The sequence below is a fragment of the Ooceraea biroi genome, chromosome 14 (assembly GCF_003672135.1).
Source record: "Ooceraea biroi isolate clonal line C1 chromosome 14, Obir_v5.4, whole genome shotgun sequence".
Taxonomy (NCBI): Eukaryota; Metazoa; Arthropoda; class Insecta; order Hymenoptera; family Formicidae; genus Ooceraea; species Ooceraea biroi.
The window spans coordinates 4273150-4505449 of record NC_039519.1 but is presented as its reverse complement, the minus strand read 5'-3'; the positions used below and the strand labels follow the sequence as shown (position 1 = coordinate 4505449).

The following is a 232300-nucleotide window of genomic DNA, read 5'->3' as shown; positions in this document are numbered from 1 at the left end:
CTGAAAATTTGGTTGCATCTCAGTAACTGAATTAGTAATTCGTTGCTTTAAATCTATCTGGTACTCTCCTGTTAGGAAATCTACGTTGATACTCTCGTACGGCAGCTCGTGCATTTCCGTCACAGAATCCGTACACGAAATGAATATCGGTGTATTCCTCATTTGAAAACACTTTTGGCATTCTGATAGTAATTGCTAGTTGACACGACGATTGAAATCTAACAGCTACTGTTGTGAAAGTAACAATCATACTGAATCGTTTCAACATAGTGAACATGAATACATGTGAATACACATAACATAAACATCTTGGACCTTCCAAATTCTACACTATGTTCCGTCGTTACTTATCTCATATTTCTTTTCAATATTGGTTCATAACTTTGTAATAAAGCATTTCTAAGCAAACTCGATATAAGAATTTTTTCTTATTTCCACTAGTAGAATATGCTCCCGCAGTTTGTCGGTTAAAACCCGGGGCACCCTGTATAATAAAATTTTATATCTACATGTATGCATGCTCGCTTAGCACCCAGTTATAAAAGAACGAAACAAATCGAGCAAGTAAATTAACCACGAGTAAAATAAGACAAATGCAAATAAGATAACACAGGGAAAAGAGGTTTCTCTCAAAGACGCGTACTTTTTATTCGCATGCAGATCGCGCTTAATCTGTGCCACTTTTTTCTCATCTTATTTGCACCCCCGGGAGGCGAGGATTTCTTAGGTCAGAAAACCGCTTGTCCGTCCAGCTGGGCGTACGCGTGGGCGTGAACGAAAATACGATCGACAGCTCGGGGCGCCGGATACCCTTGTCGCGGCGTTGAGCCCCGTATGCACGGCATTGGACACACGCATACAGGCGGAGCGTAGTGTGAGCAGCGCGCACGCGGTCGTCCGCCCCGCGACCGCCGCATTCCAAGGGCTGCCAAACTAAAGCCTATGCCTTATACACCGAGCATTCCCTCCCCCTCTCCCTCCCTCTCTCGCTCTCTCGCTCTTTCTTCTCTTTCTCTAACCCTTCTCTCTCCGCGCGCGCGTTTCGCCCCAATATTCTGCCCCTCCCTCCACGCCTCGTCCTCCTCTTTGCCTCCCCGTGGCGCTTTTTTCTTACTCCTCTTCTCCTTTCTCCATCCTTACTGTCGTCCCTCGCGAGGACCCGTGTGCGTGTACCTTGTCCCTCCACTCGAGAGAGAGATTTACATATTTCTCTCTGTCTCTCTCCCTCTCTGCGCCTCTCCGCTCTCTCTCTCTCTCTGTCCCCGGTTCGTCGCGAGTATCGCGCGACACCTGGCACAATCCTGTCGGCGTCGTCGAAGTGTTTTCACGATTGCGAGATTTTATGAGATTGGCGCGGTACTCGTGCGCCGCGCCGCTCTCACGGGCCCTTTTTATCCCTTTCCGATATGGCTAATTCCGGGGATGTCAATTAACTTCAATCGTAATTACCTCTCTCTCTCTCTCTCGTCTTTCTCTGTATCGCCAGCACGGAAGACATGGAGAGAGACACTCGTAGCGCGGTTAAAGTTGTACTCTCGAAGCGTTAAAATCAAAGTAAATATGAAAACTGGCTTTAACGACCCTAACGGTTCGCCGTTTAGAATCCGTAAACATTACGTAAAATTAAGGAAGACTTGAAAGATAGAGCGAAAAAAGAGGAATGATTTCAGGTTGGTTGGAATAGCGGATTTTGTCCCCCCTTTCCCCCCTGCCACATGTTTTCAGTCGGAGAGCATTAAATAACAAAAATGTATATCGCACGATCTATCGTTTTATCAACTTTAAAGATTCAATGGACCGACGCTTCCATTTATTATTATTATTATTATCATAATTTATTTTAATCAATATTTTTAATAAAACATTTGTGTTTCCAATATTTAAGATGGGACGTACGCACAATTGGGTTTTTGAGGAATAAAGCAGAGGAAATTATATACTTATTGCGTTGTGCACATTCGCCTTAGAACAATTGTTGGAAATCACAAAATGCACATTGAACAACCGAAATTATGAATGTTGCACTTGAGACGAGGTATCGAGGTGCTTAATCTATCCATGTCCTCGATTGTGAAAACATACGTAAAAAGAGACTCACCAAAAGCCGTTCAACGCGTTGACAGGAAGAAACACATGTACATTCTCGCGCTGCTGGGCACGTATCCGGACGATCGAAGAAACCAAACTGCACTCTCGCGATCAAGGTCCCGCGTTTTCCAATAATCTGTTGTCCCATTTGCACCGTCTTGCTAGCACTCGAAACTTTTCACGCGTTCTTCCTGCACCTTCCTCAAATCTTTCAAATTTCAAACTTCACGTTCAAATTCAAAAGTCAAACTCTGAATTTAATTCATTGTAGCTTTCGTGTTCCAATATACGCAGATTTCAATCGGGCTGTTTACAGGCCCAGGAGGCAAACGACGCCGCAATGCTCGAGCATCCTCGCCAAGGACGGACACTACGTGTCAGTCTCACTGCCGTTCCGTGGGACGCAGGGTGCAATCCGTCGTCCGACGTCAATTCAAAAGCAATTTTTGAGTCCGCTTTCGGGACTGTTGAAAGAAAACGAAGGCAGAACCGAACTCGGAACTTCCCGTTCTCACTCTCTCGAGTCCTCTCACTCTTCGACCAGTGCCTCGAGGGGCATCCCCCGCGCTTGAAAGGCACGGAAAGGGCAGACCCCTCGGGACGCTGACGCGCGGCGGTCAAAAACGCGCGTAGAAACCATAAACACGGGCCCGGGCCTTTAAAGTCTCGCGACACGGCGCGGCGATCAGCGGATCGTCTCCGCGGAGCGTCTCCGCGGAGGATGACGATCCGACGAGCAGCGCGTACCACGCACAGTACGCGCAACTATCACTCCCGTTTTCGAAATTCGCGTACGTGTCCGCGGCAAGTCTTTTCTCGCGCGTGCCGCGATCGATCACGATCGACCACGATCGATCGAGCCGCCGCCACGCCGCCGCCGATTTTCGGCAGCCGTCAATTACCGCTAACGCAGTTGCCGCGTTTATGCAGCATCCCGATCTGACCGCTCTCGGTCCAGACCGTCCGAGGAAAAAACGCGCGGTTGGAGAAGATCGCATCACCGCCATCTGTTGGGCGTTAGTGGAACTTTGAGGCGCTGCTCACTGCTTTATCGAATGAAATGCGATCGATATCTCGCGCTCTCAACAAGATTTTTATATTCCAACTGTTTGCATTATTCTAATATATAAAATACTATAAATAAAAGTCCATGAGAAATTGCTAATGCGTTTGGATAATTTAAGAAATTGAACAGAAATATTAAAAAATAGGAAAGCAATTTTTTTTATTTTTTTATTAAAACAAAATATAAATACATATGGCGCTGGGAACTAGCCCATATTGCCCGTTCTTTACAAATTAAAAAAAACATTTTTTAAACTCTTAAGAAAAACATGAGTGATATGAACTCTTAACCTCTCGCACATATGTTGTAAACAATAACCACCTCAATAACTATGAAATTCAAAGATTATCGAAGAATACAAAACTCATTCAGTACACAACCATATCATTACTTATAAATTCCTTTGCATAAGTCTCATTATTAGACTGCGATTTTAATCGTTCCTAGAAAGTTAGTTAACGCTGTAATAGCACCTAAGTTCATTGTATATAAAATTTGCTCGATACTATAAGGACTATCAAACTTATGCCTCTTTAAGGGGATGCTGGAGTTGCTAGTGAACTATTTTTTCACTATAGCGATGGTAATTGCAGTTTCGAAAATTCTCTTTATTGCTTGTGCAGAATAAAAAATCCTTTTCCACAAATGAAGTATAAAAAGAAAAAAGTTAAAAACTTGCATTTGTCTTTTCTAACTTTTTTCCATTTTGAATATAAAGTCTTGCAGAGCGGGCTTCCTTTGTATCTATACTTCATTTGTGGAAAAGGATTTTTTATTCTGCACAAGCAATAAAGAGAATTTTCGAAACTGCAATTACCATCGCTATAGTGAAAAAATAGTTCACTAGCAACTCCAGCTTCCCCTTAACTCCCTGAGGAGCTGTTGTCTTTCATCATCGAATAGAAAACATTGTCAACAAACATGATCGCTGTTTGATTGTAGTCATTACACAAACATAACGGAGAATCAACTATGTGGTGATTAAATAAGCTTTGATTTAGAGAAGTATGTCCGGAACGCAGCCTATTGATTATAACTATTTGTCTTCTATCTAACAAGGGGAGGCCACAGGATGTACGTGGACTTTTTGGACGAAACTTGGTGAGTATTTAGAGAACAATATGTAGATAACGGTAAGAGGGGTCTCCACTTTCGGAACTTTCGGAACCCAAATAAATAAGATTACAATAGTCATTTTTTATTACATTCAATTTTTCCTTTGCCGAACAAAATTGAGCAAAAATTACTTCTGCAACCTTCTTTTCTAATCAAAATGGAACAACCAAAATTATATGTATACATGTATATACAGGGTGTCCCGTAAAGACCGGATGAACTCTTAAGGGTAGATTAACTATGTAATTAGCAATAATATGTATTTAGTTTACAATTATTTAACAAACTAAGCAGCTATTATTGCTAATATCCAAATGAAACTCATTCAAGTAAAGTACTCTGTAAAGTATTCTGTTTGATAACTATAGTTTTGCCTGTAGAATATGAAATTGACAGCGGATTTCTGAAGGAAATGTCATCTGACAGCTTGCGCTTTATGTATCACATAAAAATACAAAAATATCCACTTCCAATATTTAAAAAAAACGGTAAAAGGTTACATTGCGCAATGCGCGTTTGCAGAAATATTAATAAAAGTAATCTTATCTTCGCATAAGTAATCTTTGCAAACAAGAAGGGCGACATTTACTTTTCGCCTTTAGCACTTTGCGTTGTGCCACGTCTGAGCGCGCCAACTTTAGGCGATCTGATTCGCTTACTATAAATGCTTATAATTCAAAAACTATTATAGCCTCGACATTTTAGTATTAGGATTTTCGCCTTAAAATCATCTCAGGAATCTACCCTTAAGAGTTCATCCGGTCTTTACGGGACACCCTGTATATACATATAATTGTGGTTGTTCCATTTTGATTAGAAAAGAAGATTGCAGAAGTAATTTTTGCTCAATTTTGTTCGGCAAAGGAAAAATTGAATGTAATAAAAAATGACTATTGTAATCTTATTTATTTGGGTTCCGAAAAGTTCCGAAAGTGGAGACCCCTCTTACCGTTATCTACATATTGTTCTCTAAATACTCACCAAGTTTCGTCCAAAAAGTCCACGTACATCCTGTGGCCTCCCCTTGTAAGTGTACATCGTGAAACCACGGTTTTCTGGTATTACTATAAAAAATATCACAGTATTTCATCCCCTTACTCCTACCTTCCCTTCTAACATAATTATCAAGATCAGAGAACATTTTTTCTTTCCAGTGCGCTTTTATATCTTGTGCTGGTATAAGCAAGTCGGTATCTATACCCGTTCTAATTGCGTTCTTCGCCAACGTATCCGCTAGTTCGTTATACCAGGGAGAGCCTGAGGGAGAGCGGTCACGCTCGCGTTTTAACTGCAACGCCTCAAACGCGGACATATGCGTTCCACTTGACGCTCCCAACGCTCGCGGCGTCATTCTATCTTTATTCAATATTCAGTGAGCAATAAAGACAGAATCACTTCAATCACTTCAATGTCCACGTTTGAGGCGTTGCAGTTAAAACGCGAGCGTGACCACCCCCAAGCTTCTCTCTGGTTATACTGTATGCCGACATGAGCAATAGGAAAGCAACACTTTTGGCGCACACTAACGCCCCCTCGCTAAATATTGCGAAATCATAACCTCATAACGCGGTGTTTCGATTGCATGATAACCTAAATCGGCGAGTTAGCTCAGGGATTTTTCGGCATTGGTATTTGCTGACAATCAGCTTTTTCGAAATACTTCGGATAATTGCATTGTCCGAGCATGAATTCCTTACGTTCGTGTGTTAAAACCATTATTCTGAGCAAAGGAGTGCATCGTATAAATTACGAAGGTTAAAACATGCTTTCAGCTACTATTTTAGCCATTTTGCTCAAATGATTAACAATGATTTCTTTTTTTTACTGTAACTTGTGTACTATTATCGCATTTGTATGATCTCCTGTACAGGTCAGAGAAGCGTTAAGAGATGGGTGTCTGCGGTAGAGAAAGACATAGCCAAGCGCAAGAGGAGGTTACCTCGGCCACCGGTACCAAAGCGCAGCACTTTCCTGGACTGGAATCGATCCGGAGAAATTTTCGCGTTTAACACAAGGTTATCCGAGAGCTTCGACACCGAGAAATTGGAGCGGGCCTTCACTCACAGATCGTACATTTTTCAAGAAGAACAACGGCAGAAAGAAATGGGTATAGAGGATCCCAATCTCAACATACAAGACAATCAAGAGCTCATAATGAGAGGCGAGAAGCTTACGTCAGAAATTGTACTGAAGTATTTAACCCAGGTCTTGCCACAGGCACCTGAAGACGTCGTAATGTTCGTAGAACTGAAGTTTAAGTCAAGTTATTTTTAATATAATTGAACAGAGATAGTAAAGAAATTAATCAATATCTTCTTTCAGTTCACTGCACGATTATCTTCTCTCGGAAGACATCTTAGCTAAAGCATCTAAGCATATCGGAACCAGAGATATTATCTTAACCGAGGTAAGTGCGCAAAACTAATAAATAACTGTAAATTTAACAATATTTGGACGTGTCTACATGAACAAAAAATATTCATTCGATGAAGCTCTAGTAGAAACCAGCAGATTGCTTTCAATCTATCAGTCGTTAATTATTTCAGGAACATCCAGTGGCACGAAGAACCTTAGCCGACACATTTCTCGCGCTTGTCGCGGCACTCGCGGACAGTGTAGACGCGAATCACGCGGCAAAGTTCGTTCGAGATTTCCTGGTTGTGATACTAGCCGAGAAGGACCTGACGGAGATCTGGACTCCACCTCAGCCTACCGAAGTTTTGGACGCTGTTTTGGCGAAACAAGATAGATCGCTGTGTGAACCTAGGCTCATCGCGCACACGGGACAGAGTACGCTTTTAGTGGTGTATCATGTAGGAATGTACTCTGATAAGCAATTCCTAGGATCAGGTGAGTAGCGTAGCAGAATATCTGTAATCTCCATTAACTCTAGCTTCCCACACAGGGGTGCCTGAAACCCCAAGTAAAATAAAATAATTTACGATTTTTTTTCACAAGCAAATATTTTGCAAATTTATTTTACTAATTTCTTTTTCAAATTTTCCTATGCATAAACATATTCCTTGATGCGTGGTATCGATGGAAAAGTGACCTAAAATCAGTTGATTTTTTCTTATATTTTTAACTAAATGTTCGACGTGGGGTAGCCTGTGTGACTCCAATGTGGAAAGTCCATGAAAATTAAAAGTGTGAGAAGCTAGAGTTAATAAATTCCATTCAATGTGTCCAATATATATATTCCACCTTCTTTCTTCTTCAGGATTTGGTCAAACGATTCAGGAAGCCAAGGACGTAGCTGCCATGAATATTTTAAGCCGAATGTTTGGTCTGTCAGACTCGAGTAATCCAATGAAATTCAACCAAGCGGTGAATGTGAACGAATGAGAGAACGAAAGAAGCCTTATTTATTAGAAAAATAAAGTCTTTAGTGCAGCAATGCATCTGTTAACAGTCATCTTGCAAACAAACTTTTAAATATTGTACAAACCGTTTTTAACGCATCGCCCGTTAAGTTTATTCGCATTTGTGTGCCTATCGTGAATTTACTGCGTGTATATAAAATAAAAATAAAAATTATACAATTATGCGGATTAACTCCTTCGGCGGCATTGACGCCATATGGCGCGAAAAATGTATGTGTCCATGTCGGCATTGACGCCATATGGCGTCCTTGTATTTTTTTCGATTGATTGGGTCGATCTTCATAAAACTTAGTACCCAAAAGCTTTTTGGGTCGCTGAATACGAATCCATAGTCAAAATTTTAAAATTCAAAATGACGGATCCAATATGGCGATCAAATATAATCATAAAATCAAAATTTGTTCGGAATGTTATTAAATCTGATATCTAAGGGTTTTTGGGACTGATGAGTACGAATTTCAGATTACAATTCCAAAATTCAAAATGGCGGACCCAATATTGCGGTCAAAAAGGCAAAATCTATCTGACTGTTATGAAAACTGGTATCCAAGAATTTTTTCAGTCGCTGAATTTGAGGTACAAAATTGCAAAATTCAAAATGTCGAACCCAATGAAGTGGCACAAAATAAATAAAAACTTTTTTCACTGACTAAGTTTTTGGATGCATCTTTCCAAAGATAGTTTGGGTTCCCAATTCTAAGATACAAATACTTGTCAGTTTTTCAATTGTTCTTGATAGATTTGGTGTTTTGACCACCATATTGGATCCGCCATTTTGAATTATGAAATTTTGTATCTCAAAACCCTTTAGATACCAGTTTTCATAACAAATAGATAGATTTTGGTTTTTTGACCGCCATATTGAATCGGCCATTTTGAATTATTAAATTGTGTACTTCAAATTCATATTTCGCGAGCCAAAAAATCCCTAAATACAAGGTGTCTTTAAAATCCGATTACTTTTTTTTGGTGCCACCAGGGGCACAAACAGTGATATTCTGTTTGCCGCTGAAGGGGTTAAATATATATATATAGTTAATGCATAAAATTTTTCAGGATCCATCCGTCCCCGCCGTTACTTGAAAAACGACTAATCAAACATTACATATGTATGATATACGCAACAACATGGCGTCCTTTATACCAGCCACGTGATTGGCCGATTTCTCTATGGGCATCTTTGCGCTGCGATGCAAGACCATCTAGATAGGCTTCAAGGTCTAACGTACACGCTTCGAAAGTCTACCGTCATTGGACAGCACGTTGGCGACCACGGAATTCGCCAATGATCGTCCTCGCGGTCTCATGAAAATGGAGCACGGTAATTGTACTCCGTCTCGCAAGGGGGCACCAGCGACGATGGGCAGCCACGTTTATTTATATCCTTACGTAAGCTTCTACTCTATCCGATCTTAGTTGGCCGAAAACACGCGCGTTGGAGATGCACGTCGGGAGCCGGAGGGACGAGCTTCCGGTCCCGGAGCCTTGGCATCATGCGTTTTTGCCGACGATTAGGCTCTCAATTCGGGACTCGAGAGTCACGAATACGGGTTTTTCTCCGCACGGTTCACTTGAAAAACTGGCTGACCTCTTCACGCCATCCTGACTTCTTTGCACGTCTCCCTCTCTCCCTCTCTCTCTGATTTTTTCTCAACTTCGTTCTCTCCTGCAAACCGAAGTCGCTTTAAAATCAGTTTTTTTTTTCCCGATGCTACAAATACGCGAGTTGATTGTCATGGTTATTTATTGTTATTGGCAATGGAGTACGATTTTTTTTTATATATATTTATTTTGCTATGACATCGAGAACTGAGGTCGAATTTCCGATCCATACTCGAAATGTAACGGACAACTATATCTCACTTTTCTCTCGCATTTTTCCCAGCGTGTTTCGACAATACTCTAGTCGCGGATCTTGCGGATGCTGTAGCAGTCTAATAAAATGTTTTCCCTTGATGAAGTGGAAACGTACATCGAATATACTCTTTCGAAATACACAGCTTCTTCAGATTTGAAATCGCTCGAAGAACACCACCAATTAACCGACGCGTATCATTGAATCGTATACTCGCACGGCAAATGTATTGCGGCGAAGATGTTGCGGTTACAGGGCTGAAAGGAAATTCTGCATGCGAGATAACAATCAAAGTTCGAGTATAACGATCAATGGCAGATGGCTCCGAAAATGGATTTCCGCGAAACTTACAGCGAAACCGCCCGCGGCTTGTGCATCGCGCTGCGGCCACCTTTAACGACGACGATAGCAATGCTCTTGTGAAGATACGAGTAATGGAACGAACTATTCGGCCGTTAACGTTCGTAATGTGTGCGTGTGCGTGACCGAAAAAGGCAAATACTGGAGGACTTATTGGTCGGCAGGGCATGCAATAACTGTTATAACAACTCCTTGGTAACAAAGATGCGTCGATGCGCGGTAAAGCGGTATCGGAATTTAATAAAAAGGAAATGTTATAAATCAACATATAAACAAATACGTGTGGATGACATTTTCAGTAATTTAATCTTGATATTCTTTTTCACGATTTTCTGCTCGTCTTTCTCAATATATATAATATACAGGGTGTCCCAGAATCGTGTATGAAGCTCTCGCGAGCGGGTAGAACGCATCGAACTGAGAAGAAAAGTCCTTTGCCGTTTTGAAATTTTCGCAATAGTTAACGAGTCATTAATTATTAAAAATCGCTATGTTAGTCCGGCCTGCCGCCGAAGGCAAGCGCGCGGCGAGATGCGGCCGCCTAGAGATCGAGGTTGCTAGGCGCGCGGGGAATTGTTTATTACAAGTCGCTCTTGCCTAGCCATTGCCACTCGTAATAAACAATTCCCCGCGCGCCTAGCAACCTCGATCTCCAGGCGGCCGCACCTCGCCGCGCGCTTGCCTTCGGCGGCAGGCCGGACTAACATAGCGATTTTTAATAATTAATGACTCGTTAACTATTGCGAAAATTTCAAAACGGCAAAGGACTTTTCTTCTCAGTTCGATGCGTTCTACCCGCTCACGAGCGCTTCATACACAATTCTGGGACACCCTGTACATTCGCAAATACAGAAATAATACTGATAAAGAATAATTCTGTTGCTTACTCAGTCCCCTGCGAGTGAAGAAATATTTAAATTAAGAATCGCGTTCTCCTCCAATCATCCAGCATAGTCCAAGTCTTATTGTTAAACGAGGCGTTGCCACCGATATGAAATTGTTGTCATTTAATTATGCATCTTCAGAATTATTGACATCATATAATCGCTTCTCGCGCAATCTTTCTTCGCAGCATATAAATACAGAGAAATCTTTCAAACGCAACATACACACACACACATACGTACAACCCGCACAAGTCGTGCCTTGATAACCGTCATTGTAAAAAAGATCGTCATCGTATTTTCCAGCGATATCTCACGAAGCAATGCGGACTGACTAGACATAAGTTAGCTGCATGATCGAATTTACAAATAACAGAAACGATCGCGCTTCACTTTCACGTTGTTCCAATCTTTTTAACGATGAAATCCCTGAGGAGTGGCAGTTGCAAATCAGATCGAGTCGATTGTTCTTTAACGAGCCAGAATCCGCGCGCTGCAAGTTCAGCTATAACCGTATCTTAGGAATGTGTTTTGTTTTTCCAAATAATTGTTGAATACGGCGTCATTTCGGTGTTGCGAAAAATAGCCACTTTATTGAACGTTATCCAGCAACGTTGCTCCTCACATATTTATGTAAAAGGGGATGCTGTTAAGTCGAATCGTCGCGCAAGAAAGATAAATTCGCCAAGGAATCTCTGATCGAAATTATGCATGTATTTTCAACATACATTTTCGCGTCATAAATAAACATCTCTTACTTGTACGTAGCAATTTCATTTATTTACAACATGAATCAATCGTTCATGTCTTAGAATATTTCCATTTCTTACGTGTACAGCTCACACACAGCCGAATATAATTATTTAGAAGAGAATACAGGGTTGATGCATTCCGTTGACGTAAAATATTCTCATTCTCTGGAGCCGCAACGGCCGCAACAATACAGCTCCTCCGAACGAGCGTGGTTTTTTTATACGTTTGCTTTATTTTTATGGCGAAGATAGCCGTAGCTTTTTATCGGGACCTCCTTGTTGCACGGCTCGGTCTAAAAATGCGCCTAATACGCGTCGTAAATGCAGAAAGTAATATTCCGCGGCGAACGGGAAACGTACATCGCTAACGGGAAACGCATATTGCTAGTCGACGGGCGACACATAAAACGCGTCTGTCGTCCAAACGCAAGCGAGCGTCTGATGCATCGCCTGCGCCTGAACGAAAGCAGCGCAAGAGTCAAGTATTTTTTTACGCCTCTTGATATTTCGGATGTTATGTGTTAATATTATAATTTATTATTCCAGTGCGCGATTCTCGGTGCGCAACGCAAAAGCATTCACGTTTTTGTCGTGACACGTTTTACGAATTCCGCTTTGCGCGGAATTACTCCATGCAGAGCGTCGAATTTTCACGCAACAGCTTGAAAACTGTTTTACGCCAACGACATTTTGAGACGGAGAAGCGCGTTGAAAGTGTCACGCCTTGAACCGTGAGCACATGGAAAAGAATCTTGCCTCTTGGTCAAAATATTAGTCGTAAATTCTGATTAATATATTACGTGTACGTGTCTGTGTAGATGTAAGCACGCACACAGACGCAAACGCAAATCGCTTTTACGTCGACTTGACACTTTCAATTTTACTATGCTTCCAAGTAAGTCATTACCATTGGATTTCCGCGCATCTGCACGCAGTAATTTTGAATAAAAACGTGTGTGTAATATCCGTTTTTAGAATCAATACACTATTATTGCAAACTGCGCACGCAATTAAAGTTTCAAATCGCGTAGATTGCGCGAATCGCGGTTATATTAAACCCATCGGTTCACTACCACCTATACGTGCCCGTAAAAATTCGCTCACGCTTGAATCATGCAGATAAATATATAATCCTTTTACCGCAAATGGTGCTCTTTATATTGCACAACAATGTATGCGTCAAACCGTACACAGGAATTCCGTCTCTGAAATTCCGGTCGCCGAGTTATACAGTGTCAAAAATAGGCTTTGGCTCTCCCTGCCGGATTTAACGGCGCGGTCGAAATGTTATTCGAAATTTTTCTATATATAATATATCGCGGCCGCAGGTATAATATTGATTATTTATGATCTACGCTATCCCCTTTAAGGTGGTTCATCCTTGTCCCCGTCCGCATCGCCGTACCGCCCCGCGTTGCCACCACTTCCACCGGTTTCCGTTCGTCCTTGTCTGTCCGTCTCTCCTACTCCCTCTTTCCCTTGTTCACCTTCCCCTTCTCGTCTCCCACCTTCTGTCGGTCCTTCTCGCCCGCGCGTTCTCTCGCTCGCTCGCTCGCACGCCATGAACGCGCACACACATGCATAGGTTCACACGCTCGGTCTCCCTCTCTCTCTCTCTTTTTCTCCCTTTCTTTGTCTTCCTCTCTCCCTCCCATCCTCTGTCTCTCTCTCTCTCTCCCTCCCTCTCTGTCGTTCTCTCTCTCTCTCTCTCTCTCTCTCTCTCTTTCGCGTTATCCCCTACTGGGTCTCTATTCCTGCGTGTAACGACTCAATGGCGCTGCCACACCCTTGCGCCATCCAGTAATCAGTGCTATTGTTTTATAGTTCCTCTTCTGCTATTGCTTCTCGATACTAGGAAAGGCGACCCATCGATCCCCAGCTCGGTTCGGGAACGCCGCGTCACTATGGTTTGCCTCGCCTCGCGCCGATCCGAAGCGCGAGCGTCGAGTCGGGAACTCGGGAGGGCCTGCCGAGTTGCAGGCCGCGCGGAGCGAAGCAGTACGGAGCTCTGTGTGTGCCGACTCGAGCCCGTATTCTCTCTCTCTCGCCATACATTTCGAGATAAATGTGGCCACCGTCTTTGGACAGCGAGCACGGTCTTCATGCCGAGTGAGCCGAGCGAACAAAAGCACCCGGCGCGTTTAATGCCCGCATTTAGCGTTATTTGTTAACAGACCTGGTCATGTGCGGCCACGTTTTCAAAATTTTTCTCGCTGCACCAGGTCTATCAGAATTGTCTAAAGAAAGATACGTTCAAGCAGCACGAAACAATAATGTCGGAGACATTGTACTAACAATTTTTCTTTAATCTTCGATGTAGCACGTAGAAATACGCTGAACATGCTGTAAATATTCAGAGAATAAGATTGCGCTAGACCAACAATGGGGCAGAGCAGCAGCGAGATGAATGAATCAGGGCGCGGCCCTTTCAACTTTGCCCGATCCTTCACGCGATCCTACATATACTCTACGTAAGAACCAAACACGACGCTCGCAGACGCAGACGCTGTGGTCTGCCTGCGCGTTAAAACGTCGTTGGTTACGCACGAGGAGCTGAAAATATTGTAAGAGGAGAAAAATAACTAGGAGACTGCCTTAGGTTTGAATTCGAACTCTCAGGGATCCCTGGTTCACACGCCTAGGTTTTAGGCTGTACGGCTAATACTCCTACTGTTGTGATCAACTTGTTTTCATTCCGATCCTCTATACGACCTGTCAGTCTCGACTATCTTTCCAGATCTTACAGCTCGGCCAGCCTGACATTACATTCGTCCCCGAATGTCTCCAAATCGTCGGTTCACTCCACTAAAGTCCCTCCCAACCTCCATTTTTGGTTCACTCTTCTGAGTCCCTCAAAACCTCCATGTTGGTTCACTCTTCTGAGTCCCTCCCAACCTCCATTTTTGGTTCACTCTTCTGAGTCCTTCCCAATCTCCATGTTCAGGCTTCATTACCGGCCAGCTGCTTCTCAATTCCCTCCTCTCCGAGGGGTAGCGGATGAATCTCAACTGTCTTCGAGGGGTAGCGGATTTTATCCCACTTCTGAATTGTAAGAGGCGAAAAATAACTAGGAAACTGCCTTAGATTTGAACTCGAACTCTCCGGGATCCCTGGTTCACACGCCTAGGTCTTAGGCTGTACGGCCAATACTCCTACTGTTGTGATCAACTTGTTTTCATTCCGATCCTCTATACGACCTGTCAGTCTCGACTATCTTTCCAGATCTTACAGCTCGGCCAGCCTGACATTACATTCGTCCCCGAATGTCTCCAAATCGTCGGTTCACTCCACTTGAGTCCCTCCCAACCTCCATTTTTGGTTCACTCTTCTGAGTCCCTCCCAACCTCCATGTTGGTTCACTCCTTTGAGTCCTTCCCAACCTCCATGTTGGTTCACTCCTCTGAGTCCTTCCCAATCTCCATGTTCAGGCTTCATTACCGGCCAGCTGCTTCTCAATTCCCTCCTCTCCGAGGGGTAGCGGATGAATCTCAACTGTCTTCGAGGGGTAGCGGATTTTATCCCACTTCTGAATTGTAAGAGGCGAAAAATAACTAGGAAACTGCCTTAGATTTGAACTCGAACTCTCCGGGATCCCTGGTTCACACGCCTAGGTCTTAGGCTGTACGGCCAATACTCCTACTGTTGTGATCAACTTGTTTTCATTCCGATCCTCTATACGACCTGTCAGTCTCGACTATCTTTCCAGATCTTACAGCTCGGCCAGCCTGACATTACATTCGTCCCCGAATGTCTCTAAATCGTCGGTTCACTCCACTTGAGTCCCTCCCAACCTCCATTTTTGGTTCACTCTTCTGAGTCCCTCCCAACCTCCATGTTGGTTCACTCCTCTGAGTCCCTCCCAACATCCATGTTGGTTCACTCCTCTAAGTCCTTCCCAACCTCCATGTTGGTTCACTCCTCTGAGTCCGTCCCGACCTCCATGTTCAGGCTTCACTACCGGCCAGCTGCTTCTCAACTCCCTCCTCTCCGAGGGGTAGCGGATGAATCTCAACTGTCTTCGAGGGGTAGCGGATTTTATCCCACTTCTGAATTGTAAGAGGCGAAAAATAACTAGGAGACTGCCTTAGATTTGAATTCGAACTCTCCGGGATCCCTGGTTCACACGCCTAGGTCTTAGGCTGTACGGCCAATACTCCTACTGTTGTGATCAACTTGTTTTCATTCCGATCCTCTATACGACCTGTCAGTCTCGACTATCTTTCCAGATCTTACAGCTCGGCCAGCCTGACATTACATTCGTCCCCGAATGTCTCTAAATCGTCGGTTCACTCCACTTGAGTCCCTCCCAACCTCCATTTTTGGTTCACTCTTCTGAGTCCCTCCCAACCTCCATGTTGGTTCACTCCTCTGAGTCCCTCCCAACATCCATGTTGGTTCACTCCTCTAAGTCCTTCCCAACCTCCATGTTGGTTCACTCCTCTGAGTCCGTCCCGACCTCCATGTTCAGGCTTCACTACCGGCCAGCTGCTTCTCAACTCCCTCCTCTCCGAGGGGTAGCGGATGAATCTCAACTGTCTTCGAGGGGTAGCGGATTTTATCCCACTTCTGAATTGTAAGAGGCGAAAAATAACTAGGAGACTGCCTTAGATTTGAATTCGAACTCTCCGGGATCCCTGGTTCACACGCCTAGGTCTTAGGCTGTACGGCCAATACTCCTACTGTTGTGATCAACTTGTTTTCATTCCGATCCTCTATACGACCTGTCAGTCTTGACTATCTTTCCAGATCTTACAGCTCGGCCAGCCTGACATTACATTCGTCCCCGAATGTCTCCAAATCGTCGGTTCACTCCACTTGAGTCCCTCCCAACCTCCATTTTTGGTTCACTCTTCTGAGTCCCTCCCAACCTCCATGTTGGTTCACTCCTCTGAGTCCCTCCCAACATCCATGTTGGTTCACTCCTCTAAGTCCTTCCCAACCTCCATGTTGGTTCACTCCTCTGAGTCCTTCCCAATCTCCATGTTGGTTCACTCCTCTGAGTCCGTCCCGACCTCCATGTTCAGGCTTCACTACCGGCCAGCTGCTTCTCAACTCCCTCCTCTCCGAGGGGTAGCGGATGAATCTCAACTGTCTTCGAGGGGTAGCGGATTTTATCCCACTTCTGAATTGTAAGAGGCGAAAAATAACTAGGAGACTGCCTTAGATTTGAATTCGAACTCTCCGGGATCCCTGGTTCACACGCCTAGGTCTTAGGCTGTACGGCCAATACTCCTACTGTTGTGATCAACTTGTTTTCATTCCGATCCTCTATACGACCTGTCAGTCTCGACTATCTTTCCAGATCTTACAGCTCGGCCAGCCTGACATTACATTCGTCCCCGAATGTCTCCAAATCGTCGGTTCACTCCACTTGAGTCCCTCCCAACCTCCATTTTTGGTTCACTCTTCTGAGTCCCTCCCAACCTCCATGTTGGTTCACTCCTTTGAGTCCTTCCCAACCTCCATGTTGGTTCACTCCTCTGAGTCCTTCCCAATCTCCATGTTCAGGCTTCATTACCGGCCAGCTGCTTCTCAATTCCCTCCTCTCCGAGGGGTAGCGGATGAATCTCAACTGTCTTCGAGGGGTAGCGGATTTTATCCCACTTCTGAATTGTAAGAGGCGAAAAATAACTAGGAAACTGCCTTAGATTTGAACTCGAACTCTCCGGGATCCCTGGTTCACACGCCTAGGTCTTAGGCTGTACGGCCAATACTCCTACTGTTGTGATCGACTTGTTTTCATTCCGATCCTCTATACGACCTATCAGTCTCGACTATCTTTCCAGATCTTACAATATTTCAACAGTACGTCGAGTACCCATCAGGCAAGAGAGTAGCCTGCGTCGCTGCGTCCGAGTGACGGACTTCACGTGGATGGATGCGAATTTAAAGTGACGCGACTCTGAAGGCGATTGAGGAGGATAAAAGAGCCGCCGGATGCATCGGCGATGCGAGCCGCAGAGCAAATATATTTCCGCGCGCGCGAATGCGTCCCATGTTTCCTCCTCGAATTATCATGCACAATGTAATTCGACGGTGCGTCGTGCGTCGTGATGCTCCTTCTGCGTTGCCGAGTGTTTTTTCATCGTCGCAAAAATACGCTCGATCGCCTGCAATGGTATTTTAGATTGTCTCGCATCAGAGGATGTAACGCTGGCAGACGCGCTCTCACTTTGCCGCAATTATTACCGCATTGTCCGTCTCTCCCTGGGAAAGTTTTCTTACGATTCTTTGGATCCGACAAAGCATTTTGCGCGAGCCGACGCAACGTTTCGAAATAATAAAACATGGGAACGCGTGCGTCTGCTGCGTTTAATTTATTGCTCGGGTTAGGTGCACATGCACAGTGCGTTCATTTTCCTCGATGTTTCTTTTTAACTTTTGTTAATAGTAAGTTATTTGACCAAATATCGCTTCCCTTCCGCGAGAATTAAAATAGTATTATTGTAAATTATTACGTAGCAGTATCAATTTAATTGAACTTTGCACGGGAAACGGAAAATTATACAAAATTAACACGCTCCATCCGTTTCACAATGTTAACAAAAATATGTACACAATATACCTGTACTCCACGACAGAAATTATATATTATAATGACGCAAACCACAATTTAAACTTGACGTACAAGTAATGTAAAACTGCAAGTCCGTAGTCGTTGACTCATTCTAGTCAACTTTAGTCATACTGTACAAAACACGTATAAACATGTACAGGATGCACGATATTAAATGTGACATTAAAAATAGCGTGAAAAATACGCGAGAGTGAAAAATTCCAGGCAAATTTGGTTTCGTTCGGGAAAAAATAATTTTTCGAAGAATGTGACGAATTCCCCGGTTTCGAGACGTTTCGCGCTGCCCTTTCCGGCAAAGTTGCGCGATTACATTACAGGAATAATTCCCCGTGCGTGACATTGAGGCATTCGCGCCGAGCAGCGGCGCGCCGGCATTAAAGTACGCGGCCGCGCGGTTGCGTTTAATCGATAACAGCGAGTTCAAAATTCCCTTTCCAAATATCTATAGGGAGCAACGAAGTCGCGTGTTTACAAAAGCCGCGCCGATCTCTCGCAGCGACGTGCAACTAATGCACGTCGCTGCGACGAGTTCGTGTGTGACGCATTAACGCACACATGTGCGCCAGCTCTTATCTATCACGCTCGAGTATCGCGGCCGCCGCCGCCGCAAGTTCCGCGTGTGAAAACGCGCGCGAGGAAACGAATCGATCTTATTCCGCGGATTCCGCGGGAGAAATCGGGCTCTTTTTCTCGTGGACGACGAGCAATCTGAATTTGTCTACGGTTGGTCGAGCGATCACCGCGTTTGAATCGACCGGCCCCCCCCCCCTTGGCCGTCTGCCGCGGCTCGTGTGCGAGCTCGTACCGCGTGAATTTATCCGCGCTTTATCGCGTGAAACTTTGGGACTACGCAGCCGAGACGCGAGCGCGAGGCGTCTGACCTACTAACTCGTTTTGTCTAGCTTATTTATTGTCCAATCGCGGGGAGCCGCGCGAGCGGAGATCATAAAACGGCTTTAGCACTTGCAAGACGCGGCGCATACGCATGTCCACGTACGCACGTGTACGTCGAAGATTAATAATTATCTCGCGGGTTTAGGTCGGTTTTATTTTCTTTTCTTTTCGTGAATTAAGGGGATGCTGGAGCTGCTAGTGAACTCCTTCGCGACGGTGCTGCCATCGCACAATATTTGCACAATAAAATGCTTTTTACAACAATTTGGCAACTTGTACGCACAAAATCGCTGTTGAGCGGTGTTTGGACACAATCAAGGAATATGAGACTGCTTTTCGAAGTGACTTTGGAAGCGTCATAAAAGAGAATTCTGTGTTTTCCTTTAGGATTAGAGGTTAGAATACAGGTCATATTCCTTAATTGTGTCCAAACACCGCTCAACAGCGATTTTGTGCGTACAAATTGCCAAATTTTTGTAAAAAACATTTTATTGTGCAAATATTGTGCGATGGCAGTACCATCGCAAAAAAGTTCACCAGCAGCTCCAGCATCCCCTTAAGATGCCGCGAGATGTTGGCGACAAACGCCAACACGATAGATTTTCGCCCCTGTAGCAATAAAATTGCAAGTTTTTAGTTCTTCGTATGTTTGCCACACGAAAACTTGTGCAGCCTGAAGTTTGTTGCACCAAATTCGAGCTCTGCTGACTTCAAACAGTTCCATCACATTTTCATCGTCGATGAGAAAACGATTCGCGCGCAGAAGCGCATTGTGGTCCGTAATGGGAACGGGGAAATGGGAGCCTTTTTTCTGTTCCCGTTGCAATTCGACGATCGCTCGTCTCGCGATGAAGAAAATTATCGTGATCTCGAGTCAAAGCGGGTATGCGCGCGCGACGGCGACGGCGGAGCTGCGCACCGGGATGCGAAAAGTGCGTTTGGACGAATAGAACCGCGTGGTCGGCGCATATATAAATATGCGTATTCCGAATGCACGAAACGCTTTCCTGAAATCTCGAGAGATCGGGCGGAAAACTTCGTAGCCTGTGCGAGCTCGGAGGAGCTCTTTTTCTCTCTTTATTTCCACAACCTCTCTTTCTCTTTCGTTCGCTCGCTCGTTTGCTCCGCACGTTCGTTCTCCTCTACTCCCCTCCTGGCAACTCTCGTTTCTCTCTCTTTCTCTCCCTCTCTCTCGCGCGTGCAAGCGCACTCGCTCTCCTCCCGTCTCTCTCTCTCTCCTCCGGCACAGCAAAACGGGATTCTTTCCTTCTCTGGTCCGCCGTTCTCCGTGCGCTCGTGAGTGTTGGTGGATTGCCTGGCGCCCGTGAGGCCTTCTGCGACGTTGCCACGTCGCGCGCTCGACGACGATGCGGCGTTGCCGCGGGTCCGACGGGTCGCGCCGTCTCGCTCCCCCGCGTGCGCTCAGCCGCACGCTCGATCTCGCTCGCGCTCTCTTCCCTCCGCGCGGCCGGGATCAACTGTACACCCTCCCCCGCCAACAGCCGACATCCCCCCACTGCCGGACTACCTCCGTGCCCCTTCGCCCGCCCGCGAGGCACCCAGCCTGCTTGCTTGTGCTCTCGACGCAATGCCGTACGCGACGATTTTACGTGCCCGCGCCATGTTGGAACAGAACCGCGGAAAATTATGAGCGCGGCCTATCGATATCCCCCTCGAATCTCGTAGAGGTTAACATCTGATTTACGTCGGAATGCGACGTAATCTTTACCGAAATTTAACTACATTCGGCGGTGGAAACAAATATCCTCCATGAATGTCGATATAAACTGCGAGACATATTTATCGGTCGTTCAGAGTGATGAAGCTATCAAATGTTGAACGTTTTGCATCGGGTAGAAAGAATTCATGAGAAATGTATCAAGAGCGATCATTTCCTCGTATAAGTCTTGAGCAAGGCACACTTGAAGTAAAATTTTACTTGCGCCATTTTTCTGTTTCGTGAGAAAATATGTGGATGCAGCTATTAGGTGGGATATTATTTATGAACAAGAACAGTGGAAACGGTTTTATGCGTTTGTCAAGCACATCGCTCGCTCGAGATTATTCGTATATAGACCGTTTGCTTGATAATTATTAAACGTATCCGGTGAATGAGACGAGGAATCGATCAAGTTTGTGATATACCGAACGATGCTCTTACAAACGCATAAGGCGTTGCTGCGCCGCATAAACACGACGAACGTAGAGGAGAATCCCCTGTTATGAGATATGCTCCTAATATGAGATAATGGAGTTTCTGCTAAACTAGTGAGCACTATCTGTTAATTCCACCATAAACTTATTACTCTTGGTGTAAAATGTATTTAGTGAAAAATTCATTGTTCGTTATTGCGTTTAGCTTTTGCAAGAAAAGGTTTGTGAAATTGTGAACATGTCAAAGGAACTTAAGGTAAGTCTTTAAACCTTGTTTATTACATAATAAAGAAATGGTTGGCAATAAATTCAGTCTGCAATGATAGAGTAGAATCGTAGTAACAGGAAAATACGCGATTTGTTGAATTGCTGAATTGTAGAGGTTAGATTTCATGATCGCGGAACCGCTGGGTGCGTGGCTCGTATAATGAGATATTCAGGGCACTCTTAATATGAGATAATTGTTGCTCGAATATGAAGAGTATGTAGTGTAATAAAAAGAAAGAAAATACTACGTTAAGGTTAAAGAAAAGTTAATGCGAATTTATATTACGAATTTTTGTGTATTTAATTTTTATAGAATCTGACTATGGAGGTTAGAGAAACGAGGAAGCGTCGACAGTGGAATCGTGAAGATTTGGCGAGGGCTGTGGCAGCAGTATTTTTATAAAAATATCTAATAAAGTTTTTTACTTGCAATACTGATGTATTTTGCACTTTTAACACCGATTTCTCGAGGTATCTTATATTAGGAGCACACTTTCTCGATCCTGCGTAAAGCTCTTTTTTCAAATTTGTTTAATTTTCAGAAAAAATAATATTTAAATTCGATTTTTCATTTGACCAACCTAAAGCTTATTAAATTCTCTTCAAGATAACGTATTACATTTTAAAATTCTGCCTATAGATTTCCTTACATTCGGCAAAATCGATATGGTATCTCATAATCGGGGACTTTCCTCTACGCTTGGAAATTACAAAACGAACGAATCAATCATCTCGCGTGGTGCAAAAATCAAGATGCGCGAGAGAGTTTTATTACGGGCGTGTTCGGCGAACCGAAAATAACAGAAAATGGAAGCCCGAGTAAAAGTGCAAGTCAAAGGACGCGCGCGTGTGTGGATAAAATTTCGACAAATCGTACAGTTGGCATCAAGGAAGCTCGTGTAAATTGCCGAGCTTCGAAACCGCCGTACATGTTCTTCGACGCAATCCTCGACCGCGTCCGACGACGAGTTTAAGCCAGACGACGACGATCGCTCTCGCCTCGCGGCTCGACGTTTCGGTCTATCCGCTTTAAGTCGGAGTCTTTCAGAACGCAGCAGCGAGCGCTTTGCTCGCTAGGTTGCCGCTGCAAAACCCATGCAACGGCACGCGAATCCGCATTATTTCGCGCAAGTTTTCAATTTGGTCGCGCGGATCAAAGGAATTGCGCGGAGACCCGATTTCCGGGGGCCGGGAAGCTCGAGAAATCTCCCCCGGTAACAGGATCGACAGGGTGGCCCGCGCGGCGCCACCGCACGAGCCGACCCTGAGCTAGCGCAGCCCCCCCCCCCCCGCCCTGACTCGCCGAACGCGCGCGACGCTGCTACGTCGCTCGTTGCTCGCTCACTCGGTCGTTCCCGACTTCCCCTCCCCTCCCTCGTGCCTGGTGCGCGTCCCCTCGCCCGCCGCGGCGGCCCGTTACCCTCACCCCGCGGCCGCTGCCCGCCCCGAACGCGCCCCCCTCCCTCCGCGCGCCGCCTCACCCGTGATTCCGCCTTGCCTGCCTGCCAGCCTGCCGTCCGTCCTTACGTCCGTCCGTCCGCCGTTTGGATCTATGGTTGTGTGCGGTGGATTTCGTGACGTTAACCTGGCGGCCCTGAAAACGCCGTGTGGACCGGCCGCGCCGATTTTCGTGCCGCAGCGAGACATCGAGTCGTCGGGTCGCGAGTGCGCGAGAACGCGAGTGTTTTTTAATCGCGGTGGCCCGCCGCCGTTGTTGCTGTCGCCGCCGCCGCCGCCACCACCGTTGCCGCAGCCGTCGCCGTCGCCGTCGCCGTCGCCGTCGTTATCGTCGTCGTCGTCGTCGCGGTGCTTGCCACTGCTCTCCGCCGTTAGAGAACGGCTCTCCGCTAGGGAATACGATATACCAAGGGAGTAGTTCGCCGCGGGTAAGCCTCTCGGGAGGATTGGTGCGTGCGAGCGGGAGCGACGAGGATCCTCCTCGTTATCACCGTCATCGTCGTCGATACCGTCAGCGTTCTCGTCATCGTCGTGGCCGTCGTTGGCAAAGTTCTCGGCGAGCAGCTGCACCGTGAAGTGTGCGAGCGGCGCCGTCGCGTCCCGCGTTACGGCTCCTCCGCACCAAGTTCAGCTCGAGGACCACCGAAGGAGCAACCGCTCCGAAACGTCCGTTCGTCGTTGCACTTGTGACAAAAGTCTGTTCCTCCTTTTCCGTTTCTCTTTGTCCTTGCACTTATCCGTCTCTCTCTCTCTCTCTCTCTCTCTCTCTCTGCCGTTTCTTCGGTTCTCTTATTCTCTCTTTTAGGCAATCACGCGAGTGTGCGTAATCTCTCATTTTCTTTCTCACGCACATCCTCGCACCCACACGCACATATGTACACGTACACACGTGAATTACGCACCACGAATACGTTCTCTCTCTTCCTCCCTCTCCCTCTTCCTCCATCCAGTTTGCTCTCTCTCTCCCCCCCCCCTCTCTCTCTCCCTTATTCCCTACTTATTCTCCTTATTTTTTTAATCCTGGATAAAACGGGATAGGGACTAAAGGGAAAAGAAAAAGGAGTGATCTTTCTCATGCCACGACGATGGCGATGACGACGACGGTGAAGACGAAGCTGAAGCTGAAGATGATGACGAAGATGACGTGAAACGTTGCCCGCGGTCGCACCTGCATCCGAAAATCCCAACATTCGCATTACAGTATAGTGTCGCCGTGCAGTGTACACAGTGAAACACGCATTTTCCCAACGTTGTCGTGGCTTTGGAGAACGACGCGACGCTATGCGCCGCGTCGCGTCGCGTCGCGCCGCAGTATGTGACCGCGTTTGTCTCGACCGCACGTACGTGTGCACGCTCGCCGCGTTCATGTTCGATTCTTTATCATACGTGCGCTCGTTCATCCATCCGCCCGTCCGTCCGTCCGTCCGTTCATTCGTTCATTCGCTCGCTCGCTCGTCCGTTCGTCGTTCCGTTCGCTCGCTCGCACCTTTTTCGATTCCTCTCCGATCGTCCCATCGCCAGCAATAATCGACGCATCGGACAACGCATCGTGTTTACTACACGCGCCGTGCGCGCAAAGGTGCCGCGATTACCGACCGAGTGCTCGCTATCGCGCCCGTGCCCGTTTCTTCGCCGCGATGATGCGTCGTTGAAGCTAGTGCTGGTGCCCCATCACCCCCGCATTCGGTTCTGCCCTATTGTCCCGGGTCTCCTACCGAATCCGTCTCCTCGCCGCGTCGCGCGCCCGCCCGTCCACGTATTCTCGCCGTCGACGGAGTTATCGTCATCGCCTCACGTCGCCGCGCTCTCTCTCTTTGTGTGTGCTCAGTAAGGTATGCGTGCGACCGACGCGGCGGTCTCCGATGATCTCCGCGTTTTTGTGCAAGCCGAGATACAGGAGCAACGCGGGGCGCACTCGCCGACGCGCTGCCACGACGCTACGAGAGCCCCGAAAATAACGGGCCTATTAATAGGGGATACCTCGGCGCAGCGGCCGCTCCGCGTGTGAACTTGAAGATAGCGAGGAGGCCGACCGACACCGCCCGACCGACGATCGCGTACGTATATCACGCGCTTTATTGCGGCCCCGATGCGGGGTGCGACACGCGGGGGCCAGCGGGGAAGCGAGGCGGAGGACGACGAGCTGCTTGCTCTCGGGTCCGCCGCAAGCTAGAGAGCGACGGTGTCCCGAAAGGGACAAATGACCGTTTTCATCCGCGAGGGGTCTTTCAACCGAGTGCGACAACGAACAGCGACTTTCGCCTGCCCGACTCGCTTCTCCTCTGGACCCGTGGTAGTCTCTCTCTCTGGTGTCACCTAGCAAGGCGCCGGAAGTGAGCGTCGTTCCGACGGCGCGCGACGCCCGAGGATGCTCCTCTTGTATCTTTCCGGAAGGAATCGGGAATTGGACTCTGATGTCCGTCGTGGATACGCGGGTAGGCCGCTAGCCACTCGAGCACGCGCGATGGCTCGCGGAAATATTAAACATCTCGCTGATACGCGCGTGTTAATGTAACACGCGGTATTATCGCGATGTGCAATGGAAAGAAGTACGCGTAACTGGGTCGCGGCGTAAAACACCTGCCTTGATGCCTATTTCTTTGACTGTTATTTTACGAAATGCCTGATTCGATAATCGACTCGCTTCGACTGTGAAGCTTCATGCCAAAGCGAGTGACGAGATCAACGGGTCTCCCTCAGCAGTATGATCGCATCGACGCAAGTTGTGCTGCATATGAGTTTGTCGCAATATTCGTTTTTTTTTTTTAACGATGTAACTTATTTATGTTCCGTTGTTTGCCGTCTTTCGAGTATCACGTCGCGGAAAACGTTCTAATCTAGGATTTGAAGTTTGCAAATACGAGATCATGGGTGAAATCCTACGTGGCTTCGTCGCAACTCGCTCATAAAAGTGCAACGTGCGTCGAGGACACATTGTTGTTATACAGTACAAGTGAAGTGTTTATGAGAACTGTTACGATGTCGAAAAGCATATTTTGAAGAATACGATTATAACGTTCGATCAAACCCGCGAGATTATCGTTACAAAGTTTCGTTCCGTAGCGATGCAACAAGAATTCCGATCGCAAACCATATTAAAGTCCTCAAAATTAAAAACCTAAATCTTAAATACCTTAAGCTTATATATTATTTGTTTAAATAACACTATCTTTAATCGTTCTGCGTTCTATTTTGATAGATTCGTGGAAAAGCCTGAAAATGCTTTCTGTGTTCTTTTTTTTCTGAATCGGTGATTGATAATTTCCGGTTTGGAATTTCGACATTGATTCGCGAAAATGTCGAAATTGCGGAATTGTAACGCTTTTCTAACCGCGTGACGATATGCAGGAAGAGAGGCGGCGAACTGCAGTTCGCCGCTCGTTCTGGACAATTTTCATAACTCGCACGATCGAGCCGGCGATCGCTTATGATTTTCTTGCACGCCGTTGCTAATTTAAACGTTGGCGTTTGCTGCCAAGTATACGACGCGAGTCCACCGGGTAGGACTCGCGTTTACTCGCATCGACGCAAGTTGTGCTGCATATGAGTTTTTGTCGCAATATTCGTTTTTTTTTTTAACGATGTAACTTATTTATGTTCCGTTGTTTGCCGTCTTTCGAGTATCACGTCGCGGAAAACGTTCTAATCTAGGATTTGAAGTTTGCAAATACGAGATCATGGGTGAAATCCTACGTGGCTTCGTCGCAACTCGCTCATAAAAGTGCAACGTGCGTCGAGGACACATTGTTGTTATACAGTACAAGTGAAGTGTTTATGAGAACAGTGTTATGATGTCGAAAAGCATATTTTGAAGAATACGATTATAACGTTCGATCAAACCCGCGAGATTATCGTTACAAAGTTTCGTTCCGTAGCGATGCAACAAGAATTCCGATCGCAAACCATATTAGTCTACAAAATTAAAAACTTAAATCTTAAATACCTTAAGCTTATATATTATTTGTTTAAATAACACTATCTTTAATCGTTCTGCGTTCTATTTTGATAGATTCGTGGAAAAGCCTGAAAATGCTTTCTGTGTTCTTTTTTTTCTGAATCGGTGATTGATAATTTCCGGTTTGGAATTTCGACATTGATTCGCGAAAATGTCGAAATTGCGGAATTGTAACGCTTTTCTAGCCGCGTGACGATATGCAGGAAGAGAGGCGGCGAACTGCAGTTCGCCGCTCGTTCTGGACAATTTTTCATAACTCGCACGATCGAGCCGGCGATCGCTTATGATTTTCTTGCACGCCGTTGCTAATTTAAACGTTGGCGTTTGCTGCCAAGTATACGACGCGAGTCCACCGGGTAGGACTCGCGTTTACTCGCATCGACGCAAGTTGTGCTGCATATGAGTTTTTGTCGCAATATTCGTTTTTTTTTTTAACGATGTAACTTATTTATGTTCCGTTGTTTGCCGTCTTTCGAGTATCACGTCGCGGAAAACGTTCTAATCTAGGATTTGAAGTTTGCAAATACGAGATCATGGGTAAAATCCTACGTGGCTTCGTCGCAACTCGCTCATAAAAGTGCAACGTGCGTCGAGGACACATTGTTGTTATACAGTACAAGTGAAGTGTTTATGAGAACAGTGTTACGATGTCGAAAAGCATATTTTGAAGAATACGATTATAACGTTCGATCAAACCCGCGAGATTATTGTTACAAAGTTTCGTTCCGTAGCGATGCAACAAGAATTCCGATCGCAAACCATATTAGTCTACAAAATTAAAAACTTAAATCTTAAATACCTTAAGCTTATATATTATTTGTTTAAATAACACTATCTTTAATCGTTCTGCGTTCTATTTTGATAGATTCGTGGAAAAGCCTGAAAATGCTTTCTGTGTTCTTTTTTTTCTGAATCGGTGATTGATAATTTCCGGTTTGGAATATCGACATTGATTCGCGAAAATGTATTGCGGAATTGTAACGCTTTTCTAGCCGCGTGACGATATGCAGGAAGAGAGGCGGCGAACTGCAGTTCGCCGCTCGTTCTGGACAATTTTTCATAACTCGCACGATCGAGCCGGCGATCGCTTATGATTTTCTTGCACGCCGTTGCTAATTTAAACGTTGGCGTTTGCTGCCAAGTATACGACGCGAGTCCACCGGGTAGGACTCGCGTTTACTCGCATCGACGCAAGTTGTGCTGCATATGAGTTTTTGTCGCAATATTCGTTTTTTTTTTTAACGATGTAACTTATTTATGTTCCGTTGTTTGCCGTCTTTCGAGTATCACGTCGCGGAAAACGTTCTAATCTAGGATTTGAAGTTTGCAAATACGAGATCATGGGTGAAATCCTACGTGGCTTCGTCGCAACTCGCTCATAAAAGTGCAACGTGCGTCGAGGACACATTGTTGTTATACAGTACAAGTGAAGTGTTTATGAGAACTGTTACGATGTCGAAAAGCATATTTTGAAGAATACGATCATAACGTTCGATCAAACCCGCGAGATTATCGTTACAAAGTTTCGTTCCGTAGCGATGCAACAAGAATTCCGATCGCAAACCATATTAAAGTCCTCAAAATTAAAAACCTAAATCTTAAATACCTTAAGCTTATATATTATTTGTTTAAATAACACTATCTTTAATCGTTCTGCGTTCTATTTTGATAGATTCGTGGAAAAGCCTGAAAATGCTTTCTGTGTTCTTTTTTTTTCTGAGTCGGTGATTGATAATTTCCGGTTTGGAATTTCGACATTGATTCGCGAAAATGTCGAAATTGCGGAATTGTAACGCTTTTCTAGCCGCGTGACGATATGCAGGAAGAGAGGCGGCGAACTGCAGTTCGCCGCTCGTTCTGGACAATTTTTCATAACTCGCACGATCGAGCCGGCGATCGCTTATGATTTTCTTGCACGCCGTTGCTAATTTAAACGTTGGCGTTTGCTGCCAAGTATACGACGCGAGTCCCCCGGGTAGGACTCGCGTTTACTCGCATCGACGCTCGTTGCTTTTGCGACATTGATTCAATTGCATTGTTTCTTTCGAGTCGCTCGTTATGCGGCCCACCGAGTTATCAATCAATCGTTATTTCGGCCCGTAGCTCATTACTCGGTGGATTGAAAGTGAAAGTGGCACGAGTCGGAACTTTTAGTCCGCAGCAACGACGTATGGAATAACCGCAAGACAAACAGTAAATCAGTATCAGTCGCGCGAATTTTTGGAGAATTTGCTTATTACTTGAATCTATCTTTTATTTACGTGTGATTTATTTATTTTATGGTATATACTGGTCTGCAGTCGTTATTAGTTTCCACATTTGTCTTCTTACTTTCCTTCCTTGTCAAAGCACATATTTGGCACTGTTCTTGTTTCAAGTGCAAAAATGTGAAATAAGGGAAACTTACAATTAGAGGAAGCATATAGTCACGTTCTGTTAATGCGTTTTCATGTTCTTCTCGAATCCAGACTGTGCATCTGCGCTTTTTTATACTCCCTCCTCTCTGCTAAAATGGAGATGAGGGATAAGTGCGTAAGTGTTAAAAGGACAAAAAGACGAAATTGAAATGGAGAAAGTGTGATGTGAAAACGAGAACATTATTAAACAATTTTAATGGAAATGCAAAATGGGACGTTTTATGTATTTATCGTTGCCAGGTTGCTTGATTAGTTTATTATTCCACTAGAAATACAGGTAGTGACTTTGGTGAGTTCTCGACGACACGTCAGCACACACTTTGAATCTCGCAACAGCAATCGTGCTCGCCGTAAACTTGAGTTTCGCCGAGCTGGCTTGGACGATTGTTTCTGACGCTGATATTACTTGACGTGCGACAAATTCCGAACATTGTGTAACGAGCAGTCCAAGTGGTCCGTCTTATCGAATCATTAAGGAGGTACCTCGCCATCGATACTGCCGTCGTCGAATCATCACCGACGGCAATCGAGAGAGATAAATCGCGCTCGTATCTCGCGGTGGCTGTTCGAGTATAAACGTTTTTTCAGCGAAAAATACATTTCCTTCGAATCACAAGAATCGGGATTGATGACAAAAATGCAATTTTCGCAGATTTTAATATGAAATCAATGTTAATTTGCTCGAATATACAATTCCTTAATAGCTCAGCAATTAAAAGTACAATTAGAATTATTAAATGTTTATTCGAAATAATCGAGGAAATATTTATACGAGAGTGAATTAATATCCTGACAAATATTTGCCACAGAAGATATTTTCTTTCACCGATCGGTTCTCTGTTGAAATTCTCCTCTGCTGCAATTTCTGCAAAATCACGTGACCATTGTAATTAACATGGAATGTTGCCTCTCGAATTTTACAACTATGTATCTCTGCAACATTTTTTTCGCGCGGTTTTGGAGATACCCTCGCGTCGTCACTTTGAATGCCTCGTCCTCGCATATCTAATGAATGTCTCGACATTGAAGTAAGCGGCATTCTACTTAGTTTGGCCTTTAACGTTCGCTAGGCCGAGAGATAGTGCGCGACATTTGATACACCCTGTATACGTTGGCCAGCTCGAAACGACCTTACGAGATGGCCGCCGCCGTCGCGCGCGGAACATTCTTGGCCTCCGGGGCCCGTGCTCTGTTAGAAAAGCTCTACTTCCACAATATTTCTGGACATATACCGAGTGTCCGAGTATCCTGCAATCTGTGACTAGTCTATTCGGTACAACTCTCTGTACCGTATTAAGGGGGGAGCCTGCTTTAGAACGTTGAAAATAAGGTATAATTTTACGAATTTTTTTTGGAGAAACTATACAGCGGATCATTATAAAACTTTGATGCATTTATTAGTACATGTTTAAAGATAAAAAAAATTATTTTTTTATTTAAATATATCGCCTGTAGAGGTCGTCCTGGAGGCATTGTAAATTGGTGAGCATTCTCCTGCCTCCAAATTTCATCCAAACTGAAAAATTGAAATATTTTCTCGTTATTTATGAATTCCCATCGTCGATGAACCTTTAATATTCATAAAAACATTAAGTTAAACAATTACTTTTGCATGAAAAAGTTCAACAACTTTGCCTAAAAATCGTACTTTTGTGTTCTAAGCTCCACCATTTTGGCACTTTTCAACTTTTTTCTTCTCTCTTTGGTTCATCGACGATGGGAACTCATAAATAACGAGAACATATTTCAATTTTTCAGTTTAGACGAAATTTGGAGGCAGGAGAATGCTCACCAATTTGCAATGCCGGCGACGCGGCTGCACTAAGATTTCTCCAGGACGACCTCTACGAGCGATATATTCAAATCAAAAAATAATTTTTTTTATCTTTAAACATGTACTAATAAATGCATTGTAAATTGGCGAGCATTCTCCTGCCTCCAAATTTCATCCAAACTGAAAAATTGAAATATTTTCTCGTTATTTATGAATTCCCATCGTCGATGAACCTTTAATATTCATAAAAACATTAAGTTAAACAATTACTTTTGCATGAAAAAGTTCAACAACTTTGCCTAAAACTCGTACTTTTGTGTTCTAAGCTCCACCATTCTGGCACTTTTCAACTTTTTTCTTCTCTCTTTGGTTCATCGACGATGGGAATTCATAAATAACGAGAAAATATTTCAATTTTTCAGTTTAGACGAAATTTGGAGGCAGGAGGATGCTCACCAATTTGCAATGCCGGCGACGCGGCTGCACTAAGATTTCTCCAGGACGACCTCTACGAGCGATACATTCAAATAAAAAAATAATTTTTTTATCTTTAAACATGTACTAATAAATGCATTGTAAATTGGCGAGCATTCTCCTGCCTCCAAATTTCATCCAAACTGAAAAATTGAAATATTTTCTCGTTATTTATGAATTCCCATCGTCGATGAACCTTTAATATTCATAAAAACATTAAGTTAAACAATTACTTTTGCATGAAAAAGTTCAACAACTTTGCCTAAAAATCGTACTTTTGTGTTCTAAGCTCCACCATTTTGGCACTTTTCAACTTTTTTCTTCTCTCTTTGGTTCATCGACGATGGGAACTCATAAATAACGAGAACATATTTCAATTTTTCAGTTTAGACGAAATTTGGAGGCAGGAGAATGCTCACCAATTTGCAATGCCGGCGACGCGGCTGCACTAAGATTTCTCCAGGACGACCTCTACGAGCGATACATTCAAATAAAAAAATAATTTTTTATCTTTAAACATGTACTAATAAATGCATAAAAGTTTTATAATGATCCGCTGTATAGTTTCTCCAAAAACAATTCGTAAAATATACCTTATTTTCAGCGTTCTAAAGCAGGCTCCCCCCTTAATTCTTTACCGAATTGTTTTCCGTGAACAGAGAGGAATTCGAGCGGGGACGAAATCATTTCGGAATTATCCGATGCTTCGTAGTTTCTGTGCAACCCACTTTTTATCTTCACCGTACATTTGGAGATCCTGCGCCACGTATAAATAGATGCTCTATTTCGATAAAAATAAGTAGGAAAGAATTCATGTACGATCGTCCTCAATACTGAGAATATCCCGAACATTTAATTTCGGGGCACACGCCCAGTGTTATATAAGTTCGTATTCGTGTGACGATCAAGTAGGTACGCTATCAGTTATCTGCCGGATACTTTAATCGAGAAAAACAGCGCTGCCTATCGATCTCGTGTGGAAACGTCGCATACTTAGTAGGCCAATTCGCTCGAAAACCTTTTTGGTTGTGCTAGCGCGTGGAAAGCTGCACCTACATATCGGCGTATCGTATTATTAAAAGTATTTTATTGTATCATACCTTGCACACATGTGTCCTTATCGAAAATGTGCGCTGCGATAAATCGCTAGTTTCACATTCGATGACGATTTCCGTCTTAAATCTACATTGTTATTTGTTAGTCTCATTTATTTTGATAATTGCGCAGTTCCATGTCGAGTTATCTATTTAGTAATTATGTACACACACACACAGTACATCTTATCGAATTTTTCAGATATACTGTTTCGATCTCTAATATGATTTTTTATTTTTTACTTTTTAACGCGATTTTTCCTGTTTTCTTGTTCTTCGAAGGTTTATTGTGTAAAAATAGGCAAATGCGGCTCACAGCTGAAAGCTTGAAAAAGCTACGATGTTTCTGCCGAATATATCGGCGACTCGCACGAGCGTTTACCATACGCGACACTATCGGAAGTCAGAAAATATTTCGCAAGGTTTCGCCCCGCTTCGCCATCGGCGCAGAGGCCGTCGTGCAAGCGAGCCATCAATTTTATCATACGTGTAAATTTCGCGTAATCTCTCTCCCTCTCCCTCCCTCTCTGTTTCTCCTCTCGCCAGGCCTTAGCCTTTCGATAGAAAGATAATTACGTAATTCACGCATGTCGCGTAATGACGCGTTTCTACGTTTCTGCGCCCGTTTCCCAAAGAGACACAGCTTCTCTTTGTCATCGCTCTCACGTGTACCCCGCCCGTGGAAAACACGGGAATTTTGGTGATTTTAGTCTTCCAGGCCGCAGATCAGCTTAGATTGAATTCGTTTCGATCGTTTTCGTCACATGGTTTCGCAACGTTCTAATGTAGAACGTTGAGAGATAGAGCTGCATTATACGCATGAATGTACTTTGACTAATTTAATTATGCAGTCTCTCTCTCTCACACATTCGAGCAGGTGATTAAATGAGACTGCTTAGCGGGAGCACGCGCCTCAAAGGGACAAATATAATTTCCGTAACGTTACAGAGGAAACTTGAATATATCGGGAAAATGACGGGTCCATGTTCTCAATTCTTGGCTGGCACTGGGTGTGCGCTGAGTCTTCGAAAGGGTTAAAGCAACGCGTGTCACGAAAACAGTCCGGCCAGCTAGCAGCGTTCCTTTCCGCGTTGCCAGATCTACCTACGCCTATATCTTCCGTTTGCCGTGAGAGCTTTGGCAACACCGAAAGGCATTACGGTGTTTCCAACGGCACGCTTTTTCAAGATACGGTCACTCGCAACAATTCGATGCAAAAGAGCGTTAATTATTAATTCGCTTGGTAGCATTCTATGCGCAATAAAGCGCAAAAGTCATAAATTATTAATTATAATAACAATACGTTCTGCATAAATATTTTCCAGAGAAGAGAATGAGAAAACGTTTTATCGTCACGTATGTGTTGATACGTAGGAAAAATACATTGTTATTTTATATGTCATTTCGTGTGTTTATTATACAGTTTATATTGGTTTGCAATTTTTATATTACTTTATAATTGAACCTTCATTTACGACGATGAAAATGGTTCACGAGGCACGTGAATTGTGCTGTCCCGTTTACGAGCAGAAGTATAATTTGATATTTTCGGCGAAGAGAAAGGCGGCGCCGTTGGCCCATGGCGTCGTCATAGCTTGCTTTTGCGTGGACACGTATCGATTTCCTCAGATTGTTACTTGCTACTTCACGACGTTACTTTATTCCGGAGCTGGCCATTAGCGATTTCCTGTTCGGAGAAAAATATATATCGGGAGATATGACGTCCTCGTTTATCAGATTTTTGCATCGTCACGTATGACTCAGACGTAAGCTCGAAAAGAAGCACATCCACGCCTGAATTTTGGCAAACAACCGAGGCTGTCGCAATTAGCGATAACGCTGGATTACGCGACCAGCGGATTCTCACGAATCCGAGAATCTAATAGTTCGCATTACACCCTGTCCCGTTTTTTCCGATTCTCTTCGACAAAATTGTCGATGTGTCGCGATACCGTTGCGTTTGCGATATTGTTGCGTCACTCCAATTACTCTTTCCCGGATCAAAGTCGAATCGAAATTATCATACGTGCTTCCCACACTCACGCACGCATATTATTATTATTATTATTATTCTGCATTTCGCAGTCGGACGAGAGCTGGTCGCTAACGTCTCGCTATCAACAGTCAGTCATTCAGGAAGTTCCGATAGTTTGGACATAACGCGAGACGTCATCGGCTACGGCAGTCTTGGATGTTTTGTCGAATAGAGTGGAAATGAAATGGAAAAGAGGGGGGGGGGCACGGGGCGTAAAATGTTGCCAAAAGGCAGGTATCCCCAAAGGAAAAGGGGAGGCAAAAGGCGTCAACTCTTCTCGTCTCGCTCGCTTGGAGAAAGACGAGCGTAGCGAAGCATCAACGACCGACGGATTATCGCTCGATTCGAGGTTTTCCTCAAACGCAACTGGCTAGCCTGGCCCCGTTCCATGCACGAGCACGCTGATGCGCATACACACATGCGCGCGCGCGCGCGCGCGGCGGGTGAACACTTATAACGCCGTTTATAGCCTGCCGCACGCATACAGGCATCGATCTGGTGATGGATGTACGTATTAAGTTCATTGCGAGCGTAGAGCTAGTCCGATGGAAGTCGGTATACGACTGAAAATGAAAAATGCGCGGAGATAAAAAATAGTTCAATTTTTGCGGCTGCGGAGAATGCTATTTACGTGGAAACCGAAAATTATGATAAATAGGGCCTGATAGTAGCCCTAGCGGACATTTATAAGTGCAGATTTTTATTTCGCGTCTTCAGTCACGAGATAAAATCCAAAAATAAAGTGGTATTTAGCAGGTCGCCTTTCCTCCGTCTATTTGCGTCTCTCTCCAGTTAATTTAATAAAAAAATTACAGATTTATTTTCCATCGCTTGTGGCTCGGAAATAAAATCCTTCTAGACTCTTTCACGCTCGCGAGCTTTTCCGTTTTTTTTTCCTTGCGCAACGCAGACTCTTCTATCTGCGTTTTTTGATAGTGCCGGCATCATTCCTCGCTCGCGCAGTGCTGGGATCCGCGCAAGATTATTTGTTATCGAGATAGAGCAAATGTCGCTGAGCGTGATGTAAGCGGCCGCAGCGCGAGATCACAATGCGTTTCATTACCAGTCTCGTTTTGTTCGTTATGAATTGAATTCTTTTGTGTTATACCTCGAGACGTGCACCGCCGCCATCAACAGGCCTCTTCCACAGCTTCTTAAGGGGATCCTGGAGTCGTCTGTATTACCGACGGAATTGGTCGATTTTACTGTACTAATTACTCTTTAACGATTGTATAGAATGAAAAATCCTTCTCCACGATTAAAGTATACAAAGAAATATACCGAGCGAAACTCGACTTTATGTTAAAAACGACAAAAAAATTTACAGTTTTATTATCGGCTTATTGTGACGTCACCTCGTACATTAATGTTCTTAATATAAAGGTTTTGCAGTTTGTGTGGCCAAAATTCGATAATCGCAAGGACGGAACAAAATGAAAGAATATGGGGAAGCTTTTAGAAATGAGTTTAGAAGCCTAGTGTAAAAGTAATTAGTGCAGAAAGATTCGTGATCATTTCGTGCCTACGTATGCCTGTGAAATCGCGGCTGAATCCAAAATTGTGATTTTTTTCCGTTTGGAAAGTTAAGTCCTGCTTTTTACATTGCAGTATTGCGTGTACTTTCATCGTGGAAAAGGATTTTTCATTCTGTGAATTCAATAAAAAGAAAATACAGGAAAATCATCGATTCCGCCGGTAATTCAGACGCCGCGACGGAGTTCACTGGCCACTCCAGGATCCCCTTAACGCTCTCTTACGGGCGAGATCATGTAGCCGTCGCAGGTTGGAGAGAAATGGTGGTATTAAAAATTAAAAAATTACAAGAATCGTTTTTTTCTCAATATTTTGTGCTCTTCCACAATTTATTCTTGCATTAGGCACATTTCCGTACTCTTGTTAGCATAAAATGTTTAAAACACGAAGGCTTTGCTAAGGAGGGCAGTTCTAGCATACTTTTGACTACTAAATGGAAGTTACATTGTATTAAGCTATCGCTGTAACGACCAATTCGTTATCTTGGGTTCCATTACAACCCACATTACTCATGCGAGATTAACCTTTTAATGTGACCTCGAAATAGCATAGCATGCATTACGTTCCTTAGAACATAAAAGACTAATTTCTTTCCATTTTCATCGGTTCTATGCTAATTGGTACAATCGGAACTATTCCTCCGTCTCGTTGCGTTCCGCGAGAAAGAGGAAACTTAAAGATTGGGATTTATGCGAGATGAGACCAGGAATGTCTACGTACACCCGCCAATGATCGCGGCACAAAACGCGGTAAACACCGAGAGACTGGTTTGGAAAATGTACCGGAACTAGGCCTGTTCGAAAATAAAGCGACCTATCAGAATGAAGGCTGCAGTTCGTTGACTTATTCAGACCGGCTGCGACGACGTCGCCTGAAATCGATATCGTATCTGATATTTTTGTCAGATACAAGCATGATAATGGGCACTAATAGTTTCTTGCAGCATACGACATATCCGATTTTTGAGGAAGCGAAAATATCGAATTTTCAAATCTGTCCAGACGAAACACGTAGAACTCGAAATTTAACGGTCTGCGTTTCTCCTCTACATCGATCTCCTTCTAAATAATATTTTAGCAAGACTTTTCATAGTTTTATTCACCCATTACTTTTTAATATTCTGGAATTAACGTTCGAGTAGGAAACGTTGGGAGATTCGTTGCGGTTGGGTCGCGCCGTGCCTCGATTCGGGTCGAGATGGTCACGTGCGTATGAACGTCGCGATTGTGGACCGACCCTACGGTCTTACATCTTCGTCGCGACGTGCTGTCGTCTCTAGCGATCACCCTTTTCACGCGTCGAAGAGTGACACGACCCCGCGTTCTCGGGTTCGGTTCGGTTCGACTGCTCTCGGCTCGGCTCGACTTTGAGTCACGACCGCCACGACGGAGCTATCGACCGTTCTGGGTTTCGCGAGATAATAATAATCCGGTTGAAATATATTTGGCGACGAGAGCGACGTTGTACTTTCTAAAAACCGCCGTTTACGCGCGCCGACACGGCGAAAAACAGGCCCGCGCGCGTACACGAAGCGACACGAAGTTGGCCGCGAATCCACGCTTTTCCCCGCCTTGTGCGCCGCTCGTTAAAATACTCCTCTCCTTATCTCCGTTAAAATTGCGAAGGGACGTCGCGTCGGGAGACACGTTCGTAAGGCGTGTTGAAATGTTGCGTGCGTTTATTTGTTACTGACATATCGATCGACTAGAAAACGACCTTGCGTTGGTCACCTAATCCTTCTCTCGATAAATATAATAAGTTTATGATGCACAATGAGCGATAATAATTTACCGGCGTGCTATTCTTAGGCCTGATACACACAAGAATTCGAGGAATCGGAATGCACGTGCAATTAACCAACATACATCCCGTTAACAAAACGCCGCGTACATTATCTAAGATGGGCTCCACGCGACGAGCGGTGATAGCGTCTGTTGAAGATTCAAGAAAAAACGGGATTCTTATTGGGCGGGGCGTTGCACCAACGATTCCGCCGCTCCTGGGAGCGGCGGCGGCGGCAATGAAGACAGAAGAGCATCGTTTATTTTGACTTGGCGCATCAGCGAGCGCCAGTCGCGGCCCAACGTTGTCCGTCGTCCGTGTGCAATCGCTAGCGAGGATGCATTATGTACAGGGTGATCCATTTTATCGACAGCATGACTGACGAGATGTCGAAGCTACGTGAAGGAAAAAAATAAGTCGAAATGAGGAACAAAATTTAACTCTCTTCCTCGGCGAAAAATTAATTTTCGAAGATCAGAGAATGTTATCCCTCCAAGACACTTAAGGGGGGAGCCTGCTTTAGAACGCTGAAAATAAGGTATATTTTACGAATTGTTTTTGGAGAAACTATACAGCGGATCATTATAAAACTTTTATGCATTTATTAGTACATGTTTAAAGATAAAAAAATTATTTTTTTATTTGAATGTATCGCTTGTAGAGGTCGTCCTGGAGAAATCTTAGTGCAGCCGCGTCGCCGGCATTGCAAATTGCTGAGCATTCTCCTGCCTCCAAATTTCGTCTAAACTGAAAAATTGAAATATGTTCTCGTTATTTATGAGTTCCCATCGTCGATGAACCAAAGAGAGAAGAAAAAAGTTGAAAAGTGCCAAAATGGTGGAGCTTAGAACACAAAAGTACGATTTTTAGGCAAAGTTGTTGAACTTTTTCATGCAAAAATAATTGTTTAACTTAATGTTTTTATGAATATTAAAGGTTCATCGACGATGGGAATTCATAAATAACGAGAAAATATTTCAATTTTTCAGTTTGGATGAAATTTGGAGGCAGGAGAATGCTCACCAATTTACAATGCATTTATTAGTACATGTTTAAAGATAAAAAAAATTATTTTTTGATTTGAATGTATCGCTTGTAGAGGTCGTCCTGGAGAAATCTTAGTGCAGCCGCGTCGCCGGCATTGCAAATTGGTGAGCATTCTCCTGCCTCCAAATTTCGTCTAAACTGAAAAATTGAAATATGTTCTCGTTATTTATGAGTTCCCATCGTCGATGAACCAAAGAGAGAAGAAAAAAGTTGAAAAGTGCCAAAATGGTGGAGCTTAGAACACAAAAGTACGATTTTTAGGCAAAGTTGTTGAACTTTTTCATGCAAAAATAATTGTTTAACTTAATGTTTTTATGAATATTAAAGGTTCATCGACGATGGGAATTCATAAATAACGAGAAAATATTTCAATTTTTCAGTTTGGATGAAATTTGGAGGCAGAAGAATGCTCGCCAATTTACAATGCATTTATTAGTACATGTTTAAAGATAAAAAAAATTATTTTTTGATTTGAATATATCGCTCGTAGAGGTCGTCCTGGAGAAATCTTAGTGCAGCCGCGTCGCCGGCATTGCAAATTGGTGAGCATTCTCCTGCCTCCAAATTTCGTCTAAACTGAAAAATTGAAATATGTTCTCGTTATTTATGAGTTCCCATCGTCGATGAACCAAAGAGAGAAGAAAAAAGTTGAAAAGTGCCAAAATGGTGGAGCTTAGAACACAAAAGTACGATTTTTAGGCAAAGTTGTTGAACTTTTTCATGCAAAAGTAATTGTTTAACTTAATGTTTTTATGAATATTAAAGGTTCATCGACGATGGGAATTCATAAATAACGAGAAAATATTTCAATTTTTCAGTTTGGATGAAATTTGGAGGCAGAAGAATGCTCGCCAATTTACAATGCATTTATTAGTACATGTTTAAAGATAAAAAAATTATTTTTTGATTTGAATATATCGCTCGTAGAGGTCGTCCTGGAGAAATCTTAGTGCAGCCGCGTCGCCGGCATTGCAAATTGGTGAGCATTCTCCTGCCTCCAAATTTCGTCTAAACTGAAAAATTGAAATATGTTCTCGTTATTTATGAGTTCCCATCGTCGATGAACCAAAGAGAGAAGAAAAAAGTTGAAAAGTGCCAAAATGGTGGAGCTTAGAACACAAAAGTACGATTTTTAGGCAAAGTTGTTGAACTTTTTCATGCAAAAGTAATTGTTTAACTTAATGTTTTTATGAATATTAAAGGTTCATCGACGATGGGAATTCATAAATAACGAGAAAATATTTCAATTTTTCAGTTTGGATGAAATTTGGAGGCAGGAGAATGCTCGCCAATTTACAATGCATTTATTAGTACATGTTTAAAGATAAAAAAAATTATTTTTTGAGTTGAATATATCGCTCGTAGAGGTCGTCCTGGAGAAATCTTAGTGCAGCCGCGTCGCCGGCATTGCAAATTGGTGAGCATTCTCCTGCCTCCAAATTTCGTCTAAACTGAAAAATTGAAATGTGTTCTCGTTATTTATGAATTCCCATCGTCGATGAACCAAAGAGAGAAGAAAAGAGTTGAAAAGTGCCAGAATGGTGGAGCTTAGAACACAAAAGTACGATTTTTAGGCAAAATTTTTGAACTTTTTCATGCAAAAGTAATTGTTTAACTTAATGTTTTTATGAATATTAAAGGTTCATCGACGATGGGAATTCATAAATAACGAGAAAATATTTCAATTTTTCAGTTTGGATGAAATTTGGAGGCAGGAGAATGCTCACCAATTTACAATGCCTCCAGGACGACCTCTACAGGCGATATATTTAAATAAAAAAATATTTTTTTATCTTTAAACATGTACTAATAAATGCATCAAAGTTTTATAATGTCCACTGTATAGTTTCTCCAACAAAATTCGTAAAATTATACCTTATTTTCAACGTTCTAAAGCAGGCTCCCCCCTTAAATCTGCCCGAGATGAAAGAGACGCGGAATAGCGCATAATAGGCTAAACACGTATCTCCTCTCGTCCGCAGACGAAGCCTTAATAATAAAGGGAATAGGATTCCACGTAATTCTACGAATGTCAGATTATAACCAGTTAAAATTGAATGTCAGTCGGCCGCGCGCGGCGGCGGCGGCGGCGGCGGCGGCGGCGGGCGAATACGGAATCGCGAGGTAGAATATCGCTGTCATATCCGAGACGTAACAAGATTCGGAAACTCGCGGAATGAATAATTGCTGGTCGTGTGTCGGAGTCGTCGCGCGAGGTCACCAACCAACCGAGCGACCGACCGACGTTGATTTACGGGGTTCGAATCACGGACATGCCACGGGCGCGCGCACGCACACACGTACGGACACACGCAGAAAAGAGGGAGAGAGCAAAGTACACAAGCGGAACGGCCCTTTCGGTTTTTATAACCTCCAGCAGGTGGGGCGTTTTAATCGATAACGGCGAGGTATCGCGCGCACGGCAAGACTCGTCCGTTCCGGGTTTAAAGTAGCGCACGAACGCGTTCCGCTTTTTCTCCCCCCCTCCCCCTCCCGCCCCCCCACGCCTCCCACTACATAGAAACACGCGCGAACGGTATCTTTAACTTTTCTTACGGTCGCTTTTCCATCGAGATTTACCGTCATCTCTCTACGCGAGCCGGTGTTTCGAGAAAGTCGATACTACTAAGCAAGATCGAGCGTAGCCGTTGTCGTTGTCCTCGTGGTTGTCGTTCTCGTTCTCGCTGTGTTGCCGCTGCTCGTGCCCGTGCCCGTCGTTTTCAAGCGGAGCGTAAACCGCTGCGCGGCCGCCCGCGCGCCCGCGCGGTACGTGCGATGCACGCTCGCTACAACGATCCAAAAATATCCTTTGACACGACGTTTCTGAACTTTCTCTCCTCGGCCGCGGTGTTTTATACGACGCAACGATTCTAAAAATACGCCGAAGCGATCCGTGTAAATCGATGCGCATCTACACGGCAACTATGCGGCACTTATGCGATCGAGATCGAGAAATAATTCATTCGTCGTCGCTTCCGCTGCTCATTGCTGGCTGGAAAGTCGGGATCGCCTCTGCGAGTGCAATATTGCGCAATAATTCGCAACTCGCTGCCCCTGGCATCGGCTTTTGCAGTTTTCAACGACTCGGCAGTCGCGAAACTGTTCGATCCTCATGTCAAATTTCGTCGTCCGCGCGTCACGCTGTCTCTCCCCCTTCCGCTCATTCGCCCACTTAATCATTTAAGTAGAGCGTGGAAATTTTTTATAAATATTAGTCATTATGGTATCCGGTACTTCAACGATGGTATATTTCATTAATATAATAATAGTATTTCATTGTCATGAACGAATCCCTTACCCGACTAGAAACGTTGTCAGGCTTACCTAATATGTTATAAGGACCTGACGTGGTTGGCGCAAGGTAATCCTGAATAAGGTATACCTAAGAATATCCTCATCAGGTTCAAATATGTATGACCTTTTTAGGGTTAAAATAATAAGGAACATATTAGGACCTTCTTACGTTATGCCTGATATTTCAAAGTACAAATTTCGTTGAGGTTCACATTATTAGTACCTACTAAGGATCTTATTCCTTCATCCTGATATTTTTTAAAATTTAGAGCTAAAGGTTTCCCACATCTGGTCCTACATCGGGCCATACGTAGTTTATCATATTATAATGTACGTTATATACTTAATGTAGAAAGAATAGTAATTTCTACTTAATTTGCGAGTAGTAATTATTTTTATATCATATACATTTCAATGTACTCGATTATGGAACAATAAGAGACAAAAATCAACACAAGTGTGTTTTCCGCCTCTGATTCACCAAGCGACCGATAGATGGCCAGGTCAGGCGTGACGTTCTCGCAAGAAACATTTGGTTAGCACCTTACAAATAACCATCTGGAAAACCGATCCGATACTCTTTTCTTCTCTTCTTTTGGACTCTTACTTAGAACATATACTAGTAGTATATGTCCTAAGGACTCTTACACTCGCCGAAAATATCAAGTTTTAGTAATCCTTTAGACGACTTGGTGCTGTCTGGGTAGCAAGGATTTAGTAATTCAACCCGATGTAAGCCTGATGAGGATATCCAGATAAGGACCTAACTATTGCGCTGCGTTACATGACTGATCAGGTCCTGATGAATTTACCTGATCAGGACCTGATAATAAAATAAGGTCAACCTGATCAGGACCACTGGATAAATTTCTAGTCGGGTATTTGGCATTACGGCCCACGCGGTCAGTTTCTCCAGTTTTCTGTTTCCCCAGTTGCCGAACTTGCTAGGTAACCGAGCGGCGATAGCAGACACTCGTGCGTGGGAAATTGTAATCGAAAATGCGAGTACAAGCGGAGGAGTTAAAGCGGGAAAATTCACGACGGCAGGTCTGACGACGGGCGAGCTCATTGTTACGTTTTAGCGAATCTGCGCTTCGCCTGGATATCCCGATATGAAATCGCCTCTACTTTCGCCGTCGCGCTTCGCGCGCGCGCGTGCGCGACAATCGATACCGACCGGGAAAAGAGGAATAGTCAAGCGAAAGTGTAGACAGAGTAAAGAGATGCGAAGAGCAAGTGTGCGAGGTACATCATCCGCAAGGGGAGGCGAGCGAGCGAGCCAGCTAGCGTGGCTCTCACTTGCGGAATTCACTAACGCGCTCGTGCTCGCGCGCTCCGCTTCGCCGAAAAGTCAAGGCTTTTGTCAAGGATATAAGGAGGAGTGGAACGTAAAGCCAGTGTCAGAACGCTCGAAATATGTCATCTGTTCAGTCGACAACTCCGCGAATTGGTCGTTATTGAAACAGATTTAGTAGCGACGAAATCACATCAACTTTAGTTTGACCCAAAGATTTATCTTCTCTTGATTTTTGTATTGTTTTACGTTAAAAGAGGCAGAAAGAACGAGAGAGAGAGAGAGAGGTACAGCTTCAGTTGCACAAATAGCTACTCGGAGCATGAGATTTTGCACGGATACGAGTATACTTTGGGCATTAGTCTTGAAATGGAAGAGTCGTTAAAATCCTCGCCGAGCGCACGAGATCCTGATGGGGATCCCGTCGGGCAATTGGAGGGTTACGGAGGGCAACTGTCTCCACGCTCGTCTTCGGAGGGAATGAGCTCTCGGTGCAGCAGCGCTCCGAGAAGTGGAACTCGCATGCGTGTAGCGTGTTTGCGCGGCAGGGAGGAGAATCGCGCGCGCGGCGATGTGAGTGCTTCTTGCCGGGTCCTCTCGAGCTAGCCAGCAGGCTAGAAGGGGAAGGGATAGAGCGCGATCGTGGCGTGGTGGATGGTGGGGGGAGGAGATGCGAGACGCGGCGCACCAGTGGTGAATGGATGAAGCTGAAGGCGAGGGTGGGGGTGGATACGGCGGCTGCAAGCGGCGCAACGGGGAGGGGAGGGAGAGTACGGGATCGGAAGATATCTGGACTCCATGATGTAAGGAGACAAGGGGTGTGCTCACATGCGTGTTTACGTTAGCCGGCCAATAAGATGTCCTCCAGTCCGGCTGCGTCACTGCGAAAGAGCTTTGCGTTCGATTGTGTGCAGTCGCGACACACATATACACGTGGTGGGTACGCGCGCACGCACTTATCGCCAGAGTATCGATACCTCATCTTTGATACCGAGTATTTTTATGCACGTACACATAGAGAAAGTCGTACTCCGTCTTTTAGTTATGTAGTGCGGATACTATCTGGAGTGTATTAAGGGGGGAACCTGCTTTAGAACGTTGAAAATAAGGTATAATTTTACGAATTTGTTTTGGAGAAACTATACAGCGGATCATTATAAAACTTTGATGCATTTATTAGTACATGTTTAAAGATAAAAAAAATTATTTTTTTATTTGAATATATCGCCTGTAGAGGTCGTCCTGGAGGCATCTTAGTGCAGCCGGCATTATAAATTGGCGAGCATTCTCCTGCCTCCAAATTTCATCCAAACTGAAAAATTGAAATATTTTCTCGTTATTCATGAATTCCCATCGTCGATGAACCTTTAATATTCATAAAAACATTAAGTTAAACAATTACTTTTGCATGAAAAAGTTCAACAACTTTGCCTAAAAATCGTACTTTTGTGTTCTAAGCTCCACCATTTTGGCACTTTTCAACTTTTTTCTTCTCTCTTTGGTTCATCGACGATGGGAACTCATAAATAACGAGAACATATTTCAATTTTTCAGTTTAGACGAAATTTGGAGGCAGGAGAATGCTCACCAATTTGCAATGCCGGCGACGCGGCTGCACTAAGATTTCTCCAGGACGACCTCTACAAGCGATATATTCAAATCAAAAAATAATTTTTTTATCTTTAAACATGTACTAATAAATGCATTGTAAATTGGTGAGCATTCTCCTGCCTCCAAATTTCATCCAAACTGAAAAATTGAAATATTTTCTCGTTATTTATGAATTCCCATCGTCGATGAACCTTTAATATTCATAAAAACATTAAGTTAAACAATTATTTTTGCATGAAAAAGTTCAACAACTTTGCCTAAAAATCGTACTTTTGTGTTCTAAGCTCCACCATTTTGGCACTTTTCAACTTTTTTCTTCTCTCTTTGGTTCATCGACGATGGGAACTCATAAATAACGAGAACATATTTCAATTTTTCAGTTTAGACGAAATTTGGAGGCAGGAGAATGCTCACCAATTTGCAATGCCGGCGACGCGGCTGCACTAAGATTTCTCCAGGACGACCTCTACGAGCGATATATTCAAATCAAAAAATAATTGTTTTTATCTTTAAACATGTACTAATAAATGCATTGTAAATTGGTGAGCATTCTCCTGCCTCCAAATTTCATCCAAACTGAAAAATTGAAATATTTTCTCGTTATTTATGAATTCCCATCGTCGATGAACCAAAGAGAGAAGAAAAGAGTTGAAAAGTGCCAAAATGGTGGAGCTTAGAACACAAAAGTACGATTTTTAGGCAAAGTTGTTGAACTTTTTCATGCAAAAGTAATTGTTTAACTTAATGTTTTTATGAATATTAAAGGTTCATCGACGATGGGAATTCATAAATAACGAGAACACATTTCAATTTTTCAGTTTAGACGAAATTTGGAGGCAGGAGAATGCTCACCAATTTGCAATGCCGGCGACGCGGCTACACTAAGATTTCTCCAGGACGACCTCTACAAGCGATATATTCAAATCAAAAAATAATTTTTTTATCTTTAAACATGTACTAATAAATGCATTGTAAATTGGTGAGCATTCTCCTGCCTCCAAATTTCATCCAAACTGAAAAATTGAAATATTTTCTCGTTATTTATGAATTCCCATCGTCGATGAACCTTTAATATTCATAAAAACATTAAGTTAAACAATTATTTTGCATGAAAAAGTTCAACAACTTTGCCTAAAAATCGTACTTTTGTGTTCTAAGCTCCACCATTTTGGCACTTTTCAACTTTTTTCTTCTCTCTTTGGTTCATCGACGATGGGAACTCATAAATAACGAGAACATATTTCAATTTTTCAGTTTAGACGAAATTTGGAGGCAGGAGAATGCTCACCAATTTGCAATGCCGGCGACGCGGCTGCACTAAGATTTCTCCAGGACGACCTCTACAGGCGATATATTCAAATAAAAAAATAATTTTTTTTATCTTTAAACATGTACTAATAAATGCATCAAAGTTTTATAATGATCCGCTGTATAGTTTCTCCAAAAACAATTCGTAAAATATACCTTATTTTCAGCGTTCTAAAGCAGGCTCCCCCCTTAATACCGTAATGGTATTTTCATCCAATAATAAGACAATTTATCGACTGTTTGAAAGATCTTGTCGATTATATTAATTATACGGTATCGATTGCTTCGCGTTCCTCAAGAACCAAAGAACCTCAGTCGGAAACGCGTCTCACAAAAATATCGCACGAACATTCGTCTGCATATTTCATCGTACGTGGGAGTATTATTGTACCAACGTACGTAAATTCTTTCTAATATCAAAAACTACTTTCGCAACAAACAAAGGAGAATTCCCGTACTTTAAGAATAGATCATTAACTAAATAATCATAAAATAAATTTAAGCATTCCCGAGCTGCCGAAGATGACGTCAACATTGCCGAGGAAAACGTGGAGCAGCGTCGGCATTTTTTCCGTTGTACTCGGTACTGAAAAATTTAAATACGCGCGGGTGTGGCGTTTTGGTTGCGAGCGAAAGTATCGTGCGAAGTTGCGGGAGAACTCGGCTCTTGCGTCACGTTGTTTTTTGCCATCCGAATAAGTTAGCGCGGGGAGTATCGTGAGACGAATCGTTCCCGCGTCGTCCGCGGTAGGGGTGGGGAGGCTGGAGCTGGATGCCGCAAGGTACCTTAAAGGCAACATCCTCAAGGTGGACGACCAAGTGAACCATTAGTGCATACAGTGCGCGCGCTGTGTCCACTGTACGTGATGACTCAGCTCCCACCGAGCGAACCGTAATGTCGGAACGTTTGATTAGATTTCAAGAAACTTTCAGCATGCATGCGCCTGCGGTTCCTTGCGATACCTGTTGAGCAATTGTTTGTTCACCAGTATCATACATAATATTTTCATATTTCCATCAAGACTGTCTAATAAAAATTTGAATCTCTCTCTCTCTTATTACAGCTTTTTGATAATTAATAATAATGAATGATTTTATTTTTATTCAATTTTTATTAGACAGTCCGTTTTGTATTTTGTTAACAAAACACGTTTGAAAACACAATGTTACTTCCCGTAAAAGTATCGTAGAAATTCCCGCTGGAAAGAAAGGTTAAAGAATGAATTCGAAGCAGGTTAAATATGCATTATCTTTCGAACAGAAACGTTTTAGAATCGTTTCAATGACTATACCCAATGGCTAGTGTTGTTGTTCTTCTTGTGTTGCTGTAACTAGAAGATCGATCGTAGAAGAACGAAAGAAAGAGAAAGAGAGAGAGAGAGCTAGGTTGTCCCGTACAGCTGATATTTGCCATTTTTGCTACTGTCGCGCATTCAACTCGGCGGATCGACCCGGGCCGTACCTTCGACACCACCGGCGCAATTCAAACGCGCGTCAGATGCTTTCTCCTGCAGTATTTCCCACTGCGCGAAAATCGATCGCCCTCATTGCGTGCTTGGTATACGTATCCCGATGTAATCGCTATATCTCCGTTGGCTGCTGCGGATCTCCCGCCAAATACGTGATATTTTTTTACTGAACAGAAAGATGTCTGAAATTTGTCACGAAGATGGGTCTTTCTCGCGTACAACGTTTTTGAACGACTTTTTAATATTTCTCGGTACTAAAGTATCGCAATGCCCCTGGATCATTTGAGGTCGAAGACGGTATAATTAATTATTTTTACGGACTTTTCCAACTCGAACAACATGCAAAATACTAAAATTCTAGTAACTAACGTAAACTTTTAAAGTAGAGAGCTGCATTGTGCCCGAGCACAAATATTATTACGTGTCTGTGCCTGCACCACACACACACACACACATTAGTTCTCGCTATATGCACATAAAATTTTCTATGGACATTTTACATTAAATTTCCATGTAATATAGCTACATTCACGACGGGTCAATAACCGGTCATCCCAATTGCCGAACACTTATCCTAAACCTGACGCAACCATAATTTCTTTCCCTCGTCTGGTATATTCCATCTCCCGTGCATTTTACGGATAATGAGTGTGTAACGACATCTTCAACTGATGCTAATAACGCGCATCTCTACCTTTTTTCTCCTTACGTTGATTCGCATTTGATCAATCGATTTGCATGTTAATTCGTCCTCGCGTATAGTTAGCCCGCGCGGATATGTACGGTGCATAATTGCTGTCGATTACGCGGAAAATAGAGAGGTCGAAACACGGAATATTCTGTGAAGTTACAAGTGTTTCGTTATCGCGTGACCAGATATTGTGCATACCGGCAAGTCTGTAACGTAATTAGTTTCCACAAGCACTTGTCTGAGACAGAGAGAGAGAGAGAAAAAATCGAGGAACGACCGATCGGTCAATGGATTCCTCACGATATTTATGACAATCAACTGTAGCAAAATCGACCATGAAATGAAATGAAAACATTTTCGAGAGCAGTGAGGTCGAAATAATTTCGAGGAGAGAACTGCACTCGCAGAGTAAGGATGATTCTTGTGAGTCACCAAATACTCGTCATCAAAATCGAAATTCACCGAAATTATATCGATTTCAGTCTTGAAAAATTTAGTCTCTTATTTATCTATTTGTTATAATTGCTTATTATTTAACGAAACTTATTATTTTAACGAAAGGTATATTTTGTTCCGCAGGAGTGTACTGGTTGCTGTCGGTTGGTGTCGGACGAGCGGGATGTTTTAGCACGAAAGTCGACGCCCGAGTCGGATAGGAGAAACGGCGAGAAGAAGCGAAGAGGCGGCAGCAGCGGACGGTACCGAGGAAAGCTCCTCTGACCGCGTAAAAGCCGAAGGGGGGAGACGAGAGGAGGAAGAGGAGGACCATTTGTTGTGACCTCTCGTCGTGTATGAGTACGCCCGCGCCTCGAGTCAGAGAACCGGGAGTGTTTTCCTCGGGTTTTCGGCCATTCCGCGATTTGTCCGTATGCTGCGAGTGTGTGTATTATTTCCCTATCTCTCTCTCTCTTTCTCTGCAAATAAAATATAAAATGACAATTCGCAAATATCGAATGGCAGCATTGGGATAATCGTAAAGCAACACCTTTGAAATATTATCTTTGCGAGTAACCGCAGAACGAATTTACCAAAAAATAATAAAAACTCGGATTGGCGCGTTAAAGCAATTGATAACTGTACCAAAGGCAAATTACTATTTTCACGATTCATCTCGAAAGTTTCTCGTTGCTATATCGAAATAAATATAAATTTTAGTAAAACCTTCTCAGTATTCTTCCGCCATCGCGTTCGTTTTTGGATTAGCCAACGTGCCGACGCGACGTGACAAAAACTGAGTCCGCGATTATCTGGTAATTTCGCTAATTCGCTTGAACTTTGACTATAATTTCGCTGGGAGGCCAACGACGCGATCAGCACCGACAGCGATGGAAGTGCTAGCGGTGACGCCGTAGCGCGATTCTGTCGTGGGAATGGTAATAAGCTCGGTCGCGGCTCGGTGGCAACGGGGACGATATTAATAACGGCGATGACGAGTCGCAGGTGGAATACGGAGCGCACAAGGCGCGGGTCAATGAGGAAATTCTCGGGCGTAAGGTGCGCCTATCTCGAGTGTTACTAGACTGCAGGGAACGGGACAAAGAGAGGGAGAGGGACCAGAGGCAGAAAGAGTGGAAGAAAAGAAACGAAGTGGGGGGGGGGGAAGACGGAATACCGAGCGAAACGAACGATTGGCGGAAAAAGATCGAGGCGCATCACACGGCGAGGCACGCGGCAAGGTCGGGAAAAAATATGCGGACTGTTGCGCGAACAGCTGAACCGGAAGTCGGACGGGCGCCGCGGTTCCCCTAATCGGCCACTGTCGCCAATCGCTCCGGTTAAAGCGACTTCGTGTTTCGTGTGATTATGTCTAGAGCGAGTGGGAAAGTCGTAGGCTCGACATAATGTTGGTTATTTTGTCTGGTTTACTAGATCCATGTGTGTGTGTTTCGCTGATAGCTCTCGTAACCTTTCAAGTTAGGAATACTGGCAGGAGTGTTTTTTACGGCAATATTGATGGTCCATTCTTACGCCGAGTCTTAAGTATACCTTTTAGATACTAATACAGCTATTTGATTGGCTAACAAATATCTTAAGATGATATTTAAGACGAGCTTAATGTAAGAACAGACCAGACACGTAAAACGTGTACGCGCGTGAAATGCCATTTTTGCAACATCTTAATCATGAAATTTCGCTTTATGACTCCAATCTGATTTTCTTTTTAAGATACATAAATATTCAGATTATTATCAATATTAATTACGCACAAGTTTCAATATTTTCCTTAAAGATAAAATCGTCGAAAAATTAAAATCGATGATGAACCTCGGACTGAGAAAAGCTGCACCCACAGAAAAGATTTCTGGACTTAATGCTATTACTCTTTAATCTATCATAAACTAAGATCGCTATAGCGACAATCATATTTATTATTGAAAAGAAGCATATTTTAATCTTGAATAGAAAATTCGAAAATCTAGATTCAAATAATCTTGGTGCTATCTCATTAATTTTCTCAGAAGGATTTAGATACAAATTTCTAGCAAGTTCAAAATATTCTTGATTTCAGAATATTGTGAGATCTAAAAGACATCTTATTCTATTCTTGTAAGAGAATTTGTAGAATCTGCACAAAACGGCCAATATTTATGTGTTGCAATCGAAAATCGGGAAAGTGTTTCTGTTATTTACAATGAATAAGTGCAAAAGATATGGAAATGTCTTATCTCGAATCTTATTTCTCAAGTAAGTATATTGTATATACTTACTTGCATTTCCATATCTTTTAATATTTCTTGCATTGTAAATAACAGAAACACTTTCCCGATTTTCGATTGCAACACATAAATATTGGCCGTTTTATCGGAATAAAGGACGCAGAAGCGCCGAGTCGACGAGCGACTGTGAGAAAATGATGCGTCGACATGGACAAAGCCTACTATAAAGTGGCGCTAATATCAAATTATTCTACATAGAAGAATATATAAGCATAAATTTGTACATGTTACTCTTGTCTCGAGACAGTAAGACAATCTTATTTAATTCGAGAGAGAAGAATCGAAATTACTGATTTAAATTAAAAATTGTTTTATTGTCATATTTTTTATACTTGTAATACGATTAAATTAGTCGAGAATATTTTTCGTCCTGTTATCAGAAATCCTTTCTGAGGGTGCACGGATTAATCGCGATGTAATCATTGATTATCACTTGGCCTTCCATTTTCATACTTACCATTGGCATCGATCATAACTCCAAGCTTGTTTGATTAAACTGTTTTGTCCTCCTGTTTTGTTTAGACATAGTTTACGCGATTACGTGACCAGTGTCTTTTATAACTGGTACACGACGATTGTCAACCCTCTCGCTACACCCACAGAAAAGATTTCTGGACTTAATGCTATTACTCTTTAATCTATCATAAACTAAGATCGCTATAGCGACAATCATATTTATTATTGAAAAGAAGCATATTTTAATCTTGAATAGAAAATTCGAAAATCTAGATTCAAATAATCTTGGTGCTATCTCATTAATTTTCTCAGAAGGATTTAGATACAAATTTCTAGCAAGTTCAAAATATTCTTGATTTCAGAATATTGTGAGATCTAAAAGACATCTTATTCTATTCTTGTAAGAGAATTTGTAGAATCTGCACAAAACGGCCAATATTTATGTGTTGCAATCGAAAATCGGGAAAGTGTTTCTGTTATTTACAATGAATAAGTGGAAATGTCTTATCTCGAATCTTATTTCTCAAGTAAGTATATTGTATATACTTACATTTCCATATCTTTTAATATTTCTTGCATTGTAAATAACAGAAACACTTTCCCGATTTTCGATTGCAACACATAAATATTGGCCGTTTTATCGGAATAAAGGACGCAGAAGCGCCGAGTCGACGAGCGACTGTGAGAAAATGATGCGTCGACATGGACAAAGCCTACTATAAAGTGGCGCTAATATCAAATTATTCTACATAGAAGAATATATAAGCATAAATTTGTACATGTTACTCTTGTCTCGAGACAGTAAGACAATCTTATTTAATTCGAGAGAGAAGAATCGAAATTACTGATTTAAATTAAAAATTGTTTTATTGTCATATTTTTTATACTTGTAATACGATTAAATTAGTCAAGAATATTTTTCGTCCTGTTATCAGAAATCCTTTCTGAGGGTGTGCTACGTTGACGTTAGAGAACTTATTGGTACACATTTCGGTATTAATAGCAGTCGTGCACATGTCTTTGATTCCTGCGGAACACGTGTCGCGCGTGCGTTTTCTTTATAACGACGCACACGTATATCTGTCGCTCGGTGCAACGCTCTTCGATTAAACAACGCGGTTACTCCGCTCTCGTTTCGCCGTAAAACGAGACTAACGACAACAACGTGACGACACGAGACACTCGAATTACATAATCGAGTCTAGGAGGTTCCCGAACGAAAGATACAAGAACATCGCGATCGCAACACTCGCGCTCTCGCGTTTAAATTTACGCGTCTTCCCGCGCGAACGAACAAATGCGACGACGTTCGCGTCGTTGTCAGCGGTGCGTTAATTCGATGTTCCTTGCAACTCATCCTTTCCGCAGAGATTGCAGCGGAAGCGGCGACACGAAAACGAGGACGAAGAAGAAGAAAAGAAGAAAAGACGAGAGTTTTGGCAGTTCTCTCTCTCTCTCTCTCTCTCTCTCTCACACAGTGTCTACGCATTCGAGTGCGGTGCCGCGTGACAGTGTGTGTGGACGCGTGTGACAGTGAGTTGCCGCGGTGTGCAGTGAGTGGTGAGAGACGGAAGGGGAGGAAGAGGAAGAAGACGGCGAAGCGACGAAGGGTGGAGTAAATACACGGAGCGACGCGACAAAGGGGAAGGAAGTGCAACGAAGGAAGAGGAGGTGCACGAGGAGGAGGAAGAGGTGCAGGTGGAAGGAAAAAGAAAGCGGGCGAAAGGAGACAACTGGCCCTCCTCCGCGCGCGGAGGGATGCGGAGTGAAGTATGCTGAGGAGTAAGCGAGTGGCGCGAGTTTCATGGATCGATCGGTCGATCGAATTTTCTAAATAAGACACGCGCCGCTCCCGCGCGCGCGCGCGCGTGTGTGCGCTGCTGCGTGCACATATGCATACGGGCGCGCGTGTGTGCGTGACCGCTGCACGGAACCGTCGCCGACGTCGTCCTCAGTCGAGCAGGCCGGGTCGGTGAATCGCGCCGCGCCGCGCCGGTGGATCGACCGCCGCCCGCCGCGGGAAACTTCAGATCCGGTTCGCTTTCCACGGCTGACGTCATTACCGGTGAGTCGTTTTTTGTTTTCCTCTTTCTTCCTCCCCCCTCGCCCCCCTCCGCCCCGCTCTTCTGCCGCTGTTATTGCGCCAGCAGACAGCGTGACCGTAGGTCGAACGCGCGCGCGGTTGTTTGTTCTGTATCGATAGGAAATAGCGGAGCACTGCTACTACTATTGTGTTTTTCCACGAATCGAATCGAAATACTGACAGTCCGAGAAACGATTCGAGCGTCGCGATTAAGTGCACAAATTGTACTCGTGGTCCACGTGATTCCCTCATGCTGAATTTTACTCATCTTTGTTTATAATTTTGTAAAATTTCAATCGTGATAATCGATCAACGATTGATCGTTGTACCGTACTACATATACACATTCATTTCTTAAGGTGAGGGGGCAAATCCCCCGATTCTCTAGTGTTGCGTTAATTAGTGCACGTAGGGCCCGCAGGGGGCGTCGCATGCGTGCGGAACACATGCGTGAGGTGTACGCGTCAGCGAGAAAATCCGTAATTACCGTAATTTAACTACAGTGCCCGCAACGTATGAAATGTCACAGGATGGGTACAACTACTACGAAAAAGGCCGATCCGTCAGACCACTGAGTAATGTCATTTTCCTATAATTATTTCGAACTACGCTAGTGATGATTGTTGATATTTTAGGTTAGTTTAGGTTATAGTACAAGGTTCATTCTTGTTATGGACAAATCGTTACTTTACGTATTGATGCTTGAACACGACGATATTATTATGATTATGAAAAGTGACTTATGTAAAATAGCTGTAATGCGATTTTGGAATATTATACTTTTTATTTATTCGATATACGCAGGAAGCCGTTAATCTACAGTTACAGTTGCTGCAGATGATATTTTAGGGCAATTAAGATTCTGATGAACGTCACTAATAAGGGAAATGCTCTACCAAATGTCATTAGTAGGAAATGCTTCCGCTACGTAGTCATCACTAAAAAGAGATTGCTCATTGTTGAGATTGCATAGCATTGTTTACGAAATGTTTCTGGAGGAACGGAGTCACAGTTGCGAGCATTTCTTAGATATAGCTAACGGTGTAACCAGTCATCGATTTAAACTTCTCGCTAGAAGTGTGTGTCTGGTTCTTTTCAAATAATGTACACATGAATATCTTGATGCACGAAGTTGCACCAATTTGGGACATTCATAATATATCTAGATATTTATAGTTAATGATTGTTGGTAAAGAATTTACAACTATATCTTCATCGATTGGTCTATTTAATGCATTATACTATTTATTTCTTAATCATACTTTTATTAATCGTTCATGTTAATTATTATTACAAACAAAATTAGACAAAATTTTAAATTGCAATAAAAAAATTATATTACTACAAATAATAATGAATATTCAAACGCTATGCGCGAACCTCAAGCCATGTCCATTGATAGAAAATTCATGTGTTCAGTATTCACGATTTCAAGTGTGCACACGTGTCTGCTATATTCTTGCTATATGTTGGTACACATGAGCTTCACATTGCCCACTCCGTCTGTCGTTTTTCTCCACCGAGAGCGGAGAAAGATGGCTGGCCGAGCGAGTCGCATAACTCCCGCATCTCTCTTTCTCAGTGCAGTTAGACGAAATGCAGACGCTGACTGGCAAGTTAGCGACGGACAGTTTTAGAGAAAGTTGGAGTGAGGAAAGGATAGACCGTGGCGTATGTAATGAAGGATACCGCTGGCGGGTACCGTTTAGAATAGTAAAACGCTTAATAATTGCTGTCGATGATTTATAACAGCTGGGGTATGTACTCGCTAAACAAATATCTGTACTTCAAACAATGATCGCGAATTTTGCGGACGAGAAACGTTTGAGACGATACGTTTGCATTCTATTCGATGCGTTTCGTATTCTAATAATTTAATAATTTATTCTAATAATTTAAGTTAACACAACGTGCAGGATGCGTTATTGAAGATTAAGTGCGAATATTAAAAATCACTTAATTGGACGAAGTAATTTAATAATACTTGATTGCAAATATTCGATTTTTTAAGCTTTCATTTAATAGTTTTCTAAAATAAATACGTGATTAAAAAGCATGCCGTTCGAATGTAATCAAAATCGCCTGGTTAAACTTTTCATCCAGTATTCGGCATTTACGTGTACTCAGCAGGTAGTTTCCATTTTCCCAACGAGTCGGATTTTGCACTGTGACATTAAGCAATTGGTTACGGCAGCAAAGTTCGGTCGCTTTCGCGTCGAACATATACGCAATAGCGGCAACGTTTTTGCCACGATGGTAGAACTTTTTCTCCCGCGTAGCCGAATTAGATTCCGTGGCGTGCGTCGTGCTTCCGCGGCACCGTCGTCATCGTCGTTCGTGGAGCTTTCTCTCTGCTGCGGTGCTGTAGGTCGGATGTAGGTCCACGTCCAGCATCATTCGCGCGACGTCGGCGCCCTTAATTAATTTACTTTTCCGTTTCCGCATGTTTGCCGCGGCCACGCGAATGCCCTCGGGTGCGTCCCTTGCCTCTCGTATATCTGCCTCCTCCTCCTCCTTTCATAAACGTATTATATAGGACTCTGATATCGATCCACGTTCCAGTATAAAACATAGCCGACGCGACGGAAAGACCGAGACACGAAGAGCGGCGAGCGACAAGCTAGAATGGGACGATGCCGAAGGGGAAAGCACGGAAATAGCAGAGAGGGTGGCTGCACGGGAGAGGGAGAAATACGGTGGAAAAAAAGAAAGCGAAAAGGGAATATATGTAACGAAGGCGGAAGGGCGCCTCTTCAGCGATCTGGGGACAGTCGCCACCGACACGGTGTTCGTTACATTGAACCTTTTTATTGTTCCGATTACGTTCTGATTGAGTAATTACTGTAAGATCTGGAAAGATAGTCGAGACTGACAGGTCGTATAGAGGATCGAAATGAAAACAAGTTGATCACAACAGTAGGAGTATTGGCCGTACAGCCTAAGACCTAGGCGTGTGAACCAGGGATCCCGGAGAGTTCGAGTTCAAATCTAAGGCAGTCTCCTAGTTATTTTTCGCCTCTTACAATTCAGAAGTGAGATAAAATCCGCTACCCCTCGAAGACAGTTGAGATTCATCCGCTATCCCTCGGAGAGGAGGGAGTTGAGAAGCAGCTGGCCGGTAGTGAAGCCTGAACATGGAGGTCGGGACGGACTCAGAGGAGTGAACCAACATGGAGATTGGGAAGGACTCAGAGGAGTGAACCAACATGGAGGTTGGGAGGGACTCAGAGGAGTGAATCAACATGGATGTTGGGAGAGACTCAGAAGAGTGAACCAAAAATGGATGTTGGGAGGGACTCAAGTGGAGTGAACCGACGATTTGGAGACATTCGGGGACGAATGTAATGTCAGGCTGGCCGAGCTGTAAGATCTGGAAAGATAGTCGAGACTGACAGGTCGTATAGAGGATCGGAATGAAAACAAGTTGATCACAACAGTAGGAGTATTGGCCGTACAGCCTAAGACCTAGGCGTGTGAACCAGGGATCCCGGAGAGTTCGAGTTCAAATCTAAGGCAGTCTCCTAGTTATTTTTCGCCTCTTACAATTCAGAAGTGAGATAAAATCCGCTACCCCTCGAAGACAGTTGAGATTCATCCGCTATCCCTCGGAGAGGAGGGAGTTGAGAAGCAGCTGGCCGGTAGTGAAGCCTGAACATGGAGGTCGGGACGGACTCAGAGGAGTGAACCAACATGGAGATTGGGAAGGACTCAGAGGAGTGAACCAACATGGAGGTTGGGAGGGACTCAGAGGAGTGAATCAACATGGATGTTGGGAGAGACTCAGAAGAGTGAACCAAAAATGGATGTTGGGAGGGACTCAAAAGGAGTGAACCGACGATTTGGAGACATTTGGGGACGAATGTAATGTCAGGCTGGCCGAGATGTAAGATCTGGAAAGATAGTCGAGACTGACAGGTCGTATAGAGGATCGGAATGAAAACAAGTTAATCACAACAGTAGGAGTATTGGCCGTACAGCCTAAGACCTAGGCGTGTGAACCAGGAATCGCGGAGAGTTCGAGTTCAAATCTAAGGCAGTCTCCTAGTTATTTTTCGCCTCTTACACTTCAGAAGTGGGATCAAATCCGCTACCCCTCGAAGACAGTTGAGATTCATCCGCTACCCCTCGGAGAGGAGGGAGTTGAGAAGCAGCTGGCCGGTAGTGAAGCCTGAACATGGAGATTGGGAAGAACTCAGAGGAGTGAACCAACATGGAGATTGGGAAGGACTCAGAGGAGTGAACCAACATGGAGGTTGGGAAGGACTCAGAGGAGTGAGCCAACATGGAGGTTGGGAGGGACTCAGAAGAGTGAACCAAAAATGGATGTTGGGAGGGACTCAGAAGAGTGAACCAAAAATGGAGGTTGGGAGGGACTCAAGTGGAGTGAACCGACGATTTGGAGACATTCGGGGACGAATGTAATGTCAGGCTGGCCGAGCTGTAAGATCTGGAAAGATAGTCGAGACTGACAGGTCGTATAGAGGATCGGAATGAAAACAAGTCGATCACAACAGTAGGAGTATTGGCCGTACAGCCTAAGACCTAGGCGTGTGAACCAGGGATCCCGGAGAGTTCGAATTCAAATCTAAGGCAGTCTCCTAGTTATTTTTCGCCTCTTACAATTCAGAAGTGGGATAAAATCCGCTACCCCTCGAAGACAGTTGAGATTCATCCGCTACCCCTCGGAGAGGAGGGAGTTGAGAAGCAGCTGGCCGGTAGTGAAGCCTGAACATGGAGATTGGGAAGAACTCAGAGGAGTGAACCAACATGGAGATTGGGAAGGACTCAGAGGAGTGAACCAACATGGAGGTTGGGAAGGACTCAGAGGAGTGAACCAACATGGAGGTTGGGAGGGACTCAGAAGAGTGAACCAAAATGGAGGTTGGGAGGGACTCAGAAGAGTGAACCAAAAATGGAGGTTGGGAGGGACTCAAGTGGAGTGAACCGACGATTTGGAGACATTCGGGGACGAATGTAATGTCAGGCTGGCCGAGCTGTAAGATCTGGAAAGATAGTCGAGACTGACAGGTCGTATAGAGGATCGGAATGAAAACAAGTCGATCACAACAGTAGGAGTATTGGCCGTACAGCCTAAGACCTAGGCGTGTGAACCAGGGATCCCGGAGAGTTCGAATTCAAATCTAAGGCAGTCTCCTAGTTATTTTTCGCCTCTTACAATTCAGAAGTGGGATAAAATCCGCTACCCCTCGAAGACAGTTGAGATTCATCCGCTACCCCTCGGAGAGGAGGGAGTTGAGAAGCAGCTGGCCGGTAGTGAAGCCTGAACATGGAGATTGGGAAGAACTCAGAGGAGTGAACCAACATGGAGATTGGGAAGGACTCAGAGGAGTGAGCCAACATGGAGGTTGGGAAGGACTCAGAGGAGTGAGCCAACATGGAGGTTGGGAAGGACTCAGAGGAGTGAACCAACATGGAGGTTGGGAGGGACTCAGAAGAGTGAACCAAAAATGGAGGTTGGGAGGGACTCAGAAGAGTGAACCGACGATTTGGAGACATTTGGGGACGAATGTAATGTCAGGCTGGCCGAGCTGTAAGATCTGGAAAGATAGTCGAGACTGACAGGTCGTATAGAGGATCGGAATGAAAACAAGTTGATCACAACAGTAGGAGTATTGACCGTACAGCCTAAGACCTAGGCGTGTGAACCAGGGATCCCGGAGAGTTCGAGTTCAAATCTAAGGCAGTCTCCTAGTTATTTTTCGCCTCTTGCATTACATATAAAGTAAATTCTCGAACTGCGCCGTCACTGGTAAATTTTTCCTTTAAATGCAGGCTCAAGATGAAACTCGCGGGAACGAGCCGATTCGCTGGCTGATAATCTCGTGCCTCACCGATTATGACACGGAGAGTCGAAAGCGTGAAACATCCTGGCGTGACGCGTGCATGACTCGAAGACAAAGAGTCACGCGAGTCGACTAATGATGCACGATAGAAATACGCATGTCGTCGACTTCGTTTCGCTCAGGTTTTTCGCTGAATAGTTCCACTTTAATAGCAAGACGTCCTCGTGATATCGGTCCGAATATCGTTTTTAGTTTAGCACACTAATTGTAAGTGGGACATATATGCTAACAATAAGATTCGCCGTCCCCCTTTTGCGTGCACGGGTGTTTTGATAACTGCGTGGTGGTGGATATGACGTAATGTTCCCCGCATCTCTCTCAAGAGAGATTACTTGTCACCGGCACTCATCCGACTCGTTTACGTTCATTGCGAACGAGATGTCAAATTTAAAGCTAGATCGCTCTTCGAAGTTTTATTACTCTCGCTTTACTTCGATTTTTTATATTCGCTGTACGCTGCGTTCGGAAATGATGATATACTAGATACTATGCAATTTCTTTGTTCAACAGGAAGAAACGGTATGAGCAAATTAAACGATTTTCTCAGATTTTCTAGTACGAGATGTACGACGTACTTGGGCAAAGCAAGAATAATAAATTATCTGAAAAAAGTACTTTCAGGAGAGCTGATTAAAATTTAATATTAAAAATTTAATTACTTTTTGAAGTACATAAAACTGACAATTTTTAATTATTGCTTTTTAGCTTTACGGAAGATCAGAAGTACAAAGACATCAATCTTTGAAATATTGTTCTAATATTTAATAATAAATTATAAGCACAAGGCATTCTCTGCGCGCGAGTGCACAAAGCGGGCATCGCTTTGAATTTGATTTAACAATGAAGCAACTAAATACATTTCCAACAACGATTGAATAGGTTTCCCGTAATTTTACTTGTACAACGATGGGTTTAGCGTGTTCCTGCATTGCTCCAGCCGAACGTCTGCATTACATCGATTCCGCGCTATCGTCTGTGCGAAACTTACGTCACTCGTGAATTTGGTTCGCTCTCGATTCATTCTCCCGGGTGTTTCTCCCGCCCGTCGCGTCGTTCCCGCACATCGATTACTATTAGTGCCGTTATAACGTGACGGCGAGCACGACGTTTATTGCACATCGCGGCGCGGACTTTTCCTTTCTTTGCAGAATTGCAGTGGGTCGCGTGACGATGCTTTGCTGCGGAACGAGCAGACGGCTCATACGAACGGTCCCTACGAATAGTCTATAACGTTGCACTAAACTCCTCGACTGTATGTCGCTTTCTATGGAATCGGTGCCGTACTGTTTTACCCTTCTTTCGTACCGTCGTTAATCTTAATCGCGAGTTAATATCTCGATATGCGTCCGAGGAAAGGAAAACTGATTAAGCTGGATTTTATGTTAAGGCTTGTTTCACTGATAGCATAAACTGTGGTAATTGGTTTCAGTGTATCTTAATGCGACATTAGTGCAAAGCACCTATATTTGCAAGCTTATGTAAAAAGTCCGCAGGTTGAATAGTTTTAGATTTCTGTTTCATTAATAACACAAACTGATAATTCGTTCTAATATGACTTGAGACATAATTAGTACAAAGTATTTTTATTTATGAGTTTGTGTTAAAAACTGTAGATTAAATGTTTTCAGATTTTTGCAAATTTAATTAAAATTTGCGAAGATGTGGGATTGCTTATTTCAGGTTTGATAATTTCTTAAAAATCTCGTTAAAATTACATTGTTATAAGTTTTAAGTGGTTAAGTTGTTGTTGCGATATTTTCTTCTTCCTGGTTGGATACATCTTTCTAACTCCATTTTAGTAACAGGTTATTAAGATATAGAAATTGTTTTCTATCAACGGGACTTTGATTATTCATGATTGAAAAATGTGGTTGTTTTAAATTTCTGGCTTTTTCTAGGACACTGAATCCGATATTTGTATTTCTTAAACGGTTCGATCCTGTAACATTCAAAGCAAACACAACCAATTTCAAGTTTTGACTCTATTTGCATTAAATATTGCATTATTGCAATGTGTATATAAAAAATCTTCTATTTTCTTGGAATATTTATTTTGTGGATCCGACTTTTCATCTATATATTTATAATCTATATATTCATATCAGATATTTAGAAAAATATATTAGCATATTATTGTAATAGTTAATTCAATTAGACAAAGTTTATTCTACTTTAATTAAATATTAAATATTAAACTTGTGATATTTAATATTTATTAAATATTTAAAATCTCAGAGTTTTCGTCCTGAATAAGTTATTAATAGAGAAGAAAATAATTGAATAAAGATTTTACTAGAATGTGGTAAGCAGTACGGTACAAGCTATTTCTCAATACACTTTGATTAAAACATGGACACATAATTTTGTGCACTGTTACGCGAAACTTGTATACTTCTCTGGTTTAGTGTATTTTATTCGTATGCAACTCATCCTTTATCCTCTTCGTTTATCCTAAATATACATTAAGTAAATATTTAACTTTCTTTTCTTAACTTTTATCCATAGTAATAATAAATAGTAATAATAATGAAATGAAGGAGTTCCTATAAACGCAAAACTCATGTCGGTTATATAAGACATTTTAATGTCCACAGTAATATTTAACTCGACTTTTTCAAAAAGTTTAAAAACTTGAGAAAATTAAATTTGATATTAAGGAAATTGAATTTAGAAGGAAAACGAATTTTATCCTTATCTCATACCGATATAAGTTACATCATCGTTACTCAGTGTCTCTATTTCGTAATATATTTCGTAAGGCATCTGAAAATAATCCGTTTTAAATCTTTCTGATGATAAGCTTGATTACTCTAATAATGTAAAGCTGTTGTTTGTCTCTCAAATTATTTTCAATTCTTTACTTTATTATAGATAGATAAAAACGTGCTTTGTGCATTTAAAAAGACTCGGAGTGAATCGGCAAGAAATCGATCGACTTTCCGTTTTGAATGTAACTGTAATTGCATGCTGTGTAATGTACGTTTCTCGCGCGCCCGTGTGCCTTTAATCTCTACCTGCACAATTGATACACCCCTCCATTGCGAAAGGAAAGGCGGTAAATAGACTACGTACGTTTCCGCAATGTCATGACTGGTTGTTATTGATGTATTCAATCTATTCACGTTAGATGGACACATGAAAAACTACATTGATGATAATTGAGTGATATCAGTGACGTATGTATCATTATAATTGATCCACTATTAATAGATCTAGTAGGCATGTCTATTTAATAGTCAGATTTTCCTACAATTGAAACGTTAAAAGGCAACTTTACGTTGAGTCAAGTGGTTTAAACATTGTATGTGAATTGTACAACGCTTGCTTTTTCAAGAATATCTTTTCTACTTTTACATAATCACACAGTAATCGAGTTTGTAATCGTCTAACACATTTTAGGTCTTTATCAGAGAAATAACTCTAGTAAATGTAAATGCAAACATAAGCGATGTTCTATAATCTGGATTAATACATCTAGTTTAAGTTACATAAATTCTATAATAGTTCTTTTCAACAAATTTCATAGAATTTGATATGATTTTGATAAAGTTTTGTTTCTTGTTTCAACCTTCAAATTTCACGCAGTAGATTGTTGAAAGAACTTCACAGTAATACTTCCAGGAATATTTTCTAAAGGGTGATTTATCTGTTGCAGTTCACAATGCGCTAGGGGTGATGGAGACAGTGGGCAAGCAAGTCCAGGTAGTGAGTGGACTGGGGGTGGGGGGTCCAGTGGGTCCTGTGGGCCCAGTGGGAGGAGATCTGCACCATCATCATCACCCTCACCCGCACGCCCTTCCTCCGCACCCGCACCCCCACCCCCATGGTCATCCCCATGGGTCTCATGGCCACTCGCTCGTCGGCGCGACGTCGAACCCCGGCAGAGGTCAGGCTCAACCACCGGCTTCGCATAATCAACATGTACCTGCGAGGTCCACTCCCGTACAACTGCATAGGTAAGTCTTTTTTTCTCTTCTTATGTATATAAATTATTAGAAAGTCTCTTCTATATTGAAGAGTTGGCTTGTCGTTTGTTTAACGAGTTATTCTCAATTCACTCTTGCTCGCACGATGGCAAAGAATGTTCTTTCGATGAAATGAAAATGAAACTCAGGAGGAACTATTCGATTGTTTAATTTGATTTATTCTCTTTTCTAAAAATAAATTTTCCAAACAAATTTTCTTAAAACAGGGAAATAAATTAGTTGCTTATTAGGATTGCGTCAGTGTAATCGAAATTGTGTAAGATACTAAGTCGTTCATACGTGCACATGGTCGCTCGATGCGTTAAGTGTGGTACAGAGACACAAATGGAAAGCCGATACTACCGGCACACAGCGTGGCATGTGTATTTTATAAAGGAAAGTCCGACGTCAGTGATGGCTAGAAACGTTCATAGAATGAAGTAGGAGGAAAAAATATGACAAAGACGAGAAGAGAATGCACAAGACCTGTGTTGGCATTGGTATCAGGCATTGTATCTGTGCGAGTTGGTCTGTCTAGAAACGCTCTTTCAGAACAAAACGTGAACCGTTGATTTTTTTAGACATCTACTTTTTAAACAGACTTGCAGGTACCTGTCATAAAAACTGCATACCTTCACAGAACAGTCGTGTGATTACTATACATATATGTATCCATTTAGATTTGCCGGTTGAAATTCATTGCTCATAAAGAATGCATCCGCGTTTTCTTGATCAACTCTACCATCATAAAGTTGCAGTACAAGAGAATAAAGATGTCCCGTGGGCTTCTGATTGCAGAAGTGTTCCATTACGACGCATAATAAGTAATGGCAAGCAGTAAAAGTCGGCATTACGTAGTCACTGTGCTAGTTATCTCGAAACGCGCGTCATCGTGATCTCAATTGCATTTCTTACGTCTCGAAATTATTGGTGCTGTTATCACGAAAAAGAGAAAAAGATAGCAATTGTGCAAATTCCTGTGATGTGATAGAGAATTGCTCCAAGATTAATTTGCAAATAGTTTTTTCTTATTTCTGTCTCAAGGAAAATTATGCTATTAAGTAAGAGGGATGAATTATAAGTACATCAATTACTTTTGTGAATCAAATAAGCGAAAGAGTATTTTGAGACGATGACAGGTCTTTGAACTATAAAAATTGGACACAAGGCAATTTCTGATACTTTAATACTAAATTGCAAACTTACATCATAGTGATAAAAATATTTGCAAACGTTTTCTTGGGTTTGCGGATGTACTTTTTTTATGGAACAAAATTATTAAACAGTAATCGTGATCAATTGATCGTAATGATCAAACATTGTTGCACTAATTAGTTTCATCGTATTTTGATGGTCCTTATCTTGGACCCTTCGCAGTCGGAACTTGAATTAAGTAATGTCTCAAGATTTTTATAGACGCAATTATATAAAATAAGAATACCTAATTGCTTTAATGTTCATTCGTTATACTTAATCTTAATGATTGAATGGAATTATATAGTTACATTAAATTGATTGTGAAGTTGCATATATTATGTCTTTTACGTGTGAAAAATTTTTACAATTAATAATATATATCTTTATAATAAGAATTCTGAAAATTTACATTTCTTAAGAACTACATGTATCTACATGTATCAAAACATGGAAAAGCCGGGACTTGTTTTATACAAGCACATATGAGTTGTAGTACTATTCAGTGACCGAAGAATATTACAGTGATACATAAGCTTCTACTTATGTAAGCCTTAAGCTTTAACTTAAGCTTCTTATTATATAAGCTCATGGCTTAGTAGAAGCTTTTGCTACGACGGTTTCTTTCTAAATTTATCATTGACGAGTCACAATTAAAATCAAAATCAAAATATACTTTTTATTAAATTGATAAAATATTATTTGATATGAGAAAAGCTTTTAGAAGCTTTATAAAAAATTCAATAATTTCGTAGAACGTAAATTTGTAAGTAGTTTATTATAAATAATTTAATTTTTACATGGCATCTTATACTGTCTATCTGAAATCAGGAAATTCGCAAGACTTTTATTCTCGTTACTCGTTACGCCTGCGGGCGCTCAAATGTTTATGAATAAAGATATGAGATCATTATGACCTTTCTACACGGTGTCTTGCATCGCACAAAAGCGTACGATGGCGAACGGATGCTTTGAGAACAAGAGAACGTTGCGACGTGACGCGACTACAGCTTTTTCCTTCAAGTACATAACGCTTCTATGTGTACATGTGTCACTGTGTATATTGGCATTTGTAGTTGATGCAGTGACGCTAAGTACGTCTCCGAGAAAAATATTGATTAGGAACAATGTTCTTGCGCGCATACATCAAACCGTCCAATGACAAATGACTGATTTTCAATTTTTGTAGATATCTGAAAATTTTTATGGCAGTCCTGAAAGTATAAATCTAACATTCTCTTGTGAAAGATAATCAATATTGTTTTGTTAACACATTTTAAACTCATGTGATCTCTATTCAGTGATTTAACTAATTTTTACTCAAACTTGTAAATGTTATAAGTTATTGAACATTGGCTATATATTTGTCCCTATAGATAAATCTTGTCAGTAGTGTTTGGATAAAACTGAGATGTAAAGTTATTTATTAAATATTACTCTTGTTCTTAATTAAAGAGATTGATTGAAATCTGTTAACGCACTATCAATTACATTACACGCTTGTCAATCTATTTAACGACGACGATACATCAAAGTATATTTTTATCATACAAGACTACAGGCTACTGGGAAAAATGAGATATTTTTGCTTGAGACAACGCAATCTGCGCGAAGTTTTAGCTGCGGTTATATAAGTGTCGTGCAGCTTAGAATACACTTTATGTACTGCGAGCCTCTTGGCTCCATTTGCATCGTATTTTAAGCCTATTACATAGCGAAGAATGCACGACGCCGGGAAATTTGTGGATATATGCACAATACGGAATTACAAATTCCGAAAGAAAAGATATTCAAGAAAGATAGGCGTAGCACGTGCTGTTCATTTCTAAAACAGTAGCACTAATACCGAGCAGTATCTCTTGTTTTTATTGTAATATGCGCACAAACGCGGGGTTATCGACTTTAGCAAAGTTGTTTAAAAATCTTGGAATATCAACGTCAAAAGATTATAAGAAACTGGCATACTCTATATTTGCACCCGTCCACTCATTAGAAATAATTGCTGTGGAAAAATTTCTCGCAAGTAGTTATTGATGAAGTATTTATTATGTAAAGCAGCATAGAACAATTAAAATTTGTTTTAATGATATACTTTGTGTATTTTGCAACAGTCTGAATATTAATGATGAGCATTAAATTTTTCAACGAGAACTTTTATTGTATTCTCGTAAAAGATTTATTTATTGACAATATACGTTTTTAGTATTGTATCTCACGTATATTAATAATAATTATAATATTAGAAATTCAAGAGAATGTTTCTTGGGAAATTCCAGAGAATGTTTTTTGTGTGTCATATAAAGAAGCATTTCACTATTAACATACAAGCACAATACATTTGTTTAAGTATACGGAGTTTAATTATCCGTGTATTGTTAATAATATATTTATCCTGTTAATCTGAATTACATTGTTTTATTATTAATTAATCATTATTTAATTGCCATCCACATTTGCAATAGACTACTATTAAAAAATAATATGGAAAAATTGTTAGATAAAGACCAACATTTCTTTTGCGTTTGCAAAACAATTACTGCTATTAATCTAATATCCTTTTGACTGGGAAATGAGATTACATGTACTTGTACATTTTATTACAGATATGATAAGTTTTTTTGTTTTTACATAAACTATGCGATAATTATAATTCTTATTGCATCGGAGAGATTGAAACTTTTAATACGTATAGCGAACTATATTTTTATCTATCTAGTTTATGACCTCGAAGCACCTTTGAAAACTCGCCAAATCAAAAATACAAAATCTTCAAAACGACGTCTCTCCAGGATATCTAGAGTTGTCACATAAATGTATATGGCTCGATACATTCTGCTCACGTTTATCTGCCTTCCTACTTTTTTATGATTTATTGTCGTATAAAACCTATGACGTGATAAAAAAAGACACGATTTGTGTCAAAGATACAAAAATGTGCAGAATGTGTGTTTTCTTGTGACAGGGGAGTGTATGTGTAATATACACGATCACGCAATATAAAATTAGTAAATAGACTGAATATAAAATATAAAATTAGTAAATGTACTGAATTTGTCACATGAACTTAACTAATTTCTTACCTAGAAAAAGACGAAAAGTATTGAATAAGCTCTATTATGATTTATGCTTGTAGAAACAGATGAGTAAATTAATTCCGCTAATTGTTTATTTTATTCCACATTTCTGTTACGTGTCAAGTACGAGATGTTACATGTTGTTAAACTGTGCTTCATCAAGAGTGGCAAAATTATTCCGCCGTTTTTATTCACCACACGTCCTTCTTACTCATCCAAAGAATGAGTATTTCCAGCAGTAACAGCAGAACGTAGCTCATGTTAGCACGCGCAACCTAACCTAAATCTAATCACGCTTAACCGCGCAGCGTCAGGCGCATGCGTGTCGCGCGCCGCCACTGCTGCCTGCTACCTGTCGATTCTAACCTCAAGCGTCAACGTTGCGTGTTGATCTTTAACCTCGCAAATCTCGTGATCGCAGTCTTCGAAAAGATCTGACAGTCGCTTGAAGTCGAGTCGAGTCGAATCAGTGTGTTGGGATTTGCGGGCTGTTACGCGAGCATGGTGTTATCGCCGACCGTGAGATGGAATTGTGGAATGCATGTAAAGAGAATGCGTTCGGTGCGTACGAGGAATCTCTCCTGAAAGCCAAGGTTACGCGTTTGCACGATGAAGTAAGTCTGCAGAGATATTCCCGTTAATCGCGCTTCAGCAGGCTTTCGCGATTTCACGAATTGTCCCATTCCGTAAGTGCGCTCTTGGAATCTTAACTTAGCGACTAGCTTAACCACGTGAGCCAAGTGCAACGGTGTTGTCGACGAAATATGTCTCGTGCGGATATACATTTATTCACAATTTCATGCTTTTCTGTCTTTGCGATCAATTTTTATATAGAGAAGGAAACAGGTTATCTTATTTATCTTATTTATCTGCTTTGCGAGATATCCCGTATTCTTACTTCCTTTTTTGCTTCTATAATCGCTAAAATCAAGTATTATATGATGTATCTTTCGATACAATCGAGCATTCAGTGATTAAATTTCGGATGTGCGAGAGCGAGTTCTGGCGGCGCGGGAAAGTGGTGAGGTTAGGTTCAGCAGTCTATATTTAACTAATCGACTCGAAAGACTGAAGCAGGATGGAGATGAGAGGAGAGAAACACGACACACACACACACACACACACACACAAAACACGCTGTGTTGTATATACGTTGCAAGTCAAAGGTATGAACGGCGAGTGAACGATAAGGATAAGTGACGATGATATGCGATAATTTCGAATAAACGTATGTATGTACATGTACATTAAGCGAATGCTCGCTCTCAATGCTTGATGTATTCATAAGTCTGTAGCACGCTTCTGCAGAGTAATTCGATTCTCGCATATCGGTTGTGATATCACTGCTCGTGCGCTGCTCTCTTTCCCTCTCTCTCTCTTTTTTTTCAACACATTTGTTTTTATAATAGTGTATTATATGGGAAGAATATTTTCAAAAATAGTAATATAAGATTGCATTGTTTTGTATTTTTTAAATAATAGAGGAAAGTCCCCGATTATGAGATACCATATCGATTTTGCCGAATGTAAGGAAATCTATAGGCAGAATTTTAAAATGTAATACGTTCTCTTGAAGAGAATTTAATAAGCTTTAGGTTGGTCAAATGAAAAATCGAATTTAAATATTATTTTTTCTGAAAATTAAACAAATTTGAAAAAAGAGCTTTACGCAGAATCGAGAAAGTGTGCTCCTAATATAAGATACCTCGAGAAATCGGTGTTAAAAGTGCAAAATACATCAGTATTGCAAGTAAAAAACTTTATTAGATATTTTTATAAAAATACTGCTGCCACAGCCTTCGCCAAATCTTCACGATTCCACTGTCGACGCTTCCTCGTTTCTCTAACCTCCATAGTCAGATTCTATAAAAATTAAATACACAAAAATTCGTAATATAAATTCGTATTAACTTTTCTTTAACCTTAACGTAGTATTTTCTTTCTTTTTATTACACTACATACTCTTCATATTCGAGCAACAATTATCTCATATTAAGAGTGCCCTGAATATCTCATTGTACGAGCCACGCACCCAGCGGTTCCGCGATCATGAAATCTAACCTCTACAATTAAGCAATTCAACAAATCGCGTATTTTCCTGTTACTACGATTCTACTCTATCATTGCATACTGAATTTATTGCCAACCATTTCTTTATTATGTAATAAACAAGGTTTAAAGACTTACCTTAAGTTCCTTTGACATGTTCACAATTTCACAAACCTTTTCTTGCAAAAGCTAAACGCAATAACGAACAATGAATTTTTCACTAAATACATTTTACACCAAGAGTAATAAGTTTATGGTGGAATTAACAGATGGTACTCAATAATTTAGCAGAAACTCCAGTATCTCATTAGGAGCATATCTCATAATAGGGGATTCTCCTCTATTTATTGTATTAAAAAACAATTACTTTTTAGTAAACTTGAAGTTAACTTTGAAGACCGAAATTAGAGATGAAAATACATTGGAATAATTCGCTAATTTTATATGCGTGGCATATTTTTATTTCGATAAATTATAAATAATTGCGACAATCTTGACTAATTCCTTCTTCTTTCTTTTTTCTTTAATTCGATCGCACAAGAGAGATAGCTGCGCGAAATAGGTCGAACCGTCATGTTTCGCTAGAACGAGTTACATGTATCTAAAACGGAGCTGGGTCGTGCTATTAAGAACTGAAGGAAGCATCGATGGAACGATTGATGGCGTGTTTAAAATGGGCACTGTCGTTAATGTCTGTTGTTGCAAAGAAGGTTGAGAGAAAGATTGCTGTTTGGAAATTCTAATATCGATGTTTGTGGAAAGTATAATGTACTACTGAGAACGCCATGAGGATTTAGCATGTCATTGATAACTTAGACTTTCATTTACGCTCGGTCTTCAACGTGTTTTCTCTCTCTCTCTCTCTCTCTCTCATGCTCTCACATGTTTCATACGAGTTATGTACTATGTAGTATACATGGGCTATCGATCCTAATGCTTCTCCCTCTATCTCTGCTTTCTCGATCTCCTTCTCCCCCCCCCTTTCTCTCTCTCTCTCTCTCTCTCTCTGCATTCGTATTTCTGTTTCTCTCTTGTGAAATGAAGTGAGACGCGCAATATCACGATATATGCTCGATGAACCATTTTCTCTTTTTATCTGATACTAATGTTCGCTATTTTTGCATCATTATCAAGATTTGCACAAATTTCTTGCGAGATCTCGGCTACATCGACCTTTCACACATCACTCAAGATATGTCAGAATTTATTTCCTGATACTTCTAACGAAATAATCTTTGAATTAAGATATCAATGTTATAAAAAGGCAATAATTTATTATATAGTAATATTATGTTATATAGGCATAATAATAATATAAATATGTAAAACAATTTTGTATGTGAAGTTGAAATATTTTTTATTATTACATTTAAATCTAGTCTTTATTCCGATATTATATCGGCTTATTGAAAATTTATTATATTGCCAATGCATCGTGAGCAAATTTGTGACAAGAACTCACAATCTGAATATTCCTCATGCAGTTCATGCATTATGCTTTCTTCTTTGATTTTTTATTTCTATTCTGAACTGAAACTGAAGTGGGAATAAATGAATTTTAGATGGTTGGTTAATTTTTAATTACACTGGGCTGTACATCTAAAACTACTTAAATATTGAAGCATATATTTAGCTTATTTCAATGTTTCTATTTCCGCGCTCATGAACGAATAAACTGTAGCAACATTAACATTCGCTTTATTCGTTTCATCCGGACGGCCAAATGTATCGGTTAAGAGTGCACGAAATAAAGTCGTGATAGCCGAAACTTAATGATTCGCCGTAAAGTGAAACGTCCGCAACGTCGGCATTGGCGCTTTGCGTTTGCAATCGTCATCGTCGCGACGACGACGACGACGACGATGTCGATACGTACGTGCCGCGCGTTGCGCTCACCGCATGCGTGGTGCATGCGCGCGCGCGCGTAGGTATTCGTGTGCGAGTGTAACTCGTACACGCGCGCAGCACTCGCTCTCTTCACGCTGACCTATACATGTAACGACGCCTATCGCGCGCGCATCACTCGTCAGAGGGAGAAAGAATAGATGACATAGGCTGGAGTGGGGGAGTGGGGAAATATCAGGAGTAAGGGGGGAAGAAGACGGCTTGCTAGAGGTGGGAGGGGTCAGTGACCGTTACGTCATCAAGAGCTCATAGTTGAGGAAGAGCCATCGGTCGTCGAGCGAAATGTCGATTTCGATCGCCGGTTCTCGAGGTATCGAGGAAGGACAGGCAGGCAACATTTCTCTGAGGTTGCAAGGCCCGCCCAGAGGCATGAAAATTACTGGACTGTAGTAGGTTATTTCCGACTTGCTCACCTAGATAGGATAATTTTCTGGCATAACGGCCGGAAAGATGTAAATCAAGCGAGCTAGAGAATTTCAGATCATGAACAATGAACGCACTGATAGGATTTTCAATTTTGTAAGAGATTCTCGAGGACAGTGTCAACTCGAATTGTGCTTGTGCGAGTGCAAGAATATTCTGAAGCTTCAATATACAGGGTGTTTCCTAAGTAAGTAGACAAACTTGAGGAGGATATTCCTTGGCTTATTTTAAGAAGAAAAGGTCATATAAACATATGTCCTAAACTGCTTTGTTTTCCAAAAAAAGTACATCACTGTTTTCGTTCACTTTTCGTTTATTATAGAACAGTTTGTGTTATTGCAAATGAAACAAATGAAAAACAATAGTAACCAAAAAGAAAAATTATAACGAAAAAGAAAGTAGTAACTAAAAAGAAAAATAATAACATCACAGTAACTGCTGAAAATGTCCACCTGCAGCCATGATACACGCCTCAACTCTCCTTTCCATTGATTGACGTACACGCTCAAAAATAAAAAAGCAGTTTAGGACATACGTTTATATGACCTTTTCTTAAAATAAGCCAAGGAATATCCTCCTTAAGTTTGTCTACTTACTTAGGAAACACCCTGTATATTAACCGGTAAAATAAATTTGTTTTATTAGAACCGCAGCGTTTATCATTTTCTTGGTTTTCCAAAAAATTCGTTTTTTATTATCTTATCAATTATATCTTGATATTCATGCAAAGCGCGTATCTTGCTCGATGTAGAGTACGACGTAGAATTCCTAGCGTGGTAAGAGCGTTTTGGAGATACGACTGGTACGCTCTATTTCACGTGTGTGTTTCTTTAGAGCATTCTCATTGACGTCGAGTTTCAATTCGTTCTAAGAAATTGAGAAAACATGCTCGCAGTCATTATATGGAAGCACTTTCGTATTTTTGTTGTAGACAATAATAACGTTACTATAGATTTATCTCATACAGATTTTAGTTTTTAATTTCACATATTGTAATAATTGAATCTCGACCAAAGTTGAATTATATATACAATTAAATATGTATTTCGTACAATAATTAAATAATATCATCATACATATAGTTTAATTACGATATTGCATTTCGTATTCAGATTTCTAGGTAATCTAAATATTTTACTAAATTTCGAATGATCTCGGTCACCCATCCTCCGTTTCGTTCGTGTTGTAAAAGAGCAAAAAAACAGTGGCCGTCGCGGTTGACAACGAACCCCCGTCCGTCACCGATTAACCTTCCGCCGTAATCCGTTAGCAAGTGGCGCGGGAGACTTTCCCCGACCTCCGTTTCGGTGCTTGATGGGGTCCACACGCCGTCTCACCGCGGCGAGCCGGCAACAAAGCGGTGCGCGTTGTAACGTCGCACTCTCGAGAGCCGAGCGCAGGCGGCGGCGCATTCACCCTTGCAGCGCGCGCAGCGCGCATGCGTGAGTGCTGCACGCTGTTGCAGCTCCGACACGCGGGAGCGCACTTGCCGTGCGCTCGCGAGCGCCCCCGTCCCGCTCGCCTCGTACCGCTTTCCGCGTAGCCGCGCACGCGTAGCGGGTTTCTGCCACGTGTGGCGCACTACCGCCGAAACGTCATTGTCCGCCGCGTACGCTGCCGCGCGGAACGCCAATGGCAACTATCCCGGCGCGAATCGTACTTCAGGCGTCACGCGATTGGTCGGTTGTTCGGTGCCGCACGGCACCTATAATTTCTCCTTCGGTTTTCTCCATTGACATAGGAATACATGGACGGAGCCTGTGCTACGAACTTAGGCAAGGGGGGTTATGAGATTTGCGGTAAGGAGAGGCTGCTGGCAAATCGGGCGAGTTCGGCTGTTCTCGACATCGCCCGAATGATACTTGATAAAGTTTTGTAAAGTTATGATACTGAAATTACATGTACGATGAGTTATCGTGTTGTGTCGGAATGTAGCAATCGCATTAATGCAAAAGGAAAAATTGGCAACAACTTATGAAAGAAAATGATCCGAAAATTTCTTTTCATCTGTAAGTAAAATACATACAATTGTAGGTTATACCAATGCCGGTAAAACGTTTCAGATATTGTTATGTGTTTATTATTATATTCATATGAACAATTGTTCGATAACAGTTTTTCATTTATAGTTATTATAATTCATATATTATTATTAAATATATGAATTAATAAAAACTATAAATGAAAAACTGTTATCGAACAATTGTTCATATGGATATAATAATAAACAAGCCAAAATTCTTTCTTAACGCAATAATAATAAATTTAAATAATAATAAACACATAACAATATCTGAAACGTTTTACCGGCATTGTGTATAACCTACAATTGTACGTTTTACTTACAGATGAAAAGAAATTTTCAGACCATTATTTTCTTTCATACGTTATTGCCAATTTTTCCTTTTTGCATTAATGCGATTGCTACATTCGACACAACACAATAACTCATCGTACATATATATACAGGGTGTCCCGGGTTTTACAGATAAACTGCGGGAGCATATTCTACCAGTGGAAATAAGAAAAAATTCTTATATCGAGTTTGCTTAGAAATGCTTTATTACAAAGTTATAAACCAATATTGAAAAGAAATATGAGACAAGTAACAACGGATTTTTTCACAAAAATAAAAATTATCTACGCAATGATTTAGTGACGCATTTCAAAATGTTGTCCTTGCGCATCGATACAAGCTAGACACCGACGTAGTACAGAATTTGTTACGGTACGACATTCCTGACAATTTTGTTGCATCTCAGTGACTGAATTAGTAATTCGTTGCTTTAAATCTATCTGGTACTCTCCTGTCAGGAAATCTACGTTGATACTCTCGTACGGCAGCTCGTGCATTTCCGTCACAGAATCCGTACACGAAATGAATATCGGTGTATTCCTCATTTGAAAACACTTTTGGCATTCTGATGGTAATTGCTAGTTGACACGACGATTGAAATCTAACAGCTACTGTTGTGAAAGTACAATCATACTGAATCGTTTCAACATAGTGAACATGAATACATGTGAATACACGTAACATAAACATCTTCGACCTTCCAAATTCTACACTATGTTCCGTCGTTACTTATCTCATATTTCTTTTCAATATTGGTTTATAACTTTGTAATAAAGCATTTCTAAGCAAACTCGATATAAGAATTTTTTCTTATTTCCACTGGTAGAATATGCTCCCGTAGTTTGTCGGTTAAAACCCGGGACACCCTGTATATCACTAGCGGAACCGAACATACCCGAACAGCCGAAGTTACACGAAGTGCCAGTGCTCTCCCCTTACCGCTAATCTCAGCTTCCCCTCGTAAAAGGCTCCGTCCATATATTCCTATGTCAATGGTTTTCTCCCCCCCCCCCCGTAATCCTTTTTTCTTTCGCGGTACTTCCTCTTCCTTTTATCAGCTCAGTGGTCCTTTCTTTTCGCGTACCGGCCAGGGTCCCTCCCTTCACCTAGATCTAATTTGAGCGACTACACACAGCGGATGGCTTGTATGCAAAGCCGAGACACTCTCGCGAGACGGCTTTGTGCGTCTCGTGCTATGGGAGGAGCGCGCGTCATGGTAGTCAGCACGGACAGCGTCTGCAGCGGTAATCCGCGTTGCTGCGGCGACAGGTTGAACTCATAATTGATCTAGTGAAGCGAAATTGCGTCTGCTGTATGGTATGATTTTGGATAGGCACCCCTTTTTAGATACATATAGACAGAATCACGGAGGACTAGAAATTATATCGCAAAAATCAATCAAGTGTTGTTTTGATGTTACACCTCATTAAAACCTATGTTCCTTCATCGTCCTAATTTTTCTAATTTTAAATGTGGGAATTTTACAAACTACTATTAGAAGATAGTGTATCTTTAGGTAAATACTATGAATCCAGGTTTCCACAGCTGCGGAAAGTCAGAGAGGCTCACCTTTGCTTTATCAGCTGCTAGATGTCGATAATCTCTTGCGAGTATTGTCACTCAGGACGATGACTCGCTTCAGCGAGATTCGATCGATGGGGAACTTTGCGAAATAAAATGTTCACGAGGGAAATAGAGAGGTGCCAGGATAGAGATTGATGCTAGGTGCGAGCATTATTCGCAAAATAAGACCGCTTAATAAAATATGACGTTCTGCATGGATGTTTAAAGCTAGAAATAGGTTACTTTTTCCACTGATGGATGTCTTAAAACATTGAATTGAGATCGAAGAGAGATAATTTTTAGGAAAAAGATTTGAGAAAAAAAGACCGTTAGCTATTGATTTTATATATACATATATGTATGTATGTGTATGTTGTTTGGGCCGCTGCAATGAAATGCTTCACAGTATTCTTTTTCTCCTAAGCCAGTCAAATTGGATTATTCATATAGGATGTGTGTCATGCACTAGTCGATAAACAAACTGATGTGATGCTTCTGATAAAACAAATTCACTGAAAGATTACTGCGTACAATTTATCCATATCATTGATGTGTATAATTTTAATTCTGTTATTTAATTAAAATAATATCTATGTATTCTTTGAAATACATTTTTTAGTAAATGTTAGATTTTCTATTTTAAACAGTCCATAAGTACTTTTATAAATAAACAATATGTAGAGCTTATTATTTTGGTAATAATTATAAAGATAAAAATTGTGTTAAATGATTTAATCAGGGAGACTGTTCAAAGTAATTTTTTTTGCTCAATAAATTATCAAATAATTTTGTCTTAAATACATGTTAATGTCATCATAATCTTTATATAGAATTTATCTAGAGAAAAAATTATATATAGAAAACGCATGACCTTTAGATACATTGGCGGTTAAAGTTTAATTAAAGTTCTATCTCCTAGTTGTCAATTGCAGAATATCATATCAGTTCATCTATTCGTGGAAGGATTAAGTTCGCAAACGGAAGTCACTATCGCATTATAAATCTATCGTGTCGTGTCTGTCTGCGTTTTTATATGTATGTATTGTTACGAGGCTAAATTAACAATTAAATGACAGGAAATCAGATTACAGAACAGATACAGTTAATTAACCGAATTTAAATTTATAATTGCACTCATGTGCGTATGCAAATTTAATAAGACACCTCTTTTTAACCGTACCCCAATTTAACAATAATTTTGTAGAAATAATTTTGATATCCTCGAGTTACTTGTAATCGATCGTACTACACTATCTTCGAATCTAACGCAATTTTTCCATCGTTGCAGACCGACGCAGAGCTATGTCAACATCAAGAGCAGCAGTCCAGTGTCTCCAAGGACGGTAGGAACGGGAGCAACGTACGTTCAGGGTGGCGCGGCCGCGTCGTCCGCGGCGGCGACGGCCGCGGCCGCCGCTGCAACCGCAGGTGGGCCTGTTGCTACTGGTGGAGTTAGCACTGCTACAAGTAGCGGCGGCATCGTCGGCGTCTCGAGTGTCCTGTCTGCCGCAGCGGGAGGCGGCAGCGGGGTGAATAACAGTGCGAACAACGGCGGCGTGAACAACGGTGGTGCGAACAACGGCGGCGGCGGCGGCGGCGGCACTTCTTACGTCAGCATGCCGATACCTAGCGGTCTCCGGTATATCCATTCCTATCCTCCGACCACGGTGTCGGCGTCGGCGGTGGCTGCGATCGTCACCACTGCCTCGTCACCAGCGGTCCCCGTGCCCGTTCCCGCGCCTGCCACCGTGCCCCCTCCGAATCAACCGCCTACCATTGCCAGCCAGACACCACCGCCGCCACTCACGGGGACTGCTTATGCCGCGAGAGACGCATATCGTACCGGCACCACGAACGTAGGTATTTCCATGGCGCGAACCATATACATATAAATGCGCGCGCGCGCAACCTCCTCCTCGCCACCTTCTCTTCGGCGTCTATCGTTGCTCGAGGCTCTCGGGGACCCCCTAGTCGCGACGCATCGAACGGTCACGGTCATGCAAACGTGCCCTGGAGCGGATACGTTTCTTTTTTTTTATAAGCGTTGTGCTTAGATTATAATAAATAACGAAAATAGCAACGGAAAGCGTTATAAAGATCTTTTTATATAGATTTCATCTCTTTCGGATATATCGGAATTGTAATATTTTTAGTTCCCCACATGTTATCGCGATTGATTATTCAGGTCACTGCTGACCTAAATAATTCTTTTCTTTTAGTAACAACTAAATACAGTCGTATTAAAATATCTAATGGAATATTTACCTCATTTTTTTATATCGCTCAATGAGAATCGTTTAAAAATATATTTAGTATTTTATAAAAGTTTTGCCCAATATTTAGAGATTATCACTGCTGTCGTTTAAGTCTAAAAAGATTCGTTTCTTAATTTTCTGTAATAAGCATCGCATGCACACAAGATGCATAAACTTGTGCGATATAAGCGTCGCGAGAAGGATCAATATATAATTCGTAGCATCGAACTCTGGAATAATCAGGACAATGCAATGCACGCACGCCATATCGGTCGGCCCTGTCCTTGACTTTCACTGATTATCGGTTCTCTCTCTTTTTTCTCACTCTTAACAATACCATCCATACGCGTCGAGCTACTGCAGTTTTAAATGCAGCATGTCATTGTCAGAACAGGATTCCTAAATAGTAATTCGATTACAATATCAATTATTCGTAAGGTAATTAAATTTTTATGGGAAAGTCACATCGCGTTCTCTCCAGCAAAGGCGTGTTCGATAACATTTTTACATTTTTAAAGAAATTTGTAAATAAGTATTTAACAGAGAACGATGACGTGTTGCTCAATGTCCATTATACTCGGCATCGACTATCTATTTTTATGGGGTCTCCCGGCCTTAAATCAAGTTAAATTCACAGAGTAACGCAGTTCTAACGGGCATTATCATATTTAGCTCGTAGCGCACGGTGCGAGTAGGCGGGTGAAAGTTACCTAGTCGCCTACTCGAGCTACATATATACGTGTACACGTATATACTTATGTCGTTCGTGCATGTATGCACGCAAGGACAATCGCATCTCGTTATTTCGTTTTTTGTGTGCATTTCCAATTATTTAGCTATCCTGTTTCCTAGCTTATAAAGTGGTTTCTTACTCTTAGTCATTACGATGCAGTCAAGATTACAAGTTACCTCTGTTGAAACTATACCCGAAACGCGCAAACTTTCATAAACGAATGTGCGAGCGACGTTGTAGCACAAAACTAACGGCAGGGATAAGGGAGGGAAAAAGTTGAAGCAGATGATTGCGGAGTGCAGGAGGCATAGGGGACAGAGCAGCAGCGATTGCGGGATGGATATATCGGTACCGTGTGCTTTCTTGAACCGGGTCATCGATTTTCCTGAAATAGTTTCACCGCGAGAAGGTTAGAGCAGGGAGAGAAAGGGAGAGAGAGATAAATTGAACCTCTGGCAAAGAATAAGACGACGAACGGGTGGCGGATGGGGGAGAAACTTTTTTAGATAGAAACTGGGAAAAGAGATAGGAACAAACTTTGATGATGGTATGTTTTTTTTAGGTGAATGAGAGGATCGCCATCAGCGTGAGTAGCAGTCCCCTGTCACAAGTCGGCGGAGTTGGCAGCGTAGTGACTGCGGCTGAATACGCGGTAAACAGCGGCATGGGGGCCAGTGGCAGGGGCGATCGGCCGAGGATATCCCTCTTGCCACCCGCCGGCTCTTCTGTAACGCCGACAGCGTCACCAACTGCCGTTGTCGCGTCGGATTATCAGCAGCATGCGGCCGCGGCGAGGAATCCGCCGCGGGTAGGTCTCATGCCCGTCCAACCGGATCAGTATTGCAGCCGCACTGCTGTCGATATCGTTGGTCTACAGCAGGACACGCCGCCCTTCAAGAAAATTCGCCTGGGCCAGCCACATCAGCAGGTTCAGCAATTACAGTCTCAGCCACAATCACGCTGCCAGAGTTTGTCGCCCGCCGATCCCTGCGGCAAGCAGGAGCAACAGCACGTCGTGCAATTACAGCAACCGCTTAGGATAGACACTAGGGTGGGTGCAGCGGCAGTCCGCCTGATAATTAAGAGATAGTCTCTCGATTATCTCTATAAGTCTGTCTTATCTCTGCAAGTATATCTAGGTCTCTATGTGCAAGGAGATTATCTCTATTTAGAATTTATAATAACAATTTCGATGTTTGGATGATGTTTATTAGTTAATTATGGGTTAATTCGTGGAATATTTAGAGAAAATTAATTATACACACACAGCTGTGAAAGAACCGATAACATACAATTTTACATTTTAAATTGAATTACGAGTTTGATAAGAGAATTATTTTATTTTTACATTTTTGCTTATTTGGAAATTTGTAATAACGGAATAATATTAATTTTCACACACAAATTTTCTATAAAATAAATAAATGCATATCTTGGTCAATTCTTCTACTTCTTTTCTACTTGCACATTATGAGATATTAATATGTATTTCTGAATTGTCCTATGCGGATTAAGAAATAAATATAAATCGAACAAATAAATTAGGCACGATATAATATGATAAATTATTGCTAGGAGCAGCCTGCCGTGGGTGCGTATACGCCGCAAACGGAAGCCATCTCGCCTACGCTTCCGGAACCTAATACACAAGAAGATGCACAATATAGAAGTTCCAAGGACGATCTTTTGCAGCAAATTGCTAAGGTTGATAGGGAGATCTCCAAGAGGGAAACTCAGATGAACATGTTGCGAAAGAGGCTAAAAGAACTGGAGGAAGCAGCGAACAAGCCTCTGGAAGCGACTGGTCTCAAGCGTCACATTGAGGAACAGTCGCAGCAACCGAAGCATCAATCGTTGGCGCAAAAGATTTATGCTGAAAATAGGGTAATTTTGCATGCAATATTAATATTAGTCGAGTGCTTAAAGTTATTTATTTAGTACTTGAGGTATATAAATAAAGTGCGAATTTTATTAATTTGTGAATTTTAATCCTGTTTAACAGCGAAAAGCGGAGGAAGCGCATAGGCTTTTGGAAAGACTGGGTCCCAAAGTAGAACTACCTTTGTATAATCAGCCGTCAGACACAAATGTGTATCAAGAGAATCGTACGCAGCATCAGACTTGTATGAGGACTAGACTCGTAGCGAGGCTCCGTAGAGAACATGTCGAACGTACATCTCTTCATCAGCAACAGTCTCAGACGTACGCCATCCTAGTTCAAGAGTGGCATCGTAGGGTGGAACGATTGGAATCGACGCAGAAGAGGAAATCGAAAGAGACAAAGAACCGCGAGTTCTTCGAGAAAGTGTTCCCCGAGTTGCGAAAACAGAGGGAGGACAAGGAGCGTTTTAATAGAGTTGGTGCTCGCATCAAGAGTGAAGCTGATCTCGAAGAGATAATGGACGGTCTGCAAGAACAAGAGGTACATTGCGTTACTGTAATTTTGTTTCTATCAAAGCAATTGCGAAGCGAGCGATGTGACACGTTGACGAGAAGAGAAATAAAATTATTATAGTGAGGACAAGGAGATGGTAATGGGAGAAGTAAAAAGGAAAGGCACGTTACTAAATTAATCACCAGATAAATGTTCTTTCAATGATAGCTCCAATGATAAGTAGAACAAAGATAGACTCAAAAAGATTTTGATAGAGAAGGTTTTAGTTTGTTACATACATGATACACACTATTGAATAAGATTAAAGCTATTGGAGTTCAACACATGACATGAGTGTAACATAAATGGAAAATGTATTTACAGAAAAATATATTTATAGAAATCGGTCATTATTAGTTTTGAAAGAAATTATTTTATTAATTTTGAAGTTCTCTTTTTGTTTAGCCTTCTTTTATATTAATTTCTAAATTTCTTATTGAAGGTTTAATTATTTTATAACTACATTAGAATATAAAATCTAATGAAAATATTAGTTACTGTCTTAAATATACACATTAATAACGTGTTAGATACAAAACTTTGTTGAGATGTATTATATAAATATTTTTAGTATACAAAAGACACTTTATAATTGCTAAATTTAAATTGTTTATATTAAATTGATCCAATTTTGCATTATCAAATTTCTTTATACTTATAAAATAAGCAAATGGTATTCTCTCTCCGGATTACGTAATCTGTCGATGTAATGAAAGTTTAAATTACATTATTTTAATTTTTCGAGTTTTGATTTTAATTTGATGATTTTATATATTATACTGAATATATCATATTTATTTTATACTTTTTTCATTCTATTTAGAGTAATCTATTAAAGTACCAAGACTGTTACAACAAAAGAATAGAGTCTATTACTTTCGATTATAAGCAGAGGATGGTAACTGACAGTTTCTTCCTATCTTTAGACATTTGTTTTCTCTCTTGGTCTTCTTCTGTATGCGGGCCAGGAAAGCATGGCAAACTGGGTAAATGGATGGAGATGATTGAAAGTTACCATCGGATTAATGTACGCGATAAATTTTAATTCATTCAGATTCTCTCGTGACGTTCATTAGAAACAGTTTTTGAATGAAATGTCTCTTTACAATTGACGTGATGATCACGTCGCACCAAATCTGGCTCTTTAGAAAATTTTTATCTTGATTGTTATTTCATTTAATAATTAATTAGATGAAACAGTATCTTTAAAGTTATTTTTTTATTTTTGTTCCTTTTGGTGTTTCTTGTTTTATCAATATTTGCTTTAAAAAATATTCTTGCGATGATACTTCATGGAAGATATCTAATCTTTACTGATCCTTCAGGAAGAAACGTTGCAAGATATAATAAATTTCATTAAAACTTGTCAGGTTAGTAACGTGCGCTTACTTCCTTCACCCTTACCTTGGATTACTCATTAGTTATGGATCGCTATAAAAATTTTTTTAGATTGTAAGAGTACATTGATAAGACATATCTTTTCCGTAATTCTGTCGGAAAGAAAAAAATTGACGTATGAAAATGCTGTTATTTCCGATAGATGGAAGATAAAAAGATGCGCTCGTATGCCGTTATACCGCCCCTGTTGTTGGATGCGAGGCAGAGGAGAATCGCATTTCAAAATCGGAACGGTCTGCTTCAACCGGAGGAATTGGAAGCTCTGCATAACGAGCGTAAATTGATCAACGTATGGAGTTCCGTGGAACACGAATTGTTCAAAGAGAAATACCTGCAGCACCCTAAGAATTTTGGAGTGATAGCTCAATCGTTAGAACATAAGTCCGTTCCAGATTGCGTACATCACTACTACCTCACTAAGAAAGCGGAGAATTATAAACAGCTTCTACGAAAGTCGCGCCAACGGACACGTAGCTCTCGGAATAATCCGAATAATAAAGTAAGTGATTACTATTATTTTAATACGTGCGAAATGCGGATTCAAACATTTAATATTAATTTTTGAAGATATTTCTATATTACATTAAAATAAATGTTGAGATAATTATTCGCTATCAAAGTCTTTTGCTTATATTACACACTTATAAAGAGCTTACCAAATTTTCGGCTTATCATTATTAAAATCTTCTCAAATTTTATCATTATTCCAATAATGAATATTGTATGTATAACGTTAGTAAATGTTTTTTCGCCTTCAATTGTTTCAGGTAAATAATACTAGCTCGACTATCGGACCTATAGATATTTTAACGACGGGCGTAACGACAAGGTTACAGCGAGAGCAGCAACAGAAGACCCAGGAAAATCCTCAAAACAGTTCGGCAACGACATCTACGTCCACAACGAGCACGGTTACACCCAGCGTATCCTCCACTACGTCGTCTACAACGGCCACAACTACGATGACAACTACTCTGAACTCGATGGCGTCGGGCGTTAGTATAACGACTGACTCCGCAACGGCATCAACGACAACGACAACGACATCGGTCCTGAACACCATTGCGACGTCGAGCGTCTCGGCGACGTCGACGACGTCTAGCACGAAGGATTCCAGGGAGATGGGTAATGAGAACAAGGAGAATAAAGCCGACTCGAAGGAGTCTCAATCCGCGAAGGCGGATTTGAAGGAAGAATCACAGTCGAATTCGGAGGCAGCGGCGGGGAAGGACGTTAAAGTAATGTACGTGTGAATTTCGTTACTCGATTTTTATTAAGTATTAATCTAAATGTTAATTAATATTTCTATTTTTTCGATGCTCTTTTCCACATAATTTAGTCAGATGATTTAGATTTAATCAGATGACCTACGTTTACGTGTAATTATAGCATCGTACATTCGAGCACTAAATCGTGAGGTTTCCGAATTGTCCGGATGTTTCAGAATAAAACTAAGGGATGTTCCTGAATGTCGTGCGAATATCCCATCTGGTTTTCTTTTTTTTTTTGTTTCTTTTTTCCCAAGTGTTCGCTGTGCGATATTGATCATTTTCGATCATACGCGAGTAAGAAATAAAAAAAAGGCTCGTGCGGCTCATTTTGCGAAACGCGCATACCAATTGGTCCCGATTCTGATCTGTATAAAAGCGTATACGCGGACTGATTGAATGAACCGTGTCCATCGGCTGGAAGATATTCATTCCGCAAATACACCCCACTCCAACGAATCAATCTCAATATTGTTCACGGTGGGAGAGACGACCCGCGAGAGATATCCATTTAACGATTACAATACGCCGCTCCACGGTTACGCACGAATGTTACAAAATGCACGGGAAAAGGAAAAAGTATTTAATCTGATCTTTTTTTTTCTTTGCGGCGCGACATGAACAGGAATAAGTTTCCGTAGGGCGATCGTGCGCGGTTGAATAAAGAAGCGAAGTCGTTGGTCGGGGGTTGGCAGAAGGTAGCGACGATGGAATGGAGTGAGATGGTGGATACGCCAGTGGCAGCGGTTCGACATGGGTGGGAGGGAGATCAATTATTAGCAGATTGTAATGCTAATCAATGGTTACCGGTTAGTGGATTATGTTTACGTAGGCTCTCATCACCGTAATTGACTCGGCCGTTGGAAATGTGATTCTGTCCAATGAGAACGACGGGTACGGAGCTCTCCCGTTGCTTCTTAAGGCCGCACAGATCATTAAATTTCAAGATGCAACGCGTTTTAAATTGGATTTTGAAAGATAGAAGTAAAAGATTAAGATAAAAAGCTTAACGAATTGCCGTTCAACGGTAAAACAACATTGATAGCTCGTGTATCTTTTATATGATTCATCATACATGGGCTGCTTTCGCGACGCCGATCAAAGTAACCTGGTCAGAATGACCAGTGCGTTATGATTGATCCATTATTAATTTATATAAGAAATTTAATTTGCGAAATTAACATTGTGTTACAGAATTGATGGAAAAGGCGCGTTGTCTTCCTCATCCACGTTAAGCAACGCGACGAACGTCTCAACTATTCAGTCAGATTTCAAGGAATCGGGTAAGAAGAAACCAGGCTGTAGGGATACAACTAGCAGTGGTGCTAACGTGGCAGCTACCGGCAGAGTGAAGGATAAGAAGAAGGAAAATCATACTCCTATGGAAACCAGCGACGAAGAAGCACCATCGGTCGACGTCATTGGTAAGTTTATAATTACTCGATGTTCCTTGCTTTATGTCACCTTTTGCGGATTCGTTTCAAAGCAACCTCGCTTACAAACAAGTAGTTTCATACGTGTTTTTCTAATACTGGCAGCAATGTGCGATTATAATTTGTAGATTATATTATTGGACAATTATATAATGATATAATTGTCGCATTACGAAACAACGTAATGATGATATAAACGAATCACGAACGCATTACTAAAAGGAGGTAAATATTAACGTGAAAGAATAAGGATATATTTAATACTAAATTATTTAATACTAAATTATCGCAATTATCGCAATTCTCAAAGGATTAATTTAATGTATATAATCAATATACGAAATAATAAATATTTAATTATCATGTTTATTTCATTATTGATATACTTTTGGAAAAGCATTATTGATTGCATTATGTTAGCTTTACAATGAGGACGATATTAATAATATTAATGATATGATCTCTCGTCTCTTTCTTTTGTGATTTATTTATATGAATTCGAGGAATAGTTTTTGACAGATTGATATGTTATATTAAGTTACATAATCGTTTAACTTCGAAAACTATTGATATATATACATTATCGAAATATAAGCTAAACTTTTATGGCGGGTTAAAATTTTGCTTGTAAAACGAATAAAAAGTAGTAATGAGTTGAAGTTTAAACTTAACGTTTAACTTGATAGTTAAATATAACTTTTCTATTTTATATAAAGAAAAAGTAGCTATTTTATTTTATTTTTCGTAGGTAACGTTTTTCTCGTCGTTAAACTGTTGTGTACGTGTATCGAAAACTTGGTTACACCAACTACGTAACTACGTCACGGACTTCATCGTTTTTTTTTATACAGTTTGTAGGTACACGAGAAATGTACCAACATGCAAAACGATATAGATAACATCAAGATATATATGTAATGTAAAAGAATACGCATAAGCAGAGAATGATTAATTACTAGTAAACGTAAATTACGTTTCTTTCTCTCTCGAAGTTTAGGACGCTTGTTTCTAGCTTAATAACTATACATCTCTGAGGTAATGTGTAAGAACGTGTTTTAATTCTGGATTAATTAAGCATAGTGTCCGGTTTGTTACATTCTATGATGATCTGATTTGATTATCGACTTGTAGTTTTGCAATTAAATATTCGATACGTAAACATCGATTCTTTAAATTCCACTTGTGAAGTGACAGTTTTCTTCCTCTTGGGCGGATCACGTCTCTGTTTCCCTTGAATATTCATGTTGAGAATCTGAAAAATCTGAAAGTAATGGAATCGCATTAGGACAAAATATTCTTCGATACGTGCCAATTACAATATTTATAAAGCAGCTTAAGTTTAAATATTTAATCAAAAAAATTTAGTTAAAGTTGTTTTGTAATTCAGTATTAAAATTGTTCTTTTTTGTAATCACATATAAAATTCTGAAATTTCCAATATATAGAAATAATTAATATTTTAATTAATATATTACATTTGGTATAAAATATCTTGTTGATTTTGTTGAAACGGTAAAAAATTCACGTTCTAAATAAGTTTCTCGCTAAATTATCATTCTTCAATATACATTTTAACACAAACCGGATTGAACAAAAAAATAAATAGCTTAAGCCGCTTTAAAAATAATTGACGAATATATTCATCATCTTGATACTTACCCATAGTGAGAAAAGAATCATGTCTTCTCGTTTCACGGAGCATCCTGAGTGGACGACGTGTCCGCGTCACGGCTCAATGTATTCGGTGCGACGCTCGCGTCCGCACCTTGTCTCTCCTCCTCGTTCGCATGACACAGCTTCCGGTGCTTGTGCACGAAGTAGTAACTCGGAAACTTGCAGCCACAGATCTTGCAAGGATAGTACTGCACGTTCAGATCCAGCAGTCTGACCTCTCTCCTGCTACGCGTGGTGTCCTGTCGCGGAGCGGGGTCGGCGCCGCTAGCGGTCTCGTTGATCCTCGTCGGCAACAAGTGCCGCTTGGCGTGCTTCCTGTAGCAGTACTGCGACTTGAAAGTGTGCTTGCAATAACCGCAGGTGTAGCAGCCGCTGTTGTTGCTGTTGCTGCCGTCGTTGCTCGAATCGCTGGGACTGCGCGCGACACTGTTTCCTCTTGTTCCTGGTCCGCCGTTCTCGTCATTCTCGCTCGACAAGTCCTCGCCTTCCGTCAGCGGACAGTTCCTCTGCGGACGGATCTGCTGATGGGTCGCCGGATGTGATGTTGTCGACGAATAATTCTCGTTTAGGACACGGTGGAAGCGTACTGGTCCGTCGCAGCACGCGATGTCGTACACCACGGAGAAGACGGTGCTCGTGGAGGAGGTCGTCTCCTTCGTCGTCGAAGTTCGAGCTCGACGACGGGACGACCGCGCGCGGTCGTGTTCAGAGATCGCGACGTTTGCGTTGTTGCTGTTGTGACTCGGTGCTCCGTCATCGATAGATACCGTGGCGGACGATCTTCGGTGCTGATCACTGCACGACCTGACGGAAGAAGCCTCGCTTTCTCGTTCTCGTTGAATCTCACGTTCTGCCGACTTGTTGCTGTTGCGATGCACGGGCGAGTGCGTGCGCACGGATATGGAGGACGGAGCCGGCGAAATCGAACGTGACGGCGACGATGTCCTCGTCGTGGGGTTTGTCGTGCCGGTTGTCACGGCGAACGCCGTGAACGCAGCTGCGGCGGCCGCCACGAACGGCAGGGTAGACACGGTCGACACGATTTCCGGTGTTCTCGAGTCTCGAGTCGAGCTGAGTCTCTGGCGCTTGTGATGTGGAATCGGCGAGGATCGGGGTGATTTCGACACCTCGCCGCTACTGCAAACATTCGCTTATCGGTAAAGATCTTGAAATTTTCAAGCACCTTTAAGTGTAGTTTTCACAAGAGACGTAAGTTATTGCATACTTATTAATGACCTTGTACTAAACGTTATCAAGTTTATACAGGGTGTCCCGGGTTTTAACCGACAAACTGCGGGAGCATATTCTACCAGTGGAAATAAGAAAAAATTCTTATATCGAGTTTGCTTAGAAATGCTTTATTACAAAGTTATAAACCAATATTGAAAAGAAATATGAGATAAGTAACAACGGAACATAGTGTAGAATTTGCAAGGTCGAAGATGTTTATGTTACGTGTATTCACGTGTATTCGTGTTCACTATGTTGAAACGATTCAGTATGATTGTTACTTTCACAACAGTAGCTGTTAGATTTCAATCGTCGTGTCAACTAGCAATTACCATCAGAATGCCAAAAGTGTTTTCAAATGAGGAATACACCGATATTCATTTCGTGTACGGATTCTGTGACGGAAATGCACGAGCTGCCGTACGAGAGTATCAACGTAGATTTCCTGACAGGAGAGTACCAGATAGATTTAAAGTAACGAATTACTAATTCAGTCACTGAGATGCAACAAAATTTTCAGGAATGTCGTACCGTAACAAATTCTGTACTACGTCGGTGTCTAGCTTGTATCGATGTGCAAGGACAACATTTTGAAATGCGTCACTAAATCATTGCGTAGATAATTTTTATTTTTGTGAAAAAATCCGTTGTTACTTATCTGATATTTCTTTTCAATATTGGTTTATAACTTTGTAATAAAGCATTTCTAAGCAAACTCGATATAAGAATTTTTTCTTATTTCCACTAGTAGAATATGCTCCCGCAGTTTGTCGGTTAAAACCCGGGACACCCTGTATATATATACATAATGATTAATTAATATGAATATTATAAACCAATATTGAAAAGAAATATGAGATAAGTAACGACGAAACATAGTGTAGAATTTGCAAGGTCGAAGATGTTTATGTTACGTGTATTCACGTGTATTCATGTTCACTATGTTGAAACGATTCAGTATGATTGTTACTTTCACAACAGTAGCTGTTAGATTTCAATCGTCGTGTCAACTAGCAATTACCATCAGAATGCCAAAAGTGTTTTCAAATGAGGAATACACCGATATTCATTTCGTGTACGGATTCTGTGAGGGAAATGCACGAGCTGCCGTACGAGAGTATCAACGTAGATTTCCTGACAGGAGAGTACCAGATAGATTTAAAGCAACGAATTACTAATTCAGTTACTGAGATGCAACAAAATTTTCAGGAATGTCGTACCGTAACAAATTCTGTACTACGTCGGTGTCTAGCTTGTATCGATGTGCAAGGACAACATTTTGAAATGCGTCACTAAATCATTGCGTAGATAATTTTTATTTTTGTGAAAAAATCCGTTGTTACTTATCTGATATTTCTTTTCAATATTGGTTTATAACTTTGTAATAAAGCATTTCTAAGCAAACTCGATATAAGAATTTTTTCTTATTTCCACTAGTAGAATATGCTCCCGCAGTTTGTCGGTTAAAACCCGGGACACCCTGTATATATATACATAATGATTAATTAATATGAATATTATAAACCAATATTGAAAAGAAATATGAGATAAGTAACGACGAAACATAGTGTAGAATTTGCAAGGTCGAAGATGTTTATGTTACGTGTATTCACGTGTATTCGTGTTCACTATGTTGAAACGATTCAGTATGATTGTTACTTTCACAACAGTAGCTGTTAGATTTCAATCGTCGTGTCAACTAGCAATTACCATCAGAATGCCAAAAGTGTTTTCAAATGAGGAATACACCGATATTCATTTCGTGTACGGATTCTGTGACGGAAATGCACGAGCTGCCGTACGAGAGTATCAACGTAGATTTCCTGACAGGAGAGTACCAGATAGATTTAAAGCAACGAATTACTAATTCAGTTACTGAGATGCAACAAAATTTTCAGGAATGTCGTACCGTAACAAATTCTGTACTACGTCGGTGTCTAGCTTGTATCGATGTGCAAGGACAACATTTTGAAATGCGTCACTAAATCATTGCGTAGATAATTTTTATTTTTGTGAAAAAATCCGTTGTTACTTGTCTCATATTTCTTTTCATATTGGTTTATAACTTTGTAATGAAGCATTTCTAAGCAAACTCGATATAAGAATTTTTTCTTATTTCCACTAGTAGAATATGCTCCCGCAGTTTGTCGGTTAAAACCCGGGACACCCTGTATATATATACATAATGATTAATTAATATGAATATTATAAACCAATATTGAAAAGAAATATGAGATAAGTAACGACGGAACATAGTGTAGAATTTGCAAGGTCGAAGATGTTTATGTTACGTGTATTCACGTGTATTCATGTTCACTATGTTGAAACGATTCAGTATGATTGTTACTTTCACAACAGTAGCTGTTAGATTTCAATCGTCGTGTCAACTAGCAATTACCATCAGAATGCCAAAAGTGTTTTCAAATGAGGAATACACCGATATTCATTTCGTGTACGGATTCTGTGAGGGAAATGCACGAGCTGCCGTACGAGAGTATCAACGTAGATTTCCTGACAGGAGAGTACCAGATAGATTTAAAGCAACGAATTACTAATTCAGTTACTGAGATGCAACAAAATTTTTAGGAATGTCGTACCGTAACAAATTCTGTACTACGTCGATGTCTAGCTTGTATCGATGTGCAAAGACAACATTTTGAAATGCGTCACTAAATCATTGCGTAGATAATTTTTATTTTTGTGAAAAAATCCGTTGTTACTTATCTGATATTTCTTTTCATATTGGTTTATAACTTTGTAATGAAGCATTTCTAAGCAAACTCGATATAAGAATTTTTTCTTATTTCCACTGGTAGAATATGCTCCCGCAGTTTGTCGGTTAAAACCCGGGACACCCTGTATTAGAGTAGTAATTGTACATTTATTTTAGCATTTATATTACTGGAATACAAGTCTCTCGTATCAGGCATTGCTTTGCAACGAAAGTTGAAGTCTGATCATTTATTTAAGTAATTCACACCATGCGAACCTGTAATGCGTGCACTGTTCCTGTTTCTCTCTTGGTGAGACGATATTGATGCTGGGCGGCATAGTCGATTGCATCAACGGTTGCATCGACGGTGGTAGATGCGACATCGTCGGTGCTGGCGCGGCCGACGGATACGCAAGTGGAGTCGTCGGGGGCCAGCATAAAGGTGGGCCCACTACCAATCTGCTCGGTATGGGTCTAAGTATGTTCCCGACGACCCCCGGTGACGACCCGGTCGTCGTCGACGCGGACGTCGGCACCGGTATCGGTGGCGTAGGTAGAGACGGGGGCGCCCGTAGCCTCAACAACGCGGCTCTGCATTGTTCGAGAGCACCCGGCATGTGCAACAAATGCGTCGCCAGTAGCACGCTGTAAACGTTGTCCAGCGTTACCTCCAGCCGTCCGGTGTACATGTAGTTGAGCAGTGGCGCGAACGCCTCGCCACCTGACATCAAATTTCAGACAGAGGTTTATTAATTCTTTGAAGGCATGCAGCGGTCCAAATACTTTTCAGTTGATTGCATTTGTTTTACAGTAAAGAATAGAAGAAGTTAGGAAGAAATTAATCGCGCGCAATCGTGTAAATCATGTAATTATGTAATTTTTTACAGTTAAAGCTTTAAAGATTTAGTACTAAACTTGAGAAACAAAGAAAGAGAGAGAGAGAGAGACAAAGGTATTATTAGTGACTTTTTGACACATGTCTATATAATTTGCTGCAATATAGTGAATAACAGCGTTATTAAAAGATATCTGATTAATTGGAAAAATATTCTTGTTCAAATTTAGTGCGAGTTCAAAAATCCAATTTACATGTCATAAATCACTCTAATTTCCGATGTTGATATATAGAGGCGTGTGATCAATTTGAATTATTTTAATAGATGAAGATGTAACGGTTGTAATACAACTGTTCGAAACCGTTTTGTTTTCGAAAATTGCGGGAATACACTTATACAGCTTGTGAACCAAGCGATTCAATTATCGGATTGGATTGGATTGAATTGGATAATTATTGGAAAATCCCGGTGAGAGATTGGAAGTATCAGTGGCATGTGCGATCGATAAAAGTTTGTTAATTATTCCATCTCGCTATTGATTCATTGTTATTATTTGAAAGTATAATTGAAAATGTCGTTTTTCCGAAGAAAGATTTGCATTGAAGATTTGTGTCCTATCTTGGCTATTGTACCCTATCCATTTTACGAATTGTAGTTAAACAGGACCAGAGAATCATGAAAGATAGCAGGAAATTGTTTAGAAAAACAAATTTTACATTAAATATTTAATTACACGTCCTGTTGGTTTTTAGAATTTTTAATTGCTATAATGGAATGTCCAGACTCGAAACAAATCATTTAGAATTCATTAGCTGATCCCTTGAACAATCCATATTTATTTACCGATGGACGAGACCGACACAGAAGTGACCGGTCGCTGCGACTGTCCGTTGGCCGTCGAGACGGTGACGGTCGTACAGGAAGGGTCGTAAGGCAAGTTCGCCGACGAGGTCGTTGTTGTCGACGCACTAGCCAGTAAAGCCTTCAGGTATCCACTGTGAGCCGCGAGCACGCCTTTGTGTGCGACGAACTGGTGCTCGCCTTCGTTACCAACCCTTATCACCGTGTCGGGTGGCGAAAACGTGTCCTGCAGGCAAGGGTAGGCGCCCGTAGCACCACCGCCGAACCACGCTCTGTACAAGCCGTACATTGTCTACTATCTTTATAGATTGTAATCTAACGCTTTCTCGGCTTCGTCTCTACGGGACTTCCTGTGAACTTGGACCTTTCACACCCGTTGAGATGCTCGTCGCGTCGCCACGCACGTGGCACGCGTGAACGATATTTCTCTAGCTGTCTCGAAGATCGAAGGAATTGTAAGCAGTGTCTTACAATTGAGACATTATAACTGAAGAGGCACCGATCGCTCCGTCATCGCTGAGGAGCGGGCAAAGTGGCTGGCGAATTGACGATGTGATCGCATCATCATTGTTGCTCTACTTCCTTCTTTCTTCTCTATGATCCGTGGAAATCAAAGTCCTAGCGCATTCGTGCTTTCTCGCGATCTCTCTTCGCTGCGCAATCCGCAGCGCCTGAAATTCAATGACGAATACGATCTAGATTGAACGTATTGCGACAATCGGCAAGTTATCAGTCGACCGGATCTTTCTCTCTCTCTCTTTCACATGAAACTGACACGCGTAAATTAATCCTCGAAAACTAGCACGTTTTGAAATTGACACAATCTCGGATTCGGCGCGGTGCCATGTGGATTGGAACTCGCAGAGATTTCTCAACGCGCCGCGTCAAATTCGTTGGTCGATGAAAATCGGCACGCGATGTAATCTTTCTCGCACTGAATAAACGATTCATTTAATCGAATCGGTTTATTGGGAATTCCGTATCACGTTTCTTTTTCGACGCGGGCTGATCGCGCGGCTCTTCGTGATTTGAACGCCGGAACGAACCGCCACCACCGCCGCCGCCGCCGCCGGCTGGCAGGCACACCGTCACTGTTGTCAGCTGCGCGTAGACGTGCTTTTTCGAGCAAGCTTCTACCACCTATCTACATCCCGCGCGTAGGGTTGGCTCAACCCCCTCGGAGCATCCGAGAACCGCCCCTGACAAGCGCAGATTGGCGGCGTTACGGCGATCACGGTCGAGCTGCACCTGCGCCCGGAGGATCCTCTCTGCCACATAGGAGGATGTGTTCCTGATCGCGTCCTCGTTTCGCCTATGATGCACGAAGAGGAATTCACTGGTTTCGTAATCGCACCCCTCGCAAGAAGAGTGGTGATGATTAATTTTTCACAGTTGACCGTCATTTATTCAGCGCTCTGAGATTAATTCTCCGAAATTAATTATCTCCAAATAACGGAGTCCGTTTCTTGAATTATCATGGGAATCATTTAGGGATCGAGCGCATATAAAGATGTGTTTGTACCACACGAATGAAGGGGAATTCGCACAATATTTTGCGAGAAGAAATTTGTCAAAATTTACAATTGTCTGCGTATAGACACAGGAAAATTATTATTGCGAATGTAGATACACATCGCGACACGAGTGCGTGTATCGCCCTAATTCAGAATGCAATCTATCCGTACCGTTATGTCACGCCACGTTATAATTGTGGGGCCCGAGATAATAACACATTAAACTCGGCACGATGAAAATCGTGCTCTTGGAACTCGGATGTTATTTTTCGTGATACACCAACGTTACGAGCGGACGTGAATTGATTGAATATTAATGGATATTAATAAGAATATTGGATAGAATATCAATAATTGAATAAATATTACGTTGATTACGCATATTAAATTATATTGAGAGAAGAGATCATGATAACGGAGACACATACCTGAAAAGGTACACATATATCATCCGAATTATTGACATGAAACGTGACAGTTATCGAAAAGTTCTAATTGACAATGCACTTGCGATTCGTCGGCATTTTCTTTGTCTTTCAAGGAACAAACACGCGTTGATCAGCGCATTCTACGAGACTGAAACTAATCATTGCTTCGATCTAATCGACTATGATGGTCGTCGAAATATAATAGGAATCGGAGGATCTTCACGAAAAGTGCGATGTAGCATTTATGCGACGAGCATCGACGAGTGTCGCGACTGTCGGCTTCAAATGAGACGTTAAACGCGAGGCACGACAAACACGAATGACAGGAGATGAATAAAAAGGAGAAGAGAAAGGAAACATCTTTCGGGAGCTAAATGAGAGGAGAAGAGCGCTCTCGCTTTCCGGAGAGCGATCTTTCGCCGCAAGATGCGTCTTTTGCCGGTCTCCTTCCTTTCTTCCATTTCTCTCTCTCTTCCTCCCCCTCATTTTCTCTCTCTTTCTCCGCTCTCTCGAAAGCCCTCTCGCCCGCGCCTGGCCTCTGATGTTTTTCATCAAATTAACTCTCGCGGCATGAGAGAGTACGCGCTTCTCTCCACTCCGCGGCGCCGTGTTTGCATAATATCGTTTATAATTCAGCTCGCGCTGAATTCCACTTTATTCCGAGGCCGCGATCGTTCGCTCCGGCCCCGTCGGCCCTCTTCTTCGTACCCTCCTCCTTTACCTGGGAGGGTATCCTGCTCCACCTCTCACGCGCGCTGGGCGCTCGGTACCGCCGCGAACCCACTTTTCCTACTCATTCTCACTGTAGTAGTCTCATCTTGTCAGCGGTTTCGGTTTCCATTTTCGTGAGGAAATCGAGCTACCGTTTCAGACTTCGTCGAGTCTGTCTCGTGATTTCGGTTTCTTTAACAAGAAATGCCTTGACGCACTTCGACTTTGAAGTCGATAGTAATCTCTTTCCCACAATGAAGCAAGTAATAGACGGAGAAACTTCAAATGTAATTTACACTGCTCTTCTTTTTATAGATGCCAGCTCATTTTTCAAGGCTTTCAGCCTGTAATTCTCATCGTAAGTAACTGTACTTGCTTTGACGATCGTTGACTAAGTCGGCCTGTATTTTTCGTGATGCGCGCGTCCATAAACAAGCACGATTGTCGGTGAGAATCCGTCGCTGTCAGGGTCCAGAATGGGGACTCGACGATTACGCACATTTCCCAGGAGGCCATCGTTTCAAACCAGAGCTAACAGTAGTATCCTCCCTCTTTGCTTTTCCATCTGTTTGGTCGTCGCGTCGATCCCTTTCCATAGTATCGCGATCAGCGAGTATCGTCGAGATTGTCGTTGGATGACCGACGACATTGCAATAGCAATCATACAACGCGGAAGACAATGAAAAAGTACCCTGAAGAAAGCAAACCTTTTCTGATAATGACATCCCGTGATCACTTCTTTCGAATGCCTTCTTTGAAAATGCTTATGACGTAACATGGAATGGAATAATATTCTATACTGTTAATATAAAACAGCAACAACTTTATTAATAGCTTTAACATAATAAATTAATGATAACACTGTTAAAAAGTAAAATAATGATGACACTTATATTACACATTCATAAAGACAAGAATTATTTGCAAAGAACACTTTTCCGTTTAATTGGCTCGTCTGCCATTATCAATGATTGCTTTAATCGAGAAAACGAGAATTCGCACGTGATAAGGCCCCGGAGCTCTCCGCACCGGAAATAACCGAAGGCGGTAGAAAGGGTACACACAGAACGGCAAAGAAGAGAAAGAGGGAGAGGCTCTCAGGATCGTCTCTCGAGGAGACGAAAGAACGCTCGCGGTTTAATGCTTCCAACGTCGAGACAAGCTAAGTAAACACTTTTCGCGATATTACCAGGTTCTGTGCGCGGACTTACCGCATGTTCTCCGCCGCGTTTCCGCAGGAGTTCTTACAATCCCCTTCCATTTCTGATTTCTTCATCCTTCTCATCCCTTTCTTCCCTGGTTCTCCTTCATAAAGAAATAAATAGTCATCGTTCGGCTTATTTATGTGCTTGATGCTTTGCGCGTTATCGACTCCAGGAGGATTTCGTGAATGCTGCGATTAAGCAACATATAAATTTCGTAAACTTGTAGGTATCGAAATTTTGTAGACGCAATAAAGTTTTTTTCGTCAAATATCTTTACTGTACATTTACACCTTAGATTTTCGTATTTAATGTTCGTATCATTGTTATCGAAATAACAAGAGTAGTTGATAACAATCCATAGTCTTCTAGGATTAATCGATAATTTGATTGCAATAAGCTGTGTACTGGAAAAGAGTAATTGCATTTTTTCTCAATAGAAGAAATGCTTTAGTTGAAATATCAAATTTATTTACTTCATTAAATAATTATTTGAACTTATTTCAAAGTCTGACTTCTCGATAGATTTTTCCGATTTCGTCATGTTGCGTACGTATAAAAACGTCACATCTTAGTAAAAAATTAACGAGATTGCACTTAATAAAAAATTAACGAGATGCTAGCCCATCAAAGACTTGCTTAGAGATAAATAACAGCTTTTTATTTTCTGGTTAAGAATATATGTAGAAGAATATATATAGAAGAAATATTTGAAGATATATTTTCTCCATAAAGATACTTATATAAAGATAAAAAATACATTTTTTGTAAGACCAGATAAGTAGAATATTAAACAATGCACTTAAAATGGCCAGCATATGCTTGCTAATCAATTTTTCTCTAAAACTTTATGCTGGTAACGAATCTAGATTAGATCTCTCTCCATCTCTCTCTTCTTCTGGAGTTTAACTACATCTTCCTATTAGGATTCCTATATATAATTTGGCGGCCGCGTACTCGTAATTCGCGAATGCTCATATCGTAGTCCCATTTTGCAACATACCGTACAGACGCGCGAGAGAGCGTTAATTTAATAACACGCAAATAAATGACGACGGCCGTGGTTTGCTCTCTCCTAGATCACACGCATCGTGATCCCAGAGTAGTCATAGCAAATCGCTGGGAAAATTAAATGCCCGGGGATCCGTTCGTCATGCCGGTCAGCGGCGGCCTTCGGTGGTGGTAGCGATGACGTTGGGGTGGTGGTAAACGGGGGTGGAAATCCGCGCGCGCGCACCTGGCACGAGCTAATTAGCGTCTTGATTTACTTAATCCCAATTAATGCCTTCGCTATGCCGGCAATGGCTCTTGCGGCTCTCTATCATTCTCTCTCTCTCTCCCTCTCTCCCTTCTCTCTTTCTCTGTGCGTTCTTGTGTGCACTAGGCGGTGTACAGGGGTGTTCTCGCTCGAATTCGACACGAGCGGTGCGTTTCCACTTCGCAAATACACCAGATTATCCACGTGTGGATACACACGGTACAGTTAATATAGCGAGGCCGCGAGAAGCTTCTTCGTATGCATATCGCGCACCTGTACGAGTAACTTTACGTTACTTAACGTTATCAACTCGTTACCTCACCTACTTCTTTGTCGTGCTTATTGCCTGTTTTGCAGAAATTCCGTATGATAGGAGCACGTGTTCACGCGGTAGGGTGTCCCTACTATGATAAAGTAACGAGGGACTCGAATGTCTTCTTTGTTATTTTCTAATTATTTCTCCCTTTATGTAGGATATATTAGGAGTGTGATTTAGTTTTGAGGGTTTTGCAACAGATGGCTGTAGTGTCAGTTTGTTCCAATAGCTGTTTCCGATAACTGTTGTTTCTTACAGTGTTGGCATTATCCATGACATTTAGTAGCATTATAGCAATAGATGCAATAACAGTCGTGTTTGTATCATCGTAAAAATGCAACTTCCGAAAAGCATTTTCGACATGCGTTGCTTTTGTTTTTTAATCAAGAGAAAACTGCGGCTGACGGTTATAGAATTCTTGTGAAAACTTATGGTGATTCTGCCCCATCAATTAAGACGTGTGAATATTGGTTTAGACGCTTTAAAAGTGGTGATACTGATGTGAAGGACAAAGAACGCTCGGGACAACCAAGAAAGCTTGAAAATGCAGATTTCCAAGCATTATTGCACGAAAATCCAACACGATCCACTTCAGAACTTGCCAGAGCATTAAATGTTGATCGTACAACAGTTACGAAACATTTACCTGAAATGGGAAAAATTCAGAAAGAAGGGAAATGGGTTCGACATGAATTATCGGAAAGTGCCATTGCGAACCATTTCGTTGATCGCCAGGCAAAAAAAGAAGAATCTTTTGTCTCGGATTGTTACTGGGGATGAAAAGTGGATCTATTTTGATAATCCGAAACGCAGAAAATCATGGGTGGATCCAGGCGAACCATCAACATCCACTCCGAGACGCAATATTGACGGTTCAAAAGTAATGCTCTGTATTTGGTGGGATAGTGTACTATGAGCTGTTAAATCCGCACGAGACTGTCACGGCTGATCGTTATCGACACCAATTGTACAAGTTGAAGCAAGCATTGGACCAAAAACGACCACCAATTGCGAGTGAACGACGGAAAGTGATTCTTCTTCGTGACAAGGCTCGACCTCACGTTGCGTTATCAGTGAAAGAAACACCATTAGAGCTCGAATGGGAAGTCTTACCGCACCCCGCGTATTCTCCGGACATTGCTCCATGCGATTATTATTTGTTCCGGTGGATGCAACACGCTTTAGAGGATACACACTTTGATAATTTGGAAGAAGTGCGAAAATTCGTCGACGAATGGATCAACTGAAAAGAAGAGTGATTTTATCGTGGTGGAATCCATCTCTTGCCAGAAAGATGGGAAAAAGTAATAGAAAACGAAGGAAAATATTTGGATTAAGGTATTCATTCATTATCGTATTTAAATACACGCGTTTTTGAGCAAAAAAACCCTCAAAACTAAATCACACCCCTAATATCATCGTAAAAATGCAACTTCCGAAAAGCATTTTCGACATGCGTTGCTTTTGTTTTTTAATCAAGAGAAAACTGCGGCTGACGGTTATAGAATTCTTGTGAAAACTTATGGTGATTCTGCCCCATCAATTAAGACGTGTGAATATTGGTTTAGACGCTTTAAAAGTGGTGATACTGATGTGAAGGACAAAGAACGCTCGGGACAACCAAGAAAGCTTGAAAATGCAGATTTCCAAGCATTATTGCACGAAAATCCAACACGATCCACTTCAGAACTTGCCAGAGCATTAAATGTTGATCGTACAACAGTTACGAAACATTTACCTGAAATGGGAAAAATTCAGAAAGAAGGGAAATTGGTTCGACATGAATTATCGGAAAGTGCCATTGCGAACCATTTCGTTGATCGCCAGGCAAAAAAGAAGAGTCTTTTGTCTCGGATTGTTACTGGGGATGAAAAGTGGATCTATTTTGATAATCCGAAACGCAGAAAATCATGGGTGGATCCAGGCGAACCATCAACATCCACTCCGAGACGCAATATTGACGGTTCAAAAGTAATGCTCTGTATTTGGTGGGATAGTATACTATGAGCTGTTAAATCCGCACGAGACTGTCACGGCTGATCGTTATCGACACCAATTGTACAAGTTGAAGCAAGCATTGGACCAAAAACGACCACCAATTGCGAGTGAACGACGGAAAGTGATTCTTCTTCGTGACAAGGCTCGACCTCACGTTGCGTTATCAGTGAAAGAAACACCATTAGAGCTCGAATGGGAAGTCTTACCGCACCCCGCGTACTCTCCGGACATTGCTCCATGCGATTATTATTTGTTCCGGTGGATGCAACACGCTTTAGAGGATACACACTTTGATAATTTGGAAGAAGTGCGAAAATTCGTCGACGAATGGATCAACTGAAAAGAAGAGTGATTTTATCGTGGTGGAATCCATCTCTTGCCAGAAAGATGGGAAAAAGTAATAGAAAACGAAGGAAAATATTTGGATTAAGGTATTCATTCATTATCGTATTTAAATACACGCGTTTTTGAGCAAAAAAACCCTCAAAACTAAATCACACCCCTAATAGAAAAGAAGGATTGGTAGACGATAAATCAGCGATTCGAGAAGTATTTGTTGAAAATCGAAAGAAATCGTGCACATTGTTCTGACGACATCAAGTTAGGTTTAATTACTATAATTCAATCAGCCAACGAGACGTTTTAGAGGGTCGTGCTTTTGAGGGAGAGAGCCAACAGTTTCGTCATCGGCTCATGGGTCTCCCTTACCACCCACCCCTCGTTCCCGTAGCGATTGACAGATGTTATTTACACAAGTAGACCATGATCCAGCGGCACGGCTTAAGCGCCACCCAAACGCTACAAGCGATCCCATATTTACACGGCTCATTCTCTCCTAACGATAATCGCGCAGGTGGCTCATCAAAGGAGGGAGGACTATTACATCGCACAAGGATATTTATTTACACGTTTTTTTAATCGATAATATTCCTCGTATCGTATAGAATCATCGGTAATTGAGTATTTAAACCGCTTTGACTTCTCGAATTCGATACTTTTGTGAACGTCCCAGTGTATTTTCAATAGAAAATTGATCCTTGTTACATTACTTGACGTTCTGTTGAAATAGGAACTTATAGATTTGGTAGATTGAATAAAAGGTATTTTTTTAAATGATCAGCACTTTGAGGAAGATATTGATATTTATAAAAAATGATAAGAAAAATCGCCTGCTGATGAGATAAGCTTTTGTTACTTTGAGTAGAAAGTCTCTTTCTTTTATTCTGTTACCTATATTGACCTATATCTTCAAATAGCAATGGGAACGCGTTCCTTCCGATAATGCCGAATTTATGGCACATATTACTTTATACGCACAACCCCGCCCGTTCGTTTTGTTCGAAATGTTACAGGCGGCGGGAGATCGCGAAGAATCGTGCGCAGCGCGTGTTTGTTTTTAATCATTCTCGCTGGAGCTGGTGCAGAAGAGAGAAGAGCGTAAATCTCATAAATACGTAAATACAAAAATGTCAGCCCAGAGCGAATCCGCGGCGTCCGTCCGCTCGCCCGCCCGCCGCAGGCGCGCCTCCCTTTTTGGTCTCCCGAGCGTTTGCTTTAGACTTCTCTGCTTTTTCCTCTGAACAAATCGAGTCAATCGACGCGCTTCCTAAACCCGGATCGCATAGAGAACGATCAAATGCAGGGATTCTCTTCTCAAAAGAGGAAAATCAGTTCGTAAATGGACGGATTAGTCATATGACTTGATGAATTCGTACGCTTAGGATGATTGGATATTAATTGTGATGTTGCAAATGTTTACTGTAACCTCGAGAACCTAAGGAATGCTTCAGAAGCAGGAAGCTTGAAATTCATCAAAGAATCGATCATGACGGGAAAGCTGTATGGCTATATCGCTTCTCCCAACAATGTCTTGCCATAAAGAAAGGAAGGAATCACAGACGATGATAGAATGGTGGATCATGGCCTTCATAAAATATTCAAATCACCCTTTCTTCTCCAACCTAGTTAATTAGCACAAAGATAATGTCTCCTGCTCTCGTGGCTGCATCTTTTTTTCATTGGGTTTACCGTTTGAACAGGACTTCACTTGGTGGCTTTTGTTTTGCGAATGTTTCATGAACGAATGGAAGGAGAGCAGGAAATGCCAGTCATGTCTCGCGCACGATTGGAAGCAAAATATTCCCACGACTTTCCTACACGAAACATTTCTGTGTGAAGGCAAGAGTTTGCTGTGGTCTTGTAAACAAAGGCGATAGGAGTGATCAACAGTTGACCAATTGGACAATTGGGATGATCAGACTTGCTTTCTAAAAGGTCCTCTACCTTTGCTGATGTTTCAAGTCATCGTCATTGCTCAGCTAGTCGGAAAATATTCTCGAAAGCTTGAAATTTCTCTTAATATGAGCACCTCGATTTTTCCAAGTTTCACCAGCTTAAGTCTTCAATGATGCTAAGTTGAAAGAATTTTTAAGGGTTCAGAAAGCCAATTATATTCGTGGAGTGTGCAAACATGGGACTCTGCATTTCAAACTTAATTTACTCGAAACTGCCGTTGTCGATGGTGAGCTAACTCATTTCCGCGTAACACCAGCCGACTGTAATATCGCGTAACTACGCGTGGGTTCTATTGAATGGACTCCCGTATAAATTATTCATCGCGACGCTTCATCCAGTTTTATCTCTCCTTTACCTGCCGGTCTGTACCTCTCTCCTGGGGTCGCCCCCACGAGTACCGTATTACTTTGAGTATACGGGGAACGAGCTTTACGAATTATTCCACGTGACACGTGTTATCGCGTTATTCCGCGGATATATTGTATTCACTTTGTGCATGGGTCGCAGGTGGTTACTCTCCAGGCTCTTGGTGGAACGACTTCGAACGTTGCGAGGGAAATCTTGCTGAAACGTCTCTCGACGAGGTCACTGATCAGAAATAACTATACAAGTGACGTATCTTCTATGAAAACGAACAATTGTCTGCTTTCGCGATGCGCAATAGTCTTGAAAATTTTGTTGAAACCGCTGTAGGAATCGGGAGGAAAAGGGACTGGAAGGAAAATATGTGTGATGATAGAAAGTGTAACATTTGTTTGACGCGGAAATAAGTTTTCAGTGGTTTACAAAGATATTCGAATATTCCAATAATTAAATGGAATGTTTGGTTTGAATACTTGTATCTCCGCCACAGACGCAATATGAAGCTTCTGCATACTTCAAATTCGCATATTTTATAATGGCATGAAATTTACATTACACGCGGCATTTATTTCCGAATGATCAGCGAAGTAGCGATACTTGGAGGGACGAGCAAAAATTTCCACGGCTATCATACTTGGTCGGGATTGGCCTGTCGATCGGAGGGCAGGGGTGCGTGAATTACGAGAGCGATTTTCTCTCGCTCTCGGGAATACCTGCCAATCAGTGTCGTGGATATCCTCACACGGCGTGTACGCGGCCACCCTCTCCGCTCGCGGCAACTCTTCCCAATCGGTACTCGTAGATATTCGTGCTCGCTCACACCCCGTTTGGTCCCAACGATTGTTGCACACGCGAGCCGCGGTGTCATTGGCAATTCCGTGTCAACAATAATCCTGCGTACAATCGGAAAGACACGCAGGACGTAGCTCGTGTGACAGGTCACCGGAGGGTAGGCGCGGCAGCGTTCGAGGTCCATCCGATTTATCGCGATGCACGGGAGGGTGAGAGAGAGAGGGAGAGGGAGGAAGCGCGCCCAAGAGTACCAGATGCTAAATAATTGCGAAGCATCAAGCGGCTATCGTTTAATTCCGATTTTCATCTGAATTTTCGCTGAATTGGATTAATCCTGGAATCGTCACGACGACACACACCCCCGCGAAAGAGTAACAGCAGAGGGAGGGAATAACGAAAAAACGCTAAACGCTGTTATCTTTTCGTCTTGTCGTTCGTTTGATTTTCAATTTTCAGATGTCTTTGGAAACTTGTGCGTTTTTTTGTAATTACGTTTTCCCGTGGAACAACTGATTTCCAGTTGATCTTAAGAATGTCACGTTCGAATCCTCATGGCAGCGAGATGCAGCTGCAATTATTAGATGCGCGATTTCACATCTCGCGATAATTGTCGGCCCGGGTAAATTTACGCAGTTTCGCGCAGGGAGGGACAGAACTATCAAAGCGGTCTTACTCGGGAGCGAGCGAGCGAGCGATGCCGGCGTTTGCGCGAGACTAAGAACGAGCGGCAGAACTTTTTAATTGGGCGTCCTTAATTAGCCGAGTCCCGAGTAATTATACTGTCTCTCGGTCCGTTTCCGCGCGCCAACTCCCTCCGCGCGCCCTTCTTCGCCCGCTGCGTCGTTCGCGTTTTCACTCGAGTTCCTTCCGCGGCTCGTGATTAACTATATTTACTTAATTTCATAGCGGATAAACGCGAGTACATTCTCTAAATAGCCGGCGGAAGCTCCGTTTGTTCATTGGTTGATTTTGTCGTGCCAGTGATTTTTGCGAGAATGTTTTCCATCCATGCAAAACGCACCATTAATGTGCGACAGGCACTCCCTTTCTTCCGAGATTAATAAACAGACTCGAAGATCCGATATTAAAAGGCAAAAATGTCCGCTTAAAGAACAGGAAGAAAATTACTGATCCGTCGCTCTAATGTCGATCGCTTCCTGAATTTTCTCGAAATTTCATTTGGCGACTCGGAGCAGCGTACGATCGTTCATTACACATCGCGTTTCGTTATATGCTACGAGAGCAGATTGAAAAATTTCCGACCTAACAAGAACGCGCAAGATTTCAGTCAAATTTCAATGCTTGTCCAATAGATGGCAGTGGAAGAAACACAAAGAGCTAAGTTCGATGTTATTATTCTAGCGACTTATTTGTTTCTGACAGCCTTTCAAAGCCAGTCAACAATGGGGCCATTGGAGTATCGCGCCGTGATAAAATTCCTTCATTTAAAAGGGAAAACCGTTTTAGAAATTACAGCTGAATTAAATGCAGTGTATGGAAATGCTGCTCCTTCATATTCGACCGTGTACTACTGGGCTAATCAGTTCAAGCATGGCAGAACGAGTATTTTTAACGCGATATACTCTGGACAACCAAAAGCAACGGGTGAAATGATCGATTGTGATCACGAAATTGTGATAGACGATCATCGAGTATCTTTAAGAGACATAGCGTTGGCTACTGGTATCTTATACAGACGGGTGCACAGCATTGTACATAAGGTATTAGGTATGAGAAAACCGAGCGCGCGTTGGGTGCCAATGTGCCGGCCCACAAATCAGCAGTTGCGATGGCGAAATTGTAAAACTGAAGCACGAATTAATTCCACATCCACCGTACCCTCCAGATTTGGCCCCGCGATTTTTCCTGTTTCCAAATTTAAAAGAATGGCTATCTGGGAAAACATTTTCGTCGGATGCTGAAGCCGTTAACGACTGTTTCTCGGGTCTAGACAAAAGTTATTATACGGAGGGAATGACAAGTCTAGAAAGATCAAGTACATTGAGTATGTTGAAAGGAGACTTTGTTGAGAAATAAATTTCATTTAGCTGAAAAAAGTGTTTTTCCTTAGTCAGGCGGAAACTTTTCAATCTACATGCACTCGTACTCGTCGGATGCACGAGATCACACGCGCGACGCGTGCATCTATATTTCACGGCGGGTCGCAGACACGTTACGTTGCCGAATCGTTTCAATAGCCCCTTTGACGTTTTAGCGACAGTGTTCGTCATATTGCAATTACTCCGCGATAGGATCTCCAACACCCGGCGGCGGGTGGCACATTGCACATGCACCTGCGTATCGCTTGCTGCCCTGCGCGTGTCCTGTGCTTTTACATTTTATTTGATTCTTATCGCGGCCCCTGCGCGGCCTATTAGTGTACCCTTCCGAATGTTTCTGGATATTATGCTCAACAATCAAACTATCTCAGGGCATTTGTTTCAATGATTTTATTACTTCAAACTGCCCTGATACTTTAGGGCACGTTAAGGAAAGTCAATCTCATCATCCAGTCAGCTAGGAATGATTCTTTTATTGGAGAGTCGAAAACGTTATTATTACCATGTATTGGGTTGGCCAAAAAGTAATTGCGTTTTTTTCCGATAGATGGACATACATGTCTTGAAATGTTAGTTAACTTCATTCTAAACCGCAAATTCATTATGTAGGTTAACAACTCACAGTTCAAGCTTGTTTTACAAAAAGAAAGTACACGATTTCGTTAACAATTGTTTCTTTGCCGTCCATTTCAAAATGGAAAATCAAAAAGAACATTTTCGTCATATTTTGTTTTATTACTTCCGAAAAGGGAAAAACGCTGTGCAAGCTCATACAAAGTTATCTGATGTATATGGCGAAGATGCTTTAAACTGCGGCAGTGTCAAAATTGGTTTACTAAATTTCGATCTGGAGATTTTAATGTGAAAGATGCACCACGCTCAGGAAGGCCAATCGAAATTGATGATGACAAAATAAAGGCACTGATCGATTCGAATCGGCGTTTAACGACACGAGAGATTGCTGAGAATCTTAACGTATCGAAATCGAGTGTTGAAAACCATTTAAAACGACTTGGATACATTAGTAAGCTCGATATTTGGGTACCACATGAGCTCAAAGAAATTCATCTCACTAAGCGTATTGACATCTGCGATTATCTTTTGAAACGTGAGGAAAATGATCCATTTTTGAAACGGATGATAACAGGCGACGAAAAATCGATCGTCTACAACAACGTCAAACGAAAAAGATGGTGGAGCAAGCGTGATGAACCTGCTGAAAGCACTTGAAAAGCAGATATTCACCAAAGAAAGATTATGCTGTCAGTCTGGTGGGACTTTAAAGGTATTGTGTATTTCGAGCTGCTTGCAAGGAATCAAACCATTAATTCAGACGTATACTGTCGTCAACTGGATTGCCATCAAACAGAAACGTCGAGAATTGGTGAATCGCAAAGGTGTTGTGTTTCACCATGATAACGCTAGACCACGTACAAGTTTGGTCACTCGTGAAAAATTGTTGCAGCTTGGATGGGATGTGTTACCATGATGTTACCACATCCACCATGTTCGCCAGACCTGGCACCATCAGATTACCATTTGTTTCGTTCTTTGCAAAACGCCTTGAATGGTAAAACCTTTACTACTGATGAGGATATCAAATCGTTCTTGTAATTGTTTTTTGCTGAATAAGATAAGAACTTTTTTGAGCGCGGAATCATGAAGTTGCCTGAAAAATGGCAAAAGATAATCAAACAAAATGAACAATATATTGTTTAATAAAGTTTTTGTTTCCCATGAAAAATTCGCCTTTTATTTATATAAAAAAAACGCAATTACTTTTTTTGGCCAACCCAATAGTTTTCATTATTACTTTTATTCTTGTCACTTAAAAATCTTTTATTACCTTGTTTCAGAGAGCGGCAAACAGATAGGACCTCACGCTTGTACGGTGTGCCAAAGTGTCGTCGAGGGAAGCACGCATAGTCGCGCGTTACCGCGCAGCCAGGCGTCGCAATATGGCCTGCGGGAGGATCAAGTGCCACCCGGTGCGCGGGTCTGCAACACCTGCAGATGCAAGGCCGTCCGAGGACGTTACACCACCTGTCCGTTACCTGGCTGCCCGAATTTAAATAGCTCGAAGAACAGAGTGAAGCGACTCAGAGCATTACCCTCGAAATGGCTCGATCTGCCACCGGAAATTCGAGAACCTATCGCTCAAGAATTCCGTGAGTACTTTATTCAACTTTTATTTTATAACTTTTCAGGCGCGCGGTTTTCTGCAAAATTCTTACATTATATCATATTTTAGGTAGTTTCTAATCTGTTTGTTTATATATATAGCTAAATAAACCTTGTTTTCTGTTCAGAGATACCAAACAGCGCGATGAAGTGCTGTTCGGCCTGCTTCAGTCGTATATCACGACGTTTGGCACCGCACCTTGCCGGCGGTACCGAGATATCCGAAGACGGAGCGGATGCACTGTCAAGACAGTGGACGGATGAAGAGCTTGAGCAGCTACGCAGAGCGCTTCGAGAACACGGTACCAATTGGCCGAAAGTCGCTGAACAGGTACCAGGAAAAACGAATCATCAATGCAAGAACTATTACTTTGCCTATCGCAAGAAATTGAGTCTTGATCAAGTAGTGGCCGAGTATTACGCATCACTGGGTGAAGAGCGCAGACCTTGTCTAACTGATGAAGAAGAGAGCGGTAGTAGTACCAGCAGTTGCGACGAGCTAGCTGTAAGTTTTCTTCCGGAAATCGTTATAAAAGTTAATTCAGTTGCACTTTTTAAATAAAATATTTTGATAGATTTTGACGCAAATAAAATAGAAATTCTTATTGTTTTTCGCCGCTTTTCTCTATTTTCCCAGGTCCATGATTCGAGCGATACTGCGAGCGCAGGAAGTCCTGCAACAACCATGACAGGTAATTCAGTAGTTGTGCCGAGTGGTTCTACGGCGACATCATCGTCATTACCTATGTCTTTCCAACGATCTACCGAGCAGAAACTCGGTGAAAAACTTACTGACATAGCTGTGGTATCATTGGTTCCTCCAGTTAGTATTGGATCGTCACAACAGTCTTCCAACAGCGGAACTGTAACGGTAGCGTCTGGCGCCAGGGAGGATTACGACAGTTCTGCCACGGTGAGACAAAGTTCCTAAATTTTCTTCCGAGTTAGACAAAAAACGCTTTTTGTCATTGCGACATCACGCAGTTCCCTCAATTTGTGCTTTTATTACTGCTTGTAAATTGTGATTGGTATTTTAGAATTAACAAGCGACGGAATATGAAGTAATATCTTCGCGCGATAGAGCCGTCTGATAGAGGTGCGCTAATTGTTTCAGGAGACGGCGGACGAAGGTCAGGGAGGTGCAGACTTGGATAATGGGAGTGTTGTGGTGACACTGACAACTGCCAATAGCAATGTATCAACATTGCAGCAACAGAATCAGCATCAACAACAACAACAACAACCACCACCAGTCGTACATTCGCCGCCCTCGACGACGAGCAATTCCAATCCGATTACTGTCAAGGATCTTATGCTTGGCGTTATTGAGATGCAGTTAAAGCGCAATCCGAACAGTCCAGCTGATAACAGCGGTTCGTCTGCTCCGAATAGTTCTGGAACGCCGACGATATCCAGTATCCTAAAGACGGATCACCGTAACGACATAACGTACGTTCGAGGTTACAAATCATCCTCGAATATGGCAAACACTGCATTGTCCAGCAGAGATTCAAATCTTGCAACGCTGTCGGTTGTGTCAGGACCTCATCATGGTCATCGGTCTGCTCCTAGTCCTCAACAAATTGGTAAGCTTATCAATGGTGAATTTTGACTACCATTATATTCAGAAAAAACGTTCTACAATTTCTAAAATTTATTCTAGATATAAAATCACATCTATCCTCTCTCTTTTTAGGTCAAATGCAAGCCACCATTACTCCGTGTCCGCCTGCCGCATCGAGCAATCAAGCCTCATCGGACATGCTTCCTAAAGAGGGCTTGGTAGTGATGCAGGTGCAGCAAGCTCTTCGTGAGACCGAGGGTACGCTCGACCTGAGTCTGAAGAAACCGCGGCAGCAAGAGTACAATCATTCGCTTCAGCCGCTTCATAAACCGCCGACAGTGGCGCTCTACCGACCGGAGCCGCCGCCAGGCGCATACTATCACCCTCACGCTCCTCATCCCGAGCAAGGGCGCGGCGCGAAGAGTCCGCTCATCTATGCTTCGTCGCCACGACCTCAGGCGCCTATCACACCGAAAATGAACAAGGTCGCTGTACCGCCGTCGCATCCCAAGTTGTCGTCGAAGGTTAGTGGAATGGGAACACCCGGCCACAAAACGGGCTCCATCACGCACGGCACGCCGGTATCGACGGCGCGATACGAGGGTCTGCTGCGACAGATGACACCTCCCGGTAACGCGGCGGTGAGCGGCGCGGCTGCGAACGTTGGCGATCGCGGTGGCGTCGCTGTCAACGCCACTTCTGCCGGTCAAGGACCGCCGAAGGAGACGGGTGGCTCCATTACTCAGGGTACTCCGGTACATCCATTCGCGGTAGACAAACGGGGCGCACCGATATACGATTATCATCGTATTCGACACTCGCCCGTTACGGGTGGTGGTAACGTACCGCCCGGCCAAGGCCCGGCGAGTCAAGCGGCTTCGCCGGCGGTAGCTGTCAGTCACGGTGGTGGCGGTCAATATAATTCTTACTCTGCTGCCGCCCGATCAGCACCTAGTTACACGATGGAACAACAGTTGTCCAATCGGCAGATCATAATGAACGACTACATTACTAGTCAGCAAATGCACGCGCGTGCTCGTAGTGGCGGAGGTGGTGCAGCTGCTGCTGGCGAGACAGCGGGTAAGAGCGAACCGCCACCGCCGCCACCATCGACCCTGTACTACGCTAGTACGCCACCACCGCCGCCACAGACTCACACACAGCCACGCCAGGGCGTCATCCAAAGGCACAATCCGCAAAAGCAGATACATTATCCGCCACCGCCACCAGGCTTGGAGGCTTTCTCCAGTTTAGTGGACGTAGCGGTGCAACAACCAAGTCTTCCTGTGCCGCATCCCCATGGCCATCCAGCTGCATCTAGCAGCGGCGGTCATGAAGGTCTCGGCAAGACTATGGCGGATCGGTTGCTCGCTGATCGTTATGACAACAATCGAGCTTTTCGCGAACAGGAGATGCGATTGCAAGAGCGTATGGCTATGCAGGAGAGATTGGCGGTCGTGGCGGCGCACCAACAGCGTGACAGAGAACGTGAACGTGATCTTGTGCACTTGCGGGAAAAGGAGGAGCACCGTTTGCAACGCGAGAAGGAGCTGCATCAGTTGGAGCATCGTCTGGCTGTACAACGTGAGAAGGAGATCCAGCAGCAGGAGCACCGTATGGCACAGCGAGAGAAGGATATTCAACATGTCGAACATACTCGCTTTTCCGTGCAGCAGGCTCGGGAGAAGGAGATCCAGCACGAGCATCGGCTCACCGTCCATCAGCAGAGGGAGAAGGAAATCCATCATCAAATGGTGGCGGCTGCCGCGCAACGCGAGAAGGAACACCAAGAGCATCGCATAGCCGTGCAACAGCAGCGCGAGAAGGAGATGCAGCAACAAGAACAGCGACTCGCGATTCAGCAGCAACGAGAAAAGGAGATCCAGCACGAGCATCGTTTGGCGGTACAGCGCGAGCGAGATTTAGCGCATCTACATCAGCAGCAGCAGCAGCATCAGCAAATTCAGCAACACATCCAACAACAACATCGCATAGAGGCCGAGAGAAGACACATCGCGCAAATGTACAGAGATCAGCAGCAGCAGCAATTGGACAGAGATTCCTCGAGATTATTGAGCAGTAGCTTCACACCTTCTCGGCTACAACAGTCGCAACAGTCTCAGCAGCAACAGCAATCGTCGAGACAGAGCCAATCCTCCAGTCAACAACAGAACGACTCGTCGTCTACTCTTACAGCTGCTAGTTTAATAGACGCTATCATAACTCATCAGATAAATCAAAGTGTGGAAAATGCCAGCGGAAGCGGATCGTCAGTCAACCAGCCCACGCGTGCTGGTGATCGTCTCTTCCAGGTAGGAAATGTACAGTTTCCTTTTTTCCTACCATTCGCGCTTTATTCTCGGTATTTAAGTGAATTTTTACGTGTCACAGTCAGATTTTGTTTCTCTAAGTTAAATCCGTTTTACAGGGATTTCATCGCGAACCTCCGCAGGAATCTAATGGCATAGCTCACAGCCCTGCTGGTGAAGGAGGTGGTAGCGGTAGCGTTGCAAGCGGCAACGGAAGTGGCAGTAGTAAAGCGATTACTCTCGGCGAACATGTTGATCACATTGTATCGAAAGATTATGGTCCGCCTCACTCGTCGTACAGATCTTACACCGGGTAAATAACAAATGTTTTCCTCGCATCAGAAATTTCAATTAAACAGTCAAGATTATTCATTGCGAATTGTATCTTACAATTAACTTCTCCTTTCGTCCTTTTTTTTCTTTGGAACGATAGATACCAAATTTCCGAAGATCAGTGGAAGAGACGGAAGGTCAGCGGAAACGAGCCAGATTCGGTGAAGAGTGGGGACGAGCGTCAGATTATACGCGTCGCGCAGCAACAACAGACGCAGCAGCATCAGTCATCGGGAAAGCAACAACAGTTTCATTCAGTCGAGCCGGTATCGCCGCCGGAGGCAACTACGAACCATTACGGACGTCGCTACTATGAATCGAGCACTGCCACATCTACTTCCGGAACTCCCTCCAATAAGCCTCATCAGATATCCCCGTTGGATTACGTGAAGAACAAGATTGTCGAAGTGATGCGCACGGAGGATGATAAAACCGTTGGAGGCGGCGGTGCGAGCTCGTCTGACAGAAACGGGGGCGGTAATTCCATCGTCGCCACCGAGAAGGATGAGAAGGTGACGGTCGCGGGGAACGTGGAAAGGAGTCCATCGGGTAGCGGTGGTGGCGGGGAGATGATGGTCGACGACACTGGGCCGAATGCGGCCCGTGAGCAGCAGCCGCCGCCGCCCGCGCCAGCAGCCACCACTTTCTATCCGTTCAGCGCCTTAGGCGTGCACACGGGCCCACCACCGGCCCCGCCACCCGCCGCTGCCACGTCCGTCTCCGTCGGCAAGTCCGAACAGATGCAAGTCGAGCCGGCGCCGTTGCTATCCGCGCAATACGAGCCGCTTTCGGATGAAGATTGATAGTCTTAGCCGTTTGTACGACTATCGCTACCTCTTAACGCGACGATGCACGGATGCAAGAAATACGGAGAAGTATAGAGTGACACGTTTCACAGGATATTTCACGACGCGATATCATTCACGGATATCGCCGAGTGTGGTCATCAGTAGGACGACGATTAAGTATATTGGACGATTTACCAACGCTTGAGGGCATTAAGAAGCCACATTGCGTTCTTATCGGTCGCCAAATCCTAATCTAATTTAAGAGACTTCTTTTTATACATACACACATATATGTATGTATGTACGTATGTATATATATGTGTATACGTATATATATATATAAATTTATATACATATAATAATATGAGAGCGCGAGCTCTCTGCTAAACGAGCGGAGATTGGAAGTATGATGTTTTAAATCAAGCCCCCCCCCCCCCATATTGTTTTACCAACTTTGTAATTTCATTATATTTTTAGTCAAAGATCATTCCCGCGTTACGCAAAAAAGGTTGAGAATATTTACGAAAGAAATACTTCTTTTATTTGCCTTTTCGTGATGTTATGCCAGCGTTCTGTTAAACACATAATAGCGATGAATATAGTTTTAATTAGTTATTTTCGACGTATAATTTATATAATGCTGATATGGATACTCTAAAGAGTTACATGTATAAATATATAAATATTTGCGTGATAACGTGAACGGAACCGACATTTCACCGCCGTGTTGAATGGACCCTTTTTTTAAATCGCGCGAATTATACATAGTCGGATTTTAGTTTTGCGGAAAATTTACGAACGCGATGATAGGTTCAAGGATGAAGCTGATATCGAGATAGGAGCTGTAATTTAATATTGAATTGATTAACGTGTACTCTCTCGCTTTATATACATGTTTTCCACTTTTTAAGTTTTTCGATACTCGCAGACGCGTATGTGTACATTTAGCGTTTCGTTTCGCTAAGAAGGAGAGATCGATCGACACTCGATATATCCGTTCTGTTACGCATATGTGCTAATATATACTGTGCGCGAGGCTTTAGTCGTTCGATCGAGATGAATCATTATTTTTTATGTCGACTTGGGCTTGGTCAGTCCGCAAGAAAACCACTAATGCGTTCACGCAAACATTCGATCTGTGGAACGTCTAGGGCTGTATATGTATATCCCAATGTTCACACAATGCAGACGCTTTTCTTTTGTACATAATGGAGAATGATAATATAATCGTTAAGTGGTAATAATCTATAACGCTGATGAGGCGCGCGTGTTTTTATTTGGAATGAGTCTGTGATGTATCTGGGATTAATAGGTTCAACTATGTTATATACCAGTGCAAAGCGTAGCCTGTAGTCTGAGAGCAGAAAGAGAGAGAGAGAATAGCAGATGTGTCGAGGCTTTCGCAGAGGAGGCGTACAACATATTCTGGCACGTGTGATGTGAGACAGTTCGTACGACGAAATGTTACGGCAGGAAGAATCGATCTTCGGTGTCGTTCTCTTCTTAGTGAAGTGAATTTCGTGAAGAAAACAGAAAAAAAATTGTAACGCTAAGTGTTGTATATAGTACATAATATTAATTTCTAAGTTGAAGCAAGTAATATGGCTAGATTACATCGGTACATGCTACTGTATAAGGAGTTTAGGTTTAGCGATAAATCGACGTAGTTAGTATTTAGGGGTTTAGACAGCCATGAACTGATTTTAGGGGAAAAAAACTCCCGAACTACGTTCTCTTATTAATAAACAAAAAACAACAGATATACGGACGATTCGATTGGTGGTATTATTATTATTTGCGCAAAACGGGATTGGATATGGATTTATTTTTATCCGTTTTTATTCGAACGAACATGCGTTTGCGAATGTACGCTTTAATATCGAGTACACGCAGCATAGAGTAACATAACACACGCGCGCGTACACATGTACATTTACATAAGTACTTTTTATACAGCTTGATTTTATATTTCTAGGCGATCTGTAGCTTCAACTGTGCTCTTTTGCGGTCTGCGCCTCCGTTTCTTCATTATTGCGACACTCGGTAAATTCTTCGGATATTCGTCACGAGTTACTTTTTTTCCCCAGCGTGAAATTGCTGCACCGAGAGTCATTGCTTCTGCCGTGTTCTGCGTCGATTAATATATTCTGCATCTTCGTGCGCGACTGAAATGTCGAGACTTTAGAGAGGTTTACTGTACAAAGACGACTGCATCTACATGCTTTTAACTATGTATTTAAAAGTTACAGAGAAATTTTTTAAAGCTTTTGGCACGTTATTCACATAATTCAATTCAAATAGTTTATCAAACAATAAACATTTGTTCAGACTTTCTTAGCACAAAATATATAATTATAGTATACTCTGCTATCATTATGTTGTATAAGCTACACAGGAACTACATCTTTTTTTATAATAAAAATGATGGGAATTATCATGAAATTTCTTAACTTGTGTGTTACGTTAATGGTATTATATTAATATATTAATCTTACAATTTTTTCAAAATTTTTGTTAATATATAAAATATTTTTATTAATAATATTTTTTAAATTATTAATAATTTTTTGAAAAAGACCTGGAGGATGTGTTATACTTCGTCGTCTTCGTCCGGTTTAGCTCTGCGCATAGGAAGAAAACAATTTCGATTTAATCTGTCCGCCCGATAGTGTCCTCATACAGTGCACGGCATCGCATCGCAAAAGCGCGCATCTTCGAGGATTCTTCATTGTACAAAGTAACCAGCGTGGTCCCGACAAAGCCGTCGAATGCTTCCAGGATACAAGTGGAGATGGATATATACAAATAGATACGCGCGTACACACACTACACACCGATACACAGAGAAACGAACTAACTAATTGCAGAGAAGTGAATTAATCTAGTTAGCCCGTGAGGCACACAACATTGCGATACACGACAACGCGACAGCCGTGGCTCGAACTTCGTATACTTCTCGCTTAGAGGAGTGTCCTCGGCGTCACGTTTCTCCTCGTATAGTACCTGAGCGACACAAAGCCCGCGTTTAACGATCGCTCTCGTCGAAGAGATCGGCGACTGAGCGTACTTCATCCGACAGCGGTGCGAGAATCCAGCCCTTTAAAGGCCACGCCAAAATTTATCGGAGATCTTTAAAGGGATGTTTCAATAGATGCCTGAAAAATGTTGAACATCCAAGGGAGCAGGACAAATATTTCAAAGATGCGTTCTAGAAAGAAGAAAACGTCCGAAGAATATCGCAACGATCTGGGATGTCTTTCACACGTTTCCTCACCGACCCGTTTCTCCTATTTTTGTTATACTTCGTGCTTTCATGATAGATAGTAAAATTCGTTGCAGTGCTGGAATCGCGCGGCCGCTCTCGGACGAGATCACTCGTGCGATCGAGATTCGTCTCGGCCTTAGAAGCAGCTTCGGAACATGCGCTTGTGTAACAGACGGGTCTGCGTGTACATATAAAAGCGCGAATTAGCACATACACATGAAAAAAAGCTAGTAAGAAATTGAACCCCCTGCTCCGTCAAGCAACAGAAAATCGGCGTGTACATATATAATATGTGACATGCAGCGATATACGGGAATTCCGTTTCGTTGGTACATACATAGAGAGCTCTTCAGGGTGTCGGGTCTTTCGTACAGGTCGATTACTCGCGGCCGATTTCCACGTTTCTTCTCAACGAGTAGTCTTCTTCGCGATTTAAATAGATAAAAAACGTAACAAAATTGGCTGTGTGTAACGATGGTCGCTTTTTCGAGCATTTGGTGAAACGAATAGTCTCGAAGAATTACTATTATAATCACGTGATCGTAAATAGTAGTTAATGATTAATTTGATTATCTGAAATGTCGTTTAAAAATATATGATTTATACATTGTTGTCGCAGCGATAGTCCTCGATCACATTTGATATTGTCTGAAGGAAATCAGCCGCGAGTAAGCAATCTCAGGTACGATACTACAGATGTACAATAGACGTGAGAAGCGCGAGAGCGACAAAACACCGATGACACCCCTTTCTCGAGAAGGGTGTGTTTTCGAAGAAGCGCAGCGAAGAAACCGGCGAAGCGAACTTTATCGCTGCAGCTACCATACGAGTATCATTTAGACTAGAGTTTTAGACGACATTAAAAAGCGCGAAACGCCGCGTGTATATGTACCTACTCATTTGTAACTCGTTGAGGAAGAATGATCGACTAGTTTGTTCGGTGTGTGTCTATCGTTCGATCCCTACGTACGACATGCGTGGAAGAAGAAAAAAAAGTGTACATAGTGATACGATAACGCCGAGATATACACAGCTCCCTCCCGATTGTTGTATCATAATAATAATACTAATAATAGTAACAATAATAATAATGATAAAACGCATACGGCGCGATCGCAGAACGTCAAGCTAAGAAATAAAAGAATAAAGAAGAAAAAAAGGTGAGAGAAGAGATGATAGATGAAGTCGATGGGAAAGAAGCGAAAACACACTGTCTACGAACGTGATTATTATCCACACGAACACGCTCTGTTAATGCGACTAATTACAAAGTAACTGAGAATTAATTATAGCGAGCGAGAGCATACCACGCCTACAGTAAAAACAGATGTAGCATACACGATAATATTATTATCAAAACAGTTCAATGTAAATTGTTATTTTTGTTGAAATAAAAATCACCTCCGTTATAATAACGAGCACTTCCTCGCTTCTGATTTCGCCTTTTAATTGTATTCCGTACTGTTTTGCAGAAGCCTGCAAAGTAATAATTGATATATCCAATTGATTTCCTTCTCCTCACTTTATTATTTTATACAAAGCGCATACAAAATATACATACATGAATATTTTTGTCACTCCGTAACAACTATCATCTATGAAATATTTTACATACAAGTTTATATAAATCTATATTTTTATCCTGCAAAAGGCTGCGCGTTCCTCCTTTCGCGCGCGGTCAAAAAGCTTTTTTTTTATCTTGTACATTACAATTACAATATATCTCGTACAATGGAGACTATGTTCGAGGCACTTAACTTTATGTAGGAAAAATATTGCATTTCGTCAATAATGAGAAGTAGATATAAAATTTATTATTATATCTTCCCTAGACTTATCTATTTTACAAACTTAATTTTTTTATAGAAAAATTTCTACACCATCAATATTGCGATTGAGAGAATAATTAGTAATTTTCAGGATGTTTAGAAAAAAGGAGTACAATTAAAAAGAAAATCGGGTAAGTTAAATTATGTTATATAGTGGTCTAATATAACATATGAAACAATATTATTTATTATATATATGTGTGTACAACGGTACACATGTATAACTTGAATTGCTTAATTATAAATTATATGTGCTTTTGTTAAATATCCTAAATCTTTACAATAGCTGCCTTATTTCATCACTTTTGGAAGTAATAAAAGAAATAGCATTTTTCCGTAATAAAAAAATGAAGAAAATTGCCTTGATTATGTAATGAGAAAAGTCTGTGGTGTAGTATAAATATAGATAATACTACATATACATATAGATAAATTATAATATTGTGATTGAAGCTAATCATCAGCTTCTCTCGCAAACTGCTGCATCGAATAGTTAAAACTTATACAATTAACTTATAAATATATTCTTTGTTCAAATGCGTCAAAGCAATTATTTCTTATCTCTTATCAGTCTAATTGAAAATATAATAAATTTTTATCTTTACCATACACAACTGATATAATGCACGTTCTGTGAACACAAGTTACTACAAAGTTGCCCGTGATATAATTCTTTTGACTTCCTTTTCTTCATATTATACACAACAAATATATTTAATAAATTAATACATATATACTTCGCAAATCAGATATATAAATAAACTCTATACGCAAACATGGTATTTATAAATTTAAGAATGTTTCAAGAATGTTCACTATTTTATGAATAAGTATAGCACCCGGTTACTCCAATCAGGTAGTTGTATTATACAGGGTGTCCCGGGTTTTAACCGACAAACTGCGGGAGCATATTCTACTAGTGGAAATAAGAAAAAATTCTTATATCGAGTTTGCTTAGAAATGCTTTATTACAAAGTTATAAACCAATATTGAAAAGAAATATGAGATAAGTAACAACGGATTTTTTCACAAAAATAAAAATTATCTACGCAATGATTTAGTGACGCATTTCAAAATGTTGTCCTTGCACATCGATACAAGCTAGACATCGACGTAGTACAGAATTTGTTACAGTACGACATTTCTGAAAATTTTGTTGCATCTCAATAACTGAATTAGTAATTCGTTGCTTTAAATCTATCTGGTACTCTCCTGTTAGGAAATCTACGTTGATACTCTCGTACGGCAGCTCGTGCATTTCCGTCACAGAATCCGTACACGAAATGAATATCAGTGTATTCCTCATTTGAAAACACTTTTGGCATTCCGATAGTAATTGCTAGTTCACATGACGATTGAAATCTAACACCTACTGTTGTGAAAGTAACAATCATACTGAATCGTTTCAACATAGTGAACATGAATACATGTGAATACACATAACATAAACATCTTCGACCTTCCAAATTCTACACTATGTTCCGTCGTTACTTATCTCATATTTCTTTTCAATATTGGTTTATAACTTTGTAATGAAGCATTTCTAAGCAAACTCGATATAAGAATTTTTTCTTATTTCCACTAGTAGAATATGCTCCCGCAGTTTGTCGGTTAAAACCCGGGACACCCTGTATAATAAAAATTCGTTTGGTGATTTACCTTCGTAAGCAATTTTGTACTGCTTACGAATTGTTTTTAAACGATTATTGTCATATCCGTATGTATATAGAAACTATAACGAATGAATCTCAAAAAGTACTCTTTGCATAACGTATATATGTTGCTGATTTAAATAGTGACATTTCTTCTATCTTTAAAATAAATTTATGCGATGGCAACCTTTTCAATTCTACTTTTTATAACTATAAGGCATTTTTAAATGTAAGAAAACTTTTATGATAATATTGTATCTTGAAATATACATATAAATTATATTATTTGGCACAATTCAGCACTTTATAATTTCTATAAATTTTTTAGATGTTATATGTTGCTTGGATTATTAAATGTACAATGTGTGTTCATATGATGCATGAAATATTGATATTTTATGCGCATATAGAGGTAGTTTTTTTTTCATGCATTTTCAAACAATCAGACAATAGTCGTAAAATAGAAATATTAATACTTTGTGCTTAACTTCAATGTAGTCAAACCTGCAAATAGGCGTTTACGCTTAATACAAGAGTAACAAGAGTATCACAGAATTTGATGTGTTACTATTTGCTCTCGAAAATGTGTACTCGAAAAATACTGAATTGTTTAATACTACTTACACGCATACATAGATTATCTCTGATGTAGAATTATAAATCTAAGAATGGTATTCATAGTTTGTTCTTAAGGTCTTAAATATGATCTTGAGACATTTGTTAGTCAATCAGATAGTTGTACTAGTATACTATCTACTAGATATATTTAAGACTATCTCGTTAAATCTCGTTGAAAACAGACTATGAATATCGCTCTAGATCTGATTTTTTCGCGGCATCTGTATGAAAACATACACTACATTTCTCTACATTCGAATATATATATTCGAAAGCTATATATTACATATTAATATATAAAATATTTTATACTAATACAAAATTATACAAAATATTATTTATATATATATATATATATTGCGAGTACTTTTTCATATCCGTTATTCAAAATATATAATAAATTTGTGCATATACATATAATATTTTCTTCCTGAACAGGAATTCTTTGCTCTCTCTCTCTCTCTTCAGTGTCAATGCATTTGATGCTACCTATGTACCTCGGTAAATGACTCAGACGAGATAGATACCGACACTTGAAACAGCATCATTCGTAATACGAAGGATACAAGATATTCCACAAGATAGCGGCAGTCATGAGGCCCGTATAGGTGAACATGCTGGCCCACCAGACAGCTTTCTCCCAAGTTTGTACCTCAAGATTTCGTAGTATGTTTATACCCACCAGGAGGCCCGCAATGGCGCCGGCCAAGTGCGCCACGTAACCAATCTGGTCGTTCGTGTCGAGCACATAACGATTGTACACGGCTTGACCGACATCGACGCTCGTGACAACGAGGAACACCAGTAGTTGCAGCACGGCGAATTCCATTTGCGACCAGTTCATTACGATAGTCGCCACGTGAGCAGTGATCAACGCGTACACACCGCCCGATGCGCCGGCCAGGTAAACCGTCGGGTCCGAGACAGACGTACCAAGAGATCCAGCCAATACTCCGGCTATATATATTATCAGTACTCTCCACCACTTGTGAACCATCTCTAGTGGAATGCCCAGCATGATTTGGACCAATAGATTAACGACCAAATGGAAAACTCTGTCGGACACAATAATATTAAAACGTTAAAATATCTACAATAATATGTATATAATTTCGTAAATCTACAATATGATAAATAATAATATATATCACGCAAGACAGCATTGGTAATGGCCGATTTAATAAATCAATTAATAAAATTAATTAAAATTAAAAAATTAATTAATAAATTACAATTATTTCTCATATCATTTGCGGAATATATAAATTATAAGATTGTTTTTTATACATACCCAACATGCACAAACATGTACGTTAGATACCGCCAGGCTTGATACCTCTTGTGCGGATTATAAATAAATAATGTAGCTGCCGGGCCTTCTACAGAAAGAGATTTGTGCTTAATCACGTCATACAAGAACAAAATGATTTCTATTAGCGATATGATTATCATTGCTACAGCCGGCGGTCGACAGCTGTACTCATCTTCGTACAGCCCATCTGGATAGTCGCTAGAGTAGAGAGAAGATTCCGTTATTGTACTTGTTTGTTGCTGCAGACGTTGCATATCAGAATAACATGCAGGACTACGTCGGCTACATAACATAACAGCCTGGGGAGAATCGCCGAAGCTCGAAGGGGAAGGAGGTGCTTGCATTGCTTGCATTATCGTACTGAATTGTCGCTGGGGATAATACCTCGAGCCCACGGAAGTTTGCCTCATGGCACGAGTCGGTCGTTGAGGTATCACAGAGTGTACATAACGCTGCACAAGGTGTCCAAATATACCTTGCATGTCCTTTCTGTGAATCTGAATGCCAACAATGTATCGATTAATTATTGATGAATTTTCTTACATTCTTACTAATGAAGCAAAGAGCTTTTTAAGTATTTTGTTGAGGTAAAATCAAAATGTAAAAGATTGAAAAGAAGATCCTTACCATTGCTATGAATTCTGGATACTCCAAGTAACCAGACTCGTCCAGATCTACCTTATGCATTATTGTGTGAACTACTGCAGCAGGAATATCATTGCAAAAATCTGGGCCACGTATCATCGCCTTCAGCTCTTGCAGTGATATTTTCCCGTCTCCATCGAGATCATATTTCTCAAAAATAGCTTTCCAATGCTGTAAAACAAAAATAATAATCATTGAATAACATCATATATATTCTTTGCGAGACACATTCAGAATGCATTTAAATATCAATGATAATAATACTTTATATTCGTACTTTTGCTTACAAATGACGCATATATATGCATTTATTAATTTATACGTATAAATTATCCGCGAGCAAACAGAAATATATAAACAAAAATGAAGAATGTAAAATCCTTGTATAAATATATAATAAATACGTAAAAATATATAGAAATAATATTTTTCAATTTAGGTACATAATTAATAGGACGAGATATTCCCTATCTCTTAAGAGTTTTTTCACATCCAAAGTTGATCCAAAACACTTAAATTACCATGTCTACATCATTCATACATATTTAAGATAAGACGGTCATAAAATATCACTTACAGCTTCATTATACTGCAGCGGGATGGTCACTGCAGTCTCGCCCTCTCGATTGGTCGACATTCTTATCAATTTGAAACTTCTGCAAAATAAACATCAGATGTGTCAGTCTTGGATACTCCTTACACCTTGCGTAGTTCAAATAATCGACATATCTACATCCTAGTTGCACGAACCAACGTAACAGCTCGCAATCTCTCAAGTTTCTGCCGAAACTATCATTCCTGCAGTCGAGTATTTACTCACTAACTTACAAGGGACCTGCATAAGAGCAAATCGAAGGGATTTTTGAATATAAAAAAACAAAACGTAGATTCCTGATGCACCAGCCTGCTCGTTGGTAAAAGGACGGAGACTGTGAATCGTGGGATCTCACCCAACACTCTATGCAAAACAGTCATGTAATACGAGTACATGGAAAGAGGAACGTAACGTTTTACCTGACAAACCGGATAAACAGCAACGTGCGCAAGACCGCACGCTGGCTCGCCGCTCGTTTGCACAGGGAAAAGGCGTGACTCGGCTCGCCCTGTTGTGAGAACACCCGCTGCCCGCGGTTACTCTACTCGACGTAGCAGGCACTTCTAACTCGCACACCTGCGCACACTCGTCGCATTAGAGCTGTTAGAAGACGATCCCGATAACGCCGGACGGCGGTGACACATTTCCCTTATCTCTCGCAGATTACGCGGGAAATCGATCGATAAAGTCGATCTGCTCCCGTCAGCGTCAGTTTCGCGGGAAGGGCTCCGGGTGACGGGTTTCCCGAGGTGGGGCGAGCACACGACTCGACGCGCGCCGTCCTCGAACTCTACGACGCGTCCAACGCCTGACGCATCCTAACCTTCAAGGCGTTCGCGTATGCCCACAGCCCACAGCGACGCTCGGATCCGTCACTGGTGCGGTGCGGGGAAGCGTACCTCACGCCGAATGTTGCATCTGCGTCGCCAGGAACACGCATGGGATCATCTCGCGTATTCGCGCTGTCGAAATTTGTTACGAATTATCGTATGTACCCAGATAACATTTTTTGCTAAAGCAAAGTAGTGCAATCTATTTGCTGGCAATTATTGCTGCCATGTTGCTATAATAATGACAGAAATTAACTTTTGCCACACTTTAGTTGACATAATGCCATAATTATATATTTTTCACCGCAACTGTTGCCCCAAAGGTGCTGTAAAGTTGCTGTTTCGTGTTTCTTTGCTACCAATATTGAAACAAATGAGGACTCACCTTGTTGCCATTTTGTTTGCAACATTTCTGAGCGAATTCTTAGCAAAATACTTGCAAAATGTTATGTGGGTATGTGTACATACACACGCGTGTCAGACGCGTGGAATTCCTGGTGGTACTCTCGCTGGCACGTGTCCCGCGAGTCTGACAGCACTGAAGTTGGACGCGAGAGGCTAATGTGTCACTATCGCAACTAATAATTATCGTACCAAGAGTCAAGAGAAAATCTCGATGTCCAGTAGATTATTTATCAACGCGCGACTGCGTGTCTCGAGTATCGATGAAGGGGCTTCCACGTGGACGCAACGATTCCGAGATCCATTCCTGAGAAAAAGAAATGCGAAGGACAACTACTTCGGCGTTAAGGTGCACCTGCTCCGTGATCACGGCACTGGAAACCGAACTCGCGACGATCCGAGATCTCGAAAGAACGAGGAAGAGAATATTATACGCACCAGCAACTTCCTCTTTTACTCCCTCCGATGAGTGTGCGCCTTTTTCAGGGACACTTTCGCCGCCGACCTTACCGATTCCGACTTTCTGCCCGACTGTCGCGCGGATCGAATTTTTCGCGCTCGATTCTCACGCAGGCAGGTGTCACCTCGCGAGTTCACGAGCGAGCGAGCGGGCGAAGGTAACGGTACCGTGACTTCGAGAACGACCGCGTCTTCTGGAAGACTCGGATTGAAAACGCAACGGGGACAAGTGGAGATTCGAGAGGAATCCCAAAACGCGTCGCCAGAAGGTGTACCGCGAGGTTAAGGGGGGAGCCTGCTTTGGAACGTTGAAAATAAGGTATAATTTTACGAATTGTTTTGGAGAAACTATACAGCGGATCATTATAAAACTTTGACGCATTTATTAGTACATGTTTAAAGATAAAAAAATTATTTTTTTATTTGAATATATCGCCTGTAGAGGTCGTCCTGGAGAAATCTTAGTGCAGCCGGCATTGCAAATTGGTGAGCATTCTCCTGCCTCCAAATTTCGTCTAAACTGAAAAATTGAAATATTTTCTCGTTATTTATGAATTCCCATCGTCGATGAACCTTTAATATTCATAAAAACATTAAGTTAAACAATTATTTTTGCATGAAAAAGTTCAACAACTTTGCCTAAAAATCGTACTTTTGTGTTCTAAGCTCCACCATTTTGGCACTTTTCAACTTTTTTCTTCTCTCTTTGGTTCATCGACGATGGGAATTCATAAATAACGAGAACATATTTCAATTTTTCAGTTTAGACGAAATTTGGAGGCACGAGAATGCTCACCAATTTGCAATGCCGGCGACGCGGCTGCACTAAGATTTCTCCAGGACGACCTCTACAGGCGATATATTCAAATAAAAAAATAATTTTTTTATCTTTAAACATGTACTAATAAATGAATTGTAAATTGGTGAGCATTCTCCTGCCTCTAAATTTCATCCAAACTGAAAAATTGAAATATGTTCTCGTTATTTATGAATTCCCATCGTCGATGAACCTTTAATATTCATAAAAACATTAAGTTAAACAATTATTTTTGCACGAAAAAGTTCAACAACTTTGCCTAAAAATCGTACTTTTGTGTTCTAAGCTCCACCATTTTGGCACTTTTCAACTTTTTTCTTCTCTCTTTGGTTCATCGACGATGGGAATTCATAAATAACGAGAACACATTTCAATTTTTCAGTTTAGACGAAATTTGGAGGCAGGAGAATGCTCACCAATTTGCAATGCCGGCGACGCGGCTGCACTAAGATTTCTCCAGGACGACCTCTACGAGCGATATATTCAAATCAAAAAATAATTTTTTTATCTTTAAACATGTACTAATAAATGCATTGTAAATTGGTGAGCATTCTCCTGCCTCCAAATTTCGTCTAAACTGAAAAATTGAAATATTTTCTCGTTATTTATGAATTCCCATCGTCGATGAACCTTTAATATTCATAAAAACATTAAGTTAAACAATTATTTTTGCATGAAAAAGTTCAAAAACTTTGCCTAAAAATCGTACTTTTGTGTTCTAAGCTCCACCATTTTGGCACTTTTCAACTTTTTTCTTCTCTCTTTGGTCCATCGACGATGGGAATTCATAAATAACGAGACATCTTTAAACATGTACTAATAAATGCATAAAAGTTTTATAATGATCCGCTGTATAGTTTCTCCAAAAACAATTCGTAAAATATACCTTATTTTCAGCGTTCTAAAGCAGGCTCCCCCCTTAAGTGCCCACATAACATTTTGCAAGTATTTTGCTAAGCATTTGTTCAGAAATGTTGCAAACAAAATGACAACAAGGTGAGTCCTCATTTGTTTCAATATTGGTAGCAAAGAAACACGAAAACAGCAACTTTACAGCCCCTTTGGGGCAACAGTTGCGGTGAAAAATATATAATTATGGCATTATGTCAACAAAAGTGTGGCAAAAGTTAATTTCTGTCATTATTATAGCAACATGACAGCAATAATTGCCAGCAAATAGATTGCACTACTTTGCTTTAGCAAAAAATGTTATCTGGGTGGCTTTCTTCGTGGCCTTTCCTTTGACGGCTCGTCTGCGGCTCCGATAGACAAACAATGATCCGAATTGCGGCTTTCATTTAATTGTTTTTTATTCAGTTAGCTTCTTTTTCCTCTTCGCAGACACAGGATGTGCTTTGAACGGCGTGCCAAACTCCTCCACGCACCAGCGTCGTTGCGTCGCTCGGTTATATTAGGAATATATCTTGTGGTGACACGTACGTACATGTCTAATACCGGAGCCGTCGATCGTTTCCGGAATCGCGGCCGCGGCGCATCGCAGTGACTCATTGGAAACTTGTTTCAAGCTACAAGCTACGAGGAGGGACTTCATGCGCCGCTATGAAAAATGTGCCCGTCATGATTATGCATTGTTCATTTTGATACACAAACCTCGCGTGTGCAGATAGATTGTTGTTCGAATTAATCAACGAGTTGGAAGCCACAATGGCGTAAGGAATATTTTTTCAGAGACACTTTTCAACTTGAAGTATTATAAAATTTATAACAAAATTGGGCCTGCATATTGCACTGGACTGATGCACTATTGCAGTGCCGGGATTTACCTGCACATTTCGGGCCGATTTCGTTGTCACCTCCCACTGTTAAATGTTAAATTTGAAATTTGTGCACTTATAATTATATGTGTGAAAGTAAATGAATTATTATGTAATTTTATTATAAATATAGTGCACAAACTTCACATTTCAAATTTAACATTATGTATTATCACGGAAATATTAAAGAATATATTTATTAATAATAACAAAAACTATATATACTATATAATATTATTATTAATAGTAACAAAAATGCTTAATTATTAATTTAAAGTTATTCCAGAAAGAAATGTTTTTATTAGCTATTTGACATTGTTTAGGGCCTTAAAGGGCTTTAGTACGCGGGACGCTCCTGAGATGTAGGAGCACTCATCTTGTTTATTAGCGTTCGGCACCTCGTCGCCAAGATACGCGCGGCAAGAGGGGAACAGTGGGAGGTGACAACGAAATCGTCCCGAAATGTGCAAGTAAATCCCGGCACTGCACTATTGGATGCCCCGTAGTGAAACAAAAATGAAAGGAGCGCGTGAACTTCATAATCAGCGTTATTTCCCAACGATGGAGCGAGACGGTTGCTCGGCAACGAACGAATCAACAAACGAGCTACTCAGATCATTGACAGTTGCCGGCGAGCTTATTCCGATTGTATTCTCTAACGATAATTAAATCGTTCGTGATTAACGTCGCGCAACGACGTAACGATGTCGCAGAAAACCGGAAAAATGAAGATAGCAGCGAGTTATAAGGTGGCCGAACCGATACATAATTTGAGGATAAGGTAAAGCGCCATTTTTGTATCTGCTTATTAAATTAAATTAAATATAAATTAAAAATAATTTTCAACTGAAGTTAAGATGAAGATTCGATATTGCGTCAAAGGAACCCCAGGCAGCACATGTTGGCCTAATATATGTTTCTCAGACGTATCTAATGTCTAAGAAACATAAAGTACCATTTAAGAAACGGTTTAAATAGAAACCGTTTTTAGACCTCAATTTTAAAAACGTAGTTTTCACGTTTCCACAGAAACGAAAAATGTGTTTTATTAAATTGATTTGAAATTATGTAATTAATATAGAAAAAATAGTAATTTCTACTTACTTTGCGAGTATTAATTATTTTTACATCATACGTTTCAATGTACTCGATTATGGAACAAGAGACAAAAATCAACACAAGTGTGTGTGATTCCCACCTCTGATTCACCAAGCGACCGATAGATGGCCAGGCCAGACGTGACGTTCTCGCAAGTAACATTTGTTATCACCTTATAAATAACCATCCGGAAAACCGATCCAATACTCTTTTCTTCTTCTTTTCTTTTGAAACGTTTGAGATCACTATTACTTGAAGTGATATTTCAAAAGAGTGAGATTCCACTACACGAAATTTAGAGAGTAATTCATAAAATATAAAAATGTAGTTTTTTACAAAAATGTGACTTAACTCTGTCTATCTTTGAGACACTGATATATAGAATTGATAAATATTTTTCTGATGGTTTCTGAACCGTTTTTTGCCGAAAAAGAAACGTTTTTTCGTTGGACATTTTTCTGCTAAATAAACGTTTCAATAAAATGATTATGAAACGTTACGGCAAAACGTTTATGAAACGGTTTTGAAACCAATGTGTGCTGCCTGGGACACCTAGCCTTTACATGAAATTGCTGATATTCACCGCAGAAAATAGATCAGAGAATCCACTCTTCAGGCTTGACGAATGTTAGCTTAAAAATATTAGATACTCAACTACGATAGATTAATGTTCACATTGCGCGCACGAAGAATTCTGCACGTTTGATAGCACTAAATCAACGTCAGACTTCTGAAGCTGGCGGAGATTGCAAAACGAAGAGCTGCGTATTTATACGATGCATTAACTCTTCGTTTGCCGTGTGAATCCATTAGGCCCGCATCTGAGCGTACGTTTATGTAATCAATCAAAACAACCTCGCAAACATCGTGGTACTTTATACGTGTAGGATCAAATGCTCGTTTGATATTTGAAATGCCGTCTGCGAGAGAAATTGCATATCTACTTTATTTAATATTCTAATTACGCGAAGCATGCCGATCTTTTAACATCTCTACCTAGGAAATGTGAGAAAGTTTAATAGTTTATTCGTGTACGATAAGTTTGGAATTGAAAGATTTTCACATTGCAGATATTCCTACCTTCGCGCCGATTAATCGGCGATGCGAAGGTTAAAAACGGTGATGCCTATTTGTGCGATGCATTAACACAAACCCGTGATTCTCGTCGAGACATTATGTAACTCGCCGCGTGTACCTTTCCTTTGCTTTTCTGCTGCGCCGGCCGCAATTAGCTTCATCAGCCACGCAGTTTTTTGTTTTGTGATATAGTTATTACGATTCATTTTTATTGCGATTCTATTGCGACTTTGTTATTTTCCATTGGAGTTTCAGAAAATGTTAGAAGCTTCAAAGAAGTTTCAGCACTGCCGTCTTTCTAATAGAGATGTTATATAAACATATTTATTCTCGTAAATTGTTTTCAAGTATTGCTCACGCTTCATTTATGATTTATCATTGTCTCTTCCGGACGATTAATATGTGTCGGAAAAAGCTAAGAGTGGAAAAGCAGCCTTTAATGATTTAACTATTGTATTATTTGTATTTGTTTTCGATACATCGAGGCCTGCCATGCCCTTTTTTACAAAAGTGATGAGACTGCGTAAGAGATCACAATTTTCTCGTAACTGACCCCTTTCATAATTTCACAGATAATTTGTCGACGGCGAAAGAATGGCAATTGGAAATCGTTCTGTTTTCGCAGATTCAGAAAATAGAGAATCCTGGGCATCTGGCCATGGACCATCTTTTCCGAATTACACCAGATTTCACGTCGGCGTTCGTTTATTGTTCCAGAGTGCGAGTCGTGCAGCGGAGGTCTCCGCTGGCCGAGTTACTAGCCGAGGAGTCCGAGGGCGGCGAGACCAGAGACTCGAACTTTTTGGAGGAGGAGGACCGTATTTTTAGCTGGCAGGAGAAGGTGTTCAGCCCGTTCGAGATTGATTTCTATGCGGATGAGAAAAATTGCCTAACCGATTGCCAGCGGGAATACCATCGGTCTATCCGCGATGAGGAGTTACACGGTGCTCGACTGTACTCCTATACGGAGAACGATTCCTATTACGCCGATGACGGTGTCTTGACAAAGCCTTACAGGCAAGACATTGAATAGCTATTATAACGTGCGAATCAAAATTCTTCTTAGTTCATTAAGATTCGTTTGTCTTTATTGCGAGCTAATGTTTTACATTCGTAATTCAACTTTTGCGTAAACATTGATTTCTAATTGATGTGCTTTACACATCGTAAAAAGCGTAAAATTTTATTTAAAGTTTATTTTACAGTAAAGGAAATAAATATGTAATACCTTTTACATTATGTAATATTATGTAATATCTTATCATTCAGGGACTTAAAAGCGGAATAGATATGAAAGATAAAATATGTCAGCGCGATTTCCATTTTTCTACATCAAACGAAAAACGAATTTATGTTTATGACAAATTTTCGTTGCATGCAAGATACATAAAACTGATATCTTTTCCTATTTCTCAGCCTTTCTATCAGCTTTTAAAGTAACTGGAGAACTGATTTTTGCCCCACTTGGACTATTCGAAAATTGTTAATTGAATGTTATTCCTTTCTCGCAGATCGTATTTATCCGCGAAGAATCAGACCGCTTTGCCAGCAATACAGAATCTGAAGCCCTTTCGGGAACGGTACAATAAGAACGTGCTGGACGACGGACCCACGGACGCCAGGATCCGTTCGGCTCATTATCTCTATACCGAACGCACTACGATGTACGTAATGGCCGATCTCTCTCGCAAGGATGAACCGGCCACCGGGTCGACGGATTCGGAAACGCTGCTCTGCTCCGTGACTTATGACAAGGCGCGCAAACTGCTGACGGTCAGCCCCGATTTTACGTTCGATGACGAGCACGACGACGAGTGCCACTATAGCGTGACCAATAGTTACGGTATCAAGTTCAATTATCGAATCGAGCACGTTTCTCAGGGCCGGACGTCCCCGGAGCTGCAGGAACAACGCGAAGACACGCGGCGTGTAAGTATGCGGCTGTTCGCGATGAGACGATCGACATTCCAAGCTTCACGTCACCGCACGCCGATCAAAAAAGACAGTCTTTTCGTGGAAAAACCAATCTCGACATTCCTGAACGGCGACCGGCTTTATTTGCTTTGTGACGTAGTTACGTTTATCCGATTCCCTCTGCTTTGACTCATTTTTATTATGACTTTCCTTCCTTTTTATTTTCGCTCCGTAGTCTTTTATGTCTGGTCGAGTTTATTAATTTTACGTAGCTTCTCGTAGTCTTTTTATTATTGACCAAGTTTATTATTGCTAAGAATTTAGAACGCAGATAATGAAATATTTTTGTGACAATGATTAAAATTACAATTAAAGTAACATTATTCAAGAATTCAAACGTCCGACTTGTAATTTGTAATTAAAAATTGCAACGTAACGTAAAGATTGTCACCGTTACTTGTAAAAACTGCGTCACAAGATGCGTGATGCAATTGCAAAAGTAATTGTGCGAGTTCGCAGTGACGATCCCATGACGAAGAATAATGATCCCAAACGTTTACATTTTTACAAAGGTTTAAATGATTGAAAATTTTCAAAATATATGTTTATTAATTTGGATATATTCTATTTATTTATTTTACAATTTCATTAATCTCTTAAAATTATATATTACGGTTTATATACACTGAGAAGCAACAAAAATGCTTATTGTTAAGAATTATTAGTTTGTGCGATAGTCGATAAAATTACGTTTTATTTTAAACAAAAAATATCATACGTAATAATAAATGCACATAATTATGTATTAAAGCGCAAATTCATGTTGTCCTAAACTTTTAAGGGATCGTTGCATGCGAGTTTTCTTGTTACGGCAGAATGTGCGGTGAGGTCGGGCCAAGTATGGACAAACGCGGCGCGGCACGTGGAGAGCCCATGCAATGCTATATTGGATATATCGAATTGAAGGCGATGAAACAATTTGACGCGAGCGTTTATCCACTCGCTTCTAAGCGGCTCGAATTGCCGTTAACTCGGCGAAAATCACACAGGAGATTTGCCGTGATACGGCGACGAAGAATTTACCGTTATCCTCGCGCTGTTAGGCGGGTACATGCGCGTTGCAAAAAATTTCGCGTCCGCTTGCACGACGCGGCGCACGTTGTCGAAACTTACTCGCTAGCCGCTTAGGAAAACAACGTTACGTACCCCACGTAGGAAATTTCCGAGATTTGCCGCATTACTCTCTGTGGGTAGAACATGTTTGCCGCGCCGTTACGTTACGACTGATCCCCGACCTCGCGACTGATTATGGCATCTTCGGGAAATTCATTTCAATTCACATCACTGTCCTTTTCCTCTTCCAGTCGTTCAAGACACACCCAGTGGTATTGCGGTCTATCGATCCGTTCGTCGTGAACATGATTGGACTAACGTGGACATCTTCTAATTACCAGTGTTCGCAGAGTGTGTTAACGACACAATCACTTGTTTAACGTTTATCGCTTCTCCATACACGCCCGCACGCATCGCCACGGAGACAAAGTTGACCACTGCACTTCCTACGATCAACTGAACTCTATGGTTCCCGAGTGTCTTCTTAAACACTCTCTTCCACGAGCCTGTATGTTAGCGCTATCAGCTTATACGTGGTAGATAGAGCTTCTACGTGCACAGTGAAGCGGCAGTACATCCGTGAACGCAGAAGTAGCTTTCATACATTATTCCACATCAGTAGTAATAATAATGGTCCGTGTGTATTTTTACACAATTTTTTACCGCAAATGTACAAAATTAGATGGGTAGATTTTATCCGGCGTATGCCCTAAATATAGCTACGAGACGCGTGACACGCACACGTAATATTAAAATTTGCTCAAAACTTATTCTGCAGTTTATGTAAGCTGAAGCCCGACTGTTTGCTTACTCAGCAAACTTTTTTTATCGTGAAAAGCGAACTACTTCAATTTTTACTGTAGCAAAAATTGATATGGTATAAAATGCGTGTGCAATTTTTATAAGGCGCTTCCATGAAGAATTTCTATCCTCCAGAATAATTTAACATGTATAAAAGAGTTATACACATAAAAATTATTTGTAGAAAATATATAAATCTGAATATTATTAAGATTTATATATAATTATATTTATATATATAATATTAAGAATAAATATATATCTCATTAATATTAGTTTATTTCTTTTAATTCTCTTTCAATATCAAAAAACAATAATTCTAATATTAAAATATATAATTATTTAATTTTTGCAGGAGATACAGCAACTGTTGGCTTATAAAGAAGCAGAGTTACATAAGGAGATGCAATTAGCACCAGCCAATTTGTCTACAATATTTTTAACCTTGGATATCGTATCGGGCCATGGTTTTTCTTACGACGGATTGTTTATCACATATTTTATGGATCTGCCACAATATTGGAGTACGAAACAGAAGGACCGACTGTCTGGGAGAACACAAAAGTGTCGTTTAGAACGTGGATCGGCGCATTTTAGTTATTGCACCGACGTATCGTTGCATTATCCGTCAAGTGAATTTCAACGAGCAAAAGACAACGCATCATCGTTCTGGCCTCGCGTATTGTTCTCTGTAGCATCTTTGGACAGCTGGACCAGGTAATTGCGTTCACGTGAATCATTGACTGACATTCCTTTGTACTTAATTTGCCAGATTTATATTACTTTGCTTCGATCAATAAATTTGTTTAACAAAATTAAAAGCTCAAGTCTAAGCTAAATATTGATTTGTCTTCAATGCAGGTATCGAATACAAGGATATGCGGTATTATCGATACCGAGGACACCCGGTTCGTACAAATTAACAGTGCCTACATGGCGTGCGAAAGGAAACATCGTCGACAGGTTGAGACGATTTTTCATCGGCGGATCGCACGAGCTCGAGGATATAACGTATTGCGGTATTCCAATTGCGCACGAGGGCAAGGTTTTAGACAAGTCGAATTTGCACGTTGTACCGAGTGGGAGCATCAAAATCAACGTGAATATTGTGCATCAGAATGGCATAAATAGAAAACATTTTAATGATCATAACTCGGATAAAGTGAGCGCCGACGCGCTCATGAACAATGTTGAGAGTGTTCTTGAGCAATTTAAAGCAGCCAAAGAACGTATGATAAAAATAAGAGCAATGAACTTGTAGGATTTACGCGTTATGTCAAATAGCAAAAATGACTGACACAAAATGATTAAAACAGCTATAAATAATTGATGAGCAAGGTGTAACTAATAGATAATTGAAAAGACTAAGAAAGTTGAGACATTTTAATCGAGATATAACATCAGACTGATATTTTTAGAGCTGTAAATATAGAGTATAAGCCCACATAACATTTTGCAAGTATTTTGCTAAGAATTTGCTCAGAAGTGTTGCAAACAAAATGGCAACAAGGTGAGTCCTCATTTGTTTCAATATTGGTAGCAAAGAAACACGAAAACAGCAACTTTACAGCACCTTTGGGGCAACAGTTGCGGTGAAAAATATATAATTATGGCATTATGTCAACAAAAGTGTGGCAAAAGTTAATTTCTGTCATTATTATAGCAACATGACAGCAATAATTGCCAGCAAATAGATTGCACTACTTTGCTTTAGCAAAAAATGTTATCTGGGAGTATAAATGTAGATAGGAAATAAATTATATTAGGTTGGCCAAAAAGTAATTGCGTTTTTTTCCAATAGATGGACATACATGTCTTGAAATGTAACTAACTTCATTCTAAACCGCAAATTCATTATGTAGGTTAACAACTCACAGTTCAAGCTTGTTTTACAAAAAGAAAGTACACGATTTCGTTAACAATTGTTTCTTTGCCGTCGATTTCAAAATGGAAAATCAAAAAGAACATTTTCCTCATATTTTGTTTTATTACTTCCGAAAAGGGAAAAACGCTGTGCAAGCTCATAAAAAGTTATCTGATGTATATGGCGAAGATGCTTTAAACTGCGGCAGTGTCAAAATTGGTTTACTAAATTTCGATCTGGAGATTTTAATGTGAAAGATGCACCACGCTCAGGAAGGCCAATCGAAATTGATGATGACAAAATAAAGGCACTGATCGATTCGAATCGGCGTTTAACGACACGAGAGATTGCTGAGAATCTTAACGTATCGAAATCGAGTGTTGAAAACCATTTAAAACGACTTGGATACATTAGTGAGCTCGATATTTGGGTAGCACATGAGCTCAAAGAAATTCATCTCACTAAGCGTATTGACATCTGCGATTCTCTTTTGAAACGTGAGGAAAATGATCCATTTTTGAAACGGATGATAACAGGCGACGAAAAATGGATCGTCTACAACAACGTCAAACGAAAAAGATCGTGGAGCAAGCGTGATGAATTTGCTGAAAGCACTTGAAAAGCAGATATTCACCAAAGAAAGATTATGCTGTCAGTCTGGTGGGACTTTAAAGGTATTGTGTATTTCGAGCTGCTTGCAAGGAATCAAACCATTAATTCAGACGTATACTGTCGTCAACTGGATTGCCATCAAACAGAAACGTCGAGAATTGGTGAATCGCAAAGGTGTTGTGTTTCACCATGATAACGCTAGACCACGTACAAGTTTGGTCACTCGTGAAAAATTGTTGCAGCTTGGATGGGATGTGTTACCATGATGTTACCACATCCACCATATTCGCCAGACCTGGCACCATCAGATTACCATTTGTTTCGTTCTTTGCAAAACGCCTTGAATGGTAAAACCTTTACTGCTGATGAGGATATCAAATCGTTCTTGTAATTATTGTTTGCTGAAAAAGATAAGAACTTTTTTGAGCCCGGAATCATGAAGTTGCCTGAAAAATGGCAAAAGATAATCAAACAAAATGGACAATATATTGTTTAATAAAGTTTTTGTTTCCCATGAAAAATTCGCCTTTTATTTATATAAAAAAAAACGCAATTACTTTTTGGCCAACCCAATATAACGCCTGGGATTAAAAGTAATTTTATAATATTTATTATATAATTCTTTTGTTACATAATAAATCTTTTATACTTGTTAATTATCTTACTACTATTTTACACGTGTGTTTACGTGATAATAAAATGTTTATCGGCTTGATTGGCTGAATTAGCTTGATGCGATTTAAACAATCTTACAAAATACGTTCAAAGATTCATACAGCCGCGCAAAGCGTATTTGCGAAGAGCGCCAGTTCCGGAAGCAAGCCATATTTGTTGCATTCCTGCATCGTGCGACGCGATTGGTCGATCCCTCCGTGCATTACGTGCCCACGATTGCGCGGCTGCAGTCAGGCCGCTCCGCAGCGGTTCTCAACCAGGTTTCGACCGGCCGGTACCGCCATAGGGCCGCGGCCGGGGACGTCTGCTGCACTGACATGACAACACAACTAATTGTTATTATTGACAGACTGATAATGTAAGGAAATCGGCGGCGCGTTTCTACACGTATTCGAGAGCGTGCTTGGTCGGTAAGTATCGCAGGCTAAAGCGTCGTGTGCACGTCGAGGAGCCGCGGGGCGTTGCGCCCGCTTCATTCAGCAAAGGCGAGATTTTTTCTGTCAAATCTGCCGTCACGGAGATACAGGTTATGTGAAGTCGCGAGTGTACGAGTGAACGAGCGCGCTCGTCCCCCCTGCTCGTCGGTGCCTGCTCGAGGGAACGTCACGACACGATGGGCCAAGGTACGGAGACGTGCACCGATCGGCCCACGGAGGTCAGCGTCATCAGATTCGTCTCGCGGAATCGCACCATCGAGGAGATTGCACCGAAAAAGGTGAAGTTCGTGAAGGGAGCCATTGGCCGCCTAGGGTCGATGACCTCTAAGCCAAAACAAATAGTAGAGTAGGCTGGCAGGAGAGCAAAAGCATTTTATTCCGTCAAATTATTTCATTATTTAGCTCGACAGGCAATTAGCCAGCGCTCTTTACATTCGCGTTAATCTTGGCAACGGTAATTTCTGAGAAGATAAGTGATTCTCTTTGTTTGCACCATCTTGCTTAGCATTCGTGTCTAAAATTGATCAGAAGTGCTCGATTATGCGTTGCCAAGTTGCTGAGTTTAGTAAGAAGGTTTAAGACGCATACAAATAAATTATTAATAATAGCGAGACTGTAGAAATGACTTGCATCGTTAGACACTAAACTCATTGATGTAGAGTTTTCAATTTTTCTATTTGTTTGTCATTACATTCTCTGTAATATCTGATATCTTCATCATACATTAAAAGGTCATCTCTAACGTTAGGATTGATTTCCAATATTTAGGAAGTATACACTTGCAAGCAACGCGGTTGCGGTAAGGTGTTCACTAATCAAGATGAATACAAAACGCATGAAGCGCTAGAGGCTCTGAAGATCAGATTCATGTAAGTTTAAAATACAGATTATTATGATATCGAAGCAAAATATATCTTGCGTCTACAAATTTATTGATGTAACTCAAGTGTTATCGTGGTTGTTCGTCAAGCTTGGTGTTCTTAGAAGCTAATTTTTTGCGCAGCTGTCGTGAGCCGGGTTGCGGAGAGGAATTGTCAGATCCAGGTAGCATGTGGCGACATTATCAGGAATGGCACAACAATGAAACGAGTGTCTTCACGTGTCCCTATACTAACTGCGGATCCCTGCACACTACTAGCAGCAATCTCGAGGAACATATTGAGAGCTGTCACAGGCAGCCGCCTACACTGCCAATGGAGCCTGAGATAATCTGCTTCGAGGGTCCCGAAAACGCGATAGATGATGAAGTTATGCAAAAGACTGAGGAGGGATGCTACGAGAAATTGTCGGGCGACAGCTTCACCTTGAAGGAGGAGTACGGTAGCAATGAGGAGAATTGTCACGTTAGAAACGAGACGAAGATCCAAACGAAGAACGACTTCTGCCACGAGCAGATCACGGCTGTCGTAAACAGCGAAGAATACTCGAATAACGAGTCGTTAAATAGTATTAGTAAGTTCTCCGCGAGTGAGGATCTGGTTATAATTAAGGATAACTTCTTACGAAAGTACGACACCGGCGCGCCCAAGTGCGAGGAGATCCTCCAGGTGGAGTGTTCGCCGGACAAAAGTAACGTCGTTTACATAAACGGCGACGTGACCATTACGAAAAATCTGAAAACGGAGATATGCAATTTAAATATACGAAACCAGGAGCACAGAATAGACCTGGGGAATTTGGAGCGGGTTTTCCGGAGCGGTCTCGAGCGCGAGAATTCCTCGAAGATCGAAGACGGCGCGATGGAGACGAACAGCAATTGCTCGGATGACGAGGAGTACACCCCAAAGAAGCAGCGCATGTCTAGGTACAAGCAGGAGACGTATAAATGCGACGTCAACGGCTGCGGGAAGAAGTACAAATACATATCGCACTATCGTCATCATCAAGACAGTCATAAATTAGTTGTGAATGCTATTAATTCCGGTGCCGGTAAGCAATTGCCAAAGGTGAAGCAAGGAAAGCCATCCACCGTCAGCTTCTTCATGTGAGTACGATAATTTCTAGGTACACTTGATACGATTTAATTATTTTACATTTTTAATTGTTAATAATAATAATGGGGTTAATAGAATAAATATTATAAATATAAATAATAATAATATTATTAAATGGAAATTATTGACATTAATAACTGTTTTAATTCACAAAATATATAATGTCCAGATGCAAGATGCCGGGATGTGGCGCGCAAGTAAATAACGTGACTGGCCTATGGAAGCACTTTCAGGATAATCATGCCAATTCCAAGCCACCAGTGGTGCAAACTGCCAAGAACAATGAAGTGTTTCGGTAAAGCGATGCATCAAGCTTTTCATGTATAAAGTTATATTTATTTCGTTCTTTACCGTGCAAATAATCTGTGTGTTAACAAACGGATATTTCAGGTGTAAGGTACCCGGATGCGAGATAGAGTTCAACACGACGTTAACGCTGTATAAACATTTCAATGAAGTTCACTCCAACAGCTCGATCGGCAACGCGAACGGAAAGACTGGCAACGGGAGTGGCTTTCATTTCACCACCGACGTGTTCCAGGAGGACGCTACTGCCCAACAAGCAAATTTTAAGACTGACTTCAAAGCCAAGCATAATGTTAATATGAACGAATACGCTGAGAACAATGACGAGCACACCACTCACATCGCTAATAGCTAAAGAGGAATTTGCGGAATTGATTTTAATCTCGTGAGAATTTTCTCGATTAAAGTAAACTAGGAGGTAATAACTAAGCGCACTGATACGGAGTATTTTACGGAGATCATTATCTAGTCCAGAATTACGCGAATAAATCGCTCTAAGCTTATGTGTTTTGATCTGTAATTGAACGCTGTTAATTATGACGGTAGGTCGTTTCGTAGCTGTAAGTGTCACGTGAATTTTGTAAAATACTCTGATATTAAGCAAAGAACATCATCAGTATCTAAGAAAATTTATCGGATCGCTCGGTGTGTGCTGCAGCGGAGCAATTAATGATTCGGATGAATAATAATAGTGTTCAGTCTAAAAATAAATATATGCGTATATATACATATATTATTCTATACGAATAAGTTTTTTGTCGCTATAAAAGACGAATCCGCTGCAGCGCCTTGCACTGCAACACAAGACTTCTGACTCTCTTTCCGTACTGATTTTTACTATTTTATATTATGTCATTTTTTATGTAACTTATATTTCCCGTACCGATATATAATTGTTATGATAGATATCCTAGCAACGTAAGTATTGTATAGCATTTTTATTTGTATGTCTGTACGTTTAAAAATAAAGTGCAATATTAGATAAATGTAAACATCATTTCTCTCAATTAAAGTACTTAAATTAACAAATTTCTTATTTAAAAATTCTTATTAAAAATTTCGAATGTTGAAATAGTGGATATATAGATTCAGCATGTTCGGATAATATGGAACAAATTATATCTCGAAAATTTTCTCGGCAATTGTTTGTTATCCAGCAATAGCAATGGGTGGATTGCAAACTATTGTATTTAATATTTCTTTGTGGATGCCATGTTTACAAATCTTTTACAAGCTAAATAAATATTTCAGTTTTCATGCACGTTAAATATAATCTCGTTGCAAAAATAATTGAGTATCAACACGATTCAGATCGATATTCTCTCTCTTAATCTAATTGCGCAAAAGCACATATCTCTCTCTCTCTCTCTCTCTCTTCATTACATATAGTTTCTGAAAAATAAACTCTATTAAATACGAATTCCTAAAAAATACTTGATCTCATAGCTCGATAATACTCTGCGTTCAACTCTGATGACAACTTTTAATTCGTTTTCTACGCGCTATGCGCTCTACTCGTTACAGCACGATGTATCACTTCACTTTGCATAATGTGGCTATTGTCATGGTAATAATACTAACGTAAGAGCTTTTGTGACCTGTACGACGCTCGTTTAGCGCGTTTACATACATTACATTTCAATGCAAATCAGCTGTAACGATGTGCTGTAAAAGCGCGGTAACATTGATCTCGATATGTCGATCTACGTTGCGTATTTAGCAGCAAGGGGGAGGTGTCCTACGGCGGAAGTAATTTTTCCGCCCCGCCAGTTGTACGTTACGAGTTGTACTGAACACATTCATTACGATTTATTGTTCGGTGCGGAATACTGGAACTCTAGATTCTAAAAGTATTTCGCTCCCTTCTAGTCGGAGCGGCGCGCATTACTCTAGAAAGACTCGCTGGTTTACATGAAGTAGCTGGTATATTCATGGGGCATCACGCCCCTCCTAGGATAAAAGGTATGGGTCGTAGAGTACTCCAAGAGATTCGTGATGGAGCTCATGTAGATGTCGGCGAATCTGAACAGTCTTCTGGAGAAGTAAGACGGGTTGTGATATGTTCTGAACACTGAGCCGAACTGCTTATTGAAGACGGACTTGATTTCGTCTCTCAATTGATCTCGCTCCTCCATCCATTTGTCCAGCTCGTCCTGCACCTCCGGGCCTTCGTAGTCCTGATGCTCCTCGATTAGGCCGGTCAGCATCTGCAGCCAGTTCACGTTTTCTTTGAACTTCGGGTCGTTCAGGCTTTCAATTTCGTACTGCAACGACAAATGTAGCGGAATGTATTAAATTATATGCAAGTTCACACGCTATGCAGTTAATCTAATTTCAGCCGAGACTTTTTTCAGGACAAGTTTCATTTGCGAGAGGATTGATAAGATTTTATGTAAATTACCGTTAGTTCTTTGATTATTGCCCCGGTTCGCCAACCGTGTTCCAAAGTCACATCCGCCAAGTCACTGTACGGATGATCGCCAAAGTACAGTACCTGGTGTCCTCGCCAGCCAGTCATGTCCTGCAGCTGCTTAACGGTTCCCTAAAAAAATGGATAATTAATGAATTTGTAAATTAAATAAAGCATTTAAACTAATTAAACGAATTTGATACATTTAATTAATTAAAGTAATTAAGAGTATCGAAAACAAAGGCTCACTTCGAGGTATATAACGCCCTTGTTAAGTTTCGTAACTCGATCCCACAATTGCGTTTGATTAACTTCGTCATAGATTCTCAAAGGGCGTGATTCCTCGGTGAAGAACCTCGGCTTCCTCGCTTGGACGATCACTACGTCGAAATGATCCTTCCAATTTTTACCGGCTAGGAACTGCATGCCCTCATCACTGCAAAAACCATATTAAAATTCTTTAATTTTAACAACTAGATTTTATACTTTAATTTATCTCGATATTTCGAGAACGTACACGAAGTGGAAAGGACTGTTTGTGACTAGAAACATCTTCTTGTTGGCATTTTGAAGTCGATCGAAGAACCTCCTCAAGTCCTTGTTGAATTCTAGATACTCCGAGACATTTTCCACTACTAATTTATGCATTATAGGATGGCAGTTCTGTACGGAATTCTAAATAAAGTTATGAAATCTATTATGAAAATGAATATAATTACGCTAGGACTAGTGCGATCGATCTAATTAGGTCAATTATATTAATACAATGGAATATAAATTTATATTCCATTCAATTATACCTTGACGTCCCTAAATAGTATTTCTGGATGGTAATCGATGTGATTTTGCAGAAAATATTCCATGACGTTACACAGTAGCGTCATTTCTGGTACGGAGAACAGATCAGCTAGCTGAACCATTTTCGTGCGATGTGGAGAATCCTTGAAAAGGAAGAAGTTGCTAAAATTCTTCAAACATTTTCAAGTATTTTCCGTCGCGCATATAGCAGTGCACCTACCTTCTGCGTATCGCAAAATACGATCCACCGTCAAAAACACACAGGTTGAAACATGCAAACAGAGAAGGTTGAACATTTAATACGTGTGTTAAAATATGTATAGGTCCTCCTTTATATATAAATTAAATTTATGGAAAATATTGCTGCATCGTTAATATCGAAATAGAAATATCGAACAGGAAATATCTTTTTGATGATTAAAAAAAGCTAAGATCTGCCGTTTTTCTATTTACATAAAATAAATCACGTGCTACACAGAGAGTGCAGAATTTTATCGCAAGTGGCATTAACTCATATTTAAACTTTTCCAATTTTGTTGAGCATGCATTGTTACTTTTGGTGTTAAGAAAGAGAAGAGATACGCGTTACGCTGTTCGCACGTTGTACTTGCGGCATCGTTGATCTTATTTTATCAAAGTATTGTTTGATCTTTCGATTAATCGACTTACGTGAGAGTGTTTCTGCGGCGCCTCCACATAAGCTATAGGTATTATCCTGTTTTTGTAGATCCGGAGGACCTCATCGTCGGATAAGGGATGCAAACCACGGTAAACGGTGCCGAATTGAATTTGCAGGAAACTGTCGAGTTTCAAGAGAAGACCCTTTTCGATGTCATAATGGAGGCCGCGAACGGCGAAATTTTCTCTATATTCAAGATTGGCAATTCCCTCTGGGTACTGAAGGAATAATTAAATAAGTTTAACAGCCAAGTTTAAGATGGAATTCAAGTCAATTATCTTTTGATTCCGTCAGGAATTACGAATAGCTATTATTTCAGATATAGAATATATATATAGAATCCCCTATTATGAGATATGCTCCTAATATGAGATAATGGGGTTTCTGCTAAACTAGTGAGCACCATCTGTCAGTTTCACCATGAACTTATTACTCTTGGTGTAAAATGTATTTAGTGAAAAATTCATTGTTCGTTATTGCGTTTAGCCTTTGCAAGAAGAGGTTTGTGAAATTGTGAACATGTCAAAGTAACTTGAGGTAAGTCTTTAAACCTTGTTTATTATATAATAAAGAAATGGTTGGCAATAAATTCAGTATGCAATGATAGAGTAGAATCGTAGTAACAGGAAAATACGCAATTTGTTGAATTGCTTAATTGTAGAGGTTAGATTTCATGATCGCGGAACCGCTAGGCGCGTGGCTCGTATAATGAGGGATATTCAGGGTACTCTTAATATGAGATAATTATTGCTCGAATATGAAGATTATGTAGTGTAAGAAAAAGAAAGAAAATACTACTTAAGGTTAAAGAAAAGTTAATACGAATTTATATTAATTTTTATAGAATCTGACTATGGAGGTTAGAGATACGAGGAAGCGTCGACAGTGGAATCGTGAAGATTTGGCGAAGGCTGTGGCAGCAGTATTTTTATAAAACTATCTAATAAAGTTTTTTAATTGCAATACTGATGTATTTTGCACTTTTAACACCGATTTCTCGAGGTATCTTATATTAGGAGCACACTTTCTCGATCCTGCGTAAAGCTCTTTTTTCAAATTTGTTTAATTTTCAGAAAAAATAATATTTAAATTCGATTTTTCATTTGACCAACCTAAAGCTTATTAAATTCTCTTCAAGATAACGTATTACATTTTTAAATTCTGCCTATAGATTTCCTTACATTCGGCAAAATCGATATGGTATCTCATAATCGGGGACTTTCCTCTATATATATAAGCCGTGAAAATTGTTACATATTCTAATATTGTATCGTATTTTTAATCATATTAACATTTAATTTTCCGATTAATCTTATTTTCTGACGAAATAAAAACTATAGAGACCTTATAGTTTTCAATGAGCATGTTGCGTCCGAGGGTATAAAGCAAATGGTCCATGGATGGCTTATAACACGCCAGAGTGTAATCATAATCGAATCCATAGACCTGCACTTCTTTCAAGTCGAGCTCATTGCAAGCAAATACACCCTTGGGATTCACATCTTGAGGAAGTTTCTTCGCTAAAATTGTGACGAGAGAAATTATTTAACATAATAGCAGAATGCTATTTTTATATTTAAGTCGAAAAACCTTAAAAACACGGACGTTTAATCTGAATATAAAAATCTAATACAAATCTAGCTTATATAGTGCAAAATATTGTTTTAGTATCTTTAAAAAACCAAGCTTCCAAGTTGACATCACATTGACCTTCGATTTTAATTTCACGAGAGAGCTGCTCAATTGGAACAATATGGGATACAATTATTACTGCTTTAGATTTAACTGACGATCAATTTGCGCGACGCTCTCGTTTCATTCTGCAGACGCGCGATACTGGTTTTCACTGTCCTACATTTTTCTGTCTATACATTCGTCCCTTGTTTCTCGTGAGAGACCGATTTCTGATCTAAATCTGATCTGTTTTTTTTACGCTCTCTTGGTCGCATTTCTCGAGACCGTCGCGGATTTAATATATCTCAAGACTTTGTTGTGCTGTTGAGGACGACGTGACTCATAAGTTTGTCAATATTGCCGTTTCGGTCGAGAAACGACCGTTAATTTTATACAATGTTAATGCTTTTCACACTTATGACAAATTTATGTATGTATATACATCGAAATAACTGTTTTTGTCTCTTGTCGATAAATTTCCTACGTCTCTGATTTATTGAAATTTGGCGAATTTAGAAACGGCAATGTGCATTAATTAATTATACAGCATACATTTGTAATTTTAATGAGTCGCGCATTTCGGACAGCAGACAGATTTATTATATCGATAAACGATAAAATAAAGACGACATCGAGGTTCCTCGAGGTATATAACAATAATAATAATATACTCTAAATATAGAGAGCAACCGACGGAACACATTAAAAATATTTTTCGAGTGGATGTTGCGAAACGCTTGGCATCGTGCCGGAATCGACGAGTTTTCCTCGTCGCCGTCGACTACGTAATCGCAAAACGTTTCTCTTCCGCGTCAAAATTTGGCTTCGGGACTTAATTAAACGTCCCTTCCCCTGTGAAGGCTCATAACGGCGCGTCACTCTTCTCCCCCCCCCCCCGAGGGATGATCAATCTGCGTGCCAATAACAGTAATTCCCCGGTGTGCGCGCCATGTCAAGGTCGCGCGCGCATACCCTATCGATATATCGAATGTACAGGTCGCAATACACATGCACTACAAGTGGTCAACGGGACGAGGACAGCCACGCGCAGAATCCTCGCGCGTGCGAGCGAGACGGAGACAGTCGATGTCTCGATGACGCGGTGGCATGGCCACCGCAGCCACGGACGACGGCACTCACACTTGCACTTTTCGAGCATTTTCACGTAATTCTCGTGCATAACCTTCCGCGAGATTTGACCGCGGTTGAGGGCGCGATCGCCCACCGTACGCCTGGACGTTCCATGGAAGCCGGTAACTCGGCCTAGTTGCGCGAACAGCGAACTTTCGACAACGAAGCGCGATGTTGCGACGGTTCTCGCGTGCAACATCGCGGACGATTGGCGGGCGCGCAACGCGAGCCACCACGGTGCGACACCAGGATTGGCGCACCGCGCCGGCGGCCGATTTGAATCGAAGCGCCTCCTCGCGCCGTCCACCAGACGTACCATGATTGGACGAAGTGATAGGTAAAATAGACAAAACGAAATTAAGTCGAACGATTGGCTGACGCTATTTGCTTCGTACGTTTGAATGCAACGAACAAGACGCGACCGTTACTGAGTCTCGATCATCGTATCATACACATCTATTATTTATTAAGATAAGATCCCAGGCAGCACATGTTAGCCTAATATATGTTTCTTAGACGTATCTAATGTCTAAGAAACATAAAGTACCATTTAAGAAACGGTTTAAATAGAAACCGTTTTTAGACCTCAATTTTAAAAACGTATTTTTCACGTTTCCACAGAAACGAAAAATGTGTTTTATTAAATTGATTTGAAATTATATAATTAATATAGACAAAATAGTAATTTCTACTTACTTTGCGAGTATTAATTATTTTTACATCATACGTTTCAATGTACTCGATTATGGAACAAGAGACAAAAATCAACACAAGTGTGTGTGATTCCTACCTCCGATTCACCAAGCGACCGATAGATGGCCAGGCCAGACGTGACGTTCTCGCAAGTAACATTTGTGTTATCAACTTATAAATAACCATCCGGAAAACCGATCCAATACTCTTTTCTTCTTCTTTTCTTTTGAAACTTTTGAGATCACTATTACTTGAAGTGATATTTCAAAAGAGTGAGATTCCACTACACGAAATTTAGAGAGTAATTCATAAAATATAAAAATCTAGTTTTTTACAAAAATGTGACTTAACTCTGTCTATCTTTGAGGCACTGATATATAGAATTGATAAATATTTTTCTGATGGTTTCTGAACCGTTTTTTGCCGAAAAAGAAACGTTTTTTCGTTGGACATTTTTCTGCTAAATAAACGTTTCAATAAAATGGTTATGAAACGTTACGGCAAAACGTTTATGAAACGGTTTTGAAACCAATGTGTGCTGCCTGGGATATTTATATACTAGAAACATTATATTTTTAAACGCGAATTAAATTTATTATAATATAAAATTACATTTTTTAAATTGAATTCAATTTTAAATTTTAATTGTCTCCTGTATACATAATTTGAATCGTTACGCTGGCATTGTTTCGGAATCGTGGTGTATCTTGCGCGAATACGGTTGGACGTTCGGCAACGAGGAAACCGCCGCGGGCGCGCAAGAGTAAAATTGGTTGATCCAATTCCGAGCCATTAAAATATTCCTGCGATCGAGCGTTTACGTGACGTTAGACGTCCAATTAGAGTCAGCAAGCGCGCGCAAGCGGAATGCCCGAGACGCCTGGCGTCTCGAGAAAGTCAAACGGAGATATCAGCCCGTGGGATCTGTATTCCAGGGCGATTTCCCTCACCGCCTCCTCCTCGTTCGCTTAATATTTTCCTCGTGTTAGTCCGCCGAAATGGGTTAATTACCGCGCGCGCAGTGATCCAGTGTAAGATCTGGAAAGATAGTCGAGACTGACAGGTCGTATAGAGGATCGGAATGAAAACAAGTTGATCACAACAGTAGGAGTATTGGCCGTACAGCCTAAGACCTAGGCGTGTGAACCAGGGATCGCGGAGAGTTCGAGTTCAAATCTAAGGCAGTCTCCTAGTTATTTTTTGCCTCTTACAATTCAGAAGTGGGATAAAATCCGCTACCCCTCGAAGACAGTTGAGATTCATCCGCTACCCCTCGGAGAGGAGGGAGTTGAGAAGCAGCTGGCCGGAAGTGAAGCCTGAACATGGAGGTCGGGACGGACTCAGAGGAGTGAACCAACATGGAGATTGGGAAGGACTCAGAGGAGTGAACCAACATGGAGATTGGGAAGGACTCAGAGGAGTGAACCAACATGGAGATTGGGAAGGGCTCAGAGGAGTGAACCAACATGGAGGTTGGGAGGGACTCAGAAGAGTGAACCAAAAATGGAGGTTGGGAGGGACTCAAGTTGAGTGAACCGACGATTTGGAGACATTCGGGGACGAATGTAATGTCAGGCTGGCCGAGCTGTAAGATCTGGAAAGATAGTCGAGACTGACAGGTCGTATAGAGGATCGGAATGAAAACAAGTTGATCACAACAGTAGGAGTATTGGCCGTACAGCCTAAGACCTAGGCGTGTGAACGAGGGATCCCGGAGAGTTCGAGTTCAAATCTAAGGCAGTCTCCTAGTTATTTTTTGCCTCTTACAATTCAGAAGTGGGATAAAATCCGCTACCCCTCGAAGACAGTTGAGATTCATCCGCTACCCCTCGGAGAGGAGGGAGTTGAGAAGCAGCTGGCCGGAAGTGAAGCCTGAACATAGGGGTCGGGACGGACTCAGAGGAGTGAACCAACATGGAGATTGGGAAGGACTCAGAGGAGTGAACCAACATGGAGATTGGGAAGGACTCAGAGGAGTGAACCAACATGGAGATTGGGAAGGGCTCAGAGGAGTGAACCAACATGGAGGTTGGGAGGGACTCAGAAGAGTGAACCAAAAATGGAGGTTGGGAGGGACTCAAGTTGAGTGAACCGACGATTTGGAGACATTCGGGGACGAATGTAATGTCAGGCTGGCCGAGCTGTAAGATCTGGAAAGATAGTCGAGACTGACAGGTCGTATAGAGGATCGGAATGAAAACAAGTTGATCACAACAGTAGGAGTATTGGCCGTACAGCCTAAGACCTAGGCGTGTGAACGAGGGATCCCGGAGAGTTCGAGTTCAAATCTAAGGCAGTCTCCTAGTTATTTTTTGCCTCTTACAATTCAGAAGTGGGATAAAATCCGCTACCCCTCGAAGACAGTTGAGATTCATCCGCTACCCCTCGGAGAGGAGGGAGTTGAGAAGCAGCTGGCCGGAAGTGAAGCCTGAACATGAAGGTCGGGACGGACTCAGAGGAGTGAACCAACATGGAGATTGGGAAGGACTCAGAGGAGTGAACCAACATGGAGATTGGGAAGGGCTCAGAGGAGTGAACCAACATGGAGATTGGGAAGGGCTCAGAGGAGTGAACCAACATGGAGATTGGGAAGGACTCAGAAGAGTGAACCAACATGGAGATTGGGAGGGACTCAGAAGAGTGAACCAAAAATGGAGGTTGGGAGGGACTCAAGTGGAGTGAACCGACGATTTGGAGACATTCGGGGACGAATGTAATGTCAGGCTGGCCGAGCTGTAAGATCTGGAAAGATAGTCGAGACTGACAGGTCGTATAGAGGATCGAAATGAAAACAAGTTGATCACAACAGTAGGAGTATTGGCCGTACAGCCTAAGACCTAGGCGTGTGAACGAGGGATCCCGGAGAGTTCGAGTTCAAACCTAAGGCAGTCTCCTAGTTATTTTTCGCCTCTTACACCAGCCCGCGTGATACGAATGCGGCTGCGAATGCGCGCCGATTCCGATGAGTTTCTCTGCGAGGCAAATGCCTGCGTGCTCCAGTCGACGTCGTCCTCCCGGCTGCCGGCGCATACAGCCGCGAGGAGGACATTCTAGGATGCTTAACACACTTCGCGCCTGATCCTAATCACGAGAAACTACTGCCCGCGCTGCACAACCGCGCTCCCAAACCGGTACGAGCCGCACCGATTTATACACCTCCTTATGCTTATTAGGCGGTCGTCGATGATTAACGATCGCGGTTGTGTCATCCGCTCATCCGTTTCTTCACTCTTCATCTTCTTTGCATCCGCGTCTACATTCTGCCTCGACACTGCCGTTATTGGTTCACTTGGTGGATCGAGTAGGAGAGAGCAGATTACGTCTCGCTTGCACGCAAGATTGTAGGAAGCTGTTGATAATGAAGAGCGAGGGAAAGGAATAATTAGCTTGCGTGTTGCGGTTTTTAGATCCCGCGACGGCACGTGATCAAATATTAAATACCGTAAACCGAGATTGCTCCATGACGCAGCTCGTGTCTTCTGTTGCTCCTCTTGCCACGTTTACCGGTATTGCTTTCATGGAACATCGATACGAACGTCAATGGATTGCACTCCGCCGATGCAATTAAAAGATGAAGTAGCCTGCCGCAAAGCTAATAATTTCGTCACGAAGTAACGCAAAAGATCGTTTGCTGCTCCTTGATCGACGGATGTCGGAAGCTGCAATTTCCTAACGTCTTCATATGACTTTGCTGTCACGAGTGGCACGTGACCTCGTTGCCTTAATCTAGCTTGACCTGCGATCCTCGGTCGTCGTATTATTTTTCTGCTAACGCGTATCTGATCACATATGCGTGCGCTTTTTCCGGTCTTAATCTCGAGCAGGAAAATGATCGATTATAATTTTTTTCTGCTGCAGAGATAGCATTACAAATTACATCAGCGTTACATAACAATCCCCTTGTTTGCAAATGTGATTAAGGGGATCCTCGAGTTGTCTGTACCCATACAGCACAGAAGCTTGCACCAACATTGCAGCAACGTTGCAACGTTGCAAATTGCAATGCAACAGTACAAAGACATTGCAGAGATATATATCCGCAAAATACCAGCACACTTGTAGCAACATGACATTAATATTTCGGAAACATTGCACAATCAAAATTTGTAATTAATTAATATTAATAATTCATTTTATTAAAACATTGGAGTCTTCCTATCCTAACGAGATTCGTCCAAATCTATTCGACCAATGATGTATGATGACCAGAATCTGAACTCGGTAATATGCGTATGCGGTGTTTGTCTCTTTCGACTATCTAAAGAACATGGTGGTTGTATGACGTGAGCATCATTCTAAAAGAAAGTAGTTACTTAAAAGAAAAAGGTAAGTACTTTTTTATAATATTATGTCTCATTATAGCACTTGTGTGCTGTTAAAATCTTGTATCTATTAATTATAATAGAGAATCTCTATTTGCCTATCTCACGGTTTATATCACTATAACCTCAAAATTATGGAAATTCATTAGAAAACTGCATATTAATAGTTGTAATATTTTTAATAACTTTTTCTGTTATAGAAGCTGTTCGTGAAATACACAATCATGCCACTGATGCAGAAATTGCTGAATGCATTTCCAAGTGGCTTGCTCGAGCTCCGGTTAGGATTGAGAGATCAAAGTATGTCATTTTACATATAATTCTATACATACTTGCAGTATGTATATTTTTATGTAATTTTATGCTAATATATGAATTTTAATTCCTATTTTATTTTTACAGGCAACATACAAACAAAAACGAAGAAGATTCAATTATTTAATTAAAGGAAAAATATTTTAACATAATTAAAGGAAAAATAATATCTCAAGAAGATTTTTAGGTTTTTTATAAAGAACAGTTACTTTTTTTATAACGAAAATAGAGAAAATGTTTATTTCATTTTTTATTACTATTGTTATATTACATATAATTGTCTATTTATGTTAATAAATAAAAATATTGAAGTTATATAAATAAAAATATTTAAAGTATATAATAATGAATAATTATAATTATTGCAAATTCATTACATTGCAATATTATTATGACGTTTCGTTGCAATGTTCCGAAAAGCGGACATTTTCACATTCCTGCAATCCCATAGCAATGCTGCAGAAACATTTCGCAGTGAATTTGCAATGTTGCTACGTTGCGGTGGAAGATTCCTGCAATATATATGCAATCTTTGCGTGCTGTATGGGTATTACCGCAAAATTTGTGAACTTTAATTTTTTTAATTTGTAATTTTTTATCTTTTTATTGATTGCATAGAATGAAAATTCCTTTTCCGCGATTAAAGTATAGGCAGTAATGGATAGGGACTAATGGAGTTTATGTGAAAAACGGGAAACAGTGAGTTGAAACTTACAGTTTTCTTCTCGACTTGTTGTCCGACTACAACAGGTTTACATTTCGTACGTACGAAATAGGGTGGCTGCCCTATTTGGAACTCCCCTACTCGGAGCGGAATAAAAAAATATGAGGATGTTTTTAGAAGCGAATTTAGAAGCGCAGCAAAATAGATGTATATACTCCTTTAGCATTATTCTGAAATGCAGTTTTTTAAAAGTAATAACGTTACGTATATGTATATCATAATATTATATATTATTCTTTACGCGCGAATAGTTTCTCGCGATGAAATCCATCGCGATAAAAACGTTGCAAACAGAGTTTCAGTCATCGGCTTTTCGAAAAATGTCAATTGTCGGATTTGTACTTCAAATGTACAATTCCACGGTACAATAGAATTTTACGTCGTAACAAAGTGTGTACGTGCCCCCGCAATATCCTCGGTAAAATTTCCCGTATGTTTTCCGGCATGTCCCGAGGCACCGAATGCACATCCTGCATCCTGTATATTGACAGTTTCAACAGAGTCAACGTACAACGTTGTTGCTGCGGGAGGTCCGCCCGTCCGTCGTCCGGCGATCGCGGATTTCATATCCGCAAATATTGTGTCATGTTAAAAATAGCAGGTTGACTTTCCACGCTTCTTTACGGAGGGCAATGTTACATGCATTCGCAACTTTCTACGTTATTCGCCGCCTCTCACCACGACTGCACCCTTTCGTCGTGCCATTATTTCCGGTTAACGTTCGCCTTTTTCGGCATTCTTGACCGCTGCGCTTCTGCTACTCGGAACGAGTGATCGTATACAACAAACAGTAATTTATTATTGAGATTATCAGGAAAGAAGTGACGGTTCGAAAAAGAATTTACGTGATTGCTCATCATTCTTAGAAGCAATGCTTAAGAAAGATCTTTCAAGTTATTTAGGAATATATTATATTATGAATATGTTTTTTCTTGCATTACGTGCGCCTGTTATGTCATGGTAATGCTACTATCACGTGAACGCAACGAGTTATGCGAGCGAGATACGTTAATCAGCTGATAATTAGACTCGCAATTTTCGACTCGTACTAATCAGTTACTTAATGGTTCACACAATTTTAGTTTGCGGCCATTAAGCTGATCCATTTCTTCGCGGATCGTCGAATTTGCAGCAGTGCCCGGCGCATTGCGTTCATTAATTAAACGGGGAATAAACGAGCAAGAGTTACGGATAAGATTCAACCGCCTGACATAAGCCAATTTGTCCGATCTTTTTGCACAAACAAGTAAATTAACAATCTCAGTTGTAGTTATAATACTTTGTATTGTGGTCATAATTTTAATTTAATTAAGATAGTATTAATTATTATACTCTCATTATTTATATGTAAACTATCGTTATTAAATTGAGCGGAAAAAGTAACTTGTTGGACAATTTATCTTAAAGTCGTGTTTATTATTAATCACATATTTAAATAAAAAGTAAACGAATGGAAATTTTTATATCACACAATTGGAATGTTATTTAGATTGTTAAGCTAGGAAACAAATTCTTCAAAATTTTTAGCTTCATGTCATTTATAGCACGAAATCATGAATGCACTTCCTAACATAAAGGTAGACACGTTTCCCATCACACGGACTTCCTGACTTGGTTTTTATCACGTGCGTTTCAGCTTTTTATAGTTTTCTATCACTCGTACTTATCTTCCCGTAGACAAAGGTTAATTACAATCGGAGAGAGACCGTGTTAATGATGCGTAGAGATTTTATGCTGAGTTAATAGGAGATTATTCATTCAGGACAATACAATATAATCTACCGCTATAGACTGATAATGCAAAACCGTTTATCATATTTTTAGCTCGTACGTAAATCTCTTTTTCTGCAGTAGAGTAGTGAGACTGATTAAAAATATAAAATGCGGTAAATACTGCAATATTGTGAATGAAAAGAGAGAAAGAAAGCGAGAAAATATAGTCAAAAAGCATAAATGTTTTAAAATGTAAAATCATATTTTGTGCAATAAAGTGTGGAGTCACTTTTCATAATTCCTCTTTCAGAAATTTCACGAGAAATATTAAAAAAATATAATTTTGTGCATTTTCCATTCGTAAAATTGTTTGAATAAGCATCGTCAATTGTTACTTCTACGTGGAACCACAATTTGTGTATGAAATTTTTAAACTAAAAATTTAAAATTAAAACTTCGCGTATTTTGCTATATTGTAAATGTTTAACGTACGATATAAAATAAATAAGATTGATTTTGAGCAGCAATTGTTATCAAGTAACGCATAGCAAATTACTTCAGTTTCGGAATGCAACTTTTTGACTTATTATTTGTTTGACTAATGCAAATTGTTGAAAAATCCATGTACATTAATCCATGTACATTCCTTCTATAATTGCAGGTAACCGTGAACGTGTGAAACGCGAATTGCAGTGTGCGTCACTCTCAAAGATGCTGACGAACGTACGTGTACGTACGAGCGCGCGCAAACGGCAAAGGTGGCGAAGAACGCAAATTGCTAAAGGCACTGTTCCGGTGACCTACTCCGCGATTATCACTCACTGCGGCCGATCGTCGATGCAAGTGCGTGAGCGTTAACTAGTGTTGGCAACTATACCACGCCACGAGAAAAGGAGGACACCACGCGGGGACGTAATCACATAAATGTTGCGCGAGCCGTCTTATTTCGAGCCCTTTCCCGGCGCAATTTTAGCAGGTGCATTGAATTGACAGTTGCATGAAATAATGATCTGCTTTTGTGACCATTTTTCTCCCTCCAACATTTTTTGCATATTGATTTAGTTTCGGTGCAGTAAAAAGCAATAAATTTTATGATTCTGCAACATTTGGAGATTGTACCGTACATAAAATATTATGACAACGTATACCAAGTAAATCGAGGCACAATGCTGTTTGTGAAACTATTTTTGCAATACAGTCGAGTCTTTTAAATAGCAAACATTTTTAAATACAGAATGGGACGTTTTTGGATATAATTTACTTTTTAGATGTGCTTCAAATTGAATTTGAAAATGCAAAAATGCAAAACATCCTCTAAACCGTCCTCAGTTTGTCATTTCAAGTTTAATTCGGTCTATAAAAGAAATTAATACACGTAGCTGACCAAATTTTATTTCAAATTAATTTAACACAACATATAATATCACTTTCCATCAAAATAATTTTTGATGCAGGCGAGGTATCACGTGATTCTTGCATTGGTACTCGCCAGCGCAAGCCTCGAAATATACATTACAAATTGCGGTGCGTTTGAGCGGATAAAACAAAATCGGATCGAGCATCTGCCGGTCTCCCTCTTACTTCTCGTTGTTAAGTGAATGACGAATCCGGATCGCTCGCCGATAACCAGATACCGCCGATTTCTGGCAAGTGCTTGCGGAGAAAGTACGGCCGATCGAACGATGCTGCGATGCGATCGGTCTGGGCGGCGGAGCGTGACCGACTGCGAATCGAGCATGCTTCCTGATCGTGTGGAATGCTTTTTACGCGTCTTGCGTCTATCCTGTTTTTTCACCCGCGCGTTTACCGTAACCGTCCGTCGATTTTTCTCAACGTAACTGCTACAAGCACGCGTGCAATGTCTCTTTTAAATATCCGTGTCATTTGCGTATCTTCTAACGATCTTCCGCGTCTCGGTATCCTCCTTGCGAGCAGTCGGACATTAAATTAAAGTGCTCGCAGATATTAGCCGATCCGTCGTAATTCCGTGGGGATGCACGTGCGCGATGCGCGTATGCGGCGCGATTGCAATAACGCCGCGGCTGTGTATGATGATGAAGTAAGTTTCGATTAAATAAACGCGACACACTTTGATTCGTCGAATATTTGGCGAACGAGGAACGAGGTTGCTTGGCGTCTGCTTAACATATTTCCGACTTGTTTGCGCAAGTGCGGTCGCTTACTTTCTTATCGCGCTCTCGGTTACACATTTATCGTGACTCGACGTGAGGAATTGATCACCTCGGGACGTGTGCTGCGTTACATTGTGTGCTACCCTGCACCGCGCGTTATCTCGCGGTTAAAGCGGAGCTGGCTGGTGGCGCAAGCTTGGCGTCAACCCAGCAAGCGCACACGGCATGATTGATTTTAATGGGGAAGCAAGTAGCGAGAAGAACAGCTCGCTGCAGCGATTCCCATGGTACCTTGACGCTGGTTGCATGCGGCAAAATGCGACCAGAAAATAGCACGGTGTTCATCACTGAGACCAGGAACAAAGCGGGCAAGACAACCTGCAATTAACCATCCCAGCAAACGGAAAAATAGGCACAGTGCCATGCTGATACCAGTAAACTGCCCTTCTAGTCCGAATAGAAATCTTGTAAAGGTGAAGGTAACTGGTCCATTCCGTTTTTTAGACAATGTGTCTCCAGAGTATATACATAGACTGCAATACATAATTTTTGCATTTATACGTAAATATATTGGGTCGTCCGGAAAGTTCGTACCGATTTTGAAGAAAAATTCAAAGGCAACATTTTTTTATGTCGATAAATATTTATTGACTTATGTATGCACCGTTTTGTTTCACAACCTTTGTCCATCTTTCACGCAACTGGAAGATTCCATTCTCCCAGAACTTCTTAGGTTTCTCGGCGAAAAACTCCTCAAGGTGGTTTTTTATGTCGATCAAAGAGTTGAAGTTCTTGCCGCTAAGAGAATTTTGCAAAGACCTAAATAAGTGAAAGTCTGAAGGTGCAATGTCTGGTGAATACGGTGGGTGAGGTAGCACATCCCAGCCAAACTCCAACAATTTTTGTCGGGTAGTCAAAGAAACATGAGGTCTGGCATTGTCCTGATGGAACACGACGCCCTTCCTATTAGCTAATTCTGGACGTTTTTCCTGAATCGCTGTCTTTAATTCGTCCAGTTGCAAGCAGTACTTATCTGCATTTATCGTTTGGTTGTGTGGTAGGAGCTCATAATATAGGATTCCTTTCCAATCCCACCAGACACAGAGCATGACTTTTTTTGGATGAAGGCCGGCTTTCGAAGTGGTTAATGCTGGTTCATTTCGCTTACCCCAGGATCTTTTTCGTTCTACATTGTTGTAAATGATCCATTTTTCGTCACCCGTCACTAATTGCTTCAAAAATGGTACGTTTGCGTTGCGCTTGTACAGCGAGTCGCAAATGGAAATGCGATCCATTAAATTTTTTCGGTCAAATTATGCGGAACCCATACATCATAGCGACTTACGTAACCAAGCTTCACTACATGATCGTGGACAATGGTTTTCGATATTTTCAGTATCTCTGCTAATTCGCGTGTCGTGTAGCGCGGGTTATTCTCGATCAGTGTCTTGATTTGGTCATCATCAGTAGTAGAGGGTCTGCCCGAGCGTTCTTGGTCTTTAAGGTTAAAATCACCAGCTCTAAACTTAGCGAACCACTTACGTACGGTTCTTTCAGCTAAAGCGCCTTCTCCGTAAACAGAACATATTGAATTTGTTGCTTGTGAGGCATTTTTGCCTTTCCGGTAATAGAAAAGCATCAAGTGTCTAAAATGTTCTTTGTTTTCTTCCATCTTCAAAAGAGTACAAAACTGACACGAATCAATTTATCTGAAACAACTTTTTTCCTAAAGATGCGTTGAAATGTCACCTTTAAGCATATGTATATAAATCGTATGTTTTCAATAACATTGATATATTCAGACATGTTCCAACGCCATCTATTAAAAATCGGCACGAACTTTCCGGACGACCCAATAATAGAGGAGAATCCCCTATTATGAGATATGCTCCTAATATGAGATAATGGGGTTTCTGCTAAACTAGTGAGCACCATCTGTTAGTTCCACCATGAACTTATTACTCTTGGTGTAAAATGTATTTAGTCAAAAATTCATTGTTCGATATTGCGTTTAGCCTTTGCAAGAAGAGGTTTGTGAAATTGTGAACATGTCAAAGTAACTTGAGGTAAGTCTTTAAACCTTGTTTATTATATAATAAAGAAATGGTTGGCAATAAATTCAGTATGCAATGATAGAGTAGAATCGTAGTAACAGGAAAATAGGCGATTTGTTGAATTGCTTAATTGTAGAGGTTAGATTTCATGATCGCGGAACCGCTAGGCGCGTGGCTCGTATAATGAGATATTCAGGGTACTCTTAATATGAGATAATTGTTGCTCGAATATGAAGAGTATGTAGTGTAATAAAAAGAAAGAAAATACTACTTAAGGTTAAAGAAAAGTTAATACGAATTTATATTACGAATTTTTGTGTATTTAATTTTTATAGAATCTGACTATGGAGGTTAGAGAAACGAGGAAGCGTCGACGTGGAATCGTGAAGATTTGGCGAAGGCTGTGGCAGCAGTATTTTTATAAAACTATCTAATAAAGTTTTTTACTTGCAATACTGATGTATTTTGCACTTTTAACACCGATTTCTCGAGGTATCTTATATTAGGAGCACACTTTCTCGATCCTGCGTAAAGCTCTTTTTTCAAATTTGTTTAATTTTCAGAAAAAATAATATTTAAATTCGATTTTTCATTTGATCAACCTAAAGCTTATTAAATTCTCTTCAAGATAACGTATTACATTTTTAAATTCTGCCTATAGATTTCCTTACATTTGGCAAAATCGATATGGTATCTCATAATCGGGGACTTTCCTCTAGTAATTTTATTTCAGCTGTCAAAGCCAAGAAAGGGATTTTTTAGTTTACGTAAAATTCCATTCCTTATTCTAAACCCTATATTTAAATCTCTTCTATATGTAATACCCATATAGTATATACGTATGTAAGATTTCGTTTAATATATGTGTCAAGTATGAAGCATCATGTTTCATCAAGATCAAGAGAAAATCTGTGTGTATCTTGAATAATTTGCAAAACGGTTGAACGTTTTCTAAAGACTTGATAGTAACGGGCGACACTTATTTACGTTTTATTTGAAGTTACTGTACGTGTGTGTCTGCGCAAGTTAAAATTTGGATATAATGGGAATGCCTAGGCAGCGAAGCGAGAAGTAGCACTCTTCGCGGTGTTCACCAGATTGGAGAACAACCTTGACCCAGTCGAGTAAGCACGTGTGTAATCTCTCCGATGGTTGTATCTGGAAATAGTCTTTCACGACTACACCGCTTGGGAAGGCGATTCAGTTTTATACACGTTGACGGCACAATAGAAATGCATCATTGCAACACGCAGTTGGCGTAAGTCGAAGCTCGGTCATACGTCCAAATGATCTTTGTTGTCTTTTTACCGCGTACCTGCTCTTGCATAATGCAAGGAAGATGATAACTGACGGGAAAACTCGTTTTCTCTGAAACGTTATGCGAGCCAAAAAGCGTAACCCATAATCATAGTCTTACATAAAATTCAAGCGATTAAATTAAAGAATTATATTTTTTTTATACAAATAATAAGTATAAACGTAATCTTTTTCTAGAATAATTTTCAGAAAAAATTGCGTTGGATTTGTATTTACGTTTTGAGGGACATTAACGCAAAGTACGAAATATCTCCTACCTATTTTACCGGGCGCGCGTTATTTATGCGGCTCATCGTCGCGGCGCGACGCTACAATAAATAATTTCGATAAAAGGGCTCCGTTTATTACACAAATTCAATGACTACGCTTGCCGCGGCTTATGACCGCGGCTCCAATTCGTTTCAATTAAAATCGTAATAGAATACATTATCAGCGCTCTGCACCGAGCATAAATTCTCCCGTATAATCCAAAGTATTCGAAAATATTTCTTTTGATTACGAATGAACGTGACAGCGCAAATGGCGAATATCGCTTTCGCGATTTTTGAGATACGAATAAACAAGATTCACGTTTATTTAATCAATAATTCAACTGAAAAAAAGTGGAATTGTCGAAGTTATAAAAGTAAGCAATAAAAGCCGTACCATCCAACCGTGTGACTGGCTTGGTAAATAAAATCCGGCTCTCTTATTTCGGCAACTTTCCAGCGAACGGAGCCATTTAGAATCGATATCGCCGAATCGGTTGCAATTTTCGCCAAGGGAAAGTCGACTGGGCATTCATCAGATCAGGCGTTCTTTCTGCTACCGATTTCCACCTTTTCTGGGCCACCCCGTAGAGAACATCAAGACACTGGAAGTCTGTCGACGATCCGCATACCACGTCGCTGGATGATCACGGCGATCTGCACGTATACGTGCGCACACGTGAAGGTGCACGTACACGCGCGCCGTGCACGTTCAGTGTGTATAGGCCGAAGAAGGAACGAGACGCTACAAAGTGGCGTGCCACGGGAGTATGGACCTTGCGAGCGGTCAAAGTCGTGGCCTACTTCACTTCCTGGCTTCGAGAAACTTTCTCCTCATGCCGCTCGTGCGTTCACGCGAGAGCTCAGAGCGGGGTCTCCTTCATCGGATACCGTCGATTGCAGCTTCCTGCGCTCGTCATTTCGTGACGAGGATGACGCGCGGTCGGCAAAATCGCCCATTTCTTTTCAAAGAAACGCTCGTATTTGCACCCCATGCTTCGCATTCGAATCAGCATCGTCTATGATTCTCGTACCAAGTGACAAGACTCGGCGATCGGACAGCTATTGGATCGTGACACGTATTCCTTCCGTTTTGTAGCGTTTTTTAATAATATATTGGGTTGGCCAAAAAGTAATTGCGTTTTTTTTATATAAATAAAAGGCGAATTTTTCATGGGAAACAAAAACTTTATTAAACAATATATTGTCCATTTTGTTTGATTATCTTTTGCCATTTTTCAGGCAACTTCATGATTCCGCGCTCAAAAAAGTTCTTATCTTTTTCAGCAAAAAACAATTCCAACAACGATTTGATATCCTCATCAGCAGTAAAGGTTTTACCATTCAAGGCGTTTCGCAAAGAACGAAACAAATGGTAATTTGATGGTGCCAGGTCTGGCGAATATGGTGGATGTGGTAACATCATGGTAACACATCCCATCCAAGCTGCAACAATTTTTCACGAGTGACCAAACTTGTACGTGGTCTAGCGTTATCATGGTGAAACACAACACCTTTGCGATTCACCAATTCTCGACGTTTCTGTTTGATGGCAATCCAGTTGACGACAGTATACGTCTGAAATAATGGTTTGATTCCTTGCAAGCAGCTCGAAATACACAATACCTTTAAAGTCCCACCAGACTGACAGCATAATCTTTCTTTGGTGAATATCTGCTTTTCAAGTGCTTTCAGCAGGTTCATCACGCTTGCTCCACCATCTTTTTCGTTTGACGTTGTTGTAGACGATCGATTTTTCGTCGCCTGTTATCATCCGTTTCAAAAATGGATCATTTTCCTCACGTTTCAAAAGAGAATCGCAGATGTCAATACGCTTAGTGAGATGAATTTCTTTGAGCTCATGTCGTACCCAAATATCGAGCTTACTAATGTATCCAAGTCGTTTTAAATGGTTTTCAACACTCGATTTCGATATGTTAAGATTCTCAGCAATCTCTCGTGTCGTTAAACGCCGATTGGAATCGATCAGTGCCTTTATTTTGTCATCATCAATTTCGATTGGCCTTCCTGAGCGTGGTGCATCTTTCACATTAAAATCTCCAGATCGAAATTTAGTAAACCAAATTTGACATTGCCGCAGTTTAAAGCATCTTCGCCATATACATCAGATAACTTTGTATGAGCTTGCACAGCGTTTTTCCCTTTTCGGAAGTAATAAAACAAAATATGACGAAAATGTTCTTTTTAATTTTCCATTTTGAAATGGACGGCAAAGAAACAATTGTTAACGAAATCGTGTACTTTCTTTTTGTAAAACAAGCTTGAACTGTGAGTTGTTAACCTACATAATGAATTTGCGGTTTAGAATGAAGTTAGTTACATTTGAAGACATGTATGTCCATCTATTGGAAAAAAACGCAATTACTTTTTGGCCAACCCAATAGATTGTAACGTATATTCGTTATTAAAAATAAGCGGGGATGTATATTACAATACTCGATAGTTAATTTAAATCTACACTTTCGCGATTCTTTTGATAGAACTAGGTGCTCCGTTTATTTATTTCAGTATCTTTCTTGTTATATTCCGACTACTTTATATTATAATTTTATATTACCTGGTTACCTTTTCTCCGTTTTTCTCTCTCGAATTTTAGAATGTGTTTGCTCTCGATGAATTTCATGTCCTACATCACCGAAATACTTGTTGAAATATAAAATCGTCGACTTCGCTTCTGGAAAATGGACCAAGCCGATGCTTCCAAGTACAACTCTGCGCGGATCGGTCTCCACGCGCACAGACGACGGATTCAGTCACTACAGGAGTCATTTAAATTTAATACTCCACTGTTACCGCGACGTTAAAAGCGGTCTCGTCCTGATTTTTGTTAATCGACCGCCGTGCAACTAAAAGTATTATTCGGAACGGTTCCATTGGCCGAGTATTCGCCGAGCATCCAAGTATGGGCCACGATCCATAAACCATGTGTACGGAGCGTGCACCAGGTCGATAATCCGCAGGCAACCGGCTCTCGCGTGAGGCAGTAAAATATCTTTGCAAACGTCGTCGTCGTTGTCGTCGGCCGAACACTCGAGAGAATCGGTATCCCGAGTCGTAAAGGTACCTTCGGGTCTCCCAGCGTATTATCGCGTCTCGAGGGACGGGCTGCGAGTTTCACCGATTATCTCCCGGCGATCTTCGTATTCACGTCGAGTTATCGCGCGGTGCGATCGACCGTCCGATTTCATACATCCGAGTGTTCTCCTGGAGAATTGGCTTGCAGCCGGTGATGATGAATCTCTGGCTCCCGATTGTAACCCGTTCAGGGCCAGAGAACGCCGCCGATCGCCATGTTCTGATTGCTTGAGGAATCAGAGCGTCCTCTTCGCGCTGGCCGGGCTGGATTCATATTTCGCAAGTCACCGTGATCTAGACGGGCCGTACTGGCGGTAACAATGCGCCCGGTAATTAGCTGCCGGCGTACGAGATGTCTGTCCAGCTCGAGAAAAGTTTGATGACGCGTTTTAATGTGTTCCCCATACGCCCCGTACAATTTTCCTCGGGCTACCATGCGTGCACCAAAGGAATAAGTTTCCCCTTGGCCGTTGATGTCTGAAACAGATTCTTGCTAGCGGTAGCAGACCGTACAACGTTTTCTGCAAATGATACCGTTGCTGAAAAATTATTTGGGAGAGACCGCAAATTGATCAGTAAACGTAATTGATTTTAAGGCAGCGGTCGATCGCCCGATTAAATTGGTCCCGGGATAATTGCCCGTGTTTGGGCAAATTCGCACGAGTACCTCGTCAGACATGAATGTCGATCTAGAAAGATGCGATTATCGTGAACGCATCCCAGGTATAACGCGCTAATGTGCACCAAGGGAATTTGCGAGTGAACGATTATGGCCCGTTCAAATTGATGGATATGTGGGATCGAACGAGTCTAACCGTCAGTGAGCGAATATTCTGTTTGCGAATGCCGAGCGCCAATCGATTCCGGATGCACTTCGCAAAAGCTGCGGGAGTGCTAGATGCGATTCCCCCGCAGTATCGATGCGCCTCTCGAATTCCATTGCGAGAGGAAAGCCAACTACGATTGCCATTGTTGGCGAGTATACTGGTTCGATCGCATCACGGAACTTATGGTAATAACAGGTGCATCATCGGCGATAACAGCTGGATCTTTAATTGAAAGAGAAAGAATGTCGCAAGAGCGACTACATGGATCGCAAGGCAGGACCAGTTATTATATTTAAAAATTTTTTAACGGGGACAGAGTCCATTAAAACATCTGCAAAATGATTTGTGTCTTCATCTCTCATTAAAGAAGCAAGAAGGATATATAAAATAAAAAACATACGTGCTATATAATATATTTGCAATAATCTAATGGCATCAGTTTTATTTTATCTTTAATGAGAGAGAGCGGATATCCGTATATTTAGTGCTGTATATTTTAAACGACATGCGTTCTTGAAGAAATCGCAAAGAACGATACGCACGAAGAGCGAAAAAGAAACTCGCTTAAGCGCGCAAATTTTTGCACCCTATTGGCGATTCATAAGCTCGTTCGCGTATAATTCTCGCAGGGAAAATGCTATAATCATTGTAATATAATGGCAGTCGTAACGCGCGATGTTAAGAGCTTATCCGCCGTTACGGGAAGGATGTAATTATCGTCATAAGTTTCACTGGGTTGTAAAGTCGGTAATGCGAGTGGATATCGCTCGACCAAGCTGGCAGACGTGAGGATCTTTCTTGAAATCTGCGGAAAAGCGGGAAACTGTACTCGCGACTTCGCACAAGTGCGAAAGAGTCTCTCGAGGTAAACGATTACGGTGCGCTCGACGTGTTCTTGTTATCGTATCACATCCTCGATATCGAACTGCAATCACGAGACGTTACCATTATCGTAGCCATTATCTCGAATCGGCTTGCTTTCCAGTTTATAGAAAAAACCACACATTACACGGTGATAAATTAAACGCGATGGCGGCAAGATTGATAGTTCGTTTCCCGGTGAACGCTACGCTCTGTAATAACGTGGCGTAGATTGACTGCTGGAAGAGCTGTTCCTTCGCGCGGCGTAATCTGAGGCGCGGTAAGTGTAACGCGACTGAAAAGGCAGAAGAATTTAATAATCCAGGCGCAATCTCCACTCGTCCTCGGGAGTTCCTTCTTCTTGTAATCTACGCATAAAGGAGCGGGATCCATTTAATGTAAATCCTCAATGAAGGGCGCCGAAGGAGAAGAAGAGGAAGGAGAAGCGAGCTCGCGTCCTATCCCCGCGTCTGTGACCCCATCCACCTTAGAATCTCGACTATTCCGGATGCAGCCGGTGAAAGTGAGTCCAGTACCCTTATTCTGTAACTTCTTAAACGACAACGTCGCTGTGTAACGAGAGAATCACTAGAAAACTGACTTTTCAGCCGACGTTGCTTCGCCGGAAGCGGATCTTCCGGTGGCACGCAAAGTACCACGTGAAATGTGCATCTACGGAATGCAATCCGTCTAATTAGGTTTCTACATTATTGTTAAACCGATTGTCATTGTAAAATTATTATCGAGAGTTAATTCCTCTCTGAGAGAGACAGCATCTCTTTTTCAGATAATAATAATATAATTAACTAACGAAAATACGAAATCTGTTTTATTTGTTACGTTGTTGAAACCGGCGCGATGTAATTAACTATTTTAGTATTTATGGAGTTTAATGGCTTGCGATATCCGACGTTAATTTCGATCTCAGTGCTATGTTGATCTCGTTACGATTTTACTCTCCCGGTGTTATCCAAGCAGACAATTGCGAACGAAGCATGAAGTACTTCGAAGAAAAGCGAATATTAAACGAGACATTAAATGGGAAGTAGCTTTCTATATCATCCGGTAAGCATTTCTTTCAGAGTTTCTTTGTGCAACAAATACAGCAAAGAGAAGATTATTAAATGATACGCGCAGGTTGTCTGTTCCTGCTCTTAAGTATCAACGATAAATATAATCTAAATTCTAAAAATGAACATGTATATAATTCTCTTATTTCGATGTAGTTGTAAATTTCGATGACTGAAGAACTGCGTTACGAGACGGCTTTAAGAAATGATTTCATGAGTATTCCCCCGTTGACGTCACTCTACATCCGGATTTCCGGTGGCCGCGTATCGTTGACATGCAGACGCGAAGCGATAAAAGTGAAAAGTGAAAGCGCAAGCAGCAGTTCTGTTTATAGATATTGTCATGCGAAAGGCGGTATGAAAATAATAATGAGCTGCCTTTCCTTTCACTCGTTCATGTTCATGTTTAGATTAAAAATACATATCGAAAGTAATAACACATTGGATATTTTGTGCTTTCATGTTTCGTTTAATGAATCGTTTAATCAGCACAAGATTGATTAAAATTAATAAAGGGTTGTAATAAAAATTTAAAGAAGACTGACAAGGGAAGGTTTTTAGGTGTTACACTCGGATTTCAAAAATTTTTTGCATGCAAGTAGGGAGGTCCCCAAATAGAAGAAAAAAAATAAAAGTAGCGGCCCGAATGCATATTTGCGCGCTACGCGCGCAATTTTCGATGTTAGGTTAATTACTCAAAACTGCTATTTCCAATCGAATTCTTTACATTTTTTATTTCACCTAATGCACATTTATATTGCTTTGAATACTTTTGTGTGTGTGTGCGCGTATGTGCTTCTGTGTGCGTGTGTGTACTTGTGTGTGTTTAGAAAATACGAGCGTCTAATGTAATCTCGTGCCGCGCGAGCACAGTGCGTATAAAAGGCCCATTGCTCAAAAATGGTATTTGCATCGTAACTTTTCTAATTTTGTACTGCAACTGCCAATGCACACAATTTGGAATAATTGTACATTGCGCAAATCGTAGTTTGCTCTTTCTGCGTGATTTATTGTATGCGACTTTAAATAGATTTGATCAGAATCCATAACGAGGACATAAAAGATCTGGTCAAGGGAGGTTTTTAATTCTTTCAGTTTTAATTTTGGTTTTGATTTCTTTTTAAAGCGTTGTGCATTCGGTGAAATAAAAAATGTAAAGAATTCGATTGGAAATAGCATTTTTGGGTAATTAACCTAACATCGAAAATTGCGCACATAGCGCGCAAATATGCATTTGGGCCGCTACTTTTATAATTTTTCTTCTATTTGGGGACCTCCCTACCTGCATGCAAAAACTTTTGAAATCCGAGTGTAACACCTAAAAACCTTTCCTTGTCAGTCTAATTTTGTGAAGGGAGTAATAATAAAAGGAGTTTTGCAGTTAAATCTCGGAAAGGATTAAATAATCCCTACATGAATTAATGAAAAGCTTCATTTCACGAGAATTTTTAATAAGAACATCCACCGGCCGGATTTAAATCTTTTTTATCGTCGGCTTATATTAAATGGCAAATAGGCAATATATGCAAAAAATGTAAGACGTTATATTCATCGGAGCGGAGAAGTGGCAGTTGCGACAGTGAATCATTGTCACGCAAATGCGTGACGGTGGGCGGCTGGTGGTACAGAAAATTGATTGCGTGGGTGGTGAAAGTGAGCGTGCCGACTTAACGATGTCGTCATCGTGCCGATATTAGAAAAGCGAAAATGGAGCACTTTTTAATGACATCAGCATAATCCGGGATGGATGTGTCATGAGTCGCCTGGCATGCATTCATTATTGTGAATGGAAATCGATCGAGTTTACCTAAACCTGCTTCAAAGTTGCTATAAAGGGAGCAGCCAACGCAGGAACAATAAAAAGACATTGATTTTGCTATTTCATTATTTATTTTTTCAAATTAAATTGGATCTCGCAAATTATTACGGGAAAAAGAGGATTCTCAATTTACAATTTGCACTACGATTTTTGTAAGGTAACGTATGTATTACATATAATTTGACAAACGAGCCGTGAGATGAGTATGTTAGGTAGACATAGATACCTACTTTATGTTAACCATCACCTTTTTCTTATAGATTTGGACTGAGCGTGGGTTAGGAACTAATCCGGGGTTAGAGAGAGAGAGAGACTCTTTCTGTCTCTCTTTAAATTATAATCTTACATATAGCATGTAATAGGAAGAGAGAGAAAGAGAAAAAGAGAGGTAATTTACTTAACCGGTGCCAGCGATGTTAGTGCATCCGGTCCTTAGGAATATTATCGTGTGAACGCTGCGTGAAATGTTAGTATTCCATATGGAGATGGTTAATTTTCGTGAAATATACCTTAAACCGAAAAACATTAGTTGTTCTCGAACATTTTGCTGATGACGTCTAATGTTTCTGATAATCTGTGATATTTCCGGGTACGTTTAAGCGTATTCTCAGGCATGGCATCAATTTCATGTTTAATTTGGAGACAAAACCATATCTCCGCGAAATGGAATTATAGGAACCCTAAAGTGGGCAGATCGCACTTAATGGAGTGTGATAACAATGGTTTTAAATTGGCATGAATTTTTGTAACATTACACAGCTTCTCTACTTTCGCGATCGTTTCGCGATCGTTTCGCGATTGCGTGTTATTGCGTGCGTATGCGCGTAGCGATGGATACTGAAAATATAAAACTACTTTCTATTATACCATTCGCGTGTCACGGAGTCTCTCAAGTGCGAGCGTCGATGCATCTGGTGACATACAATCGGACGCGCTAGTGATGACAATTTTTTTATAATATTTAAGAAACGTACTTTTTGTCATAAAATGTAATTTCGTTCAACTACTCGAAAACAATAAAACAATAAGAACTGCTAAATTGCTTGTCAAGAATCATCTTTGCCAGAATGCGAACAGAACCGGATATCAACGTATCCAATTACATATCATAATTTACATTTCACACGGGCGCGTAAACGCGTAAGTGTACGTATGTATGTGCGTGTAAGAGCGTATTCGTGCGCGTCAGACCATATTATACGTTAAACTCCCCGCGATTAGCATATAGGCATACTGACACACTAAGATCTTGAATCTATACGGATTGTCCCACAAATTACAAATCTTCCTGCAAGCTATGGATATTAATAAAAAACTAATAAAAACTGAATGACCGAAAGGATACTGCAGTTGCTCGGAGCTTTTTTATCTTTTCTGAATAAAATGAAAAAGAGAAAGAATCTTATTAGTATTTATCTTTCGTTACAATTTACATAAAAAATAAAGCACCACAAAATATACTGTTTAAATAATGCAATAAATAAATTTCATTTTCGGGGTAATGAGAGATATTTTACAAATGCAATGGTTCACGACAGGTAGCCCACTTAATCGATTGCCTCAGGCCATCGCATTTCTGTATCAGTGAGTAAAGTGCGTCGAGTACGTGTATCTCGCAATCGCTACCGGCTGCAATTCGTCTTCAGCGAATTCGAGCCCGTCGTCGCGAACGTGCGGCGAACGCGACGAAGATTTATCCCGCACTCACCGTAATTACCAGCCGTTCTTTTCCGCTGTTCCTCAGGGTTTGGCGGATCCTCTTCCACGTATACCTTCGAGTGTACCTCTCGCCGAGCGTCGTGCCGGTGAAAAGATTGAAGAAAGTCAGCGATTCAGTGACCCAAAATTACGAGCGCGTATAGGTACACGATCGGCACGCTCGGTGCCTGTAATAAACGCCCACGAGGCGATTGTCTTCGGCGAATCGTTCGAGAGATCTCCTCTTGCACGCGGATAATCGGGCACGACCAGGTGCGCCATCGACGCGTGTATATCCGAGCGATCTCTCCTCTTTTGCACGAGGAATCCGAAGCTTCATGTCAGTCGCCGGTATATCTCTCTCCGGAGGATCAAGATCGGCACGAACCGTGAAGCTGGCCAAGTCCGAAATTTCTAATGCCACTTGATCGGTCTATCACCACCACCTCACCATCGTCGTTACGACTTTGGAGAACACATCGTGAAACTAAGCGTACCACTTTTTAGTCGAGATTCCTAGATAGGCCACGTGAGCGTACGATATGTGGGTCAATCGGTTTTTGCATACTATTGGGTTGGCCAAAAAGCAATTGCGTTTTTTTCCAATAGATGGACATACATGTCTTCAAATGTAACTTCATTCTAAACTGCAAATTCATTATGTAGGTTAACAACTCACAGTTCAAGCTTGTTTTACAAAAAGAAAGTACACGATTTCGTTAACAATTGTTTGCCGTCGATTTCAAAATGGAAAATCAAAAAGAACATTTTCCTCATATTTTGTTTTATTACTTCCGAAAAGGGAAAAACGCTGTGCAAGCTCATAAAAAGTTATCTGATGTATATGGCGAAGATGCTTTAAAACTGCGGCAGTGTCAAAATTGGTTTACTAAATTTCGATCTGGAGATTTTAATGTGAAAGATGTACCACACTCAGGAAGGCCAATCGAAATTGATGATGACAAAATAAAGGCACTGATCGATTCGAATCGGCGTTTAACGACACGAGAGATTGCTGAGGATCTTAACGTATCGAAATCGAGTGTTGAAAACCATTTAAAACGACTTGGATACATTAGTAAGCTCGATATTTGGGTACGACATGAGCTCAAAGAAATTCATCTCACTAAGCGTATTGACATCTGCGATTCTCTTTTGAAACGTGAGGAAAATGATCCATTTTTGAAACGGATGATAACAGGCGACGAAAAATCGATCGTCTACAACAACGTCAAACGAAAAAGATGGTGGAGCAAGCGTGATGAACCTGCTGAAAGCACTTGAAAAGCAGATATTCACCAAAGAAAGATTATGCTGTCAGTCTGGTGGGACTTTAAAGGTATTGTGTATTTCGAGCTGCTTGCAAGGAATCAAACCATTAATTCAGACGTATACTGTCGTCAACTGGATTGCCATCAAAAAGAAACGTCGAGAATTGGTGAATCGCAAAGGTGTTGTGTTTCACCATGATAACGCTAGACCACGTACAAGTTTGGTCACTCGTGAAAAATTGTTGCAGCTTGGATGGGATGTGTTACCATGATGTTACCACATCCACCATGTTCGCCAGACCTGGCACCATCAGATTACCATTTGTTTCGTTCTTTGCAAAACGCCTTGAATGGTAAAACCTTTACTGCTGATGAGGATATCAAATCGTTGTTGGAATTGTTTTTTGCTGAAAAAGATAAGAACTTTTTTGAGCGCGGAATCATGAAGTTGCCTGAAAAATGGCAAAAGATAATCAAACAAAATGGACAATATATTGTTTAATAAAGTTTTTGTTTCCCATGAAAAATTCGCCTTTTATTTATATAAAAAAAACGCAATTACTTTTTGGCCAACCCAATATATCGAGCATGCGGCGATAATAAAAAAAGACATTTTTTTCGTTTTTTGGCTTCTGGTACGGGGGATAGCGAGTTGCGATCGGCAGGAACGAGAGAGGCGGCGTCATGTCGGCGGGATGCGTTGCGCTGATGCATCCAGAATTTGTAATGTTAATCTCGTAGGTGCGGTACGTGAGGAGGCCCCCGGCTTCGTGATCCGAAAGTGTGTCGCAGCTAAATCTTCCGTCCGACTTAGTCGGGCGAGCGATCGAGCGAGCGAGCGACACCGCGATCGAAATCGACGTGGACTACTCGCTCGTTGTTTCGGCGCCTGGTCGCCTGGCCGGTCGACGAATTCCTACGATTTCGTGCTACAAGAAATGGACAAGAAATCGGTCAGACTCACGGTTACATACCTCCGCGTGTCTACCGTGGCGCCTTGAAGAGTGTCAATCAACTTACGCGTTCATTATACCAATTCGTCGACGAGCGGAGAGAGAGACTCTTCCAATCTCTGACAGTCGTGTTGGCAGATTTGGAGTACGCGATTTGGGGAACCGGCACCAAATGAGAAAATGTCCTTCACCTTTGTAACTGTCGATCTAATGTATACAGCAGATTAATTTTATTTTATAATAAATTGTAGGGGAGAATCCCCTATTATGAGATAATGGGGTTTCTGCTAAACTATTGAGCACCATCTGTTAGTTCCACCATGAACTTATTACTCTTGGTGTAAAATGTATTTAGTGAAAAATTCATTGTTCGTTATTGCGTTTAGCCTTTGCAAGAAGAGGTTTGTGAAATTGTGAACATTTCAAAGTAACTTGAGGTAAGTCTTTAAACCTTGTTTATTATATAATAAAGAAATGGTTGGCAATAAATTCAGTATGCAATGATAGAGTAGAATCGTAGTAACAGGAAAATAGGCGATTTGTTGAATTGCTTAATTGTAGAGGTTAGATTTCATGATCGCGGAACCGCTAGACGTGTGGCTCGTATAATGAGAGATATTCAGGGTACTCTTAATATGAGATAATTATTGCTCGAATATGAAGATTATGTAGTGTAAGAAAAAGAAAGAAAATACTACTTAAGGTTAAAGAAAAGTTAATACGAATTTATATTAATTTTTATAGAATCTGACTATGGAGGTTAGAGATACGAGGAAGCGTCGACAGTGGAATCGTGAAGATTTGGCGAAGGCTGTGGCAGCAGTATTTTTATAAAACTATCTAATAAAGTTTTTTACTTGCAATACTGATGTATTTTGCACTTTTAACACCGATTTCTCGAGGTATCTTATATTAGGAGCACACTTTCTCGATCCTGCGTAAAGCTCTTTTTTCAAATTTGTTTAATTTTCAGAAAAAATAATATTTAAATTCGATTTTTCATTTGACCAACCTAAAGCTTATTAAATTCTCTTCAAGATAACGTATTACATTTTTAAATTCTGCCTATAGATTTCCTTACATTCGGCAAAATCGATATGGTATCTCATAATCGGGGACTTTCCTCTACGTCTCGCGTTAAGTCAACGTTGAGATAACTCTACTATGATGTCTTTAGAAGTATATATTAATTTCCTTAAAAATTATATAATATTATAATATTATAAAACAATTGGAATTAGAAAATTGCACAATTAGAAAAATTGCAAATCTCTTATTCCTGGAAATATCGGGTTGTCCTGGAAATATACTTCTCGCTGACGCGACGTGTACTTGGATACAAGTGTAGACTTGGAGGGTGCATCGCGTGATGGAGACGTGGATTCACGTTCGCAACGTGAGTCTCGTAAGTCCGTGTATCCGTGCATCTCGCGGTAATCCGAAGACGAGTTTCAGTCGTGCGGGAATCCGAGAGATTAGAGCTTAATCGCAAGAGTCTAATTGCTCTCCCGAGGCTACGGTAACTGTTCCAGGCTGGTACGTTGTATGCCAAGAATACCGGATCTTCGCGCGTACGTACCGCGCAGTGAGCACAGCTCGGGAGAAAGTCCTCTGAACGTGCGATATCCACGTTACCGTTTTGCAAAAGGTCTTTCCGACATTGCGTGGCCGTGTTCCGGCGATGGCTGGCCATTTCACGTTCAAGTGACCAGTGACATTCGTCTACTGAAGTTAGACTTACGTTCTGGCGCTAGTACATTCACTTTGATCTGGATTGGATCGGAAGAAATATTATGTTTCAACTGTAAGGTATTAGAACTGTAATATATGGTGTCCCTTTGCCACAGCTAAAATGATAATATAATATTATTGACATGTGCTTCAATAATTCTGCATTCCGCAAGATACTAGAATATGGATTAGTGTCGGTCAACGCATCCAATCATTGTCATGACGTGAGCGATTATCAAGATAATGCTCGCATGGATGAAATAATGAAACGCGCAGCACCATTTACGGCATGAATACAATGCCATTTGTCAACGCAAGTACTCGAGAGATATGGTACAAACAGTTTCTAATGACCCATTTTAACTGCATCGCACTTTTATAGAGAACATTCTTGAAGATTAAACATTTTTTCTACTAGTTTAGACAGTCTTGCATCATTATTGAGTAGATAATAATAATAATAATTTGTTGTTAATTTTGGACAATTTTATAACACAGTTATCAAAAAAAGAAATTATTGTAATAAAAATTTTATATTTCGTTGTACTTTGAAATAAAATAATTGTATATTATATTTATGAATATAAATTTGTATAAATCCATGCTGCGTTCACTATTATCAATTGCTGCCACATAATATTGTTTGGACAAATGCTCATCTTTTATATAATTATGTTATTTTTTTCGGTTTATTATCTTCAGTTTTATTTGCGCATTTTTCTGTCATTTGTATACTCATGATTTAAACGGTTTTCGTCTACGAGATGGTTCGAATCAGTTTATTAGCTTGTTGCTCCGAAATCGCTCACACATACACGCACGTACACAGACATTCTTCTTTCTTTTCAGAACCTACACTATTTTTCCTTTTTTTTCTTGTTTGTCACGAGAATCTATTTGTCGCGATGTTCAATGATATTTGTATCGATTGCTAAGTATTCTCGAAAGCGTTATAGAATAAGGTCGACTAAACGGATCTCATTTTCGTAAATCTCTCATCACCGAAATACACTCTCTGAATCCCGGCAAATTTGACGTCACCAGTGACCAGAACTTTCACCGCGTTTAAATAATCATCAAAACCCATATGTAATTCAGTAATAACAACAAATTTTTAACAAATATCGATGTGACATACATCTTCTATGTATTCAACCTCGCATACATGCTTTTCTGCGGCTGCAGATTATTGATTTTTACGAGCTTGATCTATTTTTTCTCGATGTCTGCAGCCAACAGCAGCAATTTATCATTTCAGTTTTTAATTTCCATGTCATCTTGTTTTGATTTGGGTGGAAAATCAGAGAATATATAAAACTTTGAAAATATTACACACAGTTTTAGTTAGAAATTGCATGAGAAATAGAACTTAATTCTTCGATGAAGTGCATTGAAGTCGATTTGAAGGGAACATTTCGTGTATCCATGAAAAGACATCCGGTAAATCCAAGATATATGTAATGCAGGTAAGGCGGATCAAATTTCTTGGTTGGCGATCTTTCCTTTCTTTGGTCAAGCTCTTGCAATGAGTCTACTTATGTAGGTATCTAGACAACAAAGCAAGATCCGTGTGAAAGCCGCACAGCGCTCTCCTGAATGGTCGCTGACGTCAGAGCGCGAGGAAAAATTGCGCAATTTCACCATTCCGGCCGACGTGGAATTCGTTCGCGCAGCTTTCTTCCGGAATTGAATCCGCTCGCGCGGACGGAACAAGAAAGAAAAAACGGGGGTGGAATGACGATGATGCGTTTCGCAAAACACGCGGCGCATTGTCCTGTTTGGCGATGCCTACGAAAGCTTCCAATTAACATACATTAGCCCATTGTCTCGTTTATTACAATTACGGTATGCTAATATCACAATTAGCGCAACAAGTCATCGTTGAGAATGTAATTCAGAATTCGCAATGCTTTGTTCACGGTGTGCTAAAATATTTCTTAATATCTCACATAATCCTATAAATAAACATAAACTGAGTTTATCAGTTTATAACCGACTCATTGGAAAGAATTATATAAACACATTTTGCCAAAATATGCACGCGTGAAGTTTTATCGGGAAGACAAGCACTAATTCTGCCGGGCAGCATAAGAAATGCGGTATAATAATTAAATTAATTATTAATATCCAAACGTCACGCTGCTACTAAATGACACCTCCTCGTTTGCGAGTGACGAGTAAATTGAAGAGTTTCCTTGACCCAAATAATCAGAAATCACGAAACTGCTTAACGTACTCATATCATAATGGCTTGTTACGCGTGACCATTTCTTCCTCGCACGGGCGAGCGTTGCGCACTGCGATCGAGAAGAAGCTATAGGCATTTAATAATACCTCGTTCGCGATAATATGCGTTGACCTTCACCTAGGTGTCTCCGGCGATCATTACCGGCGAGCGTTACTTTCCTTCCGGCATCCGTTTCGCGAAAACATTTCTCGGATTCTCGACCTGGTTCGTCGTCCTCGAATCCTTCCAGAAATAGATCGTCACGGCTGAGATGAGATCATTCCCTGAATCCTCAATTCCGTACCGAAGACGAAGGTTCAGTTTGGAAGTTCACTTTAAGAGCCAACCCTTGCCCTAAATTTCTCATACTTATCTCGAGGAAGGATAGAGAGGAGCAGAAGTTTACGAAACTTTTTTAAGTAGTCTCAATCTTGATTCAGTTTCCTTCCAGCGGTTGAAGTAGGAAGCGGAAGATTGTTGAAGATATTAGAGTGTTAAAGGAGAAGTACAATCATCCATCGAAGTTCGGATCTTCTCCGGCTTCACGCTGAACACTTTCATGAATCATGATAATCAGTTTCTAAAGTTTCAGTTTCTAAAGTTTCCTCTTCTGTCACTTCAATCATAGCACTTAATTTTGCAGTGTTTGCGACTGAGACGGACGGAAAATTAAATGTTAAAAGGATTTCTTGGCGCGATTGAGAAAAAGCTGATCCATTCATTGACACGCAGAAAGTAGATTCTGGAAAAGCACGTATCATAGTAATCTCAGAAAGACGCAATAAGAGCGCCACGCTCCTGAGGCCGCCGTCGACGTGACCCTGAACGCGGGCAACGGAGGACTTTCGCTGGCATCCGGCCTGTGCTCGACTTCCGCCGGCGCAGCCGAGATAGAATGGACCGTACTGTGTAACCCAAGCTCGTGATTCAGCCTCGGCTGCGGGCGTTGCGACCCCCATCCACCATGGCTATGATTAATAAAAAAGAAAGTTGCCGTGCTTGCCGCTCGTAAAGAGCTCGGATTTTTTGCGTTGCTCACATTTTAACTGGGCGTGTTAGAGAGCGGATTTTTATGCGCGACAAATCCGGCGACGATACGTAGAATTTTGATTTTTCCACTAGGCGAGGAGGCGCGTGTTGGAGTGGCCGAGATGGATTTTGGTGAAAGCTGATGACTCCGAGAGGGGAGAGTATATAGGCCGCGTGTGGTTTCAGGCGTGCTCACAACTAACGCACTCGCCAAAGTCGCCGGTGTCTTTCAGGCGGTTCGTATTGACAATTAAATATATATATCGAGTACTGAGTATCCTTTCCCCGGTGCTGAATTAAAACGAAAAGTCAATCGCTCTCCTTGCTCTCGATATTCCGGTTCCAAGGGTGGAACAGGCGAGAAGAAGAGGAACTATAAGGGAGGACACGTGGCTGGAAGAAGTCACAAGTGCCAAGTGTGTGTGCCAATAGGATTATATCGAGCTGCCTGTTGAACCACCAGAAGGAAAAGAGGTTTGTGTTTGCATTCGATATGTGATAACCGATATGTGAATCAGTGTTCGCGATTTTTCGTAGACTGTGGTGCGACCCGTGTCGTTTCTTCACTCGTTACGTATCCCGATTGTTGCGACGGCTGTTGCGTTCTTTTCTGAAACGGTGAAAGTAAGACAAATATACGATGACAGATGTAGGTAGTGCTCATCGGACAGCTGTCTAATGTTCTCCGTCACACTTATCATCGGAAATTACATTTCCTCCCGCCAGAATATTTATTAATGCGCCATGCACTTTTCCGCACCTGCAAATTCAACTTAGTTGTTTTGCGATAAATAAAAATATCCGTGTGCGATCATAGATCATAGTGTTCAACTGATCAGGTGACCGGTTGCTCACCTTCGCCGACTTTGCTGGCAAGGACTAAATTTTCTTTGATCCTGGAATCGCGTTGACTGCCTAACTTCCTCGATGGAAAATCTGTTCGCTATAAATTCTTTTCGTCAACGACATCTTTCCTTGACGAACATCGCGATTTCTCGATGGAGAAGAGCGGCGCTTCCTCTCCGCTTCTGTCTCCCTCTTCTCATCTCCCCACTCGCGCGAGCACACGTTGAAAAGGCAAAAGGGTATGTGGGGTAGCGAGTCAGTGTGTCAGCGTTCTGGAGTCTCTCTTCGTGGAGAGGCGCGTCCTTCCTTCTCCGGCTCTATGTCAAGAATAAGGCCGCGCGTAGGTAGAGGGAGACCATCTGTTACGCGACGCGGTAGATCGTAAAGCAGGAAGCAGAAGACGAGCTCGTACATTCTGATTCCCAAAGCTGGAAATGCTCATATCGAATTTACTTGCGATCGCAATTTTCCGCTAAGTCGATACGCATCTGATTAATTTCAGTAACAAGCTCATCGGTCAGTCCGAGGCAGAGAGAAAGAGAGCGAAAGAAAGAAACACAGAGAAAGAGAGGGAGAAATCTTGATTGCAGCAAAGCAATTAATACTAATGAAGTTGATTATCTGGGAAAGATGGCGGGTGCAGTTTTCGCAGGATGGCACGAGGCGATTGAACTTTATCCTCTACTCCACTCAGCGGTCCGTTATGCTTTCTACCAGGTTTCCATAAGTTCCTTTTGTCGCGGACATGATTTTCCGCTTTTCTGGGCGCGATTATGTGATCGCGGCGAAGCTCGTTAGCCGTTGAAACTCAACGCCGCCGTGATGGTTCCTGCGCTGTTAGAAAGGCCACCGAGTGCAATTTCACGCGCTCAGCAGAACGGATCTAGAAACCACTCGCGGTCGACCACCGACCGGTCGTACATCCTTAAAGAGAGGTGGAGACATTTCCAAAAGTTCCGGAGCGCACGGAGCTCTTGTTCGTGCAATGTCGATTTCCGACGAGAGCACGAGAGAATTGATGCAGCAGCGGGATTTTAGTTACGCTGAAACGCTGTTTTCTTCAATGCTATTACTGTTGTTATTTCTCGCCTTGTTGGTCAGACCTTAATTTGCTGTCGAGATTATCGTTCGTAAATTATTAAAATTGTCTATTATTACTTAAATTATAGGCTTAAATATAATTTCACTCAAGGTACCTTTTACAAAAAATTCGAATAAAATTTTAAAAGTGTCATCTAAAAGTTTATTATATTCTTTTATTGTTTCAAATAAAAGAATTTCTTGAGAAAGAAATTTCTCAGCAAGCTGTGAAAGATACAATGTATAGATTTATGTATTTTATTATGGATTTACTAGTTAAGTATAATAATACAAATTTATTTATTTAAATAAAATTGGCATCATGAGAATTATGTTCTCCAAATTAACGCTCATCGTCATCGCTTCTGTACTTTCTTTCGAACGTCCGAAAAGATGATTTGCACATTTGCATATAAGTGCAAAAATCTAGTGCTAAAAACCTAGTTGCTATAAATATCCCGATCGCGGTTGCACTGGTGCGGCTTATCTTGCGGTCTTCTTCCCATTCGAGTCACTTTCGCGGGATTGCAGAATTTGGCGCACGGCCGTCTCTCTCATGGTGTTCCGTGTCACGTCACATTCTTATAGGGTTTCACCTGGCGTGTGTGACTTCGGTATAACGGTACCGGTGTTACGTCATGAGCTCGCACCTGTCACGTATGTCACGAACAAAGGGTTGCACCATGAGGCTCGGTAAATAATAATAATAATACGGAAGAAGGGACTCCTCGTGTCGACCGATATCTGATTTCCGTAACGAGGAACTTGAATGTTGTACGACGAGGTTTCTTCGCCGCGGTGATGTATAATGAGCCCTCTTTCGTTTTTAGATGCATCGCAATTACAGTTATATCGTAATTATCATAATTATTATGTTGCATAAAATTGCAATGTTGCTACTACATTTATTAATTCGTACTTGATTTTACTTGACGATTTTTTAGACGTATTAACTACGGCAAAGCGCAGCACATACCGCGGAATACTTGATGCTTGCGGAAGTTCGTGTTCTTAACTCGTCTTGACATGATTACGTAATCAGTTTTTTGATTAGAAAGAAATCGACGATTATTATGCATGTCTGATAAGGAACCAGGCCGTATTTCATCTTATCGCTCTCTCGTGCTTCTCGTGCTAATTTAGCGTGTATTTTTATTTTATTACATCTTCGCCTTTTTATTCAGCTTATATTGCATTGCCTTCCTTCTATCGCTCTCGAGCGTGCGTTTCGTGCTCGTATTTTGTGTTGTTGTACAAATTGAGTCACGTAACGTAGTGCAAGACGAATAAAATGAAAATTTTTGAACAAGTATATAATATTATATTGCTCTGCACGGAAACCTGTATAATACTTATTGTCGCGTTTACATTGGTACATACAATACAGTTGTGGATTAAATTTAGAAACCTTTTAGATTTCTTATTTAGAAATTTAGTGTTTAAATTTAGAAACCTGGTTACGTCTGGATTCCACGTTGACGAGCCATCGCCTTTACGCGGCGTGCTTGAAAACAGGATTCCTGTGTGCGTGGTTAAATTCTACAAGTGTCATTCTCATCCTCTCTTCCTCTCTCAAATGTCAGGCTCTTCATTCGGTTGATTCCTGAACACTGTTGCATAGCATCGTCTCTTTTTCCTTTTCTATCTCGAGAGACTCGAGTGTCCATGTGTATACGCATATGTAAATGCCGGGTACATATAAAGCCGGATTTTATAACGCGCGCGTAAGTAGGCAGTCCTCTCCTTTTCTCTGTGGAAGATCCTCGTCACCGGGTAATTTGGGTCTCCGGAACGAGATTCTCGGAGTCTGTGGCCTGTTTGGAATAGGCCTTGCCTTGCCTGGACTCACGATTTTCGATAGGGTACCGCGACGACGGTGATTAATTTTCGAGGCCGCTTTCTCCTAATAGCCCGCCTTTCTATCGATACGTTTTTGGGGCATCGGTGAATCTGAAAAGTTTTTCGTTGCTGACGTGCATTGTATGTCCACCGTGATCACACTTTTTTTTTTTGATACGTTACCAAATATACCAGATATTTTTCCTGCAAAATAAAAACAGTTCTAGATGTAAATACTTAAATCATTATTTGGATAAATATTTTAAATTAGAAATGTGTTGATGATTGTGACATGCGTCATTGTTAGGACTGAAATGATTTTACTTGGCTAAAGCAGTGACTCAAAATAGAGCCTTGTGTCTGCGTCAAATAATTACCATAAAATTATTGATTTTATGCCACGAAAATACACTCCGTTCACATAAAAATATGTATCTGGGCGAATTCACTCGGCTATAAAACGTTCCCTCATGTCGCGTCCCTGATTGAACTTTCTAGTCGAGGAAATTCAAGTAGAAGAATATAATTGGTTGATCGAGTTTGGCCCGAATCGAGTGCGACGTGGAGGCTCGACGGGGTAACTATTGACCGCGAGCGGATGCCGAGGGTTCGACGGAGCAACGACGAAACTTGCGCGAGCTCATGATGGCGCGACGGACGAGTCGTCCAGACTAAATGCTTGAAGGAGCAAAGCGACGTTTCACAGTGACTGGCCGAAAACCGTCCCGTGGATTTTCTTTTTTTTCGCTCGAATGTTTTGTGGCAGCGGCAACACTTTCGACGGAGCCTTTAAAATTACGGCGTGCATTCGGTATAGTTACGTAGGGCACGCCGGCCGATCGACCAGCATACATATAAGGGACCTTGCATGCTCTCTCCCTGACGATGATGAAAGGCCAACCGAATGGCTAAAAAAGCAGGGCGAATAATCGAGCTGGGAAAATCCAATGAATGAAGATAGCCCGGCTCTCTGCTCTCTAGCAGGTAAAGAAAAGAGCGGATGAGAAGAGCAACCCTTGGATGAGAGAGGAAAAATTTTTGAATAGCTCACCCTCGAGCTGGCTATTTGCGTGAAACGTGTTTCACGCTACCGTCCAAAGTCAAATAACGTCATTAGATTACGCATTTCATCTTCGACGATTCCAGGGGGCACGCATTCGAACGTGGCGTTACGCCAATACTAATTTCATGCTTCAATCAAATGAAATTACAGTGATTTCGCATTTTGTGCATATGTGTGTGTGTGTGTGGTAACATCACTTTTCACGACAACACGATAACTGTTGTGACTACCATTATGATATTAATTAAATTACGTAAAACGTGTTTCCGATTTGTCGTAATGTTTCATGTTTAAAATAAATCGCAATTTGACAAATTGTGTTTGTTCAACATTACGAAATCTCGTTATGCATTTATCGGGGAGCATTCGCGTTGTACTGTAATTTTCGCGGGATGCAAACGTCGGAAAAAAAGTGGCAGGAGTGAACGTTCACTCGCACTTTCGCGTATTATCTACTGCTCGTCGTTATCCCTCGGTGTACGCCGATTACCATAAGCCATTTCCGGATGGACGAGTTAGCACCATGCGGGTGAGAAATCTAGGTCAGTCTGTTGCTGCCGGTTGGCTTTCGAGTCTCGTTCTTATCGTTCGTGGGATTACGCAAACGCAGGGGAAATGTAGACCGCAAAGATTTCGAGAAATGAAAAGGAAAGTGCGAAGTAAACGCGGAAGCGCCGTATCTTTTCAATATGTCCACCATGGAGGTCTCCTTTGCTTGATTTCTGAAATATAATAGACATTTATATTAGTAAAATAACATATTGCATATTAATATTACTTACATAATTACTTAAAAACCATTCGATTAATCGATTTATTATCAGATCATTATATTCCTGAATGACATTCTTGTTCTTCATGACTTTTGTTCCTAAAGGATCCTCATGGCACTTCGCGCACTATGGAAATCGAAACAAATTTAAATGGATCTTCACTAAAACCGTTTCTGAAAAAGTCAGAACGCAAGTGCTTCCGTATTCCACGCGAGTGTTACGAAATCTCGTGCATCGCTCGCGCGACTCTTTACTCTCGGCGCCGCGTGGAAGACGCTCGCGAGAAATTGGACTTACGAAAGATCAGCAAAGTCCGTACGTCGTGACTCAATTTTCAAGCGGAGCGTCCCCCGTTTCCCAGTGGCTTCTTCCCTCCGCAATCCTCCCCGTGCGATATTTTGAAATTGGAACCGATTCGACGTTTGCACCACGGCGTGCGCCGTGTTCTTCTGGTTCCCATCGGGATCTCGACGACGTGCGTCGCGATTCCGTGTTATTCGAGTCACGAGTCGGGTGCCCGTGTCTCCCGTCTTTCTCCCATCGCCTCACCCCGGTTTGTTTCATCCCCGTTTCATACGGTCGTACAACGAGACCAGGATCCCGAGATCCCATCATCTCGCGTTTCCCATCGGGGAAACCGATTGAAGTCGTGAAAAAATGTTTGTCTTGCAGCAATGTCGAATGTCGATCCCCGCATCTTGCGTCAGATATCTCGGAGTCAACTGAAGCAGGCACTGTAAAATTTCAGGTGTAATCTTCGCGGCGTTTGCTTCATTCGTTGCTACTGGATTTTTATCGCAAACATTTCGAGTGGAAGCGTTATACGCTGCAGCAAATACTCATTTTCTCATTTTTTAAGTTTATAGCAATTTTACGAAGAAATTTGTTGATAACAATCCTGTTTGTAACGTTGCAACGAGACATCGTGCCCCGTGCTTGTCCTTCACCTGTGCCTCGTGCAGTCTCCGGGAAGAAAGGAAAGGAAAGAGGGAAGAACGCGCGCGAGAAAAGAACAGGAATGATTGGACCACGCGTGGTGGGGGTGGCACCGTCGATGGTGGGCCTGTTTGGGCCCAACGTCGTATGTGAGAGGGAAGGCGAGAGGGGCGATGGACGGAGCGCGATCGAGATCCTCAGTAGGTCACTGGGACGTGGCTCGTGGCCGAGACGAGTGTGGCTCGCACCTTCAGTCGGTCCCCGTCGGTCAGGAAAACCACCTCTGGGCCCGTCGAATCCTCGCGGCCGGACACGAGAACACGACGGTAAAAAGAAAGAAAAGAAAAAAGAGAACGAAAGGAGAGAGAGAAGAAGGATCAGAGAAGGAATTGGGAAAAGGGGGAAAAAGGGGAAAGCGCACAGTGGGCCCGAGGAGGACCGCCTGACGCGGTGTTGTCGAGGAGTCTTCCCGCTGCGGTCGGTGCACTTGTGGGTTCGTTAAGGGGGAAGGGCAGGTGGTTTCCGTGCGCGGGGGGATGTCCAGATGATCGCGCGTTTTTTGGATAGAACGAGGGTTCCAGGAACAGGAAGGACACGTAACGAGGTGCAGCGACTAATTGTCTTTCCTGCGTAAAACAGTCCTGAAACATGTTCCCCATTGCAAAGGAAGGCCGTAATCGCGTGTGCTTCTGTGTCGTTCTTTCTTTTTTTCTCTTTTTCTTTGATCATTGTTTCGTATCCGATGAATTAAACAATTGTTCTCATTATGGATTTACGGTTTCTCGATTTCGATTTGAATGAACAGATTACAACACAGATGTTAAAACTGGTTTTGAGAGATTAAGTTGATCTGTGATAGCGCCAAAATTTACAAAATGCGAATAATTATATCGTGTGCATACCTGATGTGTTTTTTGTATCCTCGGGAAAGTTGCAAGGAAGACACAGAATAGTGTGGTGATTTTATGCAATGTGTCGCACAAGTGTAGACCTATTTTTAGGATTAGACTGATTCTTGAGACTCCTTTGATTCAAGTTCTGTGTTTTGACACATGGGTTGAACGTCCATTGCGTAAAATTGTTTGCGCAACCGTTGACAAGAAGATACGCCACTTGTGGGTCCAATTAGTAACAATTGTAATCGAGAATCATCCTCTGATCGCGTTTTTCTTATTGATTAATATTATATAACTGATACGCTATAGTCGACATATTACCCAACATATATTCTTCAACTTATTTTTCACTATTATTGATGCGGCTAAAAATTTGTTGAGAATTTATTTTCTTTAAATCGATTAAATTAGAGATAATGCTAATTAAAGATAATGATAGCGTAGTTATTAATTTCTCAGATTTTTCTTTTTATTACAGAGAGGAGACGCACATGATGGAGAGGACGTGGCGGAATATATGGAAGACAGCTTTTATCTTATTGCTGCCCTTGCTATTAGCTGTGAGTAAAATAAAAACACGTTTTGGAAAATTAACGAAAATTAACAGTCTTGTCTCATTGCAAGAGGGTACGAGTTTAACATTCTTTCTTTATTAATTTAACGAAATATTCGGCAATTTAACGTTCTCGACGTATTCTTTCTTTAAGAGACTTCCAAATCTTTATAATTTTTTTAATTGTAACGTTATAATTTCATTTTGCGATATGAGTGAACAAGTGACATGGTATCGTGTAATACACTTTAATGCTGGTATATCTCGCGAATGAATCTGACGAGTGGAATCAAACAAGTCATTCTCGCGAACACACTACCAATTTTCTAATCCCGCCGGTGATCTCGATTATCGCGTTCTTGCCCGCTCATCGCACGATACATCCGCCCGCGATGCCTCGCAGCAAATCTGCATGCCGCGACAATCGACATTGTAATTTCGCCGTGCAATAATTCTCAGTTGAACGACGAAGAGATTACTGCTCGCGGTTAGCGCGCATTCTCTCCCTTTAAAGTGACAGACAGGCCGTTAATACGGTAACCGTTATGCTGTACCGCGTAAAGCGGGTGAAGCTATTTACGCACCTGTCTGAGTAGTATGTACATTGTATCTTGATGTGACGTTGACGTTTTATGCTCGTGTAGGTGCCTGCATCTATGCATACTCGAAAACACACACGTGCACGCATGCACATATACTTGCGTGCACGTTAGCACGTAGCAATGTCTACGAGTATCGTGAAACGCATCATGTCGACGCGAGAAATTATCCGCATGATATTAATTAAATTCATCCGTCTGGAAATGTAAACATAATATTTTTTATATTAATACATATATGTATATATTTCCCATGTATAAATTTTAGGCCTTTCTCTTTCTCTTTCTCCCTCCGCTTCATCCACCAGGTAAACATTCGTGAATTTAAAAATTTATTTTATCTCTGAGCTATATACGAGACAAAACGAAAAAGAGAGAGAGAGAGAAAAGAGAGAGAGAGAGATCAAAGTCAACGTGTCGCGCGATTGCTAATTTGCGCAAAATTGATAAATTCGGAGATACTCGAAAAGAGGCGGCCGATGTTTCGACGACCGTTAAAAGCTGACGTAACCGTTAAAAAATTCATTCGCCTCCCCGGCAAAAAGTGATACTTCATTGATGCTCAACATTTCTCTGGGGACCGCTATACGACGCTACGTGCACGTGCCGATGGCCGAGAATCAACACAACGTTAAGTTAATGCTTAAGAGGAATCATCGTAGCCGCGGGCTCTGCCTGTGCCACATATAACCACAGAGCCTGGCTTTTTCGAGGCAGAAGTCTGAATGAAGTGGCTTAACCGCGTTGGAAAATCGGTAAATACGGATACGCTCGCGGGGACGTGTCGCTAGCGAATGGTGATCGTTTTGATCGTTCAGCGATTGTCTTAATGTGGGAACTAACTGTGTTCCGCCTGGGAATTCAATAATCGGTCGTTTACAAAGTGTTTCTCTGATGATTAACTGATGCCACGTCTTCGCTTTCGCAACCATCAACCGTCAATGTTCATCACATTGACTGTACCTTAACATGATCACTCTGGGATGATCGCTGGATTAAGAATATCATATTAAGTCAGTATGTTTGTGACGATTGGATTATTATTTTTAATCGTAAATTACGACTGCGTTAGGTAAAAAATGCATAATTTTATGTTTACGTTAAAAAGTGAATTTACATGTTATCAAGGAGTAAACAAGGATATAATGAAGAAGGATGTATAATTTTCTTATGTCAGGTCGTCTGATGAAAGTAAGAAATTATGCACTGGCGTGAATGTGCTTCATATATTTTTACACATTTTTTGAAAAAAGTATACGGGAAACGTATGAAAAAGAGTAATTATGGAAAAATGGTTTCTCTCTATCTGTATATAGATTCGCTCTGAATTTTGTGGTTTCGGTTTTATAAAAGTTTTACGGGTGTGTCGTGCCGCTTTTGCATTAAAAATCAATCGCGCGGCATGGCTTCGATAGTTTGATTAATCGTGAAAGTTTGTAACCTCTGCAAAAATGATGACAGAATAACATCCGGCGATATCAAAGTTCGTGACGTTTGTAACTATGATACGCGCGCGGCTTTCAGAAGACCGAACAAGGAGGAAAAATTCTCTCCTGAATTCTCTCCTCTCATTTCGCGATCGAATCTAAAAACACCTTCAGCCTTTTGCTGATTATTTTCACCCAGGAACCAGCGCACGCGAGGAACGTAAGGAAGAGAAAATATTAATCCCACCCTCATGCTCGCGACAATCGATGAGAGAAAACCCGAGAATGTGAGAACCGGGGAAGAATCGCATTGCGAGAAACTAGTTCGCACCGTCGTACAGTCGTCCGATTTGTAATTGGACTCGCAAGAGAGAGAGAGAGAGAGATTTCACGACTTATTGAAAAAAGAACGAGACCGAGGGGCGGGAGACCGCTCCTCGAGTGAGAGCACGTTGGGAAGAGCGTTATAATTTACGTGCATTTCCTTTCGCAGTGCCGCGTGACAGCGGCTTTTACGGCGATGTAATAATGCCGATACAGTCATCAGGAGAAGGCGGAGAATTAAGGGGGGAGCCTGCTTTAGAACGTTGAAAATAAGGCATAAGTTTACGAATGTTTTTGGAGAAACTATACAGCGGATCATTATAAAACTTTGATGCATTTATTAGTACATGTTTAAAGATAAAAAAAATTATTTTTTGATTTGAATATATCGCCTGTAGAGGTCGTCCTGGAGGCATCTTAGTGCAGCCGGCATTGTAAATTGGTGAGCATTCTCCTGCCTCCAAATTTCATCCAAACTGAAAAATTGAAATATTTTCTCGTTATTTATGAATTCCCATCGTCGATGAACCTTTAATATTCATAAAAGCATTAAGTTAAACAATTATTTTTGCATGAAAAAGTTCAACAACTTTGCCTAAAAATCGTACTTTTGTGTTCTAAGCTCCACCATTTTGGCACTTTTCAACTTTTTTCTTCTCTCTTTGGTTCATCGACGATGGGAATTCATAAATAACGAGAACATATTTCAATTTTTCAGTTTAGACGAAATTTGGAGGCAGGAGAATGCTCACCAATTTGCAATGCCGGCGACGCGGCCGCACTAAGATTTCTCCAGGACGACCTCTACAAGCGATATATTCAAATCAAAAAATAATTTTTTTATCTTTAAACATGTACTAATAAATGCATCAAAGTTTTATAATGATCCGCTGTATAGTTTCTCCAAAAACAATTCGTAAAATATACCTTATTTTCAGCGTTCTAAAGCAGGCTCCCCCTTAAGTAGGAAGAAATACGAGGCTGGTGCAGCACACACGCACCCGCACGCCGTGTACCTGTTATACCTCTGTTGCGCATATCGCTGCCGTTGTGTGTGTGTGCACGATTTACACACACTCTAACCGCACCGGCTGACTACATAGTCGAGCCGTCGAACCGAAGATAGTAGGTCACTGCGCCGGACGCAATGTCCTCTTTCGACTATACTCTCTAGACGGTACTCTCTCCTCTTCTGTTTCCCACTGTCTTCGCGCTTCTCTCTTTCCCTCTTCAGCGTTCGCTCGTCACCTTCTTAAGCCTTCCGCCCGTTCTTTCTCTTTCTCTTTCTCTCTTTCTCTCTCTCTTTTCCTGCTTCTCACGCTTTTTCTTTCCCTCCGTCATCTCTCCGTCTTTCCCTGCCTTTCTTGCCCGTGGATTCCCCTATTTCTATCTCTTCCTTTCTTTATTTGGAATAATGCAGCGTAGCGGGTACAATTTTATTCCGTTCGCATCAAACAATCAGTATCACTTCCTTAATAAAGCCTCGGACGAAACGGTCTTGCGAATGTTTTAATTTGTATTCCCATACGGATCGAAACATCCGTAAGATCGTCTCCTCTGAGATTTTGTTTTCATATTATTATTATTCATGTGACCGTATATTTAATTCTATACTAAATTTACGTTTCGTGAATTATTACTTGTCAGATAATAACATTTGCAAGTACTAGAACTACTATTCACTCAAGACATTTGTATAAGAGAGATATGGAAACCATAGGAATATAAAAATATTATTTTCAACTTTGATAATTAAAGTGTTACATATTCTATTGCAAGAGTGATTTAAAAGCTTCCACATCTCAAAATTTTACTATTATTGAAGTAAAACATAACATGAACAATAGCTTTCCGAAACCTATCCTTTTAATGATGCACAGCTGATTTCATTATTCCGAATGAGGGAGTGACTTCGACCACTGTGAGCTAGGTAGCGAACTCTCCTCAATTTTGATGAAATTAGAAAAACCTTCAAAGGTGCCGTCATCGGTAAGCTTCACAATCACGAGTCTGCGAACAGGGTTGTCGAAATAGCTACGGTTTACCCGTGAAACGAAGCTAATGCATCTCACTAATTCACCCCAGCTGTGGCTCGTGTGTGATCTTTTGAAGTCATGTAATACCTCTGATCCCCAAAAGGAACAGGAATAGAGAAAGATTCTCAAAGCTTTCGATTTTTTTCCAGTGTTCGTACGCAACAATACGGTGAAGCCAAATCGAAATAGACGCCGAAGCAGATTAACGTCGTCACGACGCGTAAAATTGCGTGAAAGCTGACAAGAAATTAGCATGTCATCGCGATTTTATTATTCTCTAAAAGCGGTAGATGAAGGCAAAAAAAGACAAGATATCTGCTTTTATATTTGCCTTTTTATGCCGTCAAATATCAAGTTGTGTCATTTAAAGGAAATACGACGATATAACGAAAGAATAAAATGAAAGAACAATAAAAACTTGACTGTGATGTTTAAAATAGACGGAAGTGATCGTTCCGGTCTTTAAAAGCGCATTTAGCATCGAAATGGCGAGTCGTTGCTGGGTCGCCATTTGACAAGCTGTAATGAATGGGATTGCAACGATCGCTGTGTTTGCGATTCTTAACAACGTACAATCTTGTGGACGACCGCAGAGCTTGTCCCGGCAGTTAGCTTAGCGATCTTGTAATTTGAGATCTTTACCGGCATGTCACTTCACAACCGATAGTCGATGACGATAATTGCGAGGCATCGCGTTAACGAAAATAATCTAACGTTTCGGATGTATTTCATTTTAGAGAAGAGACAATTTGTAGGAGACGTCTTCCATCTGTGACATATTTATTATATGAGACACAATAAAAATTAATAGTGCAAAAATGAATCCTTTAATTTAGATAGAATTTAAATCCTTCAGAATAGATAGGTAACTGATAGATTGTCGATTTCAGCCATTCTCTCTTTCTCTCGTTATTGAGATAGTTATTTTTATAATCCATTTCATAAGTTTGTAGCTCTCCATGGATCTCTCACTCTGCTTACAGTTAGATCTAGGTCCATAGATACATAGAGATGCACATATTTATTTGGAGATATGTGCATTATATGGGAATAGCGTCTTCAGTTTCTATTTAATTAAAGGATGCTCTATTATTTGCAATCAATAAGTTAATAAATACCGAGAAGAATATTTTTTTCTGGCGAGTTTCTTAAATCATCGTCATTAATTTTACTGCGATAACGCTGTTATCGATTTTGTTGCTATCTCTGCTATCTCGCATTCTCGTACTCGCTAGAAATAATTATAGGGTGTTCCACAAGTACTTTGATGGCGATAGTTAAATTGCAAAATGGCGTTTGCGATTCGAGAACAGATTTTAATTGCACGCTAATTTGCGGAGCGTAATTAGTTTTTCCTTAATTCGTACTTCTCTCGTGCTGCAATTTGATTGCTGTTTTATGGGCAATGTAAATCTCCTCGTTGTTATTAAAGCGCTCTGCCGTAATAGCGTACTTATTACCGTTTGTACCTAGAAGAGGAGCAAACGTTAATATAAAATTCTGTTAAGTAAGCTTTTTGACAGAGACACTGAAATTATATAACATGCAATTTTCTCGGCGCGACATTAATATGTCGAATTGAAATTGAAAATAGCGAATGCTAATTATCATCACTACTCACGTCGTACTCACACTTCAAAATTCCGCTTCAAAAGTATCTACTTATTTCAACAATTAATAATCGCATCGCCCTTCTCCCCTTGTACAAGGAAGAAATATTATTTGCCATTATTTACGTGAAAGCCGAATACATTTCCGTGCGAATGAAATTTTCACAAACGTTTAGCCGCGAACGGCATTACGACGGGCGCGCGCAAAGTTCCGACGATCTAATTCACTTTACAATCCCGCGTAGTTGCATAGGATTAAATTTAATCAGCATCTACGGGGCGAAATTTTAATCATCGGAGGAGGGGTCATCGACGTGGGAACCGCACGTTGAATGAACGTTCCGGGGATTACTGCCGGATAAAAGTTTAGCAGGAGCGGCGCGATTGCTTCGCCGTCGCCGAATTCGCCGTGTGGCTGTGACGTTTCGCGCGATTGCACATTTGACGCATCGCCATTTCGTATAGCGCCCCGGCACACACACATACACGGCACAGCGGTGTTCCTCTTTAATTAAAATCCCCGGCGGACCGAGTTTTATCCCGCGAAAGTGCACGCCCGCCACGGTTCTCGGCCTGGTTCGCACGCGCTTTGTGCGCGCGTTGCCACGGCACTAATCGGCCCATTTTAATTAGAACACGCACCGTCTTCCCGCGCTCGCGATATCTCGCGAAAAAAAACCTCGACGATTTAGGTTTCCAAAGCGGGTAATCTGTGAGTTAAGTCTGTAGGGCGCGTTTCGTTCACTCCGCACGGCGTGTTACACCCGAGCTCCTCGAGTCCGTCGAGTACCGTTATTGTAAAAAGCGAATCGACTGCGGAAGTGCATTTATGCCTTGCGGAAACGTCATTGCTCTCGATCAACGGATCCGTCTGATTTTTAATGCTTCGTGCAATCCGCCTGACTGAAATTGATTAAAGGGGAATAAATCAGAGACGAGTCTCGATGACGTGCGGATAGCACTTTGCGCATTTTTATGACCCGCCGTTTACATCTGGATAATTTCAGCACCTTGAACTGGAGCAATCTACGTCTTTCCTACTTTATCACTTGCTTTATCATGAAGATAAGCGTTTCAAGCATAACACGCTCCGTCTTCCAGCCCACACTGGTTGCTCCAGTTCCGCCACATGTTCTCGCCACGCATCATTGCTGCACGTATACATAATTATTTCTTAAAATGTAATATATGAATTTTTGGTATTAATTTATAATTACGTTATCTCGCTTAACGGGAATTCGTGTTTGGAGCACGGCCGGACCTCGTTCGAGAAACGCGCGCTCGATAAATCGCTACGTGACCGCGTAAGCATTAAAGTCGCTCTTCGCGAGACGCGACTCGACAATGTCGCTGAATGTTTCGTGCGATCGCTTCGATTTTAATGCTCCCGACGTCGTGCGTTCCGCATAATAGCCTTATCGAAACGTCCTCCGACATGTAGGTACCCACCGCCGTCCACGTTGACTGACCCGGCCTACTTTTTCGCCACCATATATAGTTGCAGAGACATCGCTCGCGTTACGACTCGAAAGTTTCTCTCCGTGGAAATTTGTTATCTTATTTTTGATACCCGCGCCTGTCGAAAGCACCACGTGGACCCGCACAGGTGTCATGCTTTCTAAACCGGTGAAACTCCGTTGTTCGCCTCCGAATTTGCCAGCACGTGCGTCTATTGTGGACTTTTTGCGCCTTTTTTCCCATGATTAGGATGGTGTATCGCAAGCAAAGCGAAATTGGCGATCACATTATGACCGTATCGTCACCGCCGCATCATTTTTACGTCTTCTCTTAACGAATGATGAAAATCCGCCGTGAAATTTTCGCTGGTACTGTATATTACACACAGGCGAATAAAAGGATATTAAATGTAAATATTAAAGCGGCGTTAAGTACATTAATTGGGGATATTAAATCAATCCATTTTCATCTCGAATATTGATATTGGCGGGACTCTTTCACGTACACAATGTTGCGTAGGATAAAAACGCCGTGAGCATAAAATATCGGACATCGGTATCCGCCACGGCAATCTATTAATCTATTAAATCGCATCGCCGATAACGTTATTGTGCAAAATGTGCGCGATTAAAGCGGAACCTCCGAGATCCGGCGTGAACGAACGCCAGGGAGGCCTCACATCCGTGACAATTAAGACGTTCGTTCTGCACACGCGATTCGGTGAAAGTACCCGTCCGTTGTCCAGTCGCGAACAATTCGTCGTCCAGCGGGTAACAATGGAAAAGTGAAATCAGTTTGTCTCCTGCGGTGACCATGGCGTGTCCTTCGACCGTGGCGTGTCTCATTTATTATTCCCTTAAAACAAATTTCAATTAATTCGCCGAGAGAAACTTATCCCGCAAATTAGAATTATCCTGTAAAAATCGAGGTAACTCTTGATACCTCGATAATTGAATCGACTCGGCGGATCGAGGAAACGTTCTCTTTATTTTTCATTCTGCGCCATCATTGATGTACCGCTCGCGGAGTTGATTCCTGGATCAATCACCTCCCACTTCGGTCTGACCTATTTATCACCTTCTTCATTCGTCATCGTTCATCATTTATACCATTTAACATCGCAAACGCGCTGGATATTCGGCAGGTCGGCAGAGAGAGAAAAAAGAAAGAAAGAACGAGAGAGACTGATTGCACTTATTCAGCTTCGCACAATCGTAGCGGACCGTGATTTCGTTATACGCGCCGACCGGTTCCGCCGTATTTTTCTATCCGGCGAGTCCGTGAGCCTGATCGGGTGCAGGTGCAAGTAGAACAAGAAAGCGGACAGGTATGCGTACGTACGTCGCCGACCTGCCCAGGTACAAACCGTGCTGCCGGGTGATCATGAATCGCCCACCGTCATCCGGCTGTCACGACTGGTACCGTCCGACGATATTCTCCCGCTTGAGAGTTCCCTCCCTTAACTCCCGGCGTTCTCCAAATTACGGTACGTGAAAATAACCACCTCGCTTTTTCCGAGAAGCCATAAACGTATTATTGAGATGAACGAAGAAGTCGAGAGACGCGCGAAGAATGCGTTTGCTCTGCTTCCAGATCGAATGTCTTGAGCAATCTTCAGCGATTTTTTAAGTTCCCAGATTTTTTAAGTTCCAACGAGCGGTAGCAATTCCGTATTTTGGAATAGCTTCTTTTGAGAATCGTGCTTCAGTGCATTTTCTGAGCTATCTCCAATGTGGAGCATGTTGTGTCTGACAAATTAAATGAGGGAGAATTAATGTCACGTGCAAGTTAACGGCCGTATCAATGAAAACTCCTGGGACTTACGTGATCTAGTTTGCGATCAAGTGCGCGTAAACGTAAACGTTTGATTTCTGTAATTACCTCATAATGGAAACTGTTGCAAAATTGGCACACGACGGTCCAGTTGCCTACAGTTATTGCTGCATATGCCACACAATTTTCCGCTCACGCCTGTCTGCCTTCTTATTGTTGCACGATGGAGTGTGATGCCTCGTTAGAGCGCGCAGATATATCCGATGGCTGTTTGCGAACTCACAGTCGCTATCTTTACACTATTATATTAATTGCACGTTTACTCAGTTGTCAGCTCGAGGCGGAGAGTACGAGATCCATGCCGTGGAATTAAACGAAGGATGCGATGCTGATTGTGAGATAGATGCGGAGCAGCTGAAAGACGCGACGCACCGTGCCTAGAGTTGCGTATCAAATTGGGGAAAGCACGAAAGAATACGATACAGGAGCACGATAGATGTTCGCTCTGTTAGCAGTAAAGCCGTATTTAGGAGCTCCTCCCAGCGGAGGAAGCGAAGACATTGTCTCGGTACGCGGATTCACGTAATTGCGTTCCTGCATTTCTGCCAAATTAGAATACAAGATTGCCCGAGGGAGTCGGCCGGCTCGCCCGAACATCTCAAGCCCGCCATTCGGTTTCTCCCGACGAGTGCTCCTTTGGCTAACAGTACACGCGCTTTCGGCCAGGTTTTTTGTCAGCATATTTTCAAGCATTATTAACATACGGTACCTGCCGGCACAAAGGCGTCGGCACCGTTCGATTCTTATTCACGCCGAGAATTCATACTCGGTCAGCAGCGCACCGAGATGTCGATGAAAAGGTTGTCCTGCAGGGAATGTTGCGTATTAAAAATAAGTGACGCGCGCTATTTCGTCGAGATTTATTTTCGCATACTTATGTCGTATATCTTGAAGGATCGCAGGTCTAGTCTGCGAGAAAGAGAAGAAATGGGAAAATGCATAATAAATAAAAAGTCAGTACGCATATCTGATACTACGTTCTCGTGCATCGACTATTCTCTGTCCTCAATGCGGTAGCGAACTTTAAGAATGTGAAATTCAGAAGCTCAATTCAGATTCTTCTTCAAGGTCGAAGTACTTCCCCTTTGCGACTTCACGGGATTGCGAGCGGGATTGCGCCGTAAACCGCGTTCGATTGGCATTCCGTGAAAGGTCGCAACGGCCGACGACATTTGTGGAATTCCTAATACAGCCCCGCTTCTCTGCCATGGAACGAAGAGTGTGACGACGAGAGCGGAGAGTAGAAGGACGTGTATTGGGCTTGTCATTCATTGTAATTCCAGAAAGGCCGGAGCGCTTCCAGTGGAAGTGTGCCGTTTGCGAGGCGTCATCGCGAGGGAAGAAGTTGAGAAACAATAGAGAAAACATTGAGAAAGATCGGAAGGAGTCACTGCTCCTGCTCGCGTTTAATGCGAGCCGGTTAAAACTTTCGTCAGATCCCCGTTATGAGAACCACGGAACAGTTTCGAAACGCGTACGTGCAGGGTCTCGAAAAGGGCACGTGTTCCTTCCGGAAATTGCCGTTCCGTTACTGCAACCGTGGCTCAAGGGCCTCCGAAGTGTTTCGATGCATCGTCATTCACTTTGCGTGATTCGTAAGCGAAAAAATCTCGTTTAAACGAGTACTTTTATATCTCGATGTACTTGATCCAACTGAACGCTAGCAAACGCTATTTCGCTCTCGTTAATGCCGACATGTACACGATTAATTTCTATTTCATGATTAACTAATCAATCATACCTTAATTTAACTTTGTTACGCTTGATCTTTGTCCAATACCAATTACTTAAGGGGGTATTCTAGTGTAAAAGCGGAATTTGTATGCTATTTTGGTGAATTGTTTTGGAAAAAAGTATAAGGTTTTTTGAGGCAGGGTTTTCCCTGCTTATTCATACATATTTGGTGTATGTTTCCAAATTTTTGTATTAGACAATAACTATAAATAAGCGCTGCACATGATATTAAATAAGAACATGAAAAAAAAGTTGGTCCATGGTTCCCATGATTTCAGCTGTTCTGCTCATCTGAAACAAAAAAACCAAAGAGATTCTTAATTAGTATGAAGTGTGGCTATAGCAGGTACCAGAATGAAAAAAAAACGTTGAAAATTTAAAACATGACTTCATTGAGAAAATTAAGTTTCGATTTGTGCCATTTTTTTCACCATTGAAAGGCTGTAGAAATTCCAAAAAACAATATTTCGACTTGATTGTGGTAGGGGCTATAGCCACACATATACTGAAGATGTGTGCAAAAGCCTGAGTCAATTGATTAACTGGTTTTTGAGATATCATGGGAACCAATTTGAAAAACATGGTTTCGAGAAAAACACGTTTAAAGTTTTTCATACTGATTACATAGAGATAATGTTACTTACGATCAATCGGCTAGTCCAGGGCCATACAGGGGACATTCCTCTTGTTCGTAGAAGTCCTGCAGAGCCGATCTCTCTTCCCTGCGATTCATTCTCTGATCTCGAGAGAAGTTAGTGGAGCGCCGCTCCGAGCGGGTGATACGAGCTTCGTTCCGGGAGTTGCGTACATCACCGCTTGCTGACCAATACTAACTCCCATCACGTTCATAAGTTTAAAAATTGGCATAAATCCTTTATTGAAAATTATAACTGCCAAGAATGTTGCTATTTCAACAACTTTCACGCCAGCATGGAGATGTTTTGGAGCAAAAGTCCAAATCAATGAATTTAGAGATTCATTGTACTATATGACCTGTACTATACAAAGGCTCCAATTCAAATGTACGACCTTCAAAGAATAACGATCTTCCGACCCTACCTAAAATACTAACCAATGCTCTGTTGTGTGCCGCGCGGTCCAACCGCCGAGCGCGCGCCAGAGGTTATTTTCTATTAGGTGCTATTACTTTGTTAATTTTGCGAATCGGGCTAAATCTTCTCGCAGACATATTTTCCATACCATATACTTGCAAAATATGCCAAAAAAATTCGATTTTTTTGACACTAGAATACCCCCTTAACTTCCACCTCATTGATCTTCTATTCCCTTTAGTACTCTTCTTCTCGATGCAATATTCAATTCTGTTTCAACGCACGCTGTTCATTTCTGTTACAAGGGTGTACGAAGCGAGGCACCATTGGTTGACAGCAGCGCGTTGCCCCTGGAACACAGATCGGTGTATGGGGCCCCAGCTCAGTATGGTCCACCGGCCGCTCATGAGGAGAACTGGCCGCTGGCGTCACCGGACACCCCACAGATCAAGCACCTGCAGGTGCAGTGCGAGAAGACGCACATGCGCGTGAACATCGAGTTTGATCGGCCGTTCTACGGTATGATCTTCAGCAAGGGCTTCTACTCGGATCCACACTGCGTGCATCTGAAGCCCGGTACTGGCCACCTGAGCGCGACCTTCGAGATCTTCCTCAACTCGTGCGGCATGAGCTCGTCGGCGAACCACAACGTGGCGGCTTACGGCGCCCCGACGCCCTCCGGCAGCTACGTGGAGAACACGATCATCGTGCAGTACGATCCCTACGTGCAGGAGGTGTGGGATCAGGCGAGGAAGCTGCGCTGCACGTGGTACGACTTCTACGAGAAGGCGGTCACTTTCAGGCCGTTCCAGGTCGATATGTTGCATGCCGTTACCGCCAACTTCCTCGGTGACAACCTGCAGTGTTGGATGCAGATACAAGTGGGCAAGGGCCCTTGGGCCAGCGAGGTGTCCGGCATCGTGAAGATTGGGCAGACCATGACGATGGTACTGGCTATCAAGGACGACGAAAACAAGTTCGACATGCTGGTGAGGAACTGCGTCGCGCACGACGGCAAGAGGGCGCCGATTCAGCTGGTCGATCAATATGGTTGCGTAGTCAGGCCGAAGATCATGTCCAGGTGAGGAACAAACAATCAAAAATATCAATCTTATTAGAAAATATTGGGGCATTAAGTATGAAACTTTACAAATAGAACATAAACTTTTGCATTTTTTGGCACATGGACATGATTTATTTTCAATCGAAGTATGCGCCCATGTTATCTACACACTTCTGCCATTTTAGTGGTAGTTGGTCTATGCCTCTACTATAGAAGCCCGGAGTACGGGAATCGATGAAGTCGCGAAAGGCTGTTTCGACTGCCTGTTGAGAATTGAAGAATTTTCCCACCAAGAAGTTGTCCAAATTCCGGAAAAAGTGATAGTCGGTAGGTGATAGATCTGGTGAATATGATGGATGACGGAGAGTTTCCAATTCCAACTCCTGTAGCTTTGCCACGGTCAGTCGTGCAGTGTGCGGTCGAGCATTATCATGCAACAGGATTGGCATTGACCGATTGACCAATTTCGGTTGTTTAATAGCAAGTTGTTGCATCATTTCGTCCAGTTGTTTGCAATATACTTCAGCCGTTATCGATGTACGAGGTTTCATAAAGTTGTAGTAGATAACACCTGACCTGGACCACCAAACAGTCACCATAAGCTTCTTCTGTGTAATGTTGGGTTTCGCGTGATGTCTCGGTGGTTCATCAGCGTTCAACCACTGATGTGAGCGTTTACGATTGTCGTAGAGTATCCACTTTTCATCGCAGGTCACAATTCGATTAAAAAAAGATCCATTTTTGTGACGGGAAAGCAAAGAAAGTGAAGCCTCTAGACGTTGCGCCTGCTGCGCATCGGTCAATTCGTGCGGGACCCATTTGTCCAACTTCTTTATCTTACCAATTGCAGCTAAATGAACCAATATGGTGGGTATGGAAACATTGAATATCGATGCCAATTCACGTGTACTTTGAGATGGATCGGACTCTACTACGGCTCTCAAGTGATCATTATCCACCTTCGTCTTTGGTCTTCCACGTGGCTCATTAGCGAGGCTGAAATCTCCATCTCTGAAGTTTTTGAACCAATTGCCCACTATTGCTTTAGTAGTTGAACCTTCACCAAATACAGCGTTGATATTACGAGCTGTCTCCGACACTGTGGTTCCACGGCGGAACTCATATTCATAAATCACACGAATTTTGGACTTTTCCATAGTTCTATAAAAAAGAATCCACCAATAAAACTAATGAAGATATTTGAACAAACAAATATGACATTTGAAGAGCGAACATACATCTATCACACTAACCTAACCTGATACTGACGTCTGGCGCCAAATTTGAGATAACAAATGTTAAAGATGGCGCTTTTACATTTGTAAAGTTTCATACTTAATGACCCAATAATTTAAAGAAATATAACATAAAAGTCCGGAAGAATATAAATCGCCACAATATATAATTTTAATGTAATTTTTAAAAAGGAAGAGTACAAAGACCTTCTTCTTCTCCACAGATTCCAAAAGATCAAGAACTTCGGCCCGAGCGCATCCGTAGTCAGTTTCGCCTACTTCCAAGCTTTCAAATTCCCCGACAGCATGAACGTCCACTTCCAGTGCGTGATTCAAGTCTGTCGATACAATTGCCCCGAGCCCAAGTGTGGGCATCCTGGTCTCGAGTACGGTGCACCTGCCGGCGGCATCTCTCACGAATATGGCGCACCGGTTTCGCAAGGTCTTTCTTCAGAGTACGGTGCTCCACCTGTGCCCGAATACGGCGTGCCACCGGCTTATCCTGATCCACGACATCCCAGTGGACCAGCTGGAGCGTATAGGTAAGAGAGCACACTAGTATCGACGTGTAATTGCTCTGCGAGAAAAGCTCTTCTTGGAAATGTCCATCAATTCTTGATTATCTCACAGAATAAAATCTCTGCTGAATCTCTCTTAAGATCGGGAATAATTGATCGTCATACATCTTTGAGACTTTTACGTGAAAGAAAGAGAAAAAAAAAGGGAAAACGCCGTGTCTACAAAATATATTTAAATTATTCTTTAGATATAAGTAGCAGAAATATTTTAATTAATATTTAGTGTACTTTTAAAACATCGCTCGGCACTTTCTTTATATTTTTACATAAAATAATTTTAATATATTCCGCAGATCCGCATTGCTGCGTAAACTGGGATAATATTCTAAAAATTTTCTAAAAATATTCTGAAAATTAACGAGTTGCCTCGAGAAAATAAATTCGCATTACTCATTTACATGATATAATTTCTATGTCACGTATAACATTTTAAAGCTCCTATAACCGGAATAAATTGAAATAGATTATTTTTATGTTAATAGCAATTTGCATACCGCGTTACAAAATAATACATATATAAATTAATTTCTGTTTGCAGCGAACCAAATCCGGATGTAGTTCCGGCGCCGCAGGCACAGACCTCGTCCTCTTCACCCAGCTCGACGCCAGGCGACGCTACGGCGAGCAGCTCACCCCAAAGTCCCCAGGACAATATCCACCTCCCTCCACCTCCTTTACCCGGGCATCCGGCGGCGTACCAGACTGTGAAGCGAAAGGGTACCGCCGGCACGGAGGAGCTTGAGGGTAACCTAGCCATCCTCGGAGGTCGACCGAGGTCGGTCGAAGGTTTCCCGGCCGAACTCAGAGGCGCCAGAAGGCGAAGGCACGATGAGCCGCACGAGCTGGAAGACGATGATAGCGTAAGTATTAAAATTATAAGTAATTTAGCTAATTTATCACACACGCACAATTGTTGCTTCGCGTTTGATACATGATTACTATTGAAATTAAAGAATGACTTTAAAGCCTCAAATTTGAGGACGTGTGAGTTTCTCTCGAGGAGCGAGCAATAATTATAAAAGTTTTTATCTAATTGGTCGTTTGATTTTATTTCACGCAACGCACTAGAGCTGACGCGCGATGGAATATCAATATATAAAATGTTTTGCTCAATTTACCAGCGATGTAGCTCATCACGAATACATTATCAATGACGCGTTCTGCGGTACCGTTCAGCATCCTACCCGCGACGCTTACATTACATTACAACGGTTACCCTCAATTTTCAGAATATCTATCGCACGGTGACCCTGTTCTCCACCCACGTGTACAAGCGAGCGGCGCAGGAAATGACGGATGTGAACACCTCGAGAGTCATCCAGGTGGTCGCGCCGGGCGACGTTAACTTCGCGCTGGGCACGACGAACTCCAGCAACGACACCACCGTGGTCATACAGAACGCTGCGTCCGCCGATCCCGAGACGATCTGCATGAGCCTGCCGGGTTTCGTGGGTGGTCTGGTGATGCTGCTGCTGGTCGTCGTGGTGGCGTCCCTCGTCGCGGCCTTTCTCTTCGTCCGGGTACGCGCTGTCGATCGCAAGAACGCCGCGATGAGCGGCGGCTACGTACACCCGGCATACGCGACGGAGAGCTGCAACGTGCCGAATCCGGAATTCGTGAAGGTCGCCAACTGAGGTGGTGCACACGGTGCGCAAAATCAAAAAGGATTCGCCGCGGGAGAGGAGAAGGAAGATCCCAGGAGGATCTCGCCGACCTCGAATGGGACCGCATCGCATCGATATCATTCCGTCCGAAGCCCGAGATACGTCGGGAGATCCTCCTCGTCGAAAGATGCAGCCGCGCAATCTCTCCTCTCTCCTCCTCCGTCAGGTGGCCGATGGCACCTTGGCGTCTAGTCTGCTCGCGTCAATCGCGGTCGTCGAATCAAGGGAGACCAAACGACTAGATCGATACCGAGAAATTTCAGCAAGGCGCGAACTCGAGCGAGGACCGCAGGACGAAGGAGATCCTCGAGCAGCATGTAAATAAGGGACTCGCGGGAGCGCTTGAGCGACTTGATGAGAAAGCGGAAAAACGGAGGAGAGAGGAAGGTAAATGAGAGAGAGAGGAGCCGCCGGCGCACATTCCACCGATCGTTCATGATCGCGATTAGGACGATCTCCTTATCACCCGATCATCGATCGGACACGAATGTCAGATGCGAGGAGACCGGAGCCCGCGATCGATGGGCTGTGCGCCAGATCAATTCCACGAGTCGATCCCCAGGACGCTTCGTGATCATCGCGGCTAGTAGAGATCGACGATAATTTCTAAACGCCTCGCTGATTGCTCGACAGACCCGTCTGGCCGGCAGGCAGCTCGTTATCACGAAGTAAAGGGGATCTTCGCAATCGCCACAGAGTAGTCTCTAGGAGGGCATTGTAAATAAGTCGCGTGGGTAGTTAGACGGCCCTTCAGGACCCGCTTGTCTCGGCGTCTCTCCGATCACACCGTGTGTACACGCTATTATTTATACTTATTGTATTACTTCAACGAGTGTTTCTTCTTCGTCTTCGCCTCGTCGTACCTCATCGCGTCTCATCGCTGCGCCATCCATGCTGGCGATTATCTTCGCGGAGGACCGCGCGCCTCGCGACGCTCGACGTCATACGCCGACGTCGTCGGCGGTGCCCGATACCATTTCGCGTTCTCGAATCTTGAGCGGTTCGGCAAACGTTGCCCGTTCCAAAAGCTGGCTGCAAAGTTGCCGAGGCACGACGCTCGTCCTCCAGATTTCGTTTCGAGATCTCAGGATGAAGAGCATCGCCCTCGATCGATCGAGGAACGCTCGCCAAGCCCTTCGAGATTCGACGAGAGGACTCTATTTATTGTCTCACCTTCTATTCCTTGTTCTAACTCTGCATCCCGATCGATCTAACTTAATTTATTGATCAAAAATTGTACGGCATTACCCTTCCCTACTTTACTTCGCTTAGTACTTAAGTTATCCGTCGTGGAATATTCCCGGCTCCTGGGAATATGTTTATGTATGTGTCTTCAGGACACACAAAACACAAGACACACATACGCATTCGTATACATACTGACATATACACTTACATGCGAAACGTATGGCATCACATATGCAACATGCTCAAGTGTGTTGTATACGTTACTGTACCAGCGCGAGTAAAATGTATTCACGAAACATCCGTTACGATAATAATTAATTGTTTGAGAATTATTTTAATTACATGATCATTTTTATTTATATAAATCTGCGTTTCTCTTTTTCTCCACCGTTCTTCACATATCCTTGCGTACAGATTTGGGATTTTTTAGTTCCGAGAAAGGTTTATATTTGGCAATCAGAGCTCTGCGTTCCTTTGCGAATCTCTTTACTTTTCGATACTCCTTAGCTAAATCGTACAGGCTATTATCTGCATCTAATTTCTCTGGCAATTGCTCCTGGAATTTACATCTGCAACGAAAAAATAATTTTTGTATTAACATTCAATCAGTAATCTTATTACGAACTTACCGTAGCATATCGCTTTTCCAATCGGTTGCTTCTATCATATGGGCTGCTACTTCTTTATTAAAATTTACAATTGTGCCCAGTTCGATCCTGTAAATGCAAGATAACAATAATTAATAAGACACATAAAAATTTATAAGAGTATGTATTTCAATTAAGATGAATGCAGCACCTGATACTCTTATTTCCAACAAAAAATCGCAGACTGATGTTCCTTTGATCGATGATTCGCAAGCTAAGAAATTTATTTAGCTTCATACAAATTATCTTTAAGTGAGAAACATCTTCGAGAAAATCTCTCTCTTGGTTGTCATTTGGTCTATAAAGGCATTGAAAGATTATTAATTATCGAAGAGATAAAGAGAATGTACTACTTTCACAATACGAATTAATATAATCGAAACTAAATAATAGACTTAAAACTAAAAAAAAGAAATGGTATTATATGGCTTATTTTTAAACCTGTATAATGTTTATGTGATGCATTCAATATGAAAAACACAATTGCTGTAATTTATTTCCGAGAATGCAGCGTATCACGTAATTAGAATGCTTTGTTCAGATAGAATTCGCTCTACTTTTTTACTTGACATACTTGCTTCCGACCTCTTCTTGTCGTTCCTCGACAACAGGTTTCTGCACCTCGACGACCTTCTTTTCCTTATTTCTCGAGCTGGACGGCGATATCGGTGTCTTAACATTTCCGGAACTGTAAAGTCAACCAAACGTAACCGGAACGTAGCGCGCGTAAACAGTGCTGCTCTATATACCGGTATGAATTCTCGAAAGCGACTCACCTGTTCATTAATTTAAAAGTCGATGGGAAAAATTTCATTTGCAATCGATCAGTTGACTTTTCCTGCAATGTTTAAAGAAAAACCATTTATTTTATTTATTTCGCGCATTTCACGTAATTTATCTAAAAGCATGTTTATGTAAGAAGCATATTTTGCGTCAAAGACAGTCTCTCGACAACATGCGCTTTGCGATATTTTATTTATTAGGGGTGTGATTTAGTTTTGAGGGTTTTTTTGCTCAAAAACGCATGTATTTAAATATGATAATGAATGAATACCTTAATCAAAATATTTTCCTTCGTTTTCTATAACTTTTTCCCATCTTTCTGGCAAGAGATGGATTTCACCACGATAAAATCACTCTTCTTTTCAGTTGATCCATTCGTCGACGAATTTTCGCACTTCTTCCAAATTATCAAAGTGTGTATCCTCTAAAGCGTGTTGCATCCACCGGAACAAATAATAATCGCATGGAGCAATGTCCGGAGAATACGCGGAGTGCGGTAAGACTTCCCATTCGAGCTCTAATGGTGTTTCTTTCACTGATAACGCAACGTGAGGTCGAGCCTTGTCACGAAGAAGAATCACTTTCCGTCGTTTACTCGCAATTGGTGGTCGTTTTTGGTCCAATGCTTGCTTCAACTTGTACAATTGGTGTCGATAACGATCAGCCGTGACAGTCTCGTGCGGATTTAACAGCTCATAGTACACTATCCCACCAAATACAGAGCATTACTTTTGAACCGTCAATATTGCGTCTCGGAGTGGATGTTGATGGTTCGCCTGGATCCACCCATGATTTTCTGCGTTTCGGATTATCAAAATAGATCCACTTTTCATCCCCAGTAACAATCCGAGACAAGACTTCTTTTTTTGCCTGGCGATCAACGAAATGGTTCGCAATGGCACTTTCCGATAATTGATGTGGAACCCATTTCCCTTCTTTCTGAATTTTTCCCATTTCATGTAAATGTTTGGCAACTGTTGTACGATCAACATTTAATGCTCTGGCAAGAGATGGATTCCACCACGATAAAATCACTCTTCTTTTCAGGTGATCCATTCGTCGACGAATTTTCGCACTTCTTCCAAATTATCAAAGTGTGTATCCTCTAAAGCGTGTTGCATCCACCGGAACAAATAATAATCGCATGGAGCAATGTCCGGAGAATACGCGGAGTGCGGTAAGACTTGCCATTCAAGCTCTAATGGTGTTTCTTTCACTGATAACGCAACGTGAGGTCGAGCCTTGTCACGAAGAAGAATCACTTTCCGTCGTTTACTCGCAATTGGTGGTCGTTTTTGGTCCAATGCTTGCTTCAACTTGTACAATTGGTGTCGATAACGATCAGCCGTGACAGTCTCGTGCGGATTTAACAGCTCATAGTACACTATCCCACCAAATACAGAGCATTACTTTTGAGCCGTGAATATTGCGTCTCGGAGTGGATATTGATGGTTCGCCTGGATCCACCCATGATTTTCTGCGTTTCGGATTATCAAAATAGATCCACTTTTCATCCCCAGTAACAATCCGAGACAAAAGACTCTTCTTTTTTTGCCTGGCGATCAACGAAATGGTTCGCAATGGCACTTTCCGATAATTGATGTCGAACCCATTTCCCTTCTTTCTGAATTTTTCCCATTTCATGTAAATGTTTGGCAACTGTTGTACGATCAACATTTAATGCTCTGGCAAGAGATGGATTCCACCACGATAAAATCACTCTTCTTTTCAGGTGATCCATTCGTCGACGAATTTTCGCACTTCTTCCAAATTATCAAAGTGTGTATCCTCTAAAGCGTGTTGCATCCACCGGAACAAATAATAATCGCATGGAGCAATGTCCGGAGAATACGCGGAGTGCGGTAAGACTTGCCATTCAAGCTCTAATGGTGTTTCTTTCACTGATAACGCAACGTGAGGTCGAGCCTTGTCACGAAGAAGAATTACTTTCCGTCGTTTACTCGCAATTGGTGCTCGTTTTTGGTCCAATGCTTGCTTCAACTTGTACAATTGGTGTCGATAACGATCAGCCGTGACAGTCTCGTGCGGATTTAACAGCTCATAGTACACTATCCCACCAAATACAGAGCATTACTTTTGAACCGTCAATATTGCGTCTCGGAGTGGATATTGATGGTTCGCCTGGATCCACCCATGATTTTCTGCGTTTCGGATTATCAAAATAGATGCACTTTTCATCCCCAGTAACAATCCGAGACAAAAGACTCTTCTTTTTTTGCCTGGCGATCAACGAAATGGTTCGCAATGACACTTTCCGATAATTCATGTGGAACCAATTTCCCTTCTTTCTGAATTTTTCCCATTTCATGTAAATGTTTGGCAACTGTTGTACGATCAACATTTAATGCTCTGGCAAGTTCTGAAGTGGATCGTGTTGGATTTTCGTGCAATAATGCTTGGAAATCTGCATTTTCAAGCTTTCTTGGTTGTCCCGAGCGTTCTTTGTCCTTCACATCAGTATCACGACTTTTAAAGCGTCTAAACCAGTATTCACACGTCTTAATTGATGGGGCAGAATCACCATAAGTTTCCACAAGAATTCTATAAACGTGAGCCGCAGTTTTCTTTTGATTAAAAAACAAAAGCAACGCATGTCGATAATGCTGTTTCGGAAGTTGCATTTTTACGATGATATAAACACGACTGTTATCGCATCTATTGCTATAATGCTATTAAATGTCATGGATAATGTCAACACTGTAAGAAAGAACAGTTATCGGAAACAGCTATTGGAACAAACTGACACTACAGCCATCTGTTGCAAAACCCTCAAAACTAAATCGCACTCCTAATATAATAATTTTCAAAATTGGCACTAAAATAAACTTTTGCTTCAATTGCTTAAAGTAATTTGTTCAAATCTTTTTGAAGAATAGCGTAAATCTGCTCATTTTCACCATAATCCAGTGGAAAAGTTGAGAAAGATGAAACATTCTCATTTTTTTATTTTTATATAGTTTATTTATTATCAATTGGAAGTCTATACTGTGGAAACCGAGAAAACTCGAATAAACGTTTACACCTACTGTGTACACAGTCTCGAGTATCGACTCCTGCGGATTGGCGTTCCAAGTCCAAACGAGGGGCCGTCCGGTGGGATTGTCCGTAAAAATTCCTCCGATCTGGTTGTAGGACAGCCTGCAGAAGTAATTGGAGTCCTGAAACTGGCGAACGAGAGCTCCCTCGACAGTGTAATTAAACATTCTTTTGTAAATTCTTTTTCTCGGAACCAACCTCGCCGCGCCATCCTCGTCGAAAACAACGCCATTCCCCATGGTGTCGAATATTGCCAAGATCTGGGGCTCCCTCTCAATCCCCACTGCATCTTTGCCTCCTGGCGTGAACACAGTATACATATCGTCTTGAAATCGATAGTAGTGATTTTTTTAAGCCTGTTCCAAGTCCGGTCTCGGGAGACAGTTATTTACGAGTACGAGAGCTATTTCAATCAGAGATAATGAAGGCACTAAACACAATGAGGGGGGGAGGCGAAAGGACAGAAATACGATGCCGTTTTAAAATTGAAATATAAATGCTTAACAATTTACGTCACATCAATCACAATTTGAATAATGATAAATTATAAATAGAGATGATCAAATTTAGATTCTGCTGTTCATTTTGATTATTTAATACGTGTGCGAAATGTAATTGTCATGTCGACTTTCAATAAATCTGTGGTTGAAAGAACATTCATTAGTAATGGAATACGTTATACACATCGCATTATGCAAATAGCTGAATTACATTTCCGGTTTTCTGGTCTGTAAACTCGGATAGCCAAGACACCGTTCGGATAAAATACCTCACCGGAACCGTCAGGATAGAATTTCAAAAATGGCATTAGGCCATCGTTATAATATTCCGTGCCTCTGTGCCTGTGTCTTTTGAACCTGAAGTGCAAATAAATTGTTGTACCATTGAGCGATTAATTATATAAAGCTATATGTTTATGGCAGATTAAAATGCATGCTCATTTGTAATACATCTCGTTAACTTTGTTCCTCGGCCTAATTGTTTACTCGTTAGTAACTAATCATAAAGTTTGCACGAAGTCGGCTATAACATGATTTAACCACTATTCGGCCCGATTATTTTGCGACTGGTCCAATTTATTATTAGCATACGACCTACTAAATTTATTTTAATAGTGATATCAGAACATTATTAGGTTAATTAATTTTGCATTAGAATATTACAGTACGTGTCAAGATTGATTTTAATTGAACGTTGTCTTAAAAAGAGATTATTAATTTTCCATTTTGAATTAAATTATTGTTATTTCAATTTTGCGTTACTTCTTCTTGTAAATTATTCATACATATAAGACAGAATATAATGAAAAAAGAAGAATTATACATATGAAACATCGCTCTGATTATATTATTTTACATTATTTGGATATATTTATAGAGCTGATTGGTTCTTTAATTATTTAGCGTAAATATGCGCTTTTTTAATTTCATTAGATTTGGACAATGGACTGATAATTACGAATTTTTAACTGTGTCTATGAATATACATTTGCAAAGGACTGTTCTCACTAACATGGATTTTGGATTGCGATATGGACTATCAATACATTTTTGCAAATGACCGTTGTAAATATTAAGATGGATTTGTGATTTCGCTTATGGTTTACTGATATACATTGAAGATGGTCTAACGAATAGACCGAAACGTTTGTTGATTGATTTATACTCAAATTAAATTGTATTAAGCACGTACATCTTACTTCGCTCTGATTATATTATTTTACATTATTTGAAAAAGTTTAGCCTTTAGAATGTTTCTTACTCCGAGTAGTTCTGACACTTTTATATTGTTAATTGGCATATTGCCAAGATTTTTCGACTATTGCAAATTCTTTAGATTTAGAAATGAAAAAGTTATCGAGCTTAAAAGATTTTTCTTTTCCGAGGAGTTCTGTGATATTTATATTGTTAGTTGGCATATTGCCTAGAGTCCTCGACTATTGAAAATCCTTTAAACACGCAAATGAAAAAGTTCTAGCCCTTAAAAATTTTTTCTTTTCCGAGAAGTTCTGAGTTGATGATATCATTATTTATTATATTGCCTAGAGTTATCTACTATTGAAAATACCGTAAATCCAGAAATGAAAAAGTTCTGGAGTTAAAAATTTTTTTCTTCTTAGAGGAGTTCTGAGTTGATGTTATCATTACTTTTTATAATGCCTAGATTTCACTGTTATTGAAAATACCGTAAACTCAGAAATGAAAAAGTTCTCGAGTTTAAAATTGTTTTCTTCTCAGAGGAGTTCTGAGTTGATGATATCATTATTTTTTATATTGCCTAGAGTTCTCTGCTATTGAAAAAACCGTAAACTCGGAAATGAAAAAGTTCTAGCCCGTAGAAATTTTTTCTTATCCGAGTAGTTCTGAGATATTTATATTATTACTTGGTATACTGCCTAGATTTCACTGCTATTGAAAATACCGTAAATTCAGAAATGAAAAAGTTCTGGAGTTAAAAATTTTTTTCTTCTTAGAGGAGTTCTGAGTTGATGTTATCATTACTTTTTATAATGCCTAGATTTCACTGTTATTGAAAATACCGTAAACTCAGAAATGAAAAAGTTCTCGAGTTTAAAATTGTTTTCTTCTCAGAGGAGTTCTGAGTTGATGATATCATTATTTTTTATATTGCCTAGAGTTCTCTACTATTGAAAATCCTGTAAAACCAGAAATGAAAAAGTTCTAGCCCGTAGAAATTTATTTATTACTAGCTGGCGCTTGTTCCTCGCGCACTCGGTATATTTGGAAAATATAAAGCATAAAGAACGTATTTTTTGTGACGCGCACATTTTTAGAAGTTGCAAGACGATTGCACATAGTCTATGTTACTCCGGAAGATCTAAGCTATCCACCAGTGAAAGAATTTTTCAAGTCGGTTTAGTGGTTTCTGAGATTACCCCGAACGATGGAACAAACTTTACCTCTTTATTATATTAGTATGATAAAGTATGACTAGTATGATTATGCGATCTACATTGTATAATTCCAAACAGAATTAAGAAATTTTTACATTGTCTTGAATCGGAACCTTATATAAAATAGAGATCAACTATGCGAATAATTATATCACTTGGAAAAAATATTGCAACACGTAATTTTGATTTAAAACTGCATAAATAATATAGAAATTTTTTCTTTATCCGGTTAAGTATATGTACTTATTTTCTATTTGAATTTATATTGCTTTTCATGAATATCACTTACCAATCTAAATTGGGCTTTGCCGGTCTGGCTTCGTATTGCACGATCTTCCTCATAGTTCTGGTAACTGGCAACAGAGTCCAGTTAGGTTTCACAAAGTGTTCGTCTGACAATCGATACTCGATCAGATTTGAAGGATCTGCAAGATAGGAATTTCTTCCAATTAAAGTTCGGTAACGGCAAAACTTCAAGATTAGTCATATTTGAATTATTCTTCAATATTCACTAAAAATTACAATAATTTACAATGCAACAAACAGATGTCACATAAATATGCATTAACATTAACTAAATATATGAAATATTATCATTTCAATTAATTATTTACAAAGAGATGTTTAATTTGCAAGTAGCATTCCTTTTTCTGCAATGCGCCATCCAATTTCATCGCTGCAGCATTTCAGCGAAGCCCTATTTTCTCGGTCCACGCACAAGGTCGTATTCTAGAAAAATTTATACACGTACTGTTACTAACTCTCCATCTTTCCTCCTCGGAATTATATCTTCCGTCGTTTGACGCAGCTCTGCGCTTTTCATCATTCGCAGGAAGCTTTTCTTCTTCATTAGCAACGAAGCGGCTCTTTTCCGCGTCATCAAGCGAATTCATCGTTCTCTTGTTTCCGGCCCGAGTCTGCTTATTCTCACTTAGAGACGTCGTTCCTTTCCCCTCATTCTCATCCTCCTCCGCTCTCCCGCTATCTCGACAAGTAACCGGCTGCTCCTCGTTCTTGTGTCGATCGCGTTGGCCATTCCCATCCCGCTCCATCTCGGGCCTTTTGGCCGGCTTCCCCGATAACTCTATCGGTGAACTCTTCTCGTCTCGATCCGCTCCTCGGCCGATCCTGGCGCTGTTATCCAGCGATCGCGTCCCGCAAGGATATTGATAGGGACCCCGACCGGGATTGCCGCGTTCGCCAGCGTTTTCTTCCGCCATCGCGTCCTCCGCATCCTCGCCCCGTCCTCTTTTTCCAGCCGCGATCCACGACCTGTTCGCTTCCTCTTCCACGTCACGTCGGGCCGAGCGGTGGCGGTCTTGCCGGTCCTTATCCTCGACCTCGCCACGTTCGCGGTGATATGGATTATTGTCACGTTCCTCGCCTCGTATTCTTTCCGCCACGATGCCGGTATTTCTTGCACCGCCGCCGCTACGTGCCTCACTTGCCGACGTTACTGTTTTTCCTCGGTCAAGTGAACGATTGCCGTTCGCTTCCGATAGATCTCCGCTCGCGATTCCGTCATGGTGATCCGTCGCGACACCCGCTTCGACCGGACGTCCGATTTTCCTCGGCGAGTCTGAGGTATTATGTTGCTGTTTGTTGCGCATCTCTATCACGATCCTCGGAATCGTCTTCATCTGGGCATTGTGGAAACCGTCGTGGTTCTTGGAGTCATCTTCGAGTGTCGATGTATTATCCTTGCCAGAGAAAAGTAATTCTGCATTGTCGGTATTGTGAATTTTTTTAAATTCTTTCTTCTGCAGAGTATTTTTGCTGGAATGATTAGTTTTGTATTTAGAAGGATTGATAGTTTCGCATATTGACGAATCCTGTGAAAAGATAAGAGACAGCGATGAATCAATCCGTCAAGCAAGCGTAAGTGGAGCTTAACAAATTACCTGCAACGCGTACAGTGAAAGCCATTCGTTCGATAATCGATTAAGATGTTCTGCTTCAGTGCAACAATATTTCTGAAATGAATTATGTGTGAGTAAAGATTACTTTTTTGAAGAAGGTATGTAAAAATTAATGCTCTTGTGGTCCGTTATGTCAAACGTTATGTTAATAACTCGTATTTCATACCGCGTATTGCCGGGCTTCGTCGTTGATAACGCTGTCGCAGAATTTGCAGATTTTTAAATGGGATTGCATCTCGCGTGGTTTTTCTCCCCATTCGCGAATAAAATTACTCACGAGATTTAGGAGAGTCTTTGTCTGAATATGCGCCGGCGGTTCTGCAGTGTTACAAGAATTTTATGCAACATGAGAAACGTCGCGCGAAAAATGCTATTTGTCGCGAATCAGAGAAATGTATAGCGGTGAAAATAAATAAAGGGGGAGTTTTACTAGCGTACATAATTTATGGAAACGACAACATAATTCTGTCTAATGCAATATCGCATTCGTAAGATTTATACAGAGCAATTTACAGAGTTGGCGACTACTTCATTATTTAAATTGATATATCCACTTTATATTACGGTTATATATAGATAAATTCGGATTTGTAAATATTTATTGCAGTCAAAAGAATCAACGAAAGCTTTTTTCATATAAATTTCAATATAAATTTTAATATATTATAAATTTTAATTGAACAAATGGTACCTTCAAGCACTTGGCTGCTGCATACTACATTTTCCGCTGTATCTCGTAATAATATAGATAATATTTCAAGTTTCTTGGATGTAGGAACGCACGGTGAATCAGCTAATTCGAATAAAATTGATTTAGTCTGTGTCGAATATTTTGTTGCCACTGATAACTCTGTAAGATACGTTATTATAGCCTTGATCTGAAAAATTGATATACCATCACGTATTAAACTATATTATTTAACATAAGTGCTTTAAAAATCATTATTATTAATTTCTTTTCATTATGTACTTACTTTATTCTGTGGTATGTTGGCTGATTTAGAATAGCATGCAAAACGAAAGCTGTCTACGAATAAACCTGGACGTTCAATCACCTGTTTGGACAGATCTCTGCAAGAATTTGTTATCAATTTACTAAAAACTTCTAATGCTCCTTGTAATGGTATTTTCTTGTGGCAAATAGGCCAGTCCTTAAATCCACGTAATCTAAAATAAACTCACACGTCCGTGAGAACAATATTATCTTTCATTACATCAGTACACGAGGTAGGGAACAAAGATTATTTACTCGAGAAACTCCACAAAATTACTCAGCATACTGTACGCTCTTATAAAATAATCCAGAGTAATTGTTCTCGACCGAAATCCGTTTATTAAATAAGAATTAGTCGATGTTGCATACTCTTCATACATTTCTTTTCAAATTGATATCTTCCAGTCTAAATAGTATGAATTTTAGCTGAACATATAAAAGTCACTAAAGTATCTCTTTTAATATTGACAGCTAGTTGAAATTTTTCGCCATCTCTTCCATATTGTAGCATATTTTCCATTTGAGAGCAGTTGATGCTTCCATCACCGTGTTTAGGCAAATGGAAATTACCTCGTTATAGTGACGACTATTAACGTCCGCATTTTTCTTTCGCCATTTATCGGTAAGCATTGACGCAAATTCCGTATTGCCACGTGCGGATTGTTAGATTAGTTTTGAATTTTAAATAAAGTCAGTCAGAATTTCGCGCGCAGCGTGGACGATTACGGGCTTCATGGCGAATCTTTCGGGCGAATCAGTCTGCCGTTATACCATTTGTTTCGTCGATACCAATCTTGGTCGTAAATCGTCGGCTTCTCGTGACACTTTTTGTCGATAAAGCGAGCCACTGACAGGCGACAACTGACATTCGTTATACGAAGGGAGATAGTCGCGTTTGTTTCAATTTTCGCGATAGCCCGCAGCTACCTTTATGTTTACAATGCCATTTACATGGCTGGCGAAGCATGTGCAAACTTGTACAGTTTAATAAAAATTATAAATAATCCCTGAGGCTTTATTTTTCATGTAAGAATCGACAGTATATGAACACAGAAATGAAATATTCGCATATTTATATAATATGAAATATTTACATATTTATACAAATTTCTTAGTTTCATTAGATCATTGAAGCTTTCTTGACATACAATTGTACACGTGTGTGAAATATACGTGTGTCTGTTTCATGCATGCAAAATATTGATTAGTGTAAGTGGAAAGCCCTTTTATATCAATCATGTTAATTGCTAGAAAGAATAAGGGAACAGGGCGCCAAGTATTCGCACTGGTGTTTCTAAAAGTTCTTTATGACGCCAGATATAATTTATCGGTCGCTCGAAACAAGTCCCTACACTTTTATACACGAGCACGCTCCTACGCAACTGCAATATTCATTTGAATACGGCCGGGAAAGGGAAGGGAAACGGCGAGAGAGAAATAGCGTTGCTGAAATCAACACATTCCACGTTCACGTTCGTGTTCAGCATCAAGCGCTTATAGTAAAGGTTCACGAAAAAGCATATAACGGAAAGCCGCGGCAGTGATAATTATCGAGACATCTTTACGAGATGAGCAAGCATCGCAATCATCGCAAGATTGAACGTTAAATCAGATATCGCTTCGGGATTTCTCGAATTCTCCAATTGGTGACGAATTTCTCTGTCAAGTCGATACTTGTTATGCGGCGAGAGAAGAGTAATCGCCGAAGCCATATATACGCACAACTCATGCATTTTTGCAACAAGCCGGCATGACAAATGACCGTCATTTTGGGGCATGATGGACGATACGATCGCCGATTATCCCAGTATTTACGATTCCCTTATTCGAATCGAATTTCCACGTTCGAACGGTATAAATTCCAGGAATACGAAATTGCTCTCGCGCGTAATGCAAGTAATCGCATGCGTCAAACGATCGCGCCCGCCCGCCCGGTCCTTCCGCGCGGCGCGGCGCGGCTGTTATAGGACGGAAAAGGTTCACTTAGAATTTTTACGAGCTTCCAGAATTCATCTCAATGGCCTTCCGTCCCGCGGGAGCCGTGCATGTGCCGACGCGCACATACTCTAGATTAATATAATATCGCGAGGCGCAATATTAATATCGTCGCGCGAGTGCAGCGTCGGCGCGGTATGCGTCATATGAGGAGTCCTTTTGCCCTTTGCAATAACCGTGAGAGGTAACGAAGCGGAGCAGCCACGTTCTAGGGCATGGCGGAAATAACTTCCCGCGATAGCGGGAATTTAAATGCCGAGTCTCCGACAGCTTTAAGAGCGCTTGCACCGCACTTTCGGGGAAAGAGAGGCTTCGCCGCTTGTAACAGGCGGATCTGAATTTCGGCGGAATCGCGGGCACGTGCGAGAATGTTTGGAGGACTCGGGGATTCCGTCACCGGCGTCGCGAATGGCATTTAAGTTGGCAAATTCGCGATAAATTCTCCGTGAAAGCACTCGAGTCATCCTCGCAACCTTAACACCCGCCGAGCACCGGGTCTGGATGCTGTTAAATAAATTCCAGGATTCTGGGAGAGCCCGCGTTTCTGAAGCCTTCAAGCGAGATTCTTCAGCGTGATCGCGTAATAACTCTTGACAAATCCCGCGGCGTTTCAAGCAACCAGATTATTTTATTAGGGATCCGTCTGCGTCTTTTGAATTCACGTGACGTTTTGAATTATCAGACAATAATTATTAACGATGATGCATCGCGGAGTTGGGCTGAAATTATATGAAAATGTCATGTACGCGCATTATTAATGGTCCCGTGTGCGAATATATCTAAATGGATCACAACAGTCTGGCAGTTTTATACAAATTGAACACCGGTTAGCCGGCATAAAAGCTACGTGCTTTAACAAAAATGACGCTCGTCAATATTGCTGAATTTATGGTGGAATTTAAATGTTCGTCCGAGCGTTCCATTTGTTTGCATGGTCTCAATTTTTATCGCGCTAATCGTGATCAATTTCCGTCTGCTTAATCCTAATCTTGGTCGTGTCTAGTACTAATTCCATGTACATGTTCACTCCACTTCTATATTCTATATTTGAGAAAGGTGCGGGAAGTTTTATAAATTTTCTATAAATGCAATACGTATCTTGAAAATGTAATTTTGCTTTTCGATTATGATTATTTTAAGGCTGACCCAGTAACTTTATGTGCTTTGTTCTCTGTAACCATCGACCGCAGTATTTCGACGCGTTAAAATATTTATTTCGAGATACCGAATTTCCGCTGGATGGACGGATACTCGATGGGAGTTAGCTATACCACAGGTTCGATAAGTTTGCGCCAACCGCTGCGCCGCGACGGCTGCGTGCAGTTCTCTAATTGCGCACGAATTTGATTTTCATCAAATATCGACATTAATGGGTTCGCGCGATTGACGAGTGTGTACAGAATTAATGAGCGCGAATTGCGTCCGTCGAGCGATGCGCTACATACACAATTAGAGAAATTATCGGCGCGGGGGTGACTAACTTTACGCTCCTGAATGAGACATTATGAGAACTGGCTCTCAGCTATTCAATAAGATGGATAATACCTTTATAAATAAACATTTCATAGAAAATTGCAAAATTGCTTTTTAATTTCAATATGCAATTATAACAATCTCTAGGCGCGATTAAAAGAGATGCGGCATGCATTAGATTTCACGGAAAATCGGATAAGAATTCAAAGAACGAGCGAACAAGTGGAAAAGAGAGAACCAACGAGAGAGATATTGATGAACGGGGGTAAGACGTGCATCCTCCTTGCAACTATATTATATTCGAGCGAGACGAGTCACTTAAAATTCTTGCGCGAGCATTAAGTATCTTATTACGTTACCCTCGGCAAGAGAGTTCAGGTTGCGGCCCCCGCTTCTTTTTCCACCCCTTTCCTTTTTTATCCATCTCACTCAATTAACGTTGGCTCTTCTTTTCAAAGCCCGCGGAAATTACAAAGCGCCTCACCGTCGCTTTATCACCCATTTGCAATTATTTTTGCGAGAGAACTGGGCGCACACAGCCGGGCTCGTCACGACGCCCAAGGGACATAATTCCCCGAGGCGCTCGTCCGAGTTCCTCAATTAACGCATCCACGCTGCTTGCTTTACTCCGGATACGCAGGATACGGCCAGGGAGAATCGTTAACGCGGTTTTCTTGCAAGGGTGAACGAGCGCCGGGAGGAGGAAGGGGGCGCGATATCTCAACCGCGATCAAAGGGAACGAATTTCACGTAATTACCGGCGAATACGCCTTTCCACGTGGAAGGCAAATCGTAAGCGAACGTACGCCGATGAGTTTATCACTCGAAGTCCGCGATTCTTTTGAGGGAAGGTTCTCACCTATCCGCCCTCGTCTTCCGGTTCCCTGCTCATCGCGCGATGCGCCTTTTCCCGTCTTTTTCCATCTCCCGCGTTTTGCCGAAGCTTTCACCAATTAAGGTGACGCCCGCCCGCGAGAAATGACTTCCTGATGGCCGATGTGCAAAGGACCTGACGAGTTACACGGCCCGAGGGTGCTCACTCGGTCGTTCTGAAATTCAGTACGAGTCCTTTGATCCTGTTTTCCTCCTTGATTGCAGGTGCCTGCGGCCTGAGGTGCACTTTAAAAGTTCGTCGCGATTCGAGATGACGCGCTGTTAGGGAAGGACTCCGCGCTCCTCTCTTTTCCTCGACGTTTTTATAAAGAAGAAATATATCTCTTTTAATTATGTTGTCTTTTCCTCTCATTGTAAGTTTTAAAATAAAATGTTTGATATCTCTTTTGATTATGGATATTCCGAGATTTGAATTATTGAGCTTGGAGAATGTTGCATTCGACTTTACGTAAAAGTGTGATATCTCAGTTCGCCACAGTTTAATAAATTGTAAATAAAGATTCAATACGTAACGAGCTCCAATTTACGCTTTCTCGTAAAGACTGAAAGTGTGACAATGCCAAATAAGAGTAAAAATACAATTTGGACGAACCTTTTATAGCGCATGTATAACACACACGTTTTATGATTCTGAGACTTGATTGTCGATCTTTGTGCATCGATAAAGTTTATAGTTTGCGTACGGTGTAGATAAAACGCTTGCTAGAGAAATGACTAGGATGAAGCGAAATAAAGCAGCTAATAGGGAGAACTCATATCGTAAAATCATGCCCGTCCGTATTTTTATAGAAGATAGTCAATAAGTATCCGATAAAACTGCCCATAAAATTTTATTCCATTTGTTGTATATAGCTCTCAATATATTTCGTTATTAGTATCATCACATTACCGTATATATATGCGGTACCCTTTTTCTAGCGGAAAATCGGAGTTTTTTCTTAACATATTATCTTGTAAATTCTTTACACAAACATGCGACGAGTTTAGAAACAATTATTGTATCTATCTAATCCAACAGAATATAATCAAAACGTATCTAATGTTATTACATCGAAAGGAATTAGCCAGTCGTGTAAAATTGATTAACACGATACGTCTAATCCCGAATGAAAGGCAGTTAAGGAGTTAATTTGTATTTCCCATTAGCAGCAATGCGGCAGCACGTGGCTGCGGCACGTATTGCGGCTTGCGAGGATAGACGTAAAATTTAACTGTCGGGCGATCTTCCGTTCGTGCGTTTTGAATGGTTGTTCAGTCAGCGGGTACGTCGTTAGTTCACACGGTCCGTTCGCGAGAGTACTTACGCGAAATGAGCTTGCGGCAGGTGGGCTCGAGCTCCCCCGCGAGATCTCGAGATCTCGTCGCGATCGATTCGTGTTCCCGCAGTGCGCGCGTACATCCGCCTTATTATTCTTCGCTAAAGTGACGCGCTTGCGATATAAGTCCTCGGTGCAGCAGCAGCTGCCGCAGTCTCTCGTGATTTTATGTAAATTTCATGTAAATTGCCATAACATACCTGTGCCTCGCGACTAACGCTAAATTATGATCATCACCGACAGACGAAAGAAAAACAGAGAGAGAGCAGACAGACAGTGCAAGAGGATATTACCTGCATTACCATTACTTACAACAGCTCCTCGCACCGCGTTCAGGTGAAACGGTTCAGCCGGAGGGTGCTTCGAAGCTCCCAACACACTTGCACAGCAACCCTGTCGATGACACGCGGCTGTGCGCGCGAGCGCGCCGATCCGCGCGTTTCAACAGAAACGAGTCATCCCCCTGATTCCGCCGCGCGATAGATCGATGCGGGGGTGGATCGACGCGCGCGCGTCGGAACGTTTCTAATATCCTGCCTGTCGGCGGGAGGTGAAAAGGCATCGTGGATCAGGCATCGTGGTGTGCGATCGCGAATGCGAACGGTTCGCCATGGGGGCAGCACGCGGGGGTTGCTGATGCTCTGTTCCTGATGATGAGCTGCTGCGGACAGTTCGGAATATTAGATTAAACGCGCCGCTCGATCCCCCGTCATTAGCAGCTACTCTAATCAAAGTCGATCCGAACTTCGGCATCCGTTCGACGTGGGTGGCGCGTCTTATTAAAGCAGAGACAACCCCCTCATCCTCCTCCCCTCGTTCTACCCCGCAGCCATCCGGACTTACCATCCACCTATACGCCGGCTTATCCGCACCGTTGCTCGCCCGCGGGGGCGGCCTGCATTAAGGGATCATAGACGTGATGCGCGTTAAGTGTAGTTCGCCGAGGTGCTTTAAGTGAATTATGCCCCGTGTAATCGACGTCGTCGTTACGCTGCATCGGTGCGTTCCGGAAACGCGCCTGGTGGCGTCGTGCATCGTCCCTTTGCACCCCAAGCATTCGGCTCCTAAAGGTGCACATCGGTGCATGAGATTGCACAGCTTCATCCGGTATTAATCGGGAATCGTTTCGCGAGTTCCGTTCATTGTGCGACGTGAATGAGGACCGTAACCGGCGACCTTTGCGTGTCAGGCTTATAATATGAATCAATTTATGTATTAGGAGTGTGATTTAGTTTTGGGGGTTTTGCAACAGATGGCTGTAGTGTCAGTTTGTTCCAATAGCTCTTTCCGATAACTGTTGTTTCTTACAGTGTTCACATTATCCATGACATTTAGTAGCATTGTAGCAATAGATGCAATAACAGTCCTGTTTATATCATTGTAAAAATGCAACTTCTGAAAGCTCTTTAGCATTTTCGACATGCGTTGCTTTTGTTTTATAATCAAAAGAAAACTGCGGCTGACGGTTATAGAATTCTTGTGGAAACTTATGGTGATTCTGCCCCATCAATTAAGACGTGTGAATACTGGTTTAGACGCTTTAAAAGTCGTGATACTGATGTGAAGGACAAAGAACGCTCGGGACAACCAAGAAAGCTTGAAAATGCAGATTTCCAAGCATTATTGCACGAAAATCCAACACGATCCACTTCAGAACTTGCCAGAGCATTAAATGTTGATCGTACAACAGTTACGAAACATTTACCTGAAATGGGAAAAATTCAGAAAGAGGGGAAATTGGTTCGACATGAATTATCGGAAAGTGCCATTGCGAACCATTTCGTTGATCGCCAGGCAAAAAAAGAAGAGTCTTTTGTCTCGGATTGTTACTGAGGATGAAAAGTGGATCTATTTTGATAATCCGAAACGCAGAAAATCATGGGTGGATCCAGGCGAACCATCAACATCCACTCCGAGACGCAATATTGACGGTTCAAAAGTAATGCTCTGTATTTGGTGGGATAGTGTACTATGAGCTGTTAAATCCGCACGAGACTGTCACGGCTGATCGTTATCGACACCAATTGTACAAGTTGAAGCAAGCATTGGACCAAAAACGAGCACCAATTGCGAGTAAACGACGGAAAGTGATTCTTCTTCGTGACAAGGCTCGACCTCACGTTGCGTTATCAGTGAAAGAAACACCATTAGAGCTCGAATGGGAAGTCTTACCGCACCTCGCGTATTCTCCGGACATTGCTCCATGCGATTATTATTTGTTCCGGTGGATGCAACACGCTTTAGAGGATACACACTTTGATAATTTGGAAGAAGTGCGAAAATTCGTCGACGAATGGATCAACTGAAAAGAAGAGTGATTTTATCGTGGTGGAATTCATCTCTTGCCAGAAAGATGGGAAAAAGTTATAGAAAACGAAGGAAAATATTTTGATTAAGGTATTCATTCATTATCGTATTTAAATACACGCGTTTTTGAGCAAAAAAACCCTCAAAACTAAATCACACCCCTAATATCATCGTAAAAATGGAGCTTCCGAAACAGCATTTTCGACATGCGTTGCTTTTGTTTTTTAATCAAAAGAAAACTGCGGCTGACGGTTATAGAATTCTTGTGGAAACTTATGGTGATTCTGCCCCATCAATTAAGACGTGTGAATACTGGTTTAGACGCTTTAAAAGTCGTGATACTGATGTGAAGGACAAAGAACGCTCGGGACAACCAAGAAAGCTTGAAAATGCAGATTTCCAAGCATTATTGCACGAAAATCCAACACGATCCACTTCAGAACTTGCCAGAGCATTAAATGTTGATCGTACAACAGTTACGAAACATTTACCTGAAATGGGAAAAATTCAGAAAGAGGGGAAATTGGTTCGACATGAATTATCGGAAAGTGCCATTGCGAACCATTTCGTTGATCGCCAGGCAAAAAAAGAAGAGTCTTTTGTCTCGGATTGTTACTGGGGATGAAAAGTGGATCTATTTTGATAATCCGAAACGCAGAAAATCATGGGTGGATCCTGGCGAACCATCAACATCCACTCCGAGACGCAATATTCACGGTTCAAAAGTAATGCTCTGTATTTGGTGGGATAGTGTACTATGAGCTGTTAAATCCGCACGAGACTGTCACGGCTGATCGTTATCGACACCAATTGTACAAGTTGAAGCAAGCATTGGACCAAAAACGAGCACCAATTGCGAGTAAACGACGGAAAGTGATTCTTCTTCGTGACAAGGCTCGACCTCACGTTGCGTTATCAGTGAAAGAAACACTATTAGAGCTTGAATGGGAAGTCTTACCGCACCCCGCGTATTCTCCGGACATTGCTCCATGCGATTATTATTTGTTCCGGTGGATGCAACACGCTTTAGAGGATACACACTTTGATAATTTGGAAGAAGTGCGAAAATTCGTCGACGAATGGATCAACTGAAAAGAAGAGTGATTTTATCGTGGTGGAATACATCTCTTGACAGAGCATTAAATGTTGATCGTACAACAGTTGCCAAACATTTACATGAAATGGGAAAAATTCAGAAAGAAGGGAAATGGGTTCGACATGAATTATCGGAAAGTGCCATTGCGAACCGGTTGAACATTTGCATTTCGTTGATCGCCAGGCAAAAAAAGAAGAGTCTTTTGTCTCGGATTGTTACTGGGGATGAAAAGTGGATCTATTTTGATAATCCGAAACGCAGAAAATCATGGGTGGATCCAGGCGAACCATCAACATCCACTCCGAGACGCAATATTGACGGTTCAAAAGTAATGCTCTGTATTTAGTGGGATAGTGTACTATGAGCTGTTAAATCCGCACGAGACTGTCACGGCTGATCGTTATCGACACCAATTGTACAAGTTGAAGCAAGCATTCGACCAAAAACGACCACCAATTGCGAGTAACGACGGAAAGTGATTCTTCTTCGTGACAAGGCTCGACCTCACGTTGCGTTATCAGTGAAAGAAACACCATTAGAGCTTGAATGGCAAGTCTTACCGCACCCCGCGTATTCTCCGGACATTGCTCCATGCGATTATTATTTGTTCCGGTGGATGCAACACGCTGTAGAGGATACACACTTTGATAATTTGGAAGAAGTGCGAAAATTCGTCGACGAATGGATCAACTGAAAAGAAGAGTGATTTTATCGTGGTGGAATCCATCTCTTGCCAGAAAGATGGGAAAAAGTTATAGAAAACGAAGGAAAATATTTTGATTAAGGTATTCGTTCATTATCGTATTTAAATACATGCGTTTTTGAGCAAAAAAACCCTCAAAACTAAATCACACCCCTAATAATAAGAATTTTTATGTTTATTTTAATTAAGTATTTTTATGATGAATCAATTCCAATGATTTGCAGTGTAAGATCAAATACTTTGCAAAGTGCAGATTGAGTCTCTTCTCTGCTTTTTACGTAATTACCGAGCGCACGGTCGAAACTGTCGATATAACGTTCCAGCCATGGTTTCCATGGTTGTTAAGTACCGAACGTTTGCTTTATTTATCGGTCTTACGCGAGCAAACGCTGGCAGGGGTGGCGTCGCGTAAAGCCGGCGATAATGAGAAACGTCGCGTCTCGCCGGAACCCTCGGTAGCGTTTCGCTCCGCGTCCGGCGAGTCGTGGTAATCGTTATCGCCCTCATTATGTGCCCGATACGTTTTCCGCGGCGCCAATCCGCGTGCGATCCTCCTCGAAAATCGCGCCGGAAAATCATGCGCTATGATCGCGGGCGCGCTTTAAACGTCCCATTCGCGCTCGATTTCTCGCCCGTTTCTTCCCTCGTATCCATTCATGGCCCGTTAGTCTTTAACTGCAGGTGGGTGCGCGCACGTGAGACCGACGTTCATGCTAATTTTATTGCTCGCAGATGAGAGAGATAGATAGATATTTATTTTATTGTACTGGGTACGTGCCCTTAAGTACAAAGAAAAACAAAAGTGGGTAAACCCATACAGAATTTCAGTTAATACAATTCAACTCGTAATAACAAGTTAATACAAAATTTATATTACACTAATATGCACTGGAAGAACATTAATTATAATTAATGGACGGAGAGCTCCAAAAGATGTCATATAACGCACGCTTAAAAATCGGCACCGAGGCTGAGCCACGCAGGGACGCGGGAAGGGAGTTCCAGAGACGCGTACCGTAGACAATGAAAGAGCTCTGATAAGTCGCAGTACGACAACTAGGAACGACAAGGTCCAGCCCACAGACTCGCGTCGCCACATTGTCTCTAGCATCAGTCACATAGCGAAGCCTCTCAGACAGATGAAGTGGGACCCGATACCGCAGAGCCTTGTACATCAAGACACCTATAAAGTAATCGCGCCGCTCATGCACCTTCAACCACCCAGCTCTTCTGAAATATGGAGTGACATGCTCATCCCTCCTCACGCCAAAAACGAAACGCACACAGGCGTTTCAAGCTCGCTGGAGTCTCGTATTCTCCACCCCAGTTATATCGGACATGACCACCGAACAGCAATCAAGCTGAGGATAGATCAGCGAGTTGATCAGTGTCTTCCTCAAGCAAAGCGGGAGGCAACCACTATTAGTTCTCAGCTGATAGAGTGTGCGGTAAATCTTATTGCACGTTGCAGTAACCGTTTCGCGCCAGCTGAGAGTTGGCGTGATGCAAATCCCTAAATTCCTAGCCGAGGTAACAAATTCAACGACAGAATCGCTCACTCTGACAGGTGGAATTGTACTCAGGTCGAGTGAGTTTACGTACCTGGCAGAACCGAGAATCATTGCTTTGGTTTTCCCCGGATTCAAACGCAGCATGTTATCCGATGCCCAGCAGCAGAGCGCCTCGATATCCTCATTGACGCGAGCAATACCATCACCAAGGGTGGCAGGGTCACAGTGGAGGTACAGCTGAAAGTCGTCAGCATATCTCACAACCTGACAATTACGTATTACCGAGACTACGGCGGACGTGTACAGATTGAATAACAGAGGTCCGAGAACCGAGCCCTGAGGCACGCCCGACGAAACCGACCTCCAACGGGAAGTCCCCTGACGGACCCTAACAGCCTGCCTCCTGCCCATCAAATACGACCAAAACCACCGAAGCACAGGCCAGGAAAAACCCAATGCCGCCAGTCTCTGAAGAAGAATAAAGTGGTCGACTGTATCAAATGCTTCAGAGAAGTCGAACAGCACCAACACGGTAACCCTGCGATTGTCGACCCCCCTCCGAATATCGTCAGTAACCTTCAGCAGGGCAGCCTGAGTAGAACCACCAGCATTAAAACCGAATTGTGTCGGATAGAAAGAGTCGGAGAGAGAAAGAGAGAGAGAGATCGCCGGATGAGAATGTCGTCTCTCTTGTCTCTTCGTAATCGCAGACCTCGATTTCGATTCGGGCGCGACGCTCTTCTTCTCGTCATAGCGATTGCTTCGAAACGCACGTGCCGTCATACCTGTTTACGACGGAACAATATTTGGCCACTTAATTGGCGCCTTCATGCGCGTCGAGAATAATCCAGACTAGCCGATTAGTATCCAGCGGAGCAGGAATTGGAATTTCGTGCACGTAATTAAATTAATAACTCAGCGGTCGCTCTCTTGAAGCTGCCGCGACGATCATTTTGCCAATGTTGCGTCACAATGCTTGCGCAAGATTGCGCGACGCCGATTTGGTCTGCTTCTGCATCGCGTTTATTTTGTTCGCTCATTATGACGTTAATATCGACGTACTAGCAGCGCTCACGAGTAGACGCAATACATTCATTTGCAGCAGATGTATGCGGGTTCTGTAAACAATATCGGTAACACTTTCCATTATTAGCGGAGGATTAATTAATATTGCATTAAAATAATCCGATCGATTTTTAATCTTCAAACACATTGGCAGTTGTTAAATCAATATATGTGTGTAATTAATTTTTAATACAAATTGGATATTAAATCTTGTTATGTGCATAAGCTTTTGAAGTTTCTTGCCGCTGCGATTCAAAATTAGAGATTTAATTTAGATATTCAGGAGCGTGTATAAACGCGTTTGCAGAAGGGAAATTACACTTCGGATAAGCGAAAGATTGCATATATGCCATGCTACGCTACTTAAGGGTTAAAGAGCAAATATGTGCACCGGGTGGATGATATTAATGTTGGTTAACTGCACTTGGAATCTCTCTGTTTGCGGATGTCGATGTACTCGCCGACAGATAATCCGCTCTTGTGCTCGTTCTCTTTTCTTCCCTTCTCAAGTGACAACGGCGGAAGCTGAAGCGACGACGAGAATTGCGGAATTACTTCCGTTTCTTTACACGTGCCGGTGATTCTGTCACCTCGCGGAGATGCGGAACCGAGGTGAAAGCGACGGAAGGATCGGTGATAAATACTCCAGGACTCGTCGCCAATGATGGAACGTTCCGAGTGTCGAGGAATCGCGAATCAAGATGCGGACAGCCCTTACAGCCTTTCACGTTAATGGCCATCCGCAAATGAAGTGCGCCATTTGTAATCATCGGAATTGGTTGATCAGAAGATTGGTTTAATTCATGCCTCCGAGAATGCGCGTGAGGAATTGCTTCTTTGCAAAATTCAATTCTATACTTCGTCGTAATCTGACGAAGCTGAAGAAATGGATCAAGAAAATCCAGTCTCTATTTGCATGAGTAAATAGACAGCAAGACAGATAGAAAGTCAATTCTACAGGTTTCTCCTTGGATTAATATTATACCAATCTAGATAGATTTATAATAATTTGTTGCTATAACAATGTTATTATACAATTTGTTGCACTCACCATTTAGCTTCTTCGAATTGATCTGAGACATCTGCGATTTTATAAACGACGCTTGGCTGCTTAGTAGAAAGAAGGAAGGCAAGGTAATTTACTACTTGACCTGTTTCGCTGTCGGCGTCGTGCGAAACCGCAAACGCCGTTGCAGCGGATCGTAAAAACAAACGTCGTGCAATGCACGTCCAATGAATTATTCGTCTCGTCCGCCCATCCTTCCGCCCATCCTTCCGGTTATCTACGCCGTATCGTTTATTCGTAATCGAACGTTTCTCTCTTGTGCGAGAGTAATACGAGTTGGCGGAGCAACGGATTTGCCGAGACTGAGGAGTTATCCGCAACAGCAAATGAGAGGTATCACGCTGAAGTAAGGGCGAAGGAGAGAAGGAACGACGCGTATAGCGACGGTTTAAGGAAGGGGACAGTTCGGAGAGCTTCTTTTACTACTTCCTGTCTCTCGGCGGGCCCTAACTCCTGGCGCGCCAAGAAAAACCGATGCTCGGGGTACCGGATGGCATCCAGACAAATTTCGAGCGAGCCAAGAGCTCGTAAAAGATCACCCTCATCGAGGGTGAATGTGATCCACCAGGGCAGCGGATTTTTCAACGGGGGTGGCGTTCCGTGATGTTTCGGCCAATCCAGCATTTCGAAAGAATGAGCCTCGACCCCGTGGACGTCGTAAATAGCTGTAAATTGCCGTTCGCGAACTGAACGGACAGAATGCATAATTTTTGGCCGGTTGCCACCCCCACGTCTCGGCTATATTTCGTTGCCGCGCTCAAAGAGGAATCTTGCGAGAGAGGAACGCACGCGATAAAGCGCACAGATGGACCGATAACGTCGGAAATATCGAGTGGAGTTAATTTGCAAATTCCAGTTTGCTAAAAAAAAGAAGAAGAAAGGTGTACGTAAAATAATGAATTAGAGATCTGGAAATTTTGGAGAATACAAAATAACAACTATTTCGAATTAAATTCAAAATTAAACAATGTGTGTCATTATTATTAATTGATTAACTAATTCCAAACAAGTCTTACGGAAAATTGCCACGTTAATTATTAATAATGACAGTTATTATTTACAGATCACAATGCAATTCTGGATTTATTCAAACAGTGTTATACATATATTACTTTTTTATGAAGAAATCCCCTTTACGATTTTCAGTCCTCTCATATCCTGTTTGAAGATTCTATACACATTTTCGTCCATTTTGTGTACACCATTTTACGCGACTTCCACATACCGATTTTATTCTACCCCTTTTTTCTCCTTTTTTATTATCCTATTCTCGGTGCCAGCAAAGTTTAAATGGAGTTCGCCCAATAGTCAGCACTGCCCAGTCAACCTCGGTACAGCACCAAGCCAATAAATTATAAATTCTTTCCGCTCCTGGTCCTGATATTTTGTTAACCCAAAGTCGATTCTGTCTTGACTCTTACAAGAATAAGGGGCGGCTCCTTGGCCGCTGGAATGGAGACATAAATATATATCGAATGCAATGTGACGCTATTAAATCCACTCTACCTACGATCGCCTATATTTTTTACGAGTAACGGTCCTTTATTCTCATGTGTACTCTTCATGTAAAAAATGTATATAGATCTGAAAAAATAATTCTAATTGGACTTAAATAACAGATTTGGGCAAGCACGTATCACTACTATGATCATTATTATGATTTAACACAAAATGTTATATTTTTCTTTCTTTTATTCTTCTCTCTATAATTAATTTTAGTAAAGAAACATTAAGCTTGAAAATAATATTATAAATAATAATAATTATAATTATAGATAATAGTATAAATATTATGAGTACTTTTTTCATTGATTCTGTATTCATGTATATGTCATCGAAAGTTTTTATCTTATAGTTGACTGCCAACTATTTCTTCAAAATGCCATAATTTTTAAATTTGATTTATTAAAATGAGGTGCCAAGTAGATATTGTAGTTACTAAGGAAGACGGAAGAAGAAAATTTCTCTTCAATCTGATATATCGCACAAAGCGTAAAGGTACAAACCTTGCAAAGGGACTCGGCTCCTGGTATAACCAGCGTTCCGTGTGAAACGCGCTGGTCTTTAATAAATAATTCTTTCATCAAGGTATTTCGCGCTACTTCCTTCCGTCCGATCTCCTGAACGTGAAAGGTGCAGACGTATCTTTCTTCTCTATCCGCCGCAAACAACCCAGGAGGATACGAAAAATGTCGGTCTCTCCTCTTCCTTCCGACGTTACATAAGAGCATCTAATTCCGGCCTCCGTTCTCCGTCCGCTTCAACCTCGCTGCACCAATTACTCGCGCCCATCGCCTTCGAATTTGCTCGTCTTTGCCGAAGGGCATTCGAGCGGTCCCGCCATCAAAGAAGGCACTCTCCGGTGTAATCTAAGCGGCGTAATTCTGCGCAATTATCGTGGGCCCCGACGTGGGAACAAAGTACGAAATCGTATTTCGGCCTTTGGGCCAATGTGGCGGGCGTTGATAACGCCCTACGCTCACCCTCTCCGAACAGACACATGTACTTAAGGCTATATAATGGTTTCCTCTTTCTCTTTCTCTCTCTGAACCCGTATGTCCCGTGTACATATGTACGTATCGCTTTCTCTGCGTGCATTCTGTTGTAGCGCGACACAGGGCGAGCATGAGCGCAACGACATCGATCCTGAGAGAACGTTTCGAATATCAGGGGTAGCTCTTCCGCGATTGGATTAAAGGTTCCATTGATCGCACGCTCCAGTGCTCATTTTGCAAACTTTTCGGGAAAAAAGAAACGTTCGCGGCGCATAAAGTTATGAGTGAAATATTTTTGGATGTCCACGGTGGAAGTATGCCTCCCCGTAAAGGAAGAAATATTGAATCCCTATTCACAAAATATTTATAAATAAATATTTATTAGTGAATTGTAAATAATATTGCATATCAGTATCAGAGAATAAAAACAATATAGATGTATATTAATATCATTTTTAATTTCCCTGATTTAAGGGGGGAGCCTGCTTTAGAACGTTGAAAATAAGGTATAATTTTACGAATGTTTTTGGAGAAACTATACAGCGGATCATTATAAAACTTTGATGCATTTATTAGTACATGTTTAAAGATAAAAAATTATTTTTTTATTTGAATATATCGCCTGTAGAGGTCGTCCTGGAGGCATTGTAAATTGGTGAGCATTCTCCTGCCTCCAAATTTCATCCAAACTGAAAAATTGAAATATTTTCTCGTTATTTATGAATTCCCATCGTCGATGAACCTTTAATATTCATAAAAGCATTAAGTTAAACAATTACTTTTGCATGAAAAAGTTCAAAAACTTTGCCTAAAAATCGTACTTTTGTGTTCTAAGCTCCACCATTTTGGCACTTTTCAACTTTTTTCTTCTCTCTTTGGTTCATCGACGATGGGAATTCATAAATAACGAGAACATATTTCAATTTTTCAGTTTAGACGAAATTTGGAGGCAGGAGAATGCTCACCAATTTGCAATGCCGGCGACGCGGCTACACTAAGATTTCTCCAGGACGACCTCTACAAGCGATATATTCAAATCAAAAAATAATTTTTTTATCTTTAAACATGTACTAATAAATGCATTGTAAATTGGTGAGCATTCTCCTGCCTCCAAATTTCATCCAAACTGAAAAATTGAAATATTTTCTCGTTATTTATGAATTCCCATCGTCGATGAACCTTTAATATTCATAAAAGCATTAAGTTAAACAATTATTTTTGCATGAAAAAGTTCAAAAACTTTGCCTAAAAATCGTACTTTTGTGTTCTAAGCTCCACCATTTTGGCACTTTTCAACTTTTTTCTTCTCTCTTTGGTTCATCGACGATGGGAATTCATAAATAACGAGAACATATTTCAATTTTTCAGTTTAGACGAAATTTGGAGGCAGGAGAATGCTCACCAATTTGCAATGCCGGCGACGCGGCTGCACTAAGATTTCTCCAGGACGACCTCTACAAGCGATATATTCAAATCAAAAAATAATTTTTTTATCTTTAAACATGTACTAATAAATGCATCAAAGTTTTATAATAATCCGCTGTATAGTTTCTCCAAAAACAATTCGTAAAATATACCTTATTTTCAGCGTTCTAAAGCAGGCTCCCCCCTTAATAGAATGAACTCTTTTAAACCTGCGATTGAACATACATTTGTACAATATATCGCAGTAATGCTGTGTCTAGCATATTGCGGGATTCTTCTTCTCGAGGGGTGACCGTCCTTATCTTCCATAGACAGCATTTCAGTCGAAACAAGCGCCCTTTCTTAAGTATATAGGGGAAACAGCTCCTTACAAACTATGTATCGTGTTAATGGGGTTAATGAGTCCGTTTAATTGTTCCTTATATCTCCACCCATCGGATACAAGGGGATTGTAACGAAGAGACTGAAAAAGAGAACGAAGTCGCAAGGTAGACTTTTAATTGCGAGAAAGTGTCTTTCACTCTTTCGCTGGCAGAAAAAGATTCCATTGACTGCCTGGACATTTATGGTTACTTACTTCGCGCGCATCGGACCCTGTAATTAAAATATCGTAGTGATTTCTTAATAAAAAGTTTAAGCGATCGTCGTAGATCCTGAATAATCATAAATGATAAATTCGTTTGTAAAAGATTAACAACTATAGCACTTAAGACATCTTAAAGTATTAATATTTTCAGCATTCCCTCTCTTCCCTAAAACACGAATAGTGGAAGAAGGGGGATGATTGGTTTTGAATGCGAGCAGCTAAATTATTATTAAATTATTATCATTGAACCATCGATATTCTATGTCTCGAGAGGCAGATTGCCACGTTAAGGGTCAACAAGTAGTTAGGGTGCCAACTGCTCGGCCATGACCAATTGAATCTTCCTCCTCGCTTTGGTCCACTTCGCTTACTCGTTCCTCAGACTCACCCCCGTCTCTATCTGTGTCTTTCGTTTCACGGCGACCGATAATGGACTTTTAATGCGTTCGATTTGCGAGTCGCCGTAGCAAGATCTCATCTCCTTCTCCTCCGAGCGTAATTTCCATAATATTTCCGGCCCGCATCGTACCTCGGAGATCTGAATGGAAGAACGACGGTGGGTTTATTCACCGCGCGAGATATCGACGACGGTTAAATGTCAATAATTCGGATACGGGAAGAATCATGGCAGCGTATATCATAAAAAAGAAAACGCGGAAAGGGGTTCTTGGTACACGGATATCCGGGCGCAATTACAGGAGCAATATTTGCGCCGAAAATTACATTTTCTATCTGTGTACTGAATCGCTACCAGCGCGAGAACGGCGGTAAAAATAAAAAAGGAGCGATTTTGCCTGCAAGATGCCCGGAACTTTGTTTTTCAGAACAAGAAATGTGTATTGTGCCGCTGGCAGTCGGAAGATTCGATTTAATCCTTTTACCCGGGCTATGTTCGCGTTTGTGCTTATGCCGCGCATATAGGTCGCTGCAAAATAACAATCCGCCTTTTTTTAAATAAATCCTCGCGTTAAATTTCATTCCGTGATTATTCGTTCAGCGACACGCGATGGCAGAGGAAACCGGGAATCAGATATTCGCATTTAGCGCTAAACCTACGAAGAGAATAGACGCTATCTGTCTTCCGTTTGCACATGCGGCACGCGCGCGTGTTATTAATTGCATAAATGATATGTTTCTTTGTCTCCGGGGAAATTACTCGGCGGTATATATCTGACGACGTGTCTCGCTTAGCGGCGAATCTATTCAGCGTGCCGGCATTGCCAGAAGCTGCAAGTTATCACGCGGCCCGCGCGCGCTACGTTCATTCGCGTATCCTATCGAGTTATGTCTCGGTAAATATCGATCGAGCCGGCAGCGCCAATAGCACCATGGCTCTCTTTGTCCCATTGAACCGTGGTAACCTCGGCGTGTTTCCCGTTGAAAATCGACAGAAACGCGCCGCGCCGGCAGTTGTCGGCTTGGCCGGCCGCGTTGAAAAATGCAAAACCTCGCCGAGCTTACCCGCACGCGCCAACGCTCTTCTGGGTTAAACGGGATTTCCCCGTGAGTTTTCCGCTCATCACGTCCAATGGCGCGCAGGACCGCCTCGGTTTCTTCAAAGAGTCCAAGCTTCCGTTTACGGAGCAAGCAGTGCATCTTGCACGAGTCTCGCAAAAAGTGGCCGTTGCTTTTCGGTCGCGACTTGAGGTCCTCGAAATGTTTGAGAAGTTAAATTCTTTCCACGAATTTGTACTATTATCTGACAAATCTTCGTAGAGCAAAGTTTATTATTAAGTTTAGCGTTGCATTGCTCTGCCAGAATGTGCATAACAAGATGTTAATAATTTAATTCTATTAAACGGTTGTAGCATAAGACGAGAAAAATAGATATTTTGTTTAACCTTTTATGTTTTATCTCCTCAGTTATTAATGCATACGTTGCATTTTCCCTTGCTTCCGGTCGATCGATAGGTAACGTCGAACTGCGAAGGAACAGGTAATCGGTTGTGTCTGAATGATTTAAATAGTTTGCCTCGCGTGCTTTGATCGCGTGCTGATGATTGGTTGATTCTGAAACAACTTTTGTAAATAACAAATAAAGCTATGCTGTAATAAATTAAATATATTTTCACATATGAGAACTGTTCTATAACTACGTTTGCATAACTACGAGTGTGCTTCGTTAATATTACGATCGACCTCGAATCATTATTAATT

General features: G+C 41.5%; 8 protein-coding genes and 2 long non-coding RNA genes across 26 annotated transcripts; 6 read left to right on the top strand and 4 right to left on the bottom strand.

The window, feature by feature from the left end:
• The first annotated feature begins 5802 nt into the window (after window positions 1–5802).
• On the top strand, window positions 5803–7815 carry LOC105284437 (39S ribosomal protein L44, mitochondrial). The gene is made up of 5 exons (XM_011347920.3): window positions 5803–6024; window positions 6141–6507; window positions 6593–6677; window positions 6817–7120; window positions 7491–7815. The coding sequence occupies exons 1-5, from the start codon at window positions 5955–5957 to the stop codon at window positions 7613–7615; spliced, it is 951 nt and encodes a 316-aa protein (XP_011346222.1). The 5' UTR covers window positions 5803–5954; the 3' UTR covers window positions 7616–7815.
• A 15473-nt stretch (window positions 7816–23288) lies between these two features.
• On the top strand, window positions 23289–117914 carry LOC105284432. 8 transcript variants are annotated; one of them, XM_026975088.1, is made up of 19 exons: window positions 23289–24911; window positions 49212–50308; window positions 53174–53870; window positions 63408–63708; window positions 77570–78137; window positions 79832–80320; window positions 80845–81153; window positions 81272–81691; window positions 83244–83600; window positions 83869–84344; window positions 85564–85793; window positions 107910–108221; window positions 108363–108739; window positions 108872–108926; window positions 109059–109147; window positions 109349–109820; window positions 109931–112110; window positions 112227–112420; window positions 112541–117914. In XM_026975088.1, the coding sequence occupies exons 4-19, from the start codon at window positions 63428–63430 to the stop codon at window positions 113241–113243; spliced, it is 7512 nt and encodes a 2503-aa protein (XP_026830889.1). In that variant the 5' UTR covers window positions 23289–24911; window positions 49212–50308; window positions 53174–53870; window positions 63408–63427; the 3' UTR covers window positions 113244–117914. The 8 variants fall into 8 exon arrangements, with proteins under 8 accessions (XP_026830889.1, XP_019888857.1, XP_019888855.1 ...); XM_020033298.2 differs by having other exon boundaries at window positions 49212–49330; window positions 108872–109147; XM_020033296.2 differs by having other exon boundaries at window positions 49212–49427; window positions 108872–109147.
• On the bottom strand, window positions 64957–69418 carry LOC105284434. Its single transcript, XR_894876.3, has 2 exons — window positions 67992–69418; window positions 64957–67797 (listed from the first exon to the last, which is right to left on the bottom strand). It is a non-coding gene; the product is annotated as an uncharacterized LOC105284434 (long non-coding RNA).
• LOC105284436 (zinc finger and BTB domain-containing protein 47) lies at window positions 86151–98746 on the bottom strand. Its single transcript, XM_011347919.3, has 4 exons — window positions 93099–98746; window positions 91696–92140; window positions 87462–88613; window positions 86151–87063 (listed from the first exon to the last, which is right to left on the bottom strand). Exons 1-3 carry the CDS (start codon window positions 93403–93405, stop codon window positions 87494–87496), a joined length of 1872 nt encoding a protein of 623 aa, XP_011346221.1. The 5' UTR covers window positions 93406–98746; the 3' UTR covers window positions 86151–87063; window positions 87462–87493.
• Window positions 117915–120395: 2481 nt separating the features above from the next.
• LOC109610651 (rhomboid-related protein 3-like) lies at window positions 120396–132885 on the bottom strand. 4 transcript variants are annotated; one of them, XM_026975092.1, is made up of 6 exons: window positions 132723–132885; window positions 123127–123205; window positions 122532–122720; window positions 122289–122401; window positions 121884–122102; window positions 120396–121647 (listed from the first exon to the last, which is right to left on the bottom strand). In XM_026975092.1, the coding sequence occupies exons 1-6, from the start codon at window positions 132773–132775 to the stop codon at window positions 121137–121139; spliced, it is 1164 nt and encodes a 387-aa protein (XP_026830893.1). In that variant the 5' UTR covers window positions 132776–132885; the 3' UTR covers window positions 120396–121136. The 4 variants fall into 4 exon arrangements, with proteins under 4 accessions (XP_026830893.1, XP_026830895.1, XP_026830894.1 ...); XM_026975094.1 differs by lacking the exon at window positions 132723–132885 and adding an exon at window positions 123564–123657; XM_026975093.1 differs by lacking the exon at window positions 132723–132885 and adding an exon at window positions 123300–123395.
• Window positions 124014–135208, top strand: LOC105286267 (Meckel syndrome type 1 protein). Of its 2 annotated transcripts, none has more exons than XM_026975090.1 (7): window positions 124014–124131; window positions 126994–127322; window positions 127934–128208; window positions 130320–130619; window positions 131114–131531; window positions 133786–134147; window positions 134292–135208. In XM_026975090.1, exons 3-7 carry the CDS (start codon window positions 128132–128134, stop codon window positions 134689–134691), a joined length of 1557 nt encoding a protein of 518 aa, XP_026830891.1. In that variant the 5' UTR covers window positions 124014–124131; window positions 126994–127322; window positions 127934–128131; the 3' UTR covers window positions 134692–135208. The 2 variants fall into 2 exon arrangements, with proteins under 2 accessions (XP_026830891.1, XP_026830890.1); XM_026975089.1 differs by having other exon boundaries at window positions 127751–128208.
• Window positions 135209–136843: 1635 nt separating this feature from the next.
• Window positions 136844–140304, top strand: LOC105286288 (zinc finger protein GLI1). 2 transcript variants are annotated; one of them, XM_026974848.1, is made up of 6 exons: window positions 136847–136991; window positions 137108–137296; window positions 137787–137887; window positions 138022–139002; window positions 139182–139307; window positions 139403–140304. In XM_026974848.1, the coding sequence occupies exons 2-6, from the start codon at window positions 137195–137197 to the stop codon at window positions 139671–139673; spliced, it is 1581 nt and encodes a 526-aa protein (XP_026830649.1). In that variant the 5' UTR covers window positions 136847–136991; window positions 137108–137194; the 3' UTR covers window positions 139674–140304. The 2 variants fall into 2 exon arrangements, with proteins under 2 accessions (XP_026830650.1, XP_026830649.1); XM_026974849.1 differs by having other exon boundaries at window positions 136844–137296; window positions 139182–139333; window positions 139403–139525.
• A 144-nt stretch (window positions 140305–140448) lies between these two features.
• On the bottom strand, window positions 140449–146345 carry LOC105286281 (5'-nucleotidase domain-containing protein 3). Of its 2 annotated transcripts, none has more exons than XM_011351114.3 (8): window positions 146020–146345; window positions 144550–144725; window positions 143196–143423; window positions 142529–142672; window positions 142246–142403; window positions 141978–142164; window positions 141720–141860; window positions 140449–141582 (listed from the first exon to the last, which is right to left on the bottom strand). In XM_011351114.3, the coding sequence occupies exons 1-8, from the start codon at window positions 146327–146329 to the stop codon at window positions 141226–141228; spliced, it is 1701 nt and encodes a 566-aa protein (XP_011349416.1). In that variant the 5' UTR covers window positions 146330–146345; the 3' UTR covers window positions 140449–141225. The 2 variants fall into 2 exon arrangements, with proteins under 2 accessions (XP_011349416.1, XP_019889776.1); XM_020034217.2 differs by having other exon boundaries at window positions 142529–142669.
• Window positions 146247–154881, top strand: LOC105286276. Its single transcript, XR_895205.2, has 2 exons — window positions 146247–146347; window positions 154439–154881. It is a non-coding gene; the product is annotated as an uncharacterized LOC105286276 (long non-coding RNA).
• Window positions 154882–181499: 26618 nt separating this feature from the next.
• Window positions 181500–202258, top strand: LOC105286294. 4 transcript variants are annotated; one of them, XM_011351169.3, is made up of 6 exons: window positions 181500–181642; window positions 184022–184103; window positions 196475–197250; window positions 198692–199009; window positions 199584–199905; window positions 200275–202258. In XM_011351169.3, exons 2-6 carry the CDS (start codon window positions 184035–184037, stop codon window positions 200677–200679), a joined length of 1890 nt encoding a protein of 629 aa, XP_011349471.1. In that variant the 5' UTR covers window positions 181500–181642; window positions 184022–184034; the 3' UTR covers window positions 200680–202258. The 4 variants fall into 4 exon arrangements, with proteins under 4 accessions (XP_011349471.1, XP_011349463.1, XP_011349480.1 ...); XM_011351161.3 differs by having other exon boundaries at window positions 181501–182973; XM_011351178.3 differs by lacking the exon at window positions 181500–181642 and adding an exon at window positions 182987–183251.
• Window positions 202259–232300: the final 30042 nt, after the last annotated feature.

Excerpts from the sequence above, each read along its gene's own strand:
- LOC105286288 (XM_026974848.1), top strand. The coding sequence starts at position 137,195 with ATGGGCCAAGGTACGGAGACGTGCACCGATCGGCCCACGGAGGTCAGC. Across the intron at positions 137,888-138,021 it reads GCTCTGAAGATCAGATTCAT|CTGTCGTGAGCCGGGTTGCG; the intron begins GTAAGTTTAAAA and ends TTTTTTGCGCAG. Across the intron at positions 139,003-139,181 it reads TCCACCGTCAGCTTCTTCAT|ATGCAAGATGCCGGGATGTG; the intron begins GTGAGTACGATA and ends TATAATGTCCAG.
- LOC109610651 (XM_026975091.1), bottom strand. The coding sequence starts at position 132,775 with ATGTTCTACCCACAGAGAGTAATGCGGCAAATCTCGGAAATTTCCTAC. Across the intron at positions 123,206-132,722 it reads TCGGAAATTTCCTACGTGGG|AAGTTTCAAATTGATAAGAA; the intron begins GTACGTAACGTT and ends TTTATTTTGCAG. Across the intron at positions 122,721-123,126 it reads CGCTGCAGTATAATGAAGCT|CATTGGAAAGCTATTTTTGA; the intron begins GTAAGTGATATT and ends TTTGTTTTACAG.
- LOC105286267 (XM_026975090.1), top strand. The coding sequence starts at position 128,132 with ATGTCGCAGAAAACCGGAAAAATGAAGATAGCAGCGAGTTATAAGGTG. Across the intron at positions 131,532-133,785 it reads AACGCGAAGACACGCGGCGT|GAGATACAGCAACTGTTGGC; the intron begins GTAAGTATGCGG and ends TAATTTTTGCAG. Across the intron at positions 134,148-134,291 it reads TCTTTGGACAGCTGGACCAG|GTATCGAATACAAGGATATG; the intron begins GTAATTGCGTTC and ends TCTTCAATGCAG.
- LOC105286294 (XM_020034270.2), top strand. The coding sequence starts at position 183,960 with ATGCTAATTAAAGATAATGATAGCGTAGTTATTAATTTCTCAGATTTT. Across the intron at positions 197,251-198,691 it reads AGGCCGAAGATCATGTCCAG|ATTCCAAAAGATCAAGAACT; the intron begins GTGAGGAACAAA and ends TCTTCTCCACAG. Across the intron at positions 199,906-200,274 it reads AGCTGGAAGACGATGATAGC|AATATCTATCGCACGGTGAC; the intron begins GTAAGTATTAAA and ends CTCAATTTTCAG.
- LOC105286281 (XM_011351114.3), bottom strand. The coding sequence starts at position 146,329 with ATGGTACGTCTGGTGGACGGCGCGAGGAGGCGCTTCGATTCAAATCGG. Across the intron at positions 142,673-143,195 it reads CGCCGCAGAAACACTCTCAC|AAGGATTCTCCACATCGCAC; the intron begins GTAAGTCGATTA and ends TTCTTCCTTTTC. Across the intron at positions 142,404-142,528 it reads TACTATTTAGGGACGTCAAG|AATTCCGTACAGAACTGCCA; the intron begins GTATAATTGAAT and ends AACTTTATTTAG.
- LOC105284437 (XM_011347920.3), top strand. The coding sequence starts at position 5,955 with ATGAATTCCTTACGTTCGTGTGTTAAAACCATTATTCTGAGCAAAGGA. Across the intron at positions 6,508-6,592 it reads GCACCTGAAGACGTCGTAAT|TTCACTGCACGATTATCTTC; the intron begins GTTCGTAGAACT and ends ATCTTCTTTCAG. Across the intron at positions 7,121-7,490 it reads TAAGCAATTCCTAGGATCAG|GATTTGGTCAAACGATTCAG; the intron begins GTGAGTAGCGTA and ends TTTCTTCTTCAG.
- LOC105284436 (XM_011347919.3), bottom strand. The coding sequence starts at position 93,405 with ATGTACGGCTTGTACAGAGCGTGGTTCGGCGGTGGTGCTACGGGCGCC. Across the intron at positions 92,141-93,098 it reads TGTGTCGGTCTCGTCCATCG|GTGGCGAGGCGTTCGCGCCA; the intron begins GTAAATAAATAT and ends ATTTGATGTCAG. Across the intron at positions 88,614-91,695 it reads GAACAGTGCACGCATTACAG|TAGCGGCGAGGTGTCGAAAT; the intron begins GTTCGCATGGTG and ends GAATGTTTGCAG.
- LOC105284432 (XM_020033304.2), top strand. The coding sequence starts at position 63,428 with ATGGAGACAGTGGGCAAGCAAGTCCAGGTAGTGAGTGGACTGGGGGTG. Across the intron at positions 63,709-77,569 it reads ACTCCCGTACAACTGCATAG|ACCGACGCAGAGCTATGTCA; the intron begins GTAAGTCTTTTT and ends CCATCGTTGCAG. Across the intron at positions 81,692-83,243 it reads ACGGTCTGCAAGAACAAGAG|ATGGAAGATAAAAAGATGCG; the intron begins GTACATTGCGTT and ends TATTTCCGATAG.